Source organism: Homo sapiens, chromosome 8 (assembly GCF_000001405.40).
Source record: "Homo sapiens chromosome 8, GRCh38.p14 Primary Assembly".
NCBI classification, from domain to species: domain Eukaryota; kingdom Metazoa; phylum Chordata; class Mammalia; order Primates; family Hominidae; genus Homo; species Homo sapiens.
In genome coordinates this window covers 346,357-606,137 of record NC_000008.11, presented here as the reverse complement: position 1 = coordinate 606,137, position 259,781 = coordinate 346,357, and the positions used below count along the sequence as shown (strand labels likewise).

At 44.4% G+C, this 259,781-nt stretch overlaps 2 protein-coding genes and 1 long non-coding RNA gene across 17 annotated transcripts, besides 15 other annotated features; 2 read left to right on the top strand and 1 right to left on the bottom strand.

Annotated features, from left to right (window-relative positions):
* Positions 27,724-28,223: an enhancer, noted in NCBI's record as "H3K4me1 hESC enhancer chr8:527915-528414 (GRCh37/hg19 assembly coordinates)". NCBI's record gives its function as "activates a minimal SCP1, AML or CMV promoter by ChIP-STARR-seq in primed H9 embryonic stem cells {active_cell/tissue: H9 hESC(primed)}" and the evidence as "EXISTENCE:reporter gene assay evidence [ECO:0000049][PMID:30033119]".
* Positions 28,224-28,725: an enhancer, noted in NCBI's record as "H3K4me1 hESC enhancer chr8:527413-527914 (GRCh37/hg19 assembly coordinates)". NCBI's record gives its function as "activates a minimal SCP1, AML or CMV promoter by ChIP-STARR-seq in primed H9 embryonic stem cells {active_cell/tissue: H9 hESC(primed)}" and the evidence as "EXISTENCE:reporter gene assay evidence [ECO:0000049][PMID:30033119]".
* Positions 59,825-60,325: an enhancer, noted in NCBI's record as "H3K27ac hESC enhancer chr8:495813-496313 (GRCh37/hg19 assembly coordinates)". NCBI's record gives its function as "activates a minimal SCP1, AML or CMV promoter by ChIP-STARR-seq in naive H9 embryonic stem cells {active_cell/tissue: H9 hESC(naive)}" and the evidence as "EXISTENCE:reporter gene assay evidence [ECO:0000049][PMID:30033119]".
* On the top strand, positions 60,358-116,192 carry TDRP (testis development related protein). 4 transcript variants are annotated; one of them, NM_175075.5, is made up of 4 exons: positions 60,358-60,524; positions 61,293-61,488; positions 111,541-111,644; positions 113,394-116,192. In NM_175075.5, exons 2-4 carry the CDS (start codon positions 61,381-61,383, stop codon positions 113,737-113,739), a joined length of 558 nt encoding a protein of 185 aa, NP_778250.2. In that variant the 5' UTR covers positions 60,358-60,524; positions 61,293-61,380; the 3' UTR covers positions 113,740-116,192. The 4 variants fall into 4 exon arrangements, with proteins under 4 accessions (NP_778250.2, XP_047277348.1, NP_001243042.1 ...); XM_047421392.1 differs by lacking the exon at positions 60,358-60,524 and adding an exon at positions 62,056-91,063; NM_001256113.2 differs by lacking the exon at positions 60,358-60,524 and having other exon boundaries at positions 61,304-61,488; positions 113,394-113,679; positions 114,468-116,192.
* Positions 68,414-68,923: an enhancer, noted in NCBI's record as "H3K4me1 hESC enhancer chr8:487215-487724 (GRCh37/hg19 assembly coordinates)". NCBI's record gives its function as "activates a minimal SCP1, AML or CMV promoter by ChIP-STARR-seq in naive H9 embryonic stem cells {active_cell/tissue: H9 hESC(naive)}" and the evidence as "EXISTENCE:reporter gene assay evidence [ECO:0000049][PMID:30033119]".
* Positions 68,924-69,434: an enhancer, noted in NCBI's record as "H3K4me1 hESC enhancer chr8:486704-487214 (GRCh37/hg19 assembly coordinates)". NCBI's record gives its function as "activates a minimal SCP1, AML or CMV promoter by ChIP-STARR-seq in naive H9 embryonic stem cells {active_cell/tissue: H9 hESC(naive)}" and the evidence as "EXISTENCE:reporter gene assay evidence [ECO:0000049][PMID:30033119]".
* Positions 72,760-73,261: an enhancer, noted in NCBI's record as "H3K4me1 hESC enhancer chr8:482877-483378 (GRCh37/hg19 assembly coordinates)". NCBI's record gives its function as "activates a minimal SCP1, AML or CMV promoter by ChIP-STARR-seq in naive H9 embryonic stem cells {active_cell/tissue: H9 hESC(naive)}" and the evidence as "EXISTENCE:reporter gene assay evidence [ECO:0000049][PMID:30033119]".
* Positions 102,840-103,414: an enhancer, noted in NCBI's record as "H3K27ac-H3K4me1 hESC enhancer chr8:452724-453298 (GRCh37/hg19 assembly coordinates)". NCBI's record gives its function as "activates a minimal SCP1, AML or CMV promoter by ChIP-STARR-seq in naive H9 embryonic stem cells {active_cell/tissue: H9 hESC(naive)}" and the evidence as "EXISTENCE:reporter gene assay evidence [ECO:0000049][PMID:30033119]".
* Positions 117,890-118,701: an enhancer, noted in NCBI's record as "H3K27ac-H3K4me1 hESC enhancer chr8:437437-438248 (GRCh37/hg19 assembly coordinates)". NCBI's record gives its function as "activates a minimal SCP1, AML or CMV promoter by ChIP-STARR-seq in primed H9 embryonic stem cells {active_cell/tissue: H9 hESC(primed)}" and the evidence as "EXISTENCE:reporter gene assay evidence [ECO:0000049][PMID:30033119]".
* Positions 118,702-119,515: an enhancer, noted in NCBI's record as "H3K27ac-H3K4me1 hESC enhancer chr8:436623-437436 (GRCh37/hg19 assembly coordinates)". NCBI's record gives its function as "activates a minimal SCP1, AML or CMV promoter by ChIP-STARR-seq in primed H9 embryonic stem cells {active_cell/tissue: H9 hESC(primed)}" and the evidence as "EXISTENCE:reporter gene assay evidence [ECO:0000049][PMID:30033119]".
* Positions 126,090-126,589: an enhancer, noted in NCBI's record as "NANOG-H3K4me1 hESC enhancer chr8:429549-430048 (GRCh37/hg19 assembly coordinates)". NCBI's record gives its function as "activates a minimal SCP1, AML or CMV promoter by ChIP-STARR-seq in naive H9 embryonic stem cells {active_cell/tissue: H9 hESC(naive)}" and the evidence as "EXISTENCE:reporter gene assay evidence [ECO:0000049][PMID:30033119]".
* Positions 126,590-127,091: an enhancer, noted in NCBI's record as "NANOG-H3K4me1 hESC enhancer chr8:429047-429548 (GRCh37/hg19 assembly coordinates)". NCBI's record gives its function as "activates a minimal SCP1, AML or CMV promoter by ChIP-STARR-seq in naive H9 embryonic stem cells {active_cell/tissue: H9 hESC(naive)}" and the evidence as "EXISTENCE:reporter gene assay evidence [ECO:0000049][PMID:30033119]".
* On the bottom strand, positions 128,171-199,180 carry FBXO25 (F-box protein 25). 12 transcript variants are annotated; one of them, NM_183421.2, is made up of 11 exons: positions 199,072-199,180; positions 192,925-193,065; positions 174,694-174,797; positions 173,203-173,252; positions 170,431-170,523; positions 156,055-156,148; positions 154,685-154,869; positions 147,587-147,769; positions 142,988-143,131; positions 138,392-138,418; positions 128,171-137,423 (listed from the first exon to the last, which is right to left on the bottom strand). In NM_183421.2, exons 2-11 carry the CDS (start codon positions 193,056-193,058, stop codon positions 137,334-137,336), a joined length of 1,104 nt encoding a protein of 367 aa, NP_904357.1. In that variant the 5' UTR covers positions 193,059-193,065; positions 199,072-199,180; the 3' UTR covers positions 128,171-137,333. The 12 variants fall into 12 exon arrangements, with proteins under 12 accessions (NP_904357.1, XP_016868802.1, XP_011533050.1 ...); XM_017013313.3 differs by lacking the exon at positions 199,072-199,180 and adding an exon at positions 198,956-199,038; XM_011534748.4 differs by lacking the exon at positions 199,072-199,180 and adding an exon at positions 198,753-198,821.
* Positions 199,048-199,457: a silencer, noted in NCBI's record as "silent region_18878". NCBI's record gives its function as "represses an Ori minimal core promoter by ATAC-STARR-seq in GM12878 lymphoblastoid cells {active_cell/tissue: GM12878}" and the evidence as "EXISTENCE:reporter gene assay evidence [ECO:0000049][PMID:35858748]".
* Positions 201,559-201,618: an enhancer, noted in NCBI's record as "active region_26942". NCBI's record gives its function as "activates an Ori minimal core promoter by ATAC-STARR-seq in GM12878 lymphoblastoid cells {active_cell/tissue: GM12878}" and the evidence as "EXISTENCE:reporter gene assay evidence [ECO:0000049][PMID:35858748]".
* Positions 222,964-230,207, top strand: FAM87A (family with sequence similarity 87 member A). Its single transcript, NR_103537.1, has 4 exons — positions 222,964-223,078; positions 224,946-224,982; positions 225,829-228,574; positions 229,093-230,207. It is a non-coding gene; the product is annotated as a family with sequence similarity 87 member A (long non-coding RNA).
* Positions 227,082-227,582: an enhancer, noted in NCBI's record as "H3K4me1 hESC enhancer chr8:328556-329056 (GRCh37/hg19 assembly coordinates)". NCBI's record gives its function as "activates a minimal SCP1, AML or CMV promoter by ChIP-STARR-seq in naive H9 embryonic stem cells {active_cell/tissue: H9 hESC(naive)}" and the evidence as "EXISTENCE:reporter gene assay evidence [ECO:0000049][PMID:30033119]".
* Positions 255,878-256,411: an enhancer, noted in NCBI's record as "H3K27ac-H3K4me1 hESC enhancer chr8:299727-300260 (GRCh37/hg19 assembly coordinates)". NCBI's record gives its function as "activates a minimal SCP1, AML or CMV promoter by ChIP-STARR-seq in naive H9 embryonic stem cells {active_cell/tissue: H9 hESC(naive)}" and the evidence as "EXISTENCE:reporter gene assay evidence [ECO:0000049][PMID:30033119]".

Here is a 259,781-nt window from a genome sequence, read left to right as displayed (position 1 = left end):
TGCAATTTAAAAAGTCCTCAAAAGACAGCTCCAGGCTCAGATGGTTTCACTAGAGAATTCTAACAAATATTTATGTAAGAATTAACACCAATTCTGCACAATCTCTTTCAGAAAACAGAAGAGAGAATGCTTCCTGATTGATTTTATGAAGCTGGTATTACGCTGATAAAAAAATCAGACAAAAAGACAGTACACAAAAAGAAAACAATGAACCAATACCCCCCATAAATACAGATACAGAAATTCTTAACATAATATTAGCAAATAGAAGTCAGCAATGTAAGATATAATTATCCACCCATGGCCATGTAAGGTTCATTCCAAAATAAGCACACAAAAACCCATTGCATTTCTGTATACTAGGAAGGCACAAGTGGATGCTGAAATTGAAGCTATGATACCATTTATAATTACTAAAAAGAAATGTGTGTGAACCTAACACATCCTCTACAGGACTGGTGTGCTGAAAACTAGACAACACTGATGAAAGAAACCAAAATCTAAATAAATCGAGGTAGCTTATCAATGGATTGAAAGACACAACATAGTAAAGATACCAATTCTCCCCAAATTGATGTACAAGTTTAACAAAATTCTTATTAAAACCCCAACAATTAGCCGGGCATGGTGGCTCACACCTGTAATCCGAGCACTTTGGGAGGCTGAGGCAGGCAGATCACCTGAGGTCAGGAGTCAAGACCAGCCTGGCCAACATGGCAAAACCCCATCTCTACTAAAAATACAAAAATTAGCTGGGTGTGGTGGCGCACACCTTTAACTGGAAGGCTGAGACACAAGAATTGTTTGAACCTGGGAGGCAGAGGTTGCAATGAGCCAAGATTGTGCCACTGCACTCCAGCCTGGGCGACAGATCGAGACTGCATCTCAAAACCCAACAGTTAATTTTTGAAATATAGACAAAATTATTCTAAATTTGATGAAAAGGCAAAGGAACTAAATTAGCTAAAACAATTTTGGAAAGAATAAAGTGGGAGGGAACACTTTATCCAATTTCAAGATTTATTTTACAGTGACAGTAAAGACAGTGTGACACTTGTGGAGGGGCAGACCCTGGATCAAGAAGATTAGAGACCCAGAAATAAACCTGCACGAATTCGCCGGGCTGATGTTTGATGAAGGTATGTGTGCAACTTGGGAGAGGAGGTCTCTGTGCACAAGCAGTGGGAGGCACTGGACCCCTGAGGTAAAAACAAGCCTCTACCTGAGTCTCACATCTCATAAAATTAGCTCAAAGTGGACCCCGGACATACATGTCAGGAAAAGTAAAGAGAAAATCAGGGTCTACCAAGGCAAGGAGTTCTTACTCTTGACACTAAACATCCAAAGGAAAATAATTACAAATTGGACTTTTGCGAAATGTAAAACTTGCTCTGTGAAAGACCCTGCCAAGAAGATGAAAGACAAGCTCCAGGTGGGAGCAATCCACACAAATCCAACAGCAGACTGGCACCTTGAATACCCAGAGAACGCTCAAACTCCAACAGGAAAGGAAAGCCAACGATGCCATTAGAAAATGAGCAAAAGGTCTGTAGAGGCATTTCACAAAGAGGACATACAGATGGCAAATAAGGACATGAGAACGCTCCACAGCATTAGTCATCAGAAAACTGCAAATAGAAACCACTGCGCCCCATCCCGATGGCTAACATAACAGACAGTGACAATGCCAGGCCCTGGGCCGGGGAGAGGCCACTTGCCGCTGCTTTGCTGCTGGGAACATGAGATGGTGCAGACACCCTGGAGGGCACCAGGCAGTGACTTTAAAAACTTAACCTGCAACTACCCTGCAACCCAGCACTCACACCCCGGGCACTCATCCCAAGGAAATGAAGACTTACGTCCACACAAAACTGTGCACAAGAGATTACGTCAGCTTGTCCTTCAATGGCTGAAGGGTCAAACAAACTGCGTTATGTCCGACCATGAAATTCTATCCCCACGCTAAAAGGGAGTGAATATGATACCATGAGCTGGATGAATCTCCAGAGAATTGTGCTGAGTAGGAAAAGAAGTTAATCACAAAAGGCTATAGACTGCATGATTCCACTTACATAACATTCTTGCAACAAAATTGGAGGAGAGGGAGAGCAGAGGAGTGGCCGTCAGGGTAGCAGGGAGACACGGGTCTCAGGTGCAGCCATGAAAGTCGTGGCTGGGTCGCATCTTGGCCGGGTGGGGGTTGACACTGGGCTGTGCAGACCTGACATGGTGTTGCAGGACATCAGCACTGGGGGAGTAGAGGAAGGTGATGTGGGAGCTCAGCATAATTTCTTACACCTGCGTATAAACTAAAGGGGTTTAATTTTAAAAATGAATTACTCAATCCCTAGTTATGTAACCTCTCATCTAATTTTTAAAGAACTTGGATCTAATGAAAATGTTACATATACTTCATCTAAAAGCACTTACATCTGTTTCTTTAATCTGAAGCTCCCAAAGTAATTTCAGGAGTCACCACTGGGACATCAGCTGTCGGGGACCAATTAAAAACAAAACAAACAAACAAAAAAACTTCGAGCTTCCTAGCGCCTTAGAATCCATGGAACTAAATCGTATTCCCATTTCTATAGAAACAACTACAATGTATTTTTCCATGGCATCATTGTTGCAGTCAAATAAACATGAGGTGAATCGTAATGGACTGCAGCATCATTAAAACACGCTGGGTGTCCTGGCCTAGAACTGGTAGAAGGCGAATCCATCTTAGGAGGACACAGCTGTCGCCCGATCTGGGAGGGGCTGTCACATACGGGAGGGATGAGGCTGTGAGTAGCTGCAGAGGCAAAGCGTGGGTGTGAGCTGAGGGGCAGGCTGCTTTTCCTCAAAATGAGAAAACAGTGGCAGAGGTCAGCTTGTGTCGAGGGGCATTGGCAGAGTCTAGGGGGCCTGGGTGTTGAGGTGGGGTCTGGCATGCGGGGTCTTGGCACTGAGGCAGGGTGGAGTGTGGGGGGCCCGGGCGTTGAGGTGGGGTTGGGCGTGGGGGGCCTGGGCACTGAGGTGGGGTCACCCGTGGGAGCTGATGGTTCCCTTTGCAGCCTGACTTCCCCTCACTTCCTGACCTGGGCCCTCGTTCGTGAGAAACTTTGACTGGAAGTATCCTGGAATGTTTGAGGCAGCCACGCAGCATCCTGAGGGTTGGCCGTATCTGCCCTCTGTCTACTCACAGCCCCACGCTCCTTCACCTGGAGAAGGTGGCTTCCCCAGGCTGAACCCTACTTCTGCAGCCACAGGCACTGTGCGAGAAACTCAAAAGAGCCCGCTCGCTGCCCATATTCTCTTTCCCTGTGAGCCAGTGTGGAATAAACGGATCGTGGGATGCTGAGCGCCAGCATGGCATTATTTGTGGATGGCTCGTTTTAGTCACGGCTGAGTCCTGACGTAAAGCAATGTTCCTGGTGTGCTTTGTGGTCAAAAGAATTTGAAGCCACTGCTTTAGGGCCTGTATTTTCTAAGAGGATGTTTATTTAAAATGGGTCCTGCGGGTGCCCCTCCAGCCTCAGGGAGGGGCCTGGGTGTGCCCATGTGTGCCTACTGGCCCACCAGAGCCTGGCAGGTCCCAGGAACCCTCCTTGGTCTTGGGGCTCCCTTGTCCCCCGTCGGAGGTCAGAGTCAGGGTTTCTTAACCAGGGCATTTTCAAAACCCTCCTGGCTGGGCGTGATCTCCAGAGATCCCAGTCCTACTGGTCTCTGTGGCTCAGCCCTCCCTCCCATCCAGGGTGTCTGAGAGAGCTGCTGGTGAGTCCTGCAGATGCTTCGAGCTTGAATCCATTGGTCTGTGTGGCACGTAGTGCAACCCTGGAGAGGCGTGCGGAGAGGGAGAATGAGATCGAGACAGATCCTGTGGGCACGCGTGGTATGTGCGGAGGGCTTGTCTAGGTTCTCAGGACAGCGTGGCCTCTTCCCTGCTGGTCTTTACATGGCGGCAGCTGAATCCATATGGTTTCTCACACAGCCTGCACTGATGGGTCCCAATCAAAGCTCCTCCTGCTCTGTCCCTCTCGCTTCTCCGCTGCCCAGCACCTCCCTTCCCTCCAGGCCTCCAGCACCTGTGCCTTCTGACCCCTCCCTCAAGGTGCTCTCGGCCTGTGTCTCTCTCTGTCTTTGTGGGTGTGTGTCTCTGTCTCTCTGTGTCTCTCTCTGTCTCCTCCTTTTCTCACTCCCTCCCACTTCCTAGTAAACCTCCTCATTGGAGGGATGGCCACATGTCTTTCTGATCATGGGTTTGTTGCTGGGTGTGGAAATTCCCCTTAAAAATATATGCAGTTGGTGCTTTGAGCAATGGGATGCACAAAGTCACACAGGGCTGCCCTCCAGAGCCACAAGTTTCCGGGTGCAGCATGAGTGGCCCTGGAGTGCCCTCGCCCCTGCCTGCCCCCTGCTCCTGGCCAGGCAGTAGCTCCTGGCTTCTTGCTGCTCCCTCGCTCCTGATCCTGATGGTTCCGTCAATGCTCGGGGGAGGTGGGAGGGGTGGCTTGTGCTGTCCCGTATCCCCTGGAGAGAGTTATGTAAGCATGTCAGTCGGTCTCTGTGGAAAAGCCCGGACATCCAGATGACACCGAGCAGTTTCAGGACATAGAAAACCCTCTGAGGCTCCAGAGAGGTGAAACATGGAAATGCCTCTAAGCAGTGACTCCATGACACAGGGGGCCGAACGAGGGGATTAGCACCCAGGCTGCATGGCTGGCCGCAGCCCCTTCCCACTCCCAGCGCCTTCCACTGCTCCTCTCTGTCCCGAGGGGATTAGAACCCAGGCTGCATGGCAGGCGGCAGCCCCTTCCCACTCCCAACGCCTTCCACTGCTCCTCTCTGTCCCGAGGGGATTAGAACCCAGGCTGCGTGGCAGGCGGCAGCCCCTTCCCACTCCCAACGCCTTCCACTGCTCCTCTCTGTCCCGAGGGGATTAGAACCCAGGCTGCGTGGCAGGCGGCAGCCCCTTCCCACTCCTAATGCCTTCCACTGCTCCTCTCTGTCCCGAGGGGATTAGAACCCAGGCTGCGTGGCAGGTCACAGCCCCTTCCCACTCCCAACGCCTTCCACTGCTCCTCTCTGTCCCGAGGGGATTAGAACCCAGGCTGCATGGCTAGCCGCAGCCCCTTCCCACTCCCAACGCCTTCCACTGCTCCTCTCTGTCCCGAGGGGATTAGAACCCAGGCTGCATGGCTAGCCGCAGCCCCTTCCCACTCCTAACGCCTTCCACTGCTCCCCTCTGTCCTCTCTGTGCCAGGAGGAGTCACCAGATGCATTCCTGCCCAGCTGTCTCCTCTAGCTTTGCAGTTCCAGGGCTGAACCGAGGCAGCCACCACCCACCACACGGTGACTCCATGTTTCAAAGAGCCCAGATTTGGCAGAAGGAAGCTTGGCTTGAGGCCCCATTTGCCAGGTGACTGCGGATAAGTCCCTCCATAACCCACAAAGTGGGAAAAGTGCCCATTACATCATTATGCAAAGACAATATTCATGAAAGCACTTTATGAAGTGTGAAAGTACAAGCTTTGAAAATATTAATACTTAAAGTCTTTCCATCTACCCCTAGTGGTCTGTAAGGGTCTTCACAGTTTTTAAGGCAGTTTGTGTATCTGAGCGTCTTTGTGCCAAGTCTGTATTTCAGTGTCTTCCTTCATCATTAGCATAGTAATATTGCAGCAGCAAATCATGGGTTGGGAGAGAGGTCTTAGAAGCCAAGAACAATGGAGATTCATGATATGTTTGTCCAAGTTCACGGGACTTGCCAGCACCACTGGCACTGAGTTTTCTAAATGGAAAAAGATGAGCTACCTTGCATCTCCCCTGTGACATGCTCTGTGGAGCCCTAAGCAGGACAAAATGAGCCAGTGAAGAGAAGTGCGTATGCATCTCATTAAAATTCTGCATTAAGCCTGAACTTGCAACCTCTTACAACGCCTCTCTGTGACACTAAATGTGGAGAATATTCACATTTTGTTCACCGGAAAATGAGGGCTGGAAACAGAGACACAAGTGGTGTGAACTGCTCCCGACTTATGTTTCACCCTTCATCTGCCTGGCAGCCTCCCCACAGTGTCCCTTCTCGTCTCCCCTTCACCTCCTCCCTCACCTCCTAGCCTTTTCTCAGTTCCTCCCACTCTATTTTCTCTCCTCGTTCCCTGTCTGTGTCAGGAAGCTCGGGCCATGCTGATTTACACAACTCTGTGCTGCAGGAGCCACCTTGCTCCCTGCCTCGTGTAGCTTATGGCCTATGGTTCGTTTTATTTTAATTTTATTTATTCAACAAACATTCCTAAGGTTTACAGTTTGCTGAGAGCATGTTTGGTTTACAGAGACAAGTAAGAGGCTTTCCTGTTCAGGGACTCAGCATCTGAGCAGACACTGGGTGCTCTAAAGTGGCACTGCTGAGTGCATGTCTGGGAAGTGCCTGTGAGTTCAGCGAATCCAGCAGGGCTGTCTCGGTTGCCCTCAGACCGAGAACCTGTGACACTGGTGGGGTGAGGAATGAGCCGTGGCCACTGCCGAAAACTCTGTCGGCTCCTAGATAAGTCCCACCGAAGGGGCATTGGTGACCTCCTTGGTGCCACAGAATCTCCTGCTCCAGCCCTGCTGTAGACCTGTGGCTCTAGGTTACTTGCTTTATTATGACCCGTTGCCCTCAGCTGCCTTCAACCTCTCGGTAGGTGAGTGTCATGTTCTGTTCATTTCTGCAACCCAAGTACCAGGTGTAGCACCTGGTGTGTGGCAGATGCTTTGTAGATGTTTGCTGGACTCCTAAAAGCAGCATTGCGTCGGGTGGATTGTGGAGCCCATGGCACATGTGGATTGCACGGTGCTCTCCACCCTAAAGCAGTGGTCCCCAAGCTTTGTGGCACCAGGGACCAGTTTCATGGAAGACAATTTTTCTATGGACCTGGTGGTGGGGGGATGCTTTCAGGATGATTCAAGCACATTATCTTTATTGTGTACTTTATTTCTATTATTATTACATTATAATATAATTATACAAGTCATCTCATGTAGAATCAGTGGGAACTCTGAGCTTGTTTTTCTGCAACTAGAGGGTCCCATCTGAGGGTGATGAGAGACAGTGACAGATCATCAGGCATTAGGTTCTCATAAGGAGCATGCAACTTAGATCCTTCCTGTGCACAGTTCACAATAGGGTTTGTGCTCCCATGAGAATCTAATGCCACCACTACTCTGAGAGGAGAGAGCTCAACTGGTAACATGGGCAATGGGGAACAGCTGGAAATACAGATGAAGCTTTGTTCACTCACCTGTCACTCACCTGCTGTGTGGCCCAGTTCCTTACAGGCAACAGACCAGTACTGGTCCATGACCCGGGGGTTGGGGATCCCCGATCTGATGTCCCCTGCAGTGCTCTGATCAGTGGAACTGGCTTGGTGACAGAGACAGTTGTACAGAGGCACTTAAAAATATCCAAATAGAGAATAAAGCATTTCTCATCACTTGTGGTTAAAAGTGGCTGTTTCCAGGTGATAGGTTGTTTGGCTTGGAAGAGAGTCTGGTACCCAGCCCAGGCCTTCCCGTGGGACCTTCAGGAGAGAGAAGGCCCCATCCCAGAGTGTGCCTCATTGAACAAGGATTTTGAGGAATGGCAGCTGCAGGAGAAGCTCTAAGAAGTCGCCCTTTTGGAAGGGGAATTTACCTCTGTGAAGGAATCTCTACCTGCCGGGTGTCTCCTCTGGGATCCAGGAAGAAGAGGGAAACTCAGTTACAAGAGACACTTGTTGAGGAGAAAGCTCTATTACAAGCCCACAGCAAGTTGTGGCCTTGGTCACCTGCCTTTCTGGTCACCTCCCCGTTGCCGGCCACCCCCATCTTCTTTCTTTATTTTAGTTGAAGATAAGCTAGGGTTCTGGGCCACCTCCTGCAGATTTGTGCGTCTTCCCCTGGAGTTTGCCACCCACGCATGAGGTGTGTGGATTAATAAACTTCTGTTTTTCTCTTGTTCATCTGCCATGGGTTACAGGCGTCCAGTTTTTCTTCTCCTACAGGGAAACAATTTGCTCCACTGGGAAGAGGGGAAAAGGCCACAGAAAGGCAAGTTGACCAGAAGACCCCTCACAGCGTCCCCTTATCATCACCTCCTCTGCCTCTAGGGAAGTCTTGGGGGCTGGTGGTGCATTGGCTAGGTGCAGAGGCAATGGCTACAGGCTGGGACCACTGTGGAAGCCCCCAGACTGAAGCCCCACTGCCTGATCTCATCATCCTTTGCATCACTCTGTGACCTATGACTTTGACCCTCTCTCCTAACTGGCCTGGCCTGGTGGGAGCAGGAGCCACTTATTTAGGTCTAAGGACTGCAAGCTCTAGGGCTTTGCAGATGCAGGCAGATTTGGGGCCTGAGCAGGGGCAGGAATGAACTTGGAACATAACCCTCAGAAGTTCTGAGGTAGTCCTGGCCATGGGGTCCATGCAAGGACTACATCCCGCAGCTTTCCGCTTTCCAGTCTGCCGTCAGTGCCCACACATGGTTCAGGAGGTGGAAATCATGAGATGACACCGTGTCTGTGCACGCGGCTCTGGTTCTGCTCAAGGCTTATAGTATTGCTCATGGAAACAGAGGATGCTGGAAACGAGGGTCTGGTTTTGCAGCAGAACCACAGCATCTGGGGGCGAGTGTGGGGGCTCAGGCCGTGTCCAACCAGCTGGCCCCTGTAGCAGGCCCTCCCTAGCCTCTAGCCTCTGGGGACTTTAGGACCTAATGGAAACTTTTCTTGACACAGCTCTAAGTTGGTCAGCTCAGTCTCTTTCTGCAATTCCCAAATTGCAGTCTGTGTGTAGTGAAAACTACCAGCAAAATAAAAAGCAACGTGTCCTCTACTCATAATTATTTTTTAAAATAAAATTTCAGAAACTGATTATTGAAATTTTATAAGCTGCATCTGCTTCAAATTCCAGTTAAGCCCAGTAGCCCTGCTCTGTTTTACACATCAACACCCAAATTATTTGTTGCTATTTAAAACGTAACTTTCTACATATTTTTAAGGCTTTACTTGTAAATTTTATTGCACTTGTATATGTAAAATTCTTAAACGGCTAAGAGCAGGTACTACACTTGGTCTTGGCCAAAAGGGCAAGAATCACTGCTTGCAAAGCTTTTAAGAGCCAGCATTACTGCCTGGTTTGTGGTGAAAGCGGCTTCCTTATTCCACCCTCGGTCCTTGCGGCTGTCACTCTGTCTCTTGGTGTTTGCCTCCTGTGAAAGAACATGCTTGTGTCTCATGTTTATTTTGGGGCTCATCTATTGATTTCCTTCAATGATGGGGGAGGAGCTAACCTTTCTGCTAAGCACATGCATGCACCCACAATCTCTGCACCCCCTTCTCCTCCAATGCGATAGCCACACTCTGTGGCGACCTCAGTATTCCAGGTTGCCATCCTGTGATCACGCAGAGCTTATTCTCAGCTGAGCTGTGTAATTGTAAAATGATTAAGTTTCCCTTCATGCACTCCGTTTCCTCTGGGGTTAGAAGCTGTTGCATTTTAGTTGTTATTTCCTTAGACTTCTAGGAAGGGACCACTGTTCTAGCCACATACTTCCTAACGGAAATAAGAAAGACCCTTGGACGATCAGGCACATCGAAGGTCCAGCCATGGCGTCCCTGAGGCCCCCACTGCCTCAGCTCCTAAGGCTCTGGCCACATTTCCCTGTGTCTCCCTGCTCCTCACCTTCAGGGCTGCCTGAGTTACCCTGTGTGGAAGGAACCCTTTGAGACCTGCAATGTCTGGAGACGTCGCCATTCTCTCCTTGACCTTTTCTTTCTGGGACCAGGATTCTAGGCTGCAAGAAATGTCTCTCAGAACTGAGAAGGCTTCACTTCCCGCCCTGCAGACTCCAGCGTTCTGTAGGGAGGTCTCAGCCATTCCAGTTCTGCCACGAGAGTGCTGGGGCCTGTGGCTCTGGCCCCTGGGCTGCTGGTGAGCTCTGCCTGAAGTGTCTCAGCAATGAGGATGTGGATGACACAGGTGTTTTTACTCTGTTCTTTCATGCATGCGCTACTCTCTCAATCTGGGCTCCTGTCTGCAGTTCTGGACCACTTGTTTGAGTTATTTCTTTGCTGGTCTCTCCTGTCTGACCTCTCTGGTCTCTCTTCTCATTAAGTGGGTATTGGAATTTCTGGGTTGATTCTCTATTTCTTTTTTCATTCCTCCCTAATTCTTCATCTGTGCATCTTTTTATTCTGTTTCTGTGAGATGTAAATGAGTCTAATATTCAACATTTCTATTAAATTATTTATGTCTATTCTACTTTTAATTGAAAGATTCTGTGTGTAGTTTTGCGGTGTCTGCTCTTATTTCACGGCCACCCTGTTTCTCTGCGAATATCATAGGTTTGTCTGCGTCCTACTCCCTCCATCCACTCGGCTTCCTCCAGGTTTCTCTCTGGGTCTGTGTCATGTTAGGGTCTCCCTGGGTCTCTGGCCTGCATCCTCCACACAGACCCCCCACCCCAACCCACTCACATGCAGGAAGCAGCCACATGTGCTTCCAATGGGAGTGGATGGTGTGTGGGGAGGAGATGCAGCCGGGCTCTTTCCCATAGAGGTTTCCTCCAGTCATCTGCATCCCTCTCCTGAAGGCCTTGCTGGGCATCCCTGCTGTCCTGTGGCCTTCCTGGGTTCCACTAACTGCTCAGGCATGTCCTTCAAGACTGGAGTTTGTGCTGGTGGCAGGGCACTGCAGCTCTCCCATGGTATTCCAAGACTGCCTGCACGTTTGCCATTAGTTCTTTTTTGATTATTGCTTTTCAATAGCAGTTCCTTAATTAAACTTTTCTCGATTTACCAAGCTTGAGCGTGTCATGGATTTCCTGCTGGGACCCTGGCTGATAACAGCTCTGCAGCCAAGTGCCCAACAGCTCTGCAGCCAAGGCCCAACAGCTGTAGGAGGCGTATGGGGGCTTGCTTACGAGTGGCCCTCACCTCACAGCAGTGGAGATGGCCCAGTTCTTCCACTGGGGACTCCTAAGTCCAAAGACTGCATTTGTAGATTTTCCCTCCACAGCCAAGAGAGAGGTCCTTTAATTCTTTGACCTCCTGCCTGGGGGTATGAGCCTGGCCTTTGACATTCTGGGAGCTTGGAAGGTGGGTGAGGTATCCCACTCTCCACAGGGGGGCTCCACTCACCCCTCTCAGCAAGGTGTCCTCCACCCTCACTGCCCAGCTGCCCCTGCATGCCTGAGGTGCCTCACAATCACCCGGGCTCCTTGACACCCCTGACTTCTGAGGTTTCCTGAGTCTGGCGCAGATCCCCTGGGTGGTAGCTGGGCTTCCCTGTTCCTGCTTTACCTGAGATTGCTCAGTCCTCCCTCCTGGCCGAGTCTTCCTGTCTTCTCCTCTCTGAGCTTTGTTTTTATGCCTTTTCAATCACTTTATTGCCCTTTTGATTGACAGGTGAAGGAGCAAAGATGGGAGGTCTCTGTCTCTCCATCCTTAGCCCTGCTTTGCTTTAGAGCAAAGATATTGTTGGTTAAAAAAAAAAAAAGCCCTTATCCTTGAGTGATGACCCCCCAGTGTTTAGGAGCAGACGTAGAGAGAAGAGCAGCTTGAGTCTGAGCCACCCAAGGGGTGGACAAATGGACTGGGGAAGGCATCAGGAGCTCCTTGCACGAGGTCCTCTTGTTGTTCTTGTTCCTGTCACTCTTGGCTGACGAAGAACCAAGAAGGAGACTTCCATGATGACCCCGGAGAGAACCACAGTGACTGGCAGGAGGCAGGGGAGGTGAACAGGCCCTTCTCACCAGGGACCCTTGCCTGGCCTCACAGGTCCGAGCCTGCTCCCACGACCAGGTCAGCCAGAGGTGTTTACATGAGAGGGAGAGTGAGGAACACCAGTTTCCGAGGTCCCGGCTGACCTTGACGGTGAGCAGAGGAAGGTTCTCAGGGCCTCAGTGGCCCTTGGAGAACCTGCACTCTAGGGCTCATAGGAGGCACCGCTCTCTTGGAGGCCATGGTGGTGATGAAATGCTGCTTCAGGGGCCTTCTCAGCAACCCATGCCAGTGCCAGGCCTGTGTGGAGGAAGAAGGGAGAGAATGATGAAGGTGAAACCAAGGAGTTGTGCTTAAAACGTCCCCTCACTGAGCTCTCCTCACAGTACTCACTCACATCCCTCCCCTCACAGCGCCCCCTTCACATCCCTCCCCTCAGGGCGCTCCCTTCACATCTCTCCCCTCACGGTGCTCCCCTCACAATGTTTGCTCACATCCCTTTCCTCACAGCGCCCCCCTCACATCCCTCTCCTCACGGTGCTCCCCTCACAACAGTCCCCTCACAGTGCTCCCGTCACAGCACTCTGGCACAGTGCTCCCCTCACATCTCTCCCCTCACGGCGCTCCACTCACATCTCTCCCCTCACAGCGACCCCCTCACATCCTTCTGCTCACGGCACTCCCCTCACATCCTTCCCCTCACGGCGCTCCCCTCACGGCGCTCCCCTCACGACGCTCCCCTCACAGCGCTCCCCTCACATCCCTCCCCTCATAGTGCCCCTCTCACATCCCTCCTCTCAGGGGCTCCCCTCACATCTCTCCCCTCACAGCGCCCCTTCACATCCTTCTGCTCATGGCACTCCTCTCACATCCTTCCCCTCGTGGCGCTCCCCTCACAGCGCCCCTCTCACATCCCTCCCCTCAGGGCGCTCCCCTCACATCTCTCCCCTCACAGTGCCCCCTCACTTCCTTCTGCTCACGGCACTCCCCTCACATCCTTCCACTCATGGCGCTCCCCTCACATCCCTCCCCTCACTGGGCCCCCCTCACATCCTTCCCGTCAGGGCGCTCCCCCCACATGTCTCCGCTCACGGCGCTCCCCTCACAGCACTTGTTCACATCCCTCCCTTCACAGGGCCCCCCCTCACATCCCTCCCCTCACAGAGCTCCCCTCACAGCGCCCCCTTCACATCCCTCCCCTCACAGAGCTCCCCTCACATCCCTCCCCTCACAGTGCTCCCCTCACAGCGCTCTGGCATAGCGCTCCCTTCACAGAGCTCCCCTCACAGCGCCCCCCTCACATCCCTCCCCTCACAGTGCTCCCCTCACAGCGCTCTGGCGCAGCGCTCCCTCACATCCCTCCCCGCGTTCCCTCACAGCGCTCCCCTCACAGAGCTCCCCCCTCACAGCGCTCCCCTCACTGCCCTCCTATCACAGTGCTCTGGCAGGTCTAGAGTCAAGGTGCCCAGGACATTCCAGCCTCCAATGTGTTCCTTTTTATTTATTTACTTTTTGAGACAGGGTCTTGGTCTGCTGCCCGGGCTGGAGTGCAGTTGCGTGATCTCTGCTGACTACTGCCTCAGCCGCCAGGGTAGCTGGGACCACAGGCACCGCCGCGCGCTCCTGGCTTATGTTCTTTTATCCTCCTCTGCAGTACTCTTTCCTCTTCTCCCTCTCAAACCCAGATAGATTACAACCCTTGTTCTCTCTGCTTTCGTTCGGGATATCTCCTGTCTCCAAAATCGTAGAACTGACTCATAAAATATGAGAGCCAGGAAAGACTTTAAAGACAACCTCATCCTGTGAATTTTGGCACCAGATATGAACCTGAAACCTTAAAGTTCCCAACACTGCAATGGGTCAGGCCCTGCTGCGCTGGTGGAGATAAAACGTACTGAGCAGAGGAGAGAAGCTAACAGCATCGGAGAAGCTGACTGGGCTTCAGGGCTACGTGCTGAGGGGAGCAGCTGGGTGCAGAGCCTCGGGAGTAGCCTGTGTGAGAGAGACAGAGAGACAGAAAGAGGAGGAGGAGAAAGAGAGATAATCTGTTATTATGTACCACAAATGTAGCCTCCTCTCAAGATTTTGGGAGAGATTTCAGAAAAGATACATTTGGCTTTTTTCCTTATTTGACCCTTTTTTGTCCTTGTTAGTTACTGCTCTGTGTCACTGCCTTTCCAGATGGGATTTTTCATGCTGACAAATAAATTGTGAACTCCTGGGGGCGCCCTCCTCGCTTGCATGCGGATGTCTGGCTCCCATGCATCTCCTCCAGACCTGGCTGCCTGCTGCTGTGACCTCCACGGCTTTGTTCTTCATGAGTGTGTTCCATCACAGTTCCTTGGCCACGTCCACACACACAACGGTGGATTCATTGAAGGGCCTGTGCATTATTCACTCCTGTCCCCTGAGCACAGGAACAGACAGACACATAATAAAATGTGCACAGTGACTCGGTGCCCCACATCCAGAGGTAGTGCCTCACTTGGCCTTCAGAGAGCTCTCCTCTCTCTAACAGATGCATATCATAGGAGAAAGCATGCATAATTTTTCATCGCTCAGAGCAAGATATAACATTTTGAAGACCATCTCAGGCTTTTATTCTCTTCCCTTTAATAACTTACATAAATGCTTTGGGAATGGAACAGTGCGCAGCTCTCAGTGCCTTGCTCTCTGAGTGAGAGTTCATCTGGGGCATCTTTGTTGGATGAAAGGGAGAGGTGCAGCCACAGCAGGAACAGAACTAAGGGCTCCAGGGCACCTTCAGGTCATTGACAGCATTTGATTCTTTGCAGCCGTGGGACTGAAACTCTTGTTTCCTCACTGACTGTCACCTGGGGCCACTCTCAGCTCCTCAGGGCACCTGCATTCTTCTCCCAGGGCCACATCCATCTTTAAAGCCAGTGACGGCAGTGAGCCCAGTCCTTTGCATGCCCTGAATCTGTCTGACTGCCCTTTGCACCAGCTGGGGAAAGCTCCCTGCTTCACCAAATATGTGATGAGATGAAGCCCCTGCCAGGTAACTTTACACAATCATAGGAGCAGCTCCAGGTGCAGGGGCATCCTTAAAACTCTGCTGTCTCAAAGTACCTCCATCCGCAGCAGACACTCCAGGAGGCCTAGAGGAGGAGCCGTCTCTGTAGAGGGAGCCAGGAAGACAGGGCCGGGAAGACAGGGCCGAACTCTTCTTCCCACTAGCGGTGCTTCTGGTAGGCCAAGCCCATCAGAGCACCTGGGCCTCGAGGGCCTGGGCCCCATCTTAGGAACCAGCCTGCAGTGCACGACGGAACTGAGCCATGGATGGAGGTGACAGAGAGGATGTACATCCTGAATGAGCTGTTCCTCAGCTCTTTTTTTTTGCTTTTACAAATGTGATCTTTCCCTTTGTTTGTAGCTTCTAGCTTGTTATTTGCTTAATGAAAGCACTTGGATCGTGTCTTTTAATTTCACACCAGACTGCCTCACTAATTCTCTCATTGTTTGAGTTTGTTTTTCAGTTCATTCTGCCAGATTCTCCAGATATATGGTCTTTATCAGCCTCCTAATTTTGTTATTATTTTATTTTATGTACGTAACATACAACTTACCACTAGTGACATTTAGTGCATTCACAATATTGTGAATCACTTCTGCCTAACGCCATCACCCCAGTGGGAAGCCCTGTCCCCACTAGAAGTCTCTCCCCATCCCCTGGCCCCCAGCCTCTGGCAGTCCCTAATCTGCCACCTGTCTCTGGGCTTGCCTACTCTGGATATGTAAGTGGAACTGTGTAATATGTGGCCTTTCATGCCTGCCTTCTCTCACTTAGTATGTTTTCAAGTTTCATGTATGTGTAGTGTGTGTCAGTGCCTCCTTCCTTTTTGTGGCTAAATAACACTCCATTGTCTGTATACACCACATTTTGCTCACCCGTTTTTCAGCTGATGGGCGTATGGGTTGATTCTACCTTCTGCCTGTTGAAAATAAAGCTGCTATCATCTTCAGCTGATGGGCGTATGTGTTGATTCTACCTTCTGCCTATTGAAAATAAAGCTGCTATCAATGTTCATGAGCAAGTTTCTCTTTGAACACCAGTTATCAATTTGGTGTGGGGGGTTATATACCCAAAACTGGAATTGCTGGGTACTTGTTGAGTTAAACTCTTCCATGGCAGCCTCACCATTTTACAAATCTAAGGCAAGGTACCAATACAGTATAAGAATTCCAATTTCTCTGTCTCTGTTCCAAGATGGCCGAATAGGAACAGCTCCAGTCTACAGCTCCCAGTGTGAGCGACATAGAAGATGGGTGATTTCTGCATTTCCAACTGAGTTACCAGGTTCATCTCACTGGGACTTGTTGGACACTGGGTGCAGCCCATGGAGTGTGAGCTGAAGAAGGGCGGGGCATCACCTCACCTGGCAAGTGCAAAGGATTGGGGAATTCCCTTTCCTAGCCAAGGGAAGCTGTGACAGACAGTACCTGGAAAATTGGGACACTCCTGCCCTAATAGTGTGCTTTTCCAACGGTCTTAGCAAACAGCACACCAGGAAATTATATCCCGTGCCTGGCTTGGAGGGTCCCACACCCATGGAGCCTTGCTCACTGCTAGTAAAGCAGGCCAAGATCGAACTGCAAGGTGGCAGCAAGGCTGGGGGAGGGGCGTCCGCCATTGCTGAGGCTTGACTAGGTAAACAAAGCCAGGAAGCTTGAACTGGGTGGAGCCTACCGCAGCTCAACAAGGCCCACCTGCCTCTGTAGACTCCACCTCTGGGGGCAGGGCATAGCTGAACAAAAGGCAGCAGAAACTTCTGGAGACATAAATGTCCCTGTCTGACAGCTTTGAAGAGACCAGTGGTTCTCCTAGCACAGAGTTTGAGATCTGAGAATGGACAGACTGCCTCCTCAAGTGGGTCCCTGACCCCTGAGTAGCCTAACTGGGAGACACCTCCCAGTAGGGGCTGACTGACACCTCATACAACCAGGTGCCCCTCTGAGATGAAGCTTCCAGAGGAAGGATCAGGCAGCAACATTTGCTGTTCTGCAGCCTCCACTGGAGTGGACCTCCAGCAAACTCCAACAGACCTGCAGCTGAGGGTCCTGACTGTTAGAAGGGAAACTAACAAACAGAAAGGAATAGCATCAACATCAACAAAAAGGACATCCACACCAAAACCCCATCTGTAGGTCACCATCATCGAAGACCAAAGGTAGATAAAACCATAAAGATGGCGAGAAACCAGAGCAGAAAAGCTGAAAATTCTAAAAATCAGAGCACCTCTTCTCCTCCAAAGGAATGCAGCTTCTCGCCAGCAATGGAACAAAGCTGGATGGAGAATGACTTTGACAAGTTGACAGAAGTACACTTCAGAAGATCGGTAATAACAAACTTCTCCAAGCTAAAGGAGGATGTTCGAACCCATCGCAAAGAAGCTACAAACCTTGAAAAAAGATTAGACGAATGGCTAACTAGAATAAACAGCATAGAGAAGACCTTAAATGACCTGATGGAGCTGAAAACTATGGCACGAGAACTACGTGACACATGCACAAGCTTCAGTAGCCAATTCGATCAAGTGGAAGAAGGGGTATCAGTGATTGAAAATCAAATGAATGAAATGAAGTGAGAAGTTTAGAGAAAAAAAGAGTAGAAAGAAACGAACAAAGCCTCCAAGAAATACGGGACTATGTGAAAAGACCAAATCTACATCTGATTGGTGTACCTGGGATGGGGAGAATGGAACCAAGTTGAAAAACATTCTTCAGGATATTATCCAGGAGAACTTCCCCAACCTAGCAAAGCAGGCCAACATTCAAATTCAGGAAATACAGAGAATGCCACAAAGATACTCCTCTAGAAGAGCAACCCCAAGACACATAATTGTCAGATTCACCAAGGTTGAAATGAAGGAAAAAATGTTAAGGGCAGCCAGACAGAAAGATTGGGTTACCCACAAAGAGAAACTCATCAGACTAACAGCAGATCTCTCAGCAGAAACTCTACAAGGCAGAAGAGAGTGGGGGCCAATATTCAACATTCTTTTTTTTTTTTTTTTTTTTTTTTTGAGACGGAGTCTCGCTCTGTGGCCCAGGCAGGAGTGCAGTGGCGCAATCTCGGCTCACTGCAAGCTCCGCCTCCAGGGTTCACGCCATTCTCCTGCCTCAGCCTCCCGAGTAGCTGGGACTACAGGCGCCCACCATCACGCCCGGCTAATTTTTTTTGTATTTTTAGTAGAGACGGGGTTTCACCGTGTTAGCCAGGATGGTCTCGATCTCCTGACCTCGTGATCCGCCCGCCTCGGCCTCCCAAAGTGCTGGGATTACAAGCGTGAGCCACCGCGCCCGGCCTCAACATTCTTAAAGAAAAGAATTTTCAACCCAGAATTTCATATCCAGACTAAGCTTCATAAGTGAAGGAGAAATAAAGTCCTTTACAGACAAGCAAATGCTGAGAGATTTTTGTCACCACCAGGCCTGCCTTACAAGAGCTCCTGAAGGAATCACTAAACATGGAAAGAAACAACTGGTATCAGCCACTGCAAAAACATGCCAAATTATAAAGTCCATCGATGCTAGGAAGAAACTGCATCAACTAACGAGCAAAATAACCAGCTAACATCATAATGACAGGATCAAATTCACACATAACAATATTAACCTTAAATGTAAATGGGCTAAATGCCCCAATTAAAAGACACAGACTGGCAAATTGGATAAAGACTCAAGACCCATCAGTGTGCTGCTGTATTCAGGAGACCCATCTCACGTGCAGAGACACATATAGGCTCAAAATAAAGGGATGGAGGAAGATCTACCAAGCAAATGGAAAACAAAAAACAAAGCAGGGGTTGCAATCCTAGTCTCTGATAAAACAGACTTTAAACCAACAAAGATCAAAAGAGACAAAGAAGGCCATTACATAATGGTAAAGGGATCAATTCAACAAGAAGAGCTAACTATCCTAAATATATATGCACCCAATACAGGAGCACCCAGATTCATAAAGCAAGTCCTTAGAGACCTGCAAAGAGACTTAGACTCCCACACAATAATAATGGGAGACTTCAACACCCCACTGTCAACATTAGACAGATCAACGAGACAAAGTTAACAAGGATATCTAGGACTTGACCTCAGCTCTGCACCAAGTGGACCTAATAGACATTTACAGAACTGTCCACCCCAAATCAACAGCATATACATTCTTCTCAGCACCACATTGCACTTGTTCCAAAATTGACCACATGGTTGGAAGTAAAGCACTCCTCAGCAAATGTAAAGAACAGAAATTATAACAAACGGTCTCTCAGACCACAGTGCAATCAAATTAGAACTCAGGATTAAGAAACTCACTCAAAACCAAATGACTACATGGAAATTGGACGACCTGCTCCTGAATGACTACTGGGTAAATAAAATGAAGGCAGAAGTAAAGATGTTCTCTGAAACCTATGAGAACAAAGAACACAACATACCAGAATCTCTGGGACATATTTAAAGCAGTGTGTAGAGGGAAATTTATAGCCGTAAATGCCCACAAGAGAAAGCAGGAAAGATCTAAAATTGACACCCTAACATCACAATTAAAAGAACTAGAGAAGCAAGAGCAAACACATTCAAAAGCTAGCAGAAGGCAAGAAATAACTAAGATCAGAGCAGAACTGAAGGAGATAGAGACAAAAAAAAAACCCTTCAAAAAATCAATGAATCCAGGAGATGGTTTTTTGAAAAGATCAACAAAATTGATAGACCACTAGCAAGACTAATAAAGAAGAAAAGAGCGAAGAATCAAAAAGACACAATAAAAAATGGTGAAGGGGTTATCACCACCGATCCCACAGAAATACAAGCTATCAGAGAATACTATAAACACCTCTACACAAATAAACTAGAAAATCTAGAAGAAATGGACATATTCCTGGACACATGCACTCTCCCAAGACTAAACCAGGAAGAAGTTGAATCCCTGAATAGACCAATAACAGGCTCTGAAATTGAGGCAATAATTAATAGCCTACCAACCAAAAAAAGTCCAGGACCAGACGGATTCACAGTAAAATTCTACCAAAAGTACAAAGAGGAGCTGGTACCATTCCTTCTGAAACTATTCCAATCAATAGAAAAAGAGGGAATATTCCCTAACTCATTTTATGAGGCCAGCATCATCCTGACACCAAAGCCTGGAAAAGACACAGCAAAAAAAGAGAATTTTAGACCAATATCTCTGATGAACATTGATGCAAAAATCCTCAATAAAATACTGGCAAACCGAATCCAGCAGCACATCAAAAAGCTTATCTACTATGATCAAGTTGGCTTCATCCTTGGGATGCAAGGCTGGTTCAACATATGCAAATCAATAAATGTAATCTGTCATATAAACAGAACCAAAGACAAAAAAACACACGATTATCTCAATAGATGCAGAAAAGGTCTTTGACAAAATTCAACAGCTCTTCATGCTAAAAACTCTCAATAAACTAGGTATTGATGGGACGTATCTCAAAATAATAAGAGCTATTTATGACAAACCCACAGCCAATATCATACTGAATAGGCAAAAACTGGAAGCATTCCCTTTGAAAACTGGCACAAAAGAGGGATGCCCTCTCTCAACACTCCTATTCAACGTAGTGTTGCAAGTTCTGGCCAGGGCAATCAGGCAAGAGAAAGAAATAAAGCGTATTCAATTAAGAAAAGAGGAAGTCAAATTGTCCCTGTTTGCAGATGACATGATTGTAAATCTAGAAAACCCCATCGTCTCAGCCCAAAATCTCCTTAAGCTGATAAGCAACTTCAGCAAAGTCTCCGGATACAAAATCAATGTGCAAAAATCACAAGCATTCTTATCCACCAGTAACAGGCAAACAGAGAGCCAAATCATGAGTGAACTCCCATTCGTGATTGCTTCAAAGAGAATAAAATACCTAGGAATCCAACTTACAAGGGATGTGAAGGACCTCTTCAAGGAGAACTACAAACCACTGCTCAACAAAATAAAAGCGGACACAAACAAATGGAAGAACATTTCATGCTCATGGATAGGAAGAATCAATATCATGAAAATGGCCATATTGCCCAAGGTAATTTATAGATTCAATGTCATCAAACTAGCAATGACTTTCTTCACAGAATTGAAAAAAACTACTTTAAAGTTTATATGGAACCAAAATGAGCCCGCATTGCCAAGACAATCCTAAGCAAAAAGAACAAAGCTGGAGGCATCATGCTACCTGACTTCAAACTATACTACAAGGCTGCAGTAACCAAAACAGCATGGTACTGGTATCAAAACAGAGATAGAGACCAATGGAACAGAACAGAGCCCTCAGAAATAATACCACACATCTACGACCATCTGATCTTTGACACACCTGAAAAAACAAGCAATGGGGAAAGGATTCCCTATTTAATAAATGGTGCTGGGAAAACTGGCTAGCCATATGTAGAAAGCTGAAACTGGATCCCTACCTTACACCTTATACCAAAATTAATTCAAGATGGATTAAAGACTTAAATGTTAGACCTAAAACCATAAAAACCCTAGAAGAAAACCTGGGCAATACCATTCAGGACATAGGCATGGGCAAAGACTTCATGACTAAAACACCAAAAGCAATGGCAACAAAAGCCAAAATTGACAAATGGGATCTAATTAAACTAAAGAGTTTCTGCACAGCAAAAGAAACTACCATCAGAGTGAACAGGCAACCTACAGAATGGGAGAACAATCTTGCAATCTATCTGACAAAGGGCTAATATCCAGAATCTACAAAGAATTTAAACAAATTTACAAGAAAAAATCAACCCCATCAAAAACTGGGCAAAGGATATGAACAGACACTTCTCAAAAGAAGACATTTATGCAGCCAGCAGACACGTGAAAAAATGCTCATCATCACTGGCCATCAGAGAAATGCAAATCAAAACCACAATGAGATACCATCTCACACCAGTTAGAATGGCGATCATTAGAAAGTCAGGAAACAACAGGTGTTGGAGAGGATGTGGAGAAATAGGAACACTTTTACACTGTTGGTGGGAGTGTAAACTAGTTCAACCATTATGGAAGACAGTGTGGCGATTTCTCAAGGATCTAGAACTAGAAATACCATTTGACCCAGTGATTGCATTACTTGGTATATACCCAAAGGATTATAAATCATGCTGCTATAAAGACACATGCACATGTATGTTTATTGCGGCACTATTCACAATAGCAAAGACTTGGAACCAACCCAAATGTCCATCAATGATAGACTGGATTAAGAAAATGTTGTGCATATGCACCATGGAATATTATGTAGCCATAAAAAAGGATGAGTTCATGTCGTTTGTAGGGACATGGATGAAGCTGGAAACCATCATTCTGAGCAAACTATCGCAAGGACGGAAAACCAAACACCCCATGTTCTCACTCATAGGTGGGAATTGAACAATGAGAACGCCTGGACACAGGGTGGGTAACATCACACACCGGGGCCTGTCATGGGGTGGCGGGGGAAGGGATACCATTAGGAGAAATACCTAATGTAAATGACGAGTTAATGGGTGCAGCACACCAACATGGCACATGTATACATATGTAACAAACCTGCACGTTGTGCACACGTGCCCTAGAACTTAAAGTATAATAAATAAATAAATAAATAAATAAAATAAAGAATTCCAATTTCTCCGCATCTATGACAACACTTGTTGTTTTCCTGTTTTTTTTTTTTTTAAAAAGTATAGCTCTCCTAGTGGGTATGAAATGGGTGTGCAGTGATTTCCATTGTGGTTTCGATTTAAAGCAAACTAAATATGCCTTGAGAAGGACTCCATATTTCTATATTTGAGTCCCTGTGGACAAACTGTAACTTAGCTTAATAGGGAGATAAGATTGAAAACCTAACTTAGGAGTATGTGCCTGTAACAATAGCTGAGTCTTGGCCAATCCCTGCGGCCATACTACAACCACTCATAGACTGCTTAGTGTTCAAACTGTGTTCAAATAAGGCAAACACCAACCTGTAACCAATCCAGTTGTTTCTATACCGCATTGCCAATTTCTGTATGTCACTTCACTTTTTTGTCTATAAATTTGTTCTGACCATGAGGCATCCCTGGAGTCTTTCTGAATCTACCATGATTCTGGGGGCTGCCCAATTCATAAATTGTTCATAGCTCAATTAAACTCCTTTAAATTTAATTCATCTGAAGTTTTTCTTTTAACATATATGTTTGTTGGCCATTTGTAAATCTTCTTTGGAGAAATGCCCATTCAATCCTTTGCCCATTTTTCAGTCGGGTTGATTGTCTTTTGTTGTTGAATTAGAAGAGATTTTATGTATTCCAGATACCTTTATGAAATACGCAATTTGTAAATATTTTCTCCCTTTCTATGGGCTGTATTTTCACTTTCTTCGTTGTGTTCTTTGATGCACAAAGTATTTTATTTTGATGAAGTCCAATTTATCTCCTTTTTTGCTAGCATTTTTGGCTTCATATCTAAGAAATCATTCACAAGTCTAGGGTCATGAACATTTACTTCTATGTTTTCTTCTAAAGGTTTTATGATGTATGCACTTGTATTTAAGCTTTTTATTCATTTTGAATTTTTGTATATGTTGTGAGAGAAGGGTCTAACCTCATTAGTTTGCATGTGGATTTCTAGCTGTCCCAGATGCATTTCTTGAAAAGATTATTCTTTCCCCATGGAATGGTCTTGTACCCTATTGAAAATGTCAACATACAGTCTTAGTACTGGTAAACAACCTTATCTCCTCCTTTCTAATTTGTATGCTCTATGTTGTTTCTTTTATCTAATTTCATGCACTGATGCCTCCAGTATAATGTTATTCAATAGTGCTGGTACTGGGTATTTTTGGTTTTTCTTGATTCCAGTGAAAGTACTAACCAACAAGCAAATTAATATTTCATATTAGATATGTTTTTAATAGTAAATATTTATCTCATTTTATTCAGTATTAAGGAATGTTTTAAAAATATGTTTACCACAATTCTGAAGATGATGTAATTTCTTCTCAGAATTATTAATATGATAAATTGTAATAATAGATACTCTATTTTAGAACCATCCTGCCATTCCTTGATCACCTTGCACTATTTTAAATGTGCTACTGTATTTCTACATTTTTCTTTTTCTCTTTATGTATTTATTTATTGCTTAGACCATTCTCCATAACAGACTATATTTTATTTACGTTTTTATTGATATGTATAGGTGAGATTGGGGACGACTTGTAGTTTTCTTTTTGGTGCAGTCTTTTCAGGTTTTGGTCACTAATGTTATTCGCTGTGTAGAAAAAAAATTGGAGGTTTACGTTCTTTTCCGTTGTTCTGGAAGAGTTTTTTAAATTATTGGAATTATCCGCTATTTAAAGTTTGTTACAATTCTCCCATAAAAATGTTTGCACCTGTTGCTTCTGGGTGTCGGTGGTGAGCACCTCTTTTTTAAAATAAAGTGACTAACTTAGATTTTCCGTCTCTTTTGAGATCCATTTGGTCCATATTTTCTTAGAAGATCGTCCATTTTTCTAGGATTTCAAGCTGATTTGAATAGCGTTGAGCAGGTGGTCTCATGATGCTTTTAATTTCATCTGTTTCCTTGTTATTTTTACCTCATCATTCCTTATTTTGTATACTTGTGCTTTTTCACCTTGTATTCTTGGCAACATTATCTATCAATTTATCTTGCTTTATTTTTCAAAGAATCGGCTTTCTAATTTGTTTGTTAGTCTACCTGTTATCTTTTTTCCTACTGTATTAGCCTGTGCTTCTCTCTTAGCTCCTTCCTTCTGGTTTCCTTCAGTTAATTTTGCTGTGTTGTTTCTAATTGTTGAGTTTGATGCTTAATTAATCAATTTTCACTCATTCTTTTTTATTGCTATAAGTGTTTCAAACTATGAATATTCATCTTCTAGCTGGATTTTTTGATGACTTCAATAAATTTGTTCTAAGATGCACATGAAAGCAAAAATGCCTATTAGTAGATGTAGTAACTCTTTCATTGGAGATCAAGGCAGGAAAATAACCTACCAATAACAAGCCACAGTACACAGCCATGGCATCAAAAGATTAGAGACCGATTATCGTTGAGGCTGCAGACGGACACATGGGTTATTTATACTACTCTCTTCTGTTATATATTAAAATTTTAATGATGAATTTTTAAAAATTAACTATAGTACTGATGTAGGAACATCTTCGTAGATGAAGGGAAAGGAGGGTTCAAAGTAGATCCACGTAAATGATGAAGAGGACATTACAGGACAATGGGAGAATGACAGTTTGGCCAGCGGTATTTAGAAAATCACAATGTGGATAAAACTGGTCCTACATTACAACATTTAAGCAAAGGTAGATTCCAGATAGGTTAATTTCTTAAATAATAAAAATGAAACTGGGAGCCGGGTACAGTGGCTCATGCCTGTAATCCCAACATTTTGGGAGGCCAAGATGGGAGGATCATGTGAGCCTAGGAGTTTGAGAGCAGGTTGGGCAACATAGACCCCATCTCCAAATTTTAAAAAAATTAAAAAATATTTTTTTAAAAACAGACAAGGACAATAAAAGTAAGGATCTTTGTAGGTTGGGAAATATTTTTTCAAACAAGAATCCCAAAGCAGCATCCATAAGGTTAAAAAAAAAGATAGAATTTTATGTCAACATTAATAATTTCCACTCAGTGAAGTCTATGGTAGGCAGAGTTCATAAACCCATCCATGCAGGGGGAAAATACTTACAGTGTTTCAGACAACCAGGATTATATTTAAAATATACAAGGAGTTCCTGCAAGTCATCAAGAAGCAGGAAACCCAACAGAAGGATGTACGAGTGCTATGGATGAGTATCTGTGGTGAGATGTGACCCTCCCGGAGCTGCTGGGTCCCTGCTCCCAGAAGCTGTGGAGATGAGTCAGGGCACAAGGGCCTTTGCGGAGGTTCTGGGTGGGTGCCTGGAGAGGAAAGGAGCCTGGTTGATCCGGATGGGCCTCGGGCTGTTCCTGGGGCCGTTGCAGAGGGAGGCAGGGGCCTTGCCCAGGAACGTGGGGCCTCACCCAGGAATGTGGGGCCTCTGGGAGCTGGGAAAGGTGAGGAAGTCAGCTCTTCCTGGAGCCTCCGGAAGGAACGCCCCCCTCCCGACCCACGTTCAGACTTCTGACCCCAGAACTGCGGGAGAAGATAAGTGTGTGTGTTTAAGCCACTGCATCCGTGGTCATTTGATAGCCACCACAGGAAGCCAGTTCAAGAGACACAAGCACCATGTGTGTGCTCATAACCTCAAAGTTACTGCAAAGGAGAGAAATGCAGATGAAAACAGTGAGACACCACTTTACACCCACGTGTCTTGAAAAGCCCGTAAAGTCAAGCCCTGAATGCTGGTGAGCACAGTGGAGCGGCAGCACATCCGGCATGTGGGCGGCGGTCAGGTGGGAAGCATGGGCAGGTGCCGCGTGGCAAGCGGGTCCCCCGCAGCAGTGAGAGGCAACCTGCAGGCTCCCACAGCACCACGGACAGATACGCCAAGCGGAATGGAGAGAACAGAGTTAGAAGACAGTGGAGTTGAGAGCCCAGTGCTGCTCACAACACACCCAGGCACGAACACTGCAAAGCCACTCATCAAACGCTTCCTGAACCTGCACTTAGCCTGGGATGTGGGTGACCAGGCAGCGAATGGGACACTGAGTTCCCAGCCTGCAGTGTTGACAGGAGCACAGGTGAGCACAGGGCCAAGCACACAGGGACTGAGACATGAGGAGGGAGTACAGGCAGCCCAGGTGAGGCTGCACCAGCAAGTGAGGAGAGGCTTCTGGGGAGCACCACGGAGTGCCCTGAGTGGCCCTCAGACAGGAGGAGTAAACACACAGGACCAGGACCACCATGCCTGACGGGCCTCAGGCAGTGCATCTATGGACGGAGCCTCCCCACAACTGACACGCTATGCCTGAGTGACCCCCGCCATGCTGACTGGCATGTTGAGACCCTCAATGGCACTGCCACTCATGTCACCGGAGGGCACCTCCATCACCTGTGCCCAGCTGGGCTCCGTGCTGGGGGTGGTACTGAGTCCTGGGCCCTCTGGGAGCCGACTCTGGCACTCAAGCACACGTGAGCCGGCATGCTGGTGTCATGAGGAAGCCATCACCTGGCCCCGACCAGACATGGCCCGGTCACTCTGGGGCTTATATCCCTTCAGCGGGGACATAGAGATGCCAAGTCCATGCTCCCAACCAGGGACCAGGTGAGGGACACAGCGTTCGGTGCATGGCACCAAGGTACCTGGCACCGTCATGTCCTTGGTCCCATGTGCTGTGGGGAAGTAGCGTCCACACCATGGAGGGAGGGGTCCCAAGCAGACCCATGTCTTGAGCTGAGTCATTGTCCACACTGCCAGGGCCACAGGGCCCCATGGATCCACTCTCCTTGCTGGAGTCTCTGCTTGGGGCTGTGGCAGATGCTCTTCTGAGGCTCGGTAGCTGCTCCCTGAGAGGAGCGGCTGTGCCAGCAGCATCAGAGCTCAAGGTCGCTTGGGTTAGAGCTGCATTCCACGGGCTGCTGTCCTGTGTCTTTGCCAATCCCATTTCCATTAGTGTCTGCTGCACTCCACAGCCCTGTGCCCATCAGAGGCCTTCGGTCGCCTCACGAAGGACCCTGAGGAAGTGCAGGGCGATGGCAACCACGGAGCCACAGTGGCTGTTTCTAACTGCTCCAGCCACGGGGCGCTTTGAGGCCACACGGCCCACGCTTCTCCAACGGAAGAGACCAAAACTAGGAGGGGAAGGACCATGATTCAAGATACAGTGTGGTCTGGGCAGCGAATGTGTTTGTTAGCAAGGTCCAGTTCGGGAGAGGAACGATTTTTACCTGAGTTTAGTACCCACAGCTGGAAATGTGGGTGTTCATGGCGAGGCAGCCATGTGCTGCCACTTCACCTGCCGAGGGACAGGGGTCTGGAACGATGCCTTGAACAGTCTCCTGTGGACTTCAGCAAACCTGGCGGGGTGTTTGGTGGGAGGGCAGGGGCGGGGGTGCACCCAGCATGGTCTATGCCTGGTCTCCAGCGCTCAGTGTCATAGAGGACATCTGGTGACTTTCCAACTCGTTACGATCAATTTTCCTTCAATAGCCACAACGAAGCTGTTAAGCCCCAGAGGATGATCCTGGCAGCTTGTGGCACTTTGGGCTTTAAAATCAGTCACATATCCCAGTGGCTTTCACAGTAATTTAAAGGACTGTGCCGAGGAAAGTGTTTTGACGACACATGAAACATGTTCCTAGCCACATGTCTCCCGGGTCCTCGGATCTGGGGGCGAGAAAAGCATCTGGGCTTGGGTGGTCCTGACCACGCCCGCCGGCCATCGCACGCTGTGAGTCCCCTGCAAGGTTGCAGACGATTCTGTCCTCATACTACGGGAGACAACTCACCCCTGCTGCATGAGGTGGGTGCCCCTGGCCCACAAACAGCCACAAACAGGCACAGCGATCAATGTGGTCTGTGCCACGTGGTTTTCACAGGAGTCCCCAGGCCAAGCTCCCAGGCGGTGTCAGGACCTGAAGAAGGATCTGAGCCCAGGGATGCCTGGCGCAGGAAGCAGGACCACAGTGTCCCAGAGGACTTGCGGGTTAAGTGATGCGGGCCCTGCCCTCTTCTATGGGCCTCCTTTCACTCAAGTTCAGAAGAAAAGAGTGGCCCAGCAAAGTCCAGGGATTGGCTGGGCTTGGACTGCCCAGGTCCTGTGTCAGCCTCTGAAGCTGGGAATGGTACCACTCAGGGAGGGCTGAGGAGGGTCAGGGAGGGGCATCAGGTGCTCCCTGGAAGGGGGACAAGTGCAGTTGGCAAATCACCAAGAGCCTAGGGTGGCAGCAGGGCTGCCTGGGAGCTGGCTGGGCTCCTGACCACGGAGCCTCCGACCCTGGCCACAGCCCACAGAGTCGGCCTCACCCAAGACAGAGCCATCGAAGGCCTTCCATGGGGATCTTCTGGCCAGAACGTCCAGGAACAAAGGAAACACAACCTGCCATTTGGGCCCTGGGTCTCTAAGGCTGTGAGCCCAGAGCTCTGCCATGGGAGAATGCTGGCGGCCTGCGGAAATGGGCAGGAGCAAGATGGAGAGAGCCAGGCTGGCCCCTTCGCTGGCGTCCAGCCTACTTTGTTCTTTCCTTCATGGGCTTTTCAGGTTTTCAGGTTGAAATAATTTCCAGTGTATGGAGAAAGTACAGGAATAACAAAGATAATTCCTGTTTGCCAATTATACCCTCAACCCAGATTCACCGACCTCTAAACTGTTGCCCTGTGACTTCTCGTCCCTCCGCCCATGCCTACCTCTCTTCCAGCCCTGCCACCTGCCCTCCTTCCGCTTCCCAGCTCATCCGTTTATCATCTATCATCTATCATCCATCACTGTATCTGGCAGAGACTCACAGGCAGGCCAGGGAGTGAAAATGGGAGACGGTCCTGCAGGATTGCGGGGGGCACACTGTGCTTTCTCTGGTTGATCTTAAATTATAAGTAGGAGAAAAACCAGGGAAGGCGGCTGGGCACAGTGGCTCACTCCTGTAATCTCAGCACTTTGGGAGGCTGAGGTGGGCAGATTGCTTGATGTCAGGAGTTTGAGACCAGTTTGGCCAACATGGTGAAATCTTGTCTTTACTAAAAATCCAAAACTTAGCTGGGCATGGTGGCATGCGCCCATAATCCCAGCTACTCGGGAGACTGAGGCAGGTGAATCGCTTGGACCTGGGAGGTGGAGGTTGCAGTGAGCCGAGATCACACCACTGCACTCCAGCCTGAACAACAGAGTGAAACTCCATCTCAAAAAAAAAAAAAATCCGGGAAGGTGTTGGTTATGAGTCAAGTCCTGGCCTCATGGGGCAGCGACTGCTACGGGGTCACTGTTTGGCCTCCTGGACTCGCTCCTGGAGCAGTGGCCACCCCCTCGCCATGGCCAGCTCCAGTGCAGGGCCTATGCTGGTCCTCGTCAGGGTTGGAGTGGCTCCTTCCCACGTCCGTCCGGGAATAGGAAACCAACCCGGTGGGGCTTAGCATGCGTTGGGGCAAGTCAGGCTCCTCATAAACTGTTGTTAATGGATGAGTGACTGATTCAAAAATAATAAATGCGTGCAGAACCCTAAAAAACTGGCCTTTCAGTGAAGGAGTTGTGTCCTCCTTGTGCTCCTTATAGCACTGGCCATGCCGCCGCCCACTGCTGAGTCTGTATTCATGGGGCCTAACTTGGGTATGGTTTCTTCCAAAATAATATTCATGCTCTCGTCTCAGCCACAAAACAGGCCTCTGAGGTTTCTTTTTCTACAGCCGCACTTTTAGTAACAGTTAGGCCAACACCAGAACATACAATTCTCCCTCCTGTTAGGGAAGTGCCAGCTGGCGGCAAGAGGACCCTGTTCCACCAAAAACTTTAGCAAGTCGTCAGTATTTCCCGGGTTTACATCAGCGTCAAGGAGGCCATGTCAACGTCCTGGGAGAAGGGAGCCAGCGGCTGAGAGAGCGTCACAGGCACGAAGGGGCTGGGCTAGTTGGCAGCACTTAGGTGTAATTTTAAACTATTTCCAATCAGAGAAAGTAGTTGCTGCCTCTTTCTCTCTCATTTCTGCACTGATACTAGTGACTCCTTCTGTAGGTAATTCCAACCGTTAAATTAAGCCACATTAAGGTCAGCCCTGAAAGAAGTCAGCACCCGGCTGCAGGGCCATCTCCCGCCATGTGCTCCGGCTCTCACTTGGTTGGGTCACCAGCAAGCCCAGTGGCAGGTCAGTGACAGGTCAGTGATTTCCCAGGTTTCAAATTGGTGCCCACAGATTTCAAAACAGGCAGGAATTATTTTTCTCTGACAGGATCCCTGGACTAAGAAGAAAAGGGGGAAACATTTTTAGTCACAATTTTATATTGAGTGTGATTAGAGAATGATGAGATCATTACAAAGTACTAATGATACTTTTGAATGCAGATGTGTTAACAAAAAGATTTGTTTTACACTAGGAAAGGAAGCAAAACAATATTCAACCTTTTGGAGACAAAATTTACCTCTTGAGATAAAAGACAAACATCTGGATATGACACAGAAGGTCCTTTTGGAAAGTAAAACCTCCTGCGGGGGTGGCAGATGGGCAGCAAGCTATTAACCTTTGGAGTATTCATTTTTGTTCTCTTCTTGTTCTATGAAAGTATCTTTTTCTTTCAGAGAACAGATTACTGGGCCTTATCTAAACTTCTTCCCCTCTCCTGTTCTTGTGTTTAAACAAGCAGCCGGAGTTCAGCTGTTTTTCACCAACATCTGAACAGGCTTCAAAGCCTGAGACCAGATTTCCTTCCAGGAAATAGGAACGGAGGGAAGGGGCTGTAAAATGACTCCATTCCTGCCCAGATAAGGAAACCTCGGGTCTGAGAGGGCTCCTGGCCTCTGGGTCTACGCGGCTCCCAGAAGGTGGTTTTCTCATGCAGAGATTTCCATCTGTACATAAAACAAATTCCTCTTCTCCTTTCTCACAAAGTGAATGGTTCCTTCCACTCTGTCCCTCTTTTAGAGTTATTTGTTCAAGAAATCTAGGGATCAGAGATTTTAGTAATAATTGCACTCTGTTCAACACTACACTCCTCCCCAGACCAACACACCCCAGTTCATGGAGGAAGGACAGAAGGATGAGGAGAGAGCACCGTAGGCTTCGTACTGGCTTCTGCCTGCTCCGTGCAAAAGCCAGTGTGGCCCAGCTGTAAGGCCAGGAGGGTGCTGACCCAGTCGGTGTGGCGGGCGACCTTGCTCTGGCCCTGCCTCTGCACCACCCATGGGATTCTCACCTGGCTATGCCTGTCCGCATTCCAGTTCTTGCCTCCTCATTGATTGCTGAGGGGAATACAAAAATCTAAATGCTCATGAACTGTTTTATAATTATGTTTGAATTAGCTTCTAATTTTGCCAGTTTGAGGGCAATGTGAGAGGTTTCCAATTGCAGAGTTCATTTTACAGACATCAGCGAACACTCAGAAAGTATCCTCAGTGGCTGGGGTTCCACTGGGTCAGCTATGGTTTATTTTGTCATTCATGGATGTGGAGATTTTCCACGTTTTCTTGAGAATTATGTCTTTCAATTCCTCTCCCATAAATAGGCATATTCACTCAGTAATTGGCTAAGCATTCTTGGTTTTAATCATTCTAGGCATAAATTAAGGTACCTTACTCCTAATTTCAGAAACTGGACATAAGAGAAATTCCGTTTCCTTCTTAGGCATCCATAAGGAAAACTGATATCTAATTTAGAATGAGATAACAATGTACGGTGGCAGGCTGCTCACCAGGATCAAATCAGATGTTCATTCACTCTTATTTGGTTTTGTTCTGTGGATTGTTTTAATCGTGTGAACTAAAAAGTCCTTCTTGGACAAATCCCAAGTACATGGATAAGACATCAGGAAGTTATAGGTGTTCCCGACAGCCTCTTCTTCAGAAAAGCAGCCTATCATAATAAATATTATCAATTACTCATCACATCGTGACGCACGTTTGTTCTCATGGGTTGGTAGTTTGGAGTCACCTACCTGCTTTTCTCAGGGGCCACGCTCTGAACACGGTCAGAAGATCACAGGTCTGTGTGTTCGCAGGTCTGGTCCCCACACTGTTTGACCTCTGGGCAGCCAGGTGACCCCTCTGTGAAGGGTGAATGATGTAGCACAGCGATGCTTGTCACATGTGTAAACCAAATATAAAATTCTAAGCCTCCCATCCAGCTAGCAGACCCTCCCCAAAGGCATTCCAGATTATCCTGAAAAACGAGTTCAGGCCATGATGGGAAGCAGGAGCCTCACAAACATCAGCACTAGACCTTAAGACAGATAAGAAACATTTACTACCTGTTCTCTGCAAAGCCTGCTACCCCAAGGCTTCATCTTCAGGATAAAACTTTGATCTCCACAACCACTTATGGTAATCCAGGCGTTCCTTTCTATTGATTCCAGGTTTTTAGATAGTAACTCTTTCAACCATTTGCCAATCAGAAAATCTTTCAATCCACCTGTGACCCAGAAGCCCCCACTTTGAGTTGTCCCCCTTTTCCAGACTGAAGCCATGTACACCTTACAGGTATTGGTTTATGTCTCTGCCTGTAACTCCTGTCTCCCTAAAATGTATAAAACCAAGCTGTGCCCAGACCGCCTGGGCACACGTTCTCCGGACTTCCTGAGGCTGTGTCACGGCTGCATCCTTAATGTTGGCAAAATAAACTAAGTTGATTGAGACCTGTCTCAGGTCCTTTTTCAGTTTACACATTTGACCCGGTGTCAGAACCGCCTGGGGGGTAGGCTGGGGGTTAAGAAAGCTCAGACTCCGGGCCCTGCTCCTGAGTGTCTGACCCAGTGGACCTGGTGGGTGCTGGACGATCTGTAACAGGGCCAGGGCTGCAGCTGTTCCAACCACACACCCAACAGTCACTGTTCTGGGAACATTATGTGACAGGGCAGTAAGAGGGCCAGTAATTCCTTTTAAAGCACCATAAATTTTAATAAGCCAATTAAAAAATGGGATGCCAAAAAACCCACTCAGCCTCTATGCATAATGATTCTATTTTCTGAACCAGAGCTCTGGATGCAAACGTGGCAAGTGTGAGTGTGTCCATGTGGAACCAGAGCTCCCAGGGCCCCCAGCATCTGGGGCTGAAAGCTCGGGGAGCCCCAGCTTTAGGAGGGTGTCATCCCCTACACGTAGGCCCAGTCTTGGAGTGGCTCGTGGCTCACACAGGATGGAGGCTCCCACAATTCTGCCTCTGCTGTGATCTCAGGAAGAGGAGGCTCTGAGCGGCCGCCATGGCCAAGGGCAGCTCCCAGGAAGGCAGGGACTGCAACGTGGCTGCCGCAGGCTCCTCTATTCTGTGGCCACGCAAGATAGCAGGCGTGGCAGGCAGACAAAAGCAAATGATTGTGCTTTTATTTTGGGGGATTTTTTTTTTTTTTTTTTTTTTTTTTTGCATTCCGCCATTTCTCATGGTGTTTAGTGACTGGCTCGATTGCATCTCCGTGAACCTCCAGGGTTGCTGAGTGACTACAGGTGCCAGTTCTTTTAATTGCATTCCGTGATCTTCCTTTCATTTTATGTCGCAAGGCCTCAGTGTATGTTGCAAACACCTTTTCTCTAGAAGGTGCCTCTGAGAGATGTGCCAAGCGCTTAGGCCTCGTTGACGTGTGTCCACCAGGGACCAAGTGCATGGACCCTATCAAGGCCTCGGCCTGGCCTGTCCCTGGCTCCCAGGATGCCTGCCCTTCTGGGGCCCTCCGGGTCAGGCCTGTTTCCGTCTTGGATACTCTCTCTCCTTTTGGGTATTTTCATGTTTAATGCATCTTCGGTGCCTCTGTAATCTTTTACTGACTCCACGTGACACCCCCCACATCACAGTGAGCTGACCTTTGAGAGCATTTCCTGTCTCCTCAGTGTGAGTATAAAATCTGTGGGCATATTTTTATGGAGATTTTATTTTTTATTTTAAATTTAGATTGCTGATTGTGTGAAAACGTGACTGGGCCTTTTCTGTTTTTCATTCAGAAAGGGTTTAGTTTACAACTGAATAAGACTCTCTTTAGGACAGGGACAAAGCATGGACAGAAACAGCACTAAGCGTGAAGATGAGCTGTGGGATTAGGAATGCCCGCGCCTTTCTCACCTGTGCCCCCAGCCCCACCTTCCTTCCTGAAGGAAAAACTCCTGGAATGTTTTTCCTTTACAGGAAGGAGAGCTGTTTGATCTGTAACCGGATCTTGGTTGTTTTATAAACTTATGAGTGGATTTTTATATTCACAAAGGAAATATTTAGAATAATGGCTGTAAGCTGCAAACAGACTTGGTCTTGCACTTTTCCTCAAGCACCGTCATTCTATTAGAACACTGCCTGTTTAGCTACTTAACATCAAAGTGTCTGAGACGTTTGAACTGGAGTGACTCCATTTTGAGTGAGGGCTAGGAAATGAGGCTGGGACCTGCTGAGCTGCATTCCTGGCCTCTAGATGTTTACCGTGAAGGGAACAGATTAATGTTTACTAAACAGACCCAGGCTTGAGAGTGTCCTAATATCCTGATATCTTGAGAACAAAGGCATTCCTAATTTTGCTTTAAAGATAACAATATGAATTCTTGCAAAATATAGTAATTAAGAAAATTAATGTAGCAGAGCACATCTCCCCATGACCTTTTTTATCCTATACTTAAGCAAGCATTGTACCTAGGGTGGACGCGTTCCTCCTCTTGCTGTCGGGAACATCCTACTGCGTCTACGGAGTAGCTGTTCTTTCACCGCTGTACTCTCTTAATAAACTTGCTTTTACTTTGCACTGCGGACTCGTCCTGAATTCTTTCTTGTGTGAGACCCAGGAACCTTCTCTTGCTGTCTGAATGGGGACCCTTTTCGTGTAACAGAAGTGTGCCAAGCCAGGCCTCCACCAGCCTGACTCCCCACCCGCTCCCCTCACGGCCAGAGGCAGGGTGTCCTGGCAGTTAGGGCCATACCAGTGTTTCCCTGTGTTAGCTGAAAAACCAAACTGTGTGAAGTATTTAAAGAGGTTTATTCTCAGCCAGTAGAGGGATCACAGCCCGGGGAACGGTCTCCGGAGGTCCTGAGAACATGTACCCAAGGCAGCCGGTTTACAGTTTGGTTTTATACATTTTAGAGAGGCAGGAATTGTGGGTAAAATCGTAAATCAATACATGGAAGGTGTACCTTGGTTCAGCCTAAAGAGGTGGGACATCTTGAAGGGGGGCGTCCAGGTCAGAGGGGGATCCAAAGATTTCCTGATTGGCAGCTGGTAGAAAGAATAAAGCTTTGTCTAAAGAGGAAGTCAGCAGAAAGAGATGCTTGGGTTAAGATAAGGGGGGTTGTGGAAGCCGAGGTTCTTGTGTAGATGAAGTTTCCAGGTAGTAGCCTTCCGAGAGAAGGATGGTGAAAATCTCCTTTCCTACCTCAAAGGTGTCAGGCTCGATTCAACTCTCCTGGATCTGGGAAAGACCTGGCAGTATGAGTGGAGACTAGCTACAGATGGAAATTTCCCCCACAAAAGGCTCTGCAGGGCCATTTCAAAATATGTCAAAGAAACATATTTTGGAGTGAAATACTTTGATGTCCTTCAGGACCTGCTATGTCATGTGGTTCTGCTCCAGAGTCAGGTTTGGAGTTTGGTTCCCACGGAGGGTCTGTTCTTATTCATTTTGGAGTTAGTGCTGGCCAGTCGTGGCTGCACTCCACAGGGAGGATGTATAATGGGAGTGTCTGACCTCCCTCCTGGAATTCAGTTTTTCGGGTTTCTCTCAGTCAATTGAGAGCTTAGGATTTTGCTTTTGGTTTACAACTGGAAAATCTTCCCTTTCAGATGTCATAGAATCTGCTTTTCACGTTGCTCCCAAGATCCATCGTTGGTGCAAAGTTCCTGTCTATCAGCCATTGGTCCAGCCTTCCCCAGACTGTGATGAGGGTGGAGGTGGCATCAGGCAGGGAGCTCGGTGCCTCTCATCTCAGAGAACAGGGGTGTTTGCAGTTGCTTGTAGCCAGAGACCTGGAAGTGGTGCTGCCTGTGTCAGCCTGAATGGAAGAAGCTGAGGCAAAATTAAGCTGAGTAGAGGGTTTATTTGGGCCACGCTTGAGTCTGCAACCCAGGAGCAGAGATCTGAGGTGCCCTGAATACACGCTTCAGTTAGCAGCAGTTACCAGTAGGTTTTTAAAGAGTAAGAAGAGGCAGTTCCTCAGCTGTTTCCCAAGAGTTCACCTTAAAATAATGTAGGCTTCTGATGGACTGTGCATGCTTCCTTGTGCCCAGATTCCAAGAGTGTGGAGATAATGGGTGAGGCAGCCATTCGGTCAGTGCATAGCTGCCACGGGTGTGGATGCGGCAGGAGGGTCCTGACGGACGTGGGTGTGGCAGGAGGGGGTCTGACTGGCTCCTGGCTTGGGATGAGCCTCTGTCAGCCCAGGGTGGGGGGCTCCTGTGCAGAGCTGGGCTCTGCAATGAAGAAAGAAGGGACTGAAGTGTCTGCCAGCACCCTCTTCCCAGACCGGGCTCCAGGGCCTGTGACTCGTCTGCAGCCAGGCCTGAGACAGGGCACGCCCCCTGCTCCTAGACGGAAGACCGAATATGCAAACAGACAAGGGACCAGCCATTTGTAAAAATAGAATTCAGGCCCACGATGCAGAGCAGCCAGCCTGGGAAGCCTCCCCATCACCTGCAGGAGCCATCGCAGCGCCCGCCTTGCAGGAGGGCCGGCTACTCACTCTAGGAACAGGTCCCAGAGGCCAAGCAGTAGCCCCTGTGACAAGCAGCCCCAATGGCCTCACGTGACCCTTCCTGGACTTTTGTCCCTGCTCATAGCTTCAGGTCAGCAGAGAAAGTTCAGTGCGCCCCCACCAGTCCCACAGTGCACCAGGTCCTGGAGAGCCGCCCCTGCCCCATCGGGCCCACCTGGGCCTCTTATTCCTGCTCCCCGGCCTGCCCGTGAGTCTCCCGCAATCACAGTGATGGTGCTGCCCCCTCACCACAGCCAGCTGTGAATGCAGGGCCTCTGCCTGTCCACATCCATGTGGCTCCTTCCCCGAGACTGGGCACACCCTGGCTTCTGCCGCTGCCCTGGACACCTGTGGTGTTGTGAGGCACTTGGTGTTGATGTGTTAGTTTTCTGTTCTCAAAATGTCACATATTATCTTGGTGTCTATAACCCATAATATCTGGGGATGAATTGACCAACCAGCATATACTTTCCAAGCTGCTATGTGCCGTTTTGAGGAAAAAGCCCCCCAAATCAGCCAACCCTCAAGGAATCTTGCTAGCCCATCGAAAGTTCACGATTCAAGTCACACTTTCAAACAATGCAGCCAACCACGTTACCTATGACAGCAGGCAGTGGCACGGTTCCTTCCTTGAGTTTGCTTTATGTCCTCTCTGATGTACTGTGTTTTGCATATGACATATTTTTCCATGTTTCTGAACCTGCTCATCTTAACAAAAATATATTCATCCAATTCACAGAATGAAAACAGTAATTCTTTTTTTTTTTTTTTTGAGACAGAGTCTTCCTCTGTCACCCAGGCTGGAGTGCAGTGACATGATCTCGCCCCACTGTAACCTCTGCCTCCTGGGTTCAAGTGATTCTCCTGCCTCAGCCTCCCGAGTAGCTGGCATTATAGGTGTGCACCACCACACCCAGCTAATTTTTTGTATTTTTAGTAGAGATGGGGTTTCACCATGTTGGCCAAGCTGATCTAGAACTCCTGACCTCAGGTGATCTGCCCACCTTGGCCTCCCAAAGTGCTGGGATTACAAGTATGAGCCACCACACCTAGCCGGAAACAGTATTTTTTTTTTTTTCTAAAATGAGGCCTCACTTTGTAGCCCAGGCTAGAGTGCCGTGGCCCAGTCATAGCTCACTGCAGTTTTGAACTCCTGAGCTCAAGTGATCCTCCTGCCTCAGCCTCCTGAGTAGCTGAGACAGTAGGTGTGCTCCACCAGGCCCAGTTCATTTTTTAATTTTTTGTAGAGATAGGAGTCTCTCTATGTTGCTCAGGCTGATCTTGAACTCCTGGCTTCAAGCAACTCCTGTCTCTCAGCCTCCCAAAGTGCGGGGATTATAGGCATGCGCCACCACACCCGGCCCTAAAGTCCTTTTCAGTCAGTGAAATTATAGCCTGTCCACCTGCGTCAGCCACATGCAGGGCAGTCACCCATGTTCCTCTGGGAGGGACTCCATGGGCATCAGACCCATGAGAACGCCACCTCCTTGATGAGGTCAAGTCCTGCATTTTCTAAGAGAATCTCATTTTTAATGGGCAAGGATCTTTCGAAAAGACCTTGGGACATGTTGAGGTGAGTTGCTTTGTGAATGGATCCGTTTAAATTTGTTCAGTCAGCCTGTCTGTTTTGAGCACCTGCTTCCTGAAAGGTCCTGAGCTCTGAGCACAAACATGAACAAGGGAGAGGCGTCTACTCCAGGGACTCTCGGTGTAGCCGGACACACAGTTGTGAGGACGATGGCCGCGTGGCCAGAGCTGTAATAAACCACGGAGGGCTTATCTCCATCTGGACACCGTCATGGTGCTAAGAAACTTGGCTGGGGGCATTCCTACAGAAATACACAGATTTGTATTATTGAGAATTTTTAATGTCTTATTAAAATTGTTATTACATGACATTAAATGGAAAAAGGCTGGATGAAAAATTTGAATTTAGAGTATTTTTTGTTTTTTGAGACAGAGTCTCGTTGTATTGCCCAAGCTGGAGTGCGTGGCGCAATCTCAGCTTAGTGCAACCTTCGCCTCCTGGGGTCAAGCAGTTCTCCTACCTCAGCCTCCCGAGTAGCTGGGATTACAGGCGTGCGCCACCATGCTTGGCTAATTTTTGTATTTTTAGTAGAGACGGGATTTCACGATGTTGGCCAGGCTGGTCTCAAACTCCTGACCTTGTGATCCGCCCGCCTCAGCCTCTCAAAGTGCTGGGATTACAGGCATGAGCCACTGTGCCCTGCCTAGAGTATAATTTTTTAAAGGGCAGAAAAAGAGTGAACAGAAAGATTCTTAAACATTGAAACAAATTCTGAATGAAGTTTCTCCAAATGCAATGAATGTCATCTATGTGTGTATTGCTGGTAAAATAATGACCACAAACAAATTAACTTATGGTCTGGAAGTAAAAATCTGAAGCAGGTCTCACTGGGCTGAAACCAAGGAGTTGGCAGTCCTGGCTACTTCTGGAGGCTCCTTCTCCTCTTCTTCTCGGCTTCCGAGGGTCCCATGCTCCTGGGCTCAGGCCCCTCCATCTTTGCAGCCAGTGAGGCTGCCTGAGTCCTCCTCGAGATCTCTGGTCATCTCTTCTGCTCCTGCCTCCACTACTAAGGATACTGGTGGCTACGATGGGCCTACCCAGATAATCTAGGACAATCTCCATATTTTAAGAGCAGCTTTGGTGAAATTAATTGCATCTGCAACCACAATCCCCCTTTCCCCTTTTTCACATAGTCACAGGTTCCGAGGCTTAGGACGGGGACATCTTTGGGGGAGGCCATTATTCTGCCTCCCAAACTATGAGCGGCAGGAATCAATGTTCATTGCTTTATTTTGGCATTTTCTCAGCATTGTTTAATTTTTTTTTAAATGAACACATATTAATTCTTAGACTTTAAGAGTTTGTTGTCTTTTTCCTTTAATTTTTGGGGAAGCTATTTTTATAAATGACTAAATCATATTTTGAGGTCCGGATATCCCTGCCTGGGGATTTTGTGGATAGGGTCCAGGAAGAACATCTCACTCTCACGTAGGTAGCTTAGTGAGGACCCTGCCTGGCCTGAGATCTTGGGATGGCTCGCATCTGCTTGGAGGTGATTTCAGATCTCGACACTGTCCTTCCTGCATTTCCCAATAAGCGCATGGACTGCGGCTATATTGGGGATCCCGTTGTCACCAGCATGAACCTGCCAACCAGCCCAAGCCAGAACCATCCTGAGCATGGGGGCCACTTTCCCAGGGCAGACTCAGACCTCGAACTGGGGGTTTTGCGCCCGTTCCCTTCCCTACACACGCCCTGCCTCTCTGGGGGTCTCTGAGCCCTCCTTGGACACAGGACACGCAGCCCTTCAGGGTCGGGATTCTGGCTGAACTGGCCCAGCAGGGTTCCTCCAGAAAATGTGACACGGAAGTCTAAATTTGAGGCCTGGTGGGGAGAGGATTTGGAAGAGCCTGGCTGGAGAGGTTCTAGGAGAGGCTGCCTGGCAGGACTCTGGGAAGGGGCTGATAGAGGCCGTTCTGTGGCCCCTGAGAAGAAGGAGTGGCGTGGCACTCACCCTACTGCGGCGGGCTGGGCCCAGAATGGTCACTGCGGCGGGCTGGGCTCAGACTGGTCACTGCGGCGGCCTGGGCTCAGACTGGTCACCGCTAGTCAGTGGGAGGACGAGAGGGAGGGGAGGTGGAGGAGGCGATTGCTCCTGAAAGGAGATATTGGAGAGTTCCCAAAATTCCAGCCAGGCTGGACCCAATCCTAGGGGATGACTTGGGGCCACCTGTGAGCTGTGTGGCTGGAGGGAGGGCAGGAAAGGGAGCCTTGGGGTCTCATCACAATTTTAAGTCACCAGGCGTTTGCCAAATGACGCATTGGGCTTTCCCTGTGTTAGGTGAAGTGCCAAGTTGCTCGGCTTGATTATTAGGTTATCATATTGGCTAATTTCTAGTTACTTTGTGCTTTTCATTAGCTACCAAGTAGCCTATTATGAAGTGTATTATTCATTAAAGCAGGAAAAAAAGTACATACAATATATTTTAAAAGATATAGCATATTTTAACACCATTTTAGCAAATATTTTACTACTAAATGGGACAAGCAAATTGGCTAAGGAGAAACCTTTAAAAATGTAATCACTAAAAAAATAAGCAGATGCCAGCGGCCTCAGCCAGGGAGCAGAAAACCTGAAAAGGGCTGGGAATGACCAGGCCATTGTTGACCGATACCTGAGCTTCCTCACATTGTTTCACCCAGAGCTTTTCTGGGCAAACCCTGGAGCGGCGAGGGCGGCGTCCAACTTCCTGACCCTGGGTCTGGCTTTACTCCTCTGGGGTTTGGAATTTGCCACCGAGAAAGCAGGAAGGTCGGCCTGAGACTGCAGTTGCGCGTCCTGCTGCGTCTCTGCTTTAAAAATGTTCTGTGTTGACATCTTTACAAAAATGACAAACTCCGTGGTGGAGGGGCACCTAGCTGTGGGTCACTGCCACCCCCTTCTCCTCCACTTCCTTTCCCTGCAGGAGGTCAGGCCGAGGTCCCTGGCACGGACTGGAACACAGGGAGGGAGGCGGGCTTGCATCCCGCCGGTATTGTCGGTGTGTGGTGTGTGTAGAGTATGTGTGCCTGTGTTATGTGTTGTGTATGGAGCGTGTGTGTGGCATGTGTGTATACGGGGTGTGTTGTGTGTGTCGTGTGTGGCATGCGTGTGCATAGCGTGTATTGTGGGTAGTGCGTGGATGGCCCTGAGCTCAGGCTGCTTTGGCCTGGCCAGCTCTGAGTGGTGGAAGGAGAAACAGCTCTGGGCTGGGGAGGAGAGAGGCCCCTGCCCGTAGCTCTGCGCCCGCCCAGCCTGCAGGGCCTGCCGCCGGTCTCTCTCCTCCTGGCCCTGTGGTTCAAAACCAGTTTTCCAGTCTAGGCATGGCCGTGCCTCTCAGGGTGACTCTGCAAGTCCCTAGAGATCAATAACCATAGAAAAGGCTTGGTAAGCACCTCCTATAGCCAGACACTATTGTAAGATCTTCACAGCCACCCCATGGGCTAAGCACTCCTATTACTCCTGTTTGATAGATGAGGAAACCGAGGCACGGAGACAGCATGTGATTTACCCAAGCCTCGGAGCTGGCGGCTGGAGCCTGGATCTGCGGTCAGGCTGGCAGCCGTCCATGGTCTTCACCTGCACTGCTTTGTTGTGATTCTAGGTCACGGACTTTAACAATGCACGTGTTTATGAGGTTCAGTTTCCACATTTTAAAGGCATATAAATATAATTATTTAAGTACAGAAGAGCATTTCACAAAGCTTGTCTCCTTGACCAAACTCCAGTTGGACTTCTGAGTTTGGTCCAACTATGCCTATCCGTGGATGTCAATCAAGAAAAATGATGAGACAAGTCTCAATCATTTTAGGAGATTTATTTGCCAAAGTTTGACTTGCGCCCGGGAGACAGGTCTAGGCCTTTTTCTGAAGGTGATTTTGAGGGCTCCGAATTTAAAGAAGAAAGAACAGGATATTGAGAAGTACACAATTTTCATGTGAGGGGGATGGGGAAAAATATGCTCAGTGAATCTGCATTTTTACATAAGATAATATAGACAAATGAGGCAGGGGAACAATCAGATGTGTATTTGTGCCAGGTGGGCAGAGGGGTGAGTGCACCTGTAACGATAAGCTGTCCATTGACATTGCCATGGTGAACTTTAACAAAAATGCTTTAGGGTATTTTTACCCTAAATAACAAGATATTTAGGGTAAATATCTTGGAGCTCCCTGGGGATTTCCTTGTGGGAAATGTGTAGCTTTTCACCTTGTAGCCATCCTATTTAGGAACCAAAAAGGGGAGGCAGGTTTGCATGACCCAGTTCCTAGCTGGACTTTTCCCTTTGGCTTAATGAGTTTGGGGTCCCAAGATTTATTTTCCTTACACATGGACACGTCCTCAAGAGACTGATTTAAGCAAGAATCTGAGGTTGGTTTAGTAGGAACCCCTGACCCTCGACACCTGATAGGGTTTCTCACCCCACCCCACCCCTAGGTGATGTCTGATGGCCCCACCTGTCTTCAGCAAGAATCCTGGTGGGTCAGTTCAGCCAGAATCCCGCTCTAATGCCTAACCCTAACCCTAACCCCGACCCTGCTCCTTGGCTATAGATTCCCACTTTTCCTTGTCGAATTTGGGGCTGAGCCCAGTCTCTCTCCCCTACTGCAAAATTCCATTTCAGTGGTCCCCACACCTATGACGATGTCCTGAATGGGGTCTTCCTCACCGTGCTCTGACAGGTGCCAGGGAATTGTTCTGCCCTTGACAGCTGTGGGGCCACAGCTTGGATGAGATCAGGTTCACCACTGGGCCCGGACCTCTCGCCCAGGCCCCTGAGCGCTCACCTTTGAAGCGTTTGTGTTTGCTCCTGATTCAGTGGATCCACTGGAGAGTCAGGCTCCAGACAAACGTCCTCTGGAGGTCGGGGCAGGTTTCCATTCCTCAGGTTCTGAGCATGCTCCAGGAGTGGGGCTAGGGCCAGGTTTCCTTTGAATGGTGCCTCCTGGGCTAGAAGCTCTTCTCCCAGCCCTGCACATTGAGTGAGGCTTCTTCAGCCTCTTGGGCTGGAAGCTTCTTTCTCCCAGCTCTCTGTGAGACCCCCTGTTCCGTCTGTTGGATCCAGGGCTGCTTCCCTGGGCTGAACCCCCTTCTTGAGCCCTGTGGAGTGCGTGCTCCACCTCCCACCCCTCCCTGCTGGCCGGAGTTTGCTGAGGGTAATGTGGAGCTTCCCCAGCCTCTTTGGAACCTGAAGCTCTCCCAGGTTCTGGCCGCTCCTTCTTTTTCCCTGCTTCCCCTCCCTGTAGCCCTTGGCAGGCACCCTTCATGCCCCACCACCCTCTGTCCACCTGCCAGACCTTCCCTTCCCACCCCAGCCCCTCAGTCTCTGGAACTTAGGGCCCTGCCCCCAGACGGACTGTTGAGGGACTCAAAGAATCCCTTCAAGGAATTCTATTGAAATTGACTTAGAGATAAATGAGCACTTATACTAATTAAATATTTCCCAACTCTCAGAATAGGAACTACTCCAAATGCCTTTTTGAGCTCGCATGGCTTGAGCAAATCTTTGGTAAATAAGATTAGTTTACTATTGTCAGTTTAATAAAAACACTGTCGTCTGAGTTTTTAGCATTAAGTATGATACTTGGGTTTACTAGCCAAATAAGGTTAAAGGAGTTAACAGGGAAACAACTTGAGATGATGACTAGTCTTGTGTAGTATTATGTCTGCCTAAAAGAGTTCCTTGTTAGTAACTTGAAATCTTGAAGTTATACTAGGTTAAATTAAATGATAGATATTCATTAAATATCTGCAGTCCAGGGAGTTATATTCCTTTGGGTGTATACCCAGAAATGGAATTGCTGGGTCAAATGGTATTTCTGGTTCTAGACCACACTGTCTCCCACAATGGTTGAATTAATTTACATTCCCACCAACGGTGTATAAGTGTTCCTATTCTCCACAGCCTCGCCCACATCTGTTGTTTCTAGACTTTTTAATAATCACCATTCTGACTGGCGTGAGATGGTATCTCATTTGATTTTGATTTGCATTTCTCTAATGATCAGTGATGATGAGCTTTTTTTCATATGTTTGTTGGTCGCATAAATGTCTTCTTTTGCAAAGTGTCTGTTCATGTCTTTTGCCCACTTTTTGATGGGGTTGTTTGTTTTTTTCCTGTAAATTTGTTTAAGTTCCTTGTAAACTCTGGATATTAGACCTTTGTCAGATAGGTAGACTGCAAAAATGTTCTCCCATTCTGTAGGTTGCTTCTTTGCTCTGATGACAGTTTCTTTTGCTGTGCAGAAGCTGTTTAGTTTAATGAGATCCCATTTATCAATTTTAGCTTTTGTTGCAGTTGCTTTTGGTGATTTCATCATAAAATTTTTGCCCATGCCTATGTCCTGAATAGTATTGCCTAAATTTTCTTTCAGAGTTTTTATGGTTTTGGGTTTTACATTTAAATTTTTAATCCATCTTGAGTTAATTTTTGTATAAGATGTGAGGAAGGGGTCCAGTTTCAGTTTTCTGCATATGGTTAGCCAGTTTTCCCAGCACCGTTTATTAAATAGGGAATCCTTTCCCCATTGCTTGTTTTTGTCAGGTTTGTTGAAGATCAGATGGTTGTAGATGTGTGGTCTTATTTCTGAGGTCTCTATTCTGTTCCATTGGTCTATATGTCTGTTTTGGTACCAGTACCATGCTGCTTTGGTCACTGTAGCCTTGTAGCATAGTTTGAAGTCAGGTAACATGATGCCTCTGGCATTGTTCTTTTTTTTTTTTTTTCTTTAATTTTCTTATTTTACTTTGAGTTCTGGGATATATGTGCTGAATGTGCATGTTTGTTACATAGGTATACATGTGCCATGGTGGTTTGCTGCACCTATCAACCCGTCATCTAGGTTTTAAGCTTTGCATGCATTTGGTGTTTGTCCTAATGCTCTCCCTCCCCTTTCCCCCATCACCCCAACAGGCCCCAGTATATGATGTTCCCTTTCCTGTGTCCATGTGTTCTCATTGTTCACCTCCCACTTATGAGTGAGAACATGCGGTGTTTGGTTTTCTGTTCCTGTGTTGCCCACCAGTGATAGACTGGATAAAGAAAATGTGGCACATATACACTATGGAATACTATGCACCCATAAAAAAGAATGAGTTAATGTCCTCTGCAGGGACATGGATGAAGCTGGAAACCATCATCTGGCTTTGTTCTTTTTGCGTAGGATTTACTTGTATATATGGGCCCTTTTTTGGTTCCAAATGAATTTTAAAGTAGTTTTTTTCTAATTCTGTGAAGAATGTCAGTGTTACTTTGATGGGAATAGCATTGAATCTATAAATTACTGTGGGCAGTATGGTCACTTTCATGATATTGATTCTTCCTCTCCATGAGGATGGAATGTTTTTTCATTTTTTAATGTCCTCTCTTATTTCTTTGAGCAGTGGTTTGTAGTTCTCATTGAAGAGGTCCTTCACATCCCTTGTTAGCTGTATTCCTAGGTATTTTATTCTCTTTGTAGCAACTGTGAATGTGAGTTCATTCATGATTTGGCTCTTTATTGTTGTTGTAAAGGAATGCTTGTGACTTTTGCACACTGATTTTGTATGCTGAGACTTTGCTGAAGTTGCTTATCACCTTAAGGAGCTTTTGGGCTGAGATAATGAGGTTTCTTAAAAATAGGCTCGTGTCATCTGCAAACGGACAATCTGACTTCCTCTCTTCCTATTTGAATACCCTTTATTTCTTTCTCTCATCTGATTGCCCAGGCCACAACTTCCAATACTATGTTGAATAGGAGTGGTAAGAGAGGGCATCCATCTTGTGCCAGTTTTCAAAGGGAATAGTTCCGGCTTTTGCCCAATGAGTATGATATTGGCTGTGGGTTTGTCATAAATAGCTCTTATTATTTTGAGATATGTTCCATCAATACCTAGTTCATTGGGAGTTTTTAACATGAAAGGATGTTGAGTTTTATCAAAGGCCTTTTTTTATATCTGTTGAGATCATCATGTGGTTTTTATCATTGGTCCTGTTTATGCAATGGATTACATTTATTGATTTGCCTATGTTGAACCAGTCTTGCATCCCAGGGATGAAGCTAACTTGATCTTGGTGGATAAGCTTTTTGATGTACTGCTGGATTCGGTTTGCCAATATTTTACTGAGGATTTTCACATCAATGTTATCAGGGATATTGGCCTGAAGTTTTCTTTTTTCATTGTGTCTCTGCCAGGTTTTGGTGTTAGGATGATGCTGGCCTCATAAAATGTGTTAGGGAGGAGTCCCTCCTTTCCAATTGTTTGGAATAGTTTCAGAAGGAATGGTACCAGCTCCTCTTTGTACCTCTGGTAGAATTTGGCTGTGAGTCCATCTGGTCCTGGGCTTTTTTTGGTTGCTAGGCTATTTATTACTGCCTCAATTTCAGAACTTGTTACTGGTCTATTGAAAGATTTGATTTCTTCCTAGTTTAGGCTTAGGAGGGTGTATGTGTCCAGGAATTTATCCAATTTCTTCTAGATTTTCTAGTTTATTTCTGTAGAGGTGTTTATAGTATTCTCTGATGGTAGTTTGTATTTCTGTGGGGTCAGTGGTGATATCCCCTTTATCATTTTTTTATTGTATCTATTTGAGTCTTCTCTCTTTTCTTTTTTATTAGTCTAGCTAGCGGTCTGTTTTATTAATTTTTTCAAAAAACCAGCTTCTGGATACCTTGAGTTATTGAAGGGTTTTTCATGTTTTTTTATCTCCTTCAGTTATACTCTAATGTTAGTTATTTTTTGTCTTCCGCTAGCTTTTGGATTGGTTTGCTTTTGCTTCTTTAGTTCTTTAGGTGTGATGTTAGGGTGTCAATTTGAGATCTTTCAAGCTTTCCGATGCAGGCATTTAGTGCTATAAATTTCCCTCTTAACACTGCTTTAGCCAAGCTTTCTGTTAACCTTTGTTATATCTTGGATTACTTAAGAAAATGGAGATTTCTTGCCTTTATAATAGCTAAGGTTTTTAAAAAATATTTTCGACAATTTTGCCTTCCCAGATCAAATCCTAAATGAAATCTTGTTTTTGAACGGACCTGGAACTTCCCATAAGGTCCCAGATAATTCCAAAGGACTTCTTTCACTTTTGCTATGGTTTGAATGTGTCTCCCAAAGTTCCTGTGTTGGAAACTTAATCCTCAATGCAACAATGTTGAGAGGTGGGGCCTTTGGTAGGTGATTAGGTCATGAGTGCTCTGCATGAATGGGTTCGTTATTACAGGAGTGGACTCTTATAAAAGGATGAGTTCAACCCCTTTTCCTCCCCCCATATCCCCCCACCTTCCACCATGGGATGATGCAGCCAAGAGACCACTGCGAGATGCAGGCCCTCAACCTTGGACTTCCCACCCTCCAGAAGTGTAAGAACTAAACCTCCCAGGTACTCTGTTATAGCAGCACAGCACTGACTAAGACAACCTTGTAGGAGAATGTCAAAACCTAATTTGGTTTATTTGATATGTTGAATTGCATGAAGAGTCATTGTTAAATAAGAAGGGTGTGTAACCTTCTTTAGGTTGTATTTATATGGGTAAATCGTCTTAATGTAACTCTTTCAGAAGTTGTGCAGAGCTATGGACAACTGTCAGTGCCTGCACTGGCCATGCTTTATCCAGTTCCATATTATCGGTCACAATTTCAATTGTTTTTATTAAATGTTGTATGTTATAAAAAAAGTCTTTTGTCAAATGCATTCTCATCAGATATCTAAGCATACCCATTTAAAATATTTTGTTATTCACAGATGGTTTTGTGTTACTCTGATTCTTCCCTGAAAGCATTTGCAATCAGGTGTAGGCCAGAATGATTTGTGATGGCATCGTTTGAAAACTTTGAGACCTGTATTAGTCAGGATTCTCTAGAGAGACAGAACCAATAGGAGAGAGATGGATAAGAGGGGATTTTTTTAGGGAAATTGCTCGTATAATTATGGAAGCTGAGAAGTCCCACAACAGGCTGTCCGTAAGCTGGAGACTGAGGGAAGCCAGTGGTATGGCTCAGCTCAAGTCTGAAGGTTCCAGAACTGGAGAAGCTGGTGGTGTAACTCTCAGTCTGAGGCCAAAGGCCAGAGAACCTGAAGTTTTGATGTCTCAGGACAGGAGAAGAAAGATGTCCCAGTTCCAGAAAAGAGACAGGGAAAGAATTTGCCTTACCTTTGCCTTTTTGCTCTATCTGGATCCTCAATGGCTTGGGTGATGACATCCACATTGGTGAGAGGAGGTCTCCCTTACTCAGTCCACTGATTCAAATGCCAGTCCCTTCCAGAAAAACCTCACCGACATACCCAGAAATAACACTTTACCAGCTATCTGGATATCCCTTAATCCAGTCAAGTTGACACCTAAAATTGACCATTATAAGACCATGCTGGGCTGAGTCAGAATTTTCAGAGCTCTTGTGGAGAAGGTGATAGTTCATGAAACTGCTATCTCAAGGTCACACAGAACAAGATTTAATCACATGGGACCGAATGAATAGATAAAAGATGATTATAGTTATTGTCTGGAACACTGATGATCCTTTAATGTTCTCTTTTCTGGACATAAGAAACCCCTTTCTCTTTTCTCTTAAGTTATTGTACTTTTATAAACAGAAATGAAACATTTATTCTTTCTCCCCTCCTGATTGCTCCAGGATTGGAAAACTCTTATTGAGTATTTTTATTTTCATGGCAACACAGTTATTTGCATGCATTCAATAAGACTATGTTTTACTTGTAACAGGATACATTGGATAGATTACCAAGGCTTTTACTGGAATGTCACATGTGAGAATCTGCGGTGACCAGACAGCTTTAGGGAAGTAAGGTTAACTCCAAAGAGCCAATGCTTACAGAGTCCACTTGGAAAAACCATCTTGGTACCTCAATTACAGGACTCCCCGCCTTGCAGGTGACTAAGGAAAGTCACTTCCTGGCAGATCCAGGAAACTTAAGATATCTTAGGGATGTCTGGTAGAGAAGAATTCGCCCAAATCTATAGATATTGCAGGCAAAGTCTGGGTCAACTCCCGAATTGAAGAATCTTCCTTGAAGATGTTTCCTTGAAGAAGCTTCAAGGAATCCCCCACAACAGATCACATCTGAGTAACCCATGCGCCCACTGCTGAATAAGCCACTCAGAAAGTTCACTGGAACACCCACTGCAATCACCAAAAACATTAAACTGCACACCAGGAAACTGTCAGATCACCCCTGCGGTCCTCACACCTCCACTGAATGATGCTTTGAGCTTAATTCTAGAAATCTTGACTAGCTGCCGTGTGGATTCAGAAGCTGGGTTTCTAACCATTAGTTATGGCTTTTCTTTTCTTTTTTTTTTTTTTTTTGGAGTGGGGGACAGAGTCTCACGTTGTTGCCCAGGCTGGAGTGCAATGGTGCGGTCTCGGCTCACTGCAACCTCCACCTCCCAGGTTCAAGTGATTCTCCTGCCTCAGCCTCCCGAGTAGCTGGTATTACAGGTGCCCACTACCACGCCCAGCTAATTTTTGTATTTTTAGTAGAGACAGGGTTTCACTATTTTGGTCAGGTTGGTCTTGAACTCCTCACCTCAGGTGATCCACCTGCCTTGGCCTCCCAAAGTGCTGGGATTACAGGCATGAGCCACTGTGCCCTGCTGGCTTTTCTTTTATTTTCACAGAAACATCCTTCATTAAATGCCTGACTGCTCACACCATCCTGCAAATGCCCTCTACCACAAAGTCTCACCAGATGAATCAGCTGGTCCTTAATAAACAAGAGGGAACACAACAAGTAATAGATTTACATTGTTCATAGGAAAGAAGGACATTTGACTGATGGCAACTCTCTCCTGGACCAAACTTTAGTCAGCCTCCTGAGCCCTCCCCTCCACCAGGCCTGACCCGGGGCTTCTGTCTCCACCTGCAGGGCACATCTTTAGCAAGAACTCTGCTAGGTTGGTTTATCCAGATCCCCCCACTCTCAATATCTGATCACGCTTAATATCAGTCAAATTCCTTATCCCCACCATCCCCCAGGAATCACCCTGGCCTGTCTTCAGAAGATTCCTAGTCACTCAGCTTAGCCAGAATCCCCCTTAACTCTTATGTTTCCTCTCAGCATTTTTCATCCACATACCCCCACACTGCTCCTTTGCTATAAACTCCCACTTTTCCTTGCTGTATTTGGAACTGAGTCCATCCTTTCTTTGCCACTGCCAAACTTCCGTTGCAGTGGTCCCTGCAACTGTTACAGTGACCCCTGAATAAAGTCTTCCTCTCTGTCTTAACACATGCCATGGATGACTTTCTAACACCTTTAACCACAATTATAATTTTTAAAAAGGAAATATTACCCTTGTTAATTAAGATATTGGGAATGACTCATACAAGACACCAGATACAAATGTGCTTTGAAAATAAAGCCTGCTGAGCAAGTGCAAGTGTATTTATTGTTCTTATAATTGTATAATTTCCTTGCAGTGAAGTGGGAATTAATGAAAAGACAATGGCCTCTGGTATGGTACTGAGAGCATGGTGGTCACCACTGGCCTCAGCAAGGTGAGGCACCTTGGATGGGGGCACTCTTCTGGGAGGGGGCCCTAGGGGCTGGGGTGGGGCACTCCTGCTTTTCCTTGCCTTCATACTTCATTTAGGAATGTGATTGGGGAAGGCTGTCCTGATGAGGAATTAGGGCTGTGTCCAGATCCCCTGAGCAGCCTCAACACCCCACACAGAGCTTGTCTGCCAATGAACTAGTGGGTTAATGGTTTTAGTGCTTCACATATTGCATGCGTCCATTCTGTGCTAGTGTGGCTCTGCAGGTGGTAGGGGTGTCATTCTCAGGGTGTGAGTGAAGAGCTGAGGCTCAGGGTTGGGCAGGCACTTAACCTCCCCAGCCTCACAGTGACTTGCATGACATCTCATTGCCAATATTGTGCCCCATCCCTGTCTCATCTGTTCATCTCTGTGACCCCATGAAGAAATATCATCCCTATCTTATAGGATGATCATAGCTACAATGCTAAAATGCCTTGCTCAAGGTCACAACAGTTAGGAAGCTATAGAGCAAAATTATTTATATTTGTCAAATAACTTTTTAATTTGAAAAATATAGAAAAGTAGCAAGACAAAAAACAAATTTTGTATATATATGTGATTGTTAGCATTATTATGGTGTACATTATATTTAATGGCAGAAGTATGACCTTTTATATATGCACATTATTATGTATATATTTGGATATGGTCACAAAGGTTATGGCAGGGCTTTGAACATGAAAAATAAGAGAAATGAATTAGAAAATATCAATCATATTTAATTTAAATTTGTTGTAAATTCCCTATCTGTTGCAATGTTTAAATGTTTTACATTTTATAGAGTACTAAATTTCTTAAAAATTCAAAACAGCAGATAAGTTTTAAACACTTTGCCTGCATAACACATACTAGATTTATAAGGCTTATACAAAATGTGTGTGTGTGTTATAATTCATGCATCTATGACTATATAAACCAAAGTGGAATTTTCTCACTCTGTTCCCCCAAGCTTACCCCCCACAGGTAACCAGCATTACAGTTTGGTGGAAATCCTTTCAGATTGTGCTTTCTTAGCAGAGCTAAAATTGCAGTCCAGCTCAATTTGCTCTGGTCTTTCCATTAAATATGATAACGTATATAACATACTAACAAATGCCTGGCATAGAGAAAGCAGTGAATATTAGATGTAACTTTTATTTTTATTTTGTTAATACTGTTCAATGAAGAGAATTGATCAATTAGTGAATATTTATTTGGCAAATACTTTGTTCTTACACTACAGCAGACATGGTATAGTCATAGAAGAATGTATATGAGAAGGTTTACAGAAGGTAGGCAAGGGTATAGAATGTTATATTAACATACTCTTACAGTTTCAGGTAGTGCAGAGAGAAATTTGGGTGGATACAAATATAAATTTTAATGTATCAGGATATGAAGGTTGATTTTTAAGGCCATATTGATCTTAAAGTTCACAGATTACCTGAACTGTCCAGATATTATTGATTGTTTCCTTGATATTAATAAAAACCACTTTCAGGGGAGTGGAAGTTTCTATGTGAGTCTCACTTTAACTTGGTGAATATAACCACTAGGTGTAGGGAGCACAGTCTCTGTTGGACACTCATGCCCTCCATGGTCCATAGGTGTCTGAGGAATGAGCACCATGGCAAAACATAACCCACCTCATTGATTTCAAAGTCTGAGAGGAGGGGACTGGCCCACCTAGCCCATTGGGGCTACCACCACGTGGGAACCAGAGGGTTGTCCCTCCACTACTACTGCCATTGCCCATGTCATGCTTGCTACCAGGGGCCCAAGGACCTACCCACTCCCCTGGCCCACCACTGTCACCACTGGCACCTAAGCAAGCCACCTGGAGGACGAAGAATTGGCTCACGTAGACCGGCTAACGTCAGCGCCAGCAGAAGCTGCCCTGGCAAGGACAGGCATGCCTGACCTGCTGCTGCCACCACTGGGGCCTGAGGACTGGCTGACCTGGTGTCCCTGTCTCCAGCAAAACTCTACCACAGCCTCCACTAACAATTGCACCCTAAGCCACTGAGGAAATCACAGATACCACTGACACTATTTATAGCCAAAGAAATCATATGGAGACTAGACCACTGCATGCATCCAGAATCAAAGCCAAAGTGCCCTACCCAACCAAAAGCATAGATACATCTTCAGAAAAAATCCTATCCTACAAAAGTCAATTTAAAAAATTGGAAAAAGCAACTGTTATACCAGATACACAGATACAAACATGAGGATGCAAGAAACATAAAAAAGCAAGGAAATATGACACCTCTAAAGGAATATAATAATTTTCCAGCAATGAAAAAAAAGCTGTAAAATCCTGGAAAAAAATTCAAAATAGTGATATTAAAGAAGTTCAGCAAGATACAAGAGAACACAGATAAACAAATAAATCAGAAAAACAGTTTAGAATATAAATGAGAAATTTACCAGAGATAGATATCATAAAAAAGAACCAAGTATTAGTTTGGTGCAAAAGTAATTGCAGTTTTGGACCATGCATTTTAAATCATTAAAACTAGGCTCAAACACATCTTTATTAATCAAAACAGGAACCATTACAATCAACACATTTTAGCCAATGGGAAATAAGGTTGTTTATTCCGGTAGTGTAAAAATCTGTGCTTTGGGATTTGATGAACTCTTGGAAAGCATTTTCTGCATCCTGCGGGTTGTGGAGGCATTTTCCCAGAAAAAGTTGTCAAGGTGCTTGAAGAAGTGGTAGTCGATTGGCAAGAGGTCAGGTGAATATGGCAGATGAGGAAAAACTTCATAGCCCAATTCGTTCAACTTTTGAAGCAGTTGTGCAATGTGCAGTCAGGCGTTGTTGTGGAGAAGAATTGAGCCCTTCTGCTGACCAATGCTAGGTGAAGGCATTGCAGTTTTCAGTGCATCTCATTGATTTGCTGAGCACAATTCTCAGGTGTAATGGTTTTGCTAGGATTCAGATAGCTGTAGTGGATTAGACCAGCAGCAGACCACCAAACAGTGACCATGACCTTTATTTTTGGTGCAAGTTTAGCTTTGGGAAGTGCTTTGAAGCTTCTTCTCAGCCCAACCACTAAGCTAGTCATCGCTGGTTGTCATATAAAATCCACTTTTCATTGCACGTCACAATCCAAACGAGAAATGGTTCATTGTTGTTGCATAGAATAAGAGAAGATGACAGTTCAAGATAACGATTTTTTTAAATTTTCACTCAGCTCATGAGCCCTCACTTATTGAGCTTTTTCACCCTTCCAATTTGCTTCAAATGCTGAATGACCACAGAATGGTCGATGTTGAGTTCTTTGGCAACTTCTCGTGTACTTGTAAGTGGATAAGCTTTAATGATTGCTCCCAACTGGTGGTTGTCAACTTCTGATGGCCAGCCACTGTGCTCCTCATCTTCAAGGCTCTTGTCTCCTTTGCAAAACTTCTTGAACCACCATTGCACTGTACATTCATCAGCAGTTCCTTGGCCAAATGTGTTATTGATGTTGTGAGTTGTCTCCACTGCTTTATGGCGCATTTTGAAATCAAATAAGAAAATCACTCAAATTTGCTTTTTGTCTAACATCATTTCCATAGTCTAAATAAATATAAAACAAACAGCAAGTAGTGTCATTAGCAAAAAACATAAAGCAGTGTACGTTAAAATGATGTATAACATAACCACATTTATTTAAGACTGTATTCCAATATCAAATGGCAAATTCCAACCATGCCAAAACCACAATTACTTTTGTACCAACCTAATAGAAATTCTAAAACTGAAGAACTTACTGAATGAAAAAAATATGTATTAAATATGTATTTGAAAGCTTCCCCAATAGATCAAGCAGAAGAAAAAAATTTCAGAATGTGAAGACAGATCCTTTGAAATAACCCAGTCAGACAAATATTAAAACAAAAGAATAAAAAGGAATGAATAAAGACTACATGACAAATGGCACTCCACAAAGTGACCAAATATTCAAATTTTCAGTGTCCATGAGGGTAAAAAGCAAACAAAAGGGATACAAAACTTTTAAACAAAATAACAGCTAAAAATTTCCCAACTCTAACAAGAGGTTTAGATATTCAGACACAGGAAGCTCAGAGATCCCCAAATGGATACAATTCAGAAAGGTCTCCATAGCACCTTATAGTCAGACTGTCAAAGGTCAAAGGCAAAAACAGAATTCTAAAAACAGAAAGAGAAAAGCATCTTGTCACTTATAAGGGAAACTCCATCAGACTAACAGCATATTTCTCAGCAGAAACCTTACAGGTCAGGAGATAATTGGACAATATAGTCACTGTGCTGAAAGAAAAAATGTTAGTCAAGGATACTGTACTCAGCAGAGTTATAGTTCATAGATGAAGGAGAAATAAAGTCTTTCCCAGATAAACAAAAGCAGAAGGAAGTAATCACCACTAGACTGGCCCTAAAAGAAATACTTAAGGGAGGCTGTATTAGTCTGTTTTCATGCTGCTGATAAAGGCATACCCGAGACTGGGCAACTTACAAAAGAAAGAGGCTTAATGGACTTACAGTTCCACGTGGCTGGGGAAGCCTCAGAATCATAGTGGAAGGCAAGGAGGAGAAAGTCATGTCTTACATGGATGGCAGCAGGCAGAGAAAGAGAGTTTGTGCAGGAAAACTCCTGTATTTAAACCCATCGGATCTCATGAGACTTACCACTATCATGAGAACAGCACGAGAAAGACTCATCCCCATGATTCAATGATCTCCCACCAGCTCCCTCCCACAACATGTTGGAATTATGGGAGCTACGAGATGAGATTTGGGTGGGGACACAGAGCCAAACCATATCAGAGGCCTACATCTCAAAGTAAAAGGACAATACCTGCCATCATGGAAACACATGGACGTATAAAACCCACTGGTAGAACCAATATTCAAATAAGGAAGAGAAAGGAATCAAATGTTACCACTACAGGAAACCACAAAACCACAGTGACAAACAATAAGACAAAAAGAAAAGAACAAAGGATATACAAAACAACCAGAAATCAATTAATAAAATGACAAAGATAAGGCTTCATATATCAATAATTGCCTTCAATGTAATGGATTAAACTTTTCACATAAAATATACACGTAAGTTGTGTGGATTTAAAAATGACCTTTAAGTGCACAATAGACAACTGTTGAAAGAAACGAACAAAAATATGACCTAATTATGTACTGTGTACAAGAAAGTCACCTCACTTGTAAAGTGAGACACATATAGTCTGAAAGCAAAGGGATGGAAAAAGATACTCCATGCAAATGGAAACCAAAGGTAAGCAGGAGTAGTTATACTTATATCAGATAAAACAGACTAAGTGAAACATAGTAAAAAAAAGACAAAGAAGGTCATTATATAATGATAAAGGGATTCATTCAGCAAGAGGATATAACAATTCTAAACATATATGCACCAAACACCATAGCACCTAGATAAATAAAGCAAATATTAGATCTCCAGGGGGAGCAAGACTCCAATACGATAATAGGTGAAAACTGCAACACCCCACTCTCAGCATTAGGCAAATCATCTACACAGAAAATCAGCAAAGAAGCATGGGGGTTTAAACTGTACTTTAGACCAAATAGACCAAACTGACATTTAGAGAACATTTCACCCAACGACTACAGAATATACATTCTTCTCATCAGCACATGGAACATTCTCCAGAATAGACCGTATGTCAGGATACAAAACAAGTCTCAACAAATTTTTAAAAATCAAAATCATACCAAATATCTTCTCAGACCACAGTGAAGTAAAACTATAAATCAATAACAAGAAGAACTTTGAAAACTGTACAAATACATAGAAATTAAGCCACGTGCATCTGAATGACCACTGAGTCAAGGACGAAATTAAGAAGAAAATAAAAAAATGTTTTGAAATAAATGAAAATCAAAACACAACATATCAAAGCCTATGGGATAACAAAAAACCAGTGCTAAGAAGGAAGTTTACAGCTATAAATGCTTACATCAAAAAAGTAGAAAGGCTAGGCATGGTGGCTTATTCCTGTAATCCCAGCACTTTGGGAGGCTGAGGTGGGAGGATTGCTGAGGACAGGAATAGACATTTCTCAAAAGAAGACATACTTACAAATGGCCAACAAGTATATGAAAAAATGCTCAACGTCACTAATTATCTGGGAAATGCAAATCAAAACCACAATGAAATATCATCTTACTCCAGTTATAATGGCTATTACTAAAAAGACAAGAAATAGGCCAGGTGTGGTGGCTCATGCCTGTAATCCTAGCACTTTGGGAGGCCGAGGTGGCCAGATCACGAGGTCAGGAGATAGAGACCATCCTGGCTAACGCGGTGAAACCCCGTCTCTACTAAAAATACAAAAAATTAGCCAGGCATGGTGGCACGCGCCAGTAGTCCCAGCTACTCGGGAGGCTGAGGCAGGAGAATCGCTTGAACCTGGGAGGCGGAGGTTGCAGTGAGCCGAGATCGTGCCACTGTACTCCAGCCTGGGTGACAGAGAGAGACTCCGTCTAAAAAAAAAAAGAAAAGAAAAAAATAAAGAGACAAGAAATAACAGATGCTGGCATGGATGTGGAGAAAAGGGAGCTTATACACTGTTGGTGAGAATATAAATTAGTACAGCCATAGAGATTTCTCAAAAAAAAAAAAAAAAACCCACTAAAAATAAGCTACCATATGATCCAGCAATCCCACTATTGGATATTTATCCAAAGGAAAGAAAATTGTTATATCAAAGGGATATTTGCATACCCATGTTTATTGAAGCATTAATCACAATAGTAAAGATATGGAGTCAACCTAAGTGTCCATCAACAGATGAATGGATGAAGAAAATGTGGTGCATATACAGAATGGAATAGTATTTGGTCATAAAAAGGAATCATATCCTGTCATTTGCAGCAACATGGATGGAACTGGAGATCATTATGTTAAGTGAAATAAGCCAGACATAGACAAATATCACATGTTCTCACTCATATGTGAGAGCTAAAAAAAAATCCTGATATCCTGGAGGTAGAGAATAGAATGGTAGTTACCAGATGCTGGGAAGGTGTGTATGTTGGGGGAGAAGTAAAGTCAGGTTGGTTAATGAGTACAAACATGCAGTTAGAAGGCAATGTTTGATAGGAGAGTAGTGTAGCTATAGTTAGTAACAATGCATTGTATAGTCCAAAATAGCTAGAAAGGAAAACTTGAAATATTACCAACACATAGAATTGAAAAATACCCAAGTTGATATATACCCCAAATATCCTAACTTGATCATTACACATTCCGTGCTTGTAACAATATATCAAATGTACCCCCAAATATGTAAAATATTATGTATCCATTTTTTAAAAAAGTCAGAGGACTGAGGGTACAACTGTCTTAAGATCCAGCCTCTGCCGAATCACCTCCATGGATAAGAAACTTGTAGTTTTTAAACAGCTTTGGTTGCTAGAAAGTTCTATATGGCACCCCAAACCCCACTCCTATTTAAAATTAAGTCTGCCAGAGCAAAATCTCACTAAATTGAGCCTTATGCATTTTGAATTCAGAGAGAGATGACACGCTTGATCTTTACATCTAAAAAATTAGAGTTCCTGTACCAGTGAATTTTCAGTGGCCAAATTAGCCAATAAGGGCAATTCAGTTTAAAATGAATAGCTTCCTTCAACTGAGGCCTCAGCAGATGAAAAGGTTGTTTAACCATGACTTTCTCGATCCCAAAATGGATTTTTAGTGGTAACAATTGTATTTTTATGACACTGGATTGTGTAAAGTATGCCTCTTATGGACCTTAACAATAGCATGACTTAATTATATAAAACTCATAGAGGAGCTAATGAATGAACTGAGTCAAATTCATAGTACTCGGGAAAGTTCTTCTCAAAATTCCAGAAATGCCTGCTGCTCCGTAACAGCCGTTTCACCGGCTTCTCCCACCCAACCCCCTTCCCTCTCATTTGTGCCAGGCCTTTAGGTTGTAGATATCCTGACTAGCTGTGCTCTTCTTCAGAAGAAAGCTAAATGTCTAAAATATTCAGTAAGTTAGCTTTTTTATTTAGCAAGGCTCACCTTCTTCCAGATTGTCATAGATTTGCAGGGGATTACAGTTTAATGACAATTCATGGAGTGGATGTTGCTAGACTGAGAGGAAGCCAGCTGTCTGGGCATAAGCCCTGTGTTCCTTCGCATTAGCCAGGGGGATTTGTGTTATTTGTCCAAGTGTTCTGAGTTGGTTTTCTGTGTTTTATTTGTAGCGTCTTTATATGGGCTGTGTTTGGATCCTGACTTTGTTTTGCAACCTCTGTTTGATAGTTTTTGACTTTCATCAGTTTGTGCTTGCAATGTGCTTATTTTGACAGCACCCCGGAGCCACACCATGCCATCTTGCATTTGCAATTTTCTAAGCCCCCTAGCCCAGGAGGCCAGGCCTATTAGGCCTTGTTTGAAAAGGAGCATATATACATTTTTAACATTCTTATTATTTGCGTGAAGATGAACTCTCAAATTTAGTTTGTACTGGGTGGAGTGGTCCTTAGTAGGCGCCAGTGTTTAATTCTATTTCGTGATGTTTGCGGCCGGTAGGTTTAGCGGTCACCGGGGGAGGGAGGCATGTGGGAGGGGTGCTGCCCTCCTCTCTGGGTGACGGTATAGTTAGGTTAGTATCGTTAGGTTATTATCTGGCTCTTCCCACTCGGCTGGGGGCTCCTGCCAGGCCCAGCCCCCGCCCTCCCTGTGCGTCCCGCGCCAGGGCCCCAGGTCCCCCCAGGCCTTGGGCACGGGCGCCACCCCCTCGGTTCTCCGGGATCCTGGCCGGCATCTCCCAAAGGCAGTTCAGAGCCCCTTTCATCTTAAAAGCTTTGCTGCTCATCACTTCTGGGAAACTCAAAATGTACATTTCATTTTTTTAAGAGTCGTAAAGTTACGAAGCTTGCAGTTTTCAAGGGAGCTCATAGTTCTGGATCCTCCTTCAAAATGCGCTTTTACATGACTGAACACATGAATACATATTTGGTGTAAGAAGCGATACGAAGCGCGTCGCGGGAAAAATTAACCTGCTGGGCGGGAGCGGACGCCTAGAATCCCCCGTTCCCGCGGCTCCGTCCCGGGATCGGGGGTCGCCTCGCCGGCTCCTTTCGGCCTGGGAACCAGGCGGTTCTGCCCTCAGGAATCTGTGGGCGCCTCTCCCGCTCCTGATTCTGACAAAGCCATAGCCACGCGGGAAAACGTTCTCCGGGCCCTGAGCCCCAACCTGGGCGCCGCGGGGGTCCCAAGGGTTCTGCGCGGCCCGGCACCACGGCCCCATCCCCGCCCCCCACCGCCGTCAGTCCGGGCCGAGCCCGCGGCGCCCCAGGCCCCAGCGGCCCCACCGCCCACCAGGGCTGGGCGAGGCTTCCTCCCGGCGCCCCCACTATCCCGCGACCTCGGGCGCCGGAGGGGATGAGTCCCGGATGCCCGGCGCCCAGGCCCCGAGGGATGCCCTGAAGCGCTGGGGTACAGGCGCCGCTCCGCGGACTGTGCCCCCTCCACCTTCCCCTCAGCCTTGCCGCGGCCTGAGCGCCAGCGGCGCGCATGCGCACTGCGCTCCCGGCCGTTGCCTTGGTGACCCGAGCGGACGTGGCCACGCCCTCCGGCCAGGGTCTGGGAAAGGGTGGGGGGAGGGGGCAGTCCGGGAGTAAGTGGGGGTCGGCGGGGGAGAAGGAGAGAACCGGGAGAGGGGAATTTGCGGGGGCCGGGTGGGGGCTCGGGGGTAGAGGAGGACCCAGGGAACCGGGGATAGGGCAGGGCTAGGGGCTCGGTGGGGGCTCAGGATGGGGGCGTTTCCGGGTGAGGAAGCAGCTAGGGGCGGGTAGGTGGGGGTCAAGGTGGGGGGACCAGGTGACGGGGTAGCCTGGGGTGAGGACGTCGTTCAGTAGAACAGTGAAGGGCGAGGGTCTCGCCGGGGCGGTGGCGGGGACCACACTGGGAGGAGGGGGCCGGGGTTGACCTTTCTGTGGGGGATGGGATTCGGAGCCCCGTCGAATTTGGGGGTGGGTCTGGTCCTGGGGAAGGTTTGGGGGCGGGTCTGGTCTTCGGAAGGGTTTGGGGCGGGCCTGGTCCTGAGGAGGGCTTGGAGCGGGCCTGGTTCTGGGGATGGTTTGGGGGCGGGCCGGGTCCTGGGGAGGGTTTGGGGCGGGCCTGGTGGGGAGGGGGCGGGCCTAGTTCTGGGGGTGCCCCGCCCCCGCCTAGCCCCGCCCGGCCCACTGGGCCCGCGTCCCGCAGGAGCCGCAGGCAGAGCGTCCGGCGGCCGGGAGGGACGCGGAGCCACAGCCCGACGCACGGACGGAGGGACGCCGGAGCCCGCCTGACCATGTGGAAGCTGGGCCGGGGCCGAGTGCTGCTGGACGAGCCCCCCGAGGAGGAGGACGGCCTGCGTGGGGGGCCGCCACCGGCCGCCGCCGCCGCCGCCCAGGCGCAGGTGAGGGGGTGCGCAGGTGGGGAGTGCTAGTAGGCCGGGGGCGCGCAGGTGGAGGGCGAGGGTGGGCGGCGCGCAGGTGGAGGTGCGGGTAGTTGGGGGCACAGTTTGGGCGGGCAGGTGAGGTTGGGGCCGCGTAGCTCCGGGGCGCGGCCCGCTAGGTGCCCGAGTGCGGAGTCGGAGAACTTGACCCGAGGCTCGTCCTGGGCTGAGTTGCCGCTGTGGTCCGCGTGGACCCACTCCCCGCTTAACTGGCCAGGGCTGCCGGCGTTCTCGCCGCTTGCAGGGGACCCAGTGCCCCCTGCACGTGTTACTCGGGGCGCAGTCCCAGGAGAGCGGGGACGCAGTGCGCGCACCCCGCGGCGCGGGCGTCGTGGGCCCGGGACGCAGAGGTCCACGCCGGGTGCTCGCGTCCCGGGTGGAGCTGGCGGAGAAGGCCTGAATCATCGCGCATCCGGACGGCCTCCTCGCGGACACTAAGCAGCTTTGGACGACCGTAGCTCAATGTTAAGTGGGCTAAATGTTTGTTTGCATAACAAGTATTTTCTTAAATTCTTGATTTTTCTGAAGGAAGCCGGCAGAAGTCCTTTGTACTGAAAACTGAAAGGCCTTTACCTGACGAGTGTAGAGATATGTTTGGTATGTCTAGAATTTTGTAATTGAAAGGGCTCCCAGGTGGGCCCTGTGTGCCTTAGACGTGCCCTCCCCCACCCCCTCCCCCCCCCTCCCTTTTTCCATTGCAGTGCTCTTTTTCATGTACAATGAAATTTAGGTCAGAAATCCAGCATTCTGGATCATAAAATATCTCTTTCTGTTAAACGTGTGGCAACTTCCTCCTGATGCTGTTAAGGCCGAATGGAATATAAGGATTTGTACCTGTCTTCCGAGGACTTGGAAATAGTTTCTGAGCAGAAGAGTTTCTCTTAGGGTCTGGAGTTGTTTCTTCTTGATAGAGATTTTCTATGAACGTTAAATTCCATTCCTAACTCATGGAAAATGGAGCCGATTATGTTAAGCGCTTAAATATGGTTACTATCTGAACTTGTCTGAGAAATTTCTTTTAGGTAGCGTTAGTGCTTACGTGCCTTTTTTTTTTTTAATTTCAGAATGTTATAGTTACTCTAAACAGCTCTCTTCTTGAATGTAATGATGAGAATTTATATGTGGCTACAGAGTTAACTGCAGAAGCTACAAATAACTAATATTGGTCAAAGATGAGCCATATTATTGTTTCTGGATAGAGCCTTGAGAATTTTAAACTGAGTCTTCCTATGTTCTCCCATTTTTCCTAATGAATCCTGAAACCCACTTTTTTTTCTTAAGTTTTTATTTTTTATTTTGAGACAGGGTCTTGCCCCGTTTACTAGGCTGGAGTGCAGTGGCGCAATCTCGGCTCACTACGGCCTCAACCTGCCTGGGCTCAAGCTATTCTCCTCTCTCAGCCTCTGTAGTAGCTGGGACTACAAGTGCGCACCACCTCACCTGGCTAATTTTAAAAAACCGTTTTTGTGGAAATGGGGTCTTGCTATGTTGTCCAGGCAGATCTGAAACTCCTGGGCTCACGTGATCCGCCCGCCTCAGCCTCCCAAGGTACTAGGATCACAGGCGTGAGTCACCACGCCTGGCCTTAAGTTCTTACTTTGAAAAATTTCTAACATGCGGAAAAGTAGAAGAATAGGAGATTCTTCCTCGTATCCTCCAGCTAGATTCAATTGCTGGCAGTGCCTTCGTTAAAGCTCCTTTTCTGATTTTCCCTTTACACAATTGTCATCTATACTTTTTTTTTTTTTTTTTTGAGATGAAGTTTCGCTCTTGTCGCCCAGGGTGGGGTGCAGTGGCGTGATCTCAGCTCACTGCACCCTCCCGGGTTCAAGTGATTCTCCTGCCTCAGCCTCTTGAGTAGCTGGGATTACGAGCATGTGTCACCACGCCTGGCTAATTTTGTATTTTTAGTAGAGACAGAGTTGTCCATGTTGGTCAGGCTGGTCTCGAACTCATGATCTCAGGTGATCTGCCCTCCTCGGCCTTCTGAAGTGCTGGGATTACAGGCGTGAGCCACCGCGCCTGGCCTGTTATCTGTACATCTAAAGTGTGTGTTGGTTTTGGGGGGAAAAAACTTTAATAGACTCTATTTTTCAGGTATCCAGTTTTAGGTGCCCAGCAAATTTGAGGAGAAAGTACAGAGAGTTCTCATGGATCCCCAGCCCCCCACTATCATCACCCCCACAGAATGGTGCGTTTGTTACAATCTGTGGACCTACACGGGCTCATGGTCCTCACCTGGGAGGGCTCACTCGTTGTGCATTCTGTGGTTTGGACAAATGTGTACTGACGTTTGCCCACCATTGTAGTGTCACACACAGGAGTTTTGCTGCCTTAGAGACCCTCTGTGCACCCTCCCTCCCCGGAACCCCTGGCAAACATTGATCTTTGTACTGTCGCCATAGTTTTCCAGAATGTCATTTGGTTGCATTCACAGTGTGTAGCTTTTTCAGGTAGGTTTCTCTCACTTAGAAAGATGCATTTAAGGTTCCTGCATTTCTTTTCACGGCTTGTAGCTCGTTTCTTTTTAGCACTGAATAGTATTCCACTGTTTGGGTGTACCACAGTTTATCCCTTCACCCTCTGGAGGGCATGTTGGTTGCTTTCACGTTTTGGCAATTATGAATAAACATCAGTTTATTCATAGACCAGCTGTAAACATCAGGTGCAGGTTTTTGTGTGAATTTAAGTTTCCAACTTGGGTAAATACCTAGGAGCCTGATTGCTGGATTGCATGGTGAGAGTGTTTAGTTTTATAAGAAACCGCCAAACCGTCTTCCAAAGTGGCTGCACCAGTTTGCACTCCCATGGACAAGGAATGAGATTTCCTTTTGCTCCACCTCCTTGCCAGCATTTGGTGCTGTCAGTATGTAGACTTTGTCCATCCTAGTAGGTGTGTGGTGGTTTCTCTTTGTCTTGAATTGCGATTCCCTGATGATAAATGACATGAGCATCTTTTCAGACGCATACTTGTCATCTGTGTCCCTTTTTTGGTGAGGTGTCTGTTTAGATCTTTCTCCGCATTTTTTAATTAGGTGGTTTGATTTCTCATTGTTGAGTTTTAAGAGTTCTTTGTATGTTTTGGATACTAGTTCTTTATATGTATGTGTTCTATAAAGATTTTCTCCCAATCTGTGGCTTCACATTCTCTTGACAGTGTCTTTTTCAGAGCAGAAGTTTTTAATTTTAATGAAGCTTCACTATGAATTATTTCTTTGATGGATGTGCCTTTGGTATTATATTGAAAAAGCCATCACTGTACCCAAGGTTTTCCCAGTTATGTGCTAGTTGTGAATTTTGACTGTGGTTTTTATGTTACTTTATTAAGGTTATCCAAAGTTTGTGTTGAAAAACATTGCTATATAAAAATAGAGAAAATTTGTGTTAATTATGACAGATTAGTCTTATTCTAAATTTAGTTAATTTCTTCAAGAGGACTGATCTTTATTGCAAAGCTAACTTAGAATTAAGATGTTAGAATTAAATTAGAATTAAATTTTGAAATTCATGAAGAGTCATAAAACTTCTGCCTACAAAATTTTAAAGTTGAGAGAAGTAGGAATTAATATGCAAATAGGATTTAATGAATCTGTTAAATTCACTGTCATGTTAGAAGTTCTCAATTCTGTTTCATTCTTGGTCTTTTGTCCTACCCTCCAAATCTGTCAGTCAGTGTGATGTTAAACGTGCAGGTTGAGAGCACATTCTGCTTGATTCTAGAAAGGCATTCAGTTTGCAATCATATCCGTCCTGTTGCCTTTCTTGAACATCAGGTTACACACCTTTTTTTTTTTTTTTTTTTTTACGTGAAAAAGTAGATAATATTAGGTTCCAATAAATTTGAAATGTGAAGCATTCAAAATTACTTAGATTTATGGGACACTTAACTATTACTAAAATAATTTTAACATTTTAGAAAATAAACTTCTCTGAGAATCTTTTTAGGCTATGGGCCCTTTTTTTTGGTCATAAATACACATCTATTTTGTATTAACATATAACCGCAAGGTTTGTAAGGAGAATCATTCATTGCAATCCTCCAACAGAAAGACGCAAGTTTTCATGAATCTAATGTTACTTGAAGAAAAACTGCTAATGCATATGGTAAAATATTTGTTGAGATTGTCAGGTCTTAACTTCTTCAAAGTTTCTAATGGGAAACATTGTTAAGCTCTTTTGTATATCTGTCCATGAAACATTTATGCAGATACATAGGTGTGTGTTCAGAAACAAAGATTTGCTGTCTCACTGTTAACATTTTTCTGTACCTTGAGTTCCCTTCATAATATGTGTCTCATGGAGTGCTTCCCGTTTCAGTACTGCTAGTTGGAAAAAATCCATTTTAAGGCTGTGGGATACTAAATGATATTAAATTTCTGTGACAAAATTTATTTCATTGGGCCTCTTACGGTGAATATAAAGGTTGCTGAGCCGTCTTCTAACCTCTGCCCTCAAAGTTTTATGCAAATAGTAGAGAAAAGAAGTGCAGAGATCTGTTCAACATGGATGGTTTAGATGGGTCTGACATGGACAGTGTAGAAGAGTTCATCAGTTGCCTCTAAACTGGATTGCATAGGGATTTGGCTAGGCTTAACTAATGGCTTTCTAAACAAAACTCAGAATTTTTGACATATTTTCACTTACAAATTTAAAAAGCTTAGACATATTCTGTAGACATTGCAAAGAAAAAAGACATCAAGGAGTGTTTCAGGTGTTTTAAAATCATGCTTGGAGATGGGGAGAGCCAAGGAATAGTGAATCTTAGTTTAGATGACACAAAGTCACACTTTTATGACACTGTGAGGCTCTGTGACGTTTGCTTTAGTGGTGTCTGGGAAGAAAGAAGTGGAGTAACGTATTGACGATCGCTCTGAAATCCAGAAAAGGCCTGATGTTCTGCTGGAGGGCGGGTATGTGGGGAGGCAGAGGCCTTTCTCTCCCTGCTTGTATAGCTAACATTTTGTTACTGTTTTCCGTTATTTCTCTTTAGAAATAAAGCTGTTTTCTTAAGCAGACATTAACCTGCAGTAAACACCTTCACACCTGCCTTTTCCCATTTGCAGTAAGTTGTAGCCCTTACCAGTACATGAAGAGCTTCCTCATTCTTTCGTCTGTGTTTGTGTGTTAAATGTTATACAGTCATCCTAGTTCATTCAGGCCACTGTAACAGAATAGGATAAACTGGGCAGCTTCAACAACAAACATTTATTTCTCCAGTTCCAGAGGCTGGAAGTTTTAAATCAGGGTGCTTCGTTCTTGGTGAGGGGCTGCTTCCTGGTTTGCAGAGGCCACTGCCTTCACACTACATCCTCTCAAGGCAGAGGGAGCTCCAGCTTCTTACCACCATATTAGGACACTCATCCCATCGTGCCGGCCCCACCCTCGTGACTCCCATCTCACCCTGATCACCTCTTACATACCCACCTGCACATGCCATCACATGAGGGGATGTGAGTTCTGGGGACACAAACATTCAGTCCACAGCAATTGCATTTCCTTACGTGGATATACAGGATTTTAAATACAAATTGAAAAAACGAGTCCCCTATTGATGCCTTCAGGGGGATATTTCTAGTCTCTTTCTATTATAGGCCTGCAGGATAGTTATTTCACAAGTCTAGAAGTGGAGCTGTCCGAGGATGCGTGCATTTGTGGTTTTGATGGATGTCTCCAAATTGCCCTCTGAAAGAGGCGGTCCTGGTTTACGTTCCAACCAGCAGCATATGCGAATGTTTCTCACCAGTGTGGTGAGATGCGCATGTCTTCAAGATTTTAGATCTGATGGGGGGAAAAGTTGCATCTTAATGTGATTTTAATTTGCCTTTCTCTTATTTATATTCAATAGCTTCTTAGATGTTCACAAGCCTAATGAAGACTTCTAAAGACTTCTCCCCCAGTCCCACTACCATGTCATTGAATGTATGGAACTGTAGTCAAGATAACTGTATTTGCATGAAAATACAGTTGGGTAGTTTAGATTTGGACTTGGTTTCTGGTGAGCCTTGATTGAATCTACACCCTATCTCTGCCTTTTGTTGAGCCACTTGACCTAGCCAAGTATCAGTTTTGTTTTTTAGCTGTAAAATTGGGATAAATAGAGCTATCACTAGTGTTTATTGAGGCGGTGCTTAGCCCCTGTTCATAAATTCTTGATATGGGTTGGTGCCACCATCTGACACATGGGCACAAAGGAGGAGGGACCGGGAAGGCTACACAGCTGCCAACAGACTCTATCTGACCCAGCTTTAGTCAGGACCTCGCTTTTGTCCTTCCCAGCCTCAGTAGAAGTCCCTGCAGTGCGAACCTCCTCACCCTTGATGTCTGATTGAGTTCCTCATCCCCTGGCCTTGATGTCTGAGTTCTTGGCCCACCTGTAGCAAGAATCTCCCACCCTTGATGAAGTCTTCTCTTGGTCACTTCCCATCCCGAGACTCCTTTGCGGTTGGCTGCAAATCACAGCTGTCTTTGCCTGTTGGGAGCTGAACCAAACCTCTCCTCTATTGAGATAGCCTTGATTGGAGTCTCCCTGTTTTAACAATGCCGCAGAAGCTTTTTCTTTATCAGTGGTGAAAGGTTGCAGACATTTTGTTTTAAAAACAAAACCTCTTCCCAACCAAGAAAACTTAACAATATAGGAAGAGAAATAAAATAATTTTATTATGAAGGAGCACTTAGCTAGGATGGGACACATCATAGGCACAGATTGTGAAGATGAAAGAAGTCTTACTCTTTTATATAACCAAGTAGGTAAAACCCATTGTATTCATGTTTTCAAGATAAAATTGCTAAATTTATCCTATCTTTACAGGGAGGCAGGATTTGCAACTTGGAGTCAGGTGACAGCTGAAGTTAGGCTCGTCTCCTCTGGGAAATGTCCTCTTTTGTTTCAGGTAGTTGTGAGACTGATAGGAGGCTAATTTAGCATTCGACTTTAAAGGAGTCATAATTCTCAAACCCCGGTGAATTCTTACTTGTTTACAAGACCAATGAAGACTTCTAAAAACCTCGTAGTCCCCATGGCCAGTGTGTGCAAACCAGGCTGTCCTGCCCCTGGGATGAAATGAAAAAGTGAAAAGTAAATGAAGTCATCCATATCCAGCCCTTAATATTTTTCTCTGGCAAACAGACACACTAAAAGAAGAAAAAGGAGGTCTTGTTATTAAATAATAGAAATAGTTAATGCTTTTTACTGACTTAGGATTTGGTTTTCTGGTATCCCTTGCTCTGGAATGTGCTCATTGCCCGAGTTGATGTGGACAGTGGGGTGTGGTGCAGGCAGGAGGGTCCTGGGACAGCTGCATTCAGGCACTTCTCACTTGTGCGACAGGCATTCGGACATCACAAGCCTCTCTGGAGGACCATTTCATCCTAGGCTGAATGCTCAGTGCTGTATCCCCAAGACCAGGCAGGGAGCCAGCCCAGGAAGGGAGCCAGGCCCACGTGGGGCTCAGCAGTGCCCCTGAGAGGAGTGTACCTGGTGTGGGGTTTCCACATTACGGCACCTGATGGGAGCTGCAGAATTGAGTCAGGGTGGGAACTCTGGAGTCTGGAGCGGGGAGCAGGAGTTCTCCAGCCTTAGGGGAGCTGATCTTGATGCAGATTCTTTCTTGGGTAAACAGATATTTGTAGGGTTAGTCTCATTGGACTCTCATATGAGCTGAGTCAGATACTCAGTCAGCAGAAGCACTTGAGTCAAGTCTCTGTGGGTGATTACTTGAGAGGAAGCAGGAAGGGTCAGTTACGATATTATAGAAGGGAAGGAGGATCCTGGGCGCTGCTTATTCGCTCCGGATTCAGCTGGCTCCTCTTAACTGATGCTTGGGGAGCTCCTGCCTGTGGAACAGAGTGGTGCTTTCCTCCACTGAAACATAGCAAAACATTTTCTGGTGGCCACATTAAAAAGTTTTAATTCAATATTTAAAATTTGATATATTCAGCATATTACATCAATAGGTAATCAATATAAAATTTGTTAGAGATCCTTTACATTTTTTTCATACTCTCATATCTATGTGTATTTTACATTTACCAGCACAAGATATTAATATGTATCAATTTGTATGCCAAGTTTTCTTCAGAAATACTTGATCAGTATTTAGAGTTTATAAAATGTACAGGTGAAAAAACAGGTTGCTTTATCTGAGTTCTTCCAAACATACTTAAAAGTTTTCCAGTATGGAATGTTTTTAACTTGAAATTTGAATAATTAAAAACTCAGTTTGACTAGCCCTATTTCAGGTCCTCAGTAGTGTTTTTAGTGAATGCCAACTGATTTGGAAAGCACAGCTCTAGAATCTTCTCCCAGACTCAGATCAGCTCACTAAAGACGGTGGTGGATTCTTCTACTTGCTTGGGCCTGTGGAATTCCTCAAGCAATTAGCTAGGTAAATTCCAGGTGTCTCAACTGTGTGCTTTTAGTAAGCCACTGAAGGGTAGAATGATGAGGGCTTAAATATCTGCCTTTCAGGCCTTAGCATATTACTCTGTATAATCTTCACCTGTAAATGTTAATAATAGGTTGAAATTTTTATTCCTGAGAGTTTAAAACCCTAATTGATAAGGTGTACTTTTACTGATTTTTGCTAGGGCTTAAGGTGGCATGACTTAGAATGTCTAAAAGCTGCTATTCTTATTAGAGTTAGGCTGTGGGTTTCACTTTGTGAGTCAGTCACTGTCTTGAAAACTGAACGTCACTGAATGTGGAGCCCAGCTTGCTCAGCCAGGGCTGGTGGGTTCCACCCCTACACTCACACCTGCCTCGGGTGGGCCCACCCCTACGCTGAGACCTGCCTCGGGTGGGCCCACCCCTACACTGAGACCTGCCTCGGGTGGGCCCACCCCTACGCTGAGACCTGCCTCGGGTGGGCCCACCCCTACGCTCAGACCTGCCTCTGGTGGGCACTTGTCCATATGGTGGGAGGCCCTGCAGTCTGTCTTCTGCTTTTTTAAGATCACCTGTTGGGAGGAATGGGCGACTTGGCTTTACGTCTGCCTTTGGGGAGTGGATGTACATGTGGGGCTCATCAGCCTTGTCTTAGGAGTTAAAAGCCAAAGACTGAAGCTCAAGAGGATTTTACCTGTTATTTCAGAGTGAGTCAAGATGCAGTCCACGGACCAGGGACACTTCCTTTTTCTTTCCTGTCTGCTCAGGGCAGGGAGGTCGTTTTATGTTCGTTTTATCTGATCCTTCACCCCACGTTAGCTGGGGTTCTGTCTTGGTGCTGTATATAACCAGGCGAACCACAGTTTCTGCTTTGGGAGTTCTGTGGGGGTTGCTGTGAGGGAAGACTGCCTCCTCTCACCTTGGCTTTGTCTAGAAATGGTTGGACCATGAGCTAGGGTGGTGCAGCTGCTCCCAAAGACTTGGGAACCAGGCGAGTGTGTGGACAGCCCGCAGACCAGTTTGAATCTAAGGAGAGGCCTTGGGGGCTGTGGGTGTGGCTTTTTTCAAGATATTAATAAATGTATATTAAAACCATGATGTAGCTTTCTAATCTTTCAGATGGAAGTACAATATTCTGTACAAAAATGTTATAGACTAAATGGCAGATATTCTAGTTCTAGTGTTTGAAAGATAACGAGTCCTTTTATCAAGGCTGCTGTTGTGGGCAGAGAATGGAATGCTTTTTACTCAGAATGCGTTGTGTCGTTTTTAGTCAGAGCGTGTCTTGGTTTGGAGGATAGAATCCTGGATAATGATACTGGTGCCTGCCATGTGCTGGGCATTGGAGTGAGTGCTTTACAGCTATTGCAGCTTCTCACAATAGCCCAAAAAGTAGTTACAGTTCATATTCATTATTTGTGGATTCCATATTTGCAATTTCAGCTTCTTGCTAAAATTTATTTGTAATCCGCAAATCAGTACTCACAGTGCCTTCAAAGTCGTCCACAACTTGCAGAGCAGCAAACACTCATCATCACCCAGCGAGCTCCTTCCCAGCTGAGGCATGTGTCTTTCCTGCAGTCTATTGAGAACTACCTTTTTTTTACATGTTTGTGCTTGCGTATGATTTCACTGTTTTTCACAGCCCCCAAGTATAGTGCTAAAGCACTGGCTAGTGTTCCCAAGCACAAGAAAGCTGTGGCACTCCCTACGGAGGGAGCACCTGTGTTAGAGATGGCTCAGGCATGAGTTACAGGGCTGGTGGCTGAGAGTTCGGTGTGAATGAATCAACAGCAGGTATTAAAGCAGGCATCTTTAAACAAATACATGTAAAACAAGGTCACACATTGTTGATGAAAAGTTGTTATTCAGAGGCTCGCGGGAACCCTAGCCTTGTGTTTCCCTTAACAGCAATAATTTAGTATTTGCTAATTGACTGTGGCAACTTTGTACAACATAACTACTGTGAATAATGAGATTAAACTGTATTTTATATTCGATGATCTTAGAGAAGTTAAATAACTCGTGTAAAGTTACAACCTTGTAAATAATTTGTGTTAGTAGCCACCAGTAGGAATTTGAATCCAAGTTTCTCTGGGTTTATATTCTTTGTTGAATTCTCTTACCTTATAGGTTATGACAAATTTCTGATACCATTTTTCTTCATTTTCCAATTTTTAAAAATATTAAATAACTAGGGCTTCAACAATCAGTGCCTTTTGAAAGCACTGATAAAATTGTGTTTTGGCTCAATTTTCAATACAGTAAACATGACAGTGTACTTTTAATTTTTGTCATGCTTGAGTTTTGTATTAAAGAGTTTCTTGTATTAAAGAGTCTTACTATGGGAGATAAACAGTTCTCGGTAAATTAGCAAGTGAGAAGCGCTAGAACATTGCGAGGAAAGAGAACCGGTGTACATCTGCCTACCCTATACTTTATATACTTCCCTTTTTTCTTCGTGATCGGGGGAGGGGGATAGAAAATGAAGCAGTTGAACTGACACAGGAGGGCTGTACAGGGAAGAACTGGGAAAATCCCATTAAGGAGTGGAGGCTTCATTTCTTAGCTGAATGTTGAAGAATTCTGAGTAACCCCTTGGTTGTATTTTGCAAAGACTACCTGTTTAAGGAGGAGGGGTTGGGGGCAAGATGCCGATGAAACGTCTGGGGTTCTAGTCAGGGAGGTCAGCTGTGAAATGAGAACCTGAGTTTCAGATGGAAGATTTGTCAGGACATGTAGGAAAAGGTGAGCTTGCCAAAGAGTGCTGATCAGAGTTGGTGCCTTTGGATGTGGAGATGAAGGCAGAAAAGCAGCTGCAGGTGAAAGTTTTGAGCTAGGGTTGTCAGGAGAAGGGCGTGCCCTGACAGTCGCAAGGAACTCCCTGGGGTGGCCTGGCTGTGGGAGCAGCCCAATGAGGCTGCGATGGACGTGCTGGCTTTGAAATGTTACCTGCTGTCCAGAGTTGAGGAGCCCAGCAGTGACATGGGGTCAGAAGGGAGAGGCTTATGTGCTTCTGGCTTGTGACACTGTCAAAAATGTACAAGAACCTGGTTCTCCACTTCAGAACTCATAATTTGTTGTTGAGTGGTTGAGACCAGGAAGAACAAGGGGAGACAGCATGGTGCTAGAAAAGCCTCTCTGAAGTGGTCTGGAGGCAGGCCTGGGTCCCAGCGCTGGTACTCATTTTGGGACTTTGGGGCAAATGAGTTCCTCTCTCCAGACTTCCTGTTTTAAGTAAGGGCTCTAGAGCAGGAGTCAGCAAACTTTTACTGTAAAGGAAGGGATAGTAACTGTTTTAGGCTTTGGGGTCCATGCAGTGTCAGAACCACTCAGCTCTGCAGTTGCAGGTGAAAGCAGCCGTAGGCAACTTGTAAATGAACGATCGTGGCTGGGTTCCAGTATAGTGACTTTATTTACAAACACAGGCCGTTATTTGCTGACCCTTAGTTTAGACTAAAGGATCTTTGAAATCTCTTCTGACTGTAAGGTAACTTATTAGAGTTTGTGATACAGAATTTGTTGTGATTTAGGGTAAAAATAGGAAGTCTTAATGCTAAACTCAGAAATAAATAGCATAGTCATGAAGCTGACTTATATTCTTCCGGAGCTTCCATTGTATTAGCAAGTGTGCATTTGTATAGTTTTAAGCGCTTTTGCATAAATGGTCTTATTTGGTCCTTATCCTATGATAAAATGAACAAGATGATACTCAAGGAGAAAACATTTAGAACAGTTGTGATTGTATTCATGGTCTTCACCCTAGCAGAGTATAGAAGCTAGAAGAGCTGGAGTGCATTTCTGTAGTCAGCAAGAACTGTGTGATGGGTTCATCATCTTGCTAGGGAGCCTGGGGGCTAATATGTGCCCTTCTGAGACAGATTGCAGGTTTCCCCCAGTAGCAGGTTTCAGTGGGTGCATGGCTGCCACACAGCCTGAAGTCCCAGCATCCTTCACCCTGCAAGGCTCATGACTGAGTGCTGGCCACCACATGTGAGCAGATGCAACACAGGCACCTTCCTGGATGTGTCCTGCTGCCTCTGTTTCCCCTTCACAGAGGTTAGTGGATGTGGTGCACTCTCTTTCACCCTATGGATGAGAGCAGTGTCCAGAGGTGGCAGAGGAATTAAAGGCAAGAACCTGGATTTCTGACACTGTTGAACACCTAACTGTTCTCCTGGACTTAGGAGAAAAAGAAATATAAACCATGTCTTTTGTTTGTTTTGTTCTGCTATAGCAGCAAAGTGTATCACAGTCAGGAGATTTTATTACGCAACCACCGCAGGGCCCACTGTCAGAGTACTGCTTGAAATCCCCCCATTCCTGTTCCAATTTCTTAAACCATAAAATACTAGGTTGAAATAATATGTGGTGTGATTCAATGTTTTCTTGTAACTACTCACATCTCCTTTTAGCTATTCTTTGCCAGATATTTGGCTGTGGTTAATACTAAGCTTGTGGACTGAAGATGATTAATATTTCAAAATAAAGTTTTATAGTGATATTTTTAAAAAATGAAGTTTTGTCCCCACAGTATAACTCAGACATTTGTTTGATGTGGAAAGAAGTTGTGCCAAGAAATTTTAGAGAAAAGACAGTCTGTAACTGTGATTAAAGATGGCATCCTTACGCCTTTTCATTTTTGTCGTAGATAAAAAGTGTCCGTATGTGTGGTTTCTTCTGACACCAACCAATTCTTCAGTACCAGCTGGGTGTCCTACAATTCAGTTTCCTTCTGACATTCCCTTCCCAGAATTAGCACAGATCCTATGGATTAAGGAGTCATTCCCGCAAGACTGCACCCACTTCAGATGCCAGATACCAACGGGTGCCCAATTCACCATAAGTCTCTTATGCCACTCCACATAAAATGTCTGATGTCAGCACAATGGTGGAGTGGAAAGTCCCGGACCTTGTTCCCCCACGGACTCTGACTGACAACAATATACAGTCCAAAAGGATGTATGAGAATTACAGAAACCAGTTTAGAAGTCACAGTACCCCAGGCAAGCTCAAAGCCAAGAACAGCTGCATTGAAGTAGGAGAAAAAAAAAGCCATTTAATTTCACCTGCCTTTCCCTGAAGGTGGCACAGCTTGGCATGATTGGTAGTAAACACCCAACTCTCTGCTGGGTAGAAAGTGAAGAAAGGAAGTCCACCATTCTGAATTTTGGGGGGTCACCTGATGGACTGGTTTCTGTCTCTCCTGACTCAGTGCTGACTGGGAACTGGCATACTTTGGATGCCTGGGGGCTTCAGAGAAAAAAGAGTTAACTGGCTTTTTGCAGCATCAGAGACTCAGCAGTGCTGCGGATGGAGGTCGGGACAGCTCAGCACAGTCAGGAGAGAGCGTGTGGTTCTTGGCTTATCCCTTGGGCAGGAATGGGAAGAGTGGAAAGTGCATTTAACATTCTGGCTTTTCAGGGGGACTGCCCAAGAGACTGATTCCTGTTTTGCCTGACTCAGAGCGCTGAGAGAACCAAGGGTATGTTGGATGTCTGGGGGCTGCTGAGAACAAGCGAGAGCTCCACAGCCTGTTGCCCTGCCAGACAACTTGCAGTGCCACAGACAAGCACCAGAGGGATCGAGAGATTACAAGCAACTGAAAAGAAACTGGCAGACCTCTCTAATTGGGACATTCCATGTACAAGCCCAGAGAAGATTCATCCCCAGAAAAGGTTTGAGAGGCCCCAGAATCTCTAGCTGAGCTGATTGGTGAAGTTCTTCTCCTGTACCAAGCCAGTCCATAAAGACTGGGAGAGGTGGCTGTTTTTTCAGATACCCCAAATCCCAGCAAAAAAATAATGAGACATATGAAGAAACAGAGAAATATGGCCCAATTAATGGAACAAAATAAATCTCCAGAATTTGACCCTAGAGAAACAGAGATAAATGAATTATCTGACAAAGAATTCAAAATGATCATCTTAAAGAAGCTTAGTATGCTGTGAGAGAACAGAGATAGTCAAGCAAATGAAATCAGAAAAAATGCAATAACAAGAATATCAACAACAAGACAGAACTATAAAAAAAGAACCATACAAATTCTGCATCTGAGAAATAACTGAATTGAAAAATTAACTAGAGGGATTAAAAAGCTGACCCAGTCATGCAGAAGAATCGTCAAACTCAACAGCTCATTTAAATTCATCAAATCAGAAAAAAAAAATGAAAAGTAAAGCCTAAGGGATTTATGGCACACCATTGAGTGGACCAATATACATATTGTAGAAGTCCCAAAAGGAGAAAAGGGAGTAGAGAGCTTATTTGAATAAAGAGTGGTGCAAAACATCCCAAATATGAGGAAGAAAATGGACATCCAGATTCAAGAATCTCAAAGGACTCCATGTAGGAAGAAACCAAAGAAAGGGTAAAGAAGCCCACACTGAGAAAGATTTTAATCAAATTGCCAAAAGTCAGTGGTAGAGAATTTTGAAAGAAGAAAGAGAAAAGCAACTTGTCATATAACAAGGGAGCTCCCATAAGATTATCAGCAGATTTGTCAGCAGAAACATTACAGTACAAAAGGGAGTGGGGTGATACAGTTCAAGTGTTGTTAAAAATAAAAATACACCCAGCCAGCCAAGAATACTGTAGCTGGCAAAACCATCTTTCAAAAATGAACAAATAAAGACCTTCCCAGATAACCAAAGCCAAAGAAGTTCACCACCACTAGATCTACCTTGTAAGAAATGCTAAAGAGATTCTTTGAAGCTGAAGTGAAAGGATGCTAAATAGCAATATAAAAGTATATGAAAAAACTCTCTGGTAAAGGGAAATATGTGGACAAAAACAGAATCCTATAATATAGTAATGGTGGTGAGCAAACAACTTTAAATTCTGGTATAGAATTAGACAAAAGCATAAAAATAACTAAAACTATGTTAATAGATAAAAATATAAAATACTCGATTTGGTTTTTTAATTTTTAATTTTCGTGGGATCATAGTAGGTGTGTATATTTAGGGGATGTGATGGTTAATACTGAGTGTCAACTTGATTGGATTGAAGGATGCAAAGTATTGATCCTGGGGTATGTCTATGAGGGTGTTGCCAAAGGAGGTTAACATTTGAATCCTTGGACTGGGAAAGGCAGACCCACCGCCAATCTGAGTGGGCATCATCTCATCAGCTGCTGGCACAGCCAGGATATAAAGCAGACAGAAAACATGAAAAGGCTAGACTGGCCTAGCCTCCCAGCCTATATCTTTCTCCTGTGCTGGATGCTTCCTGCCCTCAAACATCAGACTCCCAAGTTCTTCAGTTTTGGGACTCGGACTGGCTTCCTTGCTCCTCAGCTTGCAGACATCCTGTTGTGGGACCTTGTGATTGTGTGAGTTAATACTACTTAATAAATTCCCCTTTACACACACACACACATATATACACACACATATATACACACATATACACACACACATAGTTATATATAAATAAATATATGTATATATCCTATTCTATTCCTTTAGAGAACCCTGACTGGTACAGGGGTACATGAGATTTTGATACAGGCATATAATACATAATAATCACATCGGAGTAAATGAGGTATCCATCACTTTATGCATTTATCCTTTGTGTTACAAACAATCCAATTATACTCTTATTTTTTAAAAGTACAATTATTTAATATTATTGGCTGTAGTCATCCTGTTGTGCTGTCAAGTACCAGATCTTATGCTAACTATATTTTTGTATGTTGATGTTGATGGATACTTAGGTTGCTTCCAAATCTTGGCTGTTGTGAACAGTGCTGCAATATATATTGGAAGCACAGATATCTCTTTGATATATTGATTTCCTTTCTTTTGGGTATATATCTAGCAGTGGGATTGCTGGATCCTATGGTAGTTCTATTTTTAGTGTTTTGAGTAACCTCCAAACTGTTCTCCATAGTGGCTGTACTATTTTACATTCCCACCAATAGTGTACAACGGTTTCCTTTTCTCCACATCCTCACCAGCATTTGGTATTGCCTGTCTTTTGGATAAAAGCCATTTTAACTGATGTGAGTGATATCTCATTGTAGTTTTGACTTGCATTCCTCTGATGATCACTGATGTTGAATACCTTTTCATATACCCATTTACCAATTATATGTCTTCTTTTGGAAAATGTCTACTCAGGTCTTGTGTCCATTTTTTAATTGGATTATTAGGTTTTTTCCTATAGATGTGTTTGAGCACCTTTTATATTCTGATTCTTAATCCCTTGTCAGGTGGGTTGTTTGCAGATATTTTTTCCCATTCTGTGTGTTGCCTTTCCATTTGTTGATTGGTCCCTTTGCTCTGTAGAGGCTTTCTAATTTGATGTGATCCCATTTGTCCAGTTTTGCTTTGGTTACCTGTGCTTGTGGGGTATTAAGAAATCTTTGCTTAGTCCAATGTCCTGGAGAGTTTCCCTGATGTTTTCTTTTAGTAGTTTCGTAGTGTGAGGTCTTAGATTTAAGTCTTTAATCCATTTTGATTTGATTTTTTGTGTGTGTGTATGGTGAGAAATAGGAGTCTAGTTTCATTCTTCTGCATGTGGATATCCAGTTTTCCCAGAACCATTTATTGAAGAGATTGTCCTTTTCCCAATGTATGTTCTTGGTATCTTTGTAAAAAATGACTTCACTGTAGATGTATGGATTTGTTTCTGGGTTCTCTATTCTCTTTCATTGGCCTATGTGTCTTTTTGTGCCAGTTCCATTTGGTTACTCTAGCTCTGTAGTATAATTTGAAGTCGGGTAACATGATTCCTCCAGTTTTGTTCTTTTTGCTCAGGATAGCTTTGGCTATTCTGGGTCTTTTGTGATTCCATATACATTTTAGGATTTTTTTTTTCCATTTCTGTGAAGAATGTCATTGGTATGAATGGGATTACATTGAATCTGTAGATTGCTTTGGGCAATATGGATATTTTAACAATAGTGACTCTTCCAGTCCATGAACATGAAATATCTTTTCATTTTTGTGTCCTTTTCAATTTCTTGCATCAGTGTTTTATAGTTTTCATTGTAGAGATCTTTAACTTCTTTGGTTCAGTTACTTCTTAGGTATTTAATTTTTTTTGTACTTTTTTAATTTTATTTTTTCAGATTGTCTGCTTTTGGTGTATAGAAATGGCAAGTGTTTTTGGTCTGTTGATTTTGAATTTGTTTATTAGTTTTAATAGCCTTTTGGTGGAGTCTCTCTAACTCTGGGCCTCAAGCCATCCTCCCATCTCAGCCTCCCAAAATGCTGGGATTACAGACATGAGTCACTGTGCCTGCCCTATTTGGTTGAGTCTTTAGGTTTTTCCAAGTATAAGATCATGTCTGCAAACAAGGATTATTTGATTTCTTCCTTTCTAGTTTGAATGTCTTTTATTTTTTTCTGGTGTCTGATTGCTCTAGCTAGGACTTCCAGTACTACGTTGAATAACAGTGGTAAAAGTGGGCATCCTTGTCATGTTCCAGATCTGAGAGGAAAGGATTTCATTTTTCCCTTCAGTATGAAAAATAGAGGAGAAGGGAATAAGTCCAAAGCTATTCTACAAGGCTAGTATTGCCCTCATATAAAACCAGACTAAGACATACCAAAAAGAGAAAACCACAGGCCAATATGATGAACATAGATGTAAAAATTCTCAATTAAATACTGGCAAACCAAATTCTACAACATACTAAAAAGATAATTATGATCTTTTTATCCCAGGGATGTGAGGATGGTTCAGTATATGCAAATCAACCAACGTGATACATCATATCAACACAATGAAGGACAAAACCCATATGATAATTTCGATTGATGCTGAAAAAGCACTTGATAAAATTCAACATCTCTTCATAATAAGAACGCTCAAAAAACTGTATAGAAGGAACATAACTCCACATAATAATAGCCATATGCAACAGATTCATAGCTAGTATCATACTGACAACCCAGTGGTGCATTTTAAAGAACTAGAGTCTGGGCATGGTGGCTCACATCTGTAATTCTAGCACTTTGATAGGCTGAGATGGGCAGATCACTGGAGGCCAGTAGTTCAAGACCAGCCTGGCCAACCTAGCGAAACCCTGTCTCTACTAAAAATACAAAAATAAGCTGGGCATGGCTACAACAAATACTGCAGAAATTCAAAGGCTCACTAAAGGCTACTCACTAAAGGCACAATAAAGGCATATTGTGCAACTATATGCCAATAAATTGGAAAATCTAGAAGAAATACATACAACCTGTGAAGTTTGAACCATGAAGAAATCCAAAACCTGAACAGACCAATAACAATAAGATCAAAGCCAGAATAAAAAGACTTCCAGCAGAGAAAAGCCCAGGACCCAATGGCTTCACTGCTGAATTCCACCTAACATTTAAAGAAATACTAATAGCAATTGTACTCAAACTGATTGGAGAGTTTCGTCCATTTACATTCAGTGTTATTGATAAATAATGACTTACTCCTGCCATTTTCTTACTTGTTTTCTGGTTGTTCTGCGGTCTTTTCTTCTTTCCTTCCTTCCCGTCGGTGATTTTCTCTTGTGGTATGTTTTAATTTCTTTTTATTTTTTGTGTATCCATTGTATGTTTTTTGATTTGAGGTTACCATGAGGCTTGCAAATAATATAACCCATTATTGTAAACTGATGACAATTTAACACTTATTGCATTAAAAAACGAGCAAAAACTAGTAAAAACTCTACAGTTCCACTTCATCCCCCTGATTTCTCTTTGTTGTTTCCATGTATATCTTATTGTATTACATCTTAAGAAGTTATTTTTAATTGGTTTGTCATTTAAAGTATAAACTACATAAGATATGAGTACTTTAACAGTATAATACAGTGTTATAATATTCTGTTTTTCTATGTACTTAGTATTACCAGTAAGTTTTGTACCTTCAGATAATTTCTTCTTTCTAATTAACATCCTTTTCTTTCAAATTGAAGAATTCCCTTTAACATTTCTTGTAGGACAGATCTGGTGTTGGTGAAAATCCTCAGCTTTTGTTTGTCTGGGAAGATCTTTCTCCTTCATGCTTGAAGGACATTTTTGCCAGATAATCTAGGGTAAAAATGTTTTTCCTTCAGCACTTTAATTATGTCATGCCGCTGTCTCTCTTGACCTGTAAGGTTTCCACTGAAAAGCCTGCTGCCAGACCTATCGGAGCTCCATTGTATGCTATCTGTTTCTTTTCTCTTGCCGACTTTAGAATCCTTTCTTTATCTTTGGTCTTTAGGAGTTTGATTAGTAAAAGCCTTGAAGTAGTCTTGTTTGGGTTAAATCTGCTTGGTGTTCTATAATCTTCTTGTACTTGAATATAGATGTCTTTCTCTAGGATTGAGAAGTTCTCTGTTACTCTCCCTTTGAATAAACTTTCTACCCTTCTCTCTCGTTCTCTACTTCTTGTTTAAGGCCAATAACTCCTAGCTTTGCCTTTTTGAGGCTATTTTCTAGATCCTGTAAGCAAGCCTCATTGTTTTTTATTCTTTTGTCTCATGTCTCCTCTGACTGTGTATTTTCAATAGCCTGTCTTCAAGATCACTAATTCTTTCTTCTGCCTCATCAATTCTACTTTTGAGACTGATGCATTCTTCATATGTCAGTTTAATTTTTTAGCTTGTAAATTTTTCAGAATTTCTGCTTGATGTTTTAAAAGCTTGATGTAAGAACACTTATTTCAATCTCCTGGTCAAATTTATCTGATAGGATTCTGAATTCCTTCTCTGTGTCATCTTGAATTTTGTTGAGTTTCCTCAAAGTAGTTATTTTGAATTCTCTCTGTGAAAGGTCACATATCTCTGTTTCTGAGGCCTTTAGTTTGTTTGGTGAGGTTATGTTTTCCTGGATGATCTTGATTCTTGTGGATGTTCGTGTGTGTCTGGGCATTGAAGAGTTAGTAATTTATTGTAGTATATGCAGTTTGGGCTTGTTTGTACCCATCCTTCTTGGGAAAGCTTTCCAAGTATTCAAAGGGACTTGGGTGTTGTGATCTAAGTTTTTCGTCACTGTATTAGGGGCACCCCAAGCCCAGTAATGCTGTGACTCTTGCAGACCTGTAGACATACCAACTTGGTTTTGGTTAAGATCCAGGATAATTCCCAGGATTACCAGGCAGAAACTCTTGTTGTTTTCTCTTACTTTCTCCCGAACAAATGGAGTCTGTCTGTGCTGAACTGCTGGGAACTGGGAGAGGGGTGACACAAGCACTCTTGTGGCCACTGCCCTGGGACTGTGCTGATTCAGACCAGAAGCTAGGACAGCTCTGGATCTCGCTCAAGGCCCTGCTATAACCACTGCCTGGCTACCACTTTTGTTCGCTAAAGGCCCTAGGGCTCTACAATCAGCAGGTGGTGAAGTCAGCCAGGCTTATATCCTTCCTTTCAGGACAATGAGTTCCCCCTGGTCCCTGGATGTATCTAGGGATGCTGTCCAGGAGCCAGGGCCTGGAGTCAGAAACCTCAGGAATCAACCTGGTGCTCTATTCTACTGCAGCCTAGCTGGCACTCCAGCCACTAGACAAAGTCCTTCCCACTCTTCCCTCCCCTTTCCACAAGCAGAGGAGCCTCTCCCCTTGGCTACCACTGCCCCAGGCCCTCGGAGAGTATTGCCAGGCTATTGCCGATGTTAACTCAAGGCCCAAGGGCTCTTTAGTCAGCTCGTGAATGCTGCAAGGCCTAGGACATATCCTTCAGGGCAGTGGGTTCCCCTTTGGCCCAGGGCAAGTCCAGAAATGCCATCCAAGTAGGAAGGCCTGGAATCAGGGACCCCAGGAGCTTGACTGCTGCTATACCCTACTGTGGCTGAGCTGGTACCCAAGCTGATTTTTAGTTCTTATAAAGGTGATTTTTGTGTAGATAGTTGTTAAATTTGGTGTTCCTTCAGGGAGGATGATTGGTGGAGGCTTCCATTCAGCCATCTTACTCCACCTCCATTCCCCCCGAAAAAATTAATTTGTGATAGGAATAGCATAAAGGGGAGACATAAAGTAATACATTTATATGCGGGGTTAAGTTAAATTATCAGTTTAAAATAGATTATTATAACTATAAGATGTTTTATGTAATCCCTGTGATAACCAGAAAGAAAATGCCTAGGGGATACAGAAAAGAAAAAGGAATAAAAACATTTCACTACAAAATATTAAAGGAAGTCAGCAAGAGAGGAAAAGAGGGTCAAAATTACTACAAGACTTAAAGAACATAATTAACAAAGTGGCAATAGTAAGTCCTACCCTATCAGTAATTACTTTCCATGTAAATGGATTAAACTCCCCAACCAAAACTACGTGTGGTTTAATCGATTAAAAAAAGATCCAATCACATGCCACCTACAAGATACTCACTTTAGATATAAGGATACACGTAAGCTGAAAATATGGAAAAAGATTCCATGCAAGAGATATTCCATGTTCTCTACTAAAAGGGAGTAGGAGTGGCCTACTTATATCGGATAAAAGTCAAAAACTGTCACAAAACACAAAGAAGGACTATGTAATTGCTGTGGGATAATTGAGGAATCAGAGGCAGGGGTTGAGGAGGAATTATTTAATTATTTAGGTGCACCGAGTCAGTCGGATTAACATCCAAAGGACTGAGCCCCAAACAAAGAGTCAAGCTACCTTTTAAGCATTTCATGGGGCGGAGGGAGATCTGTGCGGGGCAAAGCATATTACAGAAGCGAGAAACAAAGACAGTTATTTAATTAAGACATGCATTACATTATTTCTTACTTTTCAAGGAACAACATGTTTTACGACTTGAGATTATCTGTCTAGTGACCTTAGAGCTGCACAGCTAGAGAAACAGAGTCTTCACAATGCATGGCAAAGGGAGAGATGAGTCTCACTAGCCACAGAGAGAAAAACAGGCAGTTAATTTTAAAGGACTCCAGCCCTTTCTCTTCCTCAAGGGGAATTGGGTTTTCTTACATACAACTGAGTTTTTGCTTACACAGTCTTTAATTTCTTTTAATTCCTGTTCCATAATGACAAAGGGGCCAGTTCACCAGGAAGATATAACGGTTATATCTGCATCTGACAGCAGAGTGCTCAAATGTGTGACATAAACGTTTAGAGGATTGAAGGGAGACATAGTAGCACAATGTAAATAGGGGACTGTCTGACCTTGTATGTAGAGAACCCTAAAGATCCCAAACACACAAAAAATGTTACAGCTCATGAACAAATTCAGCAAGGTTGCAGGATACAATATCAACATGAAAAGTCAGGCACATTTTTACACTAATAATGAAAAATCCCAAATGGAAATTAAGAAAACAATTAATAAAACACTTATAATAGCATCAAGAAAAAAGGTACTTAGAAATAATGAAGGAGGTGAAAGACTGAAAAAATATAAAACATTGCTGAAAGTTATTAAATAAGACATAAATAGACAGCCCATGTTGATGGTTTGGAAGACTTATATTGTTAAAATGTCCATATTACCCACAGCAATCCACTGGTTCAATGCAAATCTCATTGGCATTTTTTTTGCTGAAGTAGAAAAGAAATTCTAAAGTTCATATAGAATCTCAAATGACCTGAATAGCTAAAACAATCTTGAGAAAGAAAAAAACAAAAACAAAAACTGGAAGCCTCACACTTTCCAACTTGAAAACAAATTATACAAGTACAGTAATGAAAGCAGTATGATATTGGCATAAACACGGACATATAGAACAATGGAACAGAGTAGAGAGAAATAAGCCCTCATGTATATGGTCACATGATCTTAAACAGGGCTGCTTGGATTACACAATGGAGAAAAGATAGTCTCTTCAACAAATGCTGTTGGGAAAACTGGATATTCACATGCAAAAAATGAAGTTGTATCTTTTTTTGTTTTTTGGGACGGCATCTCTCTCTCTTGCCCAGGCTGGAGTGCAGTGGTGTGAGCTCGGCTCACTGTAAGCCCCGCCTCCCGGGTTCACGCCATTCTCCTGCCTCAGCCTCCCAAGTAGCTGGGACTACAGGCGCCCACCACCACGCCTGCCTATTTTTTTTTTTTTTTTTTTTTTGGATTTTTAGTAGAGACGGGGTTTGACCGTGTTAGCCAGGATGATCTCTATCTCCTGACCTCATGATCCGCCTGCCTCGGCCTCCCAAAGTGCTGGGATTACAGGTGTGAGCTGCTGCTCCCTGCCAAAGTTGGATCTTTAACACCTGTACAAAAATTAATTCAAAATAGATTAAAGACCTAAATCAGAAATTATAAAACTCCTAGAAGAAAACGGGAGAAAAGGTTCAGGGCATTGGATTTGGCAATGATTTCTTGGATATGACACCAAAACACAGGAAAAAGCAAAAATAGACAAATTGAAGCATATCAAAATTTAAGACTTACATGTAACAAAGGAAACAAGAAAGTAAAAATGCAACGTTTGGAATGGGATAAATATTTCTCAGCCATATCTCTAATAAGGGGTGAATATCCAAAATATTTAAAGAACTCCTATGACCAAACAACAACAAAAAACCTGATTAAAAAATGGGCAATGGACTTGAGTAGACGTTGGTGCACAGAAGATACACAAATGACCTATAAGCATATGAAAAGATGTTCAACGTTGCTAATCATCAGGGAAATACAAATCAAAACCATGATGAGATGTCACCTCACAACCATTAGTATGGCTACAATCAAAAAAGCAAAATAACCAGTGTAACCAAGGATGCGGGGAGATTGGAACACCTGTGCACTGTTGGCAATCTTGTAACAATGATTTAGCTGCTGTGGAAAACTGTATAGAGATTTATCAAAAAGTTAAAAATAGAATTATATGTTTCAGCCATCCCACTTCTGTGTATATATCCCAAAGAAAGGAAAACAGGATCTCAAAGAGATTTGCACACCCATGTTCATTACAGCACCACTTATAATAAGAGGAGAAGCAGCCTCCATGTCTGTGGATGGATTAATAGATAAGGAAAATATAGTACATATGTTCAATGGAATATTATTCAGCCTTAGAAAAGAAGGAAATCTGATAATATGCTAGTATATGGATGAACTTGAGAATATTATGCTTCATGAAATAAGCGAGGCACAAAAAAACAACTAATGCGTGGTTCTACTTACATGAGGTATTGAAAGTAGTCATGTAACTGAGCAGCTTGGCTTCAAACCGTGTTTTAAAATGTTTTCTTTCCACTTTTCTCCCCAACCACAGGATATAACTTTGAAACAAAACTGCCTATGTGTTTCCTTTCATTTTGAAATACAGCTTCTGAACGTGCTGTGACCTCCATTCCCTTTCTTTCCCATTCTGTGCCTTACACGCATTTATTTAGCTGGATGCCGGTAAAGCACATAAATTGCCCACTTATCTGGTCATATATTTCCTTAGAAGCTTCAGGGGCCAGATGCTGATTCGGATCAGACACCTCTGGCCACAGTGGCGCCAGCCCCTTCACCAGGTGGAACAATAATTCAAGATGAGCCATCAGGGTGGGTCACATACCACTTGACAATGCCTCGCCCCACTGCCTCTTCTGCATTCCAAACCCTGTCTTTAAAAAGTACGTTCCCTCCACAAATTGAAGAGTAGATTTTTTCACTCTCTTTTAGTCACACCTCATTATTATTTTGGGTTCTTTTTACAAGCAGTGAGCAACCCAACCCTTTGAGGGTTACAGCAAACTCTTAGAGAAAGCAGAATGGTGGTCACGAGGGGCTGAGGGTGGGGGAGAGGGGGGTTTTTCAGTCTGTATATAGAGTTTTACGAGATGAAAAAGTTTTAGAGATCTGTTGTACAACAGTTTGCATGTAGTTAACGCAATTGAACTCTATACTTGAAGGTAGTTAAGATGGTAGAGTTGATGTCATAGGTATCCATGCTACCCTTGCTTCTACTCAGCTGACTCTAAAGTGGGGGTTTCCCATGACTCTCTGTCATGTCCAATAGTTTACAGAACTCCAGAAAGCTCATTTTTCAGGATTGCTGGTCACTTGAAAGGATACAGCGGAGGAACAGCTCAACAGAAGAGAGATAGCAAAGGGGAAGGCATGGGGAGGGCACACAGCGTCCATCCCTCTCAACATGCATGCTCTCAGCACATGGATGGGTTCACTAACCTGGAAGCTCCAGAACTCTGTCATTTAGCTTTTTAAATGGAGGTTTCATTCCCTAGGCATGACTGATTAAATCTTTGGCCATTGGTGACTGGATTCAATCTCTAGCCCTCCTTCTCTCTTTGGAGGTCAGAGGAGGAGGTGGGTGTGGGGCTGAAAGTTCTAGTCCTGAAATCAAGGTGTTGGCATTTCTGGTGACAGACTCCATCCTGAAGCTCTACCAGCCTCCTGTCAGTCATCTCATTAGTGTACGAAAGGCAGTAAATTCCAATACTTTCAGGAACTCTGTGTCAGGAACCAAGGATAAAGACTAAACATTGAGTTTTTTATACCATACTCCAGTATTTGATTTGTTAATAAATTTGTATGAATTTCAAATTAGACTTTCTATTAAGATATTTATGTAAATGACCTTTTAAGCTAAAAAAAAAATGGTGGAATCTATTTACTTTTCCAATTTTTTTTCATTTGCCCTAAGGCTTAGAAAGGAATTTCTTTCCCTGAGATCAGATTCTTTTAGTTCCTTTATGGCTTCATTTAAAAGGAATAACTCTTTAACTGGTCGAAGTTACTTTGCTGTGAAGAAAAGATCCTTTTCTCTCAAAATAGTTACTCAGCTTTCCTAGACTTTTGTTCTTTTTCCTTTTTTGTCATGCACCTCTTACTGTATACTAAAATCTCTATATACATGGGTTTGTTGGGTTTTCCATCTGTTTTCTTTGTTCTTTTATATACTTTTATTCCATTTCTACAGTTGTCTTAGTGAAGTTTTCTAATACATTTAATAACTGGTAGCACAGGTTACCTTTTATTAGACTTATGTGTACCCATGCCTGTTGGCTTTGTTGTGTGTGTTATTGAGCCAGTTATTGTTGTCATCTTCTCTTTTTCAATAGACTCTTTTTTATAGCAGTTTCAAGTTCACAGCAAAATTGAAGGGAAGGCACAGAGTTCTTAGGTGCCTCCTGGCCCCTACCTTCCCTACCTTCCCTACCTTCCCTGCTACCAACATCCCTCTCCAGAGCGGTGCCTTTGTTAAAATTGACGAACATACATTGATGCATCATTGTTAGCCAAAGTCCATAGTTGACATTAGTGTTTACGCTGGGTGTTGTCTGTTCTGTGAGTCTGGATGAGTGTACGGTGGCACGTGTCCACCAGTGTAGCATCAGGCCTGGTGGTTCCACTGCCATAAGATTTAAAATTCCACTGTGCTCCACCTTTTCATCCCTCCCTCCCCTGAACCCTTTGCAACCACGGATCTTTTTACTGTCTCCATAGTTTTGTGTTTTCCAGAATGTCATTTGGTTGTAATTACACAGTGTGTAGCCTTTTCAGATTGGCTTCTTTCACTTAGTAAGATGTATTTGTTGGCAGAAAAATCCAAACTCTGTAAAATATTTGAATAGATTTATTCTGAGACACAATGACAATTTTGCTGTATAGCCTCAGGTGATCTTGAGAACATGTACCCAAGGTTGTTGGGCTACAGCCTGATTTTCTACATTTTAGGGGGACAAAAGTTACAGTTTTAAATCAATACATGTAAGGTATATATTGGTTTGGCCTGGAAAGGCTGGACATCTTGAAGTGGGGGCTTCCAGGTTGTAGGTGGATTTAAAGATTTCCTGATTGGCAGCTGGTTGGAAGGGTTAAGCTCTGCCTGAAGTCAGAAAGGAATGGAATGCTTGGGGTTAAGATAAAGGAGGTTGTGGAAGCCCAGGTTCTTGAAGCTTCCAGGTAGAGGCTTCAGAGAGAATAGATGGTAAATGTCTCTTAGCAGACCTTAAACGGTGTCAGATGCTTCGTTTAATCTCTCCTTGTTCAGGAAAAGACCTGGGAAGGGATGGGGATGCCCCATAGAATGTAAATTCTCCCCACAAGAGACAGCTGGGCAGGGCCATTCCAAAATATGTGAAATATATTTTGGGGTAAAATATTTTTATTTCCTTTAGGGCCTGCTGTCATGTGATGCTGTACCAGAGTTAGGTTGGAATTTGGTATCTCACTGATGCAAAGAGTCCCTTCTGTCAGTCTTAAGGTCTCTGTTTTAATGTTAATGCTCTTCAGTTTTGCCTGAGCGCCAAAGGGAGGAAAGTATAATGAGGCATGTCTGACTTCCTCCTTCCCATCACGGCCTGAACTAGTTTTTCTGGTTCCTCCAAGAGCAGAGTCCATTCAGTGCATCAGGAGGCTTAGAATTTTAGTTGGTTTATACATTTAAGATTCCTTCATGTCTTTTCATGGCTTGATAGTGCATTTCTTTTTAGCACTGAATAGTATTCTATCATCTGGATGTACCAGCTTATCCATTCACCTGCTGAAGGGCATCTTGGTTGCTTCCAAGTTCTAGCATTTCCGAATAAAGCTGCCATAAACATCCATATGTAAGTTTTTTTGTGGACATAAGTTTTCAAGTCATTTGGTTTCAAGTCATTTGGATAAATAGAACCGTGATTGCCGGCTTGCATGGTGAGAGTGTTTAGTTTTATAAGAAACTGCCAAACTGTCTTCTGAAATGGCTGCACCATTTTCCCACCAGCAGTGAACGAGAGTTCCTGCTGCTCCATGTCCTTGCCAGCATCTGGTGGTGGGGGTCTGGGTTTTGTCAGTTCTGATAGGTGTGTGGCAGTGTCTTGTTGCTGTCTTAATTTGCATTTCCCTGATGACAGATGTTGTGGAGCATCTTTTCAGATGCTTATTTACCATCTCCATGTCTTTGGTGAAGTGTCTGTTAAAGTCTTTTGCTCATTTTTTATAGGGCTGTTTTCTTATTGTTGGGTTTTAAGAGTTCCTTGTATATTTTGGACAACAATCCTTTATCAGATGTGCCTTTTCCAAATATTTTCTCCAAGTCTATGGCTTTTCCTCTCATTCTCTTGAATGTTTTATTTGTATTCCACATTCCTGAGGGACACGCCATAGTCCCAATAGTGATAGTAGCTCACTTGGGGGAGATTTTATGACAAGGGAATAGGTTAGATGTGAACCTCCTGAGACCTGTATGTTTTCTTCTCCATTCACACCACCACATTTAGGAACCGCTCTACCGGACCAGTGTAGTACTTTGAGGATAAATTATATATTTTTTTAATGTTCAGCCATCCATTCAGGCATTCAGGTATGATTTTTCTCTTTATTTATTCAAATCTTGTTTTTAATGTAATTTTTAAGGAAACTTGTAACTTGTTCTTTTGGACATTTTAACTATGGTTCTTGTGAATGGCATTTCTTTTTCTATTGTCTAACTGTAATAAAGCCATTTATTTTTTATTTCTTTTATATTCAGCCATTTTTTGTTAGGTCTAATCGTTCTTTGATGCTCTCCCATTTTCTAGTTATGTAGTCATTGTCTAAAAGTAATTATATAATCTATAATTCAGTTTATATATTTAGCACATACTTATTTAATTATATAGTGATAAAAATTATATTTTCCTTTCCAGTAACTGTAACTTTTATTTCTCTCTTATGCATTGTCTTGATTATAACTTAACAATTAATTGTCAGTAAGTAGTAATGTTAGAGGCTGCCCAATCCTCTTCCTGACATCAGTGGGTTGTGCCAACTAGAATGTCATTTATTTTGATAGTACAGGTTGAGCATCTCTAATCTAAAAATGTGAAATGCTCCAAAATTCAAAACTTTTTGAATGCTGACATGATGATCGACAAAAATGCCCATTGGAGCATTTTGGATTTTGGATTTTCAGTTTAGGGATGCTCAACTGGTATAATGCAAATATTTCAAAATCCCAAAATATCTGAAATCTGAAATACTTCTGGTTCCAAGCATCTCAGATAAGGGGCACTCAAACTGTACTTTCAGTGTGCTAATATAGACAACACTTTACATGCATAATGTATATACTCATAGTTTTAATCAGAGATTTCCTAATTTTACATTTTTTTCTGTCTGAATGATTGCTAAGTGAGCAGTTACAAAGTCATAGAAAAGATAGAGCAGAAAAGACACTGAGAATGAGGGGAAGAGAACCTATCAGTGTGCTTGTACTTGGATCTCTGGCTGTGCACAGAACATACATCAGTGCCGTCTTCTCTTTGGTGAACTTCAGGCCAAGGAGGCTCTGTGTGGATTCCCACAAGGTTACAGAACTGGTGAGTGGAGCCCTGAAGCCTGACCTGTGTCTCCAGTATTGATGGAATATTTAATCATACATATTAGCTGAATTGGAATAAAGTCTGAATTGTATGACTTTTCCTGATTGTCTTTTGCAGGATAAATACCATCATGATCCAATTCCTTCATTTGAGAAAGTGAGAATCTTAATTTTAAAGTAGCCCTCCCCGTGAAAGAAAACTCTCCTGCCTGTTGGTGCCATTCCTTGGAGGACCAGGGTGGGAGGAGGCTGAGAGGTGGTAAACTGGCACACTCAACACATGTTCCCGTTGCTTCTCGGGTGGGCCTTCCCCTATAGAGCTGGAATGCAAAAATAGACATTTCCCAGTGTCCCAGGGAAAGGCTGCATCCCCACTGAGGCACTGAGGTGACTGGTAGTGGAGAGAGGGCTTCAAGCTCCTTGGCTTATGTGGATCCGGCAGTCACAGGGTGGTTTTGTGGCCACATGGTTCCTCGTGTTTCCATACACAGAGCTAAGGTCATGTGTTTCTGAGGTCAACAGACTTGGCAGTGGTGTCCTGGTCCCTGCATTGAGGCAAATGTGGATCTAGAGTCTGCGTTCAGCATCCTGTCCCCAGTTTTGTGGTTGTGTGGGTGGCAGTTCCCTTGGTGGGAGGCAGGTGTGAAGATCCAACTTCATTTTCTTACATGTGGCTTTCCAGTTGTCACACAGCCATTTGTTGAAAAGATTATTTTTTCCCCATTGAATTGTCTTGGCACTCTTCTTGAAAATCAATTGACCTTATATGTATGGGTTTATTTCTGGACGCTTAGTTCTTTTCCATTCATCTGTCATTGATTAATGCCACTGATTGCATTGATGTGCTAGTACCACACTGTTTTATTACTGTTGCTTTGTGGTAAGTTTGAAATGGCAAGTGTGAGTTCTCTTACTTTGATCTTCTTTTTCAAGATTATTTTGGCTTGAATCCCCTGTTATTTTGTATGCATCTTAGAGTCAGCTCATCAGTTTTTACAAAGAATCAGCTGGTATTGTGATAGGGGTTTCATTGAATGTGTAGATCAGTTTGGGGAGTATTGCCATCTTAATAATGTTATGTCTTCTGATTCATGACAGTGGAGTAGTTTTCCAGTTATTCAGATCATTTAAACATTTTAAGCATATTCCTAAGTATTTTATTATTTTGATGTAATTGTAACTGGAATTGCTTTCTTAATTTCACTTTTGGATTGTTCCTTGCTGGTGTGTAAGAACGCAATTGATTTTCGTGTATTCATGATGTGTCCTGTAACTGTGTTGAACTCTTTTATTAGTTCTAACATAGGTTTTTAGTGGACTACTTCATATTTTGTATGCAAAAGATCATGTTATCAGCAAATAGAGATAGTTTCATTTTGTTTCCTTTCTGTATGCATTTTACTTTTCTTGTCTAATTGCTGTGGCTGAAATCTGCACGGTGTTGAATAGAAGAGGCAAGAATAGGCTTCCTTGTCTTGTTCCTGCTCTTGGGAGGCAAGCTTTCAGTCTTTAACCATTTAGTATGTTGTGTTAGCTGAGATATTTTCATAGACACCCATTACTAGGTTGAGGAAATTCCCTTCTTTTTCTACTTTGTTGAATGTTTTTATCATGAAAGAGTATTGGATTTTGCCAAATGTTTTTTCTGCATATATTGAGATGCTTATATAATTTTTTTTATTCATTTGCTATATTAATGGATTTTCAGATGTTGAGCTAACCTTTCTTTCCTGAGATAAATCCCACTTGATTATGGTACATAATTCTTTTCATTTTTTAATGTTTTTGGATTCAGTTTGGTGGCATTTTGGTGAGGAAGTTTTTTTGGTCCATATTCATAAGAGATACTAGTCTATAATTTCCTTTTCTCGTGGTGTCTTTGTCTAGTTTTGGTATCAGTATAATAGTGCCCTCACAAAATGAGTTAGAAAATGTTCCTTGCTCTTCTATTTTTTTTTTTTTGAAATAGTGTGAAGAATTGGTATTAATTCTTTAAATAGTTGGTAGGATTTAGTAGCAAACATATCTGGGCCTGAGCTTTTCTTTTTGGGTAGCCTTTTGATTACTAATTCAATTTCTCCACCTTGTTTTTTTTTTTTTTGAGGTGAAATCTTGCTCTGTCACCCAGGCTGGAGTGCAGTGTCACAATCTTGGCTCACTGCAACCTCCACTTCCCAGGTTTAAGTGATTCTCCCACCTCAGCCTCCTGAGTAGCTGGGATTACAGGCACATGCCACCATGCCCAGCTAATTTTTGTATTTTTATTAGAGATGGGGTTTTGCCATGGCCAGGCTGTTCTCAAATTCATGGCCTCAGGTGATCTGCCCACCTTTGCCTACAAAAATGCTGAGATTACAGGCATGAGACCACTGCACCTGGTCTCTTCACTTGTTATATATGTATTCAGATTTTGTGTTTCTTCTTGAGTCAGTTTTGGTAGTTTGTGTCTTTGTGGGAATCTGTCCATTTCTTCTAAGTTGCCTTTTTTTTTTTGATGGACAATGTTTCTTTATATTCTTGATTTATATAAGGTCAATAGAAATGTCTCCTCTTTCATTTCTGATTCCAGTAATTTAAGTCTTCTTTTTTCTTGGTCAGTTTCAAGATTTATCAATTTTGCTGATTTTTTTTTATTGTTGTTGAGATGGAGTCTTGCTCTGTTGCCAGGCTGGAGTGCAGCAGCACGATCTTGGCTCACTGCAGCCTCCGCCTCCCGGGTTCAAGTGATTCTCCTGTCTCAGCCTCCCAAGGAGCTGGCACTACAGGTGTGTGCCACCATGCCCAGTCATTTTTTTTTTTGTTGTTGTTGTTGTTGTAGAGAAGGGGTTTCACTGTGTTGGCCAGGATGGTCTCAGTCTCCACCTCGTGATCCACCTGCTGTGGCCTTCCAATTTGCTGGGATTACAGGTGTGAGCCACTGCATCCGGCCCCAATTTTGTTTTTTTTTTTAAAGAACGAAATTTTGGTTTTGTTTATTTCTCTTCTGTTATTCTCTATTGATTAATTTGTGCTTTAATCTTTGTGATTTCCTACCTTTTGCTTCCTTTAGGTTTAGTTTGCTCTTTTTCCACTGCCTTAAGATAGAAGTTTAAGTTATTGATTTGATATCTTTTTTTCTTTATAGACATTTACAGCTATAAATTTCCTCCTAAGCTTTGCTTTAACTGAATCCCATGTTTTTTGGTATGTTGTGTCTTCACTTTGTTTACAAGTATTTTCTGATTTCCTTCTTAGACCCATTGGTAATTTAAGAGTGAGTTTTAAAATTTCCACATATTTGAGAGTTTTTCCTGCCTCATTTCTAATTTCATTCCATTATGGTCAAAGAAAGGACTTTGAATAGTTTTATCCTGTTAAATATATCCAGGTTTGTTTTATCACCTAGCATATGATCTGTCCTGAAGACTGATCTGTTTGCACTTGAGAAGAATGTACATTCTATTGTTGGAGAGTTCTGTAACTATCTGTTAGGTCTTATTAGTTTGTAGTGTTTTTCCACATCTTCTGTTGTTAATCTTCTATCCATTATTGAAAGTGGCATGGTGAAATCTCTGTGAATATTGGATTTTTCTAGTTCTCCCTTTATGTCTGTCCATTTTTGTTTCTTGTATTTTGTTGCCTTGTTACTATGTACATGTAAGTCTTTAATTGTTATATCTTCCTGATGGGCTGTTGCATTTATTTTGATGAAATTCTCTTTAGCAACATTAAAAAAAATTTTTTAAACTCTCTTTTGTTTACATAGTCACTTTAGCTTTGTTGTGTTTGCTGTTTGCATATCTCTGTTTCCTTCCTTTCACTTTCAGTCAGTTTTTATCTTTGATTCTAAAGTGTGTCTCCTATAGGCAGTATTTAGTTGGATTGTATTTTAAAAATCCAGTGTGACAGTATTTGCCTTTGCTTGGAGTTTTAATCCATTTACATTTAATATTGAATTAGTAGGGTTGGGTTTACATCTGCCATTTCCCTTTTTGTTTTCCATATGTCTCATGCCTTCATTTTGTTCCTTTGCTGCTTTCTTTTGCATTGTGTATATTTTTAAATTCAACATTTTCATTTATTATCTTACCATCTGTAGCCGATTTCTTAGCCTGATGTAGCTTTGCTTCTACCCTCATCTTTTGTGGTGTTATTGGCAAATATATTACATACACATTACATTTCTATGTAGTATATGCCTATTCTATGCAATTGCTTTTCAGACTAGTTCTGGGAAGAAATAAGAATGTATCTGTACTGTATTTTATAATTACATAATTACCATTACCGGTGCACTTTGTTTTCTCATGTGGATATGAGTTGCTGTATGGAGTTCCTCGTTTTCAGCTGAAGAAGTTCCTTTAGTGTTTCTCATAAGGTGGGTTTGCTAACAAGAAGTTCAGATTTATTCATCTAGGAAAGTCTGTATTTTACCTTCATTTTTGAAAGATGGTCTTTGCTGGATATAGGATTTTTGGTTGAGAATTTTTTTTTCTTCATTGAGTGCTCTGATTGTGTTATTCCACTGCCTTCCGGCATTCATTGTTTTTACTGAGAGTCAGCTGTTAATCTTATTGGGGCTTCCTTTATAAGCTATTGGTCATTTTTCTCTTGTAGCTTTCAAGATTATCTCCCTGTCTTTGGTTGGTATAATAAAGATTACATCTGATCTTTTGTCTGTGGTTCCTGGCACAGAGGTTCAAAAACTCTTGGGATTTCCTGAGTGAGAAGAGTGTCCTCTTATGCTAATGAAGTGACTTGAAGTGGGCCCCTAGATAGCCTCGGGATGGGGGGTGGTTACCAGAAAGACAAACATGCAATTAGAGGGTTGGGATTTTCCAGCTGCCAGACTTCTGGGGATAAGAGAGGAACTGGAGACTGAGTGCAGTCATGTGGCCAATTATTTAACCAATTATGCGTACCTATTTAAACCCCAGTCACAACTCTGGATGCTGAAGCTTAGTGGAGCTTCCTGGTTGGTGAACACACTGGCGGGCTGGGTGAATGACACACCCTGATTCCCTGGGGAGTGGGCACAGCTCTGTGCTTCCTCCTGGAGGTCACATCGCATGTGTCTAAATTCGGTTGCTCTGTCACCCAGGCTGGAGTGCAGTGACACAATCTTGGCTCACTGCAACCTCCACTTCTCAGGTTTGCCCCAAGCAGTTCCCAGCTTGACTTTTCCATTTAGCTTAGTGATTTTGGAGTCCCAACATTTATTTTCCTTTCACAGAACTTATGTTAAAAGGGAAACAGGCGTCAAAGTTTGGAAACTTTGCAGCCTGACAAAGTAATAGAAAAGAAAAAGCTATTTTTGGGGGAGAAATTCAAGCCAGCTGCAGAAATTTGCGTTAAGTAGCAAGGAGCCAAATGTTAATCATCAAGACAATAGGGAAATTGTCTCCAGGGCATGTCAGAGACCTTTGGGGCAGCCCCTCCCATCACAGGCCTGGAGGCCCGGAGGAAAAAATGGGTCAGATGAGCCAGATCCAGGGCTCCCTTGCTATGTGTAGCCTGGTTCTTGGTGCCCTGTCTCCCAGCCGCTCCAGCCATGGGGAAAAGGTACCAAGGTACAGCTCAGGCCATTGTTTCAGAGTGTGCAAGCCCCAATCCTTGGCTGCTTCCACTTGGTGTTGGTCCTACGACTGCACCGAAGTCAAGAATTGAGGTTTGAGAACCTCTGGCTAGATTTCAGAGATGTATGGAAACACCTGGATGTCCAGAAAGAAGTTTGCTGCAGGGGCAGAGCACTCATGGAGAACCTCTGCTGGGCCAGTATGGAAGGGAAATGTGGGGTTGGAGCCCCCACAGAGAGTCCCCTCTGGGGCACTGTCTAGTGTAACTGTGAAAAAAGGGCCACCATCCTCAGATCCCAGAATGGTAGATCCACCGACAGTTTGCACCATATGCCTGGAAAAGCTGCAGACACTCAATACCAGCCATGAAAGCAGCTGGCGCCAGGGGGCCATACCCTGCAAAGCCACAGGGGTGGAGCTGCCCAAGGTGGTAGGAGCCCATCTCTTGCATCAGCACGAGCTGGTTGTGTGAGACATGGAGTCAAAGGAGATTATTTTGGAGCTTTAAGATGTGATGAGTGCCTCACTGGATTTTGGACCTGCATGGGGCCTGTAGCCCCTTTGTTTTGGCCAGTTTCTCCCATTTGAAGCAGGAACATTTACCCAATGTCTGTATCTCCATTGTATCTAGGAAGTAACTAGCTTGCTTTTGATTTTACAGGCTTATAGGCAAAAGGGACTTGCCTTGTCTCAGATTAGACTTTGGATTTGGACTTTTGAGTTAATGCTGAAATGAATTAAGACTTTGGGGAACTGTTGAGAAGGCATAATTGTGTCTTGAAAAGTGAAAAAAATGAGATTTGGGAGGGGCCAGGGGTGGAATGATACGGTTTGGCTGTGTGTCCCCACCCAAATCTCATCTTGAATTGTAATTCCCATAATCGCAATGTATCAAGGGCAGGACCTGGTGAGAGGTGATTGGATCCTGGGGGTGGTTTCCCGCATGCTATTCTTGTGATAGTGAGTGAGTTCTCATGAGATCTGATGGTTTTATAAGGGAGTCTTCCCCCTTCACTCATTTGCTCTCTGTCTTGAATGCTGCCATATTAGATATGCCTTTGCCTTTTGCCTTCCACCATTTTTGTAAGTTTCCTGAGGCCTTCCCAGCCATGTGGAACTGAGTCAATTAAACTGCTTTTCTTTATAAATTACCCAGTCTTGGGCAGTTCTTTATAGCAATGTGAAAATGAACTAATACACATATTATCTGTAGCAGTCTGTCTTCAAGTTCACTTAATTTTTTCTTCTCTAAATTAAAATGTACTGTAAAACCCCTCTAGTGAATATTTTATTTCATGTATTATACTTTTCATTTCTAGAAATTCCAGTTGGTTCTTTTTGATAATTTCTGTCTCTTTACTGGCATTCTCTCTTTGATGCAACATTGCCGTCGTACCTTCCTTTACATCTTTATCATACTTTCCTTTAGCTTTGTTAACATATTTATAATGGTTCTTTGAAGTCTTCTTCTGTTAAATCCACAGATCTGGCAGTTTGTGTTGCCTGCTGTTGTTTTCTGATGTATGGGTCTTCCTTTTTCTTTGGCTGCCTCAAAACTTTCTGTTGAAACAGGACACTTTATATATTTTATTTTTATTTTTTAACTTTAAGTTAAATAGTACAGGTGAAAGTTTGTTATATAGGTAAACTTGTGTCATGGGAGTTTGTTGTACAGATTATTTTGTCACCCAGGTATTAAGCCTAGTGCCCACTGGTTAGAAACTGGACATTTTGGATGATACATTGTAGCCACTCTGGGTACTGACTGTTCCCCCTTTCCCATTGTTGCTGTTGTTATTTGCCTCTTTATTTGCTTAGTGATTGGCTGGATTATTTTAGAGAAGTCAATTCTCCACCCTGCCCCCAGTGGTGTAATTTAGCTCCTGATGTGGCTTCTGGTGGGGCACGGCACTGTTGGGTGTGGCCCCTCTTACCTGGGATGATGGAGGTGTGGCAGGCTTTCTTCCTCTGTCCGTGACCGCATGCAGCTGCTAAATTCCAGTAATTGCTGCTGATTGCTGTATGGTTTAAAAAATGTCCTGGGGCATACATTGCTCTACAAATGAATCCAGTCAAATTGTGGCTTCTGTGAAGGAACAGTTTGAGGTCCCTGCTTGATATTTACTCTGACCCCAAGAAGGATCCTTCCAGCTGTCTTATTCCCTAGTTCTTCCCTGAAAGCCAGCAGCCTCAGGTCTCAAATCTTAGGCTTGTCTCAAATCTCCTTCTGATATGGCTTGGCTCTGTGTCCCCATGCAAATCTCATCTAGAATTGCAATCCCCATGTGTTGAGGGAAGGAAGTGATTGGATTATGGGGGCAGTCTCCCCTACACTGTTCTCATGATAGTGAGTGAGTCTCATGAGATCTGATGGTTTTAAAGTGGCAGTTCTTCCTGTGCATGCTCATACTCCCTCCTGCTGCCTTGTGAAGAAGGTGCCTGCCTCCCCTTTGCCTTCCGCCATGATTGTAAGTTTCCCAAAGCTTCCCAGCCATGCTTCCTGTTAAGCTTGCAGAACTGTGAGTCAATTAAACCTCTTTCCTTTATAATTACCCAGTCCCAGGTATTATTCTTTATAGCAGTGTGAGAATGAACTAATACCTCCCCATTGCACTTCACCACAGACTCCAGTGTTCCTAAGAGCTCCCTTATGTTTAAGCTTCTCTACACTCTGTGCAAATGAAGTGGGCTCCTTTGGAAAGAGATTTTGTCTTCCACAGCTCTGAAGGTTAGTGCTGGTCCATAGCTGTCTGCTTTATGTCCTGCTTCTCCACCAGGGACATCTCTCAGCCAAGACTCTGGAGCTGGGGATGGGGACAAAGGCAAGCTGCTCTCCGAGTGACAGTCCTGCTCTGGGAACTGAGCATTTGCCGTAGTGGGGAGTCGTATCAGCTTGCTTCTCCTGGGGTGGAACCGTCACCTCTCGAGCCCAGGAAGGGTGATCAGGGCTCCACTGTTTGCAGTGCAGCACATGCACAGCAGCGCCTCCTTCCCGGGAGTGGGGCTGGAACAAGGGAGTCCTCACCTCTGTGTAGCATTCAGCTGCGGCTTAGTGTCAGCCACAGGCAGCTGGGGACGGCATGTGAGAAGCTGAAGTCCAGTTCCTCCTGGGATGAAAGTCGTTCCACTTGGAGCTGGAGTGAGAGGGAGCCTGTGCTGTTGGCTGTGGCTGATCTGAGTGGATTCTCCTCCCCTCCCCCCGCTGCCGAGCTGGGAGGGTAAATGGTCTTGTTTGCTCATCTTTTGTACCAAATGTTTAAGAATTTTCATGAATAGATATTTCTTCACTTACTATGTGCCCTTGGGAGCATTTCCAGAGATCCTATGTGTGTTTTTTGTTGTTTAAATAATTTCAATTTTCTTACAGCAAAAACAGGGAAATCTGGAGTATTCGTTTCTTGAAAAAATAGTGTTCATGTGGCTCTGCCCCTCTGTCTTTGTGGCAGTGGAAAGCGGCCATGGCTGAATGGGTGAGGAGAAAGAGGACACCCAGACCCCCAGCCATTAGGCCACAGTGATGTCCATGCCCACATTTCCAGATAGCTCCCACTACCCTGCTGCTTAGGGACCCTGTCCTGGCTGGCACTGGGTGAAGCTAGCAAGTTGATATCTACGTGCCGACTTTGGGTGTGATTTGAGGGTTTGTGTGTCTGCCTACGTGCTGACTTTGCGTGTGATTTGAGGGTTTGTGTGGCTGCCTCTGGACCCTGCAGTTTGAGAGTTTTTCATGTTCATCGGAGGGTGTTTACACAGCAGCTCACGATTTCTCTTCTGGTATACACAAGCCTGGGCTGTGAGAGTAATCATTTTTCTTACAGTTCTCAATCTAAAGCCTCAGTGAAGCACTGACAGATGGCATTGGTTTCTGTTGGCCATGCGTTCCTGCTGCTGTGGCTGGAGATCTTCATGGCCTTCATGGGAAATGGCTGGAAGTTGATGGAGGCTGACATTGGCTCCTGGCCATGGGTTAAGTTCCCGTCTGAGGTATTTCTAGCAACCTTCCTGCACCTGCAGTCTGGATTTCGGTTCGCAGTAGTCATGGATTATGTTTCTTCATTGGGATTGCTTGTTCTAGTTTTATAAAAACAGAAGAGAAATTTTACACATCTTCAATATTATGGAAAACAATATTTACCCTTTAACAGGATCCTTCCCACCCCTGTTTCACAAGACTCATATTGAACCTGTTATTAAAACTGCTTTAGCACTTGGTGGAAGAGGTATTTGTGGACTTGTACAGTTAATGCACTTACGGAATTAATCCTTTTCAGTTCTTAACAAACCTGCTGAACAAAAGAATATTTGTACCAAGGGTGGCTATAGCTGTTTTAGGTCTGTGGGTCCGTTTGCAGGTAGGCAGTGTTGAGAATTTTTGGTTTTAGATTACATAAGTAATTCCAAATGTGGTAATTAATGTTTGTTTTTATCAGGCATACAAAATTATCTGAAGGTTATGTGTATTGTTTTTGTAAATTGAATATGAAGTCATCATGTATGAAATATTTTTATTTCATCAAAATACTTTGTTAAAAACGGTGTGGGAAGTAAAAGTTCCCTTTCCCTGTTCCCCAAATCTTTCCAAATATGTATCTTAAAAAGGACATAGGTAGAAGTTTTTCAGAATGAGAAATGATTAATAATGCCTCTCATGGGCTTAGAATGAATTTATAAGTCTGGGTTCCGAAATGTGAATGAGCAGAGAGCACAAGTTCATTTGTCTCGATGACTGTTTTGAATGCCAGTTTCTGGTGTGTTCAAACTTAACTGGCATCAAGATCTTCAGATTGACTATTGTGAAATAAATGGCAAAGTCTGTTGACCCAAATTGTAACCTGGTGATTCTTACAAGAATTGCCAGTTCACCAAACAGGGCTGGAGTGCTGACTTCTTATTCCCAAAACTGCAGATATTGAACATGAGTGGTTTTACGGTTTGCACTGTCTGCGAATCACGGTTTGTGGCAGAGCCCAGAGTCTGCCTCTTTGAACATTCTGCAAACTGGATCCACCCTGCAGGGTAGGGGGCTCCGTTCTCGTTTCACTTGGTGAGTGGGTTTCTTAGGGGCTCCTGGACTGCTCTAGGCCCTTCCCCTGCCTCCCCCCACTGACTTCAGGACTCTTGAAGTGAATGCTTTATTGCTGCACCCCCAGGTTAAAACTCAGGGAAAAAGAAAACACTACCCAAAACATGCTGTCTGGAGCATATCAAAGGAAACACAAGACCCAGTGCTGCAGTGGGGCCTTTTTTGAGGCCAGTCCTCCGTTTGTTTTTAAAAGATATGTTTGCAGAAATTAACAGGAGGAAAAACAACTCCTGGAGGTCACACAGCTGGCATCTGACAGATGAGGGGACTGAGCAACCAGTGACAGGGCTGCGGTCAGAACCCAGGGCAGGCTCAGGTGGACTGGGTTCCGACACGTGGCTCTGGATTCCGTGTTGGTGCTTGCTGAGGTGGGTGTGGGTTACCCTTTTGTGGCTCTGGATTCCGTGTTGGTGTGTGCTGAGGTGGGCATTGGTTCCAGTGTGTGGCTCTTGATTCCATGTTGACTTGTGCTGAGGTGGGCATTGGTTCCATTGTGTGGCTCTGGATTCCATGTTGGTGCGTGCTGAGGTGGGGGTGGGTTACCCTTGTGTGGCTCTGGATTCCGTGTTGGTGTGTGCAGAGGTGGGCATTGGTTCCAGTGTGTGGCTCTTGATTCCATATTGACGCGTGCTGAGGTGGGCATGGGTTCCAGTGTGTGGCTCTGGATTCCGTGTTGATGCGTGCTGAGGTGGGCACGGGTTCTGATGTGTAGCTCTGGATTCCATGCTGGTGTGTGCTGATGTGGGCGTGGATTCCGTGTTGGTGTGTGTTGAGGTGGGCATTGGTTCCAGTGTGTGTGGCTCTGGATTCCGTGTTGGGTGCGTGCTGAGGTGGGTACAGGTTCTGATGTGTGGCTTTGGATTCTGTGTTGATGCATGGTGAGTGGGCATTGGTTCCAGTGTGCTGCTCTGGATTCCGTGTTGGTGTGTGCTGAGGTGGGCACGTGTTCCGATGCATGGCTCTAGATTCCGTGTTGGTGCGTGCTGAGGTGGGCACGGGTTCCAATGCGTGGCTGTGGATTCCGTGTTGACGCGTGCAGAGGTGGGCATTGGTTCTGATGTGCAGCTCTGGATTCCATGTTGACACGTGCTGAGGTGGGCATTGGTTCCAGTGTGTGACTCTGCATTCCATGTTGGCGTGTGCTGAGGTGGACGTGGGTTGCCCTAGTGTGGCTCTGGATTCCATGTTGGTGTGTGCTGAGGTGGGCATTGCTTCCAGTGTGTGGCTGTGGATTCTGTGTTGGTGCGTGTTGAGGTGGGCATGGGTTCTGATGCGTGGCTCTGGATTCTGTGTTGACACATGCTGAGGTGGGCATTGGTTCCAGTGTGTGGCTTTGGATTCCATGTTGACACATGCTGAGGTGGGCACAGGTTCTGATGTGTGGCTCTGGATTCCGTGTTGTTGCATGCTGAGGTGGGCATTGGTTCTGATGTGCGGCTCTGTATTCTGTGTTGACGTGTGCTGAGATGGGCATTGGTTCCAGTGTGTGGCTCTGGATTCAATGTTGACACGTGCTGAGGTGGGCACAGGTTCTGATGTGTGGCTCTGGATTCCGTGTTGGTGCATGCTGAGGTGGGCATTGGTTCTGATGTGTGGCTCTGGATTCTGTGTTGACATGTGTTGAGGTGGGCATTGGTTCCAGTGTATGGCTCTGGATTCCATGTTGATGCATGCTGAGTTGGGCATGGGTTCCATTGTGTGGCTCTGGATTCTGTGTTGATGTGTGCTGAGGTGGGCATGGGTTCCGGTGTGTGGCTCTGGATTCCGTGTTGATGTGTGCTGAGGTGGGCATTGGTTCCAGTGTGTGGCTCTGGATTCCATGTTGACACGTGCTGAGGTAGGCGTAGGTCCCACTGCATGGCTCTGGGTTCCATGTTTGTGTGTGCTGAGGTATGCCTAGGTCACCCGAGCTAGTTTTTTGAGTCAGACTGTGTTCAGGCAGGCTGGGGGTCAGATCAGCAGCCCCTCTGGTGGGAGCCTGGTCTCGCTATGGCCGCCTAGCCCCACCACACCCTGAAGGGTCGTTGGCCTGGCACCCTGCAATTTGGTGAACACGGCTGCGGGCCTTCCTGTGGCCTGATGGGTCTCATCTGATGACTGTGGGATTTGGTCTCACAGTTTGACTTGGATGTCAGGACTGGGTTCATCAACCAATGTTTTCCAGAATGGCCAGTTTCTCAATAGCTTCAGTGTGTTTAAAGATAAGTTCACTGTGAGTTCCCAAATTTAGAAGGGATGAAAGAAGACTAAGCTGTTCTGTGCCTTTTTGTTGTACGTAATTGAAACCTTAGCCTGTTGGGGGCACTGTGTTTTGTGTTCCCAGGATCACAGCATTTTCACAGTATTCAGGAAGGTGGGAGGTGGTAGCCAATGGCGATGCCAAGAAGAGGCCTGGGGCCTGTGCTTTCACTCTTCCCAGAGTCCTCCCTCACCACGTCACCACCCCCAGAACAGCTTTAAGACACTGAATGCCAGCGCTAAGCCTTTGTCCAGAACTGTTCTGGGGGTGGGCTTTGGAGAGGGTGGGTCAGGGTCATGCACAGCTCCTTCCATGTTCCCCTCATCTTCACAAAGAGCTGTATTTCTGGGCCCATGACTGCAGGGACGCCAGTGCCCTGTGGTTGATAACGGCAAACCGTCTGTACTGAGTCCCATGCTGGCCCTGCACATGGTCACCCTGCTGTGATGCAGTGTTCCTGATGAGAAATTGGGATACCTGGCTTAAGAAAGGTTTCTAATTTTTCCTGACCTATGACTTTAAATACCTTTAAAACGTATAGCAGGAAAGGTCCGGGCGCGGTGTCTCACGCCTGTAATCCCAGCACTTTGGGAGGCTGAGGCGGTTGGATCGCTTGAGGGCAGGAGTTCGAGACCAGCCGGGCCAACATAGTGAAACCCTATCTTTACTAAAAATACAAAAATTAGCTGGGTGTGGTGGCCATCGCCTGTAATTCCAGCTACTCAGGAGGCTGAGGCAGGAGAATTGCTTGAACCTGGGAGGTGGATGTTGCAGTGAGCCAAGATCACACCACTGCACTCCAGCCTGGGCAACAGAGAAAGACTCCATCTCAAAAAGACAAAACAAAAGAAGTATACCAGGAAATTTGCTTTATAATGAAATACTAAAATTACATGGACTCTGGACTGAACTGGTAGGTGCAGGTTATGTGGCATGCAGTGAGCTGACCCGAGCATTACGCTCATGTTTTTTTTGTTTGTTTGTTTTTTTGAGATGGAGTCTCACTCTGTCGCCCAGGCTGGAGTGCAGTGGCGCGATCTCAGCTCACTGCAAGCTCCACCTCCTCGGGTTCACGCCATTCTCCTGCCTCAGCCTCCAGAGTAGCTGGGACTACAGGCGCCCGCCATCACGCCCGGCTAATTTTTGTATTTTTAGTAGAGACGGGGTTTCACCGTGTTAGCCAGGATGGTCTCGATCTCCTGACCTTGTGATCCACCCACCTTGGCCTCCCAGAGTGCTGGGATTACAGGTGTGAGACACCGCGCCCGGCCTGCTCATGTTCTTGTTAACCCTCTTGCTGGATTCTGTCCTTCACAGGTACTGTGGTGTAACACTTCCTGGTCTTGCCCACATTACTGGGTTGGTCTTAGGTGTCACTGTTCAGCCTTGCTGTGCTATTTCCTGCCCTGGTTGTCAGGACCCAGAGTTGCAGGGAGCAGCCTGGAGGCTTTCTCCCAGGGCCGGAGTCCGATACACCTGCCCTTCCTGTGGCAAAAGGAGAAATTTCCATCTGCTTTATTGGGATAATTCAGAACTTAATGCTTGAATTTTACATTTAATGAAAAATAGGAGAAAACGCAAATGACACTGTATCTTGGACATTTTGTTTAAGATTTCAAGATTACAAATTGTGAGATTAAGTATGAAGGATGGCACTTCTGAGAGTGTCACTTGGTTAGATGAGGATCTCTTTTCTGATTACAGGAGGTGAAGATTGGCAGGTTCAGTTCTTCTAAACAAGGCCTTCAGGGTTGCCACACCCAAGCTCTGTGCTCATGGACAGGATCTGGACGTGCGCACTGGTGGGGCCTGCCGATGAGGTTTATTGCTCCCTGTGTATTCAATGCCAGCCAGAGGTCCTGGCCTCTCTGCACATTTTTGATAAGACACTGCCGTTTAACCTAACAGGAATAATTTTGGTAAATTATGGATATTAATTTTCTTTACAATATTGCATAGATTTTCTTCATGAAACATGAAGCACTTTTTTACAACTAAGGTATAGCTAAAACAGGAAAAATAATTTTTCGTTGTTTTGTGCAGGAACTTACTTTCTCATTTCTGTGGCCTAACTTCTTGGTCATTACCAGCGTTTTACGGCACATCTCATCTGTCTTCATTGTTTTGGATGTCACTTTCTCTCTGAATTGAATCCTAGTTTTAAGAATGTTTTACCATCATTCTTCTTGGTCCTCAAGAGGTGTTTAGGTTTTTTCTGCCTTCCCATAGAACACTCTACAGGGCTTTTCCCGTGGAAGAGGAGAACTTTCTTCATGCCCCATACCATGAGCAGCACTTAGGCTGTCGCCACCTAAGATTTTGTCCACCTCAGGACAATGTCCATGTCCTTCCTGGGCCCTTCAGGAACTCCACCTCAAGGGCCAGCCTTGCTGGCTACAGGAGCAGAGTGCTCAGGTGAGGACTTTCCCTCCTGTCCTTCCCGGGGGATGCTCAGAGGGAAATGTGGGAGACTTCAGGTGAAGACCGAGATATCTGGTTTTGATGGATTCTTTCTGCCCGCATAGTGGATGAGTGGAGGAGTGGCCTCACAGCACTCCTCACGCTCACACTTCGATCATGTCTGTTTGTGCACCTTCTAGGACTCCAACCTCTTCTAATTGCTCACCTGGCAGTAGAGAGGGATTCCCTTACTTGTTCTCCATGGAGGTGCATGTTAGAGCAGGGGCTCAGGAAGCTGGTGGTGGGATGGAGTCCCAGCTCCAGGGTCATCTGATGGGATGTGCAGCAGCCACCCAGGTGCTACAGGGACAGTGGTGTGGTTAGTGGAGACCACACAACTGGAAATGTGGGTTCTACTGCCAGCCCAGCGTGGTGTTCAAAGGGTGGAATTCCTGGAAAATTGTATGCAGAAATGGGAGATTAAGGCATTCTTGTAAGGAAGTAGGCCAGGCCACCAGCCTGGGTAACAGAGAGACCCTGCCTCCAAAAACAAAACAAAACAAAACAAAAACGTTGTTTGAAGTTCATAAACTAGAGACTATTTTTTTGGCATCTTATTCCTAATAATTTCAATGGAAACACTAGGTAATAATTTATATTTCAATAATTCTCATTTCCTGTTGATTTTCCTTATGATACCAGAAATGGAATCTTAGGGGAATCACCTTGTATTAGTCCATTTACACACTGCTGTAAAGAACTACCTGAGACTGGGTAATTTATAAAGAAAAGAGGTTTAATTGACTCACAGTTCCATGTGGCTGGGGAGGCCTCAGGAAACTTACGTAAGGAGGTGAAGGGAAAACAAGGCACATCTTACTTGGTGGCAGGAGAGAGAGAGAGAGAGAGAACAGGGAGGTGCCACACACTTTTAAATGATCAGATCTTGTGAGAACTCACTATCACAAGAACAGCAAGGGGGAAATCCGCTTCCATGATCCAGTCACGTCCCACCAGGTCCCTTCCCTGACATGTGGGGATTATAGTTTGACACAAAATTTGGGTGGGGACACAGAGACAAACCACATCATTCTGCTCCTGGCCCCTCCCAAATGTAATGTTCTTCTTACATTTCAAAACCAGTCATGCCTTCCCAACAATCCCCCAAAATCTTAACTCATTCCAGCATTAACTCAAAAGTCAAATCCAAAGTCTCATCTGAGACAAGGTAAGTAGTCTCATCTAAGACAAGGTAAGTCCCTTCTGCCTATAAGCCTGTAAAATCAAAAACAAGTTAGTTACTTTAAAGACACAATGGAGGTGCAGGCGTTGGGTAAATGCACCCACAACAAAAGGGAAAAATTGGCCAAAACCAAGGGGCTACAGTCTGAAACCCAGCAGGGCAGTCATTAAATCCTAAAGTTCCAAAATAATCCCTTTACATGCCATGTCTCATATCCAGGGCATGCTGATGCAAGGGGTGGGCTTCCAACGCATTGGGCATCTCCACAGACCCTGTGGCTCTGCAGGGTACAGCCCCATTTGATTTCTTTCATGGGCTGGCATTGAGTGCCTGTGGCTTTTTCAGGTGCATGGTTCGAGTTGTTGGTGGATCTACCATTCTGAGAAGACGGTGGCCCTCTTCTCACAGCTCTACTAGGCAGTACTCCAGTGGGGACTTGGTGTGGGGGTTGCAACCCCACATTTCCCTTGCATGCTGCCCTAGTGGAGGTTCTTCTTGAGGGCTCTACCCTTGCAGCAGATTTCTGCTTGGATGTCCAGCCATTTCCATACCTCCTCTGAAATCGAGGCAGAGGCTCCCAAACTCCTGCCTTCTGTGTACTTTCAGGCCCAATACCATGTAGAAACCACCAAGGCTTGGGCTTTGCACCCTCTGAAGTCATGGCTGGAGCTATACCTTGGCCCCATTTAGCCACTGCGGGAGGTGGAGCGGCTGGGACACAGGACACCATGTCCAGAGGTGCACAGTGAAGCAGGACCCTGGGCCTGGCCCAGAAAACCATTTTTCCCTCCTAGGCCTCTGGACCTGTGATGGGAGGGGCTGCCATGAAGGTCTCTGAAATGCCCTGGAGACATTTTCCCCATTGTCTTGACAATTAACATTGGCTCTTCTTTACTTATGCAAATTTTTGCAGCTGGCAGCTTGAATTTCTTCCCAGAAAGGGTTTTCTTTTCTACCATTTGCAGGGTCAGGCTGCAAATTTTCCAAACTTGTATGCTCTGCTTGCCTTTTAAACATAAGTTCCAATTTCAGACCATCTCTTTGTGAACACATATGACTGTATGCTGTTAGGAGCACCCAGGCCACATGTTGAACCCTTTGCTGCTTAGAAATTTCTTCTGCCAGATATCCTAAATCATCTCCCTCTAGTTCAAGGTTCCACATATCTCTTGGGCAGGGGCAAAATGCCACCAGTCTCTTTGCTAAGGCAAAGCAAGAGGGACCTTTACTCCAGTTTCCGATAAGTTCCTCATCTCCATTTGAGACTACCTAATCCTGGACTTCATTGTCTGTATCACTGTCAGCATTTTGGTCAGAACCATTCAACAAGTCTCTAGGAAGTTCCAAACATTCCCACATCTTCCAGTCTTCTTCTGGACCCTCCAGACTATTCCAGCCTCTGCCCCATTACCCAGTTCCAAAGACACTTCCACGTTTTCAGGTATCTTTATAGCAGTACCGCACTCCTCTCGTACCAATTCTCTGTGTTAGTCTGTTTTCACACTGCTATAAAGAACTACCTGAGACTGCATAATTTATAAAGAAAAGAGGTTGACTTACAGTTCTGTATGGCTGGGGAGGCCTAGGAAACTTACAGTCATGGCAGAAATGGAAGCAAGGCACATCTTATGTGGCAGCAAAGCTAGGCATGTCTTACATGGCGGCAGGATAGAGAGAGAGAAAAGACAGGTGCCACACACTTTTAAATGATCAGATCTCATGAGAACACCAAGAGGAAAATCTGCCCCCATGATCCAGTCATCTCCCACCAGGTCCCTCCCCTGACACATGGGGATTATGGTTTGACTTGAGACTTGTGTGGGGACACAGAGCCACACCGTATCACACCTTTAGGACATGCAGGTGGTGTGTGGAGCAAATAGCATCTGAAGGTGGTGACGACAGCTTAAAGGAAGGGGTGGGCAGTCCATGGAGGGGTGAGGCACAGGCTTGTGGTGTTGGGACACAGCAGGCCTGGGAATGGGGAACATAACAACTTGGCAGTGAGACATTAGCTCAAGCCTTGGCTTTGCTTCCTGGCCATTTGTGTGAGCTAAGTTCCCCAAGGTCACGAAGCTTCACTGTGTCTGTCTCATGGGGCATTGCTCAGAGTGAGGGACGTGGTAGGTGGAGATTGCATTGCACAGTGCTGGGCACATAGTGACTGCACATGGTCCTTCCTCCAGAGTCCAGATGGGTTAGCCTCTAGAATTATGTTCTTAATTGAGACTTCTTGATAGGATCCTGCCACATGCTCTGTCATGCCATGGGCCCTGCGCATCAGACGTAATCCTTTACCTGATGTGCATACAAGTGTGCCAAAGCTGTCAGCATGACATGGGTTGTGTGATCGGTTTTTGTGCAGTGTGTGATGTGGAAAGCTGATACCTGATGCTCAGTGTTTTTTGCTGTGATGGTTTCTTTGGTAGGTTTTTGTGCAGTGTGTGATGTGGAAAGCTGATACCTGATGCCCAGGGTTTTTGTTGTGATGGTTTCTTTGGCGTGGGTACTGCCATCATACTCCTATCCCAGTATCTGATTCATAAACGCCTCTCCAGTCACAACTGTTGGAGGGCCTGTCCCCCGTCTACAGATGCAGACCTCTGCCCAGACAGGGAGTTGAGAGTCTGGCCTATGGGAAGTAAAAGTGGGACCCCTTAGTCCCTGGTTAGTTTTCAGGGTCATCTCTGCCCTTTGCCCCTTCCTGAGGCTGTGTTACACCCTGGAGACCCCCAGACATTGCACCTGGCAATCACTGGGTCACCTCAAAGGGTTGATTGAATTGTATTCATTATCCTTGTCTCGGATCAGTGTCATGCTGCAGCCTCAGGTCAGCTTTCAGGATTGCTTTATTTTTGTATTATATTTTTAACAACGCAAAGTATTCTAAAGCTGGCTCTACCCCGTGAGAGACCCTTCCCAGCCCTAGCAATGTGATGATGAACCCTGGGAAATGTTAATCAGTGAATATGAAGGGCCTTCGACACACGCCGGATTTTCAGATGGTTTTCTCCATTCTTCTTAGTAATGGATTTCGTTGTATCCAAGATGGTATTAATTATATCTTGATGTCAGAAATGAAAAAATTGTACAAAATCATTTGTTTACAGTCAACAAAATTATTTCTTCTCAGAAATCTACACTTGTAGAAGTTAGGGCAAGGGTCACTGTCTCCATGGAGATGCTGACGCTTAAAGGTAGTGGCACAGTTGTTCCAGGGGACCTTGGAGAAGACCCCCTTCTAGGGGACCTCTTGTAACAACCTTCTCAAAGGTCAGTCTCCTATGTGTTTTGTTGTTGTTGCTGTTGTTTGTTTTTTGAGATGGGGTCTTGCTCTGTTGCCCAGCCTGGAGTGCAGTGGTGAGATCACAGTTCTCTGCAGCCTTGACCTCCTGGGTCTCAAGTGATCCTCCCACCTCAGCTTCCTGAGTATCTGAAACTACAGGTTTGCACCACCATACCTGGCTAAGTTTTTGTATTTTTTGTAGCAACGGGGTCTCACTTTGTTCCCCAGGCTGGTGTTGAACTCCTGGGCTCAAGTAATCCTCCTGCCTTGGCTTCCTAAAGTGCTGGGATTTCAGGTATGCGCCACCATGCCCAGCCCAATCTCCCAAGTTTTAAGGAGACCTAATTCTTATTTGTGAGGGAAGCTTCGTCTGATTTTAAGCATCACTTTCATAAGCTTTTTGAGGCAAAATATTGACTTGTCTAATACTAAATTTAGATTACTCAGCATCACTGATAAGCTGTTAAGCTGTTAGGACCACAATACCAAAACAGCTGAGATGACTAGTAGCTAATGGGAGTAAACTATGTGCGCACAGGTATGGAAAGCTAAGATGTAAGCTCTGCCAATTCTTTTTTCTAAATTTCAACTCCATGGTTATTGGAGTAGAAAGCGGAATTCTGTTGATTCATGACATCAGATTTGACATTTTTCTTAACCTTTTATTAGGTTCAGGGAGCAAGTTTCCGAGGTTGGAAAGAAGTGACTTCACTGTTTAACAAAGATGATGAGCAGCATCTCCTGGAAAGATGTAAATCTCCCAAGTCCAAAGGGTAAGTCATAACTGTGTAAGAAAATGATCATTTCAGGAGAGGGAGGAAGTCACTGAGGAGGTGGAAATGAAGATTTGATGGCATAAATGCAGTGTAACTGGAGGCATTGTGGGGCGCGGCGAGTCCATGTTTCCCTCCCCACTCCGTCTGTCCCTGTTGAGTGGCAGACGGTCATGGACTTCATGATGTGTGCTTCGGAGTTAACATCCATCCCTTGTGAATAAACAGAAATGGGCTGGGCATGGTGGCTCATGCCTGTAATCCCAGCACTTTGGGAGGCCAAGGCAGGCAGATCACAAGGTCAGGAGTTCAAGACCAGCCTGGCCAACATGGTGAAACCCCGTCTATACTAAAAAAAAAAAATCAGAAATTAGCTGGACATGGTGGCATGTGCCTATAATCCCAGCTACTCGGGAGGCTGAGGCAGGAGAATTGCTTGAACCTGTGGGAGACGGAGGCAACAGAGCAAGACTCTGTCTCAAAAAAAAAAAAAAAAAAAACAACAGAAATGAGTTGTGGTGTTCGATGAAAAAAAAAGAAACTGTACTTTGGATAAAAGGTCCTGAGGGTCTCTGTTGGCATTTTGAAAGGTTATGGAAAAGTGGAAAATAACTTAGAATTATAAATTGAACTTATTAGCCTTAAAGCAGCCTGTAGCCTCACTTAAGATTTTTAGTAGTTTCAGAAAAAAACCAAACCAAAACAAAACAAAAACAACCACCACCAAAAAAAACACTGTTAAAAATACAAAGGATTGACTGGTAAACTGTAAAAGATTTTAGAGAATTGAATACATTTAAACTGACCTTGCTACTTTATCATCAGTGTTTCAGAATTTTTAAAAAGTGTAAAGTTGAAAATGTAAGTTCAGTGACTACCCAATGATATTACCAATGGCATATTTGCTCCGTGTTATGGAAGCTGTTTGATTAGAAGATGAGTCCTGGTGAGTCTACAAGTACAGAGTTGGCTTTTGTTTGAGGACTGTGGGCCCCCGGTCTGCTTCTCTGCACTTCTGTGCACTGAGGACAGACACATGGCCCTTCGTGCTCTGGCGGAGCTGTGACTTCACCTTCATCCTTCATCTGTAGAGGATGGGTAAACCGGTTCCCTGGTTGTCAGGCGACCTGCTAATACATCAGCATCTGGAAGGAGAGGGCCTGGGCACTGGTGTTCTTAACAATGTTCCCAGGTGATGCTCGCGGACAGTCAGGGTGAAGAGTAGTTTAGGATCTTTCTTCCCTAGCTGTCGCTTGCTACCATTTCCTTTTTATAGTAGATGGTGTTCTGAATTCTTATTTTTGTTGAGTAAATTACCTACTAAATGCTTGACCTTACCTTGCTGTGTTAATCCAATTGAAAACCTATTTGATAAATTGAATAGATTTCCCTTGTTTCTTAATCTAGACCCTGGATTCTCATAGATCTGATTTGCTCAAAATCTTGAGTACCACCTTCCTATTGCCTTGAGGTTCTCTCTTGTGTGATAATACTTCTTTCTTGTCAGAACTAGTTCTTTGCTTATGTATTGCCAAGTGGTGTCCTAAAATGTGGCTTTTACACACTTCATTAACAACATATAGTGACTAATTTTTCCTTAATTTTAATATTTGAAACTTTTCATATAGACTTGTGTTAGTTTTCTAAACAATTTTTTAAAATTTTAAAGAATTTTATGTTTGTAAAATGGATAAAGCTTGAGGCCCTAAGACCTGGGTCACCAACACCTAACTCTTTCATCTCCTATAGAACTAACTTACGATTAAAAGAAGAGTTGAAGGCAGAGAAGAAATCTGGATTTTGGGACAATTTGGTTTTAAAACAGAATATACAGTCTAAAAAACCAGATGAAATTGAAGGTTGGGAGCCTCCAAAACTTGCTCTTGAAGACATATCGGCTGACCCTGAGGACACCGTGGGTGGCCACCCATCCTGGTCAGGCTGGGAGGATGACGCCAAGGGCTCGACCAAGTACACCAGCCTGGCCAGCTCTGCCAACAGCTCCAGGTGGAGCCTGCGCGCGGCAGGGAGGCTGGTGAGCATCCGACGGCAGAGTAAAGGCCACCTGACAGATAGCCCGGAGGAGGCGGAGTGAGGGGGGCTGCGTGGCAAGTGTGCCCCGACATGGTGGCCTTTTATGAGTATACCATGTAGTTGTTGAGTCTTTTCCGCGTTAGAAAGAATAGAGAGTCTACTTTTTGCCTATATTTGATATTTGGACCTCTGTTTCTTTATTTAATGAACTCTCACACACACTGTGACTCCTTGGTGAACACGTGCAGGGATTGTACATTTGATTGCCTTATTGCAGAAATATTCACCTATCAGTCCATGTTTTGCAGAAACTGGAGATGTGAATTTATGATGCTCTCCCATAATACAGCAGTAATGATTTGCAGTTTCTCACAAAATGATTTTCATGCTGCTCTGTGTTGTAGTTCTGTTTCAGAACTTCCGTACCTTTTTCTTGTATGTAGCACGTATAAATGCAGCTGTCATGCAGTTCTTTTCTTTTGCTAGAAAATTAGTCAGGAGGTAAGATGAATCTTCCAAAGTTATGTTAAATTTTGTTTAACTTGACAAATTAAACTTTGTTCTTATTAAACAAATACGTAAACAAATACTGGAAAAGCAAAGCTTATATTTGGGAGTAAAATGTATCTTAAAATGCATGTTCATCTTTTGCTGAGGGAGGAATAGCTTCTTGTATGTCCACTGGATAGTAACAGTGGTTCTTTTTTGGAATTTTATTTTTACCTCTTTTGAACTTCTAAATCGGTCCCTTTATTTTCTTAAAACATTTGCTCTCTTTTTTGTTTACAGATTAAAGAAGTATGGATCAATTTTAGTCAGTTGATAATTTCATTTAGGAAACATTGTCTTGCTCATTATAGAGAGTTAAGACTGTGCATAAAATACTGAAGTGCCTCTTTTTTATTAGGCTCATATGTTTGTTCTTGCAAAGCGAGATGCCTATTGTGATTGGTGTTAGATCTGTAAGAAGCTGTGTTTTTTCCACAAGAATAATCGACGACCGGTTTGAGAGCATCTCTCGCGTTCTTTTTCTGTCTGCTTACTGTCCTTGACAATGTGATCCTGCACAGTATCAGGTGCCAGTTATGCGTCCCTGGAAGGTTGGCTCTTATCAGCAAGTCCTGCAGATATCTCTTAGATAAAAGTGGTTTGAAAGAAAAGGTATATTTTTCTTTTTTGTTTAAAAGTAAAATAAAACCTCCAGTTACACTGTGCATTCCCCTCACGTAAAAACAAGACAAAAACCCTTTCCTGAGTTGCTCGGCATGCACTCCTGTGCTGTTTCATGCATGTGGATGTTCCTTCCGTTTGTTCCTGTGGAATAACTGAGTGTGCCTGATGGCAGAACACACTGCAGTGTTATCAGTGTCTGCATGTTTTTTAATAGAACAGGTTTACTTGATCTGTCATCTGTTATGCAAAAAACAGCAATTACTTTTGCATCCATCTAGCTAAATCTATAATCTGTGTCAATCACTTATACCTATCAATCATCCGTATCTATTCACCTGTCCTCTATGTCTGTCTTCTCTCAGTCTACATCCATCTAGCCTTCTGTCAATCATCTACTTTTTTTTTTAATAGAACAAGAAGTTTACTTATCAAGTCTTGAAAGGGGGACATGTTTCAATTGGTGTTCAAACAAAAATTCCAGCTTGTATTAGAACCTTGAAATGGTGAAGTTGTGGAGGTTTTCTTTGTTCCATAATACAGAGACAAGTTCATAATTTTTAGTATAACAGCTAAGTTGACAAATTCTAAGTTTCCTCAGGTAAATAGTCATAACTGTCCTTTTCCCTAGAGAAGTGCTTGCTGGGATAGTAAAAACATACACCATTTCATGACTTCTGCAAATACTTTCCAGCGGAAGTCAGTGTAGGTTTGTTTTTGGCTAACATGGTCTTGCTGCGCAGGAATGTAAACACTGTGTTTGAAACTCTGGAAATCACGTGTGTGGGGAGATGGGGACGCTTCCCATGTTGTGGGGAGCTCTGTGGCTGTGATGGCTGCAGTTGCCGTGCCTCTGTTGGAACGCTAAGTGCCTGCAACTCACGTCAATCATAGAATTGTGACGCACAGTTGGCAAAATAGTTCTTTATGCTATTTCTCAAAATTTGAGGACAAACCCAGATTGGGATTGGAATATGCACTGTAAATCAAATTTTTCTTATCTACAAAGACTAATGTAAAAATGATTTTTTCTTCTGTGCCTGATTAAATTAACTGTGGTTTTTAATATAAATATTTATTGGTGTGCTTTGGGAGAAAAATTATCTTTTCTTGAAAGAAGTTATCAAAGCAAATTTATTATCTTCACAAGTTAATGGGAGAATGTGGTTTTGATTCTGGGTGTTTGAATTGTGTAAACACACAGCTTCCTTGTGTGAAGAGAGTTGTCCTGTGCTCCTTCTACTGTACTTTTTTTATTTTTTAATAGGAAAGTGATGTGCTTCAGAGAAGGGTTCCTCCTTAATGTTGAGGTTTTTTAAAAATAAAAATACTGTTTTTAAGCTCTTTCCTTATTGGTTTGCATGATTATTGGCATCTGCTTACGATGGCTTTAATCACTCAGAGCTAATGGCACCTTTCCTATTTAGCCTCATTTTAGAATGCAGTCAACACATGTAGACTTTTCACAAATAAATGAACAACTTCAACCTTGGTTTTCAAGATGTGTCTTCTGCGTATTTGAATGGCCTGTGTGTGACTGAGTCCTTGGTGCAGGGCCCCCCACTCTGGAGGGCAACAGTGTGGCGGGGCACCCCGGCTGCTGTTTTTGGTTCTTTATTTCATGAGTTCTGTCTTTAAGCTTTTACTTCTTCATTTTCAAGTGGAGAAACATGAACATAGTAGCAACAATTCATTTTTATGTATCTTTAAAAAAGATGACCATCTCTTAGAAACAAGTTCTTTTAGAAAGCAGTGGCCTGTTCTAGAGAGTGCTGTTCACTCCCATGGGAACAGGACCCTGGAGCCTGCAGTGCCTTTGAGGCTGCGTTTTTGGGGTGCAGATGCTTTGCGGGGAGCCCAGGGCCATGTGGGATCTCTCTTCTCAGGCCTGCGTCCTGGGCAGCTGGATTCCCTGGCCTTTCTCGCCGACCTCATGGGTGAGTGTGGACTGCAGTGTCGCCTACTCCACCCTTGCTGGGGAGCATGGATGTTACTGGTGCCCACTTTGCCCCCGCCTTCCCCCCTGCCCCCGGTCTTGCCTGGTGCCCTCAGAGCCTGAGCCTCTCACCCACACCTGCCATGTAATTCCGGTCCTCCTCTGGCTGTCTCACAGGTGAGGGAAACATTCTGCCCTCTGTCACTCCACCAATTTAGTTTTAGCCATTAATTTGCTTTAGGTTTTTTTAGTCATTCTTCAGTTTATATTTGCTTGATCAACCAAAAGACCAGCCAGCAGGGCACTCTTGAGTCAGCTCTGAAGAGATCAGCTGGCTAAGATGATTTTTCCAGTGCTCAACATTAACTTGATCATTTCCCCCCACCCAAAAAAAAAATGCTTAACTGCAGAGAGCACTCTACTCTGGGTGACAGAGTGACGCCCTGTAAAAAAAAAAAAAAAAAAAAATTGCTCAGAGTAGTCCAAAGGTTGTTTAAACAGCGCTGAATGACTGAGAGAGCTTGCTGCTTATTTTTTTCCTTCCAGTAGAAAAACAGTTATAGCCCAGCTGATGAGGTAGAAATGCACTGAGCAGGTCTCAGCCCCAGCGGAAACAGAGTAGCCCTCGTCATCCAGGTGCTGTGTTGCTTGGTAAAAGTGTGTCTGCCTCGGGCTGCGACCTGCCACGTGAACTCTCTGACCCAGCACCAGCCAGAATCAACATTTGGGGATTCAGACTGCAGCAACAAGTGATTCCCCTCTTGGCCTGCAGTTCTGTAATCCCAAAATTGTTTCTAATTGTGGATATGAGACATCAAAATGAGGGCTGAATCAGATGAAATTATGCTCAGTTCAGCCTCAGATTTAAGTGATTTATTGTTTTCTAGTTCTTCAGACCTAATAGAGCTGCTGTGGTGGCTCTGTCAGTGGTTGGCAGTGGCCATCAGCCCTCACCCTGCCATTGGGGGCCTTGTGCGTTGGCATCTGGTTGTTGCTAGCAGCCCTGAGGGGGATGGGGCAGGCCACCGCCACCTCTCACTGGCTGCTGGGCTCAGGACTGGTCTGCTGTTAGGGAAGCTGCAAGTCCAGCCAGTTGACTGCACCTATTTAAGAAAAAGCACTACTCTGTTACCTGAGAACCTTTGAGATTCCTGTTGTGAAGGAACAATCATATGGAAATGAAAACTTAAGCTTTTAGCTAATAACAGAAAAGTGAACTAGCTTTTGTCAGTTGTTCAAAAGTGTAAAATTCTACTGAAAGAAGACAGCTCAATATTTCAAACGCTGGAGCTGTGTTATTTGGTAACCAAGTAGAGACGGCGCCCGGCAGTAATCTGCGGCTGCTCAGTGTGGCCCTTTCACTGAGGCCTTGGTCCACAGCACCAGCCCCGAGAGGGGTCCCAGCTGCCGACCTTCAGGCTTTCTTTTCTGTTTATAAAGTGAGGGTATTCTCAGAGAGCTTTGAGGAGAAAATAGTGAAGCTTGAAGGTTGTTGGTGAAGCTGTGAAATATTGAACACTTCCTAATCTTAGATTAGGTTTTCTGCATCTTAGATGAGTCTTGAATAGCTATAACCAAAGGCTCTTGTTTATTTAAACACTTTAATTATAGAGAGCTAAAGGCAGGAGGCACAGGGTTTGGGTGGGTGAGGGGCTTTGCAGAATACAGCTGGTGCTCATCAGCCCCTGCTAGGAATTTAGGACTCACTGGTGTAGTTGCTATAAAAGCTGCCACCTCCAGGAAGACAACTATGGGTGTTTAAAGTGGTGGTGGTGTAGACAGCGACATTTCCAGTGAGCTTTAGGCAGGAATGCAGGGAGGGCCTTGGGAGCGAGGCAGCAGGCGGGCAGGTGTGGATGGGTCCATGCTCAGAGCCATATCATCACCCCCAGGCAGCATCCTGAAGCCCACTGAGAATTTGGGCTGAGTGATGTGCCCCGGAGTGGGAGGCAGCTGGCACCACACGTTTCTCTGGTAGCTTCTTCGGCTGTGGAAGTCTCCAGGTTAGGGGCTGATCACCACCACTTCGTCCATGACCCTCTGTCTCCTGTCTTTAGAGGTCAGCGGAACGGTTCCGTGGAGCCGCCCTCCCTTAAGCCCAGATGCTCACACCGAGCTTCCTGATTGTCCTTCTTGTCATGGCTGTGTTCAAGATGTTCTTTCTGTGGGGCGTCTCTTCCTTGCTGGGCTGACAGCCCTGGGACAGCGGGGACGCCACACCCTGGGGCACACCGCCTAGGGTCCCTTGTGTGGTGGGGGGCCAAGAGAGACTGCTATGGAAGGTGATGTTGACTGGGATTACCAGTACAGGTCCTGACAACTGTAAGGTCACAATTAGTATCCAGCATGCCTGTCTGCCATGCATCCCTTTGCCCATCCTGAGCTGGCGATGATGCCACATGTGAGGCCCTGTCCTGGACTCACCATGTGGGTGTTTGCAGCTCTGCCTGAGAGACCTTGTTCCTCATGCACAATAGGAAGCAGCAGGCCTGTCTGTTAGGACTGCTGTGAGTCACTGCGATGGCCCAGGAGCCTGCCACGTTCTGAGGTCATCAGCACAGCACCCGTTGTTGTTACTGGGAGTTAACATGCAGGGGGGACTCCCTCTAACGGCAGCATGCTGAGTACTGGCAGCCTCACTGATCCGGTCATGTGGCCTCGGGAGCCGCACAGGCTTCATGGGGGTTTTGTGGTTTTAAGGACTGTGAGGGTTGACTGAATTATATGCACTCACTTGTCATGTTTCTGGGCTTTTTGTGCCCTTTTCCCTGGTACTGCAGGAAAGGAAAAGACAAAGTACTGTCAAGAGCAATTGCTGAGCAGATTTGATGTGATGCAGTAGGATGAGACATGATACTGGGATCACCTCTTCCAGGTCACCGCAAGGGTTTATACTGCTCCATGCCTGCAGTGCTTCTGGCTCTGTTGCGGGAGCACCTGACCCCAGTAGCCACAGCCAAGAAGGTTTTACTTTTAAATGGCATCGGCAGGTGGGTAAGAGTTGATGATGCTGCTGGCAGGTGAGGGACCGGCTGTGGACTTCCATCGCCGGTTCCACCTGCCCTCCTGGGCCAGGGTCTCTGAGATCTTGGATGTGGATTTCATCTCCTTGTTGTCAATACCTGGTGCTTTTATCTATCATCAGTACACTGTACTTTTACTTCTCTGCTATGTTGACTCCTGAGAACATGAGATTTAACAATGCATTTATTTTATTAAAAGCCAGTTTTTCTTGGCAATCTGTATTTTTTAACACAAGACAGTCTGACATTAGCGCACTGGTGTTGGCGGCCTCTGATAAGGCAAAGCCACCTTTTGCTGCTGTGTTGCCGCAAGAACACGGGTCATCTGGTGATGCGGACACGTTCCCGTTGGAGCTGGAGCGTGTCCCCCTCGCTGCTGTGAAGAAGCACAGTAAGATATGTGATAAATGATAAATTTTAATAGTTATGTTTAAATGAAAGAATGGGGTGAATTTTACCTCTGTTTTTAATGTTTCTGGAGTATGTCAAAAAATACTAGAAAGGAGTACTGACTATTCACAAACACAGTGCTTGTATACCTGTGGTGCTTCCTAGACATGCCATTGCTGTCTCAGCAGCTCCACCTCGGATCGCGGGGAAGCGAGGCAGCAACTGGAAGCCTGGGGTCCTGCTGGTGCCATCTCTGAAGCGCCTCTGCCTCTCACGCGGGTGTCCTGCTCTCTGGCTGCGTGCGTGTATCCTGTTCCTCCTCAAGGTGCAGCCTCCATGTGGGCATCGTGGGAAGTCAATGTTTACCAAACTGTGAAGCGGGCACAGCCTGGGGTGGAGTCAGTTCAGTGCAGTTCAGGCACAGAGGGGACCTCTTGCCAGGCAGGAATGTTGCAGTGTCTGGGGCTTTCTACTCCACTGGGTTGAAAGCCTTAGGAGGTGTCAAGTCCGTCTCTTTCCTTCTCAACTTGAGCACGGTGAGCTGAAAATGCACCCCTTGCTGACCGCCCCACTCCCTCCGCAGGTGAAAGCCATTGGCCTCCCAGAATGTCAAGCTATTAAATTTAGGCAATGACTTGGCACAGTGAAAGGCTGGGGTGGGAGGGAGGTAAACAAAACAAAATCAGTTCACTTCCCCTGAGGAAGTAAACTATTTTTGATTGAATTAATATATTTCAGTTCCCTGAGGTGGAAAACTCCAGCTCATACAGCCAGCTGTGTTTGAGGATTCAACTAAACTTTCTGCCAAAAAACCTCAGCTCAGAAATAAAACTAGAAGTGAGCACAATGAAACTTTAAGTACTTCTTATTTAGGTTATGTACTTGTTATTAGATTATTAAAAAATGACCTAATTTTTAAACAGTGACAAGTGGCAGGGCTGCCTGACCACGTTGCCTCCCTGTTCCTGTGGGCTTTGGAGGAGGCTCGGCTGCCTCTGCTGCTGCAGTCGGCTGGGAGGGGCTCAGGCGACATCTGTCTGAGCTCCTGTTGCTGTTTAGGGAGGGGGCAGGTGGCAGGGCTTAGAGCAGCCACACCAGCCTGCGGCCTGGCCTTACTGGGCCCCAGCAGGCGTTGACGCCTACCTGCGCCACACCCGTCAGACACCTGTGCTTTGCCCTTGCCTCCCTCTGGGGCCTTAGCACAGTCCTGCAATGCCGGCATTGCTGTGCCCATTTTATAGATGCTGAGTGAGGTCCAAGAGTCCCGCTCTTAAACGCCTGGAATGAGTTTGTTCTGTGGCAGGTGGAATGACACCAGATGATGGGAGACTGCAGACTGAGGTGCGGAGGAAGGGCAACCTTCATTCAGTTGTGGGTATTTATGCAGCATTTCCCAGGAATGAGGCAAAGTATCACAGGTGCAGGGAAGCTCACACAGACCACCAGGGACAGCCTGCTGAGGACAGACAGGCTCGAGGCCAAGGCCACGTCCCCAGAGTCTCGGCAGGAAAGGGGCATGCCTGCACCAGGTCTGAGCCACTGTGACAGCGTTGGGGCTCCCTTGTGGAAGGCGCCACCTGCCACCATGACCTCTGGCATTTCCCTAGGGAGGTCCCCCTCTGGTGTGGGGTGTGGGGTCAGATGCTGAAGTTGGGATCTTTGCACCAAGGCAGACAGCCGTTTGGCCTTGAGCTTGTTTTGAAGTTGCTGGGCCCTGATGGGGTTTGGTGCTGTGTGGTTCTGGGGAGTCTTTGTCAAGTCTGGGCGTCCCTTGGCTGGATGGGTGGCATCCCTCATAAGGTGTGTGGTGGCCCGAGTTCCGTCTCAGGAGGCCGTGGCCTGTGCCAGCAACACGAGTGCAGCCTGGGCGACTCCCTACTCTGGGCCTCTGGTGATCTGAGCTGTGCTCTGCGGGATCCACTTGTGGGCCCGGCCTCAGCCTGGCCTGACTGCAGCATGTTCTATTAAGTATTCAAAACACGATCAGCTTGAAGGCACATCCTCCCCAACCCTTGCCTGCTGCTGAGGTCGGGGTCTGGGGTGCTCTTGGTGGAGGAGATGCAGCTTTCAGGCCTGCATCCCAGCTCTGCATGCAGCCCCTGCCACCTCCCACCCAAGTGCCAGGAAGCCACTTTGTCTCCCTCCATTCTACATGAAAGCACCTTCCCAAAGCTTCTCTAGTGTTTCAGGGTCTTGGCCCAGGGTGGTGCTTCCACTGGGACATGGTCCCCAGGGTTTGTAGGGCCCAGGTTTGGGTCCCGTGCCGGCTGCCACCCAGCCCCAGATACCACGGCTGCTTCCTGTGCAGCCACCGCATGACAGCCCCCCTCACAAGATGCCCACAGGAGATGCCCGTGTGACAGCTGCACTGGCTCCTTCCATGGCTGAGCACTGGGCCCAGGGAGCAGAAGGCACTGGAAGCAGAAGGGAGGAGCCCTGCCCTGGCAGCATGTGCCAGTGGGGTTCTGAAATGCCCTCCCGTTTACATGAGAAAAGTCGGGGGGTGTGGTTGGTGTGGGCCTTCTGAACTTCAGTTCTTGGATTTCTCATTTTTGTAACGCGAGTGCTATCTATGCTATAACATTCTTAATACTCTTTAAAATTGATTCACTTTAAAGAATTGCTTGCTGAGGAAGCTGGTGGGTGAGGACAGGGTTGCGGATGGTGGGAGGCCCTGTGAGGAGGGGCGAGGGGCTTCAGGGCTGGAACTGCCGAACAGCCAGTGGAGGGGCCAAACCTGGGGAGCGTGGGGCAACTCGTGTGGGAGGTGTTCTCGGGCAGGCTCACCTGCAGCGTCTTTAAGCATGCGCTTTCATAGAATCCTCTTGCAGATCCTGGGGCACCTGTGCCGCCAAGAGTCCTGCTCACCTGGCTGGCTCCTTGGTGCCCTGACCCATGGCTCTTCTCACCTGTGTGCCACCCCCAAGAGGCTTCTTCTTTCTTCTGAAACAGGCCCTCATCTGTGAACCACTGTCCATTGTGGTCCCCTCCTGTTCATTTTGTTCATTTTCTGCTCTTCTCTTGCTTGTTTCTCCCTTGACGCCATAAAGTCAATTTCTCGGTCTAAATCCTGGTTCTCAACCCTAGAGAGGATCAATGTCCCCATATCAACAGGAAGTAGAGCCAGTGACATTTCTACCTCACCCAGAGTGAGGACCAGGTTGGTTGTGTGAGGTGAAGCAGAGCTCTTGCGGGGGGCTAGTGTCATACCCCTAACCCCGCCTTCCATTAAGGCCAAAGCTGGGCCCTGCGGGGCTTTGTCCCATGGCCAGACGTTTTCATCAGAATTAGGTGCTGTTTTCTTCATTGTGTGGAGAGTGGATTTGATGGAAGAAGGTCATGTAATTGGGGGAGGGGGGAGCCAAGTCTCTAGACAGAGTAGGAAAACTAGTGGGGTATTGAGTTTTGGAGACATTTCTAGGGCAACAAGGTATCTTTAGGAATTTGGTCCATGGCAGCCTTGGGCAGATGTTTAAAAAAACAGACTTGTACCTGGAATTCGCTTTTAAAGTCTGCCAGCTGCCCAGGGTCATAGGTTCATTTGCCCAGGCTCCTGCATATTCTAATTTTATCCACTGAGGCCCAGGACACATGGAGTCTCTGCTCAGTCTCTATCCTTAGAAGGAAGCTTCAAGCCGGGCTGTCAGAGCCGACGGTAAACACATGATGAATGTCCCCGCCGCCCTGAACCGTCTTCCTGAGATTCTGTGTGCCTGCCCACTCTTCCTTGCAGAGTCTGAAAGTGCATTGCAGCGTGTTCCTCCGGCTCCCAGAATCGGACATCCGTTTCATCTTGGAGGAGCACATCCTGAATAAAGGTTATTCTAATTTTAACAGCAGCAAATGCTAAGCTCAATGGTGAACTAGAAGGGCCATCTCCCAGCAAAGCCTAATGCATCTTAGGAATGTGTGACCATTTATTTTTTGTTTTTATTAAAAAACCTTTTTAGAGACAGGGTCCTGCTCTGTCACCCAGACTGGAATGCAGTGGCATGATCAGGGCTCAGTACAACCTCCAACTCCTGGGCTCAAGTGATCCTCCTGCCTCAGTCTCCCGAAGTGCTGGGTTGTAGGCCACTGCACCCAGCCATTGTGACAACTTAGTGATTTTTCCCTTAGTGGCTCTGACACAAGAAGCAGACAGGACAGGATGGGGTGGAGGCTCATGGTCACAGTTTGAGTTTTTTCTCCCTTTAAAGTATTTTCCATTCCTGAGGCCAGTGGGATGAAGGAAGGGAAACAAATCACACTTAATCCTCAGATAGTGGTTAATTCTCATAATTAACCAGGTGTATTTCAATTTGGCTTTTTCGAGATGGGGGGGTTGACAAGCATTTCAGTTTTTAAATTTTTTTATGATGAAAAATAAAATCTATGCAAAAGTATGTAGTACAATGGACATCCATAAACTCAGCTACTGCGATTCAATAATGGTTGTATTTGTCATATTTGCTTTGTGTGTCCATACATATATTTAACCATTTAAAAGTAAATTACGGACACCGTATCACCCCCAAGTACTTCAACATATATTTCTAAAAAAAAAAAATGATGCTGCCTGCATAAGTAAATATGATTGGCACACCTAACAAAATTAATTTCCTGTATCATCTAATACATATATATATGTTCCCAATTGTCTGGAATGTACCTTTTAGCTGTTTTTTCCCAAAACCATGATCGTGCATCATATATGGCTGTTCTATCTCTGAAATCTTTTGATGTTGGAAACAGGAGCCCCCTGTCTCCCTTCCCTCGCAGCTTTTCCTGAACACACTGCTGTTTGAGGTGTTCAACTCACTCCTCCATCCTTAGCACTGCCTACAAACAAGAAATTGGATCTAAAGGCTCGGTTAATCCAAGCTGCTGCTTCCTTTCGGGGCAGCTCCTGGGCCCCTGTGCACAGCAGGGCCACATAGTGTCTGACATCCACCATTAGTGGTAACATTAGGCTCAGGTGGTAACAACTGGATCTTTAACCTGGCTCCCCTTATTCCTTAAGCATCTCTCAGTTGTGCCCTCTCTACGCTTCTCGAGGGCTGTGTCCTGGCACCTCTTCTGCAAGCAGAGAGCCAGGGATGTGGCCCGCCACCTGGGACAGGTACCTGCTGTACTCCCTCTCAGATCCAGAAAAGAGGTCATAGCAGTGAAAATGCAGGTGAGACCATTTGATTCCACCCCCCAACCCGCCTGCAAATGTAAGCAGCTTTGTGGGAGGAACTAGTAAAAAAATTTGCATGGGAATTGGAAACATCCTAACCACCTTGAGATCAGACGACACTGCTCTGTTTCCATGCTACAGGGATCCTGTTAAGTGTGACCTGTGTCACAGACCATCGCCTTCCCCTCGGTAGATGCTGAATTGAGGAGGAAGGAGAGGAGAGCTTGAATGAAGGCTGCATTAGTGCACGTGGCTCACATAACAGCCAAGATGCTACAGAGCCCCTTGCTTTCCTCACTAAGGGGTAGCATGATTGTGTGACCTTTGGTTATAAAGCTGTGTGAAACTCAGTAAGTCAAACTTAATTCAAACTTCAAGCCATTGGAACTTTACTCTGGCCTCCAAAAGGGAGGAGGGAAGGAGAAAGGGGACAAGGGTTGAAAAGCTACCTATTGAGCACTACATTCGCTGTTTGGGTGATGAGTTCAAAAGTAACCCAGACCCCACACCATGCAACATACCCATGTAGCAAAGGGGCACATGTGCCCCCTGAAACTAAAATTTAAAAAAGCACTCAAAAAATATTGAGTCTTGGAAGGAATGCAGCTATGCAGCTGGAGCCACGGAGCATACAGCTGCAACCTCTGCCTTTCTTTCCCTATAAACGACCAAATGCATCAGAGATGAGGCCCCTGAGATCACTGCTCCTCACTTTGTGGAGTGCAGCCATCTGTAATGGGTCATATTGCCATAGCGCACACACTGGTCTGTGGAAAACGGCAAGACTCTGCGATATCTCGGCTCCTGCCTATATGAGTGAAGCCTTAACTTTCCACTGTGGAACGCTGACCCTGTTTGTGTAGAGCCCATCCCCCAGGTGGCCATCCTCAAAATGTGTGCTTGAATGTGCTAGACACTTCCCCGTATTTTCTGAGCCTCTTCATTTAAGGCTGACAGCTGATAAAGTTGCACCAGCTGTCCATCAGGTAGATGAGAGTCCAGGGCAGTGCCCAACTCTGTGTAGACATGGGGGCCCCAGAGAGGTGCCTGTCTGGGTTATGTACAGAAAAACCGGTTTGCTAAAGAAGCTGGTGTTTTGAAATGTGACACTTAAGTTTTTAGAGGGAAAATGTAGTAATTGGGGAGCGACCGCACCTCCGGCTATCCCCACGCATGGCTATCCTTTCAGCCACACGTGTGGCACAGTGTGTGCGCCGTCTGCTGGAAGAGCAGGGTTTGGGGAAGAGGTTAACAGATAAGCAACATGAATGGCGCTGAGCCCGTTGGAGGGGCACGGGCAGTCCTGAGTGAATGTTACATAGGAGAGCCAGGGTTGATGTGGCTGCAGCCTCGTCTGCTCTCACACCAGCAGGTGAGTGTTAAAGGCAGGCCTCCTGCTGGTGGGCTTGTTTTCTCCTGGCATGTGTGCCTTGGGAACATGCTGCTTTCCTTTGTGCCTTTCTCTGATTCAAAGACTGGTTTCATCACCACTGAAGGGCATGTCACCTTTATGAGGTATTCCATTCTCTAAGTTTTGGTTACTGTATCTCCAAGACCTGCTGTTTCATGGCAAATCTCCATCCACTGGGTTTCTGATTATGTTTGAAGCTTATCATCATCATGCTGGCATCTTTGCCTTTTGGTGACCAACTGTTATCTTACCAGTGAGTGGTTTCATCTTTTTCAAGTGTGTCTGACAGTAACAGTGACCGCCCCCCACCCCGGTACTATAAGGCTGTCAGTTCGGGTGGATACTTAAATATTTATGTATTTTTTGAGACAGGGTCTCACACTGTTGCCCAGTCAGGAGTACAGTGGCACAAACACAGCTCACTGCAGCCTCCACCTCTGCCTGCTGAGTAACTGGGACTACACGTGTGCCACCATGCCTGGCTTTTTTCCTTTTTCTTTTTTTTTTTTTTTTTTTTTTTGTAGCGACGAGGTCTTGCTATATTGCCTAGGCTGGTCTTGAACTCCTGGGCTCGCTCAAGCAATCTCTGGCCTCGACCTCCCCAAGTGCTGGGATTACAGGTGTGAGGGACTGCACCTGGCCGCCATTTAAGTATTTAGAAATTAATGTCCCAGCATGGTTTTTCAGAGTTGCAAAGATATTTTCACTTACTTACTGATAAAGGGGTAGAGTTTTAGCTTTTGATAAAGGGGTAGAGTTTTAGCTTTCATAAGAAGTGAGGCTATTGATCCCTTTGACGTTACTTCTGTTTAGAGTTTTAGGAAAATATTTTTAAAAATTTAGATAATTTATTTTCAAGAAAGCTGAACAAATCTGGATGGTGTGGGGGTGATGGGAAATACCATTTGAGTTTTGAGAAGTGATTTTTTTTTTTATTCTTTGGAAACTAGTGTTTACAGAAATCTCTTCTCCCTAGAGACTTTAAAACGTGCTATTAAGACAGAAGGATATGGTAAGAATTTTTATTCTGTAAGAATCTTCAAAGCTCAGCATGAAGATACACATCTTTCCCATGGGAATCCAGGCTAGAGAAATGCAAGAAGGCGGTTCCCTCTAGAGTCTCCTTTCCTGGGAGATGCAGCTCCAGATGGGTGGGTTTCTGGGCAGGAGGGGAGAGGAGGGTGGTGTTTATTCAACTGTTTATTTGGGATCATGTTATGCGTCTTCAAAAAGCGATATAAGAGAAAATATTGGAAAGATATTTCAAAATAAGAATTACCTTGAAGTAATTCCCATAATTAATGGGTAACATTTTTGTGTATGTATTTTGGCTTTTTATTGTAAAAATAATGTATTTTCATTGTAGAAAGTTTTTTTTAAAAAGTAACGAGTACAAAAAAGTAGTGTTATATAACTTTTAATGGAAAATGTCAAATAGATACAAAAGTATAAATCAGGTTGGCAAGTGAAATACAGGCCAAAATTGGGCCCACCAGCTGTTTTTGCACAGCCCAAATGTTAAGAATGATTTTTACATTTTTAAATAGTGAAAAGATGTAAAAGGGTAATATCTAATGACATAAGAAAAGTATGTGAAATTCAGATTTTATTGTCCAAAAAGTTTGGAACACAGCCACATGCACTGGTGCGTGGCCCCCTGGTGGCGGCTTCATGCCACTACTGCCAAGTGGCAAGAGAGCCCCATGGCTGGAAAAGCCAACAATCTTTACCATCTGCTCCAAGCCCTGCTTCACTCCCCTGTGTGTACCTATCCTTGCAGCCTCAAATTCCCGGCCAATCTTGTTTCATTTATAGTTACTCCCAGCCCCACGGATTCAAAGGAAATCCCAGACATCCTATAATTTCATCTTCATGTTGAAATTTAAAAAGTTTGAAAATTCACCAAGATGTAATATATATGCACCAAACATCAGAGCCCAAAATATATGAAACAAACATTGACAGAATCAAAGGAAGAAATGGATAGTTCTACAGTAAGAGTAGGAGACTGCAGTAGCCCACTTTCAGTAACGGATAGGACAACCAGACAGAAGATCAGTCGCAAGACAGAACTTGAACAGCATCATACCAGCTGGACCTAACAGACACAACAGCAGTACACACGTTTTTCTCAAGTGCAAATGGACCTTTCTCTAGGATAGACAGTATGTTAGATGACTAAACAAGTCAACAAATTTCAAAAGACTGAGGAAATAAAATATCTTTTCTGGCCACAGTGGGATGAAACTAGAAATCAGTAACAGACAAAAAACTGAAAAGTACACAATTATGTGAAAATTAAACAACGCTCTCAACCAGCAGATTAATGGGGAACTCACAAGGGAAATTAGAAAATATCTTGTGGTAAATGAAAAATGTAATATACAAAAAAACAGGTACAGTCAAAGCAGTGGTAGGAGGGAAATTTGTAACTGTAAATACACCTATTAAACAAATTAAGATCTCAAGTCAACCCTAAATTTACATCTGAAAGAACTAGAAAAAGAAGAGCAATCAACCCAAAGCCAGCAGAATGGAGATGATTATAATAATAATAAAGATTAGAGCAGAGACAAAATAGAGAACAGAAAAGCAATAGAGAAAAATAAATGAAACCAAGAGTTTGTTGATAGCTAAGAGTGACTAAGAAAAACAACTAAAAACCAGGAGGAGACATTACAACTGATTTTACAGAAATAAAAAGGATTAAGAGTACTATGAGCAATTACATATCAAAGAATTGGATAACCTAGATGAACTGGACAAATTCTTAGAAACACACAGCCTATCAAGATTGAATCATGAAGAAATGGAAAATCTGAACAGACCTATGCTAGTCAAGAGCATGAAGTAGTAAAGAAAAGCCTCCCAAGAAAGAAAAGCCCAGGGTCATATGGGAATTCTGGCAAACATCTGAAGAATTAAATCAATTCTCCTCAAACTCTTCCAAAAAACTGAAGAGGAAAGGACACTTCCAAATGCATTCTATGAGGCCATCATTATTCTGATACCAAAACCAGACAAAGACACTATAAGAAAAAAACACCACACATCAGTATTCCTGATCAAGATTTTTTTAAATCAATATTCAACAAAATACTGGCCAACAGGATTCAGTGGGACATTGAAAGGATTACACATCATGGCCAAGTAAGATTTACAGCTGGTATGCAAAGATGTTTCAACATGCTCAAGTCAATAAATGTAATGTCTATTACATTAATAGAATGAAGGAAAAAAATGTGATCTCCATTGATGGAGAAAAAGCATTTGAGACAATGTCATGCCCTTTCATGATAAAAACTCAACAATTGGGAATAGAAGGAAACAACCTAAAATAGAGGCCATATGAACATCCCACTGTAAACATCATATTCAATAAGACTGAAAGGACTTTAAGATCAAGAACAACACAGAAATACCCTGTCTCACCACTTCTGTTTAACACAGTACTGGAGTCTTAGAGCAGTTAGGCAAGAAAAAGAAATAAAAGGCATCCAGACTGGAAAGGAAGAAGCAAAATTATCTGTTTGCAGATGACATGATCTTATATGTAGAAAATCCTAGTGTCCATACATATACAAAAAAAAATTTCAGTAACACTGCAGTTTACAAAATCAACACAACAAATCCATGATATTTCTATACAATAACAAGCAATCTCAAAAGGAAATTTAAGAAAATTCCATTATAATAGTAACAAAAAAACTGAAATATTTAGGAATAAACTTAAGGAAGCAAAAGACTTGTACTTGAAAACCATAAAACACTGCTTAAAGAAAGTAAGGTCAACACAAATAAATAGAAAGCAATCCCGTGTTTATGGATTGGATACCTTAAGATGTCCATAGTCCAAAGCAATCTATAGATTTCATGCAATCTCTATCAGAATATCCCAGTGGCTTTTTTTTTTCCATCCTGAAACTCATATGGAATCTCAAGAGACCTCACACAGCCAAAATCATCTTGAAAGGGAACCAAGTAGGAGGTCTCTCACTTCCTTATTTCATAACTTACGACAAAGCTACAATAATCAAAATGGTGTTGTATTGAAACAAAGACAGTCATGTAGACCAATGGAACAGAATAGCAAATCCCCAAATAAACCCTTGCACATATGGGTCAAATGATTTTTGATGGTGCCAAGACCATTCAAGGGAGAAAGGACAGTCTTTTCAACAAATGGTGCTAGACAAGTGGACATCCACATGAAGCTAGATCTACCTCACACCATATATAAAAATTAAAATAGATCAAAGGCCTAAACTAAGAGCTAAAACTAAAACATTTAGGAGAAACATAAGGGAAACTTTTAACAACATTGGATTTGGCAGTGATTTCTTAGATATGACACCAGAGGCACACACAGGTAACTAAAAGAAAGAAACAACTTCTGTACATCAAAGAACAAAACAGAGTGAAAGGCAATCCACGGAATGGGACAAAGTATTTTAAAATGATATATCTGAAAAGGGTGAGGCAGTGATTTCTTAGATATGACACCAGAGGCACACACAGGTAACTAAAAGAAAGAAACAACTTCTGTACATCAAAGAACAAAACAGAGTGAAAGGCAATCCACGGAATGGGACAAAGTATTTTAAAATGATATATCTGAAAAGGGTGAATACCCAGAACATATAAAAACACACACCTGATTGAAAAATGGACAAAGAGCCCAAATAGACATTTCTCCAAAGACGACATATAAACGGCCAACAAACAGATACTCAGCATCACCAGTCATTACGGAAATGCAAATCAAAATCTCAGCAGGATACCACTTCACACTCATTAGGATGGCAATTATTAAAAACAGGTGTTGGCAAGGATGTGGCAAAACTGGAACCTTCAGTGGGAATGTAAAATGGTGCAGCCACCGTGTAAAACACTTATGGCAGTGCCCTAAGAAATTAAACATAGGATTGCCATATGATTGAAAGCAGAGACTCAGATATTTGCACACCCATGTTTACGGCAGCAATATTCACAATAGCTAAAAGGTGGAAGCAACTCAAGTGTCCTCAACAGATGAGTACACAAACAAAATGTGGTCCATCCATAGAATCAGCCTTAAAAAGAAATCTTGACATATCCTACAACTTGAATAAACCTTGAGGACATTACGCTAAGTGAAATAAGCCAGTCACAAAAGGACAAATCCCTTCTGGTTCCACTCATACGAGGTCCCTACAGAAGTCAAATTAAAAGAGACAAAGGAGAACAGAGGCTGCCAGGGGCTGGTGGATGGGGAATAGGGAGTTGGTGCTTAATGGGTACAGAGCTTCAGTTTTACAAGATGACAAAAGTTCATCTTGTAAAGTTGAACTTGTGGATACGTGGTAGAGAAGGTTGCACAGTATGAATGTATTTAATGCCACTAAATTGCACACTTAAAATAGGTAAGATGGTAAATTTCACGTGTATTTTAACATGTCAAATTCTTTTAAATGACATTAGAATTGACTACATAGGTTAGATAATAAAAACCAACTTGCCTTCATCTGTGCAAGTTTCTCAAATGATTATCAAATAAAAATGAAATTTCCATGCAAAAACGAGACAGTTGAGGTGTCTCTTCTATTTGACACAGATGTCCTCATTTTTTTTGCTCTCCCTTACTTAGGAAGAACAAGAGCATTTCAAAGAAACCGCATCCTCAGTGAACGCTGGTTATGGTCCAAGAGCCAGCCCAGGACCCCTGTGGCACCAGCAGTGCCTTCTCCTGCTTGCCCCTCCAGCTGGTGCTCTGGGCATCTCTGTTCTTTGTCACTCTGTGGATTTGAGCCAGTGAGGATTGGAAGGAAGAGGACCAAGTACAAAAAGGACAACTAGGAGGGTTAACAGCCTCTCCTAGGCATTCACGTGAAAAGCAATGGCAGATCCACGTGGCCTGTATTGGGGCAGGTGCCCTGGGGAGCAACTCCTTCATCTCACAGATGCTGAGGGCGAGAATGGCAGCAGCCATACACTGCCTGAGTTTAGAGAGGACTGCTGGGGGTGCATGTGCAGGTGCCACGTTACCACCTAGAACACACTGTCTCATGCTGTGAGCCAGGGCTTTTTAGGCACACAATGATGCAGTTCCTGCTGAAATTCTGAAGGCAGAGGCTACACCTGAGCAGCTCCTACCGGCTCAGTGGCATTTAGCCCATGGGACGCGGGGGGACACTGCTTTCCAAAGTTGAGGGTCTGCCTCCTCTATGCAGAAACAACAGGAAGGGATAAGGAGTGGGGCTTGAGTGAAGACAGAAGCAGCAATTCTGTTGAGATACATATGAGTGCAGGGTGGATGCTGGTGTCAGCCATAGAGGGCCCCAATGGCTGGTGCTGGTTAGTCATGTATGCAGGTCCTTCTTTTTCCTCCTACCTGTTGCTAATCCCTTGGCTTTGCCATTGGGTAGCATTTGATAGGGACTAAAGGGAGGTGAGTGGTGTCCATCACGTGCACACATCATAATGAAGAGAGGGAGATTAAAAAGTCGAGTTTCATAAGGCAGGCTTGCTTCTGACTTTTCTCAGAGGGCAGCACCCCTTCCTTTTGATAATTCTGAAGATAAGCAGAACAGACTAGGTTTCACAGTCCACTTATCTACTAAGTTAGGCCTTCGCAATGAAAAGAAAAACCATTAAAAGGCATCTCTGGAGAAAATGGTCTTATCCTCTTAAAGGATAATTGAAGCTTCTCAGTGACTTCAAATCTTATATGGAGTTCTCTCAAACATTTAAAGAAGAATTAACAAGAAACCACCACAAACACTTCCAAAACACAGAAGAGGGAACACTTTCTAAGCTTATCCTATGAGATGGACACCAAAACCCAAGAGATCACAAGGTGGTGGGTGGCAGGTGGGGTGGGGGTGGGGGTCTTGGAACCAATCCCCCGTGGATACAGAGGGCTGGCTGTTCCAGCACACCAAATCTAACAGCTATGTATAAAAGGTATCATAAACCATGACTTAGTGGGCTTTGACCCAAGAATGCAAGGTTGGTTCAAGATATAGAAATCAGTCAATGTAATAACAGCACATGATCTTATGAAGGCCAAAAACTACATTATCTTAAGAGATGCAGAAAAAGCATTTGACAAAATCCACACCCTTTCACGATAAAAACAAACTAGGAATAGAAGGGAACCTCCCCAACCTAATAGAGGGTATGTATGGAAAACCCAGGGTTAACATCATAGTTAATGGTGAGACTGAAAGCTTTCCCCTAAGATGAGGAACAAGACAAGGATGTTCACTCTCGCACTGCTATTCAACATTGTACTAGAGATTCTAGCCAGCGAAACGGGGTAAGAAAGAATAAAGGACATCTAGACTGAGAGGAAGAAGTGAAACTGTCTATTCATAGATGACATGATTTTGTACACAGCATCAGGAATCTACAAAGGTGTTAAAAGAGCTGATAAATCTTATATGACAGTTTGGTTCTAAAAGCAGCACTTAAGGCAAAAAACTGTTCACAGATGGTTAAATTTTTTCCATAAAGTAGACACAGTTTGCTGTGTACAGCCCTGTACAGTACGCACACACAGTGCATACAGAGAGCCTGTACGTCATGCAGTAAACCACGACAGCTACAAATCGGTCTGCTCCTGAGAGGCTACTGCATGGCTTTCCAATTTGTGTGTATTCATAAATTAGGTGAGGAATGTGACTTTTTGACTCAAAATAGGCAAAAGGAAGTTGTAACTGGGTGTCAAGAGACACCAGCCCTGAGTGAGCAGCGCAGACTGAGAACAGGTCCGAGAATGACTGGAGATTCTATCTTGAGAGTGTCTGGCATTGCCTTTCACAGGAGCGATGGGCAAGTGAAACTTACTACCTGGCTTTAGGCTCCTGGGGTCCTGAATTATCTACTTCATTGTAATGAAGGCATCAGAATGTAACTTAATCTCACAGGAGTGGCATCCCTACTTTTGGAAGGCCCCCTGATAGAAACTGTATTCAAAAATACCATTCCAAAGTGGAGATCTATGATTTCTCTTCTCATCTCTGTTTGGTGTTGTCCGATCTTCTGTAAATAACTGATCAGTGCCTCAAAATTGTCTTTATTCTGTCCTTATACCCTCCATTAACCTTTCAATCTCTCCCCAGCAATGTAAGCCATCCCTGCTTACCTGCCCAGCTCCCACAGCTTGTCCCTCGAACGCACCTGCAGGAGGCTGTGACCCATGCAGTGGCAATGCGGCTAGCTGTGTCCATGGCCTGTGGAAATATGCCAGCCCAGCAGAACAGCTGGAATCCTACACTATTAATATGGTTATGTTTTCCAAGCAAGTACTGCTCAATTTATACAAGTTAAATGCACATCTGTGATTTGATAGCACAGCTGAGAACTGTTATAACATCTAACAATTAAATGACAGTAACAGTATATGACAAATTAGGGGAAAGAACCACAACTTCAAAAGGATAGTTTCCTTTTAAGAAGAAACTAACATGAAAAAAGACTGACATCCACCCCAAAAAACAGGCAAATACCACATTAAGTAATTTACCAAAAACAAGAAAAGCAAATGGATAATAAATATATGGAAATATTCAAGCTCACAATTTATCATACATCAAATTCTTCACTTATTAAAACAGCACCAACAGAAAAAGAAATACCTGTGCTTCAGGGATAATGGAAACTCAATGTACTTACTCCCTTTCCTAGATTAGAACAATTTCTTTTCTCAGCTGGACGTGGTGGCTCATGCCTGTAATCCCAGCACTTTGGGAAGCTGAGGCAGGTGGATTGCTTGAGCTCAAACTCCTGAGACCAGCCTGGGCAACATGGTGAAACCCCATCTCTACTAAAAATACAAAAAAACAGCTGAGCATGGTGGTATATGCCTGTGGTCCTGACTGCTTGGGAGGCTGAGGTGGGAGGATCACTGGAGGGTGAGGTGGGAGGATCACTTGAGCCTGGGGGACAGAGGTTGCAGTAAGCCGACATCATACCCCTGCACTCCAGCCTGGGTGACAGAGCAAGACCCTGTCTCAAAAACAAACTCCAAAAAAATTTTTTTTCATGAACAATCTAGAAATATATTTAAAAGCCTTAAAATATGTTTGACTCATGATGTTGGCTGTACTACCAGTGGTTGTAAGGAGACGGCCACATTGTTGTGTGACGATGCTTATCATAGTTATTGATGCTAACGGCGAGACACTCAGGAACCCCAATATGTTGTGATGAAAAAGCCTGTTCCATCTGGGTGATTCTGTGGAGCTAATAAAAGCCAAGTTTCCAAATAACATTTAGGATATGGTTCTACGTTTCTAAAAAAAGGCAGGGTCGGGACGGGGGGCGTTGTGAAGTAACAGTGGTATACGGGACATTTATGGTCTTATGAAAAACTAACATATATTCGCAGAGGCCCCAGGTATTTGCATCGCCTCAGGAGAAACTATAATTTGACAAATAAATGCATTCTTGGCCATTTGTGTCAGTTCACAGAAGTGGGGCTGAAAAATCCAGAATCTTTTTTTAGTCCTATTTATAACGCCATAAAAGTATACTTTTATTATTATGCTTAAAGGAAAAAGTAGAAATGATTTGCTTGGGCTCCTTGACCCTATTCAAAAATGGAAATATACAACAATACGTTTCTATCCTATGCCTGCTGAGGGGATTTTTCATACTCTTTTCAGCATGCACAATAATCTTTGGGTGGTGGGACTGATTTTCTAATTTTCTAAAATGGACATGCGTTATTTTAAAAACGAAGCAATCTTTTAAGGATTTAAGTATCAAAATCACTAACATTTCTCAGTAGGATGCAAAACTGATGAAGTTTAAATCAATAGATAAACATGATTTATTACTTTGTCTATTAAAGTAGTTTCAACACAATTGAAGTTTAGACTGCACTGGGCTGTTCCCATCACAGTCCAGGATTATGCACAGACCAGCCCCCAACCCCAGCAGGGGTGCCCTGCCAGAACCTGTGCTGGATGCCTAGGAGCACAGAGACCACTGCCCGTTGTTGGGCTGCGTGTGCACACTTCATACCCCGATCCATAATCCCTAAGACAAGAATGGCTGTCATTGCCCTGGGTTCACTTTCTATTCAAAGAGGACTCATTTGGGCACAGCCAATGTAGTAGTTAAAATGCATTTTGAGAAAAAATAAATATTCTGTACAATGTATTTACAAGGATCAAATGTTTTGTAACCCACCCCCAATTAGTTTCCCAATTGGGAAACTATAATTTGATAATTAAGAAGCATATTATTGGCCGTTAGTGTCACGTCAACAAAGAATGTGGAGCTGACCACCTAAAGTATTTTTGAACTATATATATAGAGAGAGAGAGTACGCAAAATTTCACATTTTAATATGCTTAGAAGGAGTTTTTAAAGAAGTAGAAATGATTTCCTTGGCCTCTGACTTTCAGTGATGAAAATGCAACCATGCAGTCCCCCCTTTGCAGAAGGGCAGTTCTTCCCAGGCTTTCTGGAAGCAGGGGCTTCCGAGGAGTCTCCACCCACCTCACAGAACACTCACTATGAGCCCTGCACAGACAGCAGGATTCACAATCTCCAATAGGGATGGCAGGGGCAGCCCTTAAAACTTGAAGAGGTCGATGAAGTGCTGCGGAGACACAGGCGTGAAGCAGCTGTCAGGGTCGGCCGCCGTGCAGGGGTGTCCTGAGTCCTGTGGGGAGGTGGGAGATGGTTAGGAGGGGGCCCCACCACCAGCCACACTCTAGTGATGGTGCTTGAGGGGTCGTCAGCTGCTTGTTGATGTGGACCCTGGGCCCCACCTCAGAGGTACATGGGAGATAACTTGGATGAGAATGACCAACACAAGGGCAGCCGCAGCCGATTCTACATAGAGGTTTCCCATGGAACTCCTGCTCAGGTAGGGCAGGAGACGGTGGCCCCAGGTCTGCCCTCCAGTGCCGAATCTGGTACTGAGTCAGAGGAGCCAGCTGCTGACACCACCCTGCACTGCCCCGGAATCTACAAGGCCACAGAAGAAACCACTGGGGACTTTCTGTCCTCTGGTCCCAGCCATTCCTTTGTCCTGTCCTCCTGTTCCTGGCTCACTTTGTTACACAGGGTTCCCTCCACCCGCCATTCATCCCTGAATCAGCTTGGGCTCCCTGCATAGGACAGGAGAGGGGGACACACGGCCTCAGCCCCCAAGGCTCCTGCTTGCTCCAAGGGAGCTGGCCATGCTCACATACCTAAGGATCCAGAATTATATTTAATATGAGAAGTGACGACAGAAAAATTAATTTTGTGGATGAAGACTGGCAGACTCTTAGGAGGAACGCAGGTAAACGGGACCAGAGGCTCTGGGGTCAGTGCTGGATCTCTCCATGGCATGCCCTGGCAGTGCTGCCAAACCAGGTGCTGTGTGGTGAAGTGTTTATGCGCACATCTAGCAGCCTCCCTCAGCACTCAGGTGTTGTTCTGCAAAATATTTCATCAACACTCTCGTCCTTGCTGAGGTGTTTGATCAAAGTGGCCACTCAGCCCTGCTCAGGGTCCTGAGAAAGCTCAAGTCAGCGAGAGCTGGAATCGAGCCGGGCAGTGGCCAAGATGACGTGCATGAGATGCAGCACGATGCAACGTTTTCATCCCGAACACAGGATGTGTGGCAAGACAGGGAAGTACCTTGAATAGTAAAGCAAGATGGTAGTCCTTCGAGATCATGAAGAAAGAATCAGGAAGGAATGCAGTGAAGGGAGGGAAAAAAAGGAAAAGTTAAGATTAGAAAGAGCCAGAGTGTATCTAAGCATTCAGGTTTGATTCATATTATTTACGAAAATAACTAAAAACATCAGGTAACTAAATTTGGACAGTACAAGGTTATTAAAAGCAAACAAGTTCTCATCAGATAACCCAAAAATTCCCAAACTACTTGAAGACAGTCTTAAGACAACATATCTCTACCTTTAAGTCTTTCAAATTTGGCAACTAATGAGGCTGCAGTGCTAAATAACCTTTAAAATTATTCACTGAAGAAGAGATGCTATTTCCATGTGCAGTTTATATTAAAACTTTATAACAGATTTTTTTGGGGAAAGTTCTTTGTTCTTCATTTAACATCCGAAGGCTCTGCTCTGTGCTCAGTAATGCACATTAAGTCAATTCCACACATGCCCTTAAGCCAGCCTCCACCTCTGACACTTGTTCCTCCAGGCCAGTGAATGCCACTTTCCAACACAGACCCAAGCCTCAGCAGCTGCCCTCCTGTGCTGTTCTCCCCCGCTGGTTCAGGATGCTACTAGCAAAGCGGTTCCCCTGCAAGACCAGGACCACCAGACCATGGACACCTCATCTTGGATTCTGGCTCCAACTTTGCTCCTGATGTCCACACAGGCCTGTGGGGTGAACGTCAGATGGCCAGCCCTCTATTCTGGCAACTGATACACCAAGAAAAAACAGGACATAAAAAGGCCAAATGCTCATCATGGCTTCCCTGACCCAGCCAACAAGTCTACAGTTTTTAACTGAGGTTTTGTACAGCCGGGAGGTAACGCCACCCCTCTCAGTGGACCCTCGCAGGGCCATCGAAGTCAGTCTTTGGCTCCAGAGCTTAACTCAGCCCAGTTACTTACAGACTGTGTGGAAGGCTGACTAAGGCAGGTAGAAAAGTTAAAAAAGAACTCCAATATAGTAGAGCCACAACAGATGGGAAACCAGCTTGGGAGCAGATGAAGTGGCTCCACAGCACTGCTGACTGGAGAGCTCCAAGCTTATGTACTGTGGGAAGTGATAAATACCAGATGCAGACCTGAGACAGATGCACCATGGTGTCGGCTCATGACCAAGTCCCAGGGCCAGAATTTAGAGTCAACAACACCCAGTCTCATTTTCTTAACAGCTTTGATATTACTTTAGTTTCTCAGTCAACACAAACTACTGGGATGCTAAACAAACAAAGAACAAGCAGTGACCCTAACCCTAAGTGCCATTTTCTGAGCACCAGCTATGTGCCAGTTTCCAGGTGCAGGACTGCTGAACATCCACAGCTCCTCTGTGTGGTGGGTCATGGCGTCAAACCAAGACCCTAGGAGGGGCAGCAAGCTCAGGAGACCCCGGAGGCAGGTCCAGGTCTGCCTGACTCCAATCTGGGTTTGGCCCACCAGGCCACTCGCCTCTGGTTAGCCACACTGGGCAAACCCACGGCGGAGGAGATGGAAGACAGGGCAAGAAGTACCTGACATCTTGAGGGGTTAAATTAGGAGAGATGGCTCTTTTTGAATACTTCCAATGCATGGATTCAGAACTAAAAACGTGGACTGCCTTCTAGAATGATATTCAGTGGGAGAAGCTGTGATGGGACCACTCACTGTAGCTACAGTGAAGTGGACATCACAGCCTCCAAGGGCAAGACATGAACCTCCCAGAACTAAGAGATGGGCAGCTGTCCTTCCTAGGAGAGACTTGTTCTCAATTTCCATGATATGATCAAGTATGATAACAAAGTTCACTAAATACAAGAATGGCAAAGCAAATTCTTTTGGAAGGCTACATCATCTCTCAATTTAAAAAAATCAGAAATTACATATTTCAGGAAACTAAGGCAGCATATTCTTATATACATGGAGCACCTGTAATCCAAAAATCTGAGATGCTCCAAAATCCCAAACTTTTGAGCAGTGACATGATGCCACAGTGGAAAACTACACATGTTAAGTAACACAAACTTTGTTTTATGTATAAAATTACTAAACCATTGTATGAAATTATCTTCAAGCTCTGTGTAAATGAAACAGATGAAAAAAATCTGAAATCTGAAACACTTCAAGTCCCAGGCATTTCAGATAAGGGAGACTTGATCTGTACTGCCTAACAATGTGGAAGCGAAGGACTGTGTATTTCTTTGTTAGTTGCTCAGCAGACAGGGAGAGCTCCAATATTGATAAATATTGTTCTAAGAAAAATACTACCACATACAAAACTGAAAGCCTTCTATCCCTTCTATGAATGGTATTTTCCCTATAAAAGTATCATTGCTTGTAATAGTTCTATAGTACAAAACAATCTGCTCAGGAGAAAAAAAGACAAGTAACTCTTAGGAGAAGCACTAACTCAAATTAGAAACTACAGTATTGTGTCCACTCTTACTCTGTGACTGAAGACACAGTCACATGTTTTCAGTGTTAATATTTCAGAGAAGAACAGGTGTCAGTCCTAGAAGGAATTACACAGAAGGGGGGCCCTGTTCCCTCCAGGGTCAGGTGTCAAAGCTGGCTGGGAACCTGGACTTCACTCAATCGGCCCCTTTCCTTCTGTCCACAAGCATCTGCCTGTGGCTTCTACTGCAGACAACTCACCCCCATACTGTGCCTTCTGTGCCCTATAACTGGGGAGAAAAGAATAGAATGAGGGTTCTCTCCTGTATATCCATAATCTTACTGATGAACTGATTTGCTGACTTCACCAAATCGAGAATAAACTGGAATCAAGATGTTCCCTGCTCTTGAGGGATAATAGTCTACAAGACAGTTGTACTACTGCAAAAACACATAACACAACTTGCATCTTTTTAATTTCAGGAAAGAGAGAAGTCATACCAAAATATAAAACAATAAATCAGAAATAAAATCTCATATTCATGTATGATGCTGTTTACCTTTGATATACCAAATAAAACTATTAAAATAATACAAGAAAAACACATCTTTACATTCTCTGCTCAACCACGGATTAATTTTTAAAGCCACACTTAGAATAAATGTAATTTGAAATGAAAAAATGAAAAGCAGTTGTCTCTTTCCGACAACCTAGAGTTTGCCGTATGACCTATCTGATAACAAATATAGATAATGTAAAGCAAAAAAAGTAATCACAAAAGGTTATGGTGTCTATCAGGCAAAAGCCTCATCTCCCTAGACCTAGAGAAGGCAAGAGGCAGAGACAGCCCACTCTTGCAAGAGGCAGGGCCTCATCTAGACCAGGGACAGTCAGAGGACTCCCTCCGCAGAGCAGCCAGCAGCTCAGCAGGGTCACTCCAGGACCAGCTTATGCCTAGTTTCAACATTTTTTTTCCCCCACGGTGAAATCTCACAACATAAACATGTTCAAACGCAAGGCAAACCATGGAAACACACTCCAGGGTGAAATAATATTAACATGTTAAGAAAAAAGTGGATAATTGCCGGGTGCCATGGCTCACGCCTGTAATCCCAGCACTTTGGAAAGCTGGGGCACATAGATATTGCTTGAGCTTGGGAGTTTTGAGACCAGCCATGGGTAACACGGTGAAACCCTGTCTCTACCAAAAACAAACAAACAAAATCAGCTGGTCCCAGCTACTCAGGAGGCTGAGGTGGGAGAATCACTTGAGCCCAGAAGTCGGGGCTGAAGTGAGCCATAATTGCGCCACTGCACCCATAACTGCCTGGGTGACAGAGCAAGATGCTGTTTCAAAAAAACAAACAAAAAAAAGAAGTGAATTAGCTGGGTGTGGTAGCACCTGCCTGTAGTCCCAGCTACTTGAGAGGCAGGAGGTAGAGGCTGCAGTGAGCCGTGATGACGCCACTGCACTCCAGCCTGGGTGACAGAGCGAGACCCTATTTCAAAAAAGAAAAAAGACAACAAAGAAATAAGCAGTTACCTCTCTGACTGTGAAAAACATTCTATTTAGACACACAGTCTGGATGGTGAGAACAGGAAGTAACTGGATGAAGGGATGAGACTTGCAGATAAGTAACGATAGTCTTGTTAAGTTCTGATCATATGAATGAGAAAAATGCAGATTTTAAAATCTAGGACTTCTCTATGGACACTTTTTTTCTAAGAATGTGGCTTTGAGAAATGAAGCCTAAGCTGGTCCTGGCCCTGCAGAGTCGGTGGGGACATAAAGGGCCGAGGGCTAAGTCTGGGGAAACGAGGAAGGTGCACTTGTCCTCAGATGGGCAGAGGGGTCACACTCCAGCCTTCAACCTCAGGCTGGGGGCCAGCAGGGAATCTGGAGCTGCTGCCAGGAAAGGTCACTGGCTGCAATCCGCCTGCAACGCCCTCCTGCATGCTAACTTCTGCAAAAAGGAGAAGCATTTTGGTTTTCAGCGTTTCTGGTTTAAGCTACACATTGAATGAACATCTGTTCCCCTACCCCAATATTTGGTAAAATATATCTCCTTAACTTACTTATAACAAACAGTATTTTCCGCTTTTTAGTCTTATACTTAAAATATAGGTGATTAGTTTGTTTCACCAAAATTTAATCCTGAAATTCCAAGAGTGCATTTAAATCAGTACCTTCCAAAAGAGAATGCTGCAGTGCCGACAGAAATGCAGTGTGTCTCCGTACTGCTCCTTCGCTGGGTAATGTTTCTGAAGTGCAAAGTACATCAACTTCCATTCAATATGACCTTTTTCTGAAAGGATCAAATGTCTACAAAACTAAACAAACAAAACTCCATTCAGAATCCGCATAAGATGACTTTCAAAACATAATATTAGGTGTAAAACTTTTTCATTTTATTTTAGTTTTTAATTTCTTTTTTTAAACTTCAATAGCTTTAGGGTTACAAGTGGGTTTTGGTTACATGGATGAATTGTACAGTGCTGAAGTCTGGGATTTTTGTGCTCCCATCACTGGAGAAGTATGCAGTGACCCAACATGTAGTGTTTCATCCCTCACCCTCCTCCTACCCTTCCCTCTTCTGAGTCTCCAATGTGTATTATACCTCTCTGAATGCCTTTGTGTACCCGTGGCTTACCTCCCACTTATAACTGAGAACATATGATATTTGGTTTTCCATTCCTAAGTTATTTTACTTAGAATAATGGCCTCCAGGTCTATCTGAAATTATTTTTCAAAGGCAGTGTAGTACATAAAACAATTATTTGAAATTAAACTCACTTGGGTTAAATCAATAAGTGACAAATCAAATAAATTGTGTTATGCCTGTATAATGGAATACCAAGCAGCTGTTAAACAGACTTAAATACTCCAATCCAGAATAATGTCCATAATGTATTATTAAATTAAAATAAGCTACACACATCATATGTGATAACAGACTTATATCTAGAATAGATAAAGAACACTTACAACTCAATAATAAAAAGACAAATAACCCAGTTTAAAAAATGGTCAAAGGACATGCAAAGACATTTATCTAAATAAGTCTCAGAAATGGACGATAACCTCATGAAAAGATGCTCTAGAATCCAGTCATCAGGGAAATGGAATGAGACCCACTTCCTGCCCACTAGAATGGCTTTAATCAAAAAGTGAAATAATGAGAAGCACTGGGGAGGGGTGGAGAATCAAGAGACCTCACACACTGCTGGGGGAATGTGAAATGGTGCAGCCACTTTGCAAACAGTCTGGCAATTCCTCAAAAAGTTAAACAGAATCCACCATATGACTCAGCCATTCTACTCCTAGGTTTATAACCAAGAGAAATGAAAACATGCATCTACACACAAACTCGAACATGTTCATGGCAGCATTATTTGTAAAAGCCACAAACTTTTATCAAACAAACTAAATGTCAATCAACTGATGAATGGATAAACAAAAAGTGGATATACATAGAGGGGGATATTATTCAGTCTTGAATGAAGCTCTGATTTATTCTACAACATGGAGCCGTAAGGACATCATGCAAAGGGTAAGAAGCCAGTCACAAGATGAGAAATGCCATAGATTCCTCTTACATTACACATCCAGAACAGGGAAACACAGAGACAGAAAGTCGATTAGGGGTTGCTTGGGGCTAGGAATGGCAGCTGAAGGGCATGTTTTGTTTTGTTTTGTTTTTCCTGAGGTGATGCTGATGTTTTAGCTGTGTCCCCCGCCAAATCTTGAATTGTAGTTCCCATAATTCCCATGTGCCGTGGGAGGGACCCGGTGGGAGGTAACTGAATCATGGGGGCAAGTCTTTCCCATGCTGTTTTTGTGATAGTGAATAAGTCTCACAAGATCTGATGATTTTATAAAGGGCAGTTCCCCTGCACATGCTCTCTTGCCTGCTGCCATGTAGGATGTGACTTTGCTCCTCCTTTGCCTTCCACCAGGATTGTGAGGCCTCCCCAGCCACATCAAACTGTGAGTCCATTAAATCTCTTTTTCTTTAAAAATTACCCAGTCTCGGGTATGTCTTTTATTGGCAGCGGAGAATGGACTAATACAGATGCCAATATCCTAACATCGACTGTAGTGATGGCTGCATAAAGTGGAGGGTATCTTAATAAAGGTGTTACCAAAAACATCAGTATTACAGAGTGACTTTCAATTACAGTTTTGAAAATGACCAGTGCAGAGCTAGCGAAATTAATGTGTATGTTTGAGTGCATACAAAAGCCTGAAACAAAAAACAAAATGCACGGGCTAAAGGAGTAACAGGGCTGCCTTGGGGTGGGGGCCTTTTAACTTGTTTGTACAACACTGTACTAGTCTTTATGGCTGTTGCTGCAATGAGCATGTTTTACTTTTCAAAGCTAAAAACAATCACTTGTATAACATACTCATACTTCAGTCACGGCTTTTGAGGACTCTGGAAATTATCGTGGAGTCAATGAGGAAATCTTGTTTCTAATAAAATTTGAAAAGAAGACTACTTGCAAAATAAAAAGTCGTTATCAGCCTGTTCATATTTAATATTAATTTCTCTGTCCTCCAGGCAGGTACTGTTAAAACAATAGTTCCTAGAGACTAAAAACAACCGTTTGTTGTCTCATTCCTACTTCTCACTGACTGTGTGTGACACCAGTGTTCACGGGAGAATCCCCTCCCATGGTTTTCCTCCTGAATAACCATCTGTGATTTTTCTGAACTCAAATGCAACATCCCACCAGATGCTCCAGTCAAGAGCATTTAGCTGACTTTTCCTTCCATATTATCTTGAACCAGTCCAGTTTTCTCAGGTATCTAGTTTTTACTTTGAGGATGCTTCCTTATCTAAGCTTTCTCATAAAAGCTATTTCTAATATGCTTTTTTTTTCAGGGCCTTAATGTTAGTTACTGAGGCCTGAAGAACAGATCATTATTTTCTGATGCTGTGTTTTTATGATTCAGTTAAGAAAATGTGTACAAATGAGATGCACCTGCAGGTGCTAATTGCAACTTAACTATTCTAGGATGTGGGTGCAGAACAGACATTTAACTTATTTAAAGCAACTCTTTTAAGAATGGCAATGACCACAGAAATGGCCAAAAGACATCCTTAAGTATGTTTAGGGTCTAGATGTATAAACACCTGCCAGGCACTCTCATTAACGCCTTTTGGGAACAGCTCGGGCCTGCACGTGATAGGGAGTGTCCCAGGGCAAACTGGGAGGCAGAGGGCTCATCCCAGGCAACCTTCATTTACCTCTTTTCCTAGGATCTAAATCCTCCACACAAAATTCTATCCACCCCCTCCCCCATGCCCAATGCTGACTTAAAATTCAATCTACTGTTCTCCTACTCAAATTAATACTGGAATTCTTTTGCTTCTCCCGAACAAGTCCACTTGAGAGAGTTTTCCCCAAGGCATCCATAACCTCTGCTCGGCTAAATCTCACAGGCTTTTCTTTGTCCTATTAATCTCTCTGTCCATGGCCTTGAGAGTCCAGCTCCCCCCAGGTTCTGGGGCACCTCATTCTATCCCTCAACATTGGGGTTGGTGCCCTGAGGCCCTGCCCAGGCTGATCCCGTTGCCTCCTGTCCTCTCCATATGCATCTGTCTAGGCCCTAGCTCCACATACCTCTCAGACACACTCCGTGAGGCCCATGTTCAGGCCAGCCCCTTCCTGTGGCAGCCCCCATCCCATCGGGGTCATCTTCTGATGTCTTCCCTGTTGCCCTTGTGCACTTCCTTGCCCATAACTCTTATTTTCCTGAGGCAGGATCCTCATGGATCCTCTTGTATCCACTCCAGCCTAGTCCTCAAACAAGAACAGAGGCTCTTCTGAAAGCTGCAATTCCATGTGCTTTGCTGGCTCCCCTGAGCTCACAGGACACAGACAAGGATTCTTAGTGTAGCTCGGCCTCTGCCGTGCTTCCTCACTATCCACCAAACACACAGCACCCTCCCCATGCTAGGGTCCGGCTCTCTGCCTAGGCCCTGTCGACTGCCCTGCATTCCAAGGGTAGGCTATGCTCCTCATGAAAGGCACCCAGTCCCATCCTAGGTCTTCAAGGTGCTGACCACAGTTCAAATCACACCCCACGAGGAGCACAACATGCCTCCCTCCAGCCACCTGCCTTCTCTGGCTGCGACCAGCCCTGTGCAGAGCAGGTGCCTTGGACATCTGTGGGGTGACGAGGGGAACCCCCAGTTTCTGCAGAGGCCCAGGAACAGGGACCACAGGGTCTCATCGTGGATGAGGAATAAGCAGACCACCCTGCAAAGGCCTCAAGGAGTGACAGCAGAACACACCTTCTGCTGCCCCACGTGCACTCCCAAGTGCAGCACACAAGGCAGGGGGGAGGGGCTGTGGACACTCAGGAGCGGCATCTACCGAGTGCTGAGAGACTGAGGCACACAGAGGGCACCTGACTTTTCAAGGATGTGCAGCTTGGTCAAAAGAACTGGAATCTGATTCATCAAATCAGGAGAAAAGGCAGTGAGCCAGGGACTCTATGCACCTCGTTATCAACAGGAGAGAAAAGAACTCAGTTCTTGCTTTGCTGTTCAGTTTTGGGTTATTTTTAGAGTCATGGTTCTATTCAATATGAAAAATAAACCTTACATTCTATAGGAGAGAACCCACAGCAATCTCAATAAACTCTGATTGTTCCTGGTTCTTTAAAAGTAGAAAATACTCAGCCATTCTTTCTCTCCAGGTGAGTTTATAGGGTATGGCCCCCAGGCAGAGTCTATAAACTCCCAGCCTGAGGGGAGACTGCTGCATCCCACTCACCTGCTTTTCAGCAAAATGGTACTGACAAAGCTTCTTCCACAGCTGTCTGTCTTCACTAAGCATATACAACGTGGGGGTCACCTGGCCTAAGGTGATGATGTCCCATCCGTCTGAGAACCGGTATAGGATGTTGTTCAGCATGTGCAGAGGAAGGTCACTGAGGGTGAGGCCATTGTTCACTTGCTGAAAGGAAAACACAACAGCAACTCACTGAGAAGATGGCCAATGTTTGTTCACACAGTAACTGAAGAGTCAAGCTGGAATGAATGCTTCAAAACATGGTAACACAAAAAGAGCTCTCCATGTCATGCGTCGCAAGGTGTCAAGGGGCCTGCATCCACCACCGTGGGGAAGGCTGGAGGAGGAGAGCAAGAGAGGGCTGCACAGCGTGACAGAACCAGGCTGTTCCTGGGTGAGGCCCTACTGCTGCACCTCCCCATGCGACAGGTGTGCGTCAGCATCAGGAGGTCAGTACTCCTCTACTGCATCAAGACGCACCTGGAGAAGGGCAGCGTCTGTGGATGTGGCGCTGCTGCCTAGATGAATCCAATGCACCATGAGGGCAACATGACACCCATCACCAGCAGGGGGCAGGGCCTGTGCCACACCACTGGGTGGCCTGGACAGCCCCTAGGCCTTTATGGGTCACAGCTGGTCACCCCAGTGATGAGGGAGGTTGACCACATCGTCTGCAAAGCTCCTTCTAGCTTTGTGGGGTTTTTTTCTTTATTGAGGTGTAACTGATAAATGCAATCTGTCTACATTGGCAGCATGTGGTGTTCTGTGCTTGTATGCGTTATGAACCGATGGCCACAGCCCAGCTCACTGTCCATCACCTCAAGTCATAATCCTTTTATTTTTGTGGTGAGAACATGTAAGATCTACTCTTAGCAAATTTGAAGTAAAGGATGTATAATTATTAACTGCAGTCATCATGCTGTGTAGACAACCTCCACAATGGACTCCTCCTGCACTACAGAAACCTTTCACCCTCCATCCAACATCCCCCCACCTTCCAGCTTTACATTTCTATGACTTCAAGTTTACAAACCATTTCTCCCTCACACACGCCAGAGAGTAAATGCAATGCATCTGCCCTCAGAAGATACATGTGTGTGCACGTGCCAGGCTGAGGAAGGGTGGCTGTCCTTGGCCCCAAGAAGTGGGCTGAATCAGTTCAAAAACTAAACTCTGCTCTGAGGTTGACCTGAGACAGCCCTGGATTGGGTTTGAGCTCAAACTGTTTCAGACTTTTCAGGGCTCAGTTGTATCTAAATAAATCCCTTCATTCTCACTAGAAACACGTCTTCCTGACAGTGGGGTTCTGGCTGTTTGGGCGGGACAGAGGCTACCTGGTCCCGCCTCAGCTCCTGACCCCAGTCTGGGGTGGCGCTTCTGTCGTGTGCTCACCTGCGAGCTTCTGATTTGTGTTTTCCTTTTGTTCCCAATAGGTCGATGTATGTACTTGGCCACAAGGAGAGCTAGCTTCCTTCTGATGTGTCGTGGCTTTCTATAATCCTACTGCACACAAAGCACAGTGACCATCTATTTTTGGCTAGACTGAGCTAATTCCATGAGTTTGGTTCTCAAAATCACCTGACCTCTGTGGAGAGTGGAGCGTAGGGAGAGGTGACTGGGGCACCCGTGCCTTGACACCCCACTTTCTTCTCCTGCTCCCCTATAATGTCCTCGCTATGGAAGCACCTTCCTGGGACTTCAGAATGGAAACTGCTGCAGGGCCCTTCTCATGCATCCCAGTGGGCAGCACGAGCATGGACCGCCAGTGATGCACTCCAAGCCACTTCACCTCAAGCATCCTATGCATCTGCCAGACACGAGTGGGGCCTCAACACTGCTTGACAGTTTGTGAAGTGCTCTAACATTCTGGACATGAAGCTTTCATGGACTGCACTAGTGTGCTGTCCTGCCCTGTCTGTACACACGTTTTTTGCTCCTACAGCTGATGGGACCCACGCATAGGGCAGATGTCAGCCCTGTTGTAGGCTATGGAGCTGCACAGTCCAAGAGACATCACTTCCCCAGCAGCCAGCATGGTCCCCGCAGGCTCTCAGTAAACGTCTTTGCTCATTACTGACGAATGTTTGATTCAAGTCTTAGCCCATCCTTCCATCTTTATCGTCTAGCATATGGCAGAGAGCACATAGAAAAGAGAATATGGCCAGGCCGGGTGGCTCACGCCTATAATCCCAGCCACCCAGGAGGCTGAGGTGGGAGGATCACCTGAGCCCAGGAGTTAAAGGCTGCAGTGAGCTATGACTGAACCACTGCACTCCAGCCTGGGCAACAGAGCAAGACCCTATCTCAAAGACAAAAACAAAACAAAACAAAAAGATAACGTGCAAGTAAATTAACCCCTAACTAAAAGTCTAACACTCTCACAAGAATTATGTCTTCCAGGTGCTTCATTCTAATTCCTACTGAGAAAAATTTCTGTAGCAGACAGTAGTTTACAAATATTCTGCTGCTAAAATTACAAACTTTAAAGGTAGCATGAAGTGGTGGTATGAAGGTAGTACGAAGAAAAAAAATCCCGGATTAGTAGAGTTATAGAGTCTGGTGTGACAACTCAGCATTTGGGATTTCTGGCAGAGTCCAGTTTTACATCCCTGTTAATGGCTATAACAAGAGGGTGTCGCAGAAATGCCAGCACTTCTCATCCAAACGAAATCTCGAAATGTGACAAGGCACAAAAGTCTTGCTGAACATGTCAGAAATCCTGCTGCGTTTTTTGCTGCACTTCCTCCACTGATTAGCTACATGCTCTCTGCCATCATGAAATCTCTCACACCTACACTGCACTGGAAGGAAGAAACGATGCTGCTGCTTCTCTTGCTTTAGGATAGTCTCAGCTATTGCATGCAACTGTCAATGATTCCCACTTCTCTGTGGAAGCACTTCTGCTAACAGAAACTTGTGTTGCTATTATCATTCTATTTTACACAGAAAAAAAACAGAGATACAGATGAGTTGACTGGCTTGCCCAAGATCGAGGTCCAGCCTCGAGCCCAGTCTGCCTGGCCCCAAGTCCGTGTTCCCAACTGCTCTGCCCTTCTCCATGGGAGGCCCATCCCCTCAATATGTGGTGAGTCACTGAAGTCTCCCTCAATTCTTCCTTCCCTCGCACCCACTTCAAAGTCACCAGTCTACTCTTTTGCTCAAGTATCCCCAAGTTCATTCTTCCCATTTCACTGTCACTGCTCATGAATGCAATGAGGGTTTACTTCCCTCCAACCTGGCTGGTCCCTGCCTGGCACTGAAGGGGACCTCTAAACAAGGACCTTTCAATGACCCTTGGCAGAGAGCAGCAAAGGCTCTGCAATGCCCACAAAGCCCTGAGTCTGGTCCTAATCCCCTGCACCTTCCTCCAAGCAGTCCACACATTTGGCATAACACACTTTATTAGCCCCTGGATGCGGAAGTTCCCATACCTTCTCACAGGAGTCAATTCTGCAACTTCTGGGAATTTCGTTAGCCAGTTTACTTTTTGTTGGTGGCTTGAAGTCAGTCATAGTGGGAAGCTGACAAAGGCTACAAATCAAACCTCTTGCCCCTGGAGAGCCAGTTGTTAAGCACTGACCAGGAGGCCATCACCTGGATACTCTCCCCTCATTCTTTGTTTTCTTTTTCTTTTTCTTTTTTTGAGATGGAGTCTCCCTCTGTCACCCAGGCTGGAGTGCAGTGGTGTGATCTCAGTTCACTGCAACCTCTGCTTCCTGGGTTCAAGCAATTCTCCTGCCTCAGCCTCCCAAGTAGCTGGGACCACAGGCACGTCCCACCACGCCCGGCTAATTTTTTGTATTTTTAGTAGAGATGGGATTTCACCGTGTTAGCCAGCATGGTCTCTATCTCTTGACCTTGTGATCTGCCCACCTCGGCCTCCCAAAGTGCTGGGACTACTGGCGTGAGCCATCGCGCCCGGCCCATTCTTTAAGCTCCACCTAAAACATCACATCACTTGTGAACCAATGTAATGTCAACAGCCCTGTGTGCATATCTGTTATAACACCCCACTGAGTTCTGTGACACATCATGTGCTCATCTCCCTGGGTCCCTCGGAGGCCCCATGCTAAAGGCTACGCCTGCTGATCCATGTGTCCCACCTCATGATGGGCCCAGCGAGCACATGGGGGCATCTAGGAAGTGCTGACGGGGTGAGGAAGCATGTGAACACATACCTGTGTGCCTGCTCTCACTGAGTCACAGAGATGTGCACATGAAAGCACTTCCAATTCATTAGCACTGCCATATCTTCAAATGCAGCTTAAACAGCAAAGTATATTTGTTTCACAAGAAAAAAAATTTCTGATGTTCTTAGGAACTTTACAACACAAATATATACTAAATTTCTGCTTACTTTTGGGACTATGAGTATTTAGATTTAAGGGGTGTCGAGGTATTTCTTTTTTGAGACGGAGTTTCACTCTTGTCGCCCACGCTGGAGTGCAATGGCACGATCTCGGCTCACTGCAACCTCCACCTCCCGGGTTCAAGCAAATCCCCTGCCTTAGCCTCCCGAGTAGCTGTGACTACAGGTACCTGCCACCACACCTGGCCAATTTTTGTATTTTTAGTAAAGACAGCGTTTCACCATGCTGGCCAGGCTGGTCTCGAACTCCTGACCTCAGGTGATCCACCTGACTTGGCCTCCCAAAGTGGCTGGGATTACAGGTGTGGGCCACCGCGCCCGGCCAGGGGTGTCAAGGTATTTCTTGTTGGGATAATCTAGAAGACAAAGACAACTGTCAGCTCACTGGAGAAAGCTGGCCCTATATCCTGAGGCTGACATGGCGGAACTTCAGGCGGTGTGCTTGGACTTCCACTCTCAGGGATCCGGGAAGGCTCTCAGCTGCTCTGTTCTAACCCCATCTGCTTGAGTCACCTCAAAATTCACGTGAATAAGCGGGAGGCAGCAATCCAGCATCAGCCAGCAGGTCAGGAGACCAGGTCTTTACCTTAAGCAGCCTTAGACCAATTTGGCTGACTGAGTCCGGCATCTACAAATGCAGCTCAGTTAACTGAGCTGGTAAAGTGCTCTTTCTACTGGTTTCAAGTAACATTCCCAGAAAGGTAAAACTCCTCTGGCCAACTCCTACAAGGGAACCTGACCCTCCTCGAGGCTAGAAGCAGGGCACAGGGTCCAGAAGCCAAGATCCTCACAGAGGCACATGCCAAGCTGCGTGCTCCAGAGAGCACCCAGGGACTCAGGTGAAGAGATGCCAGGCAGCATGCAACCACTAATGAAAGAGAAGAAACAAGTTCAAGGTCTCTGATGGTAAGATTTGAGTGGACATGACGAAAACTGGCACCTTTGTGTTATCATCAGCGCTTTCTTATTCCCCAAAGATTAAACATTAATTTCATTTTTGTACCTTATTTTTCCCACTTGATCAAAATGGCACTACAGTAACACCTATCCTTCTGTGCTGAGGCAGAGAGGTATTGCCACGTAAGTGTGCTCTGCCTACCAGGGCTGTAAGAACCATCCCGGGCCAAAAGCAGAGTGTCTTCCTTCACTGGCTATGGTCAGCACTGAGTGGGGCAAGCTGGGGCCACATGCACTATTATCCCTCAGCCCGTGCCTCTCCCAGGTAGTATGAATGGAAAGAAGATCCAGAAGGAAGCTCAGCATACAGCCATGCCTTCCTGCTCTGTCTCGGCCCACCCAGTCAAAGATGCAAGCTTGTCCCTTGCTTTCTCCTTTCTCTCCTCTTGGTGAGGTGTGGCCCAATCCTTGGAGCTTCGCTGTTGTCTCCACCGGTGCACATCTCTCCACTGGCTCCACATCTCTCTCCAAAGAATGCAGAGCCACTAATCCTACCTGGAACTTCCCAGCCAGACAAGAAAGGCTGCTTCCTGGTCTGGTGTTTGGCCTTTCCCAAACACCCCCTTCCTTGGGATCCTGACCATGAAAACCCACCATGGACAAGGACACACCCTATTCTCTCCCCAGAAGGTCACCTGCTGAACATCACTACCACGGATCTGCCTCATCAGGAGAAAGGGGACTTTGGCCATGTGGCCTCGCCACTCATGTTAGGACTTCTACAGCAAGCCCCATGCCATGCATAAGTGTCTTACAGATGGACTTTTAGCACAACCCACCTATGCATGGGGAACGCAGTAAAAGAGGCAGCGAAGAGCCAGCCTGTGCAAAGCTTTGAATGACTGTAGGGTCACACCAAGACAACAACAGAACAAAGAATCCAACGTTTATAACAAACTTGCTTAACTCTTACTGACGCTGAATGTTACATTATTAAGGATAATTTCAGACTCATAACTAGGCAATCATCACTCTTTTTGTAAATCCCATATTTAGATGGCAAATAAACAGCCAAAAGTTAAGGCATTCAAAGGGCACTTGAAAACCATTCCTTTATGTGAAAACTGGGGTGCTGTGATAAAAGGTAACTAGGATCTTAGCAGTGCAATCTGCAGAATCATTTATACCACCAAGGCTACGTAAGGCACACCGCTAAGATATATCTTCGGTTTATTCTTTTTCTTATGAGTACTAGAGTTAAATAAAACACTATCTAAATACTCGGGGCAATGGTGTTAACATTATTCTTGTTGAAACTAGTTACCAGAATAAAGAAAAAATATCAAAAAAACTGACATGATTTGCACCTTCTTTTGGCCTTGTTCACTGTTGCTAAGAACTATAAACACATCCCCAAAAAAGACAGCAAGGAAGAAGACAAAAAGTTACTAACTTGGGAGAAGCAACAACTAAATAAATAGAGAATTACTGGCAACACAATTTAGCCTTAATTTACTGAATGTTATTCTAATAACTGAAATATTCAGTTTCCCATGAAGGTAAATTTATTTACATCTAATCACCCATAGGATCAGCCTGGTTTGATGATTGCTATTCCCACTGTCTTTCCAATAGCAACTATAAGCCATTGGGGTCTTTGGTCCTTTTCTATTTTAAAACAATTTAATGAATACTTATGAAAGCATTAGAAAATCTTTCAAAAAGCTATAGCAGTCTTTCATGTATGCTTAGAAAAGATAACTTCTGTAATATAAAAACAGAGTGTAATAACTCTTATGCCGAGATATTTATACCTTAGTCATCTGAAGATCCTGTAGCTGTTGTTGCCAGGCGAGAATAGTTTCTAATCGGCAAATCCAAATATTGATGTTTCCCACTAATACAGACTTCCCTACTCCTCTAATAAGAATGCAGAGGGTAGAGCTTAGGTCTTGCAGAAGATCTTTGATTAAGCGAGGATTGTGGTGGTCATCAAGAACTGGAATAAATAAAAATAAAACTATGGATTGATACAGTTAAGCAACACTTTAAAAAAAGATCTAGTTTCATAACCCAAATGTCCACTGATAGACGAACAGACAAACAACGTGTGATCTATACATGCAATAGAATATTATTCAGCCCTAAAAAGGAGGGAAATTCTCACACATATTCAGCATGGATGAACCCTGAAGACATTATGCAAAGTGAAATAAGCTAGCTACAAAAGGACAAATATATATCTCCACTTACATGAGGCACCCACTTACATAAGGCACTTACATGAGTAGTCAAACTCGTAGAGACAGAAAGTAGAATGATAATTACCAGGGGCTGGTGGGGAGGAGGAATGGGGACTCAGTGTTTAAGGTGGTATGAGTTTCAGTTTGGGACAATGAAGAGGTTCTGGAGATGACTGGTGGTGATGGGTGCACAGTAATATACACACACTTAATGCCGCTGAACTGTATGCTTAAAAACTGCTAAAATGGTAAATTTTATGTAATGTGTATTTTACCACAATAAAAAGATGTAATTTCACTGCAACCCAAAAGTGACATCATTTTTGAGATATCACAAATATGAGATTTCTTAAAACTTTAAAATTTTATCTGATAAATTTTCAGTTGGGTCTACAATTTTGCCTTAAAAATGGTCAGTTTACACGTTCTTTTGTACTTATCATAAAGAGGCTACTTTAAAATGGCTTAAATATAGAGTCATATATTCCTATGCATGTATAAAGTCATGGTGTGAAATTTAAAGTTCCATTTACTAACAGCCAGTAACTTATCAAGGCAAGCTCATTAAATTAGAAAGAAAATTATTGGCTTATCTGATGCCTAAGTGAGTAAGTCACAATCCTGCTAATTTTGGAAGCATACATCTAAAATGAACTGTGATTAGCTAACCATGAAAAAGTAAAATAGCTTTTTTAAGTTGTGTGATTAGTTATTTTTCCTAATATATCCATTTGTATGCAAAAGCAACTTTAAAAAAGTAAACGGCAGTAACAGAACACTGGGAACTGGAAGGATGACCTGTATTTCTGATGTTATCACATTATTTACACAATTGTTTTTGACAGTATGTGTACTGGGTAAAGATAAAAGAAAAATCCCATCTCCTTGCACCAAATTTCTAATTAAGATTTAGAGTATTAAAAATACAGTGATCATCTTACCCTTTTGAACGATTTTATCCAAAATGTTGAAGTAATTCTTCTGTGCCACGCCACTCAATGAAGTTAACTGGGATTTTGCAATTAGCTGCAACAGCTTAAAGGAAAGACGGAAAAAAGCTGAGCGATATATATATTTAATATGGAATTACAAACCACAGTGATATAACACACATGCATGAAGATTTCTAACATGCCATCCTAAATTAAGTCACTGTATCAGTCCGAGTCCAAGTATAGGAAACAGTCACTACCCATGCAAACCTGAAGAGACCTTCATACAAGGGAGCTGAGGCAGCCGCAGCCTACAGCTCTGTCTTCTAGTCTTGCAGGCTATTCATTTAGTTAGTGGAAGCATATCTCCTCCCGGAGCCCAGGCTGCAAGAGTCTGAAATGGAGCTTTTAGCTTTCCAGCCTCTGTAGCAAAAGGGCACACCAGAAAGAGGCTAGAATGAATGGTTGGGCACTAACAAGTATTTTCACAACCTAAGCCCATACTCGCAGTTGTTTGCTGAACAGACAATCAGAAAATCAAACAGCCCTTCCATGTAGAAATTAAAAAGGAAACACAACACCAAAACTCATTGTTAAATACCATTTTGTATTTAAAAACTCATTATTAAATAGCAAATAAATTGCACTAAAATACAAAATTGTAGAATTTGTATTCTGGGAAGCCACAGTAACAAATCCCTGTGACAGAACCCACGAAGTAGAGGTCTCCTGTGGGAATGATGACCGAGGCCCTCGCCGCTGCTCCACCTGCCCCTCCAGGGATGCCCTGCTTTTCCAGTTACCCCTACTCTGATGTGCATCATGGCAGGAAAAAGTGGGCTGCTGCTTTCCTTTAATGCTTTTTGTCCCACTTTATTTTTTACTTTTCCCTAGTGTATCTTTTCATTCTTTTATTTTCAACTTTTGTAAATCTCTGTTTTAGGTGTGCTTCTTACGTACAACTTGGAGTTGGGTTTCACTTTTTGATTCAATCTGAAATCTTTTACTTTTACCAGCCTTCAGGTTATGTGTATAAAGTTATGTGTTTACATGTATAGACACAGCATGTTTGGTCTTAATTTTATGACATGTTTTTGTAGCTTTTTGAAAAACTTTGCGTTCTCTCTGTAGTTCTTCTGAAATTTAGAAATGTTTGCACTATTTTGTACTAGGGGTTACTTTTGGAATTTTAACTCTATGTAATTCCCTCTCCTTCGGAATCCTCATACAACACATCTTAGCCTGTTAGTTTACTGTTCCACATTGTGATAAAACTGCCATTCATCTTGCTCCTTCTTCCTTCCATCCCTCTCCTCTACAACTTGATTTTAGTGAATAACATCTTAGTGCCTCCCTGTGATTACAGGTGAGACAGTCAACAAACCTCTAACCACCGACCTTTTCTCCTCTGCCCTCCACTCACACTCTGCTCCGTCACCCTCAGCCACACAGCTGATGCTGCAGAGATTCACTGACATCCAGTCCGATGGACACTGTTTCTCCAGCCGAAACTGCTCATGAGAACAGTAAGTATTCCCTGAGTTCTCACATGATCAATACTGTTTGTTTGCAGACTGGATACAAAAGATGGTTTGACTGGACATAAAATTCATGGGCCATCCTTTCTTCCTGGAGGATCCCATAAGTAAGGATTACTCCACTATCTGAAGAATTTGGAGAAATTTGAAGCCACCCTGATCTTTTCCCTCAGTAAGAGACGACATGTTTGTTCAGCCATTGGGAGGTTCTTGCTTCATCTTCAGAGTTTAATAATTCCTGTAGGATATGGCACACTCATAACCTGTTCTCAGTCAACCTTCCCCAGCATAAAATTTGCCCTCTCACAATGTACACTTCCATCTATTTTTACCTGAGCAGAATTTTCCTGAACATTATCTTTAAATATTTGTTCTGTCCTTTTGTTTTGTTTTCCTGTTTGAAGATTCCAGTGATAAATATGCTGGAACCCCTCTCCCTGTTCTCTTCAGCTGTAATTTTCTTTCTAGTTCCTTTTAAACTCATGATTACGGTTTCATTCTTATTAATTTTCTCATTCGTATTATTTCCATCACCTTTTTTGTGTTTCCCAAAACATCTCTGTCTTCTCCTGGGCCCTTCCAATCCCACCTTCGCCTCTGTGGTGGTTCTCCCGGCTGCTGCCATCCTTTCTTCTGCCAACTTGACTTTGTCTCCTGCTGTCTCACTTGGTTGTACAGGTTGAGCATCCCTAATTCCAAAATCCAGAATCCTCCAAACTCTGGAACTTTTTGAGCATGGACATGATGCCACAAGTGGAAAATTCCATACTTGACCTCATGTGATGGGTTGCACAAAATTATTAAAAATACTGTATAAAATTACCTTCAGGTAATATGTATAAGGTGTATGTGAAACATACATGAATTTCATGTTTAGGCTTGTATCCCAGCCCCAAGTTATCTCATTATGTATATGTAAATATTACAAAATCTGAAAAAATCCAAAATCTAAAACACTTCCAGTTCTAAGCATTTGGGATTAAGGGATACTCAACCTCATTAAAATCTCTTTTCTGTTTTGTCGCATTCCTGCACTGGGATCTCCTGCCACAGAACTCCTTCATGAGTTTCCTGTTTTTTTCATTTATGATGAACTGTCTGCTCATGATTCCATCCTGCTTCACAGACAATTTCCTTAGAGAATATCCATGCGGTGACGGTCACCTTCTCTAACAGGCATTTCAGAGTGAGGTGGGACTTCCTAGGGCACCTGTTTTGCAGATGCCCTCAGGGTTGGGGGAAGGGCAGCTTCCAGCCTTCCCAGTTCCACCACTCTCTCCCCCAGCCGCTACCTGCATGTATGTGAATCCCTGGGAGACCCCACAGCCCATGTCCCTGAGTAAAACTGGATCCAGGAAGCCCTTTGCTGTCAGTGGTCCTCCCTGGAACTTCTGCACTCTGCAAGCTGGAGTTGAACATCTGCGACTCAGCCTCTCAGTGCACAGGGTATGTGGGGCTCGACTTCTAGACCTGGCCCTGACGAGTGCTTTTGTTAGCCTAAGCCCTTCTGCTCAGTTCCGCCTATAGTATCACTGCCCAGGCTTAGCTGCTTTTGGTAAGCCTCATGCACATTTTAGAGTCTGTGAATTGCATCTGCCTCTTATTTCTCTGAAAATGGAGTTTTTTCATCCCTTCCTTCCAATTCTCCTTCCAGCCTTTCTTGATTTCCAGAATGAGAAATCACTAAGTCACATACTGAGCCACAAATAACATTATAAATGTGACAATTACATGATAATCTTTGGGGGAAAAAACATTCTGTGATTTCTAACATATTTACATAAAAATATCTTACACTAAAACACACCAGTTGAGGGCACTGGCCAGAGATAAGATCAGGTTAGGCCAAGCAAAGCTGAGAAGACCAATGTTAAAATTTCAATCCTGTTCCTTTATCTTTTCAAATTAACTGAATATTGTTATTAAATTCCTTGTTTTAGTGTTGAATAGCACCCCTTTTCCCTGCCTCACTTTAGAATCAATTTAGAGACAAAGGATTCAGGCCAACTGAGGTTATCAGCATTATCGCTAATAATAGCTGGACTGGCGGATGCGATTCAGATTCACACAACAATGGATTTCCTAATCTGAATCCTAGACTGAGATGAAGCCAGCCAGCCGTAAGCACTGCTTAATAACCAAAGCCTCCCCAGATAGGCTTCTTGCCCTACAGCACTAAGACATGAAAGAAACAGACCAAAATGTACAAATATCTTTTATTCCTCAAAGGAAAAAGAAGAGTTACACATGCCTGTTTCTCACCAATAAGAGGGGTCAGGGCAGAGTGAGTCTGGGAGAGAGAGTTCTACCACCACGGTTCCCAAAGCATCGTCTAGGGGCCTGTTAGGGGAGCCCGAGGTCTAAACTATTTCCACAGTTTCACTAAGATATGATTTTCCTTTTCCATCCTCACATTCGTTAGTGTGCAGTGAAGTGCTCCAGAGGCCCCAGCATGCTACATTACAGAAGACTGAACTCAGGAGAGATGAGGAATAATCCCCTCCATCCCACCAGACACCAGGAGGGTGTGCCAAGGTGTGAGACATACAGTCCGACATGCTACATTATGGAAGACTGAACTCAGGAGCAGAGATGAGGAATAATCCCCTCCATCACACCAGACACCAGGAGGGTGCCAAGGTGTGAGACATACAGTCCTTACTGTTTTTTTGTTTTGTTTTGTGAGACGGAGTTTCACTCTTGTCCCCCAGGCTGGAGTGCAATGGCGCGATCTCGGCTCACTGCAACCTCTGCTTCCTGGGTTCAAGCGATTCTCTAGCCTCAGCTTCCCCAGTAGCTGGCATTATAGGTGCATGCCACCATGCCCGGTAGTTTTCTGTATGCCTGGCTAAGTTCTGTATTTTTAGTAGAGACAGGTTTCACCATGTTGGCCAGGCTGGTCTCAAACTCCTGATCTCAGGTGATCCGCCCACCTCGGCCTCCCAAAGTGCTGGGATTATAGGCGTGAGCCACTGCACCCAGCCCAGTCCTTACTTTTAAATAAATGGAGAAATATTTTTAAAAGTGTTTTAATTTCTAATGTGGCAAACATTAATAGATATAACTCACATGACCAAAATCTCTTTGGGGTCCTCAGTAATTTTAAAAAGTGAAAAGGACCCCTGAGACAACATTTGGGTTTGGAACTGCTGCTCCACTAGGGGAAGAAATACCAGAACAGAGAATATGTGTTCCCTGGGAGATAAGGTCTTCCCGACTACCTCCCCTCCTATCATCGAAATAAGTTTTCTACATTTCTTTAATATCATGTTTTAAAATTCCTTTTAAAAAGACTGAAATCAGCAGCAGAAGGCAAGGGATTAGCTTAGCACGGTCAGTTTAGACTAGTTACCCACAGAGGACTACAGAATGGACATCACGAGGCATAGGTAAGCATAGAGGTGAGAAGGGCCGTGTTCACAGTTGACAAGATTACATTTCAGGTTAAACTGGTAATTAAGATAACAGGGCGAAAGACAATTAACAAAGAAACTGTAATCATTCATAAGCCTCTAATTAGCCATAAAGCAAAGTCTGTTGGGAATTTAATGAACATTTGTTAAAAACACAAATATTGTAGGAAGTTTTTTATACAGTCATGGGTCGCTTAACAAGGGGGATACAATCTGATCCGAGAAACGCATTGCTAGGTAATTTCCTCACTGTGTGAACATCACAGAGTGTATTACACAACACCTACACAGCTAGGCTACAGACCTATACAACATATTAATGCACTGAACAGCAACTGTAACATAATGGCAAGTATCTGTATATCTAAATATATCTAAACATAGGAAAGGTACAGTAAAAAAAGGAAATAATCTTATGTGGCCACGACACTACACGCGGTCGGTCATTGACCAAAACATCGTTATGTAGTGCATGACTGCGTATCTCCTCAAATCTGACAATTCTAAACAAGTAAAGATGTGGAAGAATTAGATAAAGAGAAAGAAAGTACATCCTTCAAATAGAGAATCTGTATTTTTTTTCACACATCAATAGAATATTTATAAAAATCAATTATAAAGAAGGCCACAAAGGAAAACTTAATCATTTCAAAGAATTAGAGATCTTAAAGGCCAAACTCTCTGGTGGTAATATAATAAAACTAGAATCCAATAAAGTTAAATAAAATCACAGCTATTTGAAATTCGAGGTCCACTCCTGAACACCCTTGGATCTGGGAGTAAATTGGCACTGCATGTGTGCCTGTGCTCCTGAAGGGCCTCACATACATGGGGAAGGGCAGAGAAAGAGAAACAACAACATCCACTACCTCTATTTTTAAAGTCAGCCTTACTACAAAATACAGAAAGTATTCTTCACTGGGCAGACCAAATCAACTTTGCTCAATCTTCGCCTTTGGGTTCCTTCAGATTTATAATGAACTGTAAGCATTTACTGAGTGATTATTAGAAAGGCACCATCTGAAGTACCTGATGCCCTTTCAATGCTGTAATGCCCCTGTGAGGTAGGTCTTACTATTATCCCTGCTCTAGAGATGAGAAAACTGAGGCAGGGAGAGATGAAGAAGCTGGCCCCAAGGCCACAGCACTGAGGAGGGAGGGGCCAGACCTGAAGAGCAGGGGGATCCCACAATCTGTGCTTGTGCCTTCCTGCTCTGCTGCTTCCCAGCTAGCCTGTGTGCTGGACACAGCCCTCAGTGATCTCAACTTTGATTATCTAATTTTAAAAAGACTTCTCAAGTTTATTGTCTTTTACAAAAAAGGGATGTAATCTAGCAAGCCAAAGCAGAACCAAGCAGACTTTGTAGTTTTCATCAATTTTCTGGACGCTCCAGCCACTTTCCTCAGGTCCTTTAGCAATGTGTGGACTGCCCGCCCACCGCTGCCCCGAGGTAGGGAAGCACCACACTACAACCTCATGCAGGCTGGATTAAAACATGCCCTCCACTTCAGGCTTAGGAACCAGCGCCCCTCCTACAGCTCACAAGTTGCTCAAGCAGTGGTCTGTGAGAAGTCATTCTATTTTTGGGGTTGTCCCTTTTCTCTGCTTTTCTTGGGAACCATTTTGACTCTGTCAAATGTTCACTGACTTCTAGCACTGGCAGAAAGAACGTCTGCTTTTTTATCTGAAACTAAACTGTTACACAACTTATAATTTTATTTTGGTAAAAGCATTCTTAGTTGCTGTGTTTAGTCATACTCTACAAATTATCTTGTTGGTAGGATAAATATGGTGAGAATTAAAGAAAAATGAAGATGGTAGTGGATATTTGCAGACTATTATCAATACCGGCATTTCAAACTTCCAATATAATTCGGATACTTGCCTGGAGGACAAACTTTTTTTGGCATGCCGTATAATGAGGAGCCTTATATTCCCAGTGTGCTCAAACTGCCCTGACACCACCTATCCACCGTCGTCAGCAATCTATGTTCAATTTTTCTTAAAAACATCAGTTACAAGGTCAAATTTAATTCAACTGAGGTCAGACTCTCAGCGGAGCTGAGGAGCACTTCCTTCAATGGAAATGGCCATTTCTGAGTGGTGACAACACTGTCATTTCTTGGACCTTCTTTAACAAATCTGTTCTCAGGAGCGTTAACATACTTTGCTAATACACTTTAATCCGGCATTTTTATGGGGGTAATTATAGGAAATGCCTGGAATTAAATAGCCTACAACCAATTCTTGGATCGACAATTAGGAAAACTGAAAAATATACATGTAAATATATCTTTTTCTGTATAAGAAAAGTCTTGCTTAGGAAATTAGAAGATATCTTTGTGTAGAATCTTTTTATAAAGTGGAAATAGGCTGGGCAGGGTGGCTAACGCCTGAAATCCTAGCACTTTGGGAGGCCGAGGCAGCCAGATCACCTGAGGTCAGGAGTTCAAGACCAGCCTGACCCATACGGCAAAACCCCCTCTCTACTAAAATTACAAAAATTAGCCAGGCGTGGTGGCAGGTGCCTGAAATCCCAGCTACTCGGGAAGCTGAGGCAGGAGAATCGCTTGAACCCGGGGGGCGGAAGTTGCAGTGGGCCAAGATTATGCCACTGCACTCCAGCCTGGGCGACAAAGCGACTCTGTCTCAGAAAAATACAAAATAAAAAACTAAAGTGGAAATAACTTCCTCTGCTTCTTTCTAACTATGCAGTTTGCTTGAAGAAAAAAAAAAGTAACCTGTAGGTGCAGTACAACTATCAGCAAAAATGTAATTATCTTAGAGTATCTTAATAGTTCCTACTTCAAGTAGAACTTATGAAGGAGTTTAACTGTGGTAAAAAAAAAAAAATAATTGGAGTAACTTAAAAACATTTATGTATACAATAGTTGGTTTGTATGCTCAGTCACTCATTCATTTTAGGAATAACAAGTGCCTACTACTTGCCAGGTGCTTGGGATATAGCAGGGCCTACTGAATAAATTATTATACAACAGTAAATTAGCATTGGATTGTGTTGCTTAAAACAACACTCACCAGAGCAAACAAAAGCCTGATTAGCAATATGATCTGAAATTTTAAAAACAGCCCTTTTCAACAGTTCCATCTAATTTGCCAGGTCATTATTTTATAATGTCATGTGGGATTGCTGGGTCAAATAGTATCTCTGGTTCTAGATCCTTGAGGAATCACCACACTGTCTTCCACAGTGGTTGAACTTATACTCCCACCAACAGTGTAAAAGCATTCCTATTTCTCCACGTCCTCTCCAGCATCTGTTGTTTCCTGACTTTTTAATGATAGCCATCCTAACTGGTGTGAGATGGTATGTCATTGTGGTTTTGATTTGCATTTCTCTAATGACCAGAGATGAGCTTTTCTTCATGTTTGTTGGCTGCATAAATTTCTTGTTTTGAGAAGTGTCTGTTCATATCCTTTACCCACTTTTTGATGGGGTTGTTTTTTTCTTGTAAATTTGTTTAAGTTCTTTGTAGATTCTGGATGTTAGCCCTTTGTCAGATGGATAGATTGCAAAAATTTTCTCCCATTCTGTAGGTTGCCTCTTCGCTGTGATAACAGTTTCTTTTGCTATGCAGAAGCTTTTTAGTTTAATTAGATCCCATTTGTCAATTTTGGCTTTTGTTGCCATTGCTTTTGGTGTTTTAGACATCAAGTCTTTGCCCATGCCTATGTCCTGAATGGTACTGCCTAGCTTTTCTTGTAGGGTTTTTATGGTTTTAGGTCTTATGTTTAAGTCTTTAATCCATCTTGAGTTAATTTTTGTATAAAGGTGTAAGGAAGCGGTCCAGTTTCAGTTTTTTGCATATGGCTAGCCAGTTTTTCCAACACCATTTATTAAATAGGGAATCCTTTAGCCATTGCTTGTTTTTGTCAGGTTTGTGAAAGATCAGATGGTTGTAGACGTGTGGCGTTATTTCTGAGGCCTCTGTTCTGTTCCATTGGTCTATATATCTGTTTTGGTACCAGTATCATGCTGTTTTGGTTACTGTAGCCTTGTAATATAGTCTGAAGTCAGGTAGTATGATGAAAAGATTATAAATCATTCTACTATAAAGACACACGCACACGTATGTTTATTGCAGCACTGTTCACAATAGCAAAGACTTGGAACCAACCCAAATGCCCATCAGTGATAGACTGGATAAAGGAAATGTGGCACATATACACCATGGAATACTATGCAGTCATAAAAAAGGATGAGTTCATGTCCTTTGCAAGGACATGGATGAAACTGGAAACCATTATTCTCAGCAAACTAACACGAGAACAGAAAACCAAACACCACATGTTCTTATTCATAAGTGGGAGCTGAACAATGAGAACACATGGGCACAGGGAGGGGAACATCACACACCAGGGCCTGTCGGGGGGTGGGGGGCTAGGGGACAGATAGCATTAGGAGAAATACCTAATGTAGATGACGGGTTGATGGGTGCAGCAAACCACCATGGCATGTGTATACCTATGTAACAAACCTGCACATTGAGCACATGTATACCAGAACTTAAAGTATAATTTAAAAAATTTAAAAAAAAGTCATATGACGCATTTAAGAAAGTCACTTAATTTACATCAGAGGAAAATCAAAGTTTATAGACTTAGGAAATAAAGTCGTAATGAAAAAGCTCTTCACGGCTGTCAGGACAGCTACGTTTTTGGTCTCTGTCCTTGACTCCATTGTGACCTTCAGCCCATCTCTCTGGGCCCCATTTTCTTGTCTTTACCTCTTGGGTCATAAATGGATCTCCATGCAGCTGTCATCCCTCTGCCTAAATCCTCCTCAAAAGAAAATCAAAATAGTGGCTAACACAGAGTACAGACTGTTCCAAGAGCTTCCTATGATGGAACTAATCTAATCTTTCTAACAGTGCTCTGAGGTAGATGCTAAAATCTACCAGATACTATGGATGTGATGATGAAGTCATATGCTTGAGATCCCTGAGTAAATAAATAAGAAAGAGACAGAATTCCAACAACGGCTGTGTGGCTGCAGAGCCTCTCTCCCTCCCTGCCTCACCCTCGAGTCCCCGCCTGGGAGGGCTCAGGGTCACTCACTAAGCATCTTTCCCATGCGCTGCTGTGAGGCTGCTGCTATTAAGTTGCTACTATGGAGTAGTCATTAGTAGAAATTATGAAAAAATTTGAAAAAAAATCTTCATATAGCCAGAGATTCTAGCCTGAGATGTCTTTCCTTATTTGCTTATTATTATTTGTAAAAACAGGGTCTCCCTATGTTGCCCAGGCTGGCCTCAAACTCCTGGGCTCAAGTTATCCTCCTGCCTCAGCCTCCCAAAGTGCTGGGATTGCAGGCATGAGTCACCGCACCTGGCCACCTTTCCACATTTAAGAGATCCTTGGGATACTGAGAAGCAGGAGTCCATCTCCAGACATGAGGAGCAGGTGGGCTAAAGGAAACAGGACTGGGGAGTCTTGGAGGGGCAGAGCAATGCCCAGGGACACAGAAACTTTTGAATAAAGATAAGAGAGACCGACTCTTCGCCTACATCTAAAGCAAATGAAAACATAAAAATAAATGATGGCAAGAAACTAAACTAAAAATACAGTACCCCTGGAAGTATGTGACACTGGATGTGCTATCTAATTGGTCCACCACAGGCAGAGAATGAAGTACTTCAGATAATTTATCAAATAACCAAAATTAGATATATAAACTTTACGATTCTGAAAACTTTTTTCCTACAGATGTGTGTACTTTAGGAAACAGAGCATATTTAACATTTTTATAAATTTCAGTTGCACACCGTGCAGCTTTCAGGAAGCTTTCACGCCGTGCACTGCCCTGCATGGACCTCCCAAGCCTCGGGCTGTTCGTGCCTGGCTGTCAGAAGCCACCTCCTGGCTGCCAGAGGGGCGAGGGGGCAGGCTGTTCTTCTCAGTGCTATAAGCAAGCCCAGGACTCCAAGGGAATGATAACAAATGTGTAAAAACCACAGTCACATTAACCTATAGGATCAGGACCCAGTTCTACTTCCTCCAGACAGCTTTTGGGTACTGGTCTCCCTCTCTGTGTTTACAGCTGTCCTGGGTTTGCTGGGCACCTCTGAGTTCATGGAAGTGCAGCTCCTCACTGCAGTTGGGACACACTTACTCCACTTTGACAAAGGGGGTGTTGTTTTCAGCAGTGGGTGAACAGCAGTGAACAAACCAAGCCCCTGCTCCTGGGGCTCAACTGGGATGGGGACGCAGACAACTTAAACACGTGGCCACTGGCACACCTAAGGGCCAGGGAATGCTGCTGACATGATGGGGGCGGTGAGGCCAAGGTCCCAGCCAGGTAGGCTTGAGTTGGTATTGCCACAACCCTGTGATCACTGGCAAAGAAGATTTCATGGTGGGAGTGTGACTAGAACTGGATTTCAAAGTTTCTTGAAAGTTAGAAAAGCCAAGGTACGTTGATCTGCACACAGGAGGTGCTCAGCGATGCCAGCACTGATGGGCTCCTCCTGCCTTGAGTGAAGAGCATCTGCCCCTGGACAGTGAACAAAAGGTGGGGCCATTTTATGCCTCCAACAGGACATCTGGCTCAAACTCAACTTCAAAGATTAGAGTAAAAACGAAACTTCCATTCCAAACTACTTAACTTTATTTTGGCAACTGGAAGAATCTGTAATTGAACACTAAATTCTACTACTAACTTTTATCCTAAGACTGTGTAGTAATTATTGATTAGTCTCAGTTTAAAATTGCTGTTTAGATGGAAAAAATGATTTTACATAAAACATTAGTTGAAAGATACAGGCTGGGCATGGTGGCTCACACCTGTAATCCTAGCACTTTGGGAGGCCGAGGCAGGTGGATCACTTGAGGTCAGGAGTTCAAGACGAGCCTGGCCAAAATGGCGAAACCCCATCTCTACTAAAAATACAAAAAAGAATTAGCCAGGCATCGTGGTGCATGCCTGTAATCCCAGCTACTCAGGAGGCTGAGGCAGGAGAATCACTGGAACCCAGGAATCAGAGGTTGCAGTGAGCAGAGATCGTGCCACTGCACTCCACCCTGGGCAACAGAGTGAGACTCCATCTAAAAAAAAAAAAAAGATACACATTAAGTTTTTCACACAAATTCTTAAGGGCAGATATTACTAAATGCCATTAGAAAAAAAGGAAACCTTTTATCAAGCATTTTAAAAAAATGCTTCTACATTTCTTATTTATAGGTATTCTAATAATACTGAGTGACATTATGGACAACTTAGACTAAATTATGGAAAATCAAATTATTTAGTAGAACTACAAGACAATCCTCTCAGTTGTTGTAGTAAGTGTTGCCATAAACATTTAAAACAGCAAAAAAATACCAAATACCTGCACAGTATGTATGATAAATGCATACGATAAAGTAAAAAAAAAAAAAAAATAGCACACACTGAAAGAAAGCCAACAGAAGAGGGCACTGGGCATGGGCCAGGGAGGTTAAGAATTGGGATGGGGACATGGAGGAGCCCAATCCAAGGCAAGACACAGGCTCAGGCTTTACCACAGTCACAAAGGCTGCTTCTTGTTTTTGTTTTTAGCAGAAGGTAAGCATGAGCAAATCACTTTTTAGAGGTAACTTTGCTGGACTTGTGAAGAATGGTGTGCAAGGTCCAGAGCGACTTCAGGAGAGGGAAGGTGGGATTCCCACAGAGCAGGAGCACAGATGAGCCAAGCAAGGCCCTGCTTGGAAGGCAGCAATCAACAGAGATGCACAGACCTGTGAGGGTGCTGGGACAGCCATGCAACACTGCAGCCCTTTTGCTTCCTGAGCTCACCAGTTCCCTCGCTCCACATCTGAGAGGTGCTTTGGAGAAACACAGCCCTTCTCAAGAGGGTTGCAAAGTAAGCTTAGTTGGTACATGAGTGCACAGCACATTTTAATTTTTATAGTTATGCATTTATATGTATTAGACAAATGACCGACAGAAAATTTACCATTTCACAGGTATTAGTGTTTAGGATGAGGCTAAAGTAGGTATTTCTGTTTAGAAAAGTAAATTTGAAGAAAAGCTACCCAGCAAATTATAGTAGTATGTGGTACACAGACAAAAAAAAAATTATGCAGTCGTCCAAATGACTGAAACTGATAAAATGCTGGTCCTGGTCTATGGATGCCCCCTCTGACAAAGCACAGAATACTCGCACCTTCTCCAGAGTCAGTGACCAAAGATGAGACAGCAGGGCACCCAGCACAGAAACCACCAGGAGCCAACGACTTCCTCCTGTGCTCCATCCTACTCTCTCACTCACACCAAGAATTAAATCCTTTTATGTAGACAGATGGTCAAGAATTGCTACTATAAAGCAACTCAGTATGGTCTGAACTATCAGAGAGCTACATGGAGAAACAGTTACTGCTAAACAGACCTCTCTGCTGATGTTTTTCCCGGCTACTTAAGTACTGAAAATTTCCACAAGGCTGAGTCAAATCTGCATTTCATCATCTATAAGAAAGGTACCTATCGAGGACACCCTGCTGGCCAGTGTGTAAATATCTAAAGGAGGACTCAGAAAACACCAGGGAAGTCCAGCCTGCATGTGGTGGCTGGGCTTCAGTGAAGCATGCAGCACAACAGGAGTTGTAAGTAGTAGTTACATAAGCAGCCCTGGAAATTCTGCTCAGAAGCAAACTGAACAAATAATATTATCTAAGGCTTACAATTATTTAACTCCCTAAATTTTTGGTCCTCCCAGTAGCACTTTTAAATGCCTAAAAGCAATTAAAAGCAACATTTTTCCAATGTCTCACAGAACCATTAGAAACACAAAATTAATAGCTTCATAAACTATAGCTTCTATTTTATCCATAATAGAATGAAGGTGCATAAACCACATAGTAATTAATCTTTGGACAAAAGCAAACAATAAATGGAATATATGGCTAAGATCCTTTCTTTTTGAGTGTGGCCCAAGATAAAAATTTCTTCCAAAAGGGTATCATTAATGCAATAAGGCTTTTGTGGAATTCTATTTTGTATGAAATTCCTGTTTTCTATTAGCTACTTCTTCCTCTGCGACACAAGCCTCATTCCTTGTGAAAAACACGAAGCAGAAAACATTTGTGAAATCATCAGGTAAAGATCCCACGACCGTTCTATCACTGACACAGTATGTAGGTACGTGGTACAACCCCCAAGGGACCACCTTGTGGCATCCTCAGCAACCACAGAGCCACAGGGCAGATGAGTGTTTGCTCCCACTGAGGCTCTGCAACCTCTGCCACCAATACTGGAGAAATCCTCCAACCTCACTGTTTTCTCCTGAACTTGTTCCCTTCTGTTTTTTGATTAATACGCAGCAAACAGGCACACCTTCAAGCTGCCAAAAGCATCTTCAACGTTGTACACTTACAATCTTCAAAATATAGTTGTTCAAAAGAGTCATCAAAGTAGTTTTTGAAATAGAACACTTACTTTGACCACATAATTGAACCTTCGGATATCTTGAATTGCACTTGAGAAGTCTAACCGATTAAAGGCTTCTCCCAAGGTGCAATAGCCATGCCTCTGGAAAAGCAACACAGAAGTTAAAATTAGTCAATTAGCCAAAAAGAATTGGCAGTTAATGTCAATTAATTGTGCGATTAAAAAAATTTTTGGCAAAGGACAATTTGTTTTTATTTTGAAGACTGATTTTAGATTTAGATGAGAGTATAGTAAAATTATAGCAATGCTAATAATTTAAGCTGTTTATGTATACCTGAGACACCGTTAACTGACATTTTTTACAACCTGCTGAAGTAATGACAAAGACAAATATTTATTAAATATCTTGCCGGTTTGTTTTGTTGGGGACAAACTGGGGTGTGGACGACGTTAAAGCTAAGATCATAAAAAAACTGGATTCATTCTAGGCTACGCAACTAAAAATACATAAATCACCTGATTAACTGCATTGTAAGGATGTAGGTGTTACAAATATCTAGTTGAAACACAGGATTTCTCTGCAGGGGAGGCATGCACTGCCCGAGTTTGAAGTATAACATGGGATTTCTCTCCAGAGCAGCCATGCACTGCCCAGGCTGGAAGTATGCTCAACCACAAGGATCAGGGCTGGGAGAGGTGCTTCGGTAGCAAGAAGGTGCTTCTGAAAACCAGCATTGGGATGGAGAGGGCTGAAGGCAAGTGCTGGATGTGACCACGGGCAGCTTTCAGGCTGGGAGCACGGATGCCAAGAACCCAAAACACCAAAAAAAACTGGTGTTTAGACCCACAGGTCCAAGAACTGAAGGAAGAAAATGAAACAATTTATTTTCAGTACTGTAAACACTGCTGCTATTCTCTTAGATGTTTTTCTTCCATGATATACCCTTATCCTATATTGGTTTGTATAGATTAGCACACTAGGTTTCAGAAGTCATTTTAAACTCCATCTTCATCCTCCATATTTGAAATATTTAAAATCTACAGATTTTCATGTCAAAGTTGTAGAGATAAGCTAGAAAAAAATAATAGAAAACATGAGATGATTGGTCTCAAATTCCAAACAGGTGACTTGAGATGTCCTAGAGAAAGCAGCTGGAGTCATAGCACCTTTGTCTCTGACAGCCGATACACTCAGAGGCTCATGTGCTTCTGTGCGCCAACCCCAATCGCCCTGACGGGTGCACAACTCAACAAAATATACTCATTTAAAACATCCAAATATGTTGACTGACTGCCTGCTATGTGGAAAACATTTTCCTGGGAACTCTGGGGAAAGGAAACACTCATTTTGATATAGATTATAATCTGAAATCCATCACAGCTGATATTCCACACGATGGTGCAGCAGGCACTTTCCAAGGTCACCACCCATCTTACAACAGGAAATTAAATCTGATTCACAGAGCAGACCACAAAGAGCATGTGCGGACCTAGAACCACAGCATGTAACCTCGGAAGCGGTGAGACACCAGCCAGCATGGACAAGCAGCAGGCACTTGCTCTGTACCAGGTGAGGGTATGGAGACATGACGTGGTGCAGGGACACCAGCACCCAGTCCTAGTTCTGGTCCCTCTCAGCCTTGTTAGGTCCTGGTTCCTAGCATTCCAGGGAGCATCCCCACAGCCTCACAAGAAGATCCTCCTTTCCTGCATATGCTAGCTTGGATGGGATCCTCTGTTCTGTAATCAGTATGGCAACAGAGCAGATGAAATATTTAATGGTCTTTCACGAGCACTAAATTTTGTTTTTCACAAACTAGGTTAGATTCTGTCAAATAATCGTCTAATGGTGTATTCGAGTGTATATTAAGGATCTGATTCATTCTATACCCACTAACCATAACCAAACAGATTAAGTTTTCTTTCTCAGAATCTAATCCTTCAGTTTCTTGGAAGCTGGACTAGTTTCAGAGCATCTACAAACATTTCTGGAATATTTAACTTACCCTGAAATAACATACGATAGACAGTAATTCCCTAAATTATTTTCCCCAATTGTTGCAAAATAAAGCAAATGCAGAGTTTCTAGGCCTATAAAAGGAACTCAACTTCCCGGATCCTAGTAAAGAAACAGGAAACAGCTTGAAGCTCTCTCGTTTGTTTTATGGCTCATGAAAAAGCTTTAGCCCAACTTGGCAAAAGAAAGGCAGGGAAAGAGTTCACACAGCTCTGCACAAACCCAACCCAATTACTAATTTCATGTTAGCCACTCTTTATGTGGAATGAGAGGGCTCACAGATGCCCTGCCCTCCAAAACACGCCACAGGGAGGACACATTCCCATCAGCATCAGGGGTTCATGCTAACACAGAGAAAATGCGTATGACTGCAGGAGTCCATGCTTGGTTTAAATAACCCTGCTGTAGACTCAGATATGTACAGGTAGGCAGGAACCACACACTGCACACATATACCACATGCCACCACACACCATACATCCCACACACCAGTATCTGCACAAATACATGCACAATCATACATACACACCATATATACCACACACATACACCATACACACAACACACACAAATGTGTGCACAAATACACAGCCACATACCACATGCACATGCAAGCACACACAATGGAAAATCACTGCCTCAAAAGCTCCTCATATGCTATTATCTGTCAGAATGTGAACCATAGATCTGATATTGCAAAAGAAATGTGTTTTATGCAACTTTATTAATACATTTATTTAATGTGACTCCATATTCAACAGAAACAATACAAGATACTCTCATATTTATAATAGAATACTTACTTCCTTTGTGCTTTCTTTATGGACATAGATCCATTTTTCACGATAAAAACCTAGAATAAAAATTACCTTTGTTTTTAAAATCTGGCAAATCATTTCAAAATGAAGATTTTAAAGGAATTTAAATAATTGGACATGTTAACAAAATTATCTGACTTACTATATTGACAAGAAATGCTTTTACGTGGGTGAATGCAAACAGAATTGCTTTGTTTCTTAAATCAGTTTAAGATATGAACAATGATTTCAGACAGTACCAAGTCCTAGTAACTTAGAAGAAAATTAGTATTATTAATGACTGAAGCCATATGAAGACATAAATGATTATAAAATGCAATTACATTACTACATTCCTATGTACCCTAATAAAAAGTTCTATTCTTCTGTTGCTGTGTATGGTACTCCATAGAAACAAATTTTTCAGATAAATCTTAAAAGTTTCAAGAATCACACTAACTGTATTCTCCATGTGACCCTATCTTCTTCATAAAGTAGTCCCCCCGTATTCACAGTTTCACCTTCTACAGTTTCAATTACCCACAGTCAGGTTTGGTTTGAAAACATTAAGTGGAAAATTCCAGAAATAAACCATTCATAAGTTTTAAATTGTGTGCCATTCTGGGTGGTGTCATGAAATCTCACACCGTCCTGCTCTGTCCTGCCTGGGATGCAAATCCTCCCTTTGTCAAGCGAGTCCTACACTACCCGCCCCTTGGTCACTCAGTAGCCGTCTTGGTTATCGGATCACCTGTTGAGATATCACAGTGCTTGTATTTAAAGAACCCTTACTGTACTTCATAATGGCCCCAAAGTGCAAGAGCAGTGATGGTGGCCATCTTGCTATAACTGTTTCATTTTATTATTCTCGTTAATCTCTTACTGCACCTAATTTATAAATTAAACTTTATTATAAGTGTGTATATACATAAAAAAAACCATAGTATCCATAAGGTTTGGTAGTATCCACAGTTTCAGGCATCCACTGGAGGTCTATCCCCTGAGGTAAGGGAGCCTACTATACATTAACATGTGTCTTGGTAACTCACAGATATGCTGCATGATAGAGCTCTATGCCCTCACATAGATAGGTCCCACCTCCAGCCTTCCCCTGCTGCCATCTAACATCCTAAACTCCAGCTCTGAATGTCTGTCTCCTGCTCTGAATCTTCAGTGACTTCAAAACTCAAGTCAGGACACCTCTCAGTTTGGCCTCACTGCTCAAGACTGAGCTGAATTCATGACCATAATTCAAGCATTCAGATTCATGGGCTGTTTTGTGGGTTTGGCTATCTCTTATTTTGTTTTTGCACATCTTACCCACTGAAACGGTTGAGCTGCAAAAAGTTTGATCACTAAATCTGTAGGCAATGCTGGATACTGGGCTGTTATTTACATATTTGTATCACCTTTTATTTCATAAGATAGCATTGTCAGAGTAATTTAGTATTTCAACGTAATCAACAAGTAAAATAAAATTAATGAGAATGATCTTACTTTGAGTATTTGTGTCATTTCTAAAATGGTCCTTTTTCCTTTTTTTCGATGCATATTCATGCTCTTCATTATTGAATATTTCTCCATCTTCACTATTTAAGATACTGAAATAAAGACACATTCTATTAAAATATTTTTTCAGGGAGATCTTCATTTGGCTTTTCTTTTGTAAAAGGATATAAATACTTCAAAGTGACAGACTGTGGGCTTGAAATCACAAGGGTAATGTCTAATACATTTTTGTTTCATTTTGAGAAATAAGATGTATCCTGGTTCTTTGAGAATATTGTACCAGAAAGTGCTGAACATGTTTTAGAATCTCTGAAGGGTCTTGATATACTTATCCAAGGTAGTTTCAAACATCAAAATGCCTTATTAAAACAGAGATTTTTTTAAAAAACAACTATTAAAACTCCAGAAAAAAGATGGTAAGAATATGATGATACCCAATACTGACCAATGACTTGCTGTATACCTTCCCCATGCTGAGTAACCACTCAACATTTCTGTTTACTCCCTATATAAGGGTTTACCTGAAGTTAATTATTACTGCACTGAACATGTTTTTATTAAGCACCAACCAAATACACTGTTAACACATTTAACTGGAACCAGGTGAAGTGACATGTATATTTTTACTATTTAAATACATTTAATTAAAAGCTTTTCTTCTTCGTGAAACAAGAAAATCAAATCATAAGGCAATAACTAAACAATGGGAACACCTTTTACTTTTTAAAAAAACACCTGTAAATAGTAATCCACATCCTCAAAACTAACGCTGTGTAAAATTTTTATTTTCCACACACTGATAACAGATTTTCAGTGTAAAGTGAGGAAGGAAGCTCTGTGGAGACAAGCTGGTTGGTGGAGGCATGTGAGAGTGGTGCTCAAATCCAAGGAACTAAAATTGCTTATTTGCCGGTCATCGTTCTTTGACAAGAAAATTGTACACAAGCCCCTTTCCACTCACCAGTATTCACTTTTATTAAAAAAAAAAAGCTGACTTTGCCAAATGAGTCACTTTCTCACTGTCAGAACAGACTTAAACAGCGGTGCCAACAGTTGTAAATCATCAAGACAAGCAAAGCACATTTGAAAAACATACAAACAACTGAACTTTTTGTGGCAGACATTATAACAGCAATTTATGGAAATGTGTTGATGTTTGTATTTTGTATTTAGTCTTACACCAGTTTGTTATCATTGATTGAAATACTGAATGTAGAAGCTTTAGAATCTATAACGGTTTTTCTAACGAAAATTACAAACATATCAAAGGAAAAGCACAAATACAATGTTCTCCAGAAATACTGTCGCAGAAATAAAGACAGAATATGGAAGGAGACAGGACTGCTGACTAATCTCATACGTACAGGGAGAAGGACACTCCATGCAGCTTAGCTCCAACATGTGAGCATGGGACAGAAAAGCAAGGTGAACCTAAAGATATCCCATGGACACACTGAGCTGGAACCAACTCTGCCCATAGGTGGTGGGGCCAGGTTCAGATGCTTGCAGTAACCGCATCCTCCTGTGAATCTGGGCCTAGATGGCTGTGGCTCCCTGGGGGCTACCCACACTGTGGATTCCACAGGTGGAGGTGACCTTCTTGGGCACTGCTGGGACACTTCCTGGGCCTGCCTGGGCAGTGGTAGGGCTCAGAGAACTTCAGCATTAGGGCCTTGGGGAGTCTATGTCAGACTTGAGGACCAAGCCTGGGCTCACAAATGACAACTAGGCTACTATTTTTACAAAGTATTTTAAACGGGGAAAAAGCCATTACTTTTTGGTTGTGGGTTTTACACTGTCAGGTAAACAAAAATGTACAAGTAGAGAAGAAAGATGAATGCTTCTGAAATTTAAATTCGACACATTAAAATGTTAATAAAGGAGTATTTAATTTATAAATCTTTCCATTCTGCATGTATCAACTACATTTCATAGCAATCAACTACACGTCACAGCAAACATGTTCTCTTTTTATAACCTTTGTTTCACCAGCAAGACAAACATCACCTACTCTGACTTAAAAACAAGGGAACCTGCCCAACAACTTGATTAAAAAATGTCAAACAACTTCAACAGACACTTCTCCAAAGAAGAGACACAGCAGCCAAGAAGCCCATGAAAAGATGCTCCATATCACCAATTGTTAGGTAAATGCAAATTAACACTACGATGAGATACTACCTCACGCTCATTATGAGGCTACTGGCAAATTAAAAAAAAAGAAACTAACAAGTGTTGACATGCATGTGGGGAAACTGGATCCCTCGTGCAATGTTGGTGGGAATGGAGGATGGTATAGCTACTATAGGAAACAGTATGGAGGTTCTTCAAAAAATTAAACATAGAATTACCATATGATCCAACAATTCCACTTCTGGGTATATATTCAAAAGAACTGAAAGCAGAGAATGAAAGAGATACTTGTATGCCCACGTTCATAGCAGTATTACTTGCAACAGATAAACATGGAAGCAACCCACATGTCCATCAGTGGATGAATAGATAAGCAAAATGTGGTGTACACTATACACAATATGGAATATTATTCAGTCTGAAAAAGGAAATGCTGACACATGCTACAACAGGGCTGAAACTTGAGGACGTTACGCTGAGATAAGACAGTCACAAAAGGACACATACTGTCTGATTTGACTTATATGAGGTACTCAGAAAAGTCAAATCATACAAACAGAAAATAGAAAGCCAGTTACCAGGTCTGGGGGTGCTGGAGAATGAAAAGTTAGCGTTTAATGGGGACAGAGTTTCAGTTTGGGAAGATGTAAAAGTTCTAGAGATGGATGGTGGTAATGGTTGCACAATAGTGTGAATGTACTTAACACCACTGAACTGTACATTTAAAAATGGTTAGGATGGCAATTTTATGTTATGTGTATTTTGTTTTAATTAAAGATAAAGAGACAGTGTGCAAGAGAGGAGAGGAAGTAGCAGCTTGTCTTGTTCATGCTGTCTGAGGTGCATGTCCGAGGGATGGGGTGGGGGCGGGAAGTGTTAAAAACAAAGAATAGAACGTTATACAACACAAGCGGAAAATACAGGGCACAAACACACTTGTATGAAACACAGAGTTTCCATAAACTTAAAACATGTCTGAATGATGGAGCTAACAGCCCTTAACTCTCCACACCCAGGCTGCACCACAGCATACGTCACCCCCTTGCTAGCAAATGTGCCCAAAAGGCAATGACATTCCAAGTTTCCTCTGACAATCCCAAGGACAGGGAATCACTTTTCCAAGTTCCTTTCCATTCAAGAAAAGGAAGAGAAGAGAATAGAGAAGAATCAACAAAACAACTCCAAGTAGAAGTAAACAAGAGCCAAGAACGGAACTATTTCTCATAATTAAACCCCAATTTCTATAAATTACAATCCTCATTTTAGTGATGACCTATAATAAGATTTGCATTTTCCTCTGATGGTATTTCCCTTAAGAGATGGATAACAAGGACTTAATCTTCATCTCCCAGACCACTCTAGGGTTTTAAGCACAGGCTTTACAGAAATGTGCTGTTATGGGCCATCATCTTCAAATCATTTCCACACAAGTCTAGGAAAATAAGACAGGCTACGGTAAGCCTCCGGTTTTTAAAATTGCTAATCAAGGGCATCAGTTCTTAACTATATTGCTGTAAAATATGTCACAAAACTTTTGTTACCAGTAAGAAAAATGACCAATATTTGTGAATGATTTGTTTTAATAATTATTAAAGTACTATACTACACATAATAAAAAATAATACATACTCATAAACTCAACTTCCCTGAGTGGCCAGTAGGAAGCAACCCTGCCAAGCCCTTGATTTTGGATTTCTGGCCTCCAGAATTGTGAGGACATACATTTCTGTGGTTTTAAGCCACTGAGTTTGTGGTTATGGAATCCCAGAAAATGAATAAAAGTATCTATCTTTTCAAGTTACTTCAGTTTGATATTGATTATGAAAGGTACATATATGCTACCAAACAGAAGAGACTTTAGGGAGAAAAAATCTCGCATAAATGCAACAAGTTGCCATGACTCTAAGTGCCAAGGTCATATAACATGCAGACTGTGATAATTTCACCAACACCAAAACAAAGTGGAACAAATCCTCAAACACAGTTGCTGATAATTCCCACCCTGGCCTCCTCTGACATTTCCTTTCGATCAATTTGGCTGCACCTCTTCTGTCAAGCAGGAGCTGGAGGACATTTTGGTCAGCTCCTCCCCGGAAGGGAGCTACAATCTCTGCTCTAACAATCCCCAGTTGTTGTCTTAAGTCACACTGTGTTCATCAATGGCTACCTACTAAACTTAGCTTTTTATCTGTACATTTTCCAATCAGGTCGTATTATTTTCTCCTGGTAGGCAAATGTTTACGTTTATCCATTTTCCTGATATAAAGCTACTTCGTATCAGTGTATTATTAGTCTCTAATTATAAAAAGAAAATTCAGAAGAGAAAGTCCAGTCAATTTTATATAAGTTAAAAAAAAGATGTGAAACCTATTTTTAGCATTAACATTTCCTTCCTAAATATCTAACACGACACACTTACGGACTCTTAACACACCCTTCTTACATGAAGGGAGCAGCAGAGCAGAGGGCGACAAGAGCACCAAGGCCAGGTGGAGCCACAGCCAATGTGGGCCCATCTCACTCCGCAGGGAGAAGCAACTGCACTGTGCACAGAGTGCAATCTGGCAGAAGGGAAACGCCGTCTTAAAGAGCTTCAGATGCAGCAACCTCGAGGAAGGGCTGTGCCAGAAAGTCCACCAGATGAGGCCGCAAACCTATCAAAGGGCATCAGACACTCTGTGCACAGGGTACACAAAACAATGCCTCCCACATTCTGTGACTTCCTGCGTGTGCCACTTGGACCACCACACTCCCTACCTGCACCATCTTACCTGGACAGACTAAATCTCAGCCACCTCATGACTAGGATATTAACATGGCTTTCAGTTCTATAAATTCCTCCCCCTTAAGAATGCATGTCTGTAAAATCAGAAATGATGAAAACTGGACTCGTGAGTGGCTTTGTAGTAGGGATTACAGGTCCAGAATAGAATAGGTTCAGTAACATATTTAAGATATTCAAGGGAAAAAATATAAGCCACAGATTTAACATCTAAATAGTGACTATCAAGGGTAAAAGTCACACATATTTTTTATGAGTATACACAAACACAGGAAGTACAGTGACCAGGAGCTGAGGGATGACCCACTAAAGAATAAGCTCCGGAAACCAAAATGACTAGAGGCAGATGCAAAGGTGAGCTGCAGGGTGGTCTTTATTTATCTGTGGAGCTGCTGGCACATGACAGTGATAAAAGTGCAGCATGCCATGGTTAACAGCGTGCACAATGCAGACAAAGAACAACCACCAGTGTTCTGGTAGAGGCGGGCAGAAGATGTGCAGGGGCCAACTGGGACTGGGGTGTCCATCAGCTAACTGCAGTATCAGGTACTGTGGGGAGCCAACCAAAGAAACTAAGTGTTTGCTATAAAGGCATTAGGATAAAAGTGGAAAAAAAAAAAAAAAAGGAGGAAGAAAGCCCTCCTAAATACCAAAAGGATAAAAGCAAATAAAATAGAACAAGGTGGTTCCCTGTTATCTGTGATGTAAAAAATGGACTTGGCTCACCTATTAAATGGAAAACAGTCTTGGATTGGCTCACAAAGCAAAATCAAACACCATACTGCATATAAGATATACAGCTATAAAAGGCTGGGAAAATATATAGAGAATTTATAGGACTCAGAAAAAAAGTAACTGTCACAGGCAACTTTATAGCATTAAATACCTATATCAATACAAATTTAAATAATAAAAATAAATTATTTAAACATATAACTGAAAAAGCCAGAAAAAGAATAAGTGAACCAAAAGAAAGAGGGGAATTATTACAAATAAAAGCAGATATTATTAAGTAGAAAAAGAATAGAACTAAGAAGTAAATCCAAAAGCTGGCTCTCAAGATAAAATAATCAACCAAAACAAACCACTAGGTATCTGATTAGAAAAAAAAAAATAAGAAAGTTACAAGTGCTAACAGAAGAAAATTTAAACATTGTAAAAGATAAGGAAAAGAAAGGGATAGAGAGAAAAATGTGTAGATTAAAAGAGACTTTAAAAACATATCAAATTTTAAGAATAAAACAACACTAAACTATAGTGTCTAGGAATATACACTTGGTGATAAAACTATAAAGATTAGGGAAATGGTTACCATAAGAGTTTGGGAAGTGGTTATTTTTGGGGAGATGAAGTAGGTTATAATAGAAATGGGACATGTGGGGGGCGGGGGGCGCTTCTGGGATGATTGATAAAGTTCTATTCCTTGACCCGGGTGTGGTCACAAGGATGTTTCCTTTATAAAAATGAAGAAAAACATTAAAAAATCATTACAGGCAACTTTATAAAACTCTTTGCAGTAAGTTAGTAGATGAAACATTTTTAAAAAATATTAAATTTAATGCTATTCCAATACAAAATCAAGTTTTTTTCTTAGAGCTAAACAAGTTAATTATAAAATGCATTTAAGAACAACAAGAAACTATCCTAAAATTCATATGGAATGAAAAAAGAGCCCAAATAGCCAAAGCACTCCTAAGCAAAAAGAACAAAGCCAGAGGCATCACACTACTCAACTTCAAACTATACTATAAAGCCCCAGTAACCAAAACAGCTTCTGTACTGGTACAAAAACAGACTCACAGACCAATGAACAGAACAGAAAACTCAGAAATAAAGCCACACACCTACAACCATTCAATCTTTGACAAGGCCAGCAAAAACAGCAGTGGAAAAAGACCATCCTATTCAATATATGGTGTTGGAATAACTGGCTAGCCACATACAGAAGACTGAAGCCAGACCCCTACCTTTCAGCATATACAAAAATTAACTCAAAATATATTAAAGATTTCAAAGTAAGACCTCAAACTGTAAGATCCTGGAAGATAACCTAGGAAATACTCTTCTTGACGTTGGCCTTGGCAAAGAATTTTTGGCTAAGTTCCCAAAAACAAATGCAACAAAAACAAAAATTGGCAAGTAGAATTTAATTAAATGAAAGAGCTTCTGCACAGCAAGAGAAACTATTGACAGAGAATATAGACAACCTACGGAATGAGAGAAACTATTTGCAAACTATGCGTCTGACAAAGGCCTAATATCCAGAATCTACAGGGAACTTATGCAAAAAAACAAACAACCCCATTAAAAAATGGGCAAAGGAGTGAGCGGAAATTGCGCCACTGCACTCCAGCCTGGGTGTCAGAGTGAGACTCTGTCTCAAAAAAAAAAAAAAAAAATGGGCAAAGGACATGAACAGGCACTTCTCAAACAAGATATACAAGTGGCCAACAAACATGAAAACGGCTCAGTACCACATAGCATTAGAGAAATGCATCAAAACCACAATGAGATACCATCTGACACTAGTCAGAATGGCCATTACTAAAAAGTCAAAGACAACAGATGCTGGCAAGGCTGAGGAGAAAACAGAATGCTTATACACTGTTGACGGGAATGTAAATCAGTCCAGCCATTGTGGGAAGTGGTCTAGAGATTTCTCAAAGAACTTAAAATAGAACTACCATTCTATCCAGCAACCCCATTACTGGGTATATATCCAAAAGAAAATAAATCATTCTACCAAAAAGACACAGGCACTCCTATGTTCATCGCTGCACTATTAACAATAGTAAAGACACAGAATCAACCCAGGTGCCCATCAATGGTAGACTGGATAAAGAAAATGTGGTACCTATACATCATGAAATACTACACAGCCATAAAAAAGGAATAAAATCACACCCTTTGCAGCAACATGGATGGAGCTTGACTTAATTCTAAGCAAATTAATGCAGGAACAGAAAACCAAATACCACATGTTCTCACTTATAAATGGGAGCTAAACACTGAGCACACATGGACACAAACATGGGAACAACAGACACTGGGGACTACTAGAAGGTAGAGGGAGTGGGGGTGGGTTAAAAAAAACTACCTATTGGGTACTATGCTAACGAGGTGACAGGATCTGTACTCCAAACCCCAGCCTCATGCAATATTTTCATGTAACAAATCTGTACATGGACCCCCTGTATCTAAAATAAAAGGAGAAGAAGAACCAGTAAGCACAAATAACCAGACAACTCTGAGTAAGAACCACAATGGTGAAGACTCTAGCCCCAGCTGACATGAAAACACAGTATTAAGCCTCTCTATTTACATCAGTGTGATGAGGGAAGTCCAGGAAGACAGAGAGAAAACCCTGTAGTCCCAATTGCCCATGGAAATTTAGTATGGGAAAAAGAGGTATCTCAACACAGCAGGGAAGGGGCTTTTCAGTTAGTAGTGCTGCTGCAGTAACTGGACAGCTACTGCACAAAGACACAAACAGATTTGTTCCTCACGTCATGCTCCAAGATAAATTCCAAATGGAGCATAAGTTCTCTTCTCTCTCCTGAGGCATAATTCATATACAGCAGAATAGACTTTTAAGTACAGTTCAGGGAGTCCTGACCTGTGTACCTCCCGTAACACATACCCAATAAAGACACCATAGAAAGCTCCATATAGCTATTAAGTCAATCACCAGGGAGGCTCTCCACTCTGCCTCTCCTTGGGAACTAAGAGGTAAGCCACCATTGCGAGCCCTGTGCTGACGCAGGCCCCAGACACGACTGACAGCACAGTCAGACTACGTGATGCCTCTGGCTTGCCTATTAATTTTCTTAATGATGACTTAAAAAGACTTTTAAAGGTGATTTTAGACTTGCACAAGAGTTTCAGAGGCAGAACACACAGTGTCCCCAAGTTTCCACCCACCTTCATGCAGCCATAGAACAAGGATCAACACCAGAAGAGGAACTCTGGCATGGTACTCCCAGCTCAACCACAGGCTTTGTTGTTTTGCCAGGCCACCCACCAGAGCCCGTCTGCTGCTGGGCCCAGTCCAGGATCCACACTGTACTTAGCTGACACACTACCATGGCCCCCCATGCCAGAAGAGTTTGTAGTCTCCTCTCATCACCTTGAAGAGTACCGGTCAATTATTTTGTAGAATGTCCGTCAAATTAGGTTTGTCTGCTGTTTTCTCCTGATTCAGCTTAGGGAAAACCACCACAGATGATGTGCCATTCACACAGCACCACACCACAGGTACCTGCTGCCAATATGATGCCACCTTTGAGTTCTTGGTTGGGGCAGTGTCTGCCAGGTTTCTCCACTGTAAAGTACTGTTCCCTTTGTAATGAATAGCTATTTGGGGGGAGACTTGGCAGATATTCTATTTCTCCTAATTCTTTTACCTGTTAGATTTCACCTTGCTGCATCTGTCAAGGGACTGTGCTTATAACAATTATCATGGTGATTTTCTATTTCCCTTATTCCTTCTATATTTATTAACTGGAATTCTACAAGGAAGAACTGTTCCTTATCCCTCACTTATACATTCATTTATGTATTCATATCAGCCTAAATGGATGGCTATTTCTTTTCTTTTTTAGGTTATAATCCATTACTACTGTTGTCTATCCTGTGGCTCAAACTGCTCCAGCTTTGGCCAATGCAGCACTTTTTGACGGACATCTACCCTTCTGATATCTGACAGGCTCCCATCACTCACCTTTCATTTGCTCTATCCCAGCCCTGGAACCAACCCCTTCCCTGAGGAGCCCTTAGGATCCACCATCTCAGGCTGGCTCTAGTCACTGATGCAGGTGTCACTGCTCTAAGGCCCTCTGTCAACAGACTTAGAAAACAGATGTGTTATACTAACTCACACATGCATAGACCCACATTTCTCTCTCTCTGAAAAAACCAACAGCCCTAGTTCATGCTGACACCTCCAACCCTGATCCAGAACCACAGGATAACTCTAGCACCATCCTTTCTTATTTGTAACTTCTTCCTAGAATATGTACAGTTTTGAGATTGCTAACCCATGCCCCTATGAGAAACAAGTGCACTAACCACAGGTTTTGTCTTTAGCCTTACAGCATCCTGTCAAAACACTGTTTTCCAAAGTTACTGATAAGTCAGCTAATTCCACATCCATTTCACAACGGTTATGGCAGCATTCCCTAACCGTTTTGGCACCAAGGACCAATTTCTTAGAAGACACTTTTTCCACAGACTGGGGCGAGGAGGGGGGATGGTTTCAGGATGAAACTGTGCCACCTCAGATCATCAGGCATTAGTTAGTTAGTCTCAAAAGGAGTGAGCAACCTAGATCATTCACATACACAGTTCACAACAGGGTTCACGCTCCTATGAGAATCTAATGCTGCTGCTGACCTGACAGGAGGCAGAGCTCAGGCAGTAATGCCTGCCTGCCCTCTGCTCACCTCCTGCTCTGTGGCCCAGGTCCTAACAGGCTACGGACTGGTACCGATCCATGGCCTAGGGGTTGGGGACCCCTGGATTATGGGATAAGTTTGTAATACCATTTGATTCATCTGTCACAGTTTGTATCATTTGGGCACTCCCCCCAATAACACATACACAAACATCTATGTTGATTTTAGTGAAATTCTGTGGTGCACAGTTCCATGGGTTTTGACAGGTGCACAGTCAAATCTAACACAGTCCCATCACTCCCCAAACTGCCTCTGACTCTCTTTGTCATCAACTCCTTTTCCCCAACTCTTAACCCCTGGCAACCACTGATTTGTTCGTCTTCCTTATGGTTGTGCTTTTTCTAGCGCATCCTTTAGATAGAATCATACAGTATGGACGCCTTTTAGGTTTGGTTTCTTTCACTAAGCAAAACGAATTTAAGATTCATCCATGTTGTGCGAATTAATAGTTTGTTCCTTTTGACTTTTGAGTGGTATTCTCCTGTAGAGATGTTACCACAATTTGTTTATTCATTCACCAGTTGAAGGATATCTGATTTTGAGTGTTGGCAATTACTGAATAAAACTCTATTAACAGTCACATGCAGGTTTTGTGTGAGCATGAATGTTCACTTACCTTGGGTAAACACCTAGGAGTGAGACTGCCAGCTCCTAAGGCAGTGTAACACAGTAAGAAGCTGCCACACTGTTTTCCAGAGTGGCTGTGCCATTCTGCATTCCCAGTAGCAGGGTTGGAGAGCATATTCCTGCCAGCACTTGGCACTGTCCTTGCCAGCACTGGGATGCTTCGTGATTGTTCTTTCATCTTAGCTACTGACGTAGGCCTCTGCTGGTACCTTATGAGGAAGGTGCACAGCCTTCCAAATCACCTAGGCCCACTGTGGCAGTCTCATTCCCCAGAACATACTGTTATATCTCTAGCTGGTCAGCTGCTTGCCCCAAATGGTACCGTGGCCTCAGGCTAGCTGCAGTGTTTACCTTCCGGATTGCTTGCATTTGTTTCCCTAACAATAAATTAAGTTGGGCATCACATGCTTATTTTTCTCTGCTTATTTGCATGGGCTTCTCTGCAATCCATGCAAGTTGTTTGGTGAAGTACAGGTTCACCGAAACTATTGCCCAATTTTTTACTGGGTTGTTTTCTTATTGTTGAGTTTTAAGTGTTCTTTATTATTCTGGATACTAACCCTTTGTCAGATATGTGACTTACAAATGTGTTCTCTGAGAGTAGAATTTTAAAATTTTGATAAAATGCAAATTATAGATTTTTTTTCTTTTATGGAAAGATGTGCTTTTGGTATCGTATCTAAAAACTCTGCCCAAGATCATGCAGACTTTCCTTTGGGTTTCTTCCATAAGTTCTACAGTTTTACATTCTACATTTAGGTATATGATCCATTTTGAGTTCATTTTTGTATAAAATGTGAGCTGTACAGGTTTTTATTTATTTTTGCATATACACATCTAGTTTTCTAGCCCATTTGCTGACAAGATTACACTTTCTCCATGGAATATATTAAGAGGTGCCTTTACACCACTGTCAAAAACAAACCGACCATATCTGTATGGACTTATCTGGGGTCCTCTGTTGTGTTCCACTGACCTGTGTATCTATCTTTTCGCCAGTACCACATACCACTCTCTTGATTGTGGTGATTTTACATTTTATAGTAAACCTTGTTCTTTTTTCTTTTTGAGATGGAGTTTTGCTCTTGTTGCCCAGGCTGGAGTGCAATGACAGGATCTCTGCTCACCACAACCTTCACCTCCCAGGTTCAAGTGATTCTCATGACTCAGCTTCCTGAGTAGCTGGGATTACAGGCACCTGTCACCACGCTCGGCTAATTTTTTTTTTTTTTGTATTTTTAGTAGAGACGGGGTTTCACCATGTTGGCCGGGCTGGTCTTGAACTCCTGACCTCAGGTGATCCGCCCGCCTTGGCCTCCCAAAGTGTTGGGATTACAGGCCTGCGCCACCACGCCCAGCCGTTGCTCTGACTTTCTAATGATGACTTTAGGTATAAGTTTTTAATATGAAGTTCATCTTTTTTTTCTTTCACAGCTTGTGGTTTTTGTGTGGTAAGCAATCTGCCTACTTTACATTGTGAAAATACTGTTTTCTTCTTAAAACTTTACAGTTTTAGCCTTTTACAGTTCATTCTAAAATCCATCTAACATTAATGCTATGTCCACAGTAAGAGTGAGTAGTAGAGGTTCACTTTTCCTTGCACGTTTATCCAGTTGAAAAAATCTTTCCCTTCCCAATTGAACTACCTTGGTTAAAAAAACTTTGATTTCTCCTGTTGTTGCACTGTGCATCCTAGTGTTTTGTAAATTAACTATTCTTATCTTCTTAGTTTTTTAGAAGTGTAAACAGGGGAAATATAATTTCTTTTGAAAGAGCTCTCTTACTTAATAAAGAAACAAGCCGGGAACGGTGGCTCACGCATGTAATCCCAGCACTTTGGGAGGCTGAGGCGGGTGCATCACCTGAGGTCAAGAGATCAAGACCATTCTGGTCAATATGGTGAAACCCTGTTTCTACTAAAAATACAAAAATTAGCCAGGTGTGGTGGTGGGCGCCTGTAGTCCCAGCTACTCAGGAGGCTGAGGCAGGAGAATTGCTTGAACCCAGGAGGCACAGGTTGCAGTGAGCCGAGATCATGCCACTGCACTCCAGCCTGGGTGACAGAGCAAGACTCCATCTCAAAAAAAAAAAAAAAAAAAAAAAAGAACAAACAAACGAACAAAAGAAAGGAAAGGAAAGGGAAAGGAAAAGAAATAAAATGTCTAATGTTTTTTGCCCACCAAACTAGTTAAAGTAATTACAAAGACAAGGCTGCTGTAAACACCTTGTGCACTGTCCCCAAAACGCAGATGGCATGGGAGCAGACAGCACCTTTACATGAAGACACACATGCAGCCTACACAAGGCACACAGATGCATTTCAGCCATTATTCCCTCATGATGAAACCCTCCCCTTGTGCAGTGTGTAACCTGCACTGACACACACACAACTTGGGTGAAGTGTGAATTAATGGGAATCTGTGTACACTACTATGCAGAGTATAAACTGGTACAAAATTACAGAAGGTAATGTGGCAATACTAGAATTTTAAATATACGATTCTATTAGGACCTTAGATTTCATAAATATTCACACAAGTATGCAAAGAGATATTCACAGATGACCCATGCTATACCACTAGAAATAATGAAAAGTGGGAAATAGCCAAAATGATGTCAGTGGAAGCCTGGACAAATAAGTTATGGTATACCTAAACAATGAAATGCCATCCTTATAATGAATGAGGAACTCAATGCACACTGACATGGAACAACTTCCAGGAAATACAAGTGGAGGAAAAGGATGAACATGCAATGCATTAGGAGAACATGGTGACACCACCTCACTGGAAAGGGAAAGAGGCGCATGACCTGTGACACTGTGCTTCTGTTCCTAGGCACAGACCCAAGGACCCTGTGCAAGACAAGGCGGATTTAGATGTTATATCAGTTAATGCAACTCTACCTTCTAGCTGCTCAGGCCAAAGTCTTAGTCTCACCCCTCGACCCTCTTACTGCACCATACACATTCCATGTGTCAGTTCCACCTGCAGAATACATCCAGGATTTGAGCCCTTCCTCATCCACCGCCTCCTTTCTCTCTAAGCCATGATCATTTCCCATGGGGGTTAACCCAACCCTCTTAAGAACTGGTCCACTTGCTTCTGTCCTGCGTCTTGGAAGTCTGTTTTTAACACGGTAGCCAGAATAATCCTGTTAAAGCATAGGCCTGAACAAATCACTCTTCTACTCAAACCCCTGACTCCCCACATCACTCAGAAAAGCCCAAGTCCTTACTATGACAACAGGTACTTCACAGCTGGGACCCAGTCAGGCTGGGATCTTGTCTCCTACTGGCCCCGCTTCCGGGCTCCCCTTACCCATGCTGGAACCCTGCTGTCCCTGAATATGCCAGATGATGTACTCCTGCCTTGAGGCCTTTGCACTTTTCTTTCCCTGCCGGGGAGGCCCTGCCCTCAGATATCCATTCATCCTGCTCTCATTGCCTAAGGTTTCCTTCCACAGATTGCTTCTTAGAGGCCACTCTCTATAGATCTTCCTCTACCACCACCCATCCTTAGCATTTCTTATCTCCCACATACTATCACACTTACTACACTGCGGAACTCATCTTGTCCACTGCCTATCTGTTTCACCAGAATGCAAGCTCCATCAGAAATGGGTTTTCATGTTTCATTTATTGCTGTATCCTGACACCACAGCACATAGTAAATCCTTAATATATTGTGGACTAAACAGGTGTAACAGTATGTGTAATAATAAGACCAGAGACATCTCTAAGTCTGGCTCCTGGGTAGATTTTATCTACCCAACAAAGGAGTAGAGGTAGGACTCCGGCCCATTCCATTTCCAAGGAAACCCTTTCTGGAGGGGTGGGGAAAGCTGTGTCCTTCCCATCAAGAGCAAAGAAAAGCCACTACCACTCATGTAACAAAAATCCCTATGACTCTACCCCTGGGGGTAATCAACAGGCAAAGGGCAACACACTTAACTGTTCCCTGTGAGATAATTAACAAAAATAAGCCTCTGTTCGGAATATCTCAGGTGTTCTGGACAAAAAATAAAGATTCAGGATAAAGTCAATGAAGATGAAAATTTTAAATCAACCTAAGGTTCTGAGAAAAAGTCTGATGGCTCTGGATTTCCTGGTGACACAAGAGATCCGGTTGTTTTGAAAAGATGGGGAAGGAGTATGTAGGGAGCCGAACATCAGAGTAGAGTGAAGGAGTTTGAAATATTGATAACACAAAGAGGAGTAGAGCAGGCCAACCAAGCAAACACAGTGGGGCTGTGGGCCGCATGGGGGCCCTACCGGCACATAGCAGATGACCAAGAAACATCAGTTTACAGAATGAGTGGAAGAATAAATGAGTGAGCAAGTGAAAAAAGCAAATAAATGAGTGGGTGAACAAGGAGGAGCAAGCAATGGGAGTCTCTGCCAAGACTGAGCTGAATGCGTTATGTTTGACTACACACTCCCTTGTCAAATGTCAACTTCATAAAAGACAAGGAACAACTTCTTATATATCCTCAACAGCGCCTATAGTTATACTGAAATAACTATAGGCAATTACAGTGCCCATAATAACACTGAAATCTGATGGAAAAGGTTAGAAATTCTTAAAGATATATAGTATTTAGACACTCTTCTTCAGTATCTTTCCTTTATAGGAATCATACAATTTCTGTCATCAAACATAAAACTGAGTGGCAGAAACACTACGCTGGAGAGAAGACCCAGCCAGATTATTTACTTACACCATTTCCCCAGCTGAACCCTCAGAGTCCTTCTCAGGGCCACCCTTTTGGCTAGTCCAATCAATATGTGACTCACTCTTTTACTGATCCTGACCCTCTGTCCAGCTGTGCAGACATCACCATAGGCAGCACTCAACATTTCTCACCTGTCTACTGAAACCCTTAACTGGCTGTCCTCTCTTCAATCTGGACCCCAGCCGACCTACCCTCTATTCTGAATCAACAGCCTAATAAAAGGCTTACTTAGGTCAGGGTTAAGATGAATCCTCTGTCTATCAAACTATGTTTAAACCTCAGTAATATCATGAATGTTGCTTGAAAGAGCAGCTTTCAGAGTATGAACTGGCTGGCTGCCCCCAGATCAACCATGTTGAATTGCTTAATTTCTTCCCTATGTTCTCTAAACTTTGAATACTAAAATGAGTTGAAAAGTAAGCAGAAGGATACTAAAGGCCTATTTTCACGCACGTTCACAAAAAAGAAAATTAACAAAGTTACGTAGAATCTTGATTACCTAAATTATTTTTACTATAGTTCTTTTTCTAAGTTTTGAAAGCCCACCTTAAATCAAAGAATTAGGAGTACTATGTTTCTCAAAGACATGTGGGGGAAAGAGAAGGCCATTTATATAGTGATTTTAAATGGTGATTACATATGGTCTTATCTTTTTAAAATCAATTTTAGGTTCAAAGTTAAATGGTTTTTCCTTCCAGAGAAAGGATACATTAAACATCTGCTGCAGTTTCAGGTCACCAACAGCCTCTACCCACAGGTTTGGATTTCCATTTTGGTAGGAACGGACAAAAGTCAGAGGAAGATGAACGAAATGGCAGAGTAGGAAGCAGGGCGGGGGATCCCAGTACTGCAAAGCAACTAGGTGGGGTAAAAGGTGGTGCTGACTAGTTCTCGCTCACTGTGCCCTACAGAGGGTACCCAGCGTTGCTGTCATAAAACCTTTTTGCGCAGGGATGCTTGTGTTAGCAGCCATTGGTTCAAAGGGGCGGATCTGTAGGTAAGTTTGGGCGAAGGGGAAAGGGAGACAGAGGGGTAGCCAGTTATGCAAAGAAAACATATCTCGACTGTATTCTCTAATTTTATGTGTGCAGCGGAAAAAAAAACAATTCTCAGACATTTAAAATGTGTTTGAGATGATGGGAAAAAGAATACATGAGGGAAAAAAACAAATTCCCACAAATTCCTCACCGCAGATGCAGCAGTAACACTGCACTTCAAGCATTACAGCTTTTTTTAAATTGACATTCTGTAATATATCTCCCCATCCTAAAATCCACATTTAATAGTGGCTACTGGGAGTAAATGTGAGACACCTGACATTTCTAGATATAGTCAACCATCTTTAAATTTTAAAAAAACTGCCATAAAAATTATAAGATAGTAAAAATGACCTAGAAAATTCATAACTGTATAACATTATGCAATACCAACAGCATAATTACAAGCTTTAAATAAGTTTTACAGCTATCAACATTAAATACATCTTAGCGTGGCAGAGAACTGCTACAATATAAGTTTAAAAATATTATGTGTTATCCTCACTGTAACTAAAATGGAAAATTAATTTCTGCTTCAAATACTGCAAAAACCAGTCTCTGGCCTAAAGTTACTGAACTTCTGTCAGAAAAACATATGGCCCATCAAGCACACAGTTGATAATTACACAAATGTAAAATAATATACAATAAATGACTAGACCCATGACATTCTAGAGGAGGCTATCTCAAGACCTTCCTAGCCCTCCAAATTCTCAAACACCACTGTGGTAGACACTGTAGTCATCATACAATAGCCACCTACCCTGGTACTGTGCTCATGCAGTCTCTGGTTTTTATCTGGACACATGGCTGGGCCACAACCCCCAGCATCCCTTGCGCTAGTGCTCTAGCCAACAAGGTGTGGGCAACGTGATGCATGTAACTTTTGGGCTGTGCCACTGAAACACAGGTCGTGTCTCACCAACCCCACCTACCCTTCGGCCTGAGCGCAAATGTAGCAGGTAATACACCGTTTTGGACCATGCAGGTAAGGCTGCACTCTTGGGATGGCAGAGCGACAAGACAGACTGTGCTTGGCCCCTTGACAATGTTACGAGCAAAGTCATCATGCCAACTCAGGCTTTCAAGGGAGAAAAACTGATTTGTCTTGTGTAAGCCACTATTACTACATTTCTGATATATGCCACCAAAACTGTGCATTTCAATTTCCTCAGGTTCCTCAGCTATAATGTGGGATTAAAAATAATACCTCTCTCCCAATTATTGTGAGGATTAAATGTTTTAAATTAAAAAAAAAAAGACGAAAGCATCTGTGTATGAATATTAGGCAATCTACTAGCCTCATTTTTTAGCTAAACAACTTGTCTCTTCACACCAGCCTTCTGGGTGGGCAAGTCTCAAAAGTTATGGAGCTTTGCAGGGACTTGAAAAATAGGTAAGGCCATACATGCTAAACTGGCAAATGGCATGGTTCTGCTCAGCTGTAACTTACATGCTGTGACTGATGTTACAACGGTTATTCTCTCTTTCAAGTTTCTGACTACAAGATTCACATCTCTTCCAGCCATCTTCTGTCTTAATCCAACTCCATCCAGGAGATCTCCAGTCCTGACCCAAAAATGGCATAGTTCTCCTATGAAAAAGTTAAATTATGTTAAAAAGTATATATAATTCATAAAAGTTTCTTTTCACTTAGAACATTTATTAATTTTAAAGATTAAAGTTCTTAACATTTAAATGTCTGCTCATTAATTAAACGTTGGCTCGACATTGGTGACAGTGACAATAACACAGTACTGTGTACTAAAGTGATCAAATGGGGTAAGTAAACGTGGTTTTACTGGCCTAATACTGCGTATCCCATGAAAGGTTTACCAGAGGTGACATTCTAGCTCATACCTGAAAAACAAGCAGGGGTCAGGGAGTGTGGAATAGGGAATATTATTCCAAACAAGTATTCTCTCTTTGCCAGAAGTTAGAAGCAACCGAAAATGAAATGTATTCATGTTCAGCAACTCTAAGTAGTTCAGTTTGGTTGAAGCTTAGAATAGATGAGAGAGAGTGGGCCAGAATTAAGGATGGAGAAGTCATTTAAGGCTGGATCAAGTTAGAGGAGTTGGATGCTATTCTGAGGGCAATGAGGGGCCAAAAAAGGGAAGTAAGCAGGTAAGTGATTCAATCAGATTTGTGGTTTACAAAGAACTCAGTATCACAGTGGGAGAAGGTATGGGGTGAGGGTCACCTGGAGGAAAGTAGTTGGGACTGGAGGCTTCTGAATGTTGACCTTTAAAAGGTGAGAGTATACAGTGGCAAAATAAACAGAAGAGCAGAGACTGCAGAAATATTTAGGAAACAGAGTCAAACAGTACTTGAAGACTGTCTGGAAACGTGAGGAGGAAATCAAGGAAGTTATCTAGATTTTGTTTTGTAGCCCCTGGATCTGGGATAAGACATACAGAAGGAACAGCAGGGTTTTATTAGGAAAGGAGAGATAAGGGATATTAATTTCAGCTTAGGACATGCCTGTTCAGTTTGAAATACCAGACTCCAGGTATAAAAATTATGACTTAAAAAATGATGCAACTTCGTGATTAACTTCATGACGCTCACAATTTGATAAGAGTGAGACTTCAAATGCTAGTTCTTCCCACTGACTTGATTTCTGCTCCTCTTGATCAGTGGTTTTCAACTACTGCTGTGCATTAACATCACAGGAAGCTTTTTAAACATTCAAGTGCTTAGTCCCATCTTAGTTCAGTTAAATATGAATATTTGGGGGTGAAGGCTAAGTTTAAGTAGTTTTTAAAGGTCCACAGGTGATTCTCATACACAGTGAGACTGTGCATGAGGCTAAAAACCACCTCAGATGCTCACACTGCTGATTCAAAATGTCACATCCCAGAAAGGCTCCCTGACTCCCCGTCCAAACAGCGCCCTTCTGCTGCCTCAACCCCCTCCCTACCAGTCTAAGCCATTATCTAGTGCCTTCATAGTTGTAAGGGCTGTCTGAAATGATTAGCGTGTTTATCATCTGTTTTCCTCCAAGAAAATGCAATGTCTTGTTCAGGTCCGTATTCCATTACCTTGAACAATGCCAGGAAAACAACAGGAGCTCTATAAGTATTTATTTACTGAATGAATAAATATATACATCCATGGTTCAGAAGAGAGTTAGACTAGAGAGAAAGAGGAAAATCATGAGCATTCAGACACTAATCAAAACCACACAAATAATATCACAGAATATGTCGAGAGGGAAATCAAGAGAGCCAAGAAAAAAACCCTAAGAAACATCACCATTTAAGGGATCGGCAGATATAAGCCAAGAAGAAAAACTGAAAAGGAAGAGCCAAAAAGGTAGAGGGAGAAGTAGGAAGTCAGGAGAAAAATGTATTTCAGGAAAGAAATGGTCGACAGAGACGAAAATGTTATAAAAATGCCAAGCATGGCAAGAGTTGAAAATATACGTTGAATTTAGCTACAGAAAGGTAGCTGAATTACTCAAGCAAAAGTGGTTTCTGTAATGTATTACTTTAATTTCACGTCCCGAACAGACTTGAGTATTTTATAATATAGAATATTTATATCGTAGAGAAAAATGTAGAATATTTACATCATGGAGAATAAATGAGAGATGAACATCTCCAAACACCACCTCCCAACTATATTTAGTATAATTAACAAAAAACAAGCTATTAAATGGGCACTTATACAATCCTAGAAGATACAGAAAAAAAAGGAAGGAAATTACATAGACTTCAACAATATTCCTGGATCAACCACAAATGCTTAATTCTTGACTGGTGTAGGAAATGATGAAGTAATTATTCTTTACACGAAGAAAATCTCAAACCTTGCTAAACTGACTTATAGTCAGAACATGTCTTTTTCAGTCACATAATGATTAATTTAAATTCTTGCTTTAGAAAATACTTTATTCCTTAAATTTCAGCACAATTTTGATAAACTTTGTCTCACAGAACTGCTTCACAACTACTGAACATCCTAAAATGCAAAACTCAATGCCCATGTTCAGTCGACCTAAAGTTATCTAAAACTGTCTCTAATAGCATACAGCTGATTTTATGATTTTCAAGAACATTCCCACCAAAGGCAGCAAAGACCATGAAGTAGCAGATGACTGAAGTGGCACCTTGAGTCTCATAAAACACATTCAACAGAAAATGGCTGCTAGGAACATCTCTGATAATTATCAAATTATCTCTCAATATCAACTTGAAACTGTGGATTCAGAAATCTATATTAAAAAAAAAAATCAAGTGGATAATCCTGAAAAATATTGCTAACAGACCAAATACAGGATTACTTCAACGACAAACATTTGAGCACCAACTACATGTTATTATGCTAGATGTTCCTGCCCTCAAAAGTGTGCAATTTAGCTAAGGAACTAAAAAAGAACAATAGCAAAACACACACAAATTCCATACAAGTGTAATATAATAAAGTGTGTTTACATGTAGATATGTGAGTGTGCATGTATACATACATACAGATATGTCCACAATCTTGTAACTTGTGGTAAAGAGAGAATAAAGTTAATTTGAGCAGAAAGCAAATCAGCTGGGAAAGCTCTGACTAGAAACTAGGACTCGATCTTCGCCCTGAAGCATGGTTAGATCTTAAATGAATGGAGAGGCAAGGCAAAAAATATCAATCATGGGAATGGTGGGTGAATAAGTATAAAGGGCAAAATGTGTGCCACAGTTTGAGAAAAATAAGCAGAAAAGATGGGATAAAATGGAGAAAGTTTATCAGAGGACTGGTACATAAGCGACTAGAAGCCAGGTCATAGAAGAATATCAAAGGTGTTTAGACTTTATTCTGTCAGTAATTAAACGTTTTTCAGCAACAGATCAGCGTGAGCAGTGTTGTTTTGAGAATAATAATTTTCTAGGGCTTGTAGGATAGATCAAATGAAAAACATGGAGACAGAAAAAAACAACTAGGCAACAAATATCTTGCCAACAGAACCTTATCTGGATGACTGTCCTATGTACATCCCGGTATCCTCAGCTGAAAAAATATTTTAAAACTTGATGACACACAAATATTGTACTTACCTATTTAGACACTATGCCCACTCATCATTTAATACACTTATCTTCTAGTTTCACAATCTTTATAACATTTACATAAAGAGCCTGCCTACTGTTTCCATTAATATAACCAATTCTTTTACAACTACCTAAACTCTACAGATAATTCATTTTGGCAACTCAGTGAAAAATGAATAGTTTGGTCTGAATTTCTCAGCTGATAAGTTTGATTTTTTAAGGGTTGAAAGGAGTGAAATGCAGCCATGGAAATAAAAAAATAGTCCATGCCCAAAGGCTTATTTTCAACACAGAGGAAAAGATTTGTTTCTCTGAAGATGTGTGTGCTTCACAGATTTGTTATGGTATGCTCTATGGATCACAATGAAGTTTTTCTTAAAGCATAATCTATACAGCTCATGAACTAAAGCACAAACTCTGGATGCAGATTAAAAACAACACCACCAACAAAAAAAGACAAGTTGCAATTTAAAACGTCTGGGGTCTGGATCTCAAGTTTTCAAAAATACTCCCAAACTGAGGCTTCTGAGTTTGCAAATCAGAAAACAATGCTACTAAAGTTTTATAGAATGATGATGACCCACGGCTTTCAATGGGAATGTATTTGTTCAGCTAAAAAATGTGAATTGCTAGAGCTTTATACGCTTATTTTAATTAAAATTACCTTTATTTTGGGAATTTACAAACACAAAAAAACTAGAAATTACTCCTGAAAATTATTAAACTTTTAAGAGCAAGCACTCAAAGGGTGTAGCTTGTATAATTTGCAAATTTTAAGCACATTTTATGCCAACTTATTTCAGACAGCCTACAATGATTAACTATTTAAAATCTTCCCTTAATTTCTATTTCATGTGGTAGGACACGTGGGTGGGATACTTCAGTAGAAAAGGACTTCATGAAGTTCATTTGCTGGTGGAAACTCTTGGCATGAGAGACTCAGAACAAAAAAAAATGTCTTTCCTTCAACAAGCATATTTTTTCTTAACAATAATAATGGCAAACATTTATTAGAGCTTACCATAGGCTACGCATTACTCTAAACAATCTACATATGTTGTCTCATTTAATCCTCACACTGTCCTCCAAGGTAGAAAACATTATTCTTGTTTTACAAGTTTCATTATGTATTTTAAAGATGAAGACACTGAGGCAAAGAGTTCAGTGGAGCTGGGATTCAAAATGATGGAGTCTCACTCCAGGATCCATGCTCCTAACCACTATGTTTATAATAGCAGTTCCTGAAAACCCTATTAAAACAGATGCCATTAAATTATAAGCTTTTTAACTTTTTTTTTTTTTACCGTCTATTACAGATCACTAATATGATTTCAAGTAATGATGAACCTAAATACAAAGGCACTAAAACAAGGAATACAACACAGGAAAGAAAACTCCAATCCATCTTAAAAGACCACATGTGTTTCCCTATTTGTTTTGCTTATAAGTGTGGACAAATTTGATCCAGAAAGGACATTTTAAAAAATGGCAAACTGAGGGCTGAGAGTCAGAAATAAGTTGTACTCTAAGGACTTACAGATAATCACAGATTCCTCATGGGAAAGGTAAACACGTAAAGACGAGGAGAAAACAGAATATGAAAGAGTAAACGTCTTTTCTGATTAGGGCCGGATGGTAAGGATTTGGAGGCAGCAAGAGACAGCTTCATAAGGGAAGAAATGGTTCTCTAGATTCTTTAGTCTTCAAAATGAGTTTGAATAGGCCCAAGGACAGAGGTGGAATCTAATTGAGAAAAAGGTCAAATTGAGCTTACTGTGAGGGGAAGGATGCAAAATTAGTGTCTGCTGCAAGAAAAATAAGCATGGAAAGAAATTAAGGGAGGAGACAGAGACAGAGCCAGAGCCACAGACCAGGAGTAGGGAAAAAAAGGTAAGCAGCAGACGGGGCAGAGTGGCCTGGAGGAATGAGGGGTCACACCTAGCAGGTGCCCACCGGCGAAGAGGCAAGGACCGAGCCCGGAGGGCAAACGCCGGCAGGAGTCGTCCCCGAAACACCTTGCCCAGCGAGGCGGACACAAGCTCGGGCCTGCAAGACGGCCCAGGAGGGTGGGGGCGGGAAGGGGTCGCAGAAGGTGGGCAGGGGAAGCGGCTGAGGACGCGCGGTGCACCTGTGGGCGGCCCCCGTGCCCACCCGACTCGCCCGCAGCTCCCTGAATGAACCCTCCACACCCGCCGGCCGCCCCCAGACCCCACCTGACGCGCCCGCGGCCCATCGTCCCTACCTGACGCGCCCGCGGACCCAGACTTCAGCAGACGCGCACGCGGCAATCCCGTCCCCACCTGACGCGCCCGCGACAACCCCGTCCCCACCTGACGCGCCCGAGGCCCCCGGTCCCCACCTGACCCTCCCACAGGCCCCGTCCCCACCTGACGCGCTCGCGACCCCATGTCTTCCCCTGACGCGCCCGCCGCCCCCGGTCTTCACCTGACTCGCCCGTGGCCCGTCGTCCCCACCTGACGCGCCCGCGAGCCCCAATCTTCACCTAACGCGCCTGCGGCGCCAAGTCTTCACCTGACGCGCCCGCTGCACCCCGCACCTACCTAGCGCGCCTGCGGCCCCCAGTCTTCACCTGACGCGCCCGCGTCCCCCAGTGCCCAACGGGCGCGCCGGCCACCTGGGCCCGCACCTGACGGCGACCAGGCGGTTATTGCCGGAAGTGGGCCGCCGCCTCCCGGCGCGCCTCAGGGAAGCCCCGCCCCTGGCCATGCTGATTGGCCGGCGCGGATCCGCGTGGCAATGTTGCTGCCTGGTCCTGTCGCCCGCAGCGTGCGCCTGCGTAGTAGGCACTGCCCCTCCGTCCGCGCGCGTCCAGAGTGCCGGGCGTGGAGGCGTGGGGGCGTGGGGGCGTGGGGTGGGGCTCGGGTGCGCAGGGACGGGCGCGGTCAGTGCCTGAGATCCCTGCGATCGCTGGGAGATGACGGTGAAGACCTGAGATTTAGGCCTGCGCGGCGGGTGACGACGCCGGTCCGGGTCTTCACGGGAGGACGCTGGCCGGGGCCTTCAGGTGTTCTCGTGGCCTGAGGACGCGCGTCCCTGAGAATGTGCGTGCCCGCGCCGCGCGGGTCCCACAGGAGCCTGGGCAGCCCCGCCGCCGCATTTCCACCCTGCGGCCGTATTTCCACCCGCTGGGCGCCAAGCCCGGGATGACTGCACTCTAGGGCATCACTGCGCGCTCACACTCAGCATTCGGGCACAAGCACGTTCTCTTTATAAACAGTTTCGAATCTTGTCGAATCTTTCTAGAAGGTTGAAATGCCCTGGAGGAGCAGCGTGAATAGTTTTTTCCAATTAGGAAAAAAGAATGTGGGGCGGCTGGAGGGAGAGAGGCAGGCCGAGAAGGCCAGGTGGGTCCAGGAGCCGCAGCCCCCGTGCCTCAGTTTCCGCCTAGAAACATGGAGGTGGCGGTGCACGCTACAGGATTTCCATAAGAACAAATGAGTTAGCGTGTGCAAAACATTTAAAACAGTGTCTGGTGTGTAGCAAGCAAATATGAGTATTAGTCTTTTCCTTGTTAAAATGTGTGCATCTACATGTGGTGCACATTACAGGAAGTGTATAGTATGGATTCATATTTTGGAAAAGTAATTTTAGAAGTTATTTCTGAAGTGCTTATTATAATAGTGTTTCTTGACCACATGCTTTTAAATAATGTGAAGGCAATGAAGTAGGCAATATTGCTTGCACATCCCCAATTTAAACACCTGTCTGTCCCTCCTTCCCTCTCTCCGTTCTTTTCTTCCTTTCCCTCTCTCTTTATTCCTTCCTTCATTCCCTTCAAGGTTGCGGATTATTCTATTATATAAATGTATCAATTTATTAGAATAGTTTCTATGATGTCTATGATAGGTTTTAAATTGTTTGCAATAGTTTGCCATTATAAATAATGCCCAGTAGCGCTGTGGTCTGATTTAACTTGTGAAGGTATATTTCCAAATAAATCGCTATGATTGGATTGTTGTGTAAAGCAAAAAGTGTCTGAGGCAGATCACAACTGATTTAGAGGTTTATTCTGCCAAAATCGTGGACGTGTCTGGGGAAAAAGAAACACAGGTTACAGTAGGATTTTTGGCCTGTACTTTTTTCCAAATATTTAAGGGAAAAGCGCCGGTAGGAGGGGAAAGAGGGGAGAGTAGGCTATGAGGCAAGTGGTCACATTTTTGTGAGGCTCTGATTAGAGTACAGCAAATCTACATTTCACATGTGAAAAGAAAGGTATGGGGGAGGGTTATGCATCTGTCTCATACTCAGTAGATCTACATTTCACATAAGATAAAGTAAGCTTTTGGGAACAAAAAGAAGACTGCGTGTGTGTGTGTGTGTGTGTGTGTGTGTGTGTGTGTGTGTTTTGCCAATATTAACTTTTCCCTTTGGCATAGTAAGTTTGGAGGCCTGAAATTTTATTTTTCTTTCACTGATGTGTCAAGGTTAACTGCATATGGAATACTAGTAGAAATTGCCAAGCCAAGACCCCACCACCACAATGGGGGACATAGTAATATTAAATTTAGCCCAATTGGCTAGCATCCTCACAATTCCTAGTGAAAGAATTCCTGGATGGATGGTAAAGAGGTAAACAAACTGCAGAAACTCACAAAGCAACAAAAGAAGTCCACAGAGTAAGAGCAGGAATTCAGAGAGTAACCACAGAGAGATCCACAGAGTAACAGCAGAACCCACAGTGTAACATCAGAGCCCACAGAGTAACAGCAGGACCCACAGAATAATAGCAGGCACCCACAGAGTAACATCAGAACCCATAGTGTGATAGCAGAGCCCAAAGAGTAACAGCAGAGCCCACAAAGTAACGTCAGAACCCACAGAGTAACAGCAGAGCCCACAGAGTAACGTCAGAACCCACAGAGTAACAGCAGAGCCCACAGAGTAATGTCAAGAGCATATTCATGGTCTTGGGTCTTCTTTGTGTGTCCTTTCTACCAGGACTGGGCTTAGCTCTGTGCTTGTGAAGAGTAACCCACTCAGTGCCCTCGGGAATTTCACCACTGGAGGAGGAGAAAAACCCCAGAGGGGCGGGGAGAAATGCTTTTCAAAACACATGGTGCAGCTGGAGATTGTGGAGCAGTTGCCCGGGCAGAAGGCTCGGCAGGGGGAATTAGTGACCAGTAGGGAGGTGCCTCCCTAACCACAGAGATTTTTTGGCAATCAACTTGTTGAAAAATCATGTTTTAAAATTTTCTTTAAGTCAAACCCTACAGAACCTAAGGAGCTGGCTCCTCCTGGCAGGAAGCTGGGAGAGTGCTGGTCACAGTGCACCAGGTGCCCCCTGCCTCACAGGGGCTTAGGGTGGTGGTGAGCACAGGGGTCCCACGCTTCTCCAATGCACACCACACAGTCGTCTCCTCTGACCTTCCCAAATGCTGCACGGACAAGTGTATGTAGTCCCTAACTCTCAGGACAATGTAGACTTGGTATACCTTCGGGCACGGGGAATCCCATCCTTCTTCCTGTTCCTGCCGCTCTGAAGCATGTGGTGTATGTTTAATGGGGATTTTACACAATATGGGAAGACCACTTCTGCTTTCTATGCAGTGATAATACTGCAATAAGAAAAAATGAACCAAGCCACCAAAACAAAACAGTACCACCTGATGCAGAACTAGGAGGGAAACACAGCAGTGTCTCAGAGCTAATGCAGCAGCCAGGCACCACGACAGTGTCATGGGTACAAGGAGGAGGTGTCTCAGAGCTAATGCTCTGTGCTGACAGCAGCCAGGCACCACGACGGTGCCATGGGTACAAGGAGGAGGTGCCTGGTTTTCAGGAGCTTGCCATCTGAACAGACCCAAGGTGGCAAACACACAGTGAGAAAATGGGGCCATGAGTGCTGTAATTACCTACAGAATGTTTAGGGGGACTGGGAGCAAAAACAATCCCCTCTTTCAGAAACCAATCCTGGAAGGTGCTGGAAGGTTGTACTAGCTGTGAAAATCAGACGCCAGCAGGCAGCTATCGTGAGACCAAACGCAGTACTCAGCTCAGGCAAGCCGGTTTGCTTATTTATGTCAAATTTCTCAGTCTTGGGTCTCCTTATCTTTTAAATAAGGAGTTAGAATAGAATTTGAGGGCTGTTCACTCAGGCATCCATGGTGGCTGCAGCATAAGGAGTGTGTGGTGTCAGGATGGGAAGGGCAACATGGAGACTGCATGGCCATTGACGTCTGAAAGTCTCTGGTTGCCAAAAAGAATCTATGTACAACAGCATTCATCCTGACAGCAGCCAACAGGCAGCCTAGACCTGGCATGCCACAGCTCCTCTAGGCTCTGAACCCCTCTCAGCTGAGCCTGGTAGATGCCAGCTGACCGGCTGCAGCCCCTGAGTAGAGGTTGGCTGTCCTAGCAATAGCGTAGGGCGGGGGCACAGCAGACATGGGACCATCATCTAGATTCCTAGACGTGCAACTTCAAGTGAGTACATAACCTCCTGAGCCCCAGCTCTCACCTGAAAGCTGAGTTAGGCGCACACACAGGAAGGCAGAGATGGGTCCAGGGCTGGGCTTCTGGTTCCTCTACTCAAACTCTGCTGCTCCCTGCCCCTCTGCCATCCCTGCAAGCTCCTCACTGACCATGCTTGTCTCAAGCGTTCTCTCTTCCTCCTGACCTCCTGGGGACTTCATAAACCCAGTATCTTTTTAAAATAATCTATTATTTTAGGCTCAGGGGTACATGTACAGGTTTGCTATACAGGTAAACTCATGTCTGGGGGTTTGTTGTACAGATTATTTCATCACCCTACATGTACAGGTTTGCTATACAGGTAAACTCATGTCTGGGGGTTTGTTGTACAGATTATTTCATCACCCTACATGTACAGGTTTGCTATACAGGTAAACTCATGTCTGGGGGTTTGTTGTACAGATTATTTCATCACCCTACATGTACAGGTTTGCTATACAGGTAAACTCATGTCTGGGGGTTTGTTGTACAGATTATTTCATCACCCTACATGTACAGGTTTGCTATACAGGTAAACTCATGTCTGGGGGGTTTGTTGTACAGATTATTTCATCACCCTACATGTACAGGTTTGCTATACAGGTAAACTCATGTCTGGGGGGTTTGTTGTACAGATTATTTCATCACCCTACATGTACAGGTTTGCTATACAGGTAAACTCATGTCTGGGGGGTTTGTTGTACAGATTATTTCATCACCCTACATGTACAGGTTTGCTATACAGGTAAACTCATGTCTGGGGGGTTTGTTGTACAGATTATTTCATCACCCTACATGTACAGGTTTGCTATGTAGGTAAACTCATGTCTGGGGGGTTTGTTGTACAGATTATTTCATCACCCAGGTATTAGCCTAGTACCCAAGAGATAGTCTTTCTGATCCTCTCCCTCCTCCCACCCTCCAGCCTCAAGTAGGCCCAAGTATGTGTTGTTCCCCTCTGTGTGTCCATGTGTTCTCATAATTTAGGATATGAGGATAATGGCCTCCAGTCCCATCTATGTTCCTGCAGAAAACAGGATCTCATTCTTTTTTATGGCTGCATAGTATTCCATGGTGTATACGTACCACTTATTTTTTTTTATCCAGTCTATCATTTTTGGGCAATAGATTGATTCCTTGTCTTTGCTATTATGAACAGAGTAGTGTAGGCTTATAGTCCCGGCTACTCAGGAGGCTGAGGTGGGAGTGTTGCTTGAGCCCATGAGGCGGAGGGTGCAGTGAGCTGCGGATTGCAATGAACAAACACGTGCATGCATCTTTACTGTAGAACAATTTCTATTCCTCTGTGTATGTACCCGGTAACGGGATTGCTGAGTGGAATGGTAATTCTTTTAGCTCTCTGAGGAATCACGATACGGCTTTCCACAGTGGTTGAACTAATTTACACTCCTATCATCAGCATATAAGTGTTCCCTTTTCTCTGCAACCTTGCCAGCATCTGTTATTATTTGACTTTTTAGTAATAGCTATTCCGACTGGTGTGAGATGGTATCTCATGATGGTTTCAATTTGCATTTCTCTAATGATCATTGATATTGAACTTTTTAAAATGTGCTTGTTAGCCACATGTATGTCTTCTTTTGAAAAGCATATGTTCGTGTCCTTTGTTCACTTTTTAATGGGGCTGTTTGGTTTTTTTCTTGTAAATTTAGTTCCCTATGGATGCTGGATATTAGACCTTTGTCAGATACATAGTTTGCAAATATTTTATCCCATTCCATAGATGATCTGTTTTCTCTGCTGATAGTTTCTTTTGCTGTGCAGAAGCTCTTAAGTTTAATCAGGTCCCGTTTGTCAATTTTTGCTTTTGTTGCTATTGCTTTTGGTGTGTTCGTCATGAAATATTTGCCCTTTCCAGTGTCCACGACGGTATTGCCTAGATTGTCTTCCAGGAAACTCAGCACCTTATGACTCGTTTCAGTTATTTAAATCTTAGCCCAGCCCTGCTCTCTACTTAAAACAAAACAAACAAACATAAAAAACTCAGTTCCCCATGGAGACTGAAAGCCCTCTGAAGGCTGAGATGGAAGTCTTATACTTTTTGGAGCCTTGAGTGTCCACCTCTAACTGTGGAGAAGGAATGGAAAGAGAGGTGCAACAGACGGGCTGCACATCTAGCTGGAAATGTGCAATCCAAAGGGCACGACTTTTGCTGAAACGCCGGGAGTGGGCCAAGGCCGCAAAGTCAGTCAGATGTGGTATCAGTGTTTGCTCATTGTGTTAATGATTATTTCCATGGTGACATGGCCTTTTTTTTCTCTGTTGCCTTACACGAGATCCAAGCAATGAGACACACACAGCCCAAGCAGGGATGGCAGAACTCAGACCCGGACCAAACTCCTGGCTGCAATTTGTTCGTACAACAGGTGGTGTCTGTCTCTGTTGTCATTTGAGCCTGGAATTCCTACAGCCTTCTCCCTATGTCCACCAAATATGAGGCCACTGGTGGCTGGGTGTCCAGGCAGCAGGACCTCTCAGCACTGGCAGGGCTGGCCCTCAGACAGCCTCTGACTTCACTCACCCTGATCTCCTGCCCACCGTGACTGGAGGGGAGAGGCAGCTCTCTGGGGTCTCCTTCTAAGGACACTAATCCCATTTACAAGAGCTCCCCTCCGTGACCTCATCACCTCCCAAAGACCCTGCCTCCTAACACCATCACACGGGGATTAGGATTTCAGCACAGGAATCTTGCGGGGGAACCAAACATTCATACCCTGGCCATGGCCCAGGTAGCCAAGTGCATTATGTCCGGGTGAGCTGAAAACCCAGCTCTTCTGAAGAGGGGCAGGAGTGCGAGGAAGCCCTTACTTGTAGCACTTGCGAATTTCTGTTATGTATAGACTCCAACCATGGCTAATTTCACACTGCCCATGAGACAACAATGAATGAGGAGGCGGGAAGGGGTGCACTTGGTCCACTCCCCCAAGCCGATTCCAGCCACCTCCAGCACCCCACTGGGCCTGTGCCTATTGTAAACTATGAGAGCTGTTGGTGCTTTTTGTTCGTTAATGAGTCTTAATTCTAGCACATCTTGAGAAGAATGTTTCCATGTGCCAGATTGTCCAGGAGTGGGAATTTTCCAAGTTTCCAGTTAGGGCCACTGGTTGTACAAATGATGACAACCGGCCACAGATGGTTGGTCCCAGGGTTTCAGCAAAGAAGCCAGTAAACTGAAGGTAGTGAAAGTGCATGTTAAACAGCATGGGTTTTTCCAAGCAGTTTCGTCAGCAGAAGTTTATTCCTGTTTGATTGAATTTAAAAATACAGAAAAAATAGAAAGGCAATATTTTCTAATGCAACTGGTCATAGCAACTCATTACGGTGATATGCTGCATGTTCTGGAAAATTAATTTGGGTTATAGAAATAATATGATGAAATGGTTAATGGGCATTCTTCCAATAACTTCTGGGAGCAAAAGAAATTAAAGCCAATTTAACTAGCAGAAATTCTTACTAAGTTAGAAGAGAAGGTGGAACTGAATAAGTGAAGATGTCAACACAAATGATTCTTATCTTTTGGAGAAAGTGCCTGATGCACACATGGAAAAGGTAAAATCAGAAGGTAGAAATTTAGCTTCTCTATTTAGGTGAGAACCTCCGCTCCACCGGGAGGGCTGAAGATGGCAAGATGGAAAGGGGGATGGATTCATGCCAGCTGGGGTCTAAGGGGGATGGATTCATGCCAACTGGGGTCTGGATCTTCAGAACCAAGTTGGTGAAACAACTTGGCTTGAGGAATAAGTCTGTATAAAGGCCAAGGTTTATTTCGGTATATCCCAGAACCCAAGCTTGCCTGGACAGCCAAGTTCAGTGTCTCTGGCTAGTCGTAAATGAGGGAGGCACTTCCCAGCCTAGTAGCAGCCTCTTCTCTATTTGCTAGCCCACATTTTCCCCTTCCCAGGTGTCTTTATCCACCTCCGTGGATAGGTGAAGCAAAGAATAGCAAAAATACCTACACTTCTGCCTGTTTTCCTAAAAATTCTCTATACTTTTACTCCAACATAACCAGGGCACTGATGGTGCAGTCCACATGTGCATAAGTTTGTTGTCTAAACTTCTAGGAGGGAGCCCTGCTGAGCAATTAGAACACAATGTAGGGTCTTCTAAAGATGACCTTAAAGGGATGAATAACAGTTAATACTAATGTCTCCACATGAATCTAAGACAATTATCAGTGAATTTACATGATAATTTCAAAAGGCAGAGACATTTGGGCACCAACATTGGGGTTTTTGTCTTCAATTAAACTCCAGATGAGCACTTCCTGGTGTCAGGAGTGGGCTCCATTTTCTAGTCCCACCAAAGCACTGGTGGGGATATTTCCTTCTGAGTCACCAGGTTCTTAATCCAATGCCCCTCCCTCTCATATGGGAAGGCGCTTGCACATGTTCTGGGCCATGGTCAATACAGGGCTCCCTGTGTAGCTACCTAGGTGGGACTTGGCAAGGTCTGGTGTCTTTCTGCTCTCTGATCCATGAGTAATGCATAGGCAGCTACTGATGGAAATTCCAGGGCTCACTGATGGGAGAAGAGCAACTAACGGGGCCACTAGGCATGAGTGACTTGGTCAAGCTGCTCAAGTGGTGTTGCAAAGACTGAAGACATTAGCTTAATTTCTGTGCATTGATTCTGCTTCCTCATGTTGAACTGTTCCTGTTTGGGAAGAAAAAAAAGGAAAATTTACTCTTTCTTCCACTTTTCATTTCAGCTAAAAAAAAAATCCTACTTCTTTTCAAGGCAATGTGGATGCTGTAGTCAACTAGTGAGTGCAAAGTCATGCAGAAGGAAGTAGAGGAAAGAAACGTAAGAATATTATTATTTCGAGATTTTTTTGCCCTACCGGGAGCAAATTACACTAATAGAAAAGATTTTGCTAACATTATGAGCCAGACAGTCTTAGAGGTCCATGGCAAACGGCAGGTATTTTAAAGAAAGAGCCTGAGAAGAAAATAAATGACATACTTTGTGTAGATGTTTCTCCTTCCACTGAAGGACAACTGTACAGTCTACAATACTTGTTGAGCTATCAAACTTTAAAAGAGCACTTATAAGAAGGAAACACATATTTACTGTGATTCTTGCTGTGATGTGTGAAGTGCCCTCTGGTTTTACCTTTTATTATCCTGAGATGGAAGGAAAATTGCCCAGTAAGACAGTATCTGTGCAGTATCATACAAAAACTGTATCTTTTAAGCTGAAAAGTTGGCATGAGATGAGGCACTTCTCAACCTGAGGACACCTTGACCTGCAGGTGTCTTTTACAGTGTGAGTGGTTCCTCACCTTGTCAAGGCTTTGCTCAAAAGCCACTTCTTATTAGCTCTACCCTTACTATTTCAGTTAGAGCTGCCACTCCGCACACTCAGGGACCCCTCACACGGGCTTATTTCTCCACCTTTTAACATACTGTGTCTTCTACCTATTTATTCTCTCTGTCTCTACCCGCAGGACATAAGCTTCACCAGGGCAGAAATTTTTGTCTCTTTTGTCTACCGTTGCGTCCAAGGTCCAGGCACATAGCAGACACTAAACAAATACTTGGTGAATAAATGAATGAATGGACAAATTACAGAACACATTTCTCCTATAAGCAGTCTTATCTGTGGATGTTATTGTTCTAGGCCAGAAGAGTCTATTCATTACACGGTGTATCTGAAAGAACGCACGAAGAAGGTTGGTAAATGGAGATGTGCAGATTCTGTTGCTCTTTTACTTACTAAAGTTTGACAGTCTCCTTGCTTGTTTAATATAGCTATAGAACATTAAGATACTGATTTGCTACCATTGTCAGTACTTTGTGTGAAGCTTTTCCTGTATTAACTAGAGATTCAAAGCAGGGAAGATGACTCATAAGAGAAATGTGGTTATGAACAATATAAGAGGTTGCAGAAAATAAAAAGATACAGGAAAGGAACCTGAAGAAGAGGAAGCCTCACCCCGCACATTTATAAAATAGATGGGTCAACTTGAAGGGAGCAAATAAAATATGTCAGCTTGGTATTGATTAAATAGGCTTTGACAAGCTCCTCGGAAGTGTATATAATGTGATTTCTATGAATGAGGAGGCCAAGAACCAAACTATGGAGGATAAAAATGCCTCTCTAAAATTATTGCTTAGAAAGCAGATTTCTTAGTTGTACTCCTATATTAATTAGTATATTATTACATTATTAATTATTATCATTTTGCTGAAACAATGTAGTAGGTGGCATATACTATATGCTTAAGATTTATTGCATCAATAAATGGATAAAGATAGAAAAAAACCCAGAAGGTTCAGACAAACATAAGGAAGACACATTTACAAACCACTCATCATTCCACCACGCAGAAATATCCACTGTTCTTTTTAAGTGAAGCCCTATTTTTAAGCCTCAAATTGTTATAAGGGAAACCACCATCTGTGGAGCTGAAGCCATCATTTGCAGAACTCCAGCACGGCACATGTGCTGGCGCTGTGTTCCTGTATTTCAGGGTCTTCTGCACCATGCTTCTCCACCTGTGGTCCCCAGCTGCTTGCACTAGAGTCACCTGCAGTATTGTACTGTTTATGTCAAATATGGATGCTCAAGCCCCGTCATGCCTACACAGATTTTCTGGGGTGAGCTCTGGGCATAAACAAGCAGCTTGTTGCCCTAATGCACAGCACCGCCTTCACCCTGGGTCTAGACACACGGCTCCCAAGTCTGCCAGGCTGTGCACCCAGGCTCACCTGCGGAGCTTGCTAAAGCCCTGGAATGTACCTCCACCAGGTGTCGTTCATTTTAATGGTGGTAAAACCTGCACCCTCCATTATCAAACATCTTTCCAGCTGATCCTGGGTAGACAGGCTTGGAACCTTGCTACAGATCAGTGCATTCCTACCTGACTTTGAAACGCTCAAACTCTTTGTTCCAGTGACTGACTGGGCTTTCAGTTAACATGTAAAGCAAATAAAGTGTTATTGCTCTATTCAAATCAGAGAATCTGGGCAGACTCAGACTCCCCAAATCTCCATACTAGTCCTGAGGGGCTCTGGGTGAAAGGCGGTCTTGATGGTGGCCTCACGTGGCTGGGCTGAACTGCAGCCTCTGAAGACAGCACCAAGTCATTTTCATGTATTTGACCTCCCACAGAGGATGTAACAGAGGGTCTGGGTGTGGTCAATATGCCATAAAAATTTGTGGAATGAATACAGCACAGGAGGAGGAAAGTGTGACATACTCGGATGTCTGCCAACCTCCAGGTAGGCTGTAAGTAAGAGGGGATATTTCCTCTCTCCCTTTTTTTTTTTTTTTTTTTTTTGAGACAGGATCTCCCTCTGTCACCCAGGCTGGAGTGCAGTGGCGCGATCTTGGCTCACTGAAACCTCTGCCTTTGGGTTCAAGCGATTCTCCTGCCTCAGCCTCCTGAGTAGCTGGGACTATAGGCGCGCACCACCACGCCTGGCTAATTTTTTGTATTTTAGTAGAGACGAGGTTTCACCATGTTGCCCAGGGTGGACTCGAACTCCTGAGCTCAGGCAACTGGCCCACCTCGGCCTCTCAAAGTGCTGGGATTACAGGCGTGAGCCACCGCGCCCGGCTGATTTTTCCTCTCTAATGTGGGAACCTGGTCGAGCTCTCGGAGGTAAAATTCACCAAGCGCAGGTCCCCCATGACTGGGTTCCCCTGGAGTTTTTCTCTCACTTGTCCAGGTGGCATCTCCAGAAATTCATGAGGGGCAGCTCAAGTCCGTGGCATTGGCCCCGCAGAGGTTCTGCTCCTGTCAGCTGAGGTTCTTGGAACCCGCTTGTCTGTGTCTCCAGATTTGGGGGCCGTGCTTTGCCTGGTGACTCAGTTCTCTGACGGATGAAGAAGAGTTGTTGATTTTCAGTTTGTTCATCCTTTTCCTTCCGTGTGGATGGGAGCTGGACTGGACCCTGGAGCCCGGAGCCGAGAAGTCAGGAAGATGATTCCGCAAGTGCTCAGGTGTGTCTGTCGCCTGCACCCATGGTCCCTCCCCGAGAAAGCAGACCCATGGCCCCTTCGAGTCCCTCCCTCCACACTGCCCACCCTGCAGCAGGGCCTTCCTCATTCCCCTTCACCAGTGCTCACCGCAGGTAACAGAGGGGCTGGGTGTGGTCATTGTGCTGGACCCTGGAGCATCTGGGCATGCTCATGCTGATCTGGGCATAAACCGCTGCAATGTCCCTGAGAGAAGCAAAATAATCCAATAGAGACAAAATATATGTTTTTTTAAAAAAAGAGGATCACCTGAAGGATGTTATCAGCAGCTTCTTAGCAGTGCTCATCTCGCCTGCAGAAGCAGCTCTGTGCGTTTTGATTAATTCATTACTGGCTCTGAGATAAGGCTGGGACAGTCTGTATAGTCTGCTTAGAGATTAGGAAAAAACATTTCTTTTGCTGCACACTCCTTCCTACTAATCTTCCTTCTGATCTACCGTGGGCAGGGTGCACGGGTGGGAAATGCATGCAGCCATTCCACCCTTGAAGACGAACTAATAGATAGAAATCCAGGCTTCTGAAGAAGGTGCCTCGGGGGCAACAACCCACCTTGCAGCAGGGTTCTTAGTGAATCCCACAACATACAACTGAATTGTGTAGCACAGATTTACAGGCACAATGAGGGTCAATGACAGGGAAGCATGTCGACACCAGCTTAAAAACAATCAGGGGTTTTTGCACAGCAGGACAACACCTGGCTGCTGGGGAGGCTCAGAGTTGGGGTGCTCAAGGGGGTATGGGGCCGCTCTAAATGAGCTCCCATCTTGGAGGCTGCTCGAGAAGCTAAGAACTTGCATACCTGACTAAGGGCTGTAAACCTCATTTTGGAGTGCAGAGTCCCAGGCTGTGGTCTTGGGACCCCTGGGAACATGCTGAGTTGTCATAAGGGCCCTTCTAGCAACTGTGGTCTGAGACTGACATGTCTCCAGGTGTGGTTTTGGGTCCACCAAGGTGCTCAGATGCTTTTGTGATGAATTAAATACAAATTCAGTAAAATGTTACTAAACAAAGTGCCTTTTTGTCCTTATGCCCTTTCCCAGTAAATATTCTGAGAACAATAATATCAAGTATGTGTTCGTGAGAAATTTTGAGATAAATGTGTTTCATGCTGGCAGAGTCAGGAGCCACAGCAAAAACAACGTGAAGACGCATTCCGCCAGCTCCTGGGTGGGGAGATGGTATGGGACCCGGGCTCTAGCCCACCTGGCTTGGCAGCTGGCCCCCAGCAGCCCGCTCAGCCATCATGCCCCGCTGGACACTGCCCCCCCATGGTCCTCAGTGTCTTCCCTTGGGACACTGGTGTCTTAGAGATGCTGGGGCACACATGGTGTTCACAGCCTCACATTTCAGGAATCAGAATGTATCTTAGTTACATGGCTTGTCATAGTTTAATTGGAAGTGTTTTTCCTCTCTTGGTTCCATGAACGCAGTGGTGTGTCTACAGTCGAGAGCATCTTCGTGTGAGTGGAGCACAGTTGATGCTGCTGGAGTCACTGGAGTGCAGGAGCTCAAAGGGTGGCCCAGTCTCAAAGGGCGCACCAGACCCTGTCCTAGGTCCAGGGACAAATGCTCACAGCTCCCTCAGCCACCCCCACATTGCTACGAGAGGAGGACTGCCTTGTCCCTGTTTTACAAAAGAGGAAACTGAGGCACAGGTGGGTGAGGATTGGCCTGCAGGAGAGCCAGACCTGCTCGCTGCACATCTGCACCGTGAGCCATCTCTGCAGAGGGACAGACAGAAGCTGCCCGATTGACTCCCACCCACAGTCAGCCGCTGGTCAGCTGCTGCACTGGTGACGTCACTGACAGGGAGAATCTGCTCCCACGGCTGCATCTCCTGCTGTCACCATCTCCTCTAAGCCTCCACTTCACTCAGCTTCATTTAATGGGGGTTGTGTTCGTCTGCTCACAAACTCAACAAATGTCAAGTATTTCCTAAGCGTAGGCCCTGGGTTGAAGCCTCAGTGTGGGAATAAACAGGTTCGTGTCCCCATAGAGGTCATGATCTAATGAGAAGAGAGAACAATCACATCACTTGGCTAATAAATAACAGGTTCTGAGATAGCTGCTGAGAGCGACAAGTATGGGGGCTATGAGAGTCTGCAAACCCGCTCCAGAGCGACAATTATGGGGGCTATGAGAATCTGCAAACCTGCTCCAGATGGAGAGGCCTGGGCTTTTTGTTCACCTCAAGTGTTGCATGAACTCTGAGGTTGAGAGGCACTTGACAGAAATGGCCGTGGTTACAGGAGCAGGGCAGACAGTGGAGAGAAGCAGAGAATGCGACGATCTTTTCCGTGGGAGCCAGGCAGAAACCACGGAGCAGAAACGAGATTCACAGCAGGCGGGAAGGCGGGGAACTGCTGCCTTCAGGCAGATGCCCATGGTGACAGCCAGGCAGATGCTGGCACAGGACCCATGCGCCCACGGCGCCCTGCTGGGGCTGGTGGAGCAGCCACCCAGAGATGCACAAACCCTGATCCCCAGAGACTGAGTGTGTTGGGCATGGGGGAAAGGACACCCAGCTGCAGGTGGACTCAGGCTCCCGGCAGGGCCCTTGGGTGGGAGTTACGCAGGGTTACCCTTGGGGTCCTCGTGTGGGAAGGACGAGGCCATCACTGCTGTGACCATGGAGGGGCCTAGCCAGGACCAAGGGCCTTGGAGCCTCTGGCAGCTGAAAGAGTGAGAAGCAGGTATATCCATTTTATATGATGCTGTTTAATCTTTTTAGAAAGAATATACCTCCGTGAAGTAAGGAGAGAAAGGAGAAGGGGAATTCATGACCAACTCTGTGACCTGGTGGGGCCCAGGCCTCTGGTCCTCTCCAGACCCCGTGGGATGCAGACGTGGTCGGTACAGCATCCTCTCTTCACAGTGACCATTAGGTAGCAATTTAGGAATTCTTGACCCCAGTGTGAGGTCCACTTCAGTAACAATACCAAATTGTCATGAATACACAAGCTATCACTTTAAGAGGAGCAACGGTAAACTTGCTGAACGAAAGTGAACTTATTAAGTCATTGACCTCTGGAAAAGAATGATCCGGAGAGGGGTGTGTGCGTGGCTGATCTTCCCAGGCTTCGTGGCAGATCACGGGGCCCTTAGGAGGGAGGGGTCAGAAACCTCAGAACAATGTCTCCATTTCATCGGAATGGCATGAAATGATTCCAGTTAGAAAAGAACGCTGAAGGTCAAATATGATGCAAGGCACTGGATGTATTTGCTAATTAGCATGTTAAAGAATGAGTCAGCTACGGGAGCAGGAGTGATCACTAACCCGTAATAATAATCTGACTCTAATTGGAGAGCCGCCCTTTGGAAGCAGAGCTTAGAGAAGCAATTTGCAGAACACATCAAAAGAGAGATTTAATCACATGTCTTTCTATTTGAAAATGTTAGCCTGTCGCTGTGTTGACATACAATCATTAATCTACCAGGTGAAAGATAGGAAGCTCAGCCCGCCCACTAATTCTTTTCAAAACATATTTTCTCTGATTGCTTGTTTTCTAACCAGGACACTGACTGTGTATGTGGCAGTTATCTTCCTGCTGCTAAACCGTTAATTGTTTAAATGTCCTGAGGTGATAACACGGAAAATCAGACGACTGGGAGCATCTCAACATAAATGATGCAGACAGATGGAAAACAGAGCCCACATTTTCAGCCTTGAAAGGCAGCTCAGTGCCAGGCGCAGGGCAGAGAGGAGATACGGTGTGACCCAAGCAGGCTCCCTAAGACCCCAGGGTCACAGGCCCCCCCACGCCCAAGCTCTCTGTCCCTGGCGCATCTCATGTCCACAGACTCGGCAATGAGCCAGGCAGGGAAGGGAAAGAGCAGGTGGACAGAAACAGGCCCAGCCAGGGCAGAGTCCTGCTGCCCGATCCCTGCCAGGCCCAACCTTAGTGGGATTCCCAGGAGACCCCCTACCAGAGGTGAAGTTTGGGGCAAACCCGTGTGTCACTCTGCCTGAATGTCCCACCCCATTGACCTACTCTGTGGAGTACTTCTTGCCCCAAAGCCAGGTTCTGCCCCAGTGTTGGGTGCAGATGGGCACCGCAGCTGAGGGCCACTGGGAAGGAGGAATGGAGATGCGGGAGGCGAGAATGCGCCTGAGTCCATCAACAGTTTCCGTTGTTCGTGATCAGGGTTTCGGTCTGTGATGAGGTGGACAGGAGCGAGAGGCCGCCTCCACCCATTGGTGACCCAGGAAAGCTGAGAAGAGGAGAATGAAGTGATAGAGGAGGGTAAGAGTGTTGAAGGTGTTCAGGGGAGCAAGCCCAGGTCGATGTGTTCTTTCCACAGCTCACTCCCTCGCCCTGCCTCCTGCCGGGCCTAGGGATGTAGCTGGTTCAGCAGATCTGCCTCCTTCCCCAGAGGAACGACACCAGCCAGGAACAGCACAGGGCTACGCAGAGACACCAGGAAACAGAGGAACGACACCAGCCAGGAACCGCACACGGCTACGCAGAGACACCAGGAAAAATCAAACACTCAGGCAGGAAAAAGACGTTAGGCAGATGGAAAGCATACACTGCCCATAACTATCAAGAACACGACAATGCTGCCAATTATCACTGCTCTTATTCAGCAACACATTGAAATCCCAAGCCATTGCAATACAATTCAAAATTACAAACAAACAAACAAACAAAAAACCCGAATAACTATAAGAATAAAAAAGTAAAGCAAAAGATTGACTTTCTTGCAGATGCTATGATTCTATACATATAGAATTCAAGAGAATCTTTGAATAAATTACAGACATCAATACAAGAGTTCGGCAAGATTGCAGAGAACAAGAGCCGTACTGGGAGTTCTTAGCATTTATTTACTCTGGCAGTCACCAGATGGGGAATAGAACCCTAAACGTGGGCCATTCATGGCCACAGTAAAATCTATGACAGTCAGGGTTGAGCAAAATCCAAAAATATGTGCAAGACCTTCCTGGAGAGAACTACAAACATGTTATTGAAAGGCCCGAAGGAAGAATTTGAGGAGGAGAAGCACCAGTGTTTTGGACAGGAGTATTTGGATAACAGTAAATTCTCCAACATCTTAGCATTCAGTGAACATTCCATCAAGATTCGTCAAAATATATGGGGACTTTAACAAACTGATTCCAGAGCACATATGGAAGAATATATGTGAATAAATACCTTCAGAAATGCTCACAGATGACATGGTGTAGTGCCTGTAATTGGTTTTAAAAGAGTCTGGGGGAGGAGGAGAGGCTGGTGGGGGAGCAGAGGCAATGAAATTGGGCCTGATTTGGTGATGTTTTGATGCTGAGGACAGACACATAGGAACTCACTCTCCTTTCCCATCTACTTTTGTTTTTTTAACATTTTTAAAAATAACATAACGTTTAAAAGGTTTGAGGAGAAAAAACAGTTAAAACATTTTTTTGGAAAAAAAAGCCAAATTGGAAGAGAAAGCAAATATATACAAAGGTATGGTAATGAAAACAGTGTGGCGTTAATAGATCGGCAGAAAAGGGCAGAGCTCAGAGACAGAGTCTCGTGGGAGTCTGTGACCCGATGGAGACAGCTTCCTAAGTTTGGGAACAAGGCACTCAGCACACAGCCCAGGGACTGGGCTCTCATCTGGGGAAGAGGGTTCCTGCCTCATTCCACCCTCAAAAGGATACTTTAGATAAATAGAAGCCTAGGTGTGAACAGCCAAAAACTAGTAGAATGAAACAGACCAGATGGATTTTGGGTTAACCAGCACTGTGAGAACAGGAAGGAGCAGAGTCGTCAATGCAGGTCAGTGCCCGTCACATCAGTAACATGCTCAAAAGACAGGTTTATGTCACGGATAAATGCAAATATACAGGTATGTGAAACTTAAAAAACAGTCATATAAAAATACAAACCAAATACCTCAAACTGGCCGCCCCGGGTGGGAGAGGCTTCAACTGTGTTGTTTTAAGGATCCTTCTACCTCGCCAGAGTCCTTTCCAAAGGACTAGAAACCAACGTGGCAAAATATTTTGTTAATTCTGGTTGTGGGAATATGACTGTTTTATAAAATTATTTGTACATTTTTTTTGTCTTTAAAATGTTTCAAGCCTGGGCGCAGTGGCTCACACCTGTAATCCCAGCACTCTGGGAGGCTGAGGCAGGTGGATCACAAGGTCAGGAGATCGAGACCATCCTGGCTAACATGGTGAAACCCCATCTCTACTAAAAATACAAATAATTAGCCGGACGTGGTGGCACACACCTGTAGCCCCAGCTACTCAAGAGGCAGAGGTGGGAGAATCACCTGAACCCGGAAGGCGGAGGTTGCAGTGAGCCGAGATTGTGCCACTATGCTCCAGCCTGGTGACAGACTGAGACTCCATCTCAAAAAACAAACAAACAAACAAAAATCAAAACTGAAAAGGGCAAAGAAGGAAGAAATCCAAAGAAACAACAAAATCGCTCCAAAGTAAGAGTCCAGTTAAGCCCTTCTAGGGAAAAGAACTGAAGGGTGTAAGGGCCCAGGGGCAGTTTGCGGAGTGAGGGAAGAATGAGCTATGATGGCTCAGGAAATAAATGCAAGAGGAAAACCTTCCAGATGTAAACATGTTAGCTGACAGAGAAGCTCAAACAAGTAGAATAAATTGACGGGAAACAGTCCTTGACGCGTGGAACAGATCTGAGGAAGTCACACAGGATGACACGAAAAACAGCAATGCGACTGCAGTGACCTCAGAGAAGATGGTAGCTGTAGAGATGACGGAAGATAGCATGGGTGCAGTTGGTGCTCTTAAAGAAGACTGAAGAAATAAAAAAAAATGAAAGAGCTGAGAACACAAAGCGTCTTTAAAAAAATGAAACATTTGTACCTGTTTATCTTCTGTTCCAAGAAAAAAAGTGATAAAGATCGATATCGTAAAATACCTTGACTTGTAACCAGACCTCAAGGACAAAGGCATCTTTTGGTAGCTCGAGGAAAAGAAAATCTATAAAGGCAGGAGAGGTATGGGCCCTGAAAAAGCTTTCTCTTCAGAAAACTCCAACTTACTGTTTCAACTTCATAACGTTTACATTCTCTTTATTTATAATGCTCACATTGGTTGAGTCTTAGTTTCTCTGTTGAAGTGAAATTTTTTTTTTTTTGAGACGGAGTTTCGCTCGTTGCCCAGGCTGGAGTGCAATGGCTTGATCTCGGCTCACCGCAACCTCTGCCTCTCGGGTTCAAGCGATTCTCCTGCTTCAGCCTCCCGAGTAGCTGGGACTACAGGCATGGGCCACCATGCCCGGCTAATTTTGTATTTTTAGTAGAGACGGGGTTTCTCCATGTTGGTCAGGCTGGTCTCAAACTCCCGCCCTCAGGGGATCCGCCTGTCTTGGCCTCCCAAAGTGCTGGGATTACAGGTGGGAGCCACTGCGCCCAGCCTGTTGAAGTAAATTTTAACTTTGCCACCCTTTTTCTTGGCGTATTTCTTTGGTTGATTTTTGTCGTTATTGTTTGGATGGATCTTCCTTGAGTTTTTGATGACTTGAGAAAGATTGTCAGTTGCCTTTTTACTTAAAGGCAAATGTGGCTGGCTAGGAGAGGACCACATCCGCTTCCCTCGGGACCCCACAGAAGTGGACGTCTCGGGCTCCAGGGAGGCTGAGTCCGAGGCTGGCCCGGCTCTCCTCCACACCCCTGTGCTTACTCTTTCTCAAAGGACGTTGACACGTTTGCTTTTCTGCTATGTTTCATTTTCAGTGTTCTGCTTCAAATGCAAGCATCTGCGTTTATGTTCAGGCATGCTCTGTATATCTGGGTCTTCCGAGGTCTCCTAACTCCGCTGCGTAGAAGGGCCTCTGCGTGGACGTGTCCCACACCAGAGCTTGTGTAGGGTGGGGCAGACGCAGCAGAAAAGCCTCACGGTTTCCTGTGTTTTCCAAACACGGCTTTTCCTCCCAGCCTCCTGAGTTGTTGTTTTGTTCTTTTAATTTACTTCGGGTGACTTTTCGTTTTCTTTTTTTTCAGATCATCTTTGTTCAAGAAGTATCATAATGAAACCAAACATATTTTTTCTTTTCTTTTTTTTTTGTTTTTGAGACGGAGTCTCGCTCTGTCGCCCAGGCTGGAGTGCAGTGGCGCAATCTTGGCTCACTGCAACCTCCGGCTCCCGGGTTCAAGCGATTCCCCTGCCTCAGCCTCCCGAGTAGCCGGGACTACAGGCGCCCGCCACCACGCCTGGCTAATTTTTTTTTGTATTTTTAGTAAAGACGGGATCTCACCGTGTTAGCCAGGATGGTCTTGATCTCCTGACCTGGTGGTCCGCCCGCCTCAGCCTCCCAAAGTGCTGGGATTGCAGGCGTGAGCCACTGTGCCCGGCCCGAACATATTTTTTCCTAGGAATTACAGCTGAACACGTTCTTTCTTCGTCTTTTTTGACTGCTAACAAAGAAAACTGTGGTCAGGTGCAGTCGCTCACTCCTGCAATCCCAGAACTTTGGGAGGTCTAGGTGGGAGGACTGCTTGAGCCCAGAGGTTAGAGACCACCCTTGGCAATGCGACGAGACCCTATCTCTACAAAATTTAAAAAAATAGCCAGGTGTGGTGGTGCATGCTTGTGGTCCCAGTTACTTAGGAGGCTGAGGTGGGAGAATTGCTTGAGCCTGGGAGGTCAAGGGTGCAGTGAGCCATGATCACCAATGAACGCACTCCGGCCTGGGCGACAGAGTGAGATCCCCTCTCTAAATAAATAAATAGGAAGAATAAGAAATAAATTCAAATAATTAGTAGACATATGTGTTTGACCTCCACTTTCTGGCCTCCACATAGACTGCGCTCTGTGTGTATAGTGTCCTCAGGCCAGAGGCTGGGCGGGGACCAAGCCTGGGTGCAGGAAAAGGAGTAAGGCCTGCACTTGTGCCCAAGAACGAAGGGTCTGAGGCACCTGGACCCTGGGCAGAGGTTCAAGGGCAGGTCTGAAGTGAGGGCTGCGGCATGGACGCGGTGGGAGAAAGTCCTCTTTGAGGACCATGGAGGCAGCCTGGGGGCCAGAGAGCGGTCCCCTGCCCCTGGGGGCAGCTCAGGCTGCTTCCCAACCAGGCAGAATCTGCTTCTGAGCAGCTTCACTCTGCCCTACACGCAGTCCTATGGGTCACACCCGGCATCTCGGTGCTGGGGGCATCCCGGGGCTGCTCCGCCTCATCTTTCATTAAGGACAGGCCTGGACCTGGACCGGCCGCCTCACTGATGGCCCCAGCGCCGCTTAGCAGCCAGGGAGAGAGCCAGACTCTATGCAGCCTTGTTGGGACTGCGTCCACTCTGTGTGGAAAGATCAAACGTTTATTTCAGAAACTTTGTTTATATTTGTCATGTATCATAGTGTAATGTATGCTACATTTTATGTGTGTCCCATACCTGTGTGTGTCACATAATGCATGTGCCACAGGTATCCAGGTGTTATGTGTGCATGTCACATATGTGTGTCATATATGTAATACACATGCATGTGTTGTGCACGTGTCACATGTGTGTCGTCGATGTGCAGGTGTCATGTATCTGTGTGGGACCATTCCCTTGTGCCCTCGTTGCTGCGCTGGTCTCCAAGGAAATTTCTCTCACCTCTTTTCTCTTCTCGACGCCATGTCCCGGAGTTGAGGATCTTCCAGCGTGACCCCAAGGAGGCTTTTCGAGCTCTGTGTCCCGGGCTCCAGTGTCTTCGAGGGGACAACACTGGCTTTGTGTTTTCTCATCTATGGCCTTTCTTCTACACAGTATTGCAGTAACGCTCTCCTTTATCTCTTTCCAGCATCTGGTGTGTTTTCCATTAGTCGGCATGAATCCTGCCATATCGCGGGGCGTGGTGTTTGCCGGGAAACTTGTCCTGTGGCACAGCTCATGGAGAGGACATTGGCTGCACATAGCTGCAGACGAAGAGCAAGCATCACTTTTCTCTTGTACATTCAGGGATGTGCTTCATTGGCTTAGAAAACGTCCTCTGTAAATAAACTCCGTGAGGCTGGGATTTAAATGCAGGAAGCAGCTGGCAGCTGAAGCTACCTATTGGACTATCATCTGCTTAAACACGCGAGAAGCCTCTTGTGAAGTCTAAAGCAAATACAACGGCTTATTTGAGCCGTATATACAAGAGACTTAAACAAACCTCGTGTAATCCTCTTAAATGTTGCATCTCCCCCCACGGAAACACAACCTGCCAATTAGCTCAACGTCCTGACAAAACCTCCCAGGGCTGCACTGTAGGGGAGAAAGGTGTTTATTTAATAAGATCTTTCAGAGGGAAGCCAGCTGCGTGTCTGAACATCTTGGGAGCAACAAATGAAGACAGTACAGTCTAAAGGGAGGACAGTGCCAGCAAGAGCCCCAGGAGCTCGGCAGACAAAGACAGGAAAAGCTGGAAGTGGAAAAGCTGAACGTTCACGTGTAAGGAAACCCACTGGTCCCTTAGTACAATCACAACTGCCTCTTTCGCCAAGTTCCTGAGTACAGTTGGTCTTAGTTGTGAAAGATCAGTCTCAACTGGCAAGTGCTGGTGCTGGATTTGAGTCCAGGTGGTTAGAACCCTGCTGCCAGGTTTGTATTCCATGGAATCCTACAGGTGTCCATTCTATGGAAGGTTCCCAGCACCAGTGGGTCTCATGCATGATCAAAGTTAAATCAGCTGGGCACGGTGGCATGCACCCATAGTCCCAGTGGAGGTGGGAGGACTGTGTCAACTCAAGAGTTCCAAACCAGCCTGGACAACATAGTGAGACCCTATCTCAAAGAAATTTTTTTTAATTAAAAATTTTTTGAAAAATTTAAAGTTAGTCCAAACACTAAGAGAAGAGAGTTGGGGTGTGAGGATGCGATAGTTGTGTTATTAAATCCAACTACTTGGTTTCCATCGGGGAAGGGCCCACCTCCCCAACGTGTCCCTTGCGGGGACCATCACGTTCTGCCCCTGTGATGGTCAGCTGGCCACGGACTTGCTCTCACCATATGACGTGCACAGACACATATGTGCCAAAGCTCAGCAAACCAGTTAAAATCCGTTTTGTGACTGACTCTTGCTCGCTCTATGCAAGAATGGCACCTTCCGGATGGGAACTGCTCCTGGAGCCCAGGCCCTGGCACGAGAAGACGTGTGGTGACTGTAGTCATCAGTGTGCCATGTGGGCAACAGATACGGCCTTGCTTTGCTCAGCCACTGAGATATTGGGGTTCAAGAGACCATGGCCAACTGGATGAATCCAGGGGATCTGTGCTCTATAAACCACCTTTGGATGGATCCAAGTTCAATTTTGCAAAGTAAACCAGGTGATGTCCTTGGAACTTGGTGACTCTCTGGGTGTAAAGTCCCAGTCCCATGTGGGTCCCAGCATCGGTGGTCTGGTTGCTGATGAAGATCAGACTCCAAGTCTAAATTTTCTGGAGATCTACACCTCCCAAAGGAGGCTGGTGAGTCCTGGGGTGGCCCTTGGATAACTTCTGTGCAGTAGCAGCTGCTGGAAGACCGCAAAGATCCCACAGGCTTCTGATCAGAAGAGCACCGACTTGGTTGTCAGGGACCCTGGACATGCCCTCCTGCCTGCCCTCACTGGGGCCTCCGTAGCTGCTGGGGAAAACTGCTTCCTATCATCACTCAGTGACTGGACAGCGCACTGGGCTCAGGAGAATGTTACCTCAATTTAAGGTATTGGTGATATTAAGATAGGAAAATAATCTTTACTTTTTATTAAGAAAATGTGGTAAATATGGAACATATCTAATAGTATATGGAAGCTTTGAAATTTACTGATGAAATAAAGCCCTGTGGAGAGCCCGTTCCTCTTAATCTATGGAAACCCCCCCGGACTCTGAAGCTGCTGCGGCTCCTTCCCGGCCCTGCGTTCCTGCTTCCCTGGGAGATGTGGCCACTCTCCAGCATTAAAAAAAGTGTTCCTTCATTTAAAAAATAGTTTCCATATCTGTACAATACATATTTTAGCATTTCTGAGATCTATTACAATGTTATTATTGTGTTCTCTGGGGCTTGCTTTGTTCTTCTTTCTACCTTTCTAAGATTCCACCATGTTGCTTGTTTAGTTCAACCAGTGCTGATAGGGACACGTTTGCACTTGTCTCTCAGTGAACATTCGCAAGAGATTTTCTAGGGTAAGTATCTAGGAATGGGAATTTCTGAGTCATAATGTATGTGCAAGCCTGAACATTCATGCTTTCCTCCATATTCACTAGTAGATTTGTCTTCTAGTTGGTAAACGCAGCCGCCCCTCGGGCTCGCCGTGTCCCTCTGACCTTTCATATGCACCAGTGGGTGGTGTGAGCTCAAAGCTCGCTGTCCCTCTATCTCTCTCTGCCTCTCTTTTGGTCTCTCTCTGTCCCTGTCTCTGCCTCCCCCTCCCTCTCTGTTCTTGTCTCTGTCCCTGTCTCTGTGTCTCCCTCTGTCCCTGTCTCTGTCTCTATGTCCTCATCTCTGTCTTTCTTTGTCCCTGTCTCTCCCTCTCTCTGTCCCTGCCTGTCTGTGTCTCTCTCTCCGTCCCTGTCTCTGCCTCCCTCTCTCTCTGTCTCTTTCTCTGTCTCTACCTCTCTGGGTCTCTCTCCCTCCTCACTGCAGTTTCCTCAGGGAGCACGGCCAGGGCCCCCCAGAAGACCTGCAGGAGAGATAGTGGTGAGCGGCTCCCACTTAAAAGAGGAAAGAACAGCTTCCCCTCTTGGGCATCGAGAGGTGCTTGCGGCTCGCGTCTGTCTCTCTTTCTCACTGTCTGAAGCTGCCTGCCTCCTCCTTCTCCCGCTTCGTGCTGAGAAAGTAGTGGCAGAAGAGGCGGCCCTGTGGGGAGTCAGGAAGAAGGGACTGTGATGGTGTCCAGAGGCTGGGGAGGTGACTGTGTTCTCGGGGGATTCCACATTCTCTGGGAAACTGAGGCAGGAGAGCAGAGCTGGGGCAGAGTGAGCAGGAAGTAAAACGGGCAAATCTGAAATTTGAGGTGAAGACGGCTCTCCATGTGCATACGGTGCTCATTGAGGAAGAAATGCTGAGGCCTCAGAAGCCGACATTGGGAATTCATGTGTTTCAGTCTCCTGGGAGCTGGAGTGCCGGGTCTAAGTGGTGGTTCTCTTATCAGAGCAGCGGAAGGGCTGCGGAGGAGATGAGGCCCTGCAGAGGTTCAGGGCCAAGGGACAAGCCTTCCCCGCTGGCCTCTCAGGGGGCAGGTACAAGTCCAGAGCCTTTTGAGTGAGTTTCTCCGGTTGTAACAAGCTAAAAGGTAACAGGAGAAGATGTCCTTTTTCCAGGCGAGAGTCACATCTGGAGGAGTTTCAGGGAAGTGGGAGCCTGGGTGACAGAAGGGCCCCCACGTTTCAGGAAGCCCTTGGGACTGGAGAAACAGAGCGAAGGCCTGCTTTGGGAAGTGCAAAATCGTGACCTAATTTGAACTGGTCAAGACGCTGTTCCCGGTGTTCAGGGCAGCCTCATGCCAGCCCCAGTGCCTGGCCACGGGCGTGGTGGTCTCTCACTGGAGTGAGGAGGACACGTCCTTCTCCACGGGGAAGGTTCGGAGACAGGGTCCACCTGAGTGTGCAGGATTTACAGAGGTGGAAGTGGTGGGGAGTGCGGTCTGCAGCAGTTAGGGCTGTGGGGAAGCTCTCTCTAAAGAAATGAACTTTTTTTTAGCTGTGAAAGTATAGCTCTCAGTGTTCTCTTACTTAATGATTTTTTTGCTAACAGAAACCTCAGAATTGAAGTGTGTGCTCCTATCGGAAAACCCACTCAGCCCAGGCTCCTCATGGGCCTTCCTTGCACCCCGCACCCCTGCTCGGCATTGATTTTTCCTTGGGTCCTATTATCATCCGCGTCTTCGGCCCTAAGTTGTTAGTGTAAATAACATTCTAGAATATGGCAATGGCAACGCCAGAGAAGACGGGGCCTTGAATCTGAGAACGGGGCTTGGGATTAAGAAGTCAGGACTGGATTTTAGGACGTGGCAATGGAATGACTGACTGCCCTCTGTGCTCCCATCTGCAGCCTCCAGGCAGAAGCCGCTGCTGACGGGGAGAGTCTGGTGAGGTCCCAGGTGGATGATTTGCTCCAAATTGTGGAGCATGTGGTGCGGTTAATTTCCTGATCATGCAGCCTTGTGAACACACCAGCAGCAGCGTCCTGGAAAGTCACCTATAGGAATATTTGGGCCCTAATATTTCCTTCATGAATGTCATCGGTGGAGTGACATCATGTCATTTACTGACATGGTGTTTGATTAAGTTTAATCACACTAAGTTATTGCCACAATTAGGCCATATGAAGTCGCCAATAAGTGCTTTGCTGAATTAATTAGGCGACGTGAGAAGTCACTGGGGAACACTGAATCTCATAGTGCTCTCAGCAAACCAGCAAATACAGTGACAGAGAAACACTGGGAATAGCACTGGGAACAGCACTGGGAATGTAATAATAATGTAGCTGTTGGCCATTTTTGCCACTGCTATTATTGCATGAAGCATCATGCTCATTAAACATATCTTATTTGTAAACATTTGTGTGTGATCCAAAATGTTTGCTTTTGCTGTCACTGCCTCCACTTGAGGAAACACGCAGGGGCTTGCCCTGCCAATGTAGAAAATTTCATCAAAAATCCATATTGACGCTTGGCACAGGAGAGCAGAGTGTGAGTCCAGTCAGGACAGGTTATGCCATGGGGACAAGCAGCTTGAAAATCTCAGTGATTTGAAAGAAAACATTATTTTTTGCTCTTGTCACATGTACATAAAATTTGACCTGGGGGCTCTGCTCTGTGGTGTCCCCCAGGACCCAGGTGGGGGGATCAGATGATGTGGACACACAGGTCTCTTGCAGGCTCAGAAGCTTCCACTTGGAGCTGATGTGCTGGTTTCTGTTTACGTTCCATCAGCTGGAGGAAGTCACATGGCAGATGCCAGAGGACCAGCCTGGGAGAGGCTTTCTAGCAACCAGGACACCTGCCGCAGTGCCACGCTTTCTCCAGGAAACAAGGACAGCTGCACGGGTGCCCACACGAGAGTCGGCGACCAGCCTCGGCGGTGGGGTTCCTGCAACGCGTGTTCCTGCTGGGGTTCTCCTTTCTGCTGTTCCGAGCTACAGTGCGGATCATGCTCCCCATACGTGGAGTCCAGGGACAGCACAGCCCGGGGACTGCCCAGCCAGCCAGGAAGTCTGGCTTTCAGAGAACTGGGAAGACCATCTTCCACTTTATCCCATCTGGGAGACTGTAAACATGGATTCCACTGTCTCGGACAGTGAGACGATTCCCAGTCTTTTCCTGTTCCTCCTCTAGGTATGTAGCTGCTATCAGCTTCCAGAAACGCTGGAAGGAAGGGCGTTGCTTTGGCAGGACACGTGGGGAGATGGGCTGGGAGGGGAGATCCCGGAGGTAAGGAGGGGAGGCTTTCCTCTCCCCACACTGGGAACTCAGTTTCTAGCCCCAGGTTCCTGGTTGTGTCCGGCATCCCAGGAGCATGAGTGGGAAGCTGCTGCATCCACCTGCCGTGTGCAGTCGGGGACCAGCTGCAGAGCGCACTATGCATCCTTTAGACTCTGCAGGCTCAAGTGAAAACCCAGCTCTGCCACTGCTCTCTGGATGACCTTGCCACCTCCCTCTCCTCCTTTGAAAAGTGTGGGAAATGCTGCTTTTCATCAAGTCCAAGTCACCATGTATTGTGGCTTAAACGGCAGTGTTATTTTCTTTCTCAGTGACACATAACATACTGCTGCGTTTTTTAACAGATGCTGTCTTGGACGCAGTGAAGTCTGCCGATGGCTGTTTCAGAGCCGTTAGGATGGTGAAGTGAGACAATGTGAATGGAGTGTTTTGTGAGGCTCAGTGCTGCATAAATGCTAGCCATTATCTAATAGCAAGAATTCCTTGAAATGTTTCTTTCTCTCAAATTTATGAAAAGATTAGAAAATAGTTCTAAAAATTAAAAATGCTTCTGGTCGGAGCGGCTTACATGATGGCAGTGAAAGTGTGCAGCTTCATGGGTCCCACTGCGTGCACTTGGCATGGAGAGAACGAAATGTGGAGGCCAGCGATACCAAGAACACCCCTGTGAGCCGCGCTGGGTGCAGCCCCCACGGCCGGCGGGCAGTGACACCGCAGTTTCCTCTCCTGCCGGCATCCACGCTTCCTGTGCCCAGGTGCTGGAAGCTCAGTCTTCATGTCCCCTTCTCAGTTATGTGTCTGTAGGGCTGGGACAGGGAAGGAAGTCAGTGAAGCTGGTTGGATCTTCCAAGGGATGCTCTGTGTGCAAGGCTCGGGGACAAGGATGGCTGGGGGAGTCAGACTGTCAGTGAAGCTGAGGGGCGGATGGAGCCTCACCACGCCTGAGTCCCTGTTTTCCAGCTGCAGATGCTGACCCTCCAGAGCTTTGTTTACCAGCCCCTGTGACTGCGATCTGGAGTCAGCCAGGCGTTCCTCCTTGTCCGGTAGATTTTATTAAGTGCTCAATGTGTGCCAAGCCAAATGTCCGTTTGACTTACTGCATGTCCGAGAAGCGATGCCGTTGAAGGAATTTCCTCCCCAAGCCTGAAGGAATTGAACACCAGGAATGACTGGAACCCTGGAGAGAGAGAACTGGATTTCTGGAGGAAAATCACTCGTTTTAAGGAAGCAGCATCCTGGACCCTTGAGGCCCTGGAGGAAGCGGGCAGCACAGCTCGGAGGCGGGTGTGGCTGGAGGACGGCCGTCGCACCTGCGAAATTCTGTCTGTGGTACGTGGTTCCTTCCTGGCTCTGGGAACCACCTGGATACTTGCATTCTTCCCTTTTCCTTTCTATTCTCTTTCAAGTCACCCTCCTTGAGACAGCCCTCCAGTCCAGGCCAAATCTCAGCCTGCCCTTGGTCCGCTGTGGTTGGGCCTGCACCCAAGCCATGAGCACACGCAGCAATTGTGGCAGCAGAAGCTTCCTCTGGGCTCAGACTCAGGCTGATGCTGCGTCAGGACCTGCCGCGGTCTCGGCTGGGCTTCCTGGGACTCGGTGGTTGTGGGCTGATTGTAAAGCACGGAATGACTCTTAGAAACTGGGCGTCATTCTTTGTGGTTTTCCAAGCTTGGTCTCTGATGATACTCCAGGTCTTAGGAGACATGCTGAATATTTATTATGCTTACATTCAAGCAACATTAACCCTTAAGGTTGATGTAGCTCCCCGTCTTTTTTTCCCAGAAGGAGGAGCACTGAAGGAACACTTTTCCAGTATGGATTCTTTCCAGCTCCGAGAAGCTGGAGGCACACGGATCCCTCGGCCAGCTCTCATCTATGGACGTGCTGTAGTCACAAGGACTGTGACTAAGGCTCAGTCCCTGAAGAGTGCCTTGGCATGGGCTGCTTTAGGCTGTAAACACCCAGTTTTATCCACTTTATGTGAAGAAAGCCAACAAGGGGCATGGAGTGAGTTCCGCAGGTTTTAGTGGCTGCGGAGGCTGGTGCTCAGTGGGGATGATGGAGGGAAGGCGCCTCCCTCTGCGGGCCCCGAGGTCTGTGCGGGAATCAGCTCTGCAGTTGTGTCCAGGGGCAGCCGTAGACCACACACGGCAGGCTCACAGCTCTGTTCCATGAGAACTTTATACACAAAAGCAGACGGGCTGGCTTGGCCTCTGGATCATAATCTGCTGACCCCTGGGTAAGAAATTTTAAATATTTACTTAATTCTGTTCAACAGAAGGGGTGATATACTGAGGAGTGAATAATGGGAAAGACCTGGTTCAGCTGTATCAGGAAGGACTGGTGTAAATTCAACTTATTAACTGAATTCACAGTATTCGTGTTTTATGCCTTTAGGGGTTAAAAATGGGTCACACACGAGCAGCATGCACTTCACTGGCGTGGCAGGGCACCTCAGTGTTTACATGTGTGGTTCCCATGCTTACCAGGGCTGGAGGCCCGTTAGTAGTGAAGTGCATGTGGAGTTCTGGATACTTTTCCTGGCTTTCTCTATTTGTGTGAGCTTGTGCAGTTAGAGGTTTGGGCTGAATTTGGGTAGAAATGGGTGGCTCACAGGCTGCAAAAGTTCTGTGGACACTTTTTCCCCCAGCTGATTAATGTTGTAAATATTAGAATATTGTTACATAAAAGTCTGGATTTTTACTTTCTTTCACATTGGAATAGCTGCCAACATTGGGCCTGCATTCATCTCTCTAGGGCAACGTTGGCTGCAGCGGAGATGGCTGCTCCCCGGTGGGGTGTGTGCTCAGCCCGCAGCCCCCGCCCTCCGGACTCCGTTCGCCTCTGCTCTCAGCTTTGCACCTCGTCATTGTCTTCTAATTGTGCATCCCTGGACTGCGTGACCTACAAGGCTCTCAGCACAACAAGACTCTATGATTCTGTCTATTGGAACAAAAAGCCAGTGAGGCAAGTGTATCATCCTGTTGATGAATTCACAGAATTAACTCTGGGAGTTGGGGACAGTTTGTATTCTTCTTCCAGACACTCTCTGTTTCTGCTGGATGGAAAGGTTCTGCTACTTGTCCTGTGGTCAGGCCCAGCTGATGGAATGGAATGGAAGTGACTCAGCCCCTTACTGGCAGAAACTTTAAAAGCCGCACAACATTCCTGCACCCTCCCCTCTGCCATGAGCCTGGCAGTGCTCAGGATGGGAAAATTATTTCACCTGGGCCTGAGGATACAGGAGCTACTCCCAGCGTGCAGTGGAAGAGAAGCATGGGCAAGTAATTAAACTTTGTGTTTTCAAGCCACAGAGGTTTTTTGAGGTTGTTTGCTACCATGCTTTGTCCCTACAAACACAGTCATGGAGAAGGCCAGTGGCAGAGCCTGAGCCGTTCGTGCATCTGTTCACCAGCATCCAGAATAACAATAGATTTTTGAAACATTCCTGAGAAAATTCTGGGAGTTGCATACCGGCCAGTCTTATTCCCTAAAGTTGTTCCTTCTAAAGGGTGGGATGACCAAAAATTTCAGAAAAGCAAACCACCGCTGAAAGGCAACGTTATTTCTGTTGGCAGAAGGCGGCCTGAGCAATCTAGATTTTCCACGGTTCACCAACTAGTTTTTAAGGAAATATGGCTGTGAGAGGAATAAAACATAATTCCTACCTTTAAGGAACTCAGAGAAGTGAATTAAAGGAAGTCACAGATCAGGCAACCAACCACACAAAGTTTCTAAGAGCAAACTGTTCAGGTCGGCAAGTCACTCTTATCCACTGTTTTGCCTTCTGAGGTTTCAGTTACTCTCAGTCAGTCATGGTCCAAAAACATTAAATGAAAAATTCCAGAAATAAACAATTCACACGTTTTAAATCGTGTTTCATTCTGAGTAGCGTGATGAAGTCTCATACCGTCCCACTCAGCCCCACCTGGGGTGTGACACCTCCCTCTGTCCAGCAGGTCCACCCTGTCTATACTACCTGCTTTTCCAGTAGATCCACCCTGTCTACACTACCTGCCTGGCCAGCAGATCCGCCCTGTCTACACTACCTGCCTGTCTGGCAGATGCGCCCTGTCTACACGACCTGCCTGGCCAGCAGATCTACCCTGTCCATACTACCTCCCTGGCCAGCAGATCCACCCTGTCTACACTACCTGCCTGTCTGGCAGATCCGCCCTGTCTACACTACCTGCCTGGCCAGCAGATCTACCCTGTCTATACTACCTCCCTGGCCAGCAGATCCACCCTGTCTACACTACCTGCTTTTCCAGTAGATCCGCCCTGTCTACACTGCCTGCCTGTCCAGCAGATCCACCCTGTCTATGCTACCTGCCTGTCCAGCAGATCCGCCCTGTCTACACTACCTGCCTGCCCAGCAGATCCACCCTGTCTAACTACCTGCCTGTCCAGCAGATCCACCCTGTCTACACTACCTGCCTGTCCATAGATCCACCCTGTCTATATTACCTGCCTGTCCAGCAGATCCACCCTGTCTACACTACCTGCCTGTCTGGCAGATCCGCCCTGTCTACACTACCTGCCTGGCCAGCAGATCCGCTCTGTCTACACTACCTGCCTCTCCAGCAGATCCATCCTGTCTATACTACCTGCCTGTCCAGCAGATCCGCCCTGTCTACACTACCTGCCTGGCCAGTAGATCCACCCTATCTACGCTACCTTCCTGGCCAGCAGATCCTCCCTGTCTACACTACCTGCCTGCCCAGCAGATCCGCCCTGTCTACACTACTTGCCTGGCCAGTAGATCCACGCTATCTACACTACCTGCCTGGCCAGCAGATCCACACTGTCTATACTACCTGCCTGCCCAGCAGATCCGCCCTGTCTACACTACCTGCTTGTCCAGCAGGTCCACCCTATCTACACTGCCTGCCTGTCCAGCAGATCCACCCTGTCTATACTATTACCTGCCTGTCGAGCAGATCCACCCTGTCTATACTACCTGCCTGCCCAGTAGATCCGCCCTGTCTACACTACCTGCCTGCCCAGCAGATCCACCCTGTCTACACTACCTGCCTGTCCAACAGATCCGCCCTGTCTACACTACCTGCCTGTCCAGCAGATCTGCCCTGTTTACACTACCTGCCTGTCCAGCAGATCCTCCCTGTCTATACTACCTGCCTGCCCAGCAGGTCCGCCCTGTCTACACTACCTGCCTGCCCAACAGATCCGCCCTGTCTACCCTACCTGCCTGTCCAGCAGATCCACCCTGTCTACACTACCTGCCTGTCCAGCAGGTCCACCCTGTCTACACTACCTGCCTGTCCAGCAGGTCCACCCTGTCTACACTACCTGCCTGTCCAGCAGATCCACCCTGTCTACGCTATCTGCCTGTCCGGCAGATCCGCCCTGTCTATACTACCTGCCTGGCCAGCAGATCCACCCTGTCTATACTACCTGCTAGACACTTACTGGCTGTCTTGGTCATCAGATCGTCATGATATCTTGATGATATCATGCCTTGTTTTCAAGGAACCCTCATTTTACTTAATAATGGCCCCAGAGTGACAGAGTGGTGATGCTGTAATTCAGAAATATGAAAGAGAAGCTGAAAAGTGACTCCTTTAAGTGAGCAGGTGAAAGTTCTTGACTTACTAAGGAGAAAATCCTGCACTGAGGTTCCTAATGTCTATGGTAAGAATGAATCTTCTATGCATGAGCTTGTGAGGAAGGAAAAAGAAATGCATCCAAGTTTTGCTGTCACACCTCAGAGTGCAAAAGTTCCAGCCACGGTGCACAGTAAGTGCTTGGTTCAGATGGAAAGGCCATTAAATTTTGGGGGTGGAGGGGAGGACAGGAACAGAATCATGTTCTGGTTTATGGCAGTTGGGCTCGGTATCATCTGTGGTTTCAGACATCTGCTGGGGATCTTGGAATCTATCCTTGTCAGATAAAGGGGGACTACCAGCTCTCTCAGTATCCAGAACAACAACAGATTTTTAAAACATTCCTGAGAAAATTCTGGGAGTTGCATATGGGCCAGTCTTATTCTCTAAAGTTGTTCCTTCTAAAGGGTGGGATGACCGAAAGTTTCAGAAAAGCAAACCACTGCTGAAAGGCAACGTTATTTCTGTTGGCAGAAGGCGGCTTGAGCAATCTAGATTTTCCACGGCATATGCATATATAGAAATAAAAGGCATGGCTGTTTATAATTTGTATCAGATTTAAAAGCAAGTGCAAGAATCTGACTTAAAGATGAGAAAGATGAGGTAGGGATAAACAGGTGCTTCTCTGGAAAGAAATGGGAATGTTTTCCCTCAGGGATAAATGCCGAACCTTGCTCAGTTGAAGCTCCCCTGAGTGTGTGGCAGAAAACATGGACGTGAGGTGGCTCCAAGCTTCCTGAGAAGTGGAAATAATTTGGTCCCCACTCAGGGTTCAATTGCAGCAACTCTCTCAACCCTGTGACACAAACCCCAACTGTGGGCCATGGGAAGGGTGTGGAGATAGAGATGGATAAACCAGTGTTCAGCTTGGCTGTGAGGGGCTCCCAGAGCCTCTGTGTGAAGGGCCGTGCTGCCGTTCCACTTAACTCTGTCTCTTTCAGAACATCCCCAAGGAGTGGTCCCTAGACTTTGGGTTGACTTCAAGGAGAACAGCCAAGGCCGTGCAGAATCCGGTCTGGGAGGCGGAGTGCGTGTCTGGAAGGACCCTGGATCAGAACCAGTTTGGTTATTCCTCAGGTCTTATGCCGAGTGTTGGGCATTCCATGTTGATAAGTGGTTGTGGGGATGCCAGCTGAAAGACCAAGCTGGACAAAGGCCTACAAAAATTGCAAGGAGGCATATCTCAGAAAGGAGATAGCAGGAAATGTCATAAAAAATGAAAGCAGATAGAAAAAATGGTTTGATATTAAGGTATCAACGATGCCAAGTCCCATTTTCATCTTGGTCTGGACCCTAGACAGCAACAAGGTACACTGGAAATTTGATTTGATTAAATCAATCCTTATATAAAATATTTCAAATATTTTTTAGAAGAATGAGCTAGTTTTCTCCAAATACAAGACAGAGGCTAAAGGTTTCTTTTAGCCATTTCATACATTCTTAAAAGTGAGATCTGGAGGGGGTGGAGCCAAGATGGCCGAAGAGGAACAGCTCCAGTCTACAGCTCCCAGCGTGAGCGAAGAAGAAGATGGGTGATTTCTGCATTTCCAACTGAGGTACCGGGTTGATCTCACTGGGGAGTGTTGGACAGTGGGTGCGGGACAGTGGGTGCAGCGCACCGAGCGTGCTCCGAAGCAGGATGAGGCATCGCCTCACCCAGGAAGCACAAGGGGTCAGGGAATTCCCTTTCCTAGCCAAGGAAAGGGGTGACAGATGGCACCTGGAAAATTGGGTCACTCCCACCATAATACTGCGCTTTTCCAATGGTCTTAGCAAATGGCACACCAAGAGATTATACCCCGTGCCTGGCTCAGAGGCTCCTACGCCCACAGAGCCTTACTCACCGCTAGCACAGCAGTTTGAGATCAAACTGTAAGGCGGCAGCGAGGCTTGGGGAGGGGTGCCCGCCATTGCTGAGACTTGAGTAGGTAAACAAAGCGGCCGGGAAGCTCAAACTGGGTGGAGCCCACCGCAGCTCAAGGAGGCCTGCCTGCCTCTGTAGACTCCACCTCTGCGGGCAGGGCACAGCCAAACAAAAGGCATCAGAAACCTCTGCAGACTTAAATGTCCCTGTCTGACAGCTTTGAAGAGAGTAGTGGTTCTCCCAGCATGCAGCTGGAGATCTAAGAACGGACAGACTGCCTCCTCAAGTGGGTTGCCTGACCCCCGAGTAGCCTAACTGGGAGGCACCCCCCAGTAGGGGTAGACTGACACATCACACGGACAGGTACTCCTCTGAAACTGAGAAAAAACTTCCGGAGGAATGATCAGGCAGCAACATTTGCTGTTCACCAATATCCGCTGTTCTGCAGCCTCTGCTGCTGATACCCAGGCAAACAGGGTCTGGAGTGGACCTCCAGCAAACTCCAACAGACCTGCAGCTGAGGGTCCTGACTGTTAGAAAGAAAACTAACAAACAGAAAGGACATCCACACCAAAACCCCATCTGTACGTCACCATCATCAAAGACCAAAGGTAGATAAAACCACAAAGAAGGGGAAAAAACAGAGCAGAAAAACCAGAAACTCTAAAAATCAGAGCGCCTCTCCTCCTCCAAAGGAACGTAGCTCCTCACCAGCAACGGAACAAAGCTGGACAGAGAATGACTTTGACAAGTTGAGAGAAGGCTTCAGACGATCCAACTACTCCGAGCTAAAGGAGGAAGTTGGAACCCATGGCAAAGAAGTTCAGAACCTTGAAAAAAGATTAGATGAATGGCTAACTAGAATAATCAATGCAGAGAAGTCCTTAAAGGACCTGATGGAGCTGAAAACCAAGGCACGAGAACTACGTGATGAACGCACAAGCCTCAGTAGCCGATTCAATCAACTGGAAGGAAGGGTATCAGTGATGGAAGATCAAATGAATGAAATGAAGCGAGAAGAGAAGTTTAGAGAAAAGAATAAAAAGAAATGAACAAAGCCTCCAAGAAATATGGGACTATGTGAAAAGACCAAATCTACATCTGATTGGTGTACCTGAAAGTGACAAGGAGAATGGAATCAAGCTGGAAAACACTCTGCAGGTTATTATCCAGGAGAACTTCCCCAATCTAGCAAGGCAGGCCAACATTCAAATTCAGGAAATACAGAGAACGCCACAAAGATATTCCTTGAGAAGAGCAACTCCAAGACACATAATTGTCAGATTCACCAAAGTTCAAATGAAGGAAAAAATGTTAAGGGCAGCCAGAGAGAAAGGTCGGGTTACCCACAAAGGGAAGCCCATCAGACTAACAGCTGATCTCTTGGCAGCAACTCTACAAGCCAGAAGAGGGTGGCGCCAATATTCAACATTCTTAAAGAAAAGAATTTTCAACCCAGAATTTCATATCCAGCCAAACTAAGCTTCATAAGTGAACGAGAAATAAAATACTTTACAGACAAGCAAATGTTGAGAGATTTTGTCACCACCAGGCCTGCCCTGAAAGAGCTCCTGAAGGAAGCACTAAACATGGAAAGGAACAACCGGTACCAGCCACTGCAAAACCATGCCAAATTGTAAAGACCATCAAGGCTAGGAAGAAACTGCATCAACTAATGAGCAAAATAACCAGCTAACATCATAATGACAGGATCAAATTCACACATAACGATATTAACCTTAAATGTAAATGGGCTAAATGCTCCAATTTAAAAGACACAGACTGGCAAATTGGATAAAGAGTCAAGACCTATCAGTGTGCTGTATTCAGAAAACCCATCTCATGTGCAGAGACACACATAGGCTCAAAATAAAGGGATGGAGGAAGATCTATCAAGCAAATGGAAAACAAAAAAAAGGCAGGTGTTGCAATCGTAGTCTCTGATAAAACAGACTTTCAACCAAAAAAGATCAAAAGAGACAAACAAGGCCATTACATAATGGTTAAGGGATCAATTCAACAAGAAGAGCTAACTATCCTAAATATATATGCAGCCAATACAGGAGCACCCAGATTCATAAAGCAAGTCGTTAGAGACCTACAAAAAGACTTAGACTCCCACACATTAATAATGGGAGACTTTAACACCCCACTGTCAACATTAGACAGATCAACGAGATAGAAAGTTAATGAGGATATCCAGGAATTGAACTCAGCTCTGCACCAAGTGGACCTAATAGACATCTACAGAACTCTCCACCCCAAATCAACAGAATATACATTCTTTTCAGCACCACACCACACCTATTCCAAAATTGACCCCATAGTTGGAAGTAAAGCATTTCTCAGCAAATGTAAAAGAACAGAAATTATAGTAAACTGTCTCTCAGGCCACAGTGCAATCAAACTAGAACCCAGGATTAAGAAACTCACTCAAAACTGCTGAACTACATGGAAACTGAACAACCTACTCCTGAATGACTACTGGGTACATAACGAAATGAAGGCATAAATAAAGATGTTCTTTGAAACCAAGAGAACAAAGACAAAACATACCAGAATCTCTGGGACACATTCAAAGCAGTGCATAGAGGGAAATTTATAGCACTAAATGCCCACAAGAGAAAGCAGGAAAGATCTAAAATTGACACCCTAATATCACAATTAAAAGAACTAGAGAAGCAAGAGAAAACACATTCAAAAGCTAGCAGAAGGCAAGAAATAACTAAAATCAGAGCAGAACTGAAGGAAATAGAGACACAAAAAACCCTTCAAAAAATCAATGAATCCAGGAGCTGGTTTTTTGAAAAGATCAACAAAATTGATAGAATGCTAGCAAGACTAATAAAGAAGAAAAGAGAGAAGAATCAAATAGACGCAATAAAAAACGATAAAGGGGATATCACCACCGATCCCACAGAAATACAAACTACCATCAGAGAATACTATAAACACCTCTACACAAATAAACTAGAAAATCTAGAAGAAATGGATAAATTCCTTGACACATAAACCCTCCCAAGACTAAACCAGGAAGAAGTTGAATCTCTGAATAGACCAATAACAGGCTCTGAAATTGAGGCAATAATCAATAGCTTACCAACCAAAAAAAGTCCAGGACCAGATGGATTCACAGCCGAATTCTACCAGAGGTACAAGGAGGAGCTGGTACCATTCCTTCTGAAACTATTCCAATCAATAGAAAAAGAGGGAATCCTCCCTAACTCATTTTATGAGGCCAGCATCATCCTGATACCAAAGCCTGGCAGAGACACAACAAAAAAAGAGAATTTTAGACCAATATCCCTGATGAACATCGATGCAAAAATCCTCAATAAAATACTGGCAAACTAAATCCAGGAGCACATCAAAAAGCTTATCCACCATGATCAAGTGGGCTTCATCCCTGGGATGCAAGGCTGGTTCAACATACGCAAATCAATAAATGTAATCCAGCATATAAACAGAACCAACGACAAAAACCATATGATTATCTCAAGAGATGCAGAAAAGGCCTTTGACAAAATTCAACAACACTTCATGCTAAAAACTCTCAATAAATTAGGTATTGATGGGACGTATCTCAAAATAATAAGATCTATCTATGACAAACCCACAGCCAATATCATACTGAATAGGCAAAAACTGGAAGCATTCCCTTTGAAAACTGGCACAAGACAGGGATGCCCTCTCTCACCAATCCTATTCAACATAGTGTTGGAAGTTCTGGCCAGGGCAATGAGGCAGGAGAAAGAAATAAAGGGTATTCAATTAGGAAGAGAGGAAGTCAAATTGCCCTGTTTGCAGATGACATGATTGTATATCTAGAAAACCCCACAGTCTCAGCCCAAAATCTCCTTAAGCTGATAGGCAACTTCAGCAAAGTCTCAGGATACAAAATCAATGTGCAAAAACCACAAGCATTTTTATACACCAATAACAGACAAACACAGAGCCAAATCATAAGTGAACTCCCATTCACAATTGCTTCAAAGAGAATAAAATACCCAGGAATCCAACTTACAAAGGATGTGAAGGATCTCTTCAAGGAGAACTACAAACCACTGCTCAAGGAAATAAAAGAGGATACAAACAAATGGAAGAACATTCCGTGCTCATGGATAGGAAGAATCAATATCGTGAAAATGGCCATACTGCCCAAGGTAATTTATAGATTCAATGCCATCTCCATCAAGCTACCAATGACTTTCTTCACAGAATTGGAAAAAACTACTTTAAAGTTCATATGGAACCAAAAAAGAGCCTGCATTGCCAAGTCAATCCTAAGCCAAAAGAACAAAGCTGGAGGCATCATGCTACCTGACTTCAAACTATACTACAAGGCTACAGTAACCAAAACAGCACAGTACTGGAACCAAAACAGAGATAGAGACCAATGGAACAGAACAGAGCCCTCAGAAATAATGCCGCATATCTACGACCACCTGATCTTTGACAAACCTGACAAAAACAAGAAATGGGGAAACAATTCCCTATTTAATAAATGGTGCTGGGAAAACTGGCTAGCCATATGGAGAAAGCTGAAACTGGATCCCTTCCTTACACCTTATACAAAAATTAATTCAAGATGGATTAAAGACTTACATGTTAGACCTAAAATCATAAAAACCCTAGAAGAAAACCTAGGCAATACCATTCAGGACATAGTCATGGGCAAGGACTTCATGTCTAAAACACCAAAAGCAATGGCAACAAAAGCCAAAATTGACAAATGGGATCTAATTAAACTAAAGAGCTTCTGCACAGCAAAAGAAACTACCATCAGAGTGAACAGGCAACCTACAAAATGGGAGAAAATTTTTGGTATCTACTCATCTGACAAAGGTCTAATATCAAGAATCTACAATGAACTCCAACAAATTTACAAGAAAAAAACAAACAACCCCATCAAAAAGTGGGTGAAGGACATGAACAGATACTTCTCAAAAGAAGACATTTATGCAGCCAAAAGACACATGAAAAAATGCTCATCATCACTGGCCATCAGAGAAATGCAAATCAAAACCACAATGAGATACTATCTCACACCACTCAGAATGGCGATCATTAAAAAGTTCGGAAACAACAGGTGCTGGAGAGGATGTAGAGAAACAGGAACACTTTTACACTGTTGGTGGGACTGTAAACTAGTTCCACCGTTGTGGAAGACAGTGTGGCAATTCCTAAAAGATCTAGAACTAGAATTACCATTTGACCCAGCCATCTCATTACTGGGTATATACCCAAAGGAATATAAATCATGCTGCTATAAAGACACATGCACACATATGTTTATTGCAGCACTATTCACAATAGCAAAGACTTGGAAGCAACCCAAATGTCCAACAATGATAGACGGGATTAAGAAAATGTGGCACATATACACCGTGGAATACTATGCAGCCATAAACAATGATGAGTTCATGTCCTTTGTAGGGACATGGATGAAGCTGGAAACCATCATTCTCAGCAAACTATCACAAGGACAAAAAACCAACCACCACATGTTCTCACTCATAGGTGGGAATTGAACAATGAGAACACATGGACACAGGAAGGGGAACATCACACACCAGGGCCGGTTGTGGGGTGGGGGGAGGGGGGAGGGATAGCATTAGGAGATATACCTAATGTTAAATGAGTTAATGGGTGCATCACACCAACATGGTTGTATACATATGTATACAACATGTGTATACATATGTAACTAACCTGCATGTTGTGCACATGTACCCTAAAACTTAAAGTATTAAAAAAAAATTAGCCAGGGATGATGGCAGATGCCTATAATCCCAGCTACTCAGAGGCTGAGGCAGGAAAATCAGTTGAACCCGGGAGGTGGAGGTTGCAGTGAGCCCAGAATGCGCCATTGCACTCCAGCCTGGGTAACCAAGCGTGACTCCATCTCAAAAAAAAAAAAAAAAAAAGAGTATATTCTATGTAATTGTTGATAGCATAATTCACTACTATGTGGATCAGAGAGCACAGGATTCAGAATGCATGAACATATCTTTAACACTTCAATACATTACTCATAATTACTGATGAACTAAAGAGAAACCAAGAAATTATGGTGATAGTTATATTTACCTGGAGAAATGTAGACATGAAAGAACAGTGAGATGAGAAATGTGTTAACACAGTCTGTAAACAGGAGAGTTTTTCAACAGATTTCTGGTCATGTAAGTCCATTTGTATCAGTTAATATTTAAAAGGTTTATGTACATGCAATCAACTGCACATACTTCAATTGTAAAAAAAAAGAAAAGTGAGATCCAAAGGACTCCTTTTTCTGAACAAATAATTTTTCATGAAAAAGAAAGATTTATGTATTATTGTCATTAATAAGGTTAGAATTTTTGGTTTCCTATGAAGTCCTAAAAATGTCTGCAGCTGTATCAATAACATTTCTTGTGCTAAATGCAAATAGTAAATATGTTTATGCCATTAATTTCACATAATAGTCGCACCGCTTTACAGACCTCATTTCCACACTTCCAATTATAAGCATATATTAAGTTGTTGTATTTGGTTCTGAATAGTCAAATCTGTTACACATTTTCAGGAAAACTTTAAGTAGAAATGCAGACAACTTTGTGCTACATTTACATGCTTAAAATGGTCACAGTGGGTTATTGTAATCTAAGGATCTTCCACTCAAGATGCAAAATCACATGTAATGATATTTTAAGAACATCTAACCCATCTGTGGTCCCCTTAGAAATCCAAGCACAAAACACTGAAAATGCTTTGAATGCTTTCCAGAAGGTCACATTTTCCAGCGAGAACATTTTCAGATGCTGTATTTATTAACGCGGTGACAGTTTTAAAGCAAAAGGAATAGTCTTAAATATTTTGCAAACTTGTTGTTGGAGACATGCAATCTAAGCATTCACGTATAAGGAACCTTGGGGTTGGGAACATGAGAAGGTCAACTCAGCAGTCAACACACGCCCAGGAGATGTGTAACCAGAGGCAGAGCCTGTGCTGCCCTTGCACTGAGGTCTCATGCTTCCCAACCAACTGTGCAGCAACTGGGCATTAGGACCTCCTATGTACCAGGCACCATCCTAGACACAAGGGAAGCAAATATGGTGAAAGCCTGGATCTGTTCTTTAGGCGTCAGAGTCCAGGGTTAGGAAACAGACACACTGGCAAAAGCATTTATGACCCTATTCAGCATCGTGCGCAGTGCTGAATTGCTGTGGTCTGCAGAGGAGGACACCCTCGTTCTCCTTGATGTGATAGTCACTTGTAATGCCACTGCTCACCTATTGACATATGCAAATCTCTATTATGTTTGAGGGAATTATTCCCCTATGAATCTTGCCTCTCTAAGGGAGAGCTCAGGAACTGCTTTCCAAGCTTTTATTGGCAACTCAGGCCCAGGTATGCCCTGGCTTTTTCCACTTGTGTACAGCGTTTTTAGATTCTGAGCACAGGGATGAAAGAGGGCAGTGCTGTGGGAGAGAGATCGGAACCCAGAGTTCAGAGGCCTCCTTGGAAGAGCCTGCCCTGCATTGCAGTGAGAGTCATGTGCCTGTGCCCATTGTGGAAGTAGCCGTATCTTCAGGGATACGATTTAGGTTTTGTTTTTGGCTAAGTATCCTTCAAGTCTGATTCTGTGGGCCTCCCCAGAGAAAAATTCCCCATAAAATAATGTAAAATGGCTCATGATTGCTGAGAGCTTGGCACGGTGCCAACATCTTTATGTGCAATTTCTCACTCAAGTATCACCAAACAATGTGAAGTCTTTTTAATGCCCATTTTTCAGATAAGGAAATGGAAGCAACATTAGAAATAGCAACATCAAAGAACTTGACTCACCTGAGCTCCTATATTTGTCCAAGTGAGCTGACTTAGCCCAGGTAGTCTATCCTCCAACGTGGCAAAGAAGCTGAAGAAGTGGAGGGTAAATGTGAGACCAAGACCAGCGAGCATCGAGGGTCAAGGCCAAGTTCAAGGGGCAGAAACGGGAAAACTGAAACTGAGTCAGGGCCTGGTGTTGATGTAGACGATCATGAGGCAGGTCAAGAGTGGCTGCCGTGGACGGGGCAGGAGAATCCACAGTGTGACTTCACGGCCTTGCTGTTTTCTCTGGAGACATACACATGACTTGGGTGTTTGCCTTCATGTGTTTTGGGGGACTGAATTCCTGTAAGATGGCGGAGCAGGGCCAGGAGGTGCAAGTGCCCTGCGTGACCTGGACCGTGCTTGACCTGGACCTTGAGTTACCTGGACCGTGCGTGACCTGGACCGTGGGTGACCTGGACCGTGCGTGACCTGGACCGTGGGTGACCTGGACCGTGTGTGACCTGGACCGTGGGTGACCTGGACCGTGGGTGACCTGGACCGTGCGTGACCTGGACCGTGGGTGACCTGGACCGTGTGTGACCTGGACCGTGGGTGACCTGGACCGTGGGTGACACTCGTTTTTGACTTGGCGACTTTCTCCCTGGCAGTTCTAGATTTGGGTCAGTGAATCCTAACTACACAAATATTTCAATTAAAAACAGCATCATGGTGACAGATAACTATAGATTTAGTCAGTCTAACCGCATATGGGGCATGACATGAAGAGTTAGAGTTGAGAAATTTCAACGAAGAATTCTAAGCTTCCCCATGGAGTATTGTTCATGGCTTTTAATGTACGTTTAAACTCAGTCACCCAAGGATTCGGGGATTAAGTGCATCTTTATACGTATAGCAGTTTATAGCTGCAGGATCAGCTTAATATGTTCATTTTGTGCTTTGGGAGGCAATCAATCCTCTGAATTGATTTTTGAAGTTGATCACAAGAATCTTTGATTCAAAAAGATTTTATTTTTTGACGCTATTGAATTTGGCAAATTCTGCCACACTTCCTTATTTTAACATTTCTGTCTTTGAATAGAAATGGTGATTTTATTACTTGTACTAATCTTAATTCTTTTTTATTCTTCTATGAGAACCTTCAGTTTAAATATGACATCGTCACTAGTTCACTTTCAGTATTCTACTAGCTCTTCATGTGTCACTCATAGACTCTATTCCTCTTTTCATTGCATTGTTCATGTGATAATTCCATGGCCTGAAAGGGTTAAATGTCTCCTGAAAGTATTCCACTGAAGCTGTGGGGTGTGCAGGAGGAGCTGTTAAGCGTGCCTGCCAACCCTGAGAAATAGCTCCTTGCCAGTGTTCAGGACACTGGACAACAGGTCTGGCCTCTGCCCTACTTTTGCCTGAAATTAGAAGAGGAGCTTTACCTCCCTGGTAGTTTTTTCCTCTCATCTACAGAAGAAGAGACTTGAAACACAGTGTAGATGCTTTCCAAGGTTCTTTCTGACTCTAGGTTTCTACCGTACTTCACAGCAAAGGCTGACATTGATGTGGAAAGTCACAACTTTGAGATTTTCATGACTGTATTTTCCTTCCACATTTCTTTTAGCAAATGGTAGAATGTTGACAGGAAGTCCATTAACAAAGTCAGGAAAAAACTCACCAAGTCTTAGCAGAAATTGTAACCTGGATTCATTCTCATTCTCCTAATAAGATGGTACCAGTGAGTGATAGTGTCGAGTAATAAATGAGAATGACTAAATAGGAGGCAGTACCAGCTGTCCAAGGTAGCACAAATTGGGTAGTTTGAGGCATGTGCTTGGAATGCAGGAACGACACCTGCCTTAGGAGGTGATGAGGTGGGTGGCAGCATGAACACTGTTACCATGATGTATGGATGGCGAGAAACAACACGCTCTCAGCACCTGAGTCAGGAACTGTTACCATTGCATGAGATGGTTGCACCCAGCCCACCCATGATAATCCTCACAGCCATCTCTGATGCAGGAGGAACTGGAGGTCATGATGCCGTCAGCACTTGTGCTTTAAATGGTGACTCTGTAAGGGTGAGTTACGAGGGGTCAGGTTACCTCTGAAAATCAGGTTTGGCAAAAACTCACTATGTCACAAGAGACTTTTTAGATGCTCAGGGAAGGCAATGGGCCTCTTCTCTTCCTCTTAATGTAGATCAGCTTGGAGCTGTGGTACACTGTGCTGGCCTATGTGCGTTGTGGGACAATGGTATAGGGTAGTAGCTGACGTCCACTTGCCCCATTGGCACAGGGTTCTTTCCCAGTTTGTGAAAAAAACTTTTAAAGCTGTTCAAATTAAGTGGATTTGATTTAAGATAAGCAGAATAAAAATTCTATGATCTTTTAAAGTTTTCAAACCTGCAGGATTCTTGGAAGCTGGGAGAGACAGTGCATTTTTGAATCTCAACTAGGTAGCAAAACCCAAAACATCATTAATAAAACTAAGTGACTAAAGACCCTAAACTATATTCGGATGAGGTTAAACCAAAATCCTTCAGAACGCATGATGTTGGTCTCTGTGTAAGAGGAAGCAGAGGCTCACATGGAGCACGGGGAAGCATCCACGATCCCAGATGTGCAGCCATTGCCACAGGGAAGCATCGACAATCCCAGATGTGCAGACATTGCCACTGGGAAGCATCGACAATCCCAGATGTGCAGACATTGCCACGGGGAAGCATCGACAATCCCAGATGTGCAGACATTGCCACGGGGAAGCATCCACAATCCCAGATGTGCAGACATTGCCACGGGGAAGCATCCACAATCCCAGATGTGCAGACATTGCCACGGGGAAGCATCCACGACCCCAGATGTGCAGACATTGCCACGGGGAAGCATCCATGACCCCAGAAGTGCAGACATTGCCACGGGGAAGCATCCATGACCCCAGATGTGCAGACATCACCATGGGAAGCATCCACGACCCCAGATGTGCAGACATTGCCATGGGGAAGCACCCATGACCCCAGATGTGCAGACATTGCCACGGGGAAGCATCCATGACCCCAGATGTGCAGACATCACCATGGGAAGCATCCACGATCCCAGATGTGCAGACATTGCCACGGGGAAGCATCCACAATCCCAGATGTGCAGACATTGCCACGGGGAAGCATCCACAATCCCAGATGTGCAGACATTGCCACGGGGAAGCATCTACAACCCCAGATGTGCAGACATTGCCGTGGGGAAGCATCCATGACCCCAGATGTGCAGACATTGTCACGGGGAAGCATCCATGACCCTAGATGTGCAGACATCACCATGGGATGCATCCACAATCCCAGATGTGCAGACATCACCATGGGAAGCATCCATGACCCCAGATGTGCAGGAGTCGCCATGGGGAAGCACGGCAGGTCAACCCGAGTGCTGTGACTGACACATGTGGGGTTTACTCATCCAGTAGTTGATGAGTCAAAAAGGACTGAGGGACTGGGGCCTCTGACTCCTGGGAACTCTTAATTCTGATAAGCCAGGCTCCTTTCTATGAATGAAAAAAAATTATTGGGAGTAGGCTGGGCACAGTGGTTCACGCCTTTAATCTCAGAACTTTGTGAGGCTGAGGTGGATGGATCAGTTGAGGTCAGTTCAAGACCAGCCTAACCAACATGGCAAAACCTTGTCTCTACTAAAAATACAAAAATTAGCCAGGCATAGTGGCATGTGCCTGTAATCCCAGCTACCCAGGAGGCTGAGGCAGGAGAATAACTCGAACCTGGGGGGAGGAGGCTGCAGTGAGCCAAGATTGTGCAACTGTCCTCCAGCCTGGGCAACAGAGTGAGACCCTGTCTCAAAAAAAAAAAAAAAAAAAAAAAAAAAAAAAAAATATATATATATATATATATATATATATATATATATATATGAGGTTTTATATATATATATATATATGAGGTTTTATATATATATATGAGGTTTTATATATATATATGAGGTTATATATATATGAGGTTATATATATATGAGGTTATATATATATATGAGGTTATATATATATATATTTTTTGAGACATATATATATGAGGTAAAACAAAAAAATGAAGGGCAGGGACAATGAAGACCAAGTGAAGAGAAGGTCTAGATAAAAGTGGAGGAAGGGAATAGAGTGAAGAAATCTCAGAAATCAAACTTCCATATTTTTTTTTTTTTTTTTTGAGTCGGAGTTTCGCTCTGTCGCCCAGGCTGGAGTGCAGTGGCGCGATCTCGACTCACTGCAAGCTCCACCTCCCGGGTTCACGCCATTCTCCTGCCTCAGCCTCCTGTGTAGCTGGGACTACAGGCACGCGCCACCATGCCCGGCTAATTTTTGTATTTTTAGTAGAGACGGGGTTTCACCGTGTTAGCCAGGATGGTCTCGATCTCCTGACCTCGTGATCCGCCCGTCTCGGCCTCCCAAAGTGCTGGGATTACAGGCGTGAGCCACCGCGCCCGGCCAAACTTCCATATTTTTTAACATCACATAAAAACAACCAAAGAGGGACTTCATAAAGTTTTAAACATCTACATTGAATCCCACTTTTTCTAAAACTTCAGGATATCCAATTTTACATAAAAATTAACATTAGAAAAGTATTGAAGGTAAATCCCGCACAAAATTAATATAAGAAAATAGAGAGTAGAGAACAGAATGAAATGCCTACAGATAATGAAAGTGCCCCACAAGAAGTTCCCACACAGCAGGGCAAAACTGCAACCTCTCAGTTCATGATGCGCTGAGATACACTAAGGAAATGGCCCAAAACTATAAAGAGTAACATAAATCAGAATTAGAACACTGTGAGGCAATAAAGTGAGATAGAATTGTGGCATACGAGAAAAACATCATTTCTGAAATGAAGACTAAACTAGAAGGAAAATAAGAGCAAATAAAGAGGAATAGAGGGTGTGAACGAGGAAAGATTGTAAAAATAAAACAGAAATGACAAAGATTAAAAAAATTCAACAGAAAGTGACACATTAAAAATAGGTAAAGAAGATTAAACACAAGGATAACGGGAGATGCTGAAGGCAAAAAGCAAAGCCAGGGCACCAAGCAGAGGCACAGATGCGCAAGCCGAGAAGGTGCTCTGCAGTACGAGAACATTTAAAGATTTAAAGAATGAAAAGCTCATCCTTCACCTTAGACTACTGCTCCAGGCGACTTACACCAAGACACATTCTAATCCAATAACTGGATAGACTACTGCTCCAGGCGACTTACACCGAGGCACATTCTAATCCAATAACTGGATAGACTACTGCTCCAGCCAGCTTACACCGAGGCACATTCTAATCCAATAACTGGACTTTAAAGAGCAAGAAGCCATGTGGGTGTATGCTCAAAAAGGGTAGGTAACTTAACCAGGAAAGGAAATAAGATAACTATCTAACTTTCTGACTTTACAAAAGAAGAAAATGGAGTAACATTTTTACAATACCTAAGAAAATAAAACAAGCCAAGATTTTACATACATATAGCAAACTTACTTGCAGGTATACATGGAACAGAAAAACTGTTATCAACGTGCAATAACTCAGGAAATATTATTCCCAGGAACACATTTAGAGGAATCTTTGACAACTCATTTCAAGACAACCAGAAGAATGAGAGACACATCAACTTAAGTATTGGTGGTAAAAATTGAAGGTATAGTTCTTTGTAAAACTAAGATAAATGAGGATTGAAAGAAAGAGAACATCATATATGTGCTATGTGCTCTGACAATGTGACGAACTACAATGATAAAAAGTGGGGGATGGGCCAGGCGCAGTGGCTCACACCTGTAATCCCAGCACTTTGGGAAGCTGAGGCGGGTGGATCAGCTGAGGCCCAGGAGTTCAAGACCAGCCTGGGCAACACGGTGAAACCCCGTCTCTACTAAAAACACAAAAAATTAGCCGGGCGTGGTGGCGGGGCGCCTGTAGTCCCAGCTACTCAGAAGGCTGAGGCAGGAGAATGGCGTGAACCCGGGAGGCGGAGCTTGCAGTGAGGAGAGATCGCGCCACTGCACTCCAGTCTGGGCGACTGAGCAAGACTCTGTCTGCAAAAAAAAAAAAAAAAAAAAAAAAAAAAAAAAAAAAAAATTGAAAGAAAAAACATCCACAAGGGAACAATTACCTTGGGAGTCAGTGGTCACCTTCCAGAGAGAAGGAGGGTGTTGAGGCTGGGATGGGACTGTGGAGGGGCGGCCGGTGTCACTGCCAGTGTTATCCTTACAGGAAATCATTAAACTTTTGGGTGTTATTTTGTACCTGTGATTTATTCAAAATTAAAGAGTTTTAAAAACCTAAAAGATAGTTGAATTCAAGGGAAGATCAGTGCTGCAATAGATCAGCATTCGACCAGATGGAAGATAGGACATTTGGAATTAATGTTGGAGCCTACAACCCTGCAGCTGAGTTCATTTGGACTAATGACTCTGTTCCTCTTTCTCTGTTAGGACTTGAAACACATTTTCCTTGAAGTTTCCTTTTGCCTTTAAAATCGAGTGTGTCATCCTCTTTGGGTCGGCGCTGGCTGGGATGCAGCTGCTGTGGGCCTTAGCAGGAAGGAATGGATGTTGGCCCAGGCTTGAGCCAAAAGCTAGCATCTGTGGGGTGGGATGGGAGGGGCTGTGGTGACTTGCAGCAGAGAGCAACCGCGGAGCAAAGTCAGACCAGGGTCAAGCCAGATCAGCAAGGAGAAGAAAGGCGGCAAGCCGACTTCCTGGGGGCAAACCTCCCTCCTCTCCCCACCTGCACACACTGTCAGAGGTCTTTAAAGCCAGAATGCTTTCAAGAACTTTACCTTCTATTGTTTTTTGATTTTTTGCTTATGGTCATTCTTGCAGGAGTAAGGTGGTATCGCACTATGGTTTTGATTTGCATTTCCCTGATCATTAGTAATGTTGAGCATTTTTTCCTATGTTTGTTGGCCATTTGTGTATCTTTTGAGAACTATCAATTCATGTCCTTAGCCTACTTTTTGATGGGATTGTTTGCTTTTTTCTTGCTAATTTGTTTGAGTTTGTTGTAGATTCTGGATAGTAGATGTTGGCACGGATGCAGTAAAAAGGGAACACTTCTACACTGGTGGTGGGAATGTAAACTAGTACAACCACTATGGAAAACAGTGTGAAGATCCCTTAAAGAACCAAAAGTAGAACTACGGTTTGACCCAGCAATCCCACTCCTGAGCATCTACCCAGAGGAAAGAAGCCATTTGAAAAAGATGCTTGCACACACATTTACAGCAGCACAATTCGCAATTGCAAAAATATGAAACCAACCCAAATGCCCATCAATCAATGAGTGGATAATAAAGAAACTGTGGTATATATAGACCATTGAATACTAATCAGCCAAAAAAAGGAACAAAATAATGGCATTCATAGCAACCTGGATGGAGGTAGAGACCATTATTTTAAGTGAAGTAACTCAGGAATGGAAAACCAAACATCTTATGTTCTCACTCATAAGTGGGAGCTAAGCTATGAGTCTGCAAAGCCTTAAGAATAACACAATGGACTTTGAGGACTCAGGGGGAAAGGGTGGGAGGGGGAGTGAGGGATAAAAGACCTACTGATTGGGTTCAGTATATGTTGCTCGGGTGATGGGTACACCAGAATCTCATTAACCACCACTAAAGAACTTAATCATGCAACCGAATACCACCTGTTCCCCGAAAACCTATGGAAATAAAAAAAATTTTAAAAAGAAGTTTGCTTTCAAATAGCTTACAATTTATGTATCGTGCTGGTCAAACAGAGCGACTTGACGTGTGCATTGTAATCAGCATCTCCCCGGGTCCGGCTTCTTTCACTGTGACTGAATGGCCTCCCTCCTTCTCGGTGTTGACAGGCGGAGTGGCCTTTGCCTGAGAGGGATGCTTGTTTGTGGATTTGTGGGCTCAGGCTGCTTTCTGATGCTTCCAATGCCTTCTAAAGGTTGCCTCAAGGAATTAACATGTTTTTGACAATTGTTCTTCAGGAGACCTCCAGTCATCTGACAGAAGCAAACAATGCAAAGATTCACTGGGAAAGTTGTTGCCATAAGAGAACTGGCTGATCTGCAGATGGACCCAGGTAGCCTCTGTGCCTCTAGCTGTGAGCAAATCCCACCTCACCGTTGTGAAATATGAAGTGATTCACCTGCTTTCAGTGCATTCACACTCTGCTTAATTACACTGTTGTTCTCGCAGTTGGAAAGCACATGGATACCTCATTTCAGTTATTTAATGAGATTGGAAGTCAGCTTTTCTCCCCAGCCCCCATCCCTGGCCAACCACCCACACTCCACAGTGACTGAGGTGCAGGCCTTGTATAACGTGTGTATTAAAAGCACGATTTTTAATGGTACTCAGTCTCAAACACGTTGGCAAGGGATTTGGCAGCAACTGTGAATAATTTGCAGAAGGTTTCTCCTGGAACACTCACTTTTATTAATTTGCCAACTTCCCTAATTTAAACAGTGACTCATGTTTCATATAAATTTCTTCCTAGGACATAATTATTCTGACATTGAATACTCTGTGTATGGGACGTGATCTGGACTTGAAAATAGCATTTTTTTTCAAAAAGTCAACCTTTGTTTCACCAAAAGTATAAAAGCTACTGCAAGTAGATTTATTCAAACAAATAGAAAGCAAATGAGATGGCATTCCCTCCTGTGAATGCATTACAGCCTGTGCTCATTGGAAACAGGGAGAGAAAGCTGGGCGCTAGGTTTTTGAGTAGGAAAGTCTCTAGTTCTTTATTTTCAGGGCTATAAATACCTTAACTCCAGGTTTGACTGACTAACGTGGTCGGTTGCTGGAGAAAGGCTCTGAAAAGAATCATCTGCATCCCAGCGTGGTGGCTCACACCTGTAATCCCAGCATTGTGTGTGTGTGTGTGTGTGTGTATATATATATATAAATTAGTTGGGCATAGTGGTGTGCACCTGTGGTCCCAGCTACTCGGGAGGCTGAGGTGGGAGGATTGCTTAGTAGTAAGCTATGATCTGTACCACTGCACTCCAGCCTGGACTGCAGAGTGAGATTCTGTCTCAAAGAAAAAAAAATAACTTGCTTAGTTTCATATGTGCAAATAGAAACCTATGGAAACATCTCATTTACCTTCCAACAATATGTGTTTACTTTCAGCAAGAGAATGAACATGTTTTACCTACTCTTGAAACACTCTGAGAATAAGTCCAACCTGGTTCACTAATTAAAATATTAACAGCATAGCAGCCAAAAACTAGTCAAATGAGGCATCTGGAGGGTGGCATTTTGACCAACTCTACCAGGGAAGTGATATTGAGAACTCTAATTCCAATTTAAAAAAAAAAAAAAGAATTCTGTCTTTTGTGGTATGGATTCCAGGACAATGTCGAGCAGTATTTTCCAAACCTGATAACTCTGAAAGTTGTCAGAATCAAAATGGAATCACTTTTATTAAAAGCAAAAACAAAAACAAAACCAAAAAAACCCTGGCAACTGGAGCAGGGAAGGCCACGGAGAGTGCATCCTGAGGCTTGTTCACCCAACAACAAAAACTGTCACAGGAGACTGCAAACCCACGCTTGCTCATAGGACATCACAACCTTACACAAAAAATACTTCCTTGAGGACATCTGCCCAGCAGGCCTGTCCAACCTCGGACTGACGTCACCCTTGTTATTGATCCTAGGATCCAGAGCCAAGGATAATTCTCTCAAAACAATGACATAATCCTCATTTTTTTTTCTCTAAAAACCTTTCTCTTTGTTTGCCTGCCTGAATCCTCACATAGTTTACCATGGCGCACATATTCCCATTGAAATCCCCTATTCCCCAGTACATGCCTTTGTTTTGTTTTGTTTTGTTTTGTTTTAAGACAGACTCTCTCTTTTTGATGTTTAGGTTGGCATGATGCAGCATAGTCACCTGAGGAGCTTATTAAACTAGAGTCCTGTGCTCCGCCTGGACTAGCGGAGCCACTGGCGGGAGAGCTGGTGATGGGGATGGCCTGGGTGGTGGTGAGGTCTGGCGGTAGAGTCCCTTGTGTGTGCATGTTTCAAGACATTCTCAGATTGTGATTGTGCGGCTGTTCCTACCCTAGCAGAGGACTTGTGTTTGGTCACTGTTCACTGTTTAGATAGTCTCTCAATGAGAAATTTCTATAAGTTGGACTATATTTTTTTAAAGAATAACATTAGATCTGTTAACAGTCAAACACGATTTTTCAGATAAGACTTTTCTGAGTGTAACTTACCTTCTAAGAAGCAGTGTCTCAGCCGGGCCACTTTAATCTTGTAAAGGAGCGGACTGGATGCAGACATAGGTGGGTGGCTCCTCAGACAGGAGCCCTACAGGTGCTTTCATGTACTGTGAGGTTCTCGCCTTAGCAGAGCATCCTGAAACATGAGGGGGTAAAACGGTTCCTTCATTCTCGGGAATTTACACACAAAGGAAAAGGGAGTGTGGATGCAGGATAGTAAAGTGTGTCCGTGAGCCCTGGGCTGGCTGTGCAGAGACAAAGAATCTTTCAACGCTGCTGACTAGTCTCAGCACACTGAGAGTAATCATGAAAAAGCTCATTTTCCGGACAGTGCAAAAGCATGTGGGAGAAAAATAACCAAATTAAATAGAGACCAAAGCAATTTAACCCAAAGTTGCCCATGCTACAATGGCCATGAGATCATGCCTTTGTGCTGCTCACTTTGTGCATAAAGCAAAAAAAGAAGAAAAAAAAAAGAAAAGGGCACAACCCAGCAAATACCAGGAGTAGCTTTTGAGGAAGCAGGCTTTGTAGTTACTGCTGAGGGGCAGCTGAGGATGACAGTCAGAAGGCTTCTAGCCAAGCATCTGTCCTCTCCTGTCAGCTGCATTTGCATTTTTAACCAGAAGAGATGTTTGTAATGAGACATGAATACGGACAAATCCCTCTGCCACATATTCTGTTCAAGGATAGAGTCTTTTCAGAAATTTAAAACAAAAATGTTTCTGCAAAGAACCTCTACTTACACAGAAAGTTCACCTGTAGTATTTTAAATGATGATAATGAGAATACCAGCTTTTTCTGTGGGTCATTTTATCATCTGCATGGTCCTTTCATATTACAGCATAGCAAACCATCCTCACAGCAGCCCGCAAAGACAGAAGTGACAGGTTCTTATTATTCCCAGAAAACAGACAGGGAGAGGATTCACCCAAGAACACCGAGTCTGGGAATGACAGAGCATAGGTTTGCACCAGCATCTCTGACTACTGGCCTTCACTCCTTCCAGAAGGCCCCGTTGGCTGAAGAGCAGGCACATTACAAAGCCAGAAGAGTCCAGGAGGGCATTGTCTGACCGTGAAGGCACAGTCTGTCTCCAGCAGACATCGCAGTGGCAGCGAGGGACAGGAGACCTAGGATGCGGAACATTCCGACAGAGGTCAATTCTGCACTCAATTCTGATCGCTTTGCCTTGAACACACACACCTTCTGCTGATGGGTACAACGGAGAGGACTTCCCAATCTGTAAAAAACAATTTTTACTTGAACTTTGAAATTTAGCTACGCTAATGATTTTAAAGAAAACCCTCGCCTACTGTGGACATTGTTTCTGCATACAAATGGAACCTTTGTGGAGGGTTCAGCTCTTCCTCCGCCCTTGGATGTCCACGCCAGACGAGGACATGGTGCTGGCAGCATGTGGGCTTGAAGTGGCCACATCGCAGGCGCTTATTAGCCCATGGTTCGTGCTCCTTTAAAATAGCCACTCTTGCATGTCAACACCTCCTCTTCGGCCATCTTCCAAGCAGTTATTACCTCAAAGACTCGGAGTAAGTAAGAGCGTCTGTCAGTCACAAGAAACAAAGCAGCAAACATGTTTGTCTGTGTGTGCTAAATGGTATCTTATTTTGTTGTGCTTTTTTTCTACATGGTATATTAGTATCACTTTTCTCCTACTGTGAATACTACATATGCAGTTGTGGTTCCTCACCCTTCTCTTATTAAGGTCTGATGTTCCTGCCACAGTTTAGCAACAGAAACGTGCACATGAATCCGTTTCTCGAAGGTGTTAGGTTTTCATAGAGATAAAAATTTAAGTGAAAAATAGCAAGCACATTAATGAAAGTGCTAGTACCTACATGGAAGTCTTATAAAAGTAAAATAATTTTAAATTGTCATAAAAACATTTAAACTTATTCACATAATTAACTCTTATTTATATGTGCATTTTATGAGCTTCTCAATTTCTTTATGGGTGTAGATAGCACATAATTACAAACCAGTCAATTATTAATTAACTATGGTATTTCCTGCCATTCATTATTCTGAGAAATGCTTTCTTAAATATTGTTCTAGTCAATCCAGCCCATAATGATCCGGTCAGAATAAATGTTACCCAGTGTTGAAGGTACTCTACACAGCAAAAAATCTGTTCTTTAACTCCTTATTAGTAAAATACACACAAAAAATTCACCATTTTGATATGTGGAGTTCAGTGGCATTTTGTATATTCATGATGTTGTGCAATCTTCACTACTATCTAGTTTCAGAATTTCCAAGAGAAAACTCTGAACCCATTCATGGTCACTCCCCACCTTCCCCAGCCCTGGTCGCCACAGGGTTGCTTTCTTTCACTATGGATTTGCCCATTCTGGACTTTTCACGTGAATGGAACTGTATAATATGTGGTCTTTCATGTCTGGCTTCTTTGACTTAATATAATGTTTTCAAGGTTCATCCACGTTGTAGCATGTTTCAGAACATTACATTAACTTTGCAATGAAATTGTCCAGACATATAGAGAGCCTTTCTGCCTATCTACCTACCTATCTTCCTGCCAATCTATTAATAATTACCTACCTGACTACCTACCTGCCTACCTATCTACCTACCTACCATACCTTCTACCTACCTGCCTACCTACCTAGCTACCTACGTACCTGCCTATCTGTACACTTACCTACCTGCCTCTCTACCTGCATACCTATCTAGCCACCTACCTATCTACTTGCCTACTTACCTACCTGCCTATAAAACTGCCTACCTACTTACCTACCTATCTACCTACCTGCTTATCTACCTACCTATCTGTATATCTACCTACCTGCTTATCTACCTACCTATCTATCTACTTACCTATCATGCTGTTTATCTACCTACCTACCTATCTGTTGTCTACCTACCTATCTACCTATCTGCCTGCCTACCTACTTATCTACCATACCTATTTACCTACCTGCCTACCTATCTACCTACATACCTCCTACCTACCTGACTACCAGATTATCTGCCTACCTACCTGCCTATCTACCTACCTAGCTACCAACCTATCTACCTACCTACCTGCCTGTCTACCCACCTATCTACCTACTTGCCTATCTACCTACCTAACTCCCTATCTACCTACCTACCATACGTACCATGCCTACCTATCTACCTACCTATCTGCTGCCTGCCTATCTACCTACCTACCTACCTATCTGCTGCTTGCCTATCTACCTACCTACCTACCTACCTACCTATGTACCTACTTACTTGCCTGTGCATCTACCTACCTACTCACCTACCAGTCTGTCTACTCACCTGACTACCTATCTACTACTTACCTACCTACCTATCTACCTACCTACCTGTCTACCTGCCAAGCTACCTACCTACCTACTTGCCTATCTACCCACCCTCCTACCTACTTACCTACCTACTTACCTGCTTGTCTACTTACCTGCCTGCCTACCTACCCACCTGCCTATCTACTTGCCTATCTATCTAGCTTCTTACCTATCTACTCACCTAGCACCTACCCATCTACTACCTGTCTACCTGCCTATCTACCTTCCTACCTGCTTTCCTATCTACCTACCTACCTGTCTACCTGCCTATCTACCTACCTACCTGCTTTCCTATCTACCTACCTACCTGTGTACCTGACTATCTACCTACCTACCTGCCTGCCTTCTTATTTACCTACCTACTTACCTGCCTGCCTATCTACCTACTTACCTCCCTGCCTGCCATCTAGCCACCTACCTACCTACTTACCTATCTACCTGCCTACCATCTAGCCACCTACCTATCTACCTGCTACCTACTTATCTACCTGCTTACATATCTAGCCACCTACCTATATACCCACCTAGCTAACTACCTATCTACCTACCTGCCTACCTGCCTATCTACCTCCCTACCTGCCTATCTATCTACCTATCTACCTACTTATGTACCTACCTGCCTACCTATCTACCTACCTACCTGCCTACGTGCCTGCCTACTTGCCTGCTTACTTATCTGTCTACCCATCTAGCCACCTACCTATCCACCTGCCTACCTACTTACTTACCTATCTACCTGCCTACCTAATTAGTAAAATAGAATTCAGTTTATTTTATTTCTGAATGGCTAACCACATATCCCCAAACTACTGAGCCATCCGTTGCCCCTCCAGTGATTAGAACTGATGTTTTATCTCGTACTCAATTCCTTCATGCACTTGGGAGTGTTTCTTTGATGCCTGTTAACTGAATCCATTCAGAGATCCTAGGCCATCCCTAAATCCACATGGGATGCTTCGCTGGAGGCCATGTCCTTACTCACAGCTTCCCCCTCCTTTGCCCCATCATGGCCCTTCCTCTGCTGGGCTCCCTGCAGCTCATGAAGAAGCCGCCCCTGCAGGTTGGGTCTTCCCTCCATGGGCTCTGCATAGCTTCTCTCTGTCCCTGTCCCATCCAGCCTCAGGCATCAGGGCAGAGGCCTCCGAGCCTGGAGGATGTGGACGGAGGGGCCGGTGCCCTCGTGGCTCCCTGCTAGGACCCCTTGTCGCAGTCCCGGCTCAGTGCTCCGGAGGAACGTCCCTCGTGGCCTCTCCAGGTGATGTCGTCTTGTGGGTTCTGTTGTATGGAGGCGCCTGTGGCTTAGTGAGGGCCACAGGACACCTCCTCTCTCTGGCCTTGTGTGAGGTTGGTGCCCTGACCTGGGAAGACCAGCACCCACTGGTCTGGGTCCTCCAGGCACCGCGTCCCCACGCTTCTGCTCTGCGTCTGACTCATGTGGGAAAACATAGTTCTCTCAACCCTCTTCCCTAAAATGACATATCTCTCCAAAGCCTTCTGGCTCCTTCTGCAAATGGATTTCTGACAAACCCAGAATTGTCTTCAATCGACACTGAGCAGGCTTCAAGCCCAAGCTGGATCCCTCCCCTCCTTTGGTCTGCACATTGCAGACACACTACAAAACGCATATCTCAGAGAAGTTGACATAATGCAATATATTTGCACACACTGAATTCTCCATGATAGTGCTTAAAGTTTTCATGATATGAATTTGGCATCATGATTATTGGCAATGCTCAAAATGGATGTTTCATTTCAGATTGTACCATACAGATCGGTGACTGAAAGTGTCTCATTCAGTGCAGTGGTGGGACTGAGCTAAGCAAAGGAGAGTTAAGAGGACTATGTGTCCAAATTGGAACAATTGTGTGGATCAAAGGAAAGGTGTCCTAGTTCAAGCTGTGGAGACATTAAAAATGGAACACACAGAAGCTCTCCTACTAAAATTATATTTAAATTATTAATACATTATTAAACCGAATTAACACATTATGATTACACTTGGATTTTAAACAGATAAAGAAAAGTTTTAAATGTCTCATGGCTACAACTTAATGTAGCTAGGACCACACTTCACGCATAGCTCCTGAACTCTGCCCAGTGTTTTTTCCTGGAAATATATTACCTCTGTATCACTCTCATCTAGTGATAATAAAAATAACTAGAATTATTTGATAAGAGATTAGTGTGTTGGAGTCTGATAAATTAATGTTAACACACTCTGGTAAATTTGAAATAACGATTTTGTTCCTAGGAAGCTGTATTGAGAAACTGTTGAATGAAGCACTTCCTTCATTGTATCCCACGGAACACCAGCCCCATGAAATGCTTTGGGGAAAAACGTGAAAGGCCCTTGTGGCCGGGGACACCTGGTGACTGCCTACTGAGTGTCCTCATGGGTCCCTGCACATGAACACAGCGGATGCCTTCAGAAGTCCTGAAATAGTGTTATCTCACTCGGCGGTACCCAAACTCAACTGACTGTAGAAAATATTGCTTTAATATCTATTAAGCATCTATAAATTAATATTTTTAAAATCCCACTTTTATCAAGTCTGCTTCATCTTCTAAGTCTGCAGGAATGAGAGAGACCGACACCAGCTCGAGCTCCAGGCGACCCCACATTCACAGACTTCATTAGCGCTGGTCCCTGGGCTGGGCTCTGGGTTCAATTCCTCCTGATGAGATTGGCAGACACAAACTGACTTTATTCAGACAGGTTTTGTATGTAGGCACTGCTTTTTTAGGCATAATTGTGATTACTACTTTTCACATTTTAAATCTTGGTTTTCATATGGAATCAGTGATGTGTATTGTCATGTACGTGAAAGAACAGGCACAGATGTTTGTTTTGGTATTCAAGTTTTCTGTATTTCTTTCAAATGCTTCAATTTTCAAATATGATCGATAAACATAGGAATTAAAAGAGTAGACAGTGACTCAATAAAAGGACAGTCTTTTTTTTCTTTCTAGAATAATTTTCTAACAGATTTACCAGAATCATATGAATTATATAAGAAATATTTATTTTCATTTTAAAAGATGTCTGGCTATAAAATAGGAAAGCCAAACATGCTTGGCTATATAAACAAAGCGTACTTAGATTCAAATTTGTAACATTTCTTTTAAAGAAGTACCAAGCGAGGCTGTCTGCCTTGAGCCAATGGACTGGAGAATCTGTCCCTCTTCTCTTTTTTCCCCATCATCTCATTCCTCTGAATGCACCCTTGTTTGCCACTGGAGACTTAGTTCTGTTTCTCAGATGGAGTTTCCTCTGGCTCCAGATGCGTCAGGCATGCTTGGCAGGGCTGCGAGGCTCATCCTCCTAGTGGGGAAGGCCGGGCCAGGAGGCAACCAAGCACCCGCCTGTCTCTGATGTTCCCGCATGTTGCTGGCTGTCCAGGGGCCAGGGCTGCTCTCTGGGGCATCACTGTTCTCTTGCCTGAACTTCAGTCAAGAAACTTGTATCAGTCCCGATGTCAACGCACACAGACCGCGTGGTGATGGAGGCAGTTCTCCATAGGAAAGGGTAATCAACACAGCGGATCCGACGGTGGCTGGGTCACAGAGGCACGGGCTGTCTTCAGGCTCCCGCCCGAGGGCCGCCTCGGACGCTCCTCCCCGGGGTGGATTTGCCCCAAGCTCTTGAAGCTGGAGCTCTGAGCCCCTCACCTTCAGGGGCTGTGCCTGTGTTGTTTTGCTGAATTCTTCTTCTTCTTTCTTTGCATTTTATTATGTATTTATTTTTTATTTGTATAAATGTAGGGGGTGCAAGTGCAGTTACTTGCACATATTGCACAGCGATGAAGTCTCCGGTGTCACCATCACGCAAATAATGAACATTCTACCCTTAAGTAATCCTCCCCCTCACCTCCCCACCCTCCTCCCCTTCTGAGCCTCCAATGACTGTTATTCCATGCTCTGCGTCTCCAGGCTCACATTATCTAACTGGCACGCAAGAGTGAGGACGTGTGAATTCTTAAAGAGGCTCCTGCCCTGGCTCAGCCCCCAGCCCCACAGAGCCTGGATCCACCCTCTTCCCAGCTCTGCGACTGCCTGTGGTGAGGGAGACCCACAGTTCCCTTCCAGGCGGTTCGGTTCTGTGAATTCCCTAAACAACTCCACGTCTTCCGTCTTCCGGGAGAGAGTGTGTTATCGTGCCCCTGGAATCCACGCACAGCTCATTTATCAGCTACTGCTGAAACCCTGTCCTGTGAGGCTCAAACCCAAGCTGCAGATGACCTGGTGGAATGTGAGCCTCGGCTGTGGGGTGATTTCACTTAATTTCTCCTTAAATTGAAAGATTTCACTATCACCCACCAGCAACGGGCAGCACCTAAAGTAGGTCATCCATGCGGAGGACACTGGTGATCAAGACAAACTTGATCTGGGATGTAAGATAAAGCTCCTTGCCGCTACCACTTTCTGTCTGGCACACTGAAGGAGGATAATTAGATTTGCAGAGATTTGACGACTTGATAGAAAATACCAGCCCCTGGTAGCTGACACAGGGAGAGGAGCAGTAGAATGTACGCGGGTCTTAGAGGGTCACTGACGTGCATGCAGCACGCTTGACA

Bases quoted from the DNA above. Each gene is read 5' to 3' on its own strand.
- TDRP (NM_001256113.2), top strand. From the start codon at position 61,381: ATGTGGAAGCTGGGCCGGGGCCGAGTGCTGCTGGACGAGCCCCCCGAG. The intron at 111,645-113,393 runs GTAAGTCATAAC...CATCTCCTATAG, and splicing joins AAATCTCCCAAGTCCAAAGG to AACTAACTTACGATTAAAAG. The intron at 113,680-114,467 runs GTGAGCATCCGA...TTTTGTTTACAG, and splicing joins TGCGCGCGGCAGGGAGGCTG to ATTAAAGAAGTATGGATCAA.
- FBXO25 (NM_183421.2), bottom strand. From the start codon at position 193,058: ATGCCATTTTTGGGTCAGGACTGGAGATCTCCTGGATGGAGTTGGATT. The intron at 174,798-192,924 runs GTAAGTTACAGC...TCTTTATTTCAG, and splicing joins TGTAACATCAGTCACAGCAT to TATCTTAAATAGTGAAGATG. The intron at 173,253-174,693 runs GTAAGATCATTC...TTTTTATTCTAG, and splicing joins AAATGACACAAATACTCAAA to GTTTTTATCGTGAAAAATGG.